The 288,358-nt window shown below is 35.2% G+C and overlaps 1 protein-coding gene across 2 annotated transcripts; it reads right to left on the reverse strand.

Moving 5' to 3' along the window:
• Nucleotides 1–16,770: 16,770 nt before the first annotated feature.
• Nucleotides 16,771–157,352, reverse strand: RNF144B (ring finger protein 144B). Of its 2 annotated transcripts, none has more exons than XM_051970627.1 (8): nt 157,271–157,352; nt 116,377–116,577; nt 84,962–85,066; nt 59,201–59,261; nt 32,719–32,926; nt 30,787–30,931; nt 26,432–26,521; nt 16,771–25,035 (listed from the first exon to the last, which is right to left on the reverse strand). In XM_051970627.1, the coding sequence occupies exons 2-8, from the start codon at nt 116,539–116,541 to the stop codon at nt 24,895–24,897; spliced, it is 915 nt and encodes a 304-aa protein (XP_051826587.1). In that variant the 5' UTR covers nt 116,542–116,577; nt 157,271–157,352; the 3' UTR covers nt 16,771–24,894. The 2 variants fall into 2 exon arrangements, with proteins under 2 accessions (XP_051826587.1, XP_051826586.1); XM_051970626.1 differs by lacking the exon at nt 157,271–157,352 and adding an exon at nt 132,713–133,605.
• Nucleotides 157,353–288,358: the final 131,006 nt, after the last annotated feature.

Raw genomic sequence — 288,358 nt, forward strand, 5'->3', positions numbered from 1 at the left:
GAGGCCATTAATTAATTTCCATCCTACCTAGAGGCCCAGGGGAAATGTTAGTCTCCCTCTCTGACCACCCATGCTGCCAGCTGCCCTGTGTGTTCTCGTTGTTCCCTTCATGTTTGGGTTTGGAAGTAGAGTATCTAAGCTGGAAGTCTTTGATTTCCTAACCACATTTAAAAAAATGCTAAATCAAGAATCTTTCTAGGGTATTTCTCTAAAAATGTTAAAGGGAAAGTGAGCCTTTGCCTGGTTCTAAACAACCCAACAGACTGGCCGACCTGCCAGAAAACTCTTCTCCTCTAACAAGTTGCCCTTGGCTTTGATGTGTAGTGCTGATGACACTGTATTCTTTGGCTACTCCAAAGCAGACTGCCAATTAGATCCAAATGTGTCAGACCTACCCTGTAACAGTTGTGATGTGGCCAAGCTTTCGTTCGTAGCTCTCCCTAATTGATGCCTATAAGGACTGTTTATTTAGAAATGGAACAGTCGTCTTTCAAGATGGAGAAAGCTGGAGAGGCAGAAAGGTCCAGGGCTCCTCTGAATACTTTTTATTCTGCATTTAGGGGGAAAAGAAGAAAAGGCCGTCTTTTTATTTAAGGTCAGACAGTATCAGAACATTGAAGAATAATCATTGATTCATGGAAACAGGAGGATACTTTCTAGTCGGGGACAAAGGCAGGAGATAGGGCTGGGTGAATAATTAGAGCATGAATGCTGGTGGCCAAAGAAAAACACTTTGAATATTCCTTCTGTTTCACAGTGGGCAGTATGATGGGCTCTTTAGACAAATGACTCTTCTGTAGATCGTCTAAAGCTAAAATGGGAAAGGAAGAACTATGGGTTTACATTTTCAAATTTTAGCCTTTTCATTAGCTCATCAACATAGCTTAAGAACTCCTCCCCACTCCACCCTACCCCCAAATCTACTGTACTTTGCCAGGCTCTTAGAATCTAACCATTCTTCTGAAATTTAAGTATTGTGAGGATAAAATAGAGCAGAAAAAAAACTTCTTTTTTGTGGGAATGAGTCACATTGGTTACTGTTAAATATATTCTTATTAGAGGGACAAAAAAAAGTAAGCATTCATTAAGCAGCTACTATGTGCCAGGCACTGTGCTAAACACTTTACAAATATTGCATCATTTGATCTTCACAATATCCTTGAAAATGTGAATGATGTCATTGTCACCACTTTACAATTGAGACTACTGAGGCAGACAGAAGTTGAGTGACTTAATGAAGTTGGTCATACAGCTAGTAAATGACTGAGGTCAAATTGTACTTCGAGTACAATCTACAGGACATTATCCATGCCAGTGGTTCTCAAAGTCAAGTCCAGAGATTCTCTGGTGGTCTCTGAAACTCTTTCAGAAGGTCTGCAAATTCAAATTAGGTTTTTTTTCTAATATGGTAAATATCTATCAATATAACCCACATAAACAAAAATCCTCCAGATAGATCCTCAATAGTTTTTTTTTAATAGTATAAAAATAGTGAGAACAAAAGTTTAAGAACCACTATCTTGCTACTAGCTGCAGCCTTTGCAGATCAACCTAAGAAGCCTGGACTGAACTGACCATGGCAGCACTTGAATCTTGTTTGGGCCATCAACTAACTGAAAATTTGTTATTTAGTTATTTTTCAGTAGTATCTGACTCTACATATCCTGTTTGGGGGTTTTCTTGGCAAAGATACGGTTTGCCTTTTCTTTCTCCAGCTCATTTTACAGATGAGGAAACTGAGGCAAATAGGGTTAAATGGCTTGTCCAGAATTACACAGGCCATCCTGACTCTACACCTGGCATTCTATCACTGTATCACCTAGTAGAATATGCATTTATTAAACTACCTTCTTGTCCTTTTGAATTTTCTCCCTCTTCTGGCCCTTTCAGTGTTGCTTTGTTTTTTTGTTTATTTTTTCCTGAGGCAATTGGGGTTAAGTGACTTGCCCAGGGTCACAGAGTGTTAAGCGTCTGAAGTCAAATTTGAACTCAGGTCCTCCTGACTTCAGGGGTGGTACACTGCCCCTGCCCCTTCAGTGTTTTATGCTACTTTCTTCAAGATATCCCATGAAAAAGGATATGTGATTCCTTCCCTTTAAAAACAAGTTAGCAATTATAGTTTTAGAAAGCTCAAGGGCAGGCAGACCTGGAGTCTGGGATGGTCCCAGACTAGCTGATCTCTGAAGGGTCTTTGCAGCACAGAAACTCCACGAAGTACCTTGCAAGGGGTGCCTTGTGACAATGGCCCCATTCTCCTAGTCAGGCATTCTCAGCCCCAGGACTTGAGTAGAATTTCTGTTATTGAGTCTAAGATTCCATCTTATGAACATACTGAAAAACAATCAGTCCTGGGTACCATAGTCAGATGTGAGGAGTTGATTTTGTTCTTTGAAGTCTAGGTAAGTCAAGCTAGGGCATGACTGGAGGGAGAGAAGGAGCAGGAGACCGTCTGGCTTCCTCGTGGGACAAATGCCTTCTGTGAAGGATATTCATTTGATTCTCTAGAAACTTATGGGGACTCGGCAGATTTCCCAACCATCTCTTTCACTGCACAAGGTTTGAACCACTTAGAGGTCCTTGTTGGCAGGATTGGTGGCTGCTGGGAAGACTCAATGAAGTCTAAATCTAGGTAATATTGGGACAGTGGTTAAATCCCACTTGAAGTCCAAAGCTGAATCTTATCTACTTCCTCTGCTTGTGTACCTGTGTCCAAAATTCCTTCTGAGAATTCCCAGTCATCATCATTACTCTTCTTCTCTTGCTCCCTTCCTCCTCATAGCTAATCTGTGGTCCTTTCTCCTTCTTAACCTCTCTCAAGTAAGCTCCTATTCCTCCTCTGACAGTGTCACTAACTTGGGGCAGGCTCTCATCACTTCACAAATGGACTAGTTTGCCTCAAGTTTCTCCCCACTCCAATCTATTCTCCACTCAGCTATCCAATCTTCCTAAAATACAGGTCTGTACACATCACCTCCCTTATTCAATAAATCAAATATAAAAGTCTCTTTTTGGCTTTCAAAGTCCTTTATAACCTGACCCCCTCCTCCCATTCTAGTTTTCTTTTATTTTACTCTCCTGTCCACTTTATTCCGGTGAAACAGGCTTCCTTGCTATTTCTCACACAACACACTTTATCTCCCAACTTGTGACGTGTCCTTCAAGCCTAGAATTTTCTTCCTTTTCACATCTTTTCCCTATTCTCCCTGTCTTCCATTAAGTCCGAGCTAAAATTCAATCTCCTACAGATCCTTTTCCTGATTCTCCCTTAATTCTGTTTTCCTTTTGTTTATTATCCCTGATTTATTATATATAGAGGACATTCCAAAAATCCTAGTGCAATTTTATGCACTGGTTTAAGATATTAAATTAACATTTTTAAGCTGAAAACTGCACTAAGATTTTTGGGACACCCCAAACCTTGTTTGTACACATTTGTTTATGTGTTGTCTTCTCCCAATTAGGTTATGACTCCTTAAGGGCAGGAACTGGGGAGGGAGGGATGGTTTGTAGGGTTTTTTGCCTTTCTTTGAATCCCCAAAGCTTAATACAATACCTGGTGCCTAATAGGTGATTAATAAATGCTTGTTAACTAACTGACAGACTGATTCAAAGATACTGAAGAGTGAGTAATGGAGTAGCCTTATTTTGTAAATAAAGAGACAGAAATTTCACTAAGACCTGATAACAAATAATCAGTAAATTGCAGACTAGAATCCAGCTCCTTTGGACTGTCTCCCCATTCCACCGCCTTCTAGGCTGAATCCTCAAGAATTCAAGAAAAACTTCTCCTTTTCAGCAACAGCTATGCTACTGGTACAGTCAGAAAATATAATTTCTCTTTTCACATCCCAACCACTAAGTCCTAGTTAGAATGTTAGCATGTTAGAATGTCTTCCAATTACTTTAATCTTGACAATGAACATTGGTGCTTCAAGTAAATGCACTACCATGATTTAAACCAAGAATTTAGGAGCAAGAAAAATTCTTCTGCTGAAAGTCCTAGAATGTTAAAAGCTGAAATGGTTGTAGCATTCACCAGGCGGGTGAGGAAAAAATGGTATCCTTTGCATTAATACATCATGAAGGGTGAGTAGAAAAAAAACAAAACAACAACAACAAAAACTGAAACCTTGTTCTTGAACTTGAAAGAAATCAAGCATAGGTCTTTTTTTTATTAATTGTTTTATTTTTTTTCTGGTTATACTTGCACATTAACTTTTCTAATACACATTTCTTTATGAGTCATGTTGGGAGAAAAAATACAAAACAAAAGGGAAAACCAAAAGAGAGAAAAAAGAAACAGAAAAAAAGTGAACATAGCATGTGTTAATTTAGATTCAATTTCCATAGTTCTCTTTTTGGAAGCAGATGGCAATTTCTACCCAAAGTTTATTAGGATTGCCTTGGAAAGCATAGGTCTTAAGGACAACATCAATGGATCTAATTTTGTTGTTGTTGTTGTTCACCCATGTGCCATTCTTTGTGACCCTTGGCCAAGATATTGGAATAGTGGGCCATTTCCTTCTCCAGCTCATTTTACAGATGAGGAAACCGAGGCAAACAGGGGTAAGTGACTTGCCCAGAGTTATATAGTTAGTAAGCATCTGATTCTAAATTTGAACTCAGGAAAAATGAGTCTTCCCTAACTCAAGGTCTGCACAATAACTGCTCAGTATTTCTAAAGCAAATTTAAAATAATTTATTTTTTCTTCCTTTGATTGACTTTGATATTTAAGTAAACTTCTCTTTATAAGGAAAGCTCAAATGTATTTGCGGCAAGCTATTTGGGATGGCTAAATTATAATGCTATCTAGTTATTGTACATGATGATCGCAAAAGCATTTTATATTATTTTGATCCTCATGATATCCCTGTGGTATAAGTACTGTTATGGGCCCCATTTTTTTTTAATTTTTTATTTAATAATTACTTTATATTGACACTCGTTTCTGTTCCGATTTTTTTCCCCTCCCTCCCTCCACCCCCTCCCCTAGATGGCAAGCAGTCCTTTATATGTTGGATATGTTGCAGTATATCCTAGATACAATATATGTTTGCAGAACCGAACAGTTCTCTTGTTGCTTAGGGAGAATTGGATTCAGAAGGTATAAATAACCCGGAAGAAAAACAAAAATGCAGATAGTTTACATTCGTTTCCCAGTGTTCTTTCTTTGGGTGTAGCTGCTTTTGTCTGTCATTTATCAATTGAAACTCAGGTCTCTTTGTCAAAGAAATCCACTTCCATCAAAATATGTCCTCATACAACATCGTTGTCGAAGTGTATAATGATCTCCTGGTTCTGCTCATTTCACTTAGCATCAGTTCATGTAAGTCTCGCCAGTCCTCTCTGTATTCATCCTGCTGGTCATTTCTTACAGAACAATAATATTCCATAACATTCATATACCACAATTTACCCAGCCATTCTCCAATTGATGGGCATCCATTCATTTTCCAGTTTCTAGCCACCACAAACAGGGCTGCTACAAACATTTTGGCACATACAGGTCCCTTTCCCTTCTTTAGTATTTCTTTGGGATATAAGCCCAATAGAAACACTGCTGGATCAAAGGGTATGCACAATTTGATAATTTTTTGGGCATAATTCCAGATTGCTCTCCAGAATGGTTGGATTCGTTCACAACTCCACCAACAATGTATTAGTGTCCCAGTTTTCCCACATCCCCTCCAACATTCATCATTATTTTTTCCTGTCATCTTAGCCAATCTGACAGGTGTGTAGTGGTATCTCAGAGTTGTCTTAATTTGCATTTCTCTGATCAATAATGATTTGGAACACTTTCATATGAGTGGTAATAGTTTCAATTTCATCCTCTGAAAATTGTCTGTTCATATCCTTTGACCATTTATCAATTGGAGAATGGCTTGATTTCTTATAAATTTGAGTCAGTTCTCTATATATTTTGGAAATGAGGCCTTTATCAGAACCTTTAACTGTGAAAATGTTTTCCCAGTTTGTTGCTTCCCTTCTAATCTTGTTTGCATTAGTTTTATTTGTACAAAGGCTTTTTAATTTGATGTAATCGAAATTTTCTATTCTGTGATCAGTAATGGTCTCTAGTTCATCTTTGGTCACAAATTTCTTTCTCCTCCACAAGTCTGAGAGATAAACTATTCTATGTTCCTCTAATTTATTTATAATCTCGCTCTTTATGCCTAGGTCATAGACCCATTTTGATCTTATCTTGGTATATGGTGTTAAGTGTGGGTCCATGATGGGCCCTATTTTTATAGCACACTGTGGCAGACTTGATTGACCAAGGTCACAAAGTTAATAAGTGCCTGAGAGAGAAGTTGAATTCACGTCTTCTTGACATCACATCCAGCACTCTATTTACCATGTCATCTAAATGTCTGACAAAGGGATAGGAATGGGGATGATAAGGAAGATGGTTAATGATTATATTGATTATAATGTTTGTGGACTCTATCACTTGAGGAAAGCTAGAGAAAGGTGATTTCATTTATGCTACTCTTTGAAACTTTAAAAGTATAACAGCAAAAGCTGACACAAAAGGATATTTCTGGGCAGCCAGAAGACAGGATGAGGGCACTATGTTACCTGAGGAATATAAGAAGAACTGTAGCAAAAAGAGGAGAGAATAACAAAACATGAAGGTACACTTGTCTATTTCATAATTTTTCCTTCAAGTGGACCTAACATTCAAGCAAGGGTTTCAGTGAATCAAAATAAATTGCTCTTCCCCAGAATGACAGACTCACTGAGATAAAAATATAGTTAATGCCCTCAGGAAGACAAAACACACTTAATCCTTAATTCCCACTTTTTTATTTAAATTTGTTAAAGACAGGGCTTTCAAAGATCTTTTTGGGAAATGTAGATGTTTCAAAGGTGACATTTCATGAAAAAAATAAGAACATGTAACCAACTTCTCACTGCCACCAGCAACAGACTCACTAGACAGAGAAGAGAGTAGAAGTCTTTGCCTCAGATCTAGAATGCCATGGGCACTGAGCCAAGTTGTGATACATGAGCCCTTAAGAGGAAACTCCCTAAAAATACTTGCTAACCACTTCAAGAACCACCTATCTAACCACAAGTGCTGCTCATCCTCCCAAGGTTTATCTGGATCAGGATACTTAGAATCCAAGGGAAGATTGAGTTCTTCACAGACAATTCAGAAAAGTTAAAGTAACCCCTGAGGAATACATTTTCTACTCTTTTTTTTATTAAGAAGAAGGGGTCTTCATTAATAGATGTGGAATTTGGCCAAAATATAACATGCTTCCTTTGTCATCATCCATAGATTACCCTTCAACTGCAGTTGAAGGGTAAAGCTTAAACAGCTTTTAATAACACAGTAAGACCAACTGATCCCTCTATTTTCTAGTTGGAATGAAGTCTACAATCAAGAGATAACAGAATGTCACTTACAAAGGAATTACAATGCAAAAAATTACTTTTTAAGTTTCAAAAGAAGCAAGATAAAAGTAGGATTTGAAGATAACTATTTATGCTACTAGGCTGCCAAACACAGGAATAGACCCACTTCATTGCATTTTCATAGGGACATTCTTTCCAAAGAATATAAAAGTAGCATGTTCTATGCACTAGGTGATACAATAGAGAGAGCAATAGGTCTGGAAGCAGGGATATGTGAGTTCAAATCTGATCTCAAACACTTAGTAATTGTATGATCCTGGACAAGTCATTTAACCTATTTTGCCTCTTCATCTGTAAAATGGGAGTATACTGGAGAAGAAACTGGTAAAACACTCCAGTATCTTTGCCAAGAAAGTCCCATGGACACAAGTCCGCCATAACTGAATAACAACAACATGGACCATTTAACATCTCCAGTACCTTGAGTCCCTTACTCTATTTACCATTATTTTCTAGTTTAGCTAAGGAAGACTTCTGGGCACCTTGCATTCAGAGTAAGAGTGTGAAGTTATCCTGAGAGGGTTCAGAAAATATTATAGAATGAAAATAAAAGATTCCCATGGCTGTGTTTGGGACAACTAGGTGACACAACGGATAAAATGCTGGGTTTGGAATCAGGAAGATTCCTCTTCCTGAGTTCAAATCTGACTTCAGATGTTTACTACACCCTGAGAAATTTAATTCTGATTACCTCAGAGGGAAAAAAAGAACAGAAGAACTCATCACCTAAAAATCAGTTCATCAAATAACGCCCAATGTGTATCTTCTGGCAATGGTCACCATGTGTATAATGTCTTTACAAATATCAATCATAGTTTTTGTTTTCTTTGTTCAATCATTTTCTTCTTTTTAATACAGGAAGGGTAGAATAATATATTATAAATTGTCATAACAATAAGGGACATTAATAAATTTATGGAAAAATCATTATGAATAAAAAGGTAATTGTGCTAAAAATTCTCATGAAGAAGAATTTGACAGTACAGGTATCAATGAAAATTTATAGAATGGAATCATTGGCTGGAGTATAGCTGTAGAGTGTACTATCTTATTTAAAGACAATAGAACATGTAAAAGGGAAAGAGAAATAGCATTGTATGTTAAGAAGTTTTTTTTCATGCTATGAAATTCTGGAATCATAACAAAAAAGCCAGTGAAGGTCAAGAATAGGCAGAAAAAGAAACAATGACATCATTGATATACCAAAAACCACCTGAACAGAAAGAAGAAATAGAGGATGAATTAGGGAAAGAGATTTTAAGCCTGCCACAAAGTCATGGTATAAGAATGACAGGGGACTTTTATTACCAGGACATCTACTAGAATCAAAGATAAAATGATCAACTGTTCAGAAAGACCTGAATTCAAATCCAGCTTCAGATAACAACTAGCTGTGTGACCCTGGAGAAATCACTAAATCTCATCTGTAAAATGGAGAAAATAATAGTACCTAATTTCCAAAGTGATTGTGAGAATAAATGGAATAATATTTGTAAAGATCTTTGCAAACCTGAAAACACTGTATAAATGGTAACTATTAATTACTGTCTCTGACATGAATGTTGAGATTATTGTGGTTGAGTTGTTTTTCAGTCATGTCCACTCCCATGAACCCATTTAGGGGTTTTCTTCACAAAGATATTAGAGTGGTTTGCTATCCCCTTCTCTAGCTCATTTTACAAATGAGGAAACTGAGGCAAATAGGAACAAGTAATTTGCCCAGAGTAACATCTCTAGTAAGTGTCTGAGACCAGATTTGAACTCAGTAAGATGAGTCTTTCTGACTCAAGGACTGGCATTCTACCCATTGCACCACCAGGCTACTCTAAATCTTGAGTATTATGTTCAATTCTGAATATCATAGTTTAGGAAAGACATATAATAAGCCAGAAGCACTTCGAAAAAGGCAGCCAGAAAGATGAGATAATTGGAAACCATATCATGTATAAATATCTATTGAAGAAGTTGGGGATGTTTAACTTGGAAAAGAGAAGACTTATCTGTCTTCAAGCATTTATGATTCAAGATATAATATGAGTAATATGTATTAGACTTGTTCTGCTTGGCTCCCAAACTTGTTTTAATTGGTTCCAATAGTAAAGGAGAGATGTTTCAGAGAAGCAGATTTAGGCTCAATATAGAAAAACAATCACCAATATTCAAAGGTTTAATGGACCTACTTTGAGAATTGGTGGGTAGCTCCTCTTATGAGCTCTTCAAGCAGAGTATATATGACCACTTGCTGATCATGAAGTCCCCCTCCACAGGAGTTTTGGCCTGGATTAAATGACTTCTAAAATTCTTTTTTGTGGCTCTGTGAATAAAAGAAAAAAACTAAAAAAAAAAAAATTCCCTTAAGGAACATCTTTATGCATTTGATAAACTGGACATTCTCAAATCTCTATTTGTACTTGCAAAATCAAGGTAAAAACTGCTTTTTAAATTATACTTTTTTATGCTATAGAATTTTTTTTAATTTATGAAATAAAATAAGCACTTCCATAACAAAATTAAAAAAAAGTTGTTTGCACATGAGAGTGTAAACCTACTATGTACAGCTTGTTATAATAAATTAATCACATCATATTTTAAATTGAAAACCCGATTAACAAAAAAGATACCATAAAATCCAGTTGTGCTACTGATTCTACTTTTTATTAGACTTCTTGAATTCCTTTTCCTAATTTCCATTTCAACTCTAGACAAAGTCTTTATAGCTTCCTGTATGTAATATTTGAACAGTTCTTTAATTGGTCTCCCTGCCTTATGTCTCTCCCTAAGCTAATTTATCATACACATCTTTGCCAGATTTAATTTCCTAAAAGAGTTTGGTTTTTTGGCTTGGTTTTTTTGGGGGGGGATGAGGGGCAATTGAGATTTAGTGATTTGCCTAAAATCACACAGCTAGTAAATGTTAAGTGGCTAAGGTCAGATTTGAACTCAGATCCTACTGACTTCAGGGTTGGTGCCCTGTGCCATCTACCTGCCCGCTCCTTCCCCCCAAAAAAAGTTTTCCATTTTTCACTTTTGTACTCAAAAATCTCTAGCAACTCTACATTCTCAAAAAAACAAAGCTAAAACTCTTTAGACTGCTATCTAAGATCCTCCAAAATCTGCCCATCTATTCCTCCAACTTCATCTCCTATTGTCCTCCTACCAAAACCCTGTTGTTCAGTCAAATTGTTCTACTCCTCATTCCCAAAGCTCACTATGTACAACTCTGTCTCTTCTCTTTCATTACTCCTCTCTGAAGGGCTCTCCACAGTCTGAAATATTATCATCTTTCTTTTTTTTTTTTAACATTCACCCTTGCAAAACCTTGCATCCCTAATTTTTTTCCCTCACTTCTCCCATTCCCTCCTCTAGACAGCAAGTAATCCAATATATGTTAAACATGTGCATTTCTTACACACTTATCATACTGCACAAGAAAATTCAGATCAAAAAGGAAAAAGTGAGAAAGAAAAATGTTAGCAAACAACAATAAAAAAAGATGAAAATACTGTGTTGAGATCAACTTTCAGTCCCCATAGTTTTCTTTCTGGATGTAGATCCATCATAGATCTATTGGAATTGGCCTAAATCACATCATTGCTGAAAAGCCATGTCCATCAGAGTTGATCATCACATAATCTTCTTATTGCTGGGTGCAGTGTTCTCTGGGTTCTACTCACTTCACTTAGCATCAGTTCATGTAAGTCTCTTCAGGTTTCTCTGAAATTATCCTGTTAAGCATTTTTTCCAGAACAAGAATATTCCATAACATTCATATATCATAGCTTATTTAGCCATTCCCCAACTGATGGGCATCCACTCAGTTTCCAATACCATCATCTTTCAAGGTCCTACTCATGTTACCACTACTTTTATAAAGCCTTTGGAGACGATATCATTAATCTTCCTCTTCCTATGAAGTCTTCATCAGGTGTTCTCAAATTTAAGTTGACAGAACAACACACATTTATATACCATTTAAATCTTTGTTTAGCTGATTATCATCAGGCTAATAAGCCTTTATAAATAGAAACAAAGTGCTGCAGAATATTATTTTGAGTGGCTGCAAAAAACCCAATGCTGGTAGATTCTCTGACCCATACAGCTCATCTGACATTTAGTTGATGCTACTTTGTGTTTTGTCTGTCCTACTGCCTACTTATTTATAGAACTTGGACAGCTTAGAGCTAGGTAGTTAGGTTTCACCTTTGTGACAGCCTACATTAACATCTCTCAGTCTTGGGCTCATGTTTGAGAGGATCATTTTCTGACATATTCCACAATCTCAGTGTGAAGCTGGGGATCTCTAAAGTCAGCCTGATACTAGATACTCAGTTATGATTGGGGTAATCTTAGATTCACTATTTTAATTTGGAAAATAAAAGGAAACAACGACCAAAAAAAAACATTTTAGGTGTATTTTTACACTCCACTTTTTCACAAAGCCCAGAGAAAAACTTCCAAACTGAAAATTGGAAAAGATCCAAGTTTCATTCCTGCCTACTACTGTTCTGGTCATCTGAACAGGAGCTTTCAGAATACCTTGTTTTCCCTCCCCTGTCTTTTCTTCCTCAGCATAATCTGGTGGAGCAACTTTCAGGAATTCAAAGTTCTGGCCTTACATCATCAGACATGACTTTTAAGTCCTGGTACTTTAAGGCTAATTTTCCTTACTGGAAAGTCTAGACATCTCAGGGAGGGAGAGAGAGAGGGAGAGATGGAGGGGGAGAGAGAGAGAGAGAGAAAGGAGATAAAGGGGAAAAGAGAGAGAGACAGAGACAGAAGACAGACATATATATATATGCATAAATATATACATGTTTATGTATATATTTATACAAATGTATTACATATGTACATGTGTGTGTCTATATGAATTATGTACAAATATGCATATATGTACTGTGTATCTATACCCCTACAGTAGCTATACTCTCCTTTCCACATTTTGACCCTTCAGGGTACTAGTTCATTTCCACACTGTCCTCTTGAGTACATGACTCCCATATCATATTGCCAAATGTATCCTGCCAAACTTCAACCTTAGATGTTTCCCACCATCTGCCACCTTCACTCCTGCATATATGCTGATTAATATAGATAGATAAAATCAGGCAACTATTCTTACTAGATCCACTGCAAAATTTATATTATATAACCTCAATTGAGCCTTCACAGACAATAGACAATCTTTCTACACTTCTTAGGAACTCATTATCTCATTCCCTACAATGACACTTCCAAACCTTTTCATCTCTCCTTGAACCTCCCTTAGCTCTCTTTGTCTCACTCTCTCAGCTGAGAACCTCATCTTATAATTTAGAGAAAGAATTGGAACAATTTGCTGAGAGCTTTCTTCTTGCTTTCTGCTACCATCTTCTCCTTCATCTCTGTTTCATATAATGAGATGGTCTTTCTTCTTGCTAAGTCTACTCCAGTATATCTGATACAAATGATCCCATTTCATCCTTTCTTCTCCAAAAGATTGTCTTTCCTCTATCATTCTCACTCTCGTTTATCTTCAGTCTGTTATGTTACAAGTATGTCCATATTTCCCTCCACCTTCAAAACACCCTCCGTTGATCCTGCTATTCCTCCCAAAGGTCTCCTCTCTTTGTGGCTAAATTCCTTGGGAAGCTATCTTTATTAAATGCCTCCAATACCTTTCCCTGCAGACTCCCTCTGCAGTCTGGTTTCTGACCTCGTCATTCAATCATAACTATTCTCTCCAAAGTTACGATCTCTTAATTCACAAATTGAATGGTCTTTTCATAATCTTCAGCATCTTGATATCTCTGCAGCCTTTGACACTGTCCTTCTCCCTCTTCTCCTCGGTCCTTTCTAAGTTTCTAGGACTCTATCCTGATTCTGCTCATATCTTTTGAACTCTTCCTTCTTAATATCATTTGTTGCATTTTCAGTCAGATCAGGTCTGTAGGTGTCACAAATAATGGGGGATGATTCTTAAATTCTGGTACCTCAAGGTAAATGTAGTACCATTATCTTACTCAATGTTTCCTACTTAATAAGCTCCAACAACTCCCTATCACTTCCAAGATCATATATAAAATTCTTTAATTGGTATTAAATGCCCTTTGTAACCTGCCCTCCCATATCTTTCCAGGGTTTTTACACTTTATGCTCTATCATCTATACCTCAAAAAAGTATTGTTCTCTGACAACCCATCTCCTGACTCAGTCAGTGAATTTTCACCAGCTATCCCTGCTTATGGAATCTTCTTCCTCCTCATCTTCACCTCCTGGCTTTCTAGGCTTCCTTTAAGTCCCCAATAAATCCCATTTTCTACAGAAAGTCTTTCCCAATAACCCTTAATTCTACAACCTTCTTTACATCAATTATTTCCAGTTTATTCTGTCTATAACTTCTTCATACATAGTTATATATTTGTCATCTCCCTCATTAAGACTATGAGCTCTTTGAAAGCAGGGACTGTCTTTTGTCTTTTGTATACTTGGCAAAGGGGATATGGCTAGCATATAGAAGAAGCCTAATAAATATATGTTAACTGACTAAATACATATATGTGTGGATCTATTGTGTAAACATATACATTATATATATCCTGTCTTTGGAATATAAGGCTCGAGTATTCCTCATACTTCATATACCCTAATACAGTTCTTTCAACATTCTCTTTGTTCAGACCTATGATTTCATTGGTATCGGGAGTTCACATGAGTAAAATCTTTCTCTATCAGTATGGATCAGCAACTATTCTGCAATTTCTGATAGTTGCCACAAACATTGTCAAGTGCCCAGCAGGTAATGTTAGAGGTAACATTTGAACCCCAGTCTTGTTTATTCTGAAATTGTCTCTCTATACATTCCACCCTACTGCCTCTTGCTTTGCACATAATAGGTTCTTGAGAGTAAACATAACACTTTTCCTCCCTAAACCCAGTTACAAACTATGAATGCATGTTGAATAAACAGCATAAAATGCTACAGGATTTTAAGGGGATGTTATGAAATTAGGTCATAACAGATAGCCTCAGCTAGGAAAAAAAATTCATTGTGCTCTTTGCTTTAATCAAAGTATAATTTAAAAACTTACCTTAAGCTCTTGTTATTTTATTTTGTTTATTATATGTTTATGTCTCTGTGAGAGGCAAGGTATGGTTATAGTGACTCACATATTACCATCTATAGGTGAAAAGCCATTTTCTTCACAAATAGGACTAATTAGGTGTAGAAAAGCTTGATGTAAGTTTTATTATGAAGAAGTCAGTGTTCAGTCAAAAGGTACTTTTATATTTTATTTTTTAAATGAAATTTGTCTCTTGCCAATAGTTCATCCTACAATCTTCCATTTATTGCCTTTAAAAAAAAGTACAAGGTTTCCATAACAATCAGGCCATGGGGTCTAAAATACAAATTGGATAAAAACTTGACAAAAGACTAGTAGGAGGGTATTTGGCATCTGTGTTTACTGCTTTCTCACTATACCATGAGCAGAAAACAAGCTCACAAAGTTAAGTTTAATTGTAAGGACAGAAGAGCTAAGAAACCACTTTGCTTTTTTTGGAGCAGGACATTAAGGGAAGGCTTCAGGAAAGTTAAGTAGATTTACAATGGCAGCTTTTTGCTTTTGCTTCACAAATGTTACTTGTTACTTTCTTTTAGTAATTTTAGAATTACTATATAGTTATGTGCAGTGTGCAGCACCAAACATTACTACTAGATTTTATAATTTGAGGTGGTGCGATATATTTATTTGTAAGGTATTTGGCAGGGGGTGGAGGTGTTTTTTTGGGGGGAAGTGGGTATGTGAGGGGGTGGGATAATGGAAACTAGAAATCCTCAAACTTGCTTGTGAAAATTAGGTCTTTTACCTCAGTTACTATCTAGCCATTAATAACTGATTATATGTTGCCTCAGAGAAACTGAAATCTGGGAAAGACCTTAGCTTAAAAAAGTCAAGTCACTGCATCCAGGATCATCAGCAGCCATCCTGACCTATGATTTGCCATTGTACTCAGATTACTCTGAAGGTGGGAGAGAAGCTGATGACTTTGCACAGTCCTGTTTCACTTAAATACAATCCATTCACAAGTCAAATCACACCTTCCACACCTCCCCTTCTTTCATCATGTCACTGCTCTTTTTCCATAAAAAATAATGAACAACAACATTTCTGTAAGGGAAGCTATGTTTAATATATGAGTGCATACAATGATGGGTAAGTTGCTTCAAGGGCTGTATCACATTAGTTGGTATTCATCCAGGAGAGAAGATTTCAGGATATCCCTGAATTTTCTTTGTCGATGTTTTGCTCGTAGCAGGTTGAGTTATTAAGGGAGTGAAGTCAGAAATTGGGGTTCATACACAGGACAGTGTAGCAGAGAAAGTTTAAAGAGAAAAGAGTTATTCCACACCTGCCAGCCTTCCCTAGACCATCATTATTCCCAAATTCTTCTTGGACCCAAGTCTAAGCCATGCTGGAATTTGGGATATGAATGCTCTTTAGAATTTGTTAGACTGGCTGGGCTTCAAGATCTACATTAAGGCTGCCCCACAATCCTTCTTCATATTTTCCCAATACCCAAGTAATAATACCACGAGAGAATTTTTTGAATATAATTTTATTTTAAAATGGAAAATAATCAAAAATCATTAATCAATGTAACAATTACAACAAAAAATAATCCATCTAGTTCATTAAGGAATAAAACAAAGTGAAACAACTAAGAATAGACTTCACTTTTTAAAGTTCCTTAACCTATTGCAGGGCCTTTCCCCAAAAGTCCCAAATGCTAGATACTTTAACCAGAGGCAGGGGAGACTAGGAAACTTAGGGCATGAAAATAAATATACCTTAGCACAAAAGGCAGAAAACTATACTGATAAAACCAAATATGCAAAAGAATTCACTGTAGCACTGGACTTCTTTATACATATCTTTTGGAACACACACACACATATACATACACACACTTCATTGAATCTTACATAGATTAAAGCCTCTATCACTTTGAAGTAGATGAAGGGTCATCAGTTCTTCATCTAAAATATAAGAAAACTGGCATAGAACAATCATCTATTTTTGATATTGTGAAAGAAGAAAAATTACTCCCCCACATCACATGTCAATAGTTCATCCTTCAATGCTCCATTTCTTGCCTTATTTTTTAAAATTAATTATGAGGTTTCCATAACAATCAGACCATAGGATCTAAAACACAAATTGGATAAGAACTTGACAGCAGCACTAGTAGGAGGGTATTTGGCATCTGTGTTAACTGCTTTCTCACTCTATCAAGAGCAGGGGGGAAAAATCTCAAGAAATTAAGTTTAATTATAAGGACAGAACAACTATGTTGGGGGAAGCAGGACATTAAAGAGAGACTTGGGGAGAACAACTAGACCTAGAGTGGTAGAGATTCCACCATAAAATAATCAAATACACAAGAACCTCTGACATTATTCTAAAATGAATTATCCTTAACCTGTTCCTCCCTTTCATTTCCTAGAAAATCCTTTGTGGGAGGTGAGAATGAGACAATATACCTGATTGGCTTTATATGTATTTATACATAGGCAAAAAGAAAAATGACTTTTAAGATATTAGCCCTCTTCAGGTGATCCAATGTCTATTAACACAGGTGATGGAATCTTTTATATAATTTTGTGAATTATGTGATAGAAAAAAAGTAGTATGGACTCTGTAAGTTTGATTGTACTTAGAAGGGAAGACACATTCAGTAGAATTGTAAAAAGCTTTATGCTGATATGACAGTTGGGGACCAAGTTTAAATTCTGACCTAGTCTTGAATTATAATATACCAGGGACTTATGAGGACTCCTTCACCTTTATTCTTTATTCATTATAACTTAAGTTGTAGAGTATTGTCCAAGATTAAATTACTTGCCTATAGTCACTCTGAGGTAGGAACTGAATCTGGGTTCTTTTGACTTCAAGTTGAACACTTTTTCCCTGATAACATACTACTTCTCTAGAAATAAACTGACATTTATATAGCATTTAGAAAGTCTCACAAAAAGCCTATAAGTTAATGCAAATATTATTATCTATATTATATTGATGGGAAACCTAAGGTTGAGATGAATTCAAAACCTCACAGCTACTAAGAGGCAGAGTTGGAACTTACTAACAGGATTTTTGACCTTAAATTCATTATTCTCTCCACAATATATTACACTTTCCATTAACTAACCTTCAGAAAGACCCAATCTTTCTCTAATTCAATTTCTTTATCTTTAAAATGCACATGACACATGTTCTCTCTCATATTGCTGATATGAAGACAAGAATGGAAAAGGACCCATATGAAGAAAAATGTTGATAAGGGCTCTCCTTGTGATAGCAACGAATTGGAAACAAAGGGGATGTCCATCAATTGGGAAATGGCAACAAATTGTAGTATATGAATGTAACAAAATGTTACTATTCTTTAAAAAATTAAGAGCAGGCAGATTTCAGAAAACCTGGACTTAGATGAACTGATGCTGAGTAAAGGAAGCAGAACCAGGAAAACACTGTACACAATAATAGCAACATTGTGTGGATTAACTACTTAGATAGACTTTGTTCTTTTCAGCAATACAATGATCTAAGACAACTCTAAAAGACTCACACTGGAAAATGCTATCCATATCCAGAGAAAGAACTATGAAAACTAAATGAAAATTGAAGCATACTATTTTCATTTTAAAAATAATTTTCAAAAGTTAGAATTGCCATGTATATGCAAGTTATTTTATACCTAGTCTAATAACAATCAAGGTTAAAAAAAATAAAATGTACTCTAGTAGTATGGTACAGGTAGATCATTGTTTTGAAAGCTTCAGAAAATATTTGTTTTCCAGCATACCCCAAAATTTACAATATGGTATAATTCTGATCATCAAATCTTCTGAAATATATTAGTTATATAGTTTCATTTATATGAAACTAAGTGCTACATACAGCATTGGTTAATCATCAATGGAGTATGAAGCCACCTATTTAAGAATTATTTGAAAATTCATTAAATTTGCTGAACACTGAAATTCTATTTTTTTTTAAACTACACAATATTGCTATGTTACAAGATCTCATGAACAACATTTGGCTAAATAGAAGTGTCCTCAAAGTGATCTTACGGATTTTACCAAAAGAGAAGTTAGAATTATGGTAGCTGTTAATTAGAAGCTCAGATAGCTCATATGCTCGAATAGCCATAACACAGGGAAATAGAGGGATGGAGAACTCCCAAATTTAAAAAAAAAAAAAACTTCTTGTATAACTCTTCAGTTAGCACTTCCTCTGCTATCTGCAATTATAGTTTTAGAGAGACTTGTTCAGAACTACAGTTTGAATAAAAAGAGAAACTTGAACCCCAGTGTTCAGACTTGCTTCAAGATTGGCTCTCTATACATTGTCCCAATGCTTCTAACAATAACAGATTATTACCAATGTGTCTAAATTACTCATTACCACCAAGGTATGGAAGAATCCGTGGGGGATTTCTTAACTGTAACAGTAACGATTCTTAATCTATTTCTAAAATTCATCGTAAGTTTGGATTAACAATTGATTTTTTGAAAGTCAATTGAATAAATGGAACCTTAATTTCCAACTTTACCAAATGCATTTTTTAAACACTTTTTTTAACCAATAAAAGGAAACACCTATTGCATTAATTAACAGTGCTATCTAACAACTTTGCAACACATGTATAATCAGAGATGATCAAAAATTTCAATAATAGTGGCCTTTGTAGTAGTTCCTCCTTGGATTAGAGCTAGAAAGGATCGTAGATGTTATCCAGTCAATCCTTATTTTAGAGGAGAAAACTCAAGTCAAAGATTTGTCTAGAGGTCAGAATTTTAACCCAGACTCTCTGACCATAGGCAATATAGTGCTCTTTCCAAAGCATCCTCTGCCTTTGGTAGTAACATAAGATAATCGATTGATTCATTGATGAGAGCAGCCATTCAGCCTGAAATTCTGAATGGAATCAATATAGCATGAATAAGAAATCACCTGTTCTTAGCTCTTTCCTTTTTCTTCAATGCCTACATCTACTTAGCAGGCACTTAATATTTGCTAAACCTGAAGTCATTCAATTGCAGAAGACTTGAGAATTTATCAAGATTTACCAAGGAGATACCAATGCAAAGAAGGGCAATTTTATTAAAGGACTGAAAGGGTTTTATTTATTCATTCCAAAGTTCCAATTTAATACTTCCTTGGCCATTTTCTTAAAGATTTAATTGAAAAGGAAACATAAAAGTTAAAAGAGAATAAAATCGGACACTATTAAGCAAATGGAAAATGGCAAGAAGCATAGAAGCCAATATCATTACTAAGATAAAATACTGACCCTTAAGAACAACGTGATCTTCTGTTCAGTGAAAAATTTGTTCATAATTATATTCCTATTGCCCTTAAAGTTAGGTATTTATTAAATATATTAATCTATATACATGGAAACAATCATATATTTATAATTTACAAACAGAAAAAAAAACAATCATTTAGAGGCAGAAATGGGAGTGAAACAAACAGTAATAAATATTCAGATTTTTCAGTTTTAGAGAAGAGAATAAAAATCAGAGACTCAGAAAATTATGATTTGCCTCCAAATAATAATAAGACATAGCTTTTGAACTGTGTAGAGCCAGGACTGCATGATACCAACTGCAGCAGAAATCCTTTATTTGCTTTCTCAAAATGCATTTGAAGATCAGAGCAAATAATCACAGCCTGAACAAGAATTTTTATCATTCTAAGCATCACTTAATTAGACAGCTATGCTCCTAGTTTGACTCTCCCAGAAACCAAAATAAGATTATTATTCTAAACAGAAACAAAAGATCAAGGAAGTATTAAAAAAAAAAAAAAACTTTTCTAAATGTAACTGACCCATTCAGCAAATATTTATTAAGAATCTACTAAATATGAGACCTTGAGTTGGGTAATGATTTTTTTAAGTCACTTTCTCCACTCAAGAAGCCCAGATTCTGCTGGAGGTGAGGCAATACAATATGCTCTCAGTTAAGTATTATACAAGGTATTATTGTGATGAAAGTGAAGGTGAGATCCCAACAGTGCTGTAGGAAAAGCTAAGAGTGGAAAGATCACTTACTTTCATCTGGGAGTGAAGAAGTTGGAAATCAGAAAAAGTAATTCATGGGGCAGGGAGGTGGTATAGTAGATTGAACATTGTCCTTGGAGTCAGCAAGACCTGAATTCATATTTGGCCTCAGGCACTTACTATCTATATGAACCCGGACAAGTTACTTAACCCCTTTTGCCTCACAGAAAAAAAAACTAATTTATGAATCAAAATAATTCAAGAAATTCAAGAAAACCCAGCACCTGTGCTGAGAAAAGACAAAGACTGCTAGTAAGTACATTCTAGACACGCATGATGACTTCCACAAATGGTAGTGGAAGTATCATGTTCAAAAAACAATTTGTTATCTATTTCAACAGGAATATAAAAATATGTAAAAAGGAGTCATGTAAATAAGTTGGAAAAATATATTGGGCCAAACGTGAACAGCCTTAAATGCCAGATAATGTACTTTCTATCATCTTATTCTATAGACAACAATGGGAAGTCACTGCAGATTTCTGTATAAAAATTTCAATTGTTCATTCTGGACTTTATAAGATGTTCACTCCTGGTAGAAGTTAATCTTTGCTCCTCAATTATCTACCCTACACTATACCACTTTGAAAATAAAAAATCTCATATTGCTACAACATCCTCAAACATTAAAGTTATGGTTATAGTACCCCAGAATTAAGCTATAGTATGATTTTCAATCCTCCCATGAGGAAACTGAAATCACCAGGATAGAATAGGCTCAAAGGGTCTATTAGGGAGACAGAGTCCAAGTTCACCTTTTCATCTGGCTAGCTAATATTGCCACATTGCAGGCTTTACAGGAATATTTACAAAACCTTTCTGTTTATAATTAATCCAAGTTACCAGTACCTTTAGCTATATTTAGAATCTTCAGGCTGCTTTCATGCCTCAAATTGAAGAGTATTGTCTACACAGTTAAGTTCCAACATTCAAGTATCTGCCTCAGTCCTTTACCTGCCAAATTGTTTGGCTGTTTGTGGGATCTTATCTTAATTCCCTCAAACATCTTTCAAAAAAACTGGGTTAATTTCTTAAAATCTTTGCTGTATTTGGGATTATTTGTTTATTTTGTGAGGGTTGATTTTGGGGAATGGTGAGGCAATTGAGATTAAATGACTTTCTTATAGTCACATATGCTAGTAAGTCCTGAGTATCTGAAGTTAGATTTGAACTCGGATATTCTCAATGTTAGGATCAGTGCTCTATCCATGGCTGGGCTTCTCTTGTGTCTACATATTAACCCTTAGGAAGCTTTCTAGGTTAATAATTAAAGTCACAGATATAAAGCGTAAGAAAGCAGGTTCCTGAAACCTGACTCATAGATGCTCCTTTCTCTATCCCTTCATCCTTAAAAGTCTTTCTCTTACTGCAAAAAAACTATTGCAGTGGATAGAGTGGTAGGCCTGCAGTCATGAAGACCTGAGTTCAAAAGTCTCAATCATATACTTAGCTGTGTGACCCTGAACAAATCATTTAACTTCAACGTCCCCATCTATAAAATGGGGATAATGATAGCAGCTACCTCTCAGGATTGTCATGAGGATCAAATTTGATAACTGTAAAACACTGAGCACAGTACCTGGCACATAGTAAGCGCTATATAAATGTTAGCTATTATTTTGATTCTTTCTAAATAAAATCATTTCTAGACTTTATCTGCTTTTTAGTTATGAGCATTTCAAAGTACAAAATATAATACTAGAAATTCATGTCTTTCCCGTTAGAGAAATAAAGTTTCTTTGAGTGCTTATGATTGTTTTCATCACATAAAGAAACCCCCTCGCCTACAGTGAGACAACAGGTTCCAGGTAGAAAAAGATCAGTAAGCTTTTTCATGAGAGTCACCACAGAAAAGGCACCACTGGCAATAGGTGAGTGTTTTTCATTAGTAGGGAAAAATAAAATCAAGGCAAGCAGAAGAAGAGTGAAAAATGACATTTATATAACTATTCAAAGTTATTTTTGGTTGGAGGCCACTCCATAAGCTTTCCCAGAATTCTTTTCTATAACTTTTACAAATCATAAAAAATGTGCATGTTTAATTTCACACCATCAATCAAAAAGCCTTTATTAAGTGCTTACTGTGTGACAAGCACTATGCTAAGTGCTGGGGATAACCGAAAAAAAAAAAAAAGACAAATCAATACATAACATGTTTGAGTTAAAGTGCTTTAAAAATGTACATCCCCATTACCTTCTTGCTTGAGCAAACCTTTGTTCTTTAGAAATGCATATGTGACCAACTGGGATCTGTGCTACGGCAATCTTATAAATCAAATAGCCAAGTATATCAGTAAATACTGTATATCCAAATAGCTTCTGAATAGCCATTAGCTTTAGAGGAAGATGACCACAAACCCCCAGGATCAGAATTTATTTAATTTTTTATGCACTGAGCATAGACTACCAACCATATATAATAGATGTCCTTAAAAAGTTCAAGTTATGGAGTTATAGGAAAAGCAGGTCCACAAGCATCCAAAAAGTGACACAAGTCTCAGAAAAAAAATGGAGTTTGTGCATTTTCATCTGAAGCAACCTATGATAAATTAGTTTTTAAAATTAGCACCTCATGTAGTGCCTTTTCACTAACATCTTCTACCTAGAAACTCTATCTAGATGCCTCAGTGGGGTATGGAAGGTTCTTAATGCTGAGCAGCTTGATATCCCTAATGGGTCCCAACAAGGTTTAAAAGCTATTATTATGGGCTGAGGGAAAGGTCCCATTGACCTCTGAGGATCAACTCAAGTACAGAGAGGCCTATCTTCAGAAACTGGCCTCTAGGTTACTGGCTTTCTATCTGGCTACAGAAACTCAAGAAATTGCCCACTAAGTGGGTGAGATGGAACTGTAGTGTGCATGAATAATACAATTCTAAATATGGATACTGAGAAATTGACATGTTGTATTGGGTCCAAGGGAGAACTGGTTCTGAAAGGAAGACAGTAAGAGAACTAAAAATGTTGCTTTCCATCCTAGCATGGCACAAGAATTATATTCTCCACTGCTATGACAAGATTTAGGACATACTCAGTTAGGAACAGCTCTGAAGGCCAGTTCAAAATTGAGTATATTCAGTGTAAAAGGGATGATCTCATTTTCATTCCTTTTTTAAGGAGCTGTTTATCTTCATAACATCTGGGTATTTCTAGACTGGCTTCACATGGATGTGCAATGGAGATTTCTTTCAAAGTAGAGACCAGATGGATATATAGTAGATATGGGATTTATGACCTATATTTGTGGATGGGATTTGTTTTTAGGCCCCGTTCTACAACTTAAAGCTCTAAGATTATAGGGTCAAACTTTGTTGCCTATCATCTTTTATAATGGAGTTTTACCCCTTTTTCTTTCACATAAAACACATTTCTAAAAGAGGTCCTCTAAGTACAAAACAAGGGTCTCCTTGGAAAATTGGACTTGCTAGGTGGCGATATTGGAATGGGCATACTACCATTCCTCTCATTCCATGAATCCTCTTACTGAAAACTGAGACTAACCTCCTTCTCTTCCCCAGGGTAAAGTTACCAAAATATAGCCCAAAACCTTCCATAGATATTGCGAATGTGGTACCCTGACACACCAAACACTCAGCCTATTCTACCTTCACAGAAGAAGCAGTGATACCATTTCTACAGATACATCCCCAAGATATGGTGGGCTATTTATCTTAGATCCTTTCTTTGCTAAGAAAGTGGATCCTTCCCCACCTCAACATCCCCTCCTCCCCCCCAACACACACACAGCAAAGATTTTGCATCAGCCCTCTCTACTCTATCATGGTAGGAAAATAAATATATCTAATCTAGCCAAGTCAGCATTTCCATCTCGTTCCCCAACCAGCGCTTTCATACATATAATAATCATGGCAATAGTTTGTTTTGAAAGGAGATGTTTCCCCAGGCTCCTTCTTCTGTCAAGTTCAGGAATCACAGAGCTTCAGATAAGTCTCCTCTAGCACTCCGATCATACATGCAATCATCACAGCAACACAGTTTGTTGTAACAGGAGAGATCTCCTCGGGCTCCTTCTCCTCGGCCACAAGATGACCAGTCCAGAAGTCACGGAGCTTCGGATGACAAGTGACACTGGTCCTTCCCATTCAGCCCCAAGGTTTCCAGACATATCCCACATTCGTAGTCTGGGCTTCACAACCAGGCTTCTTCAAACACAACATAAAGCTTGGCCCTTCCCCACACTGAGACTCACAAGCAAGTTCAAAGCCCGTAGACAATAGGCACTTCCAAAGGTTGGCAAGGAGAAGGAGACGAATCTGCTAAAGAGGGCACCACACCAGATCCTCACGCAGGATACCGCCCATATCCTGGACACGCTGCCCACGGGGGCAGGCTTAGGTAGTGGGCGGGTCGTGCTTTTTCTTCTTGCCCCGACAGGATTTGCAAACACAGCAGATGATACAGGGGGAGGCCAGCAGCAGCAGGGGTGAAGTCACCAAGGCTATGATGCCCAGTCCCACGAGAATCCCTACAACCTGAAAGACAAGAGAGCGACGTGAGCCAATCGCTGGCGTTCTTACAGCCCAGTACGTGCAAGCCCACTTTGGTGTCCTGGTGGGCTTTAACTGTGGTCCACCCAAAGCCTGAACCAGAGCTGCAGAAGCGGGAGAGCCCCCAACCTGGCTCCGTCATCCACACTAGCATGAGCAATGGCTTCCTCTGGAGAAAGTAGCTAATACCGATTTATAGAGGGCTGGGTGATGGCTACAGCACGGGGCTCGGGAGCCACAGGGTCAAAAAATCTCAAGTTTAAACTCTGTCTCTGAGAATCAGTCATTGACCACTGGCAAGGCTCTTAATCTCACATGATCTCATTGATAAAACAGAGATAATTAGTGTCTGTGGTACAGAACTGTAGTGAGACCCAAATAAGATAATGAATATCTTAATTATTAATCAATTAATAATATAATAACTTATAAATAAACAAGTTGTTTAGTCATTTCTACTTTTTTGTTCCCATTTGGGGCTTTCTTGGCAAAGATACTGGAATGGTTTGCCATTTCCTTCTCCAGCTTATTTACTGATGAGGAACTGAGGCTAAGTGACTTACTAGAAAGTCACAGGGCTAAGTGTCTTAAGGATGGATTTGAACTCAGGAACAGTAGTCTCTTTGACACTAGGCCTGGTACTCTATCAACAACATCACTGAGATTCCCAGGCAAACATAAGGCATTAGGTTATTGTTAATGATGGAACTGGTTGACAAACAAGGGACCCTTAATGAATCCAAAACAGTTCTGGGTAGGGAAAATAACTAAGCTACTATCTTTGGGTCTGTTTTTTAATTTATACATACACTGAGTTGTTTATTCAGAATGCCTAAAGTGACAGCAGTAAACTCAAGGGCCTCTGAGGTCTACTTTAACTATTCTTAAACATATGCTCATAGCAGAAAACCAGAATAATTCTTCCTTGTGTCAGGGCAGAGAATATATGCCTCTAATTCTACACAAAACCATAGGATCATAGATTTATTTATTTATATATTAGAGCAAATAATCTTTACTCATACTAGGCCTCTCCTAAATATATGGAAAGGGACATCAGAGACTATGAAATCCAATTTTTTTTATTTTACATGAGGATAAAAATTAAGTGACTTTCCCAGAATCACACAGCTAAGAAAAATCAATGGTAGTATTTGAACTCTTCTTCATTCAAAACCATTAAACACTAACTGTATCTAGACCACTTTTCTGGTTTTCTGAAGGATCATTGTTTTTACTCAGCCTCATTACCCAGCCTTCTGCACTAGATGGTCATGCTCACCCATCACTTACAACTAACTATACGCTATAAAACAGGACGCTTCCCAGACATAAGTCACACACCTAACTTATTCTAGCGTTCCTTTTCAAGTCACAGTACCTGTGTTCGGTTCCACATCACAGAGGCTCGGGAGTGACCCAGTTTATTTCGGCAGGGCCCTTTATCATAATGTCTGAGGAAAATGTCATTCTGAAAGAAAGGAAGGAGTCCCAGTCAGCAGCCATTTAAAACTTAGAGAATACATTCTTAATAAAACTTTCTTACCAAGTGTCAGAATTATATCTAGGGATAGATAACTGGGATTTTTCCCAAGAGCACCAAATTTGGAGGATATTGACAGTCCCTAAAGTCCTTTTAGCATAATAAGGTTAGCTCCTCCCTCTCTGAAGCTATACCTCAACCCACAGCAGCCTGCCAAGCAGAAGTTGTACACTGGTGTCCTAGGGCTTCTGTCTCCCTACCATGGGTTAGTGTTCACTCTGCTTAAATTAGAGCAGCTTTCAAGTTACCTGCCTTGGGTATGGTATATAGATCCAAAAAAACAAAATAATCCTAATTACACCTCCAAGAGGAGTTTCAGAAATCAAAGGTAAATGTTATTATCAAATATACCTCGTAGCAAGCCCATGACCTTCAGACATGTAGCTGGGTAACTTCAGAAGTCATTTCATGTAAATAGATAGGAATTGGAGACAGTTCCCACACATTTCTAAAAGGGGGTTTAATAATCTTTGCTCAAACTAGTCTTCTCCTAAATATATGGTACCTTATATGAGCAGATTAGCCATTCATAAAATAAAAATCAATGCATGAGCACTTGGTGAATACCAGACTTATGGCTATCATTGAGTTAGGTATCATGGGAGGAATAAAAGACAGCTCAAAGGTGATTGTTGGGGAAATAAGATATACTAAGTAGAACAGTATGATAATCTCTATGTGCTAAAGCATATGATAGAATTAGAAATTAAAGAAGTATTTTACAAATCTTAAGCAAGTGGCATAGGTAGTAAATACAAAAAGAATTGGAAAAACCAATGTGATCTAGCCTCTAAGCTTTATACATACATCTTTATGCCTGGAATTTTCTCTTCACTCACTTCTGGGCCACCTCTCCAACTCTCTTGCTTCAATTTCCCTGGTTGTTAGATCTTCTTCCCTCCAACAAATCACTGGGCATTTATTTTGTATAAGGGAAGGGACTGGGTATATAATGGCAAGATATGTTTTAAGAATGATCCCCTTATGGAAAAGACATGGACGAGAATGTCACAAGACATGTGAGATTCCTTACTGGGGAAGTTACCCACATCAGTGAGATCACATATCTCTTGGAGTAGTTGGATCATTCTAGGATTCATAGAATTATCAAAATTGATTTACAAACAGATCAAAATCAGCAAGAGAACTAAATCTGTATTGCTTGCCCAATTGAAATCATTCTTCATTTAAATGCCTAACATTTGGGACATTGACCCTTCATTCCACCCATCCTTAAAATATTCCTAGAAGCCAGCACACCACCCCCCATGTGAAATCTGCACAGAACACAGCTCAATATGCATCCAATGCCAACACCATTGGTTTAAACAGAGCAAAAATGATGAATAGGAAAATGATGAATAGAACAAGATGCTTCCTTCCACATCTGATATCAGCGTTATGAGCCATTTAACATCTGCCTCGTCTCATCTCAAGTGCCAGAACTGTGTGTTCTTTGCAGCAGCATTCACCAAAACACAAATCAATCTGCCAGAGAAGACTGAGATCTGGGGTGCACATTTATCTCTTTGTTTTCTACAGAAGGCATAAGTATGTCATGAGCCAGAATCTGAATATGACCCTTCTAAGATGCTAATGGAATGAAGAGGAAATTGTCAATTCCATCATTCATTTACCTCAGATGAATTCATTTCAATTATTCACAAAGCTCTATATGACAAGGGATATACAATCCTGTTTAATTCCTCTTCCATAATATCCCATATTATAATTGTAGCAGGCCTCCTATGATGGTCTTTCTTAAAAGGGTTAATAGCAAACACATAAAAAAGCAAGAGCCTGGGAAGGAGTTCTATCACCACATTAATTTCTATCCAGATCAAAAGCTTGCCTTTTAACAACTTAAATATATATATACACACACACACACACACACACACCTCTTCATGGAAAGAGTGGATAAGGGGCAAAAACAAAACCATTTGGCCAAACAGATTATGATGTCTTTACCTGGAAGCTATTTTGGGAAATAGGTTTCAGTTTGATGGGTTGAAATTTAGAGAAAGGATGAACAAGGCACTAATTCATGTTTACTGAACAATCAGCTAGTATTTTAAGACTATACTATGCATAAGCTGCTCATTTCAATTCAACAAACATTCATTAAAATATGAATGTTACAAGGCATTAAATATACAAAAGAAAAAATGAAGAATACTTGTAGCCCTTAACAAATTAACAACTTTAAATCCATGAATTCTAGTCAATCAATTTGGAGGAAATGAATCGATACACCAAATATAAGGAGCAAAATAAAATATGTGACAAATGATTAAGAATAATCATAGAAGGAATTATTAAGCTAGGGTCCACAAATGTTTTGTTAGTATTTTGAAATCCATATTTTAAGAATCAATTTCCTTTTTAATTCTATGTCTTTTATACATTTAAAAATATTAGTCTGAGAAGTAGTTTATCAGATGCCCAAAGGGATGCATAACACAAGGTCTACATTAATGACTCCAAGTGTGTAAAAGGAAGGACTGAGAAATACTGTGTGCTCTGCTAACACTCTAAACCACTGGATTTAAAGAATGTAGCCTTTGAAGTCTGGTTAATATGTCCATGAATATCAGTTGTGGCCCTGGAATGACTGTAATATCATGATTGAACAGAGAGAGATGAATTTTTGCAGATCAAATTTACAGTCACTTCTAATCAAGCTCAAATCATCTGACACTCCAAGGTATTGAATCCTAAATGGAACTGAAACCAAGGTCTTCTCAGTACTTCTTTTTTTTCTCAATAGTATTTTATTTTTCCAAATACATATAAAGATAGTTTTCAACATTCATTATTGTAAAACTTTTGTGTTCCAATTTTTTCCCCTCTTTCCCTTACTGCCCCCTCCCCAAGACAGCAAACAATCTGATATACATTAAATATGTGAATTCTTTTAAATATTTCCATATTTGTCATGTTGTACAAGAAAAATCAGAAAAGGAGAAAAATGAGAAAGAAAAAAAAAGCAAACAACAACAACAAAAAGTCACCACTCCTATCTCTCTTCCTTTGTTAATCTGAAGACACTGAGAGCTTCTTCCAGGTTTTCTGTTTAAGGAGGGCATCCAGATTTTCAGTTCTCAACTAGGTGCATTCCTTTGAACTTATCGTGTCTTTGAGTAAAGTACTCTTCCCTTCCCCTTCCCCAACTTTTTATATGTTATCTTTTCCCATTTGATTGTAAATAATTGAGAGCTTCAAAAAGTTATCAAACTGTGCATACCCTTTGATCGAGCAGTGTTTCTACTGGGCTTATACCCCAAAGAGATACTAAAGAAGGGAAAGGGACTTGTATGTGCCAAAATGTTTGTGGCAGCCCTGTTTGTAGTGGCCAGAAACTGGAAAATGAATGGATCCCCATCAATTGGAGAATGGTTGGGTAAATTGTGGTATATGAACGTTATGGAATATTATTGTTCTGTAAGAAATGACCAACAGGATGAATACAGAGAGGACTGGCGAGACTTACACGAACTGATGCTAAGTGAAATGAGCAGAACCAGGAGATCATTATATACCTCAACAATGATACTGTTTGAGGATGTATTCTGATGGAAGTGGATCTCTCCGATAAAGAGAGCTAATTCAGTTTCAATTGATCAAGGATGGACAGAAGCAGCTACACCCAAAGAAAGAACACTGGGAAATGAATGTAAACTGCTTGCATTTTTGTTTTTCTTCCTGGGTTATTTATACCTTCGGAATCCAATTCTCCCTGTGCAACAAGAGAACTGTTTGGTTCTGCACACATATATTGTATCTAGGATATACTGTAACCTATTTAACATGTAAAGGACTGCTTGCCATCTGGGGGAGGGTGGAGGGAGGGAGGGGAAAAATCAGAACAAAGTGAGTGCAAGGGATAATGCTGTAAAAAATTATCCTGGCATGGGTTCTGTCAATAAAAAGTTATTTAAAAAAATAATAATTGAGAGCTTCTCTGCCTTTTGCTTTTCTTTGTATTTCTAATGCTTAGCACAGTGCCTGGCATATAGCAGGCATTTAATAAATGCTGATGAACAGTTAAGGCAATTCTCCAAATTCTACCAGCTAAGGAAGTCTTCAGAAAGAGCAGTTAAAGTTGGGAAAGACATATTAAAAAATGAAAACAAGCAGGATAGTATTCAGGTATGTTAAGACATGAGATGGAGCCCCACATGCAAACTTACATCCAGGTTCTGGAGACAGTACCAGCAGAATGTGTGTTTACAATTCTTACACATCATCTGAGCACAACCTTCATTCCGTTCGATGTAGACCCGGCAAACAGGGCATTGCTTAATGGGGGCTTCTGCATCCATCCCAATGAGGGCTCTGGAAAAAGAAAGGACCAGGAGTTAGGAAATAAATTTGGACTATTCAGTCAGCAAGAACCACAGCTGTATCAACTAAGTAGGATGATAGATGAGGAAGGTGGTCTAAGTAAGACCTAAGAACTAAGTAAAATATACTTTTTTCTTCTGGGAAAGGATCTGTATTGAATTTCCAGGTCTGAGGGACAGCAATTAAAGTCATTTTTTGTGTTATTCATGCTGGTATATGTGTGTTTATGTTTGTACATATATGCAATGGAGACATTGCATACAACTTGTGTCATAGGGAATTCAAAATCATTTACATTTAGTATTAAAATGCAGTCTTATTATTTTCTTCAGTGTCAATTTATCTTCATTATTATGATTTGCTAACCTAGCATGAAAAATAAATAGGTATTCCCTGTGTACACTGGCTATCAGAAGTCTCTAGGTGTAAGCTAAAAGATGGGAAAATGGAGCTCAGGATTAAAAAATCATCTACATGTGAAAAATTAAAATGTAAAACAAGACTTGAATAATAATAAACATCTGATACAGAATGATAACTATTTTTACTGCTTATAAGACAATCAGCTTAATAAATTATGACTTTCCCTCTATACTGGGATGATAATAGCTAAGATTTTTGAAATCACTAGTGGGGAAAAATTAGTAGGAAGGAAGAGTGAATTATTGCCCTAGTATCCGTCTTCTGCTGTTGAGGGTCATCAATATCATAACAATAGTGTGAGAAAGATGGGAATGTTTGGATGGTCGATCTTATTAAACCTGCCTGTAATCTGTACTAAACCTTTAATCATGCTTATTCTTTGTGGAATATGCAAGGACATTAATATGAGTTAGTGCCTCTGAGAATCCTAAAAAAACCACATAATCAGCTTAGAAACAGTGCTGGGATCCTTCCATTGAATGGACTGTAATATTAGTAGCTATGTTCCCATTGATACAGAACACTCATGGCCTCAAGCAAAACCAAGGGATCAACCACAAAAGTCATACTCACAAAGCTCCTGTTTTGATTTTAAAAACAACAACAACAACAACAACAACAACAAAAACCTCCAAGGACCAGATGGTGCAAGCTGAATTGATTCACATCTCACCACCTCCCAGCAGGGGTACCATCTTCAAAGAGCCGAATTTCTTACATAACACAAAAACTATGTGACAATAAGTATTCATTGCACTATTGCATTTTAAGAAGATTCCTTTCCCTGTGGATGTTTTCAATGCAATATAATATTTTTACTCAGCAAACAGACCTCAAAATATCTTTGGGAGAAAAGTAAGAGAAGAACAATTCTTGTCCCATTCAATAAATACAAGCAGGAAAACTGAGGCACAGTGATATTAAATAAGGAAGCAAATAAATGGCTAAACCAAGATTTTCCATTGAGTTCCTACTGACCATAATGATTCCCCCCAACCGGATGAGGCAAAGAAAATTGAATAAAACCTCTGCACCTTCAATAATACCTGGAAGATCCTTTAACCCTAAATAATCCTTTTAGAAATAATAACTTAACTGCAGAAGCCTTTTAATGACATTTATGTAATGCTCCTAAGGAAAATATTACATTAAAATTTAAGAAAAGTGGTTATTCCATGCTGCACCAAAGGCACTTAAAACCCTGGGAAGAGCATTCAGGGATTCTAGAAAAGTCAAGAGATCACAGAATTTGAGATTTGGAAGGGACTTTGGTGGCAATCCTTCACCCTAAAGAATCCCTCTTATAATTCCCTTATTGAGGTGACAAATATCTAACAAATTCAATTCAGTCTTACCCATGTTCTGTTGGCAAGACAACAACAGGCTGGCTGTCCCGACAAGAGCGATCAGCATGCCAGGTATCTTTGCAGCATGAGCAGAATGTCAAGTGACAAGAAGGACATTCGACCATTGTGGGCTGTCCTGAATTATTCTGTTCAATATGGCACACAGTCTGGCAGTCAGCAACAGGACACCATGTCCGACTAGGGTCCAAATGGACTTCTGAAATAAAAATAAAGAAAACGATGGTTGAATTCCAAAACTAGGGTCTTGACTTAAGTCTTCTTATTCATGATTCATGATTTTTGAGAAATGTATAAAAACCATTATCTGGAAATTGGATTTGTAAACTAACACATAGGAGAGTGCTACCAAGAACAACTATGTCCACTAACTTACCCTGCTTTTAATTCATACTTCATTTACTTAGTCCCTGACCATTCTCCCCCAACTTGATATTGTAAAATGCTGTACTTGCTACTGAACTCATGCTCAGATAGCAAAGTTCAATGAAAAATGAATTAAAAAGGAGTGTAATCCCCAGTCAGATACACACATATTCTTTCTCTCTCTCTTTCTCTCTTTCTCTCATTACAATTCTCTGAAATGGACACTCTTGCCTCTATTTTAGAGACATGATTTTAGATGTGATGAGCCAAAAAAAAAAAAAAAAGCACAACAACAACAACAACAACAACAAAGACTTGCACTTTCCATTTGGTATTTTATCCTCACAACAATCCTAAGAAATAGGTTACAGTGCAAATTACTATTGATCAGAGAAATGCAAATTAAGACAACTCTGAGATGAAATTACACACCTGTCAGATTGGCTAAGATGACAGGAAAAGACAAGGACAAATGTTGGAGGGGATGTGGGAAAACTGGGACACTAATACATTGTTGGTGGAGTTGTGAATAGATCTAGCCATTCTGGAGAGCAATTTGGAACTATGCTCAAAAAGTTATCAAACTGTGCATATCCTTTGATCCATCAGTGTTTCTACTAGGATTATACCCCAAAGAGATACTAAAGAAGGGAAAGGGACCTGTATGTGCCAAAATGTTTGTGGCAGCCCTGTTTGTAGTGGTTAGAAACTGGAAACTGAGTAGATGCCCATTAATTGGAGAATGGCTGAATAAATTGTGGCATATGAATGTAATGGAATATTATTGCTCTGTAAGAAACGACCAGCAAAGGATATGAACAGACAATTTTCAGATGATGAAATTGAAACTATTACCACTCACATGAAAGAGTGTTCCAAATCACTATTGATCAGAGAAATGCAAATTAAGACAACTCTGAGATACCACTACACACCTGTCAGATTGGCTAAGATGACAGGAAAAAATAATGATGAATGTTGGAGGGGATGCGGGAAAACGGGGACACTGATGCATTGTTGGTGGAGTTGTGAACGAATCCAACCATTCTGGAGAGCAATCTGGAATTATGCCCAAAAAGTTATCAAACTGTGCATACCCTTTGATCCAGCAGTGTTTCTATTGGGCTTATATCCCAAAGAGATACTAAAAAAGGGAAAGGGACCTGTATGTGCCAAAATGTTTGTAGCAGCCCTGTTTGTAGTGGCTAGAAACTGGAAAATGAATGGATGCCCATCAATTGGAGAATGGCTGGGTAAATTGTGGTATATGAATGTTATGGAATATTATTGCTCTGTAAGGAATGACCAGCAGGATGAATACAGAGAGGCTTGGAGAGACCTACATGGACTGATGCTAAGTGAAATGAGCAGAACCAGGAGATCATTATACACTTCGACAACGATATTGTATGAGGATGTATTCTGATGGAAGTGGATTTCTATGACAAAGAGACCTAACTGAGTTTCAAGGGATAAATGATGGACAGAAACAGCTACACCCAAAGAAGGAACACTGGGAAATGAATGTGAACTATTTGCATTTTTGATTTTCTTCCCGAGTTATTTTTACCTTCTGAATCCAATTCTCCCTGTGCAACAGGAGAACTGTTCGGTTCTGCAAATATGTATTGTATCTAGGCTATACTGCAACATATTTAACATATATAGGACTGCTTGCCATCTTGGGGGGGGGGGGTGTGGAGGGAGGGAGGGGAAAAAACGAAACATAAGCGAGTGCAAGGGATAATGTTGTAAAAAATTACCCTGGCATGGATTCTGTCAATACAAAGTTATTATTAAATAAAATAAAATTTAAAAAAAAAAAAAAAGAAAGAAACGACCAGAAGGATGATTTTAGAGAGGCCTGGAGAGACTTACATGAACTGATGCCAAGGGAAATAAGCAGAACCAGGAGACCATTATACACAGTAACAACAAGACTATATGATGATCATTTCTAATGGACTTGATTCTCTTCAACAATGAGATGATTCAAACCAGTTCCACTTCTGCAGTGATGAAGAGAGCCATCTGCACCCAGAGAGAGAATTGAATGTGGACTACAACATAGCATTCTCACTCTCCTTATTGTTATTTGCTTACATTTTCTTTTCTTTCTCAGTTTTTATTTTTCTTCCTTCCTGATCTGATTTTTCTTGCACAACAAGATAACTATATAAATATGTATACATATATTGGATCTAACATGTATTTCAACATAGTTAACATGTATTGGACTACCTGCCAGCTAGGGGAGGGAGGGTGGGAAGAAGAAGGGGAAAATTTGCAAAAAAAAGGTTATGCAAGGGTCAATGTTGGAAAAATTACCCATGCATATGCTTTTAAATAAAAGGTTTCAATAAAAAAAAAAGAAAGGAAGAAAAGAAGAAAGAAAGGAAGGAAGAAAGGAAGGAAGGAAGGAAAGAAGGAAGGAAGGAAGGAAGGAAGGAAGGAAGGAAGGAAGAAAGAAAGAAAGAAAGAAAGAAAGAAAGAAAGAAAGAAAGAAAGAAAGAAAGAAAGAAAGAAAGAAAGAAAGAAAGAAAGAAAGAAAGAAAGAAATAGGTTACGTGATTTCCTCTAATTGAGAGGAAAAGGAAGCAAATGGTGAAACTGGTTATGGACAAGAGTATATCTTGGAGCCACAGCTAAATCACATAACTAATAAGTTCAGAAGTCATCTAGTCTAACCTCTGCATGTTATAGATTAGGAAAACTAAAACCTAGGGAAGTTAAGGGACTTGTCTATGTTGTTGATGAAGATAAGTAAGCACTGGAGGAAGATTCAAACCCAGACCCTCTGACTCCAAGAGCCAAAGCTCTTTCCAATGTTACAATCAGAATTTAAATCAGAATTGTAAGTGATTGTAGTGAAACATTAAAAATGAACTAAAAGAGGATGATTTGTCCAAAAAGGGGGAAGGGAGGAAAAGAAAAAAAGAGAAAGGTCCAGGTGTATTACAAACACGAGAAGAGGATTTCATGGAGCAGGCAAGATCCAAACATGACACTACATTTATGTGATGTCATATTCATAATGTCTTGTCCCCACAGAAGACAACAGTTTTTCTCTTCAAGTGTACAAACACATACCCACATACCCTGCTAGACTTCTTTATTCCTTTTCAGTAAAAGATCTGCAATTCTTTCCATCAGAGGTGACCTTTAGAAGAACAAAATCATGTGGAAAATTCTGGTACTCCTTGAGGGTGGAGTGGCCCTTTTCTCTCTGAAATGAAGGATTTGAAAACCTTTGTGCTGATGAGATTCTAATTTTAAAACCTCCTGCCCTTGGGAATTTGGAGACAGGAGAAAACAAATTTGAAGGAGAAAATGGAATAAAAGGCTGAGAGTTGGTCTAATTTCCCAAACTAATACTTTCACATCAAGTACTTAAAAAAAAATTCAAGTCTAAGGAGTGGCTATGAACACTATATTTATAATTTACCCAAGAATTACAATTATTGGATATATTCTAATAGAAATTTTTCTTTGAGTATTTCCAGGGGAAGAAATTATGTATGTAATTAAGTCTTAAAATGATGCAATTTACTATTAGTTTACTTGGGTATATTTGCTTGTATATGTAAATTCTATGTATTATTAGAAAATATGACCAAAAGTATGAAGATAAGGTAACTGTATTTTGATTTGTATGTTAGAAAAGAATGATTATTATTTAGTTCCTTAGAGTTATTATAATTTCAGTATCAAATATAGATAGGGCACTTAAGGCACTTTTCTAAAACATATGATATCTATCCAGGGTGAACATTTGTGATGATGGAGAATAAGAAAGGGATATAGAAAGATACAAGAAAGGGTAGACAAAACATAGAGCATGGCCTTGGGAAAATATCATGGGAAAGAGAAGACTGCTTTCTACCACCCCTTTAGATATTCTTTGGTCCTAAGCAGTAGGACTTCTAATTAAGTCTTAGAGGTGACTCTATCCCTCATGGACCACTAAGAGAATGAATGGTCCCTTGGATCAACAACCTACTTGAATGTAAAAATCTTGTAAACATCAAACAAGGGTAGTAACATTTTTCTCTGAGTAGTTCCGGGGGAAGAAATTATGTATGTAACTAGGTCTTAAAATAATGCAATTTACTATTAGTTTACTTGATGCTTGTATATGTATATTCTATGTATTATTAGAAAATATGACCAAAAGTATGCAGATAAAGTAATTATATTTTGATTTATATTTTGGAAAATAATGATTATTATTTAGTTCATCAAAATTGTTCATTATAACTTCAGCATCAAATGTAGAGAGGGCAAGCAGACTAAAAGATATTATTCAAAAGAGTAATTTCCAAACACTAATGTTATTGCAATAACAAACCTCAAAAAATGCATAAATGGAAACTTCCACATGAAATGCTATGTAAATAAAAACAAAAAACACCAGTTCTTACACTTGGAAGACCTGAATTCAAATCCCAGCTGAGCTAATTATTGAACAAATCATTTAATATATTTCAGCTTCAATTTCCTCTTCAACAAAATCAGAGGATTGAATTGTATGAGATTTCTAAGGTCCCTCCGGTTCTACATATATGACCCAATGCTAGAAAATATCCAATGTGCATTGGTGGCACAATGAATATAGCACTGAGCCCGGACTCATTTTCCTAAGTTCAAATCTGGCCTCAGATATCTACTATATGACCCTCAGTAAGTTACTTAATCTTAACTTCCTCAGTTTCCTTATTTGTAAAAATGAACTGAAAAAAGAAATGGCAAACTATTCCAGTATCTTTGCCAAGAAAACCCCAAATGGAGTCATAGTCAAATACGACTTTAAAAATGACTAAACAATATACACACTTCTTTTTTGAGTAGTTATTATAGCATATTCAAAGAGGTGTCTTACTTATATGACAATTTTCAAAATATCATATTCTTTTTAATATTGAGCAACAGAGATTGCACCTATGATTTCATATTATAAGAACTTCTAGATAAGAAAATATCCTCTCTCAATACAGGATGACATCTTCTCTGTAAGTTACAATTTAGAATCTTAAGAAAGGTAGTTGCCTAGAGCGCCAAAGATTATAGAGTCAATATGTATTAATAGCATGAACTGAACCCAGGTCTTTTAGCTTTGAGTTTGCTTTCTATTCATTATGCCACATTGTTTATCTCTATCTATTAAACTCCATTGAGTAAAATGAACTTTTTAAACAAGAAAAATTACATTTTTATGAAATAAAACTCTTAGACCCAACTTACTATCTGTGTCAATTTGGGAAAATAAAGATTTCTGAGTTTGTTTCATCATCTGTAAAATAAAAAAGTTAGATTTGATGATAACTATCTTTTCCAGCCACAAGTCTACCATGCTATGTGATTTCAGCTATTTGAGACCATCAGGAATATACTGAATGCAAAAATGTTATTAACAATAGTTATTGCTGCCATAACAAGGTAATAATGGCAAAGGTACAGGAAAACAATGAAAAAAACATTAGCAAATGAGACTTTAAAAACATCTTACATAACATTATATTCTGCTTTCCTTTTTCTCTTAAAAAAATGCCTACCCTCATGTAACTAATAAGTATACAGTGTTTTGTTTGTACACTATTATATGTTTTGGTTTTTATTATGGCTTTACTTCCCTGATTTTCTTCCATTTTCCTTCATCATTAATCTTCTTTTCTTCTGATTCTAGCTCTAATTGGGCATTATTTTTCCTTTCTTGTATACCAATGAGAAGGAAATGAGTTTTTTATTTTAAACCTTCAGAAGTTGGGGTCATGAATAGATTCTCAATTCTATCCTGAAAAAGTATACCCAGATAAGGCCATTATATTAGTTTGCCACCTTTAGCTAGGAAAAAAAAAAAAGAATTAAGCTCAATGATTTAAAAATTATTTGAAAGTTTATTCATTGTCTGTGAGATTGAAAATTATCTCTTTGATGTCTATGTCATTTTAGGTGTCCAAATAATAAATAGAGAACTCAATGATATTCTGATAAATCTATTATCCATAAAAGTTCCTCCTCTAATGATGCAGACTGTAACTGTTCCATGTTTTTCATCCTGAGTAATTCTTGTCTAAGTTTTCCATTAAATACTCCCTGTACAGGTCACCTATTAAATCTCTTGATACTGAAGTGGCTACCAATGGAGTTATACCTTCTTTCTTCTTAAGACTGAACCAGCATTTTTTTTCTAGTCATATCAAGTAACATCCTTTATAATGCTTTTCCATCTTTTCCCATTTCTAAAAATTTTGATAAAAATTATATATTATACATATTTGCTGTTTGTCATACCTGTGTTTAAGTAGTTTTCATCAAAACAAAAACACCTCGAATCCAGGGAGTTTTATTTTTATCATTGTGGTAGGTCCTTAATATAAGCTTTGTTATATAAATGAACAGAGAGCATTCTTGATAAAATAATTTTGAGAAGGAAATAGGCAGGTTTTCACAAACAATATCTACAGCACTAAATTCTTAAATAGATGATATTTATGTTCTATACAGACAATTTTTTTTTCTGAGGCAATTGGGATTAAGTGACTTGCCCACTGCTAGGAAGTATTAAGAGGCCAGATTTGAACTCAGATCCTCCTGACTTTAGGGTAGGTGCTCTATCCACTGAACTACCTAGGTGCCCCTACAAAGACAACTTTAAAAAGAGCATTTTGCTCACACATAGTGTCAGCCTGGAACAAAATAGGTACTTCTAATGTTTAATGTATTTCATTAAATTGAAATCATCAACAGTCTTCCATGTAACAATATCCTCCTAGGACAAAAAATGAAAGAGTGAGGCCTGAAAAAAAAGTAAGAGTTACAAACTCTAAAAGGAACCCTGATCTAATACTTTATGGTAGATCTTCAATGAAAGTAGTTAAGAATCGTTTTTCAGTATGCAGTAGTTGTTTATTCTTCATTTTTTGATAAGGACTAAAGACATCACAGAGGGAAGTTTTAACTAGTAAGTAAACTAGACTTAAGTGAGGCAGAGCTGCACAAAGTCATCAGTCTCTCTCCTCCACTCCTCAATGTTCAGTGGAAAAACAGACGTCAAATGACTGATGATGGTTCAGGATGCAGCAAATGATCTTGGCTTTGATGACCGACCAAGCTCCAAGTGCTCTAAGTTGCCTGCTTCATTGGAAACACCACTATCTCTTTGTTCATTGGAACAAAAGTCTTCATGTACCTGGGATAGACATTTCCTTAACTCATCAAGAGATTTTAGGGCTATTGTTTATTTTCAACATACTTTAGTCCATCTGCTATTAAAGTGGTCAGGGTGTGGCTATGGCACATGCTACAGTTTATTAGAGCCATGGGTAAGAACTGGGTGAGAGGTAGATAGACCAGGTACTCTAGCCACTGTGCCACCTAGCTACTTCATTCATAAAGTTATTTTACTCTATATTACTGTATCATATGCATCTGCTACAGAATCTTCTAGTGGCTATTCCATTTCCAACTTCCATTGCCTATGACTGAGACTTTGTCATTCTGATAACTTCTCCAATCTCTACTACCCATGATCTCATCATTTCAAGGAAATGGGAAATAACTCTTTCCCTCGCCTTATATCTTTCCTCTGATGCATCCCTCCCAAAAAAAAAGGTTAGAAATGAAACAATAAAACAATCTCCAAAATTATTCTACCTTTAAAACTCCCTTGGCTCTTATAGTGGTTAAAGATGTGTCCATACTTCTTAGGCACATATTTATTTAAACTTGGAACCAAATCAAGGAAACTGGTCTGTGGTGGGTATAGGAGGAGGTGAGGAGTTATAGCATAAGGTAAGCTTTATGAACATAATGTTCCAACACACTAAACAAACCAACCTCTGACATGTATTCAACTCAATCAACATTTAATGAGTGCCTACAGCATATGAAGCCCTGTACTAGGTATTACAGTGTTATAAAAGATGAATATGAGCTCTGTGTTCAAACTTTTATTTAATCGAAATAGGTTTTGCATGACTTCATATATATAATCTGTATCAGATTGCTTTTCCTTCTCAAGAAGGAAAGGGGGGAAAAGAAGGAAGGGAGGGAATTTGGGACTCACTTTTTTTTAAAATGAATGTTAAAAATTGCTTTTAACTTAATTGAGAAAAAAAATGATAGTTTAAAAGACCAAACTTATATTTGGTAAAGAAAAGAGACGTCCATTCAACAAACAAGAGATTATTATTAACTACACACTGTGGTAGGCACTGGAGATCTGAAAATTTAAAACCCCACAAAAACCCTAAAACTCTGCCCTCAAGAAGGATATGGGGGAGAGAAGAGTGAGAGAAGAAAAACATTGGCATATATCTTACACACACACACACACACACACACACTCACACACAATATACATACACACACATATATGACTTTGGGGGGTTGGGAGAGTGCAAATTGAGGTAAAGTCTCATATAGAAAGTGGCAATTAAACTGTGCTATGGATTATATAGCAGTTAGATGGTACAATGGATAGAACACTGTTTCTGAAGTCAAGATGATCAGAATGTTCAAATCTAATTCAGACACTTACTAATTGTGATCCTGGACAAATCACTTCACCCAGTTTATTTCAGTTTCCTCACCTATAAATAGAACTGGAAAAGGAAATGGCAAACTACCTCAGTTTCTTTACCAAGAAAATCCCAAATGAGATAGCAGAGTTTTACACAACTAAATATATACCACAATGTTTAGAAATTTTGATCAGAAATATAATTTTCTTTTTTAAAGTCTTGATTCAGAATTTATTAATTCCTCTACCACCTCTGGCAATGAGTAAGAAAGAGTTAAGTAATAGTACTCAAAGCATTATCTCCTGGTGACTAATATTCATTCAGAAATGAGAGGGGACAAAATGAGAAGAAAAGCAAGGTGGAACTCCACTCTGGCACCAAATGCAGCTGTTATGTGTAGCCTTCTACACTAGAAACAGGAAGCTTGAACCCCTTTGTCTACACCTATAGTTTATAGAAAGACCACATCAACTGTCTGATTTAATGAGTGTGATGTCATTCTAGGCATCAAATCCATTCAAAAGATCTTCCAAATTCATACTTTCTTACATACAGAAATATCTTCAAGGTTAAGGGACCTTGAGGATCAAATTTATCTCTTCTCCTCCCTGTTGGAATCCTTACAAACTGCTAACTAATTAGAGTTGATCTAATCTTACAAGAAGATGTTTTGGGCAGAACCTGAAACAAGGTACTAAGTAGAACTAATTAGTACAATGCTTGTATTTGCACCTTTACTCATTGGAGTTCACAAGTATGCCAGCTTCACAAAGTAAATTTTGTCACTTTGGGAATTCACACCTCCTTTAAAGCTCTTAGGGCCAGAGAGCACTATGGGAGAAAACCCATAATCCCTCTCTCTCGTATCCCACAATTCCTCCCTCTTGTATAAAAGAAACAGACAGAGGCTCTCGATCAGATTTCACCGAATGACATGAAGAGTGGAGCTGGCTGGAGGCTGAAGAAAGCAGAGGCAGAGGCTGAAGGACAAAACCTTTGGATTTGGCGACATTCGGAGGGAGCTCTTGGAACCAAGCAGAGAGATAGGCCTCTAAGCTAACCGGGCTATATTGGAGATAATAAAAGATCTTAACTTTTATCACCTGGCTGAGTTTTGAGAAGAAAAAGCTCACCACACCTCCCCATTTTATAGTTGAAAGAATTAAAGTTGGAGCATTTCTGATTTGCTCAAGTACACATATGTAGCAAAAACAAAACAAAACAAACAAACAAAAACAAAGAGGTTTGAACTAAAGTCCTCTGACTGAAAAGTCAGTATTCTTTGTACTGTGTGACCCCCTCCCTGTAAGGAAAAATGGATGAGGTATTAATTTTTTCCTATTTGACTTTGTTATAAGAGAACTCTTATAAGTAGGAGTAATCTATAAATATATATGCAATGTGAAATCAAAACATTAATAAAATTCAAAGTGACAAAAAATTGTAATTAAATTGTTTTTAAAAAGTATAGAAAGAATGGCACGCTGAATCAAAAATCCTGCTTTCCAGTGCCATTTCTGCTACTGACTTAGTTGTCTATCCTTGGAAAAATATCTTCACTACTCTGTGCCTCAGATTCCACAAACACAAAATTAGGAGACTAAACCATCTCTAATTAATATAAATTTTTTTTAAAAATATATTTTATTTTACATATAAAGAAGCTAAAGGATAACTTGCACCAGTCAGAAAGTTAACTGGATCTAGAATTTATGTCTCTTGCTTCAGCTTCTACCCTTTAGTAGCAATTCCTTTAAAGCCATAGAGGCGCTGAAAGCATGAGGGAAGAAGGATGATTAAATGTAGATGAAAGGCAGAAAAGATTTTCCTATGCAAATAAATCAGGCCCAGACTTAAAAACTACACTGGCAAATAGTAATGGATTAAAAAAAAAATCCTGAAATTAAGCCAACAATTCTTATAACAATCAGAAACCTCAAGGCAATGGCATTAAGTAGTAAAAAGGTTGATGAAAAATCACTGGCATTATCCTCAGGCTATCTGCAATGCTGAGAGACAGACTCATTCATACAATGATAGAAAAAAAAATTGGGGGTAAATAGGAAAATTTTGAAATGAAAATCTTTGCTTACACAAATTCCAGAACAGATATTCTTAACTTTTTGTGTGTGTTATTACTCCCTTGGCAGTCTAGTGAAATCTACAGACCCCTTTTTAGAATGTTTTAAATGCATAAACTAAAATACATCTAATTACAAAGAAAACCAATTGTTTTGAAACAAAGCAATGAAAATATTTTAAACCAATTTTATAGACCCTACCTTAATAAAACTTGTTCCAAAGTATACATTTGGAACACATAAATTTCTATTTACCCATGCCATGCTTAATCTTCCCTTTTATTTAAAATATCCTTAAATCTTTCTCTATGACTATCCAATCTATCTTTCCCAGATCCTAATAAAATTCTATCTTCTCCATAAAGTCTTCCCTTGCAGATTCCAATTTATGTTGTCTGAATGTTTTTAATATAATCTACTCCTAATAAGCCATACCTTTATTTATAACTTCATTTAGCAATTTATTCAAATCAATATTTATCAAGGTGATAAATTCAGGTTTATCAAATAGCCTCTATGTGTCAGACCTTTTCTTCATATAGGTATGTTTCATCTTTCCAGTATGATGCTAGGCACAGTCAACAGAAGAACCTTCAATTCCCAATAGTCAAAGATCCTGCGTCTCTTCTGACCTAACACTATTGACTTCTTATTTTTTATAACTTTTTTCTTCCTTCAAACAGTTTACTCAAAGGTAATCAGGCTCTGGCAAAATTTTATCATCCTAGATAAACTCATAAGAGATAGCCATAACTGTATATTGAGTACTGACTTTGGAGTCAGGAAAACCAGGGACTGATGCTTCCATCTGATTGTGTGAACCTGAGCAAATCACTCAAGCTCTCACTCTTAGGGCCCCCACCATGTACCTAAGAATAGCATAGGAGATGTAAATCTGCATCAGTGGAGGTAACTTCCTCACTAGGAGAGTTCCCTTCATGTATCATTTCATAGATCTGGCCTAAAAATAATTTGTAAAATCTCACAAAAAAAAAATTATAAATCAAAATACTACATACTACCTATGTGATCCTGAGGAAATAATTTACATTTGTAGTGTCCTGAGATGATTCTTGGGAACTATAAATTGAAAAGAAGGTGTTATAGGTGTTTTCTCACTAGAAGATCCATAACCAATAAAACACAATCCAATTGGTCCACCCAAATGAAAGAACTGCCAATTAGGCTACATCATTTCCAACAGCTTTTACTTTCCAGAAGGAGAAAGTCTACTTGGGAAACAATTACTGCTCAAAAGTTGTTTGTAAGCAGGTACAGAGAAAAGGGAGATGGATGACATTCAGAACATAATTTTTCCAAAGTTGCTATATTTCACTATACAACCCATGTCCACAATAGATCAGTGTCATACTGCTATGCTGATATGTTTATGGGCTGACTCTTTTTTTTTCTTTAAACTCCATATATGCCCCCCCCCAAAAAAAAAAAAAAAAAACTTGTGTTTTCATTTATCGTTATATTATCAAAAGACCCCACGGAACTTAGCAGAATCAGGGAGCTGCCTCTGCCCACTGTTTCCCCAGTTGCAAGCTAATCCCAGTGTAGAGTTGCAACTAGTGCTGTTTTAGAGTGAAAAAAAAAGAATCTTTTATTTGATTCTTGTGAGAATCAAATGTCCACCCAAGAAGGATATTTCGAATACAGAATCAGGAGCAAGGTTGCAAGCTAGTTCTGGAGCAGAGTTGCAACCAATACTCTTAGAGTAAATGAAGAATCTTTTACTCAATTCTTGCAAGAATACAGTGAGGAGCAAGCTTTGCACTGTAAATTCACTTCCTTACTCCCCTTCCCCACCCCCCAAAGTTTGTATTGGTCAGATTTACAGTTAGATACAGTTATCAAATTACAATCAGAGCTACAATTGGTCAATTTACAATCCTTTTTATTCACCCATTCTATAGATCAAAAGGCTTGTGCTTTGACCCTAGCCAATCTGGGCTGGCTTAAGCCCAACCCCTTTGTCAGGAACTTTGTTTAGCTAGTTCCTTGACTTACATGGTGACTGGATACATAGTAATAAAATACTTCATCCCTCCCTTCATCCTGTTTTGATATCTGTGGAAACCTAACTTCTCATATTCCTCACTGTTAACATGTTCCAATTTCCAAGATTACAATGTATATACTGTTATAGTATTCTCTCTGATGCTACTTATTCATCACTCACTTAGTAAGACTGCTCAGAAGTACCCCAGTGACATGAGTAACACATAAACAGATCATCTACTGAACCATTTAATCCTAAAGTGTAAAATGGATTATTCACTTATGTTTCAGAGCGTCATCTTCTGACTTTACTGCCCAAATTCTAGGGGTACTTTAGAGTACCCCATTTTTGGAGACTTTAGTTCCCTAGACACTGGAATAGGAAATAAATAGTATTTATAAAGTACTGATTCCATGTCAAGTATTGGACTAAATAAGATCTAAGAACAAAAACAGAAAAACAAGACAATCCCTGATTTCAAAGTGCCTACATTCAAAATGAATCCATAAAAGAGGGCTCTCTTGTAAGGAGAAGTCCTGGCAGTATTTCCAAACATAATTCTCCTGACCCCTGACCTCTCTCAAGTTCAATGCCTCCAAAACAAATTTTATAGTGTTAAATATGACACTCAACCTAGATTTCCTTTCCAAATGAGTAGAAGTATCATTATCTTAGACTAATAACTTCATATCCATCTTTCATTCCCTCATTCTCCTGAATACTAGGAAAAACTATGACAGAATTACTAAAGGAGATAAGCCATGTAAAAATAATCACAGTATATTTAGAATGTCTCAAGAATGCAATGGAATATATCCAAGGGATAGATCATTTCTGGCTAAGGATAATCTGAAAAAATTTCCTGTAAGGAGTGGCATTTGTGCTGGGATTTGAAAGGTAGTTAAGAATAATGGGGCGAGGCAGGGGAAATGGAATGAATGATATTATGAGGAAAAATAATGACATAAGAAAAGGCACAAAAGAAATAGGAATTAATAGTGTTCAGTAAACAGTGAATAGTTTGGTTTGATTTGGTTGGGGCTTGTGTTGATTGAAAGGGAGGTGTGGAAAGTGCAATCACTTTGGAGTCAAAGATTATGACAGTGATTCTGGCTACAGACACAACTCCCTATCTACCTCTAAGATAAACTCCTTTTGTCCTTTTTGAATTTTATCTTGTTAGATAGTTTGGATTCTACCACATTCTTTGCTATCTATCCTTCCCATTTCAATTTTGCCAATGAGCATGCTATCAACCTTTATCTGAATTCTTAAAAGAAAAAAAAAAAAGGTGGCCAGGTGACTTAGTAGATATAGCACTGAGCCTGAAGTCAGGAAGACTTGAATTCAAATGTGACCTCAGTCATTTACTAGGAGATGACCATGGGCATGTCACTTAATACTGTACACATCAGTTTCCTCATCTGTAAAATGAGCTGGAGAAAGAAATGACAAACCACTCCATTACTTTTGCCAAGAAAACTCTAAAATGCAACTGAAAAATGATTCAATAGCAATAAATAAAAAAGGAATATCTACCTGAAATGCTGATATTTTGGCAATGAAACATTAACAACTATTCTGAATTTATCTATTCAACTAATTTTCTTTAGTTTGAGACTAGATCACTTAGAGTTCACTCAATGAGCCATGAGTTTTTAGGAAAGAAAGTGATACTGAAAGAGATATGGTAGAAAGATTAATCTGGTAGTTATATATCAGAGGGACAGAAAGTATAAAGAAATGGAAGCTGAAAAGAACAATCAAGAAGGTATTACAACAAATCCAGCCTAAATGTAACCAAAGATGGTAAAAATTAAAATGATATTGATAAAAATTAATATTACTAATATTAATGACAATCACAATAGCATTTATATAGTGCTTTAAGATTTGCAACTTCATAAATATATCAAATCATTTTATCCTCACAATGATCCTCGGTTAAGAGAGATGTGTAAAAAGCATTTCTTGAACCTGGCATACAATTGGATATGAGGAATAGGGAAGAAGCAAGGTTAAGGGATGTGGGGAATAGATAAGGTGAAGAACTTACAGGAATGTATGAATTCTTTTTCTGTATTTTATTATTTCTGTGTCTCCCCTATGACCTGTATATGTGCAGGCTCGTATCTATTTGAGCTTTGGCCAGCTAGAAACATATTTACTTAACCTGAACTGATGACATTTATTGGTATTTGACATTTATCAATATTTAGTCTATTAGCTGGACCACTGTCTGCTTGATTAAGCCTGAAGGCCTGACTTTCTGTTTCCTAGAAATCAGGAGATTTCAGGGAAACAGAAACCTTCCATTCCAATCTCCCCAAATAGCAACAACCAATTAGATGCCTGCCCCTCCCCTTCTCATTGCTCCCTTACTTGTGATGTAATTTCTTGTACAAAAGCTATGTATCTTTACTACTTCTTTAGCCCTCCTACTGCGAGCTTATCTTGCGATGCAACGGCTCATCCTCCAGAGGTTTTTCAATAAACAACTTTTCTGCCTTCTACTGAGGGATCTCTGAGTAGTCATTTTGGGTAAGGGTCTTCTACATCCCTCACAGGGAGAAGTTAATTCTAAAGGTTCCAAATTTATCTGGGAAATTAATGATATTCTTAAGAAAAATAAAGAATTGGAGATGATCTTGGAAAATATCAGTATTAGGATGAAGTTATAAAAAGTTCAATTATAGAAAGAGTAAGATGGTATTCCAATGAGACCTCCAGATGAATTTGTTTTATAATATAAGCAGTTAAGATTGGACCTCAGGCAAAAACTAGAGATAAATACTTATGAGCCCCCTATATTAAGCAAACAATACTCTCTTTCCCTCTCTCTGTTAGTGAGACTACTTTTTTTTTTTCCTGAGGCAATTGGGGTTAAGTGACTTGCCAAGGATCACATAGCTAGGAAGTGTTAAGTATCTAAAGCCAAATTTGAACTCAGGTCTTCCTGACTTCAGGGCTGGTGCTCTATATACTTCTCCACCTAGCTGCCCCTACTTTATATATTTATTAAGACTCTACCACATACAAAGAAGGCCTTGTGTTGGCACTGGGAATGCAGAATCAAAGAAGAACTAGTCTCTGACCTCAAGGACTTATAATCCAATTGACTATATATCTTCTATTACTGCTATCCCTTTCCCATTATGGCTTTCTTCATCCCAGGTTTTTATGGGTTTGGCTTAAAAAATTGACTGAGAATTTTTTTGGAGTTTGCAGAAATCTCAGACAACATGCAAAGGTCAACAGACTACACAGAAAAAAATTAGGAATACAGAAATGCATAAAGTATTTGCATAGTTATTACATAAGATTAACATATTTTATCTTTTAATAATTAATAATTTATACTTCTGAAGGGAAGGCCAAAAAAATTAGAAAGATTTTCCAGATTGCAGGGGCACACCCACAATGTGGAAGAGTTAACTGTATTTTCTAATGTTTTCTTGCAAACATACCTGATTTTGTCTACGCTACTCCTGTGTCTAGCACAGTACTGGGTGTATAGTAAGAACTGATAAATACTTGTTGAGTCATTGCTCTTTATTCTTGTAATTTTGATAGTTGGGGGAGGAGTAGATGAAGACACAGGGAGGGCTCAACAATCTCAGTTTAAGCTGGACTTCCAGCCAATGGTACACAAGCTTTGGCAGGCCCTACCAAAGAGGAAGGCCCAGTAACAGTTTAAGCTGGACTTCTGTGTTCTGGGCACTAGCTTAGAACTTATTTCAGAGAAAATCTCATGAACAAGTTGGCTATAGGGTGACATGTTTCAGCAACTGTCTACTCGCAAACACTATTTACTTAGCAGTCAACATCCACAAAAATCAAATGGCTTTGAAGCTTCCAATGAAGAAGTTAAGAATACCACAGCAAATTTGTTCAACTTGGTCTCCCATATAACAACAGAAAAACATAGGAGTTCTCTAATGAGTGCAGATTTGAAAAGGACATACTCATATGATGGAAAAGTACCACTTCTTATAAAGAATATGACTAAGGAAGGTCAAAGCCCAGCCCACATTGAGTCAAGGCTTACAAAGGGACCATGGACAATAACAAGGATCATTTTATGGATGTTCAGAGCAAGAAGGATAAAGAAAGAATCATTTAGTTGCTTGGAACAGATGTTTTAATAATAACAGAAAACAGAAAGAAAGCAAAGCTATTATTTTTATTCTTTTTTAGACTGAAAGCTCTCAAAAGGTCTATTGCCTCTTTTTTGCATCTTCCAAATTAGAACAGTTCCAAGGCACACAGTAGACAATAAAGGTTTGTTGGTTGATTGATTGATTTTTGCCCATCACAAAAATAATTTTTAATCTGGAAAGAATAGCACAAATATAATTAACAGAAAATTTAAGATAATATATAATTACTAAAATTCACATATAGCAGTTTAAAGGTTTGCAAAACACTTTACAAATATGATCTCATTTTATTCTCATGATGTCAAGAAAGGTGATGTTATTAATCTCATATTACATATATGAAAATTGAGGCACAATGCTCAAATGATTTGCCCAAAGTCATATAATTAGTACCCATCTAAGGATGACTTATTTTAACGAAGTCTTCTTGACTCAAATATGATGATATGAAGTCACCTAGTTACTTTAATTAAATCCAGTTCCAGACTTAAGACAAATTTCATCCCAAGGATTTTGAAAAAGCTTGATGGCATGAACCCAGAAATTCACAGCTGGCAAATTTTGTAAAACTATGTAGAATGGGAAAAGTATTATTAAATTAGATGGCCAAAAATATTAAAACTAACAAGATTCTATTAATTCTTATCACATGATCCAAATTCTATATAAACTTTAATCAAATCAACTGCATAAGTGCTGGTGGGCAGAGATTGGTTCCGTAACAGGTTATAAGAGATGGAAAGAAAGATCTTTGTTCATCAAGTTCAATAAAAATCAAAGTGATTTCTGTTGCTCCCAAAAGAAGTAACTGAGTATGGTATCTAGAACAAGGGAGATGACTGTGACACAGTTTTAATTAGTTTAACTAGACAAATTGGAGGGCAGCTAGATGAACCAAAGAGGTCTGGAGTTGAGAACTCATCTTCCTGAGTTCAAATCCAGCCTCAGATACTTGGTAGCTGTGTGACCCTAGGCAAGTCACTTAGCCTTATTTGCCTCTGTTTCCTCATCTGTAAAATGAGCTAGAGAAATAACAAAATATCCCAGGATCTTTGCCAAGAAAACCCCAAGTGGGTCATGAAGAGTTGGATATGATTGAATAACAAAAAATAAAAGGAAATAACATGCATGGTTACTACAGTGTAAATAAAAAGATTATTAAAAGAAATTTGAAATCTGAGTAATAAAAAAACAAAAAACTGAAGGCCTCAGAGAAGACTACTAAGACAGAATACTGTAAACATAATTAGAAACATACTCAGTATCAGATATTTTTGCTTAATTCTTAAAACTTAAATTTGCTTAATTAATAATTAAATGTAATTTTTTTTCTTTGTCACAAGAAAGGATTCAATTTAGGGAGTGGGAAATGACCATATTATGGTCATTAATGACAACAGGCCTTAAATAAAACATATTTTAAAAGATTTCCCCTTATGGCCAAAAGCAGCTTTCACAGTCAGACATGGGCCACCTTTACGATTCTTAGACCTATTCCCTGCAAATGAAAAGAGAACCTGTTTCCTCTGTGGTTGCCTAGGTCACACTCTGAGCAAAGATCAAAATAAAATATTCCTTGCCTCACTCTAATTTGAATGATTTGTAGCTATCTTCTGTAAATCATGCTAAAGAAAAAGATTGGCAAACATAAGGAGCTCAAAGCTTACAGGCCTTCCTCTTATAGCATCCTATGAAACTACTTTATGTGAGCATTGTTTCCACAGTACCTAGCCCATACAGTCTTAGAAATATACATTGAAAGAACTTAGTAAATGTTTTAGTATCTTTAGGATAGTTCCAAATTGTTTTCCAGAATGTAGGACCAATTCATAGCTCCATCAAGAATATATTAGTATGCCTGTCTTTCTACATTCTCAGCAACAACTATTTTACATTTTCTCTTTCTTTTTAATATGAAGAGTATGAGAAATCAGAGTTGTTTTAATTTACAATTACATTATTACAACTGATTTGACTATTTTTTTCATATCATTGATAATAAGTTACTTTTCTTCTTTTGAAAACACTTGTTCATATCTTTGGATCACTTATGTATTGGGAAATAGATTTGGGGCTTATTCATTTGTGTCATTTCCCTAAGTCTATCTATTTCCCGTCCCTCTGTCTCTCCCTCCTACCCTCCTTACCTCCCCCCCTTTTTTCCACCCCCCAAATACTATCTATACACACACTTATTCTTGTTACAAGTTGTGTTCATTAAAAATCTTTTTAATTACATATCATCATAACTTTATATTTTGTTCTTTACAATCTTTTCTGTATCTCATTTGGTTATGAAATTATGGTTATTTAACTTTTTGTGATATGACCTTTTTATATTTAATTTACTTTTCATGGAACTCATTGTAGTAGCAATGGTATAAGTTTAAACCTTACTGAGAGGGTACTTTGCAATATTCCTCCCAGTTCTCATAGAATTGGGAGTCCTTCCACCAATAGCTTGTGATCTTGGAATTATCAAACACTGGGCTAACTTATTGAACTGCTTCTGGTTCATACTTATCTAGTCTCTTCCATACTGACCTATATTCTATTTTTTAGAACATGGAATATGCTGCTTAAACTTCTTCCTTTCTATACTGAGATGTAATAGAAGCTTAAATGAACAGGAGAATTTGGGTACCACTTTAAGAAGACCTTTACAAATGATACTGGATTCATTTTTGCTTATTTTTTAAACAAAGGCTGTGATTTCACTAATATAAAGAATTTCTCAAGAGAAAGTTTTCACTACAAATGCAGCTTAAGTTTCAGTTTACTCACCTCTAAAGGAAGGGGAATTGGACACCAGGTAGCCTATGAGGTTTTTTCCAGGCCCCCAAACTTAGGACATTCTAGTCTTACAGAGTTACCTTTGGCACTGAGAAGTTAGGTAACAGTATCCAAGGTCATACAGTCATTGCATACAATAGGTAAGACATTGGGTTCATTACTATGATGTTACACAAAGGAAGAAAATAACAAAAGTATGCTATATTATGCCTTTATTGTGTTAAGAGTGCAGGTTAGCATGGATTACCAAAATATACAACTAATAGGACAACCTGACAGTAGCTTGTCCTCTCACCAACTAAAAAACAAGAAGGTTAGGGTGATCTATACTTAATCTTTTATTTCCTTTTCCTATTTTCTGAGAAGAGATGACAAAAGAATATTGCTGTTATTAATCAGAAGTTTCAGTCAGGTCTGACTCTTCAAGAATCCATTTAGAGTTTTCTTGATTAAGACATTGGGATACTTTTCTGTTTCCTTCTCCAACTCATGTTACAGATGGGGAAGTAAAACAAAAAAGGTTAAGTGATTTGCCCAGGGTCACACAGCAAGTATCTGAGGCCAGATTTGAACTCATGAAGGTGACTTTATCTAACTCTTCAGCCTGTACTTTACTGCACCATCTAGAGCTGGCTGCCAATACATTGCCAGAAGTCAAACAATCAGAAGAGGTGAGAGAAAAACCAAGAGACAGCACATATAATCAAACTGTGTATCTTCAAGTTAACTAAATCCCTAATATGAACCCAGTAGGGAAGTGATTAACTATGACATTTGCTTACAAGATGGATGGAAGAATCAAAGCAGGCTTTTTACTGAATTTACTTAGGGAAAACACAGCACAATTGATTACTAAAGTAACAAATCACCATAAAAGAATATAAAGTGATGCTGATGATTCTCCCTACATGTCCATGAGATTAAGATACATGAAGTAGAAAACATGTAGTATCATGTGGTTTTTTTTCTGACTACTTCTATTTTCTGCTAATTCCTGGAAAATAAATATATTCTAAGAACCAAAATGACCATTTCCTTGATTCCAATGTTGTTTTTTCCTCTTCAGTTTTCAGAAACTGACATTGCAGCACCATTTCCCCATTTCCCCATTCCTACATCAGCAGGAGATGTAAGCCACTTATTTGTTACCGTGCTTTACATATGCTCAGTAAACATTAAAGCCATCTTATTACTTTTCTCCCTCATCATGGGGCTATGCCAGAAAAGGCACTAAATGAAATTTTATTATTATCATGAGGAACCCTGTATACACATGCTGCTCCAATTGCCAGAGGAAATAAAACATGCTGTTTTAACTTTTATGAGCTGCTGAATTTTTAGTCATTCCAAAGATTTGGTTATTCCTGGTATCTTAGAGGGAAAAAAAAGGTCTCTGCAATTCAATTTATAGATAAGGCACCCTATCAAGTATTAGTGATACAAAGATGAAACTGAATGGTTCCTAACTCCAAAGAGTTTACTGGTTCACAGGAGAGATAAGACAGGACACAAATGACAAAAAGACAAGTTGACATGTGATATAGGCCTTAGAGATAGTAGACATAAAACAAAATGGCAAGATATAGTAGGAAGACTAAGAACTCTAGATTAATTTCAGTTTGGCCACTAAACTAACTATATGATTTTGGAGAAACCTCAAGTCTCTAAATTTCAATTCCCACATCTGCAGAATGAGGTGGTTAGACAAGAACTTTATGGCCCCTTAGAAGTTCGATAATTCTAAGAATCACATAATCATTGTACAGGTTAAAAATCAGAACAGAAAGACTCCACAGGAAGCCAGTGAGGAGGCTCATCTTCCGTGAGGAAAATTACACTTTTAAAACTGTAATGTAATTCTTTGAAATAAATTAGTGTTTGGACAGTCTGATAAAGCTTATGGATCCTTTCTCAAACTATGTTTTCAAATTGTGAGATAAAGTATATTAGATTACAAAGAAAATGAATTATACTAAAATATAATTATTGAAATATTTTTAAAGTTTACTAGTTATAAGGTTAAAAATCCCTGCACTTCAGTAAAACCCTTTGATGTTTTTTCAAATAAAAAAAATCTAAGACTCAGAAAATTTAAGTGATTTGAAGAAAAAAAATCAATACAGAACTTTTCATGGTAGAATAAGAAATGAAATCTAGCTAATTTTTTTTTCTATCTAATGTTTTTTAATGCTTTTTTTTTAAAAAATGTTATATATGTCCTCTTCAATAGCTCTCTGTAGAAATAATTCTTTCCCTCATCTCTCACAAATAAACTGATCCATATTCTCCCCTCTCCATGGAAATCTATCTTTCTAAACATTTATTTCAATAACCTGATCACAAAAAGTCATGCTCTATTTCCACAGGGGCAAAGTGGTCACTTCTGCAGAGGTACTTAGGGAATTAGAACTAAATCTTCCATAGGTCTGCTTTAGATTGTATTCAAAGGGATTTATTCCCAAAAGACACCAGAAAGGTCTAGTTCCAATAGGTTTCATCCATAGATGTAGTTCTACCTTTCATATGATATGAATCCCAAGATTACCTGAGCTGAATCTGATATCTCATATGAAGAACACATTTAGTTATCAATTTAGCTCCAGCTGGTAAACTGTGAGGAGAGTACCAGTTAACACAACATTCAGTAACTAGTCTTCTATGACATACTGAAAACTGACTAAGTATCAGGTACTGATTTAGAGGCAACTAGGTAGCACAGTGGATAGAACAGTAGGCCTGGAGTCAGGAAGATCTAAGTTCAAATTCAGCCTCAAACAGTAACTAGCTATGTAATTCTGGGCAAGTCATTTAATTTCTTTCAGTTTCCTCAACTGCAAAGCAAGGATAATAATAACATAACAGAATTGTTATGAAGATCAAATGAGATGATTATTTTTTTAAGTGTAAATTGTAAAGATAAAAGTTAGCACTGTGCCTGGTACATAGCAGGTATTTAATAAGTGCTTGTTTCCTTCTTTGTGTAAAGAAAATTAGATAGGAAGTCAGAAGACCAGGATTCTAAAGATAAAAGTTAGCACTGTGCCTCATACATAGTAGGTATTTAATAAATACGTGTTCCCTTCCTTGTGTAAAAAAAAAAAAAAAAATTAGATATGGAGTCAGAAGACCAGGATTCATTTCCTGGTTCTATTCCTTATTCTTTGAGAAACCTCAGACAAATCATTTACCTCACTGGCCTTTACAATGAAGAGTTTAAATCTCTAGGATCTCTTTCTAAGTTTAAATGCTAATTATGATCCTTAACCATTGAAAGATAAATCATTAAATGCAAAAACAAATTATATAATATTCCTGAGTCTCAATTTCCTGATCCAAGAAAAATCAATCAATAAATCACTAAACATTTATTCAATGTACTATATGCTAGACTAGATGTTAAGGATACAAGACACAATGCTAGAATTGTCCTAGATTATTGCTAAGATTTCTACCAATCCTATCATTCTATGAATAAATATTCAGCATCATTTTAACATAATTTACTTTTATTAGATTTTTAAAAAATTTTCAGCTAATAAATAATTTACAGATTTAATCTGGTCATTTTACTAGCCTACCACGTCAAAAACATTTGAAAAAAACAAAACTGAAAACAAAATGAATCCCTCAATATACAGCTACCATCTTCTATGTCCTTATTTTTTTTCTTTTTTTAAAAAAAGGTAATAGTTTATTTTCCCTTCCAATTATATGTATAAACAATTTTTAACATTTGGGCTTTTTTATTTAAAGTTATGAGTTCCAAATTCTTCCCTAGTTTTGCTTCTTTTCTTTTCCCTTTCACTGAGAGGGTAAGCAATCTGATATAACTTATATATGTGCCATCGTGTAAAATATATTTTCACATTAATTATTTGTGGAAGAAAGAAAGAAAAAAATAAAGAAAAGAGATAGAGAGCGAGGAAGGAAGGGAGGGAGGAAGGAAGAAAAGAAGGGAGGAAGAGAGAAAAAAGAAAGAAAGAAAAGGAAAAACTATTCTTTGATCTGCATTCAGATTACACCATTTCTTTCAGATCAATAGCATTTTTCATCCTGAGTTCTTTAGAATTGTCTTGGATCACTGTGCTATGAGAATAGCTAAGTCATTCATAGCCTGTCCAAGAATTTGAGCTGACTATTCCTCATCCTGCAGACTCCATTATCTCCTTAGATCCTTCAATACTTGGAGAAGACCAGAGTTCAAATCCAGGCTTGGGTACTTACTAGTGTAGGACTCTGGGCAAGTTATTGAGCCTATCTATATCAGTTTCATCAACTGTAAAGTAGGAATAGAATATCTATTTCATAAGGTTGTTGTGAGAATCAAATGAGATATTTGTAAAACATTTACACTGGGCTAAGTTGGCACTTAATAAATGTTTTGTTCCCCTCTCTTCCCTATAGATACTAACTTATCATGACATTGACTTATCATGAGCTGAAAAGGAACTTTTAACAAATCTAGTACAAAGCTTTCATAATAAATAGGAGTGTTGAGGCCCAGAAAGGTCAAGACTTGTTCAAAGTTAGGTATGCACCAGAGTCATTATTTAAATCCAGGTTCCTTGGTTCTGACTCCCAAATGAGTATTTATTCCACTAACCATTAAACCAAGAATGATTCTAAGCCAATCCCCTTTAGGACAACATATTCCCTAATCATGCCAATTGATCAAGAGTTCACTGGATTGACTCAGGGGTACTGCACATACAAAGGCCTATTAGGCAACAGAACAAGAATTTTTCTCAGTTTGGATCATGTAAGTAAGAGACTTCAGTCCACAATTACATTTTGTTACAGTAGTTGGATACAAGCAATCAGATGCCAAGGGGAATAAGAATATATCTCCACATTGGTGCATGGACACTATAATCAGAATATCTATGCAAATCATCATTGGCCCAGAGTCTGAAAGAAATCAAGTAGAACAAAAGCTAATTTTTAAAAAAGAAAAAGGAAAAGCTCCACTAAAGATTAGATATGTAGCCCTGAGACTGTTTTCTTTCCTGAGACATTGCCACAAGGCCAGCATTATGCCTGATCCAGTCATGACTTCTTTATGTCCATAAATTTGTGCAGGGTATTCCCCATATTGTAGAGTATGCAGTCTCTACAACTCCTTGAATCCTTCAAGACCGAAATTAAAGCCAATGAAATCTTCCCTAAACCATCCCCCCTCCTAACCCCTAACACCTCACACCCAGCTGAAATCCATCTACCTCATCAAATTTTAACCATATTTTAGCTAGAGCTCTATTTTTTAATCACATTTTACCTTTTGGGATTGTATATGTCTAACATATCAAATTGCTTGCTGTCTTGGGGAGGGGAAAGGAGGAGAAGGAAAAAAATATTTGGAACATAAAATCTTAAAGAAATGAATGTTGAAAACTATCTTTGCATGTATTTGGAAAAATAAAATACTACTGAGAAAAAATATATTTTACCTTTTGCCTTATCCTCTGTTAAATTATAAATTTCTTGGAAAAAAACATAATTTATATGAAATAAATACTTAAATGTTCATTGAAATGAATTAGTCCTTATGACACCAATAAATATGAATGAGTGGATATTTTGAATCCATCTGAAAACACCAGGATAGCAAGTAGTAAAATCAGTTGAGAAAAGAAGTGTCATCTTCCTTTATGTTAGTGGGTTTTTTTTGTTTGTTTGTTTTTTTTATAATAACTTTATATTGACAGAATCCATGCCAGGGTGATTTTTTTACAACATTATCCCTTGCACTCGCTTCTGTTCCGATTTTTCCCCTCCCTCCCTCCACTCCCTCCCCTAGATGGCAAGAAGACCTATATATGACCTATATATGTTAGATATGTTGCAGTATTATCCTAGATACAATATATATGTGCAGAACCGAACAGTTCTCTTGTTGCACAGGAAGAATTGGATTCAGAAGGTAAAAAATAACCCGGGAAGAAAAACAAAAATGCAAATAGTTCGCATTCATTTCCCAGTGTTCTTTCTTTGGGTGTAGCTGCTTCTGTCCATCATTTATCAATTGAAACTGAGTTAGGTCTCTTTGTCAAAGAAATCCACTTCCATCAGAATACATCCTCATACAGTATCGTTGTTGAAGTGTATAATGATCTCCTGGTTCTGCTCATTTCACTTAGCATCAGTTCCTGTATGTTAGTGTTTATATTGTAAACCACTGCAGAAATTCTTCCATGGATAATATAAAGTCAGTAAGTCAATAAACATTTATTAAGTTCTCATTGTATACCACGAACTATTACAGAAAGGGAAAAGACAGTCCCCTGCTCTCTCCCATAGTTCACAATCTAATAATGAGAACAAGTAAAAGAAATAAAATCACTGCCAAAGCAAGAAAAGATTTATTTGCTCTAGGTCTGGCTATTCTTTTTGAATGAAGATGAGAGTTTAAAACATTTATACTGGAGTAAGAGCTTTTGCCTTTCAGGCAACTTTTGTTGAAAGTACACAGCTAATCCCAGCATCTATGTAAGTTAATGTGGTTTAGAATTTATGTTAGTTTTAAAGAGAGTAACTGGGTCCTACCTCTTTCGAACTTCAACCGTTGGTAAAGCTGAAATTGATCCACTGATACCAAGCAGGCAATCTGAAACCAAAAAAAGAAAGGTGAGATTCCCAGAATTATTTGGGGCTGTGTTTGTTACTACCTCTAGAGTTCTTTCCTGGTTGAGTTTTCTGTACTATCCAAAAGCAAAACCATAACACTTCTTATTGCTTTTCTAGTACTCCCATATAAGTCATCTCTGTGTCTAGGCAGCACAATGGGTAGAGGGCTAGGCTTGGAGTCTGGAAGACTTGAATTCAAATGTTTCCTCAGATACAATGTTACCTCAGATACTTACTCGCTGTGTGATTCTAAAGAAATCATTTAATCCTATTTGCCTCAGTTTCCTCATCTGTAAAATGAGCTAGAGAAGGAAATGGCAAACTACTACCAAACTGCCAAGAAAAAAACCATCTATTTTATAGAACTAGAAAAAATAAATAACAAAATGTATCTGGAAGAACAAAAGGTCAAGAATATCAAGGTAAGTAACGAAAAAAAAAAAAAAATACAAAGGATGGTGGCTTAGCAGTACCAAAATTAAAACTATATCATAAAGCAGCAGTCTTCAAAACTATCTGGCTAAGAAATAGAGTGATGGATCACTGGAATAGCTTCATAATAATTCGTAAAAGGGGTAATTTACTTATCAGATCTTTGGAGAAGGGAAGAATGTATGACCAAAGAACTAGAGAAAATTATGAAAGGCAAAATGGACAATTTTGATTACATTTAATTAAAAAGGGTTTGCAAACAAAACCAACAGAAACAAGATTAAAAGGGAAATACAAATACACAAGACAAAAATCAAGGCCTATAGTAATCTAGTATTTGATAAACCCTCCAAACTCCAGTTTCTGAAAGAACTCACTATTTGACAAAAATTTCTGAGAAAACTGGAAAATAATATGCCAGAAATTCAGCGTAGACCTACATCTCACATTCCATGCCAAAATAAGGTAAACATGGGCACATGATTTGGGCATAAAAGATGATATCATAAACAAATTAGGAAAAAAAGGGGTAATTTACTTATCAGATCTTTGGAGAAGGGAAGAATTTATGACCAGAGAACTAGAGAAAAATATGAAAGGCAAAATGGACAATTTTGATTACATTTAATTAAAAAGGGTTTGCAAACAAAACCAACAGAAACAAGATTAAAAGGGAAGTACAAAACTGGGGAAAAAATCTTTATAGTCAAGTGTTTCTGATAAAGGTCTCATTTCAAAATATATAAAGAACTGTGTCAAATTTATAAGAATACAAGTCATTCTGCAATTGATAAATGGTCAAAGGATATGAACAGGCAATTTCTAGATGATGAAATTAAAGCCATTTATATGAAAAAATACCTAACTCACTACTAAATAGAAAAATGCAAAGTAAAACAATTCTGAAGTACCATCTAATATCTCTCAGGTTGGCAAAGATGACAGGAAAAGATAATGATAAATGTTGGAAGGGATGTGGGAAAACTGGGACACTAATGCATTGCTGGTGGAGTTGTGAAAAGATCCAGTAATTCTGGAGAGTAATTTGGAACTGAAAGGGCTATATTATACATACAGTTCAATCTAGTAATGCCATTACTGGATCTCTATCCCAAAGAAATCATAAAGAAGGGAAAAGGATCCACAGGTGCAAAAATGTTTCCAGCACCTCTTTAACTGGAAAATGAGTAGATGCCCATAAATTAGGGAATGGTATATGAATATAAGCGAGTATTACTCCTCTATAAAAAATATTTTAGAAAGCCCTGAAAAGATTTACATGAACTGATGCTGAGTGAAACAAGCAGAATCAGGAATATATCGTACACAACAAGAGCAAGAATGTGCAATAATCAACTGTGAAAGACTTGGTTCTTCTCAGTAGTTTAGTGAAACAAAGCAATTCCAATAGATTTTGGACAGAAAATGCCATCTGCACTCAGAAAAAGAATTAAGGAGACTGAATGTAAATCAACCCATGCTATGATCACTTCTTCTTTCTGTTTTTTAATTTCTTCCATGGTTTTCCCCCTTTTTTCTGACTTTTCTCTCCCAACGTGATTTGTAAAGCAATGTGTACTGAAAAATAAATAAATTTACAAAAAATTAAAATTTTTTAAAAAATATTTTAAAAGATAATAAGAAAGAAATGTACTACTCAATTCAAATGAAACTAGCTCTCTAGATCCCTTCCTTCACAGAGAGCTGAAGTTTTGACTATCACATAAAATCATATGTTCTATTAGTAAAAAACGAAATTCCAATTTGCCTTCTTTGCCTTCTTATGGTAAAGTTGTCTTTTCTCACCCAAATAAGGATGTGAGTCAGAGTTTTGCCTATAACAATTATTCTTATGTAGCCAAATATTTTTTGAGATTGCTGAAATCAATTGTGCAATTGTCTTTCAAAAAATACTCATTAGAATAACTTAATAGTTTTAAATATGTCTTGAAAAATAAGATTACATTCATGTCAAGATTTAAGTGTATCAATGATGCTTAAAAGATGTATAGTTTGAGAGAGGATTTTATAACCAAACTCCAAGATATGAGAAAGTCCATACAGTTACATTTTTATTAGTTAATAAGTTTTAAAGTTTCCATTTTAAAAAAAATTTATATCTATAGATTGTTCCACTTTACTATAGCTAAAGGATGACATAAAGATGTATAGTAAAGGAGGTTGGGGAAAGGAAAAGAAGTAGTTAGATAGGGACACATGATGGAATCTATAAAAGGAGACAAAAATCAATTTGGCCATCTGAATAAAAAAATTAAACTGTCAATTAAACTGTTCTTTATATAGAACCAAAAAACTTAAGCAATTTGGAATATTTTCCATTCCCAATAAAAAGAAACTAAAGCAGGAACCGAGTTTGGGAATTAAGGCTTTTTCTTCTAAGCAACTTTATTCAGTTGTGAAATAATCTGTAGATGATAGATAGGTAGATATTCATGTATATATGTATATGTAATTGTGTTTAGTGTATATATGTTATACACATACACATGCACATTTGTATATACTGTAGTTGTTGAATTCTACAAATAACAGTGGTTTTTCATAAGATTCACTGTTAACACAGACATTCCAAAGAAGATTCAGATTAAGGTTCATATTTTTCATATTTTTCCCCAAACTAAAATGCAAAATTTAGTGGAAGAACTTTTTTAAAAATCCACCTCTTTAAAATTCCCTCTAACTCTAAAATATTGTCTCCACATGGCAGATCCTCCCAAATGTTTGAAGATAATTTGGATATGTTGCATATGTTTAATAATATGCAAGAGAAAGAACTGATAAATAGAAGTATGTATAAAATGATTTTATATATCTATACATTTTTGTGTCTAATGGTAGTCATCTCTAGGGCAGAGGGGAGACGAGGGAGAAAGCAAGAAAAAAGAAACTTACATGATAATTTTATATATTGTAAAGGAATAGCAAGTTGTACATTATAAATTTGCATTTTTCTGTGCAATCTTTTATTATATTATAAAAATTCCTGTTTTATTCCATAAATTAAAAATAAAGGAAAACATTTTAAAAGATATATATCTAAAAGAAGGTAGAGGACAACAGAGTCCGGCTGAGTGAAGTCTCATATGCAGTATACATGGCATAATATATAAAGCATGGGACTTAGATTCAGAAAGACTTGATTTCAAACCCTTACTAGCTATGTGGCCCTGTGCAAGTCACTTAAAAATCTCTGAAGGCCGTATATTTTTTTTAAAATCATTGTAAAAAAAAAAAACTTTCTCTATATGATTCACAAAGAAATGTGTATTTTTAAAAATCAGTATTAAAAAAAATTCTCTATAGGTCTCCATATCTTTGTCTATAAAACAATGGTTTCTAAGATTATATTCATCTCTAAATCTATAATTCCACAGCCTGTGATCTGGTAACAAATGAAACAGCTTAGGGAGTAGCTGATCCAAATGATTATTATAACTAGGTAGGAACAGTTCCCAGAAACAGAATACTGCAGAGGTTATCCATGCATGGCATATAGTAAGTGCCTAAGGAATGCTTTATGAGGCAGTTAGATGGCATAGTGAAAAGAATTCTTGGCTTAGAATCAGGAACTCATCTCCCTGAGTTCAAACTTGGCTTCAGATCTTCAGTAGCTGTGTTTCCCTGAACAAATCATTTAATCCTGTATGCCTCAGTTTCCTCACCTATGATATGATCTGGAGAAAGAAATGGCAAACCAGTATTTCTGGCAAGAAAACATCAAATGAGGTCACAGAGTCAGACATGACTGAAAATGACTGAATGAACAATGAATGGTTGTTGAATTCAACAGAACATTTCCCAAGATCTGTTTTGTTAACTTTCCTTTATTACTTATTCATCTTTGCCAGGAAGCCATGTAGCCTAATGGATTTACCAAGAGCTTCAGGAAAAAAAGGAAAAAATAGAACAGAGGAGAAAAGGATGACCTGAATCACTGTGAAGAATAAGGTAGTGATTTGACACTTGAAACTTTCCATCATATAGAAGAGGAATCATATTACCTGGGTCTCACTGATCCCAAGGAATAAATGAGGTAAAGCCTGAAAAGCATTCTGTTAAATAATATCAGTGGAGCTTTGTCCTAATAATTTCTATTTATTCAGTTCCAACACAGCATCTCAAAAAATACAAGAAGACCCCTAAGGATAATTTCAATGTCACTTATTATTTTTTATGTCACAAGAAGAGTATATACCATTCATGAAAGACAAAGAGAATAATGTTGCCAGGGAAGATCAGAAAGAAGGAAATGCTAAGGAGAGAATGGCACTGCCAAACTACAGAGAACTCAATGTGTCTTCATGTCACAAAAGTAGGAACAAATAATTATTAGCAGAAATAGAATGAAAATAGATAAAGTCATTATGGAAAAATACATTAGTAGGGACTGAATCTGTAATGTCATGTAGCTACTGGCTATACTGCTTATTTGGATTCCTTCTTATCATCTTCAGGTCAGAGAGCTATAAGCAATGGTATTGGCAATGAAAGGGAAAAGAAAAGTTACTCTTTTTAATGACATTGTGATATCAGTCTAAGAGTCAGGATATAAAGAGAATTAAGATTAATATGTAAAATCAAGAGTCATTTAAAAATAGATAACAAATATTTTAAATACTCTATACTGGGGGGAGTGAGAGAGGGTAGCAAGAGGACTATATTTTTGAATATGTTCTTTAAAGAGGTCTGAAATTATGCTTAACAAACAATGATAAATCGATATACCCTTCAACCCAGCATTGCTATCCATATAAACTATTGAGGTCAAGGGCAGCTAGATGACATAATGTATAGAGTACCAAGCCTGGAGTGAAGGAGACTCATCTTTCTTAGTTCAAATTTGGCTTCAAAATACTTACTAGGTACTCCTGAGGAAGTCACTTAACACTCTTTTCCTCAGTTTCCTCATGTGTGTGCTGGAGAAGGAAAAGGCAAACCACTTCAACATCTTTGCCAGAAAAAACCAAATTAGGGTCATGAAGAGAAGGACAAAACTGAAATGATTAAACTACAACAAGGAAGTCAAAAACAAAGGCAGAAGTTCTCATCTATGATACAATATCCATAATAACTCTTGTTGTGGTAGCAAAGAGATGGAACTAAAATACTGTAGATGTCCATCAACTAGGAAATGGCTATGTAAATCATAGTACATAAGAGATGCAACAGAATATTACCACTTTATGGGAACCAGTAAATATGAATTCTGAGAAACACATAAACACATAGGAACTGATACAAAATGAAACAAGGGACATCAGGCAAAAGAGACATGATGAACAAAAAGAATATATGAAAATTGAACAATACATGTAATTATAATGACCAAATTTGGCCCCAGAATTGAAAAAAAATACCATCCTGACTTCATTGCAGAAGTGGAGAACTATGAGTATGAAATTTTGCCAGAGTGTTTGATATATGGGTTGGTTTTACTAAAGTGTCTTTTTGCATTTTTAATCTCTATTTCATTGGGGAAGAATGTATTTTATAAATGAATATGATGTGAAAACAAAAAGATATCAAGAAAACTAGAAGATATAATGTTCTGACATTATCTTTCTAGCAGAGCTTCTTGAATATCTCCCACTAACAACCCCTTTTCTGAGAAATGTTTACATGACCCCATCTCAAATCTGGACTGAGGTATTTCTGGAAGTGTTTGTGCATGTGCAGTGTAAAGTGAGCAGGTTGTGTATTCAGAACCAAGGCTGCAGTGAAACAGTGTGATTCAACACTGACAAGCACAGCCAGAAATACCTCAGATTCATTACACTTTTGATTTTGAATTAATTTTTGGTCATTGCATTCAGAAACCTTTTACTCCTGCCATATGTTTCACAATCTCCACATTCAATTACATGGTTCCATATGGGATCATGACACATAGTTTAAAAACCTTTGTTTTATAGTGTAGTTTATTAAGTTGTATTCTAGTAAGAGAACTTCCTAACTCCAATCACTCTCTTCCAAATGAAGAAAGGCATTGAGGTAAGAGTAACCCCAAACCACTTCTACCTATCATTTTCACCTCCACCTTCTCTTCCTATGAAACTTTACTTTTCTTTGTCCTTTGTTTTCAAAGAGGACTAAAGACAAGACTTGAACTCTTGACTTGCCAGGGAATTGGATTTAAGTGAGGCAGAATTGCACAAAGTCATCAGTCTGATTCTTTCTTCCAGAGTTACCAAGGTTCAGTGTCCAGACAAACACCAAAGCAATTGGCAATGAAGAGCTTGATGGTTAAAAGATGTGAATGGGACTAACTGGGTGAAATTTTCTTGGTTTATGAGACTAAGCCTAAGTCACATGACTCCTATTCTCAGAGCCAAAAGACAAGGTCTTGGGGCTCAGGTTGCAGGAAGTCACATGATCTCTGGGCCTAGGTCTCTAAAACTCAGACCCCAAGTCATTGACAGGAAGTTACAAAAAGTGACATGACCCACAGGAAATAGACAATAATGATGACCATTGGTGAATGAAGGTTACTTCCTTTTAGTCTACCCAATGAAAAGGCTTGGGTCTTTTTATTATTTAAATCCTGACAAGCCTGAAGCTTGTCAAGTTCCACAAGCACATGGTGAGAGCTGGTATGCCTCCTAGGAGTGCTTGGGCCTCTCCCTGAAGGGACTAAATAAATGCTTTCTCTTTGTACCTGAAGATGTCTATGATTAGTTAATTTGGGAAAGGTCTAGCACCTGGGCCACACAGTTTATGGGGGCTTGTCCGGGATCTGTGGCTTCCCAGAGAGATGATTGGGATCCTGATTCAAAGCAGGCACTAGGTTGAGTTTTCTCTGACCATCCTTGAGGGCCCAGGAGAGACACTCAGCTACAAATAGAAGCATACAAGCCTCTGACTATGAAGAAGCCTGGCAAGAGTGAGCCAGGTAACTTAAGCATACAAAATACATGGGGACACTGTCTATGAATGTGTCCTTGGGCTATTTTTTTAGGCCCCATGAGTCCAGGAAGGGGTGAGCCAGGAAGGAAGTCATGTTAACAACATAGGACAGTGGCACTCTGCAGTTGGCTTTGGAAGCTAGGTAACTATTTTCAAGCTTGATGATATGAATTACCAAGGGGGCGACTCTGTATATCATAGGAGGTCAAGCTGTGAAATTGGATGCTCTGATGATCAAGTGGAAGAGGTTGCCCTCCAAGGAGGGGACCCTGGGATCACCAAAGAGAGGGAGCAGTCCAACTCAAATCTTCAGAGAGAAGAAGAAGAAGAAGAAGAAGAAGAAGAAGAAGAAGAAGAAGAAGAAGAAGAAGAAGAAAAGGAAAAGGAAAGAAAAGAAAAAAGTACACTTGATGGGATATATCTATTGTGTATAGGGAAGGGATGGTTCTCTTCCATGTAATTTCTGTCTGTGTTTGTGTCTTTGTGCAGAATGTCTTTGTCATGTCTGTTCTGTGAGCTAGAATTTGTTAAAATGATAAAGTCTGTTGAGAATAATGATTGGGGAATTTGGCAACTGATCATTTCAAGATTCCAAAGTAAATGCTATATTAGTGTTAAGATAAATGAATTATGTGTATGTGCAAAGTAATTTGGAAATTGGAGCCTCCTGGAGGAGAATAATGCATAGCGTAAAAAGAATATCTTCCCCTTCCCCACTCCCTGACTGCAGCAGGAAGTGGGGCCAGTGGGAAAGAAAGAAACTATGCTCAATCAGTTCAGTGAAATTTGTTACACAATAGTAACAATACAATAGTATTGAGATACAATAGTAAAAGCAGTTTTTTAATCACTGGAAATTTAAAACTCTATTTGATTTGATTTAAGTTAAAATATAGGTTATTAAAATAAAGTTCTGGTAGCTTACCTTAGGGGAGGTCACGTTTATATCTCCCTAATTAGATAGTATGTTGCTTTCTAAAGCATCTATATTGGGTAATTTGTAAAATTATGAGTTATGCCTTAAAATTTTGTAAGCTTTGCTGGATATACATACAAGTTTTATGAAATTTGGTCCAAAGTTATTTAATTGTGAATCTTAAAGTTTAAAATAAGTGATTTAAAGACAAGGGACAAGAAAAATTGATTTGCAAAAGCAATTAACAGTCTGAATGGAGCATCTAGTTAGAAGGGTTATTGATTTGTAAGCATGTTAGAGAAAAGGAGAGAATATGTTGGAGAAGGAGAGAGAGAGATGGGATGAGTTACAGGGGGAGAAGATGGCATGAGAGAGAGAAGAATGAGAAAGGAAGAGAGAAAGGGAAATGGCATGTTGGAAATAGGAGGGGGAGAGAGAGAGAGAGAGAGCGAGAACAGCATGTTGGAAAAGAAGAGGAGTTAAGTTGGACAGAAAGGCGCAAGCTCCTGCTGGAACTTGCCATTTGCCAGGAGAAAGGAGACACCCATGAGATTAGGGCATGTCTTTGGCTGGCAAGCTGGGTCCTGGGGGCCTTGGCAGAGTTAACTATGAGAAGTGTGGTCAGGAATCATGGTGCAATTGGGAGAAATACCACATGGAGTGGGGAACCTGAATAAGTTATTTTACAGGTTAGATTGTCAGGTGACAATGTATATCCCCCTCTCCCACTAGGTGCGGTTGCTTTTTAACAAACTGCAACTCTTTGGAGCTCCCCTTGCCCTTGCTGGTTGAAACATTAATTGCTTATATTGTTTAAAGGAACAACCTACATTTACATGGGGTTAATAACTGAATGTTTCCTTTTTATTTTTCAAGTCTACAGTTGGCTCTAAGAGATTTGTTGAAACTGCAAGTTTTCTGAAAGTGATTTATTTCTATTGAGGTATCCATCTGTCTTCAGCAAATTGTTTAATGTTTATCTAAGTGTATAATGGTCTCCCTGTTTAAGGAATATGATAACAAATGTGATATATAGTTTTTTTTTTTGAAGTACCTAAAGTCAAATTTTAACTTGATTTGATAAGATGCTATTTCCAAAAAAGTTTGGCTATTTCCAAAAAGTTTATAGGGACTCCTCAATTGGAGGAAGTTGATTTAATATTTTTAAAAATGAAGAAGTTATTAATGTTAATTCTGATATGGTTGTTTTATGTGAAATTAGGATAGCCTATATTCTATATGGCTATATTCTATATGAGTTTTAATTTTTGATTGTATTGAGTACCTTAAAATTGCTCCCATTATTTAAAGGGACTCTTAGAATAATAGTTTTTGCCTTTGCCCCTTTGAACATATTTTTGTTATGGACAATATGCAATTTAGAATTTGTCTATGTATTGGTCATTTTAAAAGCAAAATTAACTTAATCATCTACTTAGATATGAAAGATAAGCTGTGAACTTTCTAGGATGAATCTCTTACTGTGATCCTTGAGAGTTGGATTCATCGGAAGCTTTGATTAATGAGAATTACTATTGGAGATAAAATCTCTTGGGACTGTAACTAATATTTATTTGGAGTTTTAAATTCAGGTATAACTGTCTGATCATCAAGCCAGTGATCCACCATCTAAAAGTAATATGCCACAAGCTACTCAGAAGAAATTGTTACAGATGGAAGTTAGTATCTAGGAACGAATTAGGAGGACGATCTTGGATTCTGCTTAAGGTAGGATCCTTCTACTCAATTTCCCAGTGGTGTTCTTTTGAATGAGAACCCACCTGATTATTTTGGAGTCTGGCTTAAGGTGGAATTGCTAAAAACTAGGACAGTTACCTGTATGTGCTCTCAAGTCAAGACTTGAAGGACCAGTTTTGATATTATTTAAATCATGTCCCTGATTTTTCCTCTTATAGAAAATTTCTGTTATCAGAACAAGTGGTCAGGGGAAGATATGAAGCACAATACAAGTACATAGATGATATGTTGATTTGCAGCTTAAGCCTGGAGGATTCTCTGGTTGCTGTTATAAAATCTTTAACTCCTTTGCTTCCTGGGACTAGAGTTTCTTTGTCTAAAGGTCCATTTTGCCTAAATATTTGGGGACACTCCCACTTTCCCTTTTGTTCACTGGAAAAGGAAGCAGACAATCTTATCAAGCCCTGATCAGGCCAAGGTTTTAGGACCCTGAAATTAAACTAATCTGCCTAGAGCTTTTATACTGTATATTGATGGAAGGTGGGGCTAAGTCCTAGGTGTCTCTGGAACCCTAAGTTAGATCCCTTGCTTACTTCTCAAAGGTCTATACTGCTTTCAAATGTGTTTTTCATGTTTTGCATGATCATGTCGGTGAGCTATGTGGAAAGAAAGGAGATTTTTTTCCCTTTTTTTTATTATATTTTTTTCTTTTTTTTTTTATTATAGCTTTTTATTTACAAGACATATGCATGGGTACTTTTTCAGCATTGACCCTTGCAAAACCTTCTGTTCCAACTTTTCCCTCCTTCCCCCCCCTTCCTCCCCTAGATAGACCAATACATGTTAAATATGTTAAAGTATATGTTAACTGCAATATATGTATACATATTTATACAGTTGTCTTGCAGCACAAGAAAAATTGGATTTAGAGATAAGGTAAAAATAACCTGAGAAAGAAAACAAAAATGCAAGTGGACAATAACAGAAGGAGTAGAAATACTATGTTGTGGTCCATACTCAGTTTTCATAGTTCTTTCGCTGGGTGTAGTTGATTCTCTTCATTACTGAACAATTGGAACTGATTTGGTTCATCTCAATGTTGAAGAGAGCCACGTCCATCAGAATTGATCATCATATAGTATTGTTGCTGAAGTATATAATGATCTCCTGGGTCTGCTCATTTCACTCAGCATCAGTTTGTATAGGTATCTGGGCCTCTCTGAAATCATCCTGCGGATCATTTCTTACAAAACAATAATATTCCATAACATTCATATACCACAATTTATTCAGCCATTCTCCAATTGATGGTAATCCATTCAATTCCCAGTTTCTGGCCACTACAAAAAGGGTTGCCACAAACATTTTGGCACATATAGGTCCCTTTCCCTCCTTTAGTATCTCTTTGGGGTATAAGCCCAGTAGAAACACTGCTGGATCAAAGGGAATGCACAGTTTGACAACTTTTTGAGCATAGTTCCAAATTGCTCTCCAGAATGGTTGGATCCATTCACAACTCCACCAACAATGCATCAGTGTCCCAGTTTTCCTGCATCCCCTAAAACATTTGTCATTATCTTTTTCTGTCATCTTAGCCACTCTGACAGGTGTGTAGTGGTATCTCAGAGTTGTCTTAATTTGCATTTCTCTGATCAATAATGATTTGGAGCATCTAAGAAAGGGGATTTTTGACAGCCAAAAATTCCCCATTAAGTATACAGGGAAAACAATTACTGCCAGCTGTCCATAGACTTAAGAGAGGCCTCTGCTGTTTCCTAAAGGAAAGGGAATTCACTTCAGGTGAAGGGAAACAGACTTACAGATCAGCTCCCATTTGCCCCAGACCATGGCAACTTTAATTGTCCAACTTGTGACTCCTGCATTCTCTCATATAGCTCCCAGGCAAGTAAATTCTAAAAGGACTAGTTAAAAGGACCTGCACATGTGTCCTCTTACAGGGACTTCAAACTGCTTTCAGTTTTAACACCTGTACTAATTGGATATGCTCTAGGGTTTGTGCTGGGAGAGATCAAACTCACTGAAGAACACAATGTTCTACACACTGCACCTACTCCTTTGAGGAACAAAAGCAGGAATTTGGGGAAAACATTCTTTGATATTTATCCTAATAAAAGCTATTTGGATGAGAGGCATTTATGATAGTCTCATCTTCCTTTCCCGCCATCCCCACCCCCAGCCTTCTTCTGGATGGGGTTCCTGGTTACTGTCCCTAATAACCTCCACATTAACTGCACTTTTGTTTATTCTTTCTCTTGCTCATATTTAGTCCTTGTATTTTTAATAAATATGAGTTGCTTCTTCCAGACTCCAAGTCATGAAATTCCAACCACTTGGCCAACCTAAAATCACCTGAGACCTGATTCTGACACTCAGCACCTGGACGCTGTGGCTGCTACCTACAAGTCACTTGTTTCCCCTCTTCAGTCTGGACTCCCCCCCTGGGTAGGCCCTACCCCACTGGGTATAGCTGGCCCTTGTCAGCCTGAAGCAGCTCCAGAAGATGATGAGATCTTTGTCCCTTTGTCCCAAATGAATCTGGGTCTGGACTAGTTGAGATGGGAATGATGTGACAAAGGCCCTGAGGCCGTTGGGCCTTCACAACGCTGGAGTTCTATGGCTGCCAGATGCCAATCTGTTTTGTGATGACTGGTTCCAAGACAGATTGTGGGAGTTGGTGGAGGCGGGGTCTGATTCCTGCTCATTGTTTTAAGAAACAATATCCTGTCACCAGGCTGTTTATACACTTAATCATTAGAGTAGTTCAAGATTTAGCTAAATTCAGGAGTAGCTAAAGTGATTCCTGAAAGCTCCCACTGATGTGCGGGTGTTGGTTCTCCATGGTAGAGAGCAGATTACAGTTAGTACTGAAAAGCAACCAGCCTGAAGGTCCAGGTCAGAGATGCTCTAGTGGAAGATTTATATATTGGGGTGAGAAATCTTCAAACGGATGAAAAAGAGAAGGGACTGAATAGACTGATTGGGTGAAGTTTTCTCAATTTAAGAGACCTAAGTCACATGATTCCTATTCCCAGAGCCAGAAGATCAGGTCTTGGAGCTCAGGTTGCAGGAGGTCACATGATCTCTGGGTCTAAAAGTCAGATCCCAAGTCAGTGAGAGGAAGTTACAGGAAGTGACATAACCCATAGGAAGCAGACAACATTGGTGAATAAAGGTTACTTCCTTTTAATCTACCCAATGAAAAGCCTGGGGTCTTTTATTATTTAAATCCTGACAAGCCTGAAGTTTGTCAGGTTCCACAAGCACATGGTGGCAGCTGGGATGCTTCCCAGGTGTGCTTGGGCCTCTCCCTGCAGGGACTAAATAAATGGCTTTCTCTTTGTACCTGAAGATGTCTCTGATTAGTTAATTTGGGAAGGTGAGTCTAGCACCATCCCACACAGATGATAGCCAGCCTTTATATATATCACATGAACAAAGCACTTTATAAAGATTGTCATTTTATTTTATCTTTAGCTTGACAGAATATTAAGTTCTTTGAAGGTGGGAATTATCTCATTTTTTTCTATCTCCCCAGGCTATAGCTACAGCATAGCAGACATTTAATAAATATTTGTTGGGGCAGCTAGGTGGCACAGTGCATAAAACACCAACCCTGAAGTCAAGAGGATCTAAATTCAAACCTGGCCTCAGACACTTAACACTTCCTAGCTGTGTGACCCTGGACAAGTCACTTAACCCTGATTGCCCCAGCAAATAAATAAATAAATAAATAAATATTTGCTGGTCAACTGAGTTATAAGTGTGAAAATTGGATGAGAATTTAGTTTCCAAGAGTTGTGAAAATTAGGAAAATACAGAGAAATAAAACTGTGGGACAGTAGAGACCACTAAAATAATCAGATGTCCAAGTATGAGTACAGTAAAGTTTTTTTTTTTCTTTCTCATGAAAAAGAGTGTGGAAAAGTTTGTTTCTTTCTCATGAGAAAACATCTAAGCAAAAGTCATTCCTTTTTTTTTTTTTTTTTTTTTTTAATATTTTGAAGTGATCTCCTTTCCCCCAATCTTTGGCTCTTTTCCCCATAGGCTGGGGTTTCTGAGGCTATCAAGTGCTTAAGAGGTCAGAGTGTTTCCCACTCAACCCAGTCTCTGCCCCCAAGGAGCTTCCATTCCAGAAGGGGAGGATAAGAGTGGACAACAGAAGGGCAAAGAACAAAAGAACAAAAAGATTTCAAATCTCAGACCACCACCCCTGATTACAAAATCCAGTCCCAGACTCTAAGGAGTGTTATGCCACAGTTGCCTTTTAATATCCTGACCCAGTTTCACCAATTGTCCTATTTAGTTATTCTGTCTCAGGTTATAACCTTTCCCTCTTAATGTTTGATGAGATAAAGGTTTTATATCTTTAGGCTGTAATCATTCTTTTTTAATGTTTGACAGGATAAAGGTCTATCCATTTTAGACATCATTAGAATATCAGTAACCTCTCCAGTACCTCCCTCCATTGTGTCATCCTAGGTGCCTCCCCCAATTAGGTTATCCCAATCCAGGTACCTCCCCCATTATGTCATTGTTCTTGTTATCCTATAAAAATCGTGTTGTCCCTATACTTAGTGGTAGATTCTTTGAGACAATAGTCTTGTCCAGCCCTAGGATCAACCATGGATCCATTTGATCCCAGTAAATCTTTCCACTTAATAAACTATTAAATTGTTCTCTAATCTTTGTCTTGCTCAGTTTCTCTGGCCATTACAGGAGCTTACATTCTAATTTTTTTTTTGAGGGGGAGAGATAACGGGCACCCCCAACCACCCTGTGGCTTCAATTTTCTAATTTAAGCTTCACTTTTCCAATGTAATTTGTATAACTGTGGAAACAAAATAAATGCCCATCCAATTCTCATAAAACTTAAATTATAAAATTTAAAGAAATGGAAGGCTGGGATCTGGAAAAAGGTATGTAATCGGGGAGGGGGGTTTATATTTAAGAAGGAACTCTCTCAGCTCTGCTTTCCCCTTCCAGGGTTCTTTGGGGTATTATTTTCCTCCTTAAGAATGTAAGCTCCTTGAAGGCTGGAACTGGCTAATGAAATCAAGGGTAGAGAATTAGAATAGGAGTTACTTTAGAGATGAGGGGGTGGAGATTCAATCTCCCTAATTTCCATAACACCCAATTAATGGGAATTCAGGGTAAAGACTTGCTCTTCCAGATAGGAAATAAAAAACTGCCTTTTGCAGTATCAACTAAGCTAGATACCAATTCTTGCAAGAATGTAAAATAAAATCCTTCCAGAATTCAACAGTGAGTCTGTGAAGTTCTTGATAAGATATTTTGTTTCTTATATAAGGAATTCAAAAGAATCTACATCCCCTCCAAAAAAATAAATAAATCCTGCCCTTGAGATGTTTCCAGTTTAGTTCCTGCCTCGGAGCCAAACAGAACAGAAAAATATAATGGCTAGTCCTAATCTTCAGTTGAAATTCTATTAATTATAGCTAATGATTTATTTCATTTATGTGATTTTTAACAACTGCAATCAAGAAGCTACACTAGAAAAGTGGGAATGACTTTAGGATTGCCTAGAAGAAAGAAAAACCTAAATTGTATTCTTGATTTTACTTTTATATAAGGTTCTCTGTCTTAGATAGTGGGTGACAAATTTGGAAGAGCTAACCCAATGATATTGAGAGAATTCATAGGAAATATAAAGGAACTTCTTCCACAGTGCCAATTATTTTCAAGAGACATGCATTAGGAGTCCAAGTTCTAATAACAAAACACAGAAAAGAAGGAGAAGCCATGGTAAACGTGGAAATACATGACTTGAATGTAGTAAAAAACAGTTCTTTCTGCAGCTTTAAGAAAATTCCAAATAGCTCTAATCTTATCCCACTGTAATCTATTAAAGATACAAAAATATACACAATGGAAAATTGTTGCTCCCCTCTCCAACTACTTCTCCATTGACTCCAATAGACTTAACTGAATGTTCAGTTACTTGACTAAAATCTTTTTTGCTTTTCATTCAGCCTCTGATGCTGATGCTAACCTTCCTATTTTGGAGGATTTTCACTCTCCCACTAGCTCAAAACTACCTGGACACCTTCTCTAACTATTCCCTTTCAAAAACTAAGACAATAACTATAATAAAGTTCCTTGAGAAACAGGTGGTATCAGACCCGAGACAGGAGAATATCAGGACTGAATTATTTGGCATCTTCTATGTGTAAGATTGCCCACAATTATCTTTCACTACTAAAGTCCTATAAAAAGTATATATGCATTCACTTTCCTTCCATTCCAAAAGCCTTTGCATTCTGGCTTCTTTTCCCATCAGTATAATGAAGGAGGTCACTAATAACCTACTGATTATTAAATTTAAAAGTCTTTTGTCTTATCCTTAACCTCTTTGTAGCAGTTGACACTATGGACTATCTCTCTCCCCCCCCCCCCCCAGCCTTTCCTACTTCTCTGATCAATTCTCTTTTGTGAGCTTTTCATCTTCTTTCTTCCCCTTAAACATGGGTCTCCCTCAAGGATATCTTTCAGGATCTTTTTGAATTATACCCTCTTCACCAATCACTCCTTGGTTTCAATAATATGGTTCTCAATTCTCTATCTCCATTCCTATCCTCTCTTCAGACTTCAATCCTACATTTCCACCTGTCTCCTGGATATCTCCTGGAAAGTCTGCCAACAGCTCCAACTCAGCACAGCCCCTATCCCAAACCTCCAATTTCTTTATTTTTCTGCTATCAGTCACATGAATTTAGAATCTTTGACCTCTTTTTCTACTTTATCCAGAACACCCAATTAATTTACTTCTGCAATATCTTTCTATCTCCTTCCTGTCCATAATGACTGCTTCAGCCTTTCAATTCTTCTCACCTAAACTTTTATGTATGCTCCAAACTGGTCTTGCTGGCTTCAGTCTATCACTCCTCCAACCTAAGCTACCATTCTGACCACAAACTTTACTCCTCTACTCAAAAAAAAAAAAAAAAAAAAAAAAATCACTGTTTCTTATTACCTAGGAAACAAGCAGCAATTCCTAAACTTAGAATGCAAAGCATTGCAAAAGTTGGCCCCAGTTTTCTTCTCCAACCTTCTCTTACCCTACTCTTCAAATATTCCAAATCAGTCAGTCTGGAATACTGTTTTCTGTTCTCATCCTACCTTTCCAGTCTTATTTCATATTACTTTCTTTTATATATTCTTCACTCTAGCCAAACTTTTCTTCTACCTGCTTCCCATATATTATATCCTATTTCCTGTTTCCCTGCCTTTGAACAAGTGGCCCCAAATGTCTGCATATACACCCTCCTCTAGACTTATGATTTTTCTCAAGCTTCATTTAAGCATCTCCAAGGGCCACCTCCTATATGACAATTTGTTTAAATCCCACTAATTTATTAGCACTTATTCTCTTTTGAAATAATTTTTCATTTATGCATGTGAATGCTTTACTGTCTCAACAAAATATGTTGTCAACAAGCATTTTATTAAGCACCTACTGTTTCCCAAGCACTGGGAATAAAAAGATCAAAAACCATTTCTTCTCTTCAAGGAGCTTAAAGACTAGTAGAGGAAAAAAACATAAACGGGGTCAACCAAAGATGGTCTCAGAAAGAAGACACTATGGTTAAAGAGTCTTTGACCATACTTCTTCTTACAGGAAGTGGGACTTTGACTGGGACTTGAAGGAAGTCAAGAATAGGAAAAGAGAAGGCAGAGAATTCTAAGGAAGGGACAACCATGAAAATTTCCAGAGTCAGAAGATCAGCATAATTTATGTTCAGTCTGCTCAACACACAAGCTGGGTGGTTTTTGTTTTTTGTTTTTTGTCTTTTCTCAAATAATGAAAGATATAGTTCAGTTTTCTCTTTTGAACTTATTGTGGGTGAATGCCTGATCTTAGGGTGTTCAAACAGTCCAGAAATGAGATGATGAGGACCCATGCCAGGGGATGGGAATGTCAGAAGGAAAAGATGGGTTTACAAAGGCAGAAATGACAGCATTTGACAACTGACTGGATATGGAGAAGAAAAACTGAGGAATAAAGATGACATAGTTTTCAAGCCTGAGTGATTGGGAGGATAGTGGTAACTCAAAAAAAAAAAAAATACAGAAAGTAGGAAGAGGGAGAGTTTTAGAAATTTTCAGTTTAATATATCTACAAGGCAAACCATTTAATCAGCATTGAAGGTTGGGGGAAGGATTAGGACTAGAAAAATAGATTTGAGAGTTATCTTCATAGAGTTAATGCATAAGACCTAATGAGACTATCAAGGAAAGTAATAAAAAGAAGAGGACCACTGACAGGGCCTTGGGGGATACTTAAGATTAGCTAGTTAAAAGTAGGTTTCTTTTTTTGTCTTTATATTCCCAGAATTTTTTTTTTTAATGCCCTGCATATTTTAAATACCAAAAGTGTGGAAATTGCAGCTCTGAGCCACTCCCAGAGAAAGGAATAAAGGTTAACAGTAAATGTGTTAGTGATTTCACTAGGTTTTTCCACTCTTTCCTTCTCCTTTTATATACTTAGGCCTTGGCAGGGCAAGGTAAAGAATGTAGTTATCACCTTGAACACGGAAAAAGTGGTAATAAACTGCTGGTTCCTCCCTTTCCTCTACCCTAGATCTCAAATTGGTAATAAAAAAGGTTAAGTTGCTCAGGGTGCACCCTGTCAGAGAGCTATTCAAAACATCTTGATGCTCAGCACCCAGATCTGCTGCTGCCGAACCAAAATGTTCAGTCTCACCCTAGAAAGTAAATAGTATTCAACTTCCTCAATTACAGTATCTAAACAGCTTAAAATTAGTTATAACCTTTTCACCCTAAGATCAGGCATTCACCCACAATAAGTTCAAAAGAGAAAACTGAGCTATATCTTTCATTATTTAAAAAAAGACAAAAAACAAAAAACAAAAACCACCTAGCTTGTGTGTTGAGCAGACTGAACATAAATTATGCTCAGATTCACATGTTAGAAAAGGATTAAAGATAACCATGAAAGGGTCAAAGCTAGAGATGACAATGGTAAGAACAGTCCAAAAATTCCTTCCTCACTTTGTTCTGTTCCTAAACAAGTTATATCAGAATAAATTTCAATCAATCAATCAACATCTGTTAAGTGCCTACAATGCACTGGATACTGTACTAAGTCATAGGGATACAACAAAACAGGCAAAGGGCAGTCTCTGATATCAAGGAGTTCACAATCTAATAAAGGAGACTACATGCAAAAAAGAAATATACAAAGCAAATTTAATATGATAGGAAATACTTAACAGAGGGGAGGAACTGGAATTAAGAGAGAGTAGGATGAACTGATAGTAAGTGAAGTGAGTAGAACTAGGAGAATATTGTATGTAGCAACAGCAACAGCAAGCTCAATTCTGACATATGTGGCTCTTTTCAACTATGAAGTGATTCAGGCCAGCTCCAATGGTCTTGTGATGGAGATAGCCATTTGCACCAAGAAAGAATTATGGGGACTGAGTGTAGATCACAACACATTTCACTTTTCACTTTTTTAGTTGCTTGCTTGCATTTTGTTTTCTTTCTCATTTTTTCCTTTTTGATCTGATTTTTCTTGTGCAGCATGATAAATGTGGAGATGTGTATAGAAGAATTGCACATTTTGACATGTATTGGATTATTTAACAGAATCTCTGGGGGGGGAGGGAGGAGGAGAAGGAAAAAAATTTGGAACACAAAGTTTTGCTACGTGAAATGTTGAAAATTACGTATGCATGTTTTGAAAATAAAAAGCTTTAATTTTTTTTTTTTTAATGCCCTGCATATTTTAAATACCAAAAGTGTGGAAATTGCAGCTCTGAGCCACTCCCAGAGAAAGGAATAAAGGTTAACAGTAAATGTGTTAGTGATTTCACTAGGTTTTTCCACTCTTTCCTTCTCCTTTTATATACTTAGGCCTTGGCAGGGCAAGGTAAAGAATGTAGTTATCACCTTGAACACGGAAAAAGTGGTAATAAACTGCTGGTTCCTCCCTTTCCTCTACCCTAGATCTCAAATTGGTAATAAAAAAGGTTAAGTTGCTCAGGGTGCACCCTGTCAGAGAGCTATTCAAAACATCTTGATGCTCAGCACCCAGATCTGCTGCTGCCGAACCAAAATGTTCAGTCTCACCCTAGAAAGTAAATAGTATTCAACTTCCTCAATTACAGTATCTAAACAGCTTAAAATTAGTTATAACCTTTTCACCCTAAGATCAGGCATTCACCCACAATAAGTTCAAAAGAGAAAACTGAGCTATATCTTTCATTATTTAAAAAAAGACAAAAAACAAAAAACAAAAACCACCTAGCTTGTGTGTTGAGCAGACTGAACATAAATTATGCTCAGATTCACATGTTAGAAAAGGATTAAAGATAACCATGAAAGGGTCAAAGCTAGAGATGACAATGGTAAGAACAGTCCAAAAATTCCTTCCTCACTTTGTTCTGTTCCTAAACAAGTTATATCAGAATAAATTTCAATCAATCAATCAACATCTGTTAAGTGCCTACAATGCACTGGATACTGTACTAAGTCATAGGGATACAACAAAACAGGCAAAGGGCAGTCTCTGATATCAAGGAGTTCACAATCTAATAAAGGAGACTACATGCAAAAAAGAAATATACAAAGCAAATTTAATATGATAGGAAATACTTAACAGAGGGGAGGAACTGGAATTAAGAGAGAGTAGGATGAACTGATAGTAAGTGAAGTGAGTAGAACTAGGAGAATATTGTATGTAGCAACAGCAACAGCAAGCTCAATTCTGACATATGTGGCTCTTTTCAACTATGAAGTGATTCAGGCCAGCTCCAATGGTCTTGTGATGGAGATAGCCATTTGCACCAAGAAAGAATTATGGGGACTGAGTGTAGATCACAACACATTTCACTTTTCACTTTTTTAGTTGCTTGCTTGCATTTTGTTTTCTTTCTCATTTTTTCCTTTTTGATCTGATTTTTCTTGTGCAGCATGATAAATGTGGAGATGTGTATAGAAGAATTGCACATTTTGACATGTATTGGATTATTTAACAGAATCTCTGGGGGGGGGAGGGAGGAGGAGAAGGAAAAAAATTTGGAACACAAAGTTTTGCTACGTGAAATGTTGAAAATTACGTATGCATGTTTTGAAAATAAAAAGCTTTAATTTTTTTTTTTTAAAGTAGGTAAGGCTTTCTGTAGAAGTCCTTCTCCCATGATTTGCTTTTATTTTTTTTTTTTTTTTGGTAGAAATGTTTTGGTTTTTTTTTTTCTATTGTTTCCCATTAAAATGGATAGCATAGCAAGAACAGTGTTGGTCCTAGAGTCTGGAAGACCTGGATTCAAATTCAGCCTTAGACACTTAACTAGCTGTGGGACTAAGGGCAAATTGCTTAATTCTGTTTGTCTCAATTTTCTCATGTGTAAAAATGAGCTGGAAAAAGAAATGGCAAACCACTCCAGTATCTTTGCCAGGAAAACCCCAAATGAGATCACGGAGTTAAATGTGAATGGGATAAACTGAGTGAAGACTTCTCATAAGAATTTGGCCTCAACCTATGTCCTAATTGTGACTTAAGACTTTGCAATAACAAGTTAAGCTATAGTTAAAAGCTGCAGCTGTTCTATTATCTTAGATAAACAAACATTTCCCTCTAGTCCCCGACCATTACCATCACCTTTTCATTTGCATTTAAGTACCTAATAGGTAAAGTGTGTTCATCAATATTTAGTTTCTGGGTAAATTAGAACTTTCCAGACAATGGGAGAAAAGGTCAGAAGGAAGAGTAAGGGCTTCTGACTAGGGTCTATATAATCTTGTGTTTTGCAGTTTGCACTTTGCACTCTTTTACTGATACCTTGTCTGTTGAGAGTTGCCCTTTCTTGAGAGATCATAATAAATCTCTTTTTGCTTTTTATCTTCAGAATCTCTGATTTTAATTTGGGTAAGGGTCACTGTCCCACACAGACACAACTGAAATAACTGAACAACAACAACTACCTTGTGACATGAACATTAAACTCTTAACCAACTAGATTCTTCAAATAATGAAAAACAAGTCTCCAAATCATAGCTGGACCATCTCAGAGGGAGCAACAGGGCATGCGCGTGCACACACACACACACACACAGTCTGAGGCAGGAGGGATGTAGGAGTATGGAGCCAAGCCAATATGTAGGCTAGAATTTCTTGGTAAAACCATTAAAAGGAAAGAGGATTAGTTCTCCTGTTTTCTTGTATCCCATGGCAACTATTATAGAGACCTACTATATTTAAACATATTAAAAAAAAAAAAAAGCCATTGCATTTTCATACCGAAGAGCTATAATATATTGTAATAGAAATACCAGCAGGACATTTCAGAACTTCTATTTATGATATGCTAATGTCCTTCATCAGTTAGGATCATAACAAAACCAATGAGCATGGTAATGATCCATTAATGCACACCACAGGGCGTTTTCCTGCTCACCTAATGGGAAATGGACCTTACTGAATTTCTCCAGCTTAGAGAAAGATTATAGTTTTTCCCCAAAATCTTATTTTTGCAAATTCTTCTTTAAAATCCATTAAGTATATCTTATGCAACCTTAAAGTAAACTTCCTTTATATAGGGACTGGATCAAACAGATTTTCTCTAGAACCTACAGTCTTATAACAGTGACACCAGAAGAAATCTAAAAAAATCAGAAACATATTTTTACCTTCCTAGTTTGATTATGTGAATTTATGTAGCATGCAAAAGAGAGAGACTATGACAATGAAAAGAGAAAACTTTTACAGAACAAGGGAGGAAAACATTCTCTTGTTATAGCTCTGCTCAGATCATACAGTTTTATATGGTTTATATGTACATATTAATATGAATACCTGGCTATTCAACATATGGTAATAGGTCCCCTTCAATTTGAAGAGTGGAGAAATTCCTAAATGAGAATTGTTCAAGCTTGATTTAAAATTTAAGATTAAATGAAATTGATATTACATGGGACATATTTTTCACATCAGTTATCCTAAAATCCTAAAATTATCTGGGAGAAATACAAAATTGGAAAGTACTATATCAGAGTTGAAAATTTCAACTAGGGTTCAGATTAGTGTGAATAATGAATCCCCTAAAGTGGGGATTAAAGTCACATTAATCGAATTGCTATGTTTTCATTGGGTTGGAACCAATTGCCATACTTTACATAATTATAACTTCAAATTATACAAATTTGATGTAACCACTTCAGGGGATTGGATTATTCTTTCTAAAAATTTTTTAACATACTAAAGTGGTGCCTTCCCAGAACAAATACATGCAAAGGTTATTTATCTTCCCTTCTTAATCTAATTTTAAACTTCCTTATGATATCTCACAGATCAAAGATGTTGTTCTCAGTAGTTTACTTAAATGTTTTCTCATTGAGTTCCATGTTTTACTTATAATTATTCAGTATCAGAGATTCAGGGCTACAAGGGATCTTAGAAACCATCAAAGCACTTGCATTTGAAAGATGAGGGAACTGAAGCCAAGATAGATGAAGCCAAGATAGATGTCCATGGTTAAGAGGACTCAGAGGTAAGATTTGAACCTAGAACCTTTAATTCAACAGTCAGTATTCCTTGTACTATACCATACTCCCACTAAAATCAGTCTTTTACATAAAACTAAATAATTCTTTTTTTGGATATTTTATTTTACTATATCCACACAAAGATATGAGTGTGTATGTATAGAAAATTTTCAATTTTTCAAAAACACAATTTTAAGATATAATTTTTTTATTCTTCAAAATAAGTTACCGCCAAGTCTTTTTTACCCCTTGTAGTCTCCTCTAAACTTCTTTCATGTAAACTCCACTATACAATTGTAGTAATAAAATTTCCTGTGATAAGTAAAATATATTCAAATACAGGTTCACGAAAATTATTTTCTCTATGACCTCCTTGCTCATTTCTTTGATGTTTGTGGCACATGTACCAGCTGGTATATGTATATTTGAAGTTTAAATATAATCTTAATCTTTCTGCTTGCCAATCATTCATTTATCATTTGTTCTGGTCTCCCTGTTTCTCACCAGAGCCCAGAAAAGGAATTTTAACCACTGACAATTTGTATTACTGTTTCTATGTAGAATGACTTCTTGTGTATTCTGATAGTTTTTAGATTCATTCTAGTTTAAGATTCATTATCCTGCAAATCACAATTAATGAATTTCAGATTTAAGTGTGAATTTATAGATTTGGATCTTTTCAGATTGTGGCAATTCAAAGGAATTCCAATAGAGTTGGGATGGAAATGCCATCCAGCTCCAGAGAGAAACTGAATGTGGATTGAAGCTTAGTAACTTGATCTTTTGTTTGTTTCTTTCTTTCTCATGGTTTTTCCCTTTTGGTCTGATTTTTCTTGAACAACATAACAAATATGAAATTATGTTTAAAAGAACTGTATATATTTAACCTCTATCAGATTTCTTACTCTCTTGGGGAGGGAGAATAAAAGGAGGGAAGGAGAAAAATCTGGACCACAAAGTTTAACAAAAATGAATGTTGAAAACTATCTTTACATGTATTTGGAAAATAAAATACTATTGAAATTTTTTTTTAAAGTGAGAATAATTGTAAAGTGTTTTTACAAATTTTAAAAAGCTATATAAATGTTAGCTATAATAATAATAATTGTTATTATTATTAAGCTGGACTTTAACCCAGGTCCTTCCTGATTCTAAGATCTGTTTTCCATCCATCTAATTATCTGTCCTTAATATGTATTATCAAAGTCTGAATCTGGATTTTAATTATTTATATGTACATCTTATATTCCCTCGTAGAAATTCAAAGGAATCAAAAGCCATGTCTCATCAGTTCCCTGGCATCTCATACTAGGGATGGTACACAAGTGATATCCATTTGTTTATTTATTTGGGTGAGGAAATGGGATTAAATGACTCCCCCAAGGTCACACAGCTAGTAAGTGTCAGGTGTCTGAAATTGAATTTGAACTAAGGCCCTCCTGACTCCAGGGCCAATGCTCTAACCCACTGTGACATCTACCACTAATTCAGTGTTAATTGAATGCTGAATGACTGGCTTCCCTTCCACCCTCTCTGTAACTGATCAATCATTTCCATCTGGATGCCTACCTTTACTTCATTTTTGTTTGCAGTTGTATTTAAGATACAATGTTATCCCCAAATCAATTATTACTTAGATTTCTAGAATTTAAACATTAAAAAAGATCCTTACTTTTGCTCATTTGGAAAAGTTGATTAGCACCTAGACATTAGTCTAGGCCAAATGTCAAACATCCCTGAGTATCAGATTAAAATATAACTGGGAAATGTTTAGTAAAATAAAATTTAAAATATAACAAAGAGGACATATTTTGTGGCTTTTAAGTCTAAATGGAGCAGCAGAGATCTATTTTAATTTGAGTTTGACATCAGTGGTCTAGGACATTTTTGGCAATGAAAATATCTTCACCAAAAGAAATGTATGGAAGAAATACCAGTACTTGTAAATAAAAAGCTATTAAAAAAAAAAAAGAAAGAAATACCAGTGATTTATTGGTAAAAATCTATATAAATCACTGATAAGCAGTGTTTTGATAAATATTTCTGAATAAATACTTCTTTCTAGATTTCCTGGAAGGCAGATTCACTGTTATATGTTAAGAGATCAGGAAATCACAGAGAAGAATGACAGCAGAGAAAGAGGTGATATTGTCTATCCATACCTCTGATTCCTGTAGGGTACCACGATTTAAGCACACCATGTCAGGGCAAGTGATGGGAGATCCACATCCTTCTCGAATTGCCAGCTGCATGTACTGTTTCAGGCACTAGAAATGGACGGGAAAAAAATCAAGTCAGTGAAATAACATACTCTAAGAGCATAGAGGTTGCTGAAGAGAACTATTTCTGTTTCCTTGCTTGACAGTTCCAGGGATCAAATCCTCAGAAAACAATCGTTACAGTTGTGAATACAAGGACAACTTTGGAGAGAAGAGAAATTAATTATATGTAACTTCATCCTGAAGCTATAAGTTTGTTCAAGGCCTAGTAAAAGCTTTGTATACTAACACATCTTTCCCACATGTAGCTTAGCTGGATGAAAGGAAAACCTCTCCTTTGCTCTAATAGGGAGGTAAACCTCTCTATTTTACACTGTAGCAATGTGGCACAGTGAATAGAAAGCTAAACCTGGAGTTAGGAAGACAGCCGTTCAAATACAACCTCACATACTCCCTAGCTGTGTTACCCTTAACTTTGGTTTGCCTCAGTTTCCTCAATTGTAAAAAGCGGGGATAATAATAATACCTGTTGTAAAGATCAAATATGTTAATACTTATAAAGTGCTTAATACAGTGTCTGGCACATAGTGAGTGCTATATTAATACTTATTCCACTTAAACATATTTCTAATTCAGCTCCTTATCCATAGCCTTCTTTATGTTTGGGCTGCCTAGAAATAGAACAAAGAACATTGTACTGCTCAATGAGGTTAGCCTTAAACATGGGTATAATTGGCAGTCATGTAAGTAATATAATTTGGATAATAATAATAATTGGATAATAATAAAAAGGATACTTGGCCAAAAATGTCTCTTCTGTGCACTTGACACAGGTGTCTAAATTTTTCTCTTGTGGAGTTGAACCCTTAGCCTAGAATACTGTCATCTTTTCAGACCATTCTTTTATTCATATATCATTATTAATATTAATTATATATATGCAAATACTGCAGAGATGATAATCTACTAATCAATAATCAATTATTAGGTTTACAGGATTGTTTTCTTTTTTGACAATTAACAAAGATGAGAGTATTTTTTGAGGAGAAAACTGTGTGTACTGAGATAAACTTAGGAGAAGCAAGAGGAAAAGGTGGAGTACTGTTTGAGGCATGGGAAACCAGCTCAGTCATGCTCATGTGAGTTACCACACTAGGAAGCACAAAGGGTTTAATTTGTTTGGGTAGAAGGGCACTAGAACAGGGGAGGGAAAAGGAGTGTGTGAAGATGTTAATCATGTTGCCATTTTATTCAAGCTTAGCTTGGACCTCAATAGTGTCCCCAAATATGTCTATAGTTTAATGGTAGAAGGGGAAACCTGACATTGCAGAGACTAAGAACTCCCTCTGCTTTCTAACAAGTATCAAAAAGAAATTCAAAGAAGCAATTTAAACATAAAAAAGTCAGTATTCCAAAAGTAGGTGCTCACTACTTTTAACCCACAAATGTCTTTTAAAAAAGTAATAAAGAACCTAAGTCTTCACTATTTCAGTGGAGGCAGATAGGTGGTACAGTGGATAGAATGTTAAGCCTTCCTTATGGCCTCAAACACTCAGACAAGAAAAACCCAAATGGAGTCACAAGAAATTGACTGTGATAGAAAAAGTTTGAACAACCATACGTTTGATGAGCAAGGCTATATTCTCTACCAGAACATCTCACAACTTAATCATGCCATCACAACCTCTATAATTCTTGTCCATCTTCTTCCATAAAGGATTTATCCAATATGGATGCCAATAGACATCTAGAACTGCCCATCCATTTTCTCTCTTCTGTCTCCAAAGCAGTCTGCCTTCTTATCTATTTAGATAAGTAAAATGAGGAGCAGCTAGGTGAAGCAGTGGTTAGAGCACCAGCCCTGAAGTCAGGAGGACCTGAGTTCAAATCTAATCTCTGACATGTAACATTTCCTAGCTGTGTGACTCTGGGCAAATCACTTAACCCCAATTGCCTCAGCAAAAAAAGAAAGAAAAAAAAGAATAAGTTATGAGAATGGATAAGTAGAAATTACAGAAAGGAAGATTTTATCTCAATATGTTTTTTTTCTTTAATAAGATGCTGAGAAGATATCATGATTTAGTGCTTCAGCATCAAGAACATCAAGGTTCATTAAATCATTACTTTGCTTAATACTGGCTTTGCGATTCTGGATAAATCACCTAACTTCTGCAGGCCCTAGGGAGAAGGAATTTCCTCATAGGCCTATATGACTCCCTATATGAACAAAATGATTTTATGGGCACAGCAATAACAAGAGATATTCAAGAGTAAAATGGCTTTCCTAGTAGGCACAGAGCTTCCTATCACTGGCAGACTTTAAACTGGGGCCAAATGACTCTCTTGTTGGGATATTTGTGAAATGGGAAAATCCGAATTAACTCTCCATTCAAATTTGATTCTATTTCCTCTGAGTAATAATTTGAAAATTAACAGGTTTCAGGCCTGCTTTTAAGCTGCTAAGAAAAGGCAGAGTGCTGGTTAAGCTGATTAAGTGAGAGCAGAGACTGGTTTATTTTCATATTTGGATCCCTAATACCTAGCACAATCTCTGGAACACATTGGGCACTTCATAAATGCTTGCCACATTCTTAAATGATACCTATTTTCCCCCGAGTCATAGTGTAAATCTTAGGTAATAATCCATATACAGGATACCCTAGCTCTAATCCACTAAGAAATAAAGAAATGTGTCTTCCTTGAGATTAGTCTCAAAATATTTCTAAGCCCAAGAAAGCATATTGTGAAAAGTTTTTTTTTTTTTTTTTAATGAATAAACAGGTTACATATAATGGAAATTATATCCTGCCCTTCACTATATGTCAAGGCTATCTCCATTATAAGCCATTTACTGAAATCTATCCCTTTAACATTTGCCAGATCCATTTGTAAAGGGTCAGGTAGATCCCATTCACTTTCAGAGAAACACTAATACCATTAGCTCTGATTTTGGTTAAGCAAGATAAGCAAACCCCTATCCAATTATGAACTAGTTCAGCTGACTCAAATCAAATTTTCAAAACCTGTAAGCCTAATAGGATCCATTACTTTATTTTTATGAGTCAAGGCAGGAATTTGAGGAAAGAACCAAAGACCCAGTCCTAGATGTTTTAATCATGTTATCTCCCAAATTTTGGCTCAGGAGTCCTCCTATCAGGACTGGCCTAGGTCATGCTTCCCTTCATTTCCTATACTCCTCCCTTATTCTAGTCTGCGAATTATGCCACTTTCTCCAAAGGTCCAACTCCTTGTCATTCCACTAGTTTTCCCCAAAAAGGGGGAGGGTAGACCTTCAAAGACATACTCAAGGCCTATCTTTGCTTTTGTACTCAAATCTACAGCAGTTAGTAGATTTGGCTGGTCTAACAAGAATAGGGAAGGAGGCTGACCAAATGATATGCACAGCTCTTCCTTCATCCCTAGCTCCAGTAAAGGAGCTTAATAAATGTTTTGTTTTTTTTTTCAATCATTCATTATAAGCCTTCTTTAGAAATACATGAACAATTCTTGCTTGTGGGGTTTTAAATTTTCCTCAAGGCTTATCCTATAATTATTCATAGATTGGAGCAAAAAGGGTAGAAGCTCTGACTGACACCAGTGTTTCCTTACATTGTCAGATTAAACACGCTCTTTGAACAGGCTTACTGCTACACTTCAAAATGCTCAAGAATTAACTTTCCCCAAATTCCTACAAATTTAAACATGAACAGGCTGGTTCATTTTACAATTTATACTTTAATTTTTATATTTATTATCTCTTGGCAGTAGTAAAGGGAATGCTACCTATCAGCTTCTTTAGTAAAGTCTTTTTTTTTTCCTTCTAATTTTATTATCCCAGAATTCTGGTCACAAATCCCTTCAGCAACCTTGAATAGTGGTAACAGGGAAGGCAAAAATAACTTGTGTTTCTGAGAAAGATGATAGGCTCTTGGGAACTGCTTTTAAAAATTAAATAAAAGATTACAATGATGAAAAAAGTGGACAGTATCTGAAGAAACCTCTATGGCTACAAAGTGAACTTTGGATTAAAAATGGAATGAAGAAATTAAGCAAAACTAGGAAACTGAGAAGAAATAATCAAAAATCCAAGAAGACAGCTGACTATAAGAACAGGCAACAAATATGATACATGATCCCACTTTCTTTTCACTGACCTTCACAGAATGAGGGCAGCTAGGTAGCACAATGGACAGAGTATCAGGCCTGGAGTCAGGAAGACCTGAGTTCAAATCCAGCCTCATTTACTTTCTATCTGTGTGACCCTAGACAAGCCATTTCACTTTTTTACCTCAGTTTCCTCATCTGTAAAATGCGCTGAAGAAGGAAATTATAAGCCACTCCAGTATCTTTGCCAAGAAAACCTCCAAAGAGTCACAGAGTCAGACTCGACTAAAAATAACTAAACAACCACAGAACATTGTGAAGGAGTAATTAGATTTATCCTGGCTGGTAAAGACTAGATCCAAGAGGTAAAAGACAGAAGGAGGTAGATCTTAGCTTGAAATAAGAAATACTTCCTAACCTCCCAAGCCTCCAAAAGGGAAATCAAGGTAGATATTTCCGTTGGAATTGGACTAGATGACATTCCTTCCAACTCAACAATTTCTAGGAATAGAAGATGTAATGCAAACATTTTAAAAGCGCCAACTATATACAGTGAATACTATTTCCTCTCTATATATTCATCCAAATAGAGATAAATCAACAGGGTAAATTCCTAACAAAACCCTGAAGTAGGCAGTGCTACATGAGCATCCCCTTCTTCCTTCTAGAATTCTCACCACCCCTAAGACTTCCATCTCACCACCACCTAAATGGTGGCTAGAGCACTGCACCTATAGTCAGGATGACACGAATTCAAATCCAGAACCAGATACTTACTAGCTCTGGGACCAAATGCACTTAATCTCTCAGTTTTGGTTTCCTCATCTGTAAAATGGGGAAAGAAGTAGCACTTTACCTTCCAGAATGGTGGTGAGGATCAAATGAGATAGTATTTGTGAAGCATTCAGAACTAAAAATGCTATTAAATGTTCTATTACCATAAAGCCTAGCTCTAAATAAGATGTATATCAGTTGTTAACAGAAATAATTCCTTTCACAAACAAGAGGTTATTCAAGCAGGAGAAGTTCTAACCATAATCCAGTGAGTCAGGTATTTAAGGTTAAGTAGGCTGACATCTTCACAGTGACCTATCTGCATTTACTTCTGAGTCTCAGGCACTGAATGGCTCTGGGATTCGACTAATAGCACTATTACCAGGAAGGGGAGCAAAAAAAAAAAAAAAAAAAAAAAGGAAGACAACAGGAAGAAGGTAGCAGTGACCCAGGGAGTAAGGAACAGAGGCCAAGTAGGAAATAAGCAGAAGTAGCAAAGAGAAATAAGAGGAACAAAAGTTTAAAAACAAAAAACAAAAACCAACCCACTGAACCAGAATTCCATTGGTGACACCCCCAAGTATGACAAGCACCTTAGCATTGTCCTGATCCCTGTCATGTCTCCAGTCTTTCCTCCTGACACTGATCCAGCAGCATCTGGTTTCTACAAAGGCTACAGTGACTGAAATGACCTTGAAAATTTAGGGAGTTCTCGTTCTGGATCCTCTGAATCTGAATCCTCTGAAAAGAGGATTTGTAGGATTAAAAAAGAGAGAATACTCAAGAAATATTTCAAGGGTATACTATAGTATTCGGGGAATTTCTCAATTCTAATTTTTACCTTTTAGCTTCAGGGTAAGATTTAATTACCTCCATCTCAGATTATAAAACCTTAAAATCATCTAATCCAGCCCATTCAGATGAGGAAATTTGAGGTCCAGAGAAGTTGGTTAACAAGCCCACAATCAGGCCAAAATCTGAAGCCAGTTGGTTCTCTGACTCCAAATTCTGATACCTCCTGAGCATACACTAAATATATACAGAATATAAATTATAACTAACTGTTCTTTGATAAAGCTCAAGATTAGCTTTTAAAAAACCATTAGTATTTAAAATACCTATTTAAAGATTATGCAGCTTATTAGTAACACTTTTTTGGGTTTTTTTTTCCCTTTTGATTTGTTTCTTCTTTGACAACAGGACTAATAAAGAAATGTTTTACATGACTGCACATATATAACCTATATCAAATTGTTAGGAGGGGAGAAACAAAGGGGAAAATGTATGATATGATCCTAAAGGTTTATTTTTTTAAACGCAACAATAAACTCCTTGTCTCCTCTTTTTTGTTCCTTAATAGATCTTTGTCCTTTATAACACAGAAGAGATTTAGATATCTGTACTAAATGGCATTTAATTTTAGAGCACCATTCTTTCAGTCTTTCCCTCCACATATGCTTCCTTTTTTGAACTCTGCAATGTACCTCAGAGTACTAACTTGATAAGAGGTTGTCAACAATAAGTTTTCTGAATATCAATCTTTCTGTTCCGATTTGCAGCCTTCAGTAACATTTCACTAAAACATGGGGGTTACTAAAGAAAAGGAAAAATGACAAATGTAGTCTAACAAACACAATAATTATAATATGTAACCATAGTCATCCAGCCTTCCCACAAAGAGTACCTAATTCTGGAAGAAACTGGTTTCTATGATGTAAAAAAAATAAATAAATAAAGTTTTTTTTTTTTTTTTAATTCTTTCATTAAAATAGCTATTGTATCTGTGTACTAGGTACCCAGTAGAAACAGTAATCAATTTAAGGGCAGAGAATCCAGATTTGAATCCTGCCTGTCATTTACTACTCATGTGGCCTTGCACAAGTCACTTAACCTCAGTTTTCTCAAGTATTAATTCTCATAAAATAAAAGGCTGATACTATTTTAAAAAATAGTATATACAAAAAAGCAGCAGTTGTTTCTAAAATACATTACATTTTTTAAATTTTCAAGATAATCATCTACTTTAAATGACAAACTCTGCTTCTACAGCAGCATATAAAACCCCACCTAATACTTAATTACCCTTTTTCCAGAGTGGGTAGATAATCCTCCCAAAAATTTTAAGCACAAAAGTATAAAAGAATATAGATGGGTAGTCCCCTTCCCAGGAATCAAAACCGAAAAAAAGGAAGGGCAAGTACTTAAAGTGAGCAAGTCAGTACCATCAGTACCACCATTGGGCATTATTTTTGATGGGTTTTGTTCCTGTTCAAAATAGTCTTCATTTATACAGCTGTCGCCATTATGTATGTGGTTGTTTTCAGTTCCACTTTCCTATGTTGGAAGAGGTTAATCTAAACACACCATTTTCAAAACAATGATTGAAAACACTGAGAAGGAAATAAGTGAACAACTCTATTTGTATTTGATTGAAGTCATTATAATCTAGAACAAAGACCAGAATATATAAATGGCTTCTCCTAGACAAAAAATAAAATAAAACCAGTGCGCGCCCATATACACACACATACACATACACAGAGATAGAGAGACAGAGACACAGGAACACAAGATTATTAACACAACAATAAAGACCATTTGCAATTACTGAGACTTAACAGCTAAAAAGATTAGTAATTTTCTGGGTTGCTTTTAAAGACAGCTAGCTACACTATAGACTAGCTGAAGAATTTGGGTGGGAATCATACATAAGACATCCAGGACAAAATTTCCTGACAACTTTTTTTTAACCCCCTCAGACAAAAACATATTGTACTAGTATTTTCTAAAGGAAAGCAAATCTTACAAGTATGTTTCGAAATCCTGAATGACTTCTTTTAAGATTAAGGTTGACAATCTTCAAATGTTCACAGGAAGGACTTCAAGTATAAACTGAGAGGAAGGGAGGGAGGAGGAAGGAAGAGAGACCCAGCCTAGTTTCAAGGCAACAAAAAGAAAAAGAAACATTTTTTGATTCCAGGTTTATGCCTTTCTCTAGTACAGACATGAACTTCTTAATATATAAAGAACAAAATGTTTTTTGTATGATAGGTTTTTTTTTTTCCCCAAGAAATGCTCAGATTTTATTGAATGTGAAAACAATTTTTTGAATATGTGGACTATTTCATGTTCTTTGTATGTCTCTCTCTTTTTTTCTCTCTCTTTTTCTCTCCCCGCTCCTAACTTTTAAAATTGTGTTACCCTTAATAAATGCTTGATTAGGCACTTTTCCTGCTTTTAAACTCAGATCTCTCACCTGGAATTGCTTCTTTCTGAGGACATAAAAAGCAATTTCATCTTATTTAATGGGGTGCTACCTACACCTGATCTCAAGAGGTTACTAGAGACTTTTTTTTTCCCATCACGAACTGTGTGCCCAAAGTCCTTCAAAGAGCATCAAGCATCTATAACAGGCTACATGACTGTGTGCTGCAGGATTTATATACCTTTTAAGTTCTAGCTAAAGACTAATGAAATTTGCCATCATCTCATTTAAGGGGATTTAGTGTCCACCGTATCAAAAGGACTTAATTGTAAAGTTAGTTCCCTTTACGATCATCACACCAATAAGGTTCTAAACTGTGTCATGAATATCATGAAATAAGTTATACTCTATTACAACTTACAATTCTCCTTCCTATCTATGGTCTATATAGTGTTTTCTACATACACCAGGGATAGTAAAGGGAGCTATTTCTAATATTTATTAATATCCTAGCACAAGTGCCCTGTTTGTAAATATAACCAGAAAGATTTCTCCTCTCTACCCCTATGCCCCAGCCAGTCAATGTACAAAAGCATTCTGTTCATGTAAGATTAATGACAATCACAAATGATATTTACAAAGTACTTTAGGGTTTACAAAGTGTTTTCTTCACAAGATACAAGAGGTATCAGGTTAACAATTTGTTAAGTGTAATTATATGCCCAGTATTTTGTCATCTATGAGGGATACAAAGTAAAGAAAATTCCTATATTCAAGAGGCTTCCATTCCAATGAGGAAGACAACACATAAACTACCAGGTAGATCCAAATTATATAGTGGATAGAGCAGCACCAGACCCAGAGTCAGGAGGACCTAAATTCCAAATCTAGCCTCAGACATTTATTAGTTGGGTGACATAGGCAGTCACTTAATCCTATTTTTCTCAGTTTCCTCATCTGTAAAATGTCCTGAAGAAGGCAATGGCAAACCACAACAGTATTTTTGCCAAGAAAACCCCAAATGGAGTCATGAAGAATCATTCGCAGCTGAAATGAAAAATAATAAAGTCTCAGAGGGAAATCCTTAGGAAGTTAGGGGTTAGGCATGGAGAGACTGAAACCAGGTAGTCTCTTGCTAAAGCCTCCTATAAAAGGTGGTGAATAAATTTTTGAAGGAAGGCAGGGAAATTAGAAAGCAGAAGTGAGAGGATAGAGCAAGTATATCATGGGATGCGGCCAATGCAAAGGAATAGGAAGTGTTGGGATGAGGGGCAAGTAGACCAGTTCTGGGATCACAGAATCCGTGAAAGGGAGAGCAAGGTAAGAAAGGGCTGTAATATAAAGCACTTTGGATGCTGAAGAACTTTGGTAAGCAATTGAGGCCAGGGAAAATTATTTATCTTTGGCATGAGTAGCACAATAAATTATTACCTCTAGTATCCTGTCTCCTGCATTGCTATCTGCCCTCCTATTTATACCAGAATTGTCACAATTCCTTATTACTTCCAAAACAGCTACAGACACCAGAGAGTAGAGACCATTTTGGGGTCAATATAGACAAAGCCATGGATGGCATCAACCCATGGTGGGTTGATAAGGCTGGATTTAAAAACAAATAAGCAAACAAAAAACCTTTCAAACAGAAAGAGAAAAAGGTATGTCCCAGAGCCTAATCTAATAACTTTGAATGTGGAAGCTTAGAGCAGATTAACATGTATTCCTTATAGTCAAAAATAGCTATCTACTGTTTTCTGGAAAGAGATATTCAGATCAGATCCTTTGAGGGTTTGATACAAATAATTCTCCAAGAAGCTTTTGTTCCAGATCACAAAGTACCTCAAGTTTCTAACAAGTAAATGGGATAAAATAGCTTCTTGTCTTGATCTCTGTTGATCAAAAAGTATCTAAAATTAGGAATCCCAGTGATAGAAATAACATTGAAGAGAAATAGGATGGGCACATGTTAGGCCTGAGTGCTCTGTGAAAAGCAGACAGTTAAAGATGGCTATGTTGAAAGACAGGGACAGCTAGATGTCACAGAGCACAGAATGCCAGATTTGGAATCAACACTCATAGTCCTGAGTTTGAATCTAGTCTTAGAAATTTACTAGCTGAATGACTCTGGGGAAGTCACTTAACCTTGTATGTCTGAGTTTCCTCATATGTAAAATGAACTGGAAAAGGAAATGGCAAATGATTCCAATATTTTTGCCAAGAAAAAACCAAGTAGACTCATGAAGAATCAGACATGACTAAGAAACTTTTGAACTGAATATATTGAAAAAAGGATAGAATCACAATGTAGCCAATCTGTCTATTTAAATCTTTAGGTTACTGAGCACTTCAATATTAGTAATTCAATAAATGTCCACTGACATTTAAAAAATAATCCCTTCCTTCATATTGTCTCTCTCTAGAGCCCTAAAATCTGTCCCATGATAGGGCCCCAGACTTCACACTATTCCCAAAGCAATCCAGCTGTGCCAGGTGTTCTCTCTAAACAGCGTAGCAGAAAGGAAATTGATGATTCCCAGGCAAAGAAACCAAGAGTTGGGCCAGTTTTACATCCTTCCATTTCCTCCAAAGAAACCTTAGACTCCAGATACTGCTAGTAGTTAGATTTGCACAGAAGACCTAACAATTAGCCTCAGAAAGAAAGTTAACTAAACAGAGTTACTTAATAAGAAAAGGAATTCAATCCTGAAATAACTGAAGATTAAATCCACTAAATGACACTTTTTCCTCTTTTGCTTAAAAAAATAAAAAGTCATAGAGATGAATATTAACTTATCTGGCTTCTGTTTGAAGACTTATAAGGAGGGAGAACTCACCTCCTCTTGAGCCAGTGCATCTCTCAATGGGAAAACTCTTATTAGAAAGTTTCTTTTTTTTTTCCTGATATCTAGCCTAAATAGGCCTTCTTTGAACTTCTATCCATTACTTCCCATGCTACATTCTAAGAAAGCCAAGATCCTTCAAAGAGCTAAATTAATGCAAAGCCTTCTATAAATTACAAGAAGAAGGTAAAATATCTTGCTGTTTCTCTTTTGTGTGTCCCTAGTGGCTTCTGTAAGTAGTCCTGGCCCCAGAGCACGTTATTTCATATGTGCCTTTGTGTAAGTATCCACCGAGGAAAGAATTTGTCATATTAAGGTTTGGCAGTCTATTTATGTCCTTCTGTGGTAAAGGTATATCTCATTGTTCCTCAAGACTCTCACACTTTCCCTAATTGCACTTTGAACTCCAGGTCACTATTTCTGCCATAACTAAAATTCAATCAGTCATTTTCATTTTTGGGGTGCTTCTAGGATTCTTCAACCAGATGTTCCCTGTACACTCAAGTCAACTGTATTTATTAAGCATTTAGCATGTGCCAGGTGCACAATACTGGAGATATAAAGAAGGGCAAAAATAGTCCCAGCTGTCAAAAAAACTCACAACTTAATGGGAGAAAACAACATGAAAACAACTATATATAAACAAGATATATAGAGGATAGTTTTCTTTCACAACATGACTAAATTGGAAACATGTTTTGCATGTATAAGCTATGTCAAATTGCCTGTCTTCTCAATGTGTAAAGAAGAGAGGGAAAGAATTTAGAATTCCTTTTAAAAAAATGATGTTAGACATAATTTTACAATTGAAAAAATATTTTCACATGTGTGTGTGTTGTGTGTGTATATATATGTATATATACACACACATGATAAATTGAAGATAATCAAAAGAGGGAAGACAGCAACATTATTAAGGGAGAACATGAAAACGCTTGCTAAAGATAGGATTTTAGCCAAGACTAGTCAGGGGAAGTCAGAAGATAGAGACAAGGAGGGACGCCATTCCAGAAATGGGAGAATGGCCAGTGAAAATGCCCTCATGGCATAAATCCCTACTTTAATATCCACATGCTGACCAATATCTATACCAGTGCTGACACAATAATCAAATTTGCATTTCCAAACAGGTTTTGGAAAATAACAAGCAGCAATGAAATTAAAACTCAAAAATCCTGTCTTCTTTAGATCACCCATAGTATTCTCTAGCCCAGAGGATCAAGTCATATATTCAACTTCCTTTGAGGGGGGTTCAGCACCAAGTAATAAAAAAACCAAAGTTACCCAGATATCTCTTATATAGTAGAAACCGTATTAGCTCCAAAGTCAAAAATTGTTTAGTCATTTTTCAGTTGCTTCTAATTCATTATTCCTTGGGAGTAAGGGGGAGAGGACAGGAAGGCTCTTGGTAAAGATTTGCCATTTCCTTCCCCAGTTCATTTTATAGAAGAGAAAACTGAGGCAAGCAGGGCTGAGTGACTAGGGTCACATAGCTATTAAGTGTCTGAAGCTGCATGTGAACTCAGGTCTTCTTGACTTCAGGGCTGATACTCCATCTGCTTCACCATCTAGTTGCCCTTAGAGTAAAAGGAGCTGGATTCAAATCCCACCTTTATGATCTTGTACATATCACTTAACATTCCTCAGCCTCAATTTTTCTATGTGCAAAATGAAAGAACTTGACCTCTCAAAATCAGAGACTAACCTCTATTCTTTTACATCTTTTTCCTTAGGAAGGACAGAAAAAATCTGCACAGAATTGTGCAGGCAATCATTGCTCTAAAGAAATGTGTAAATAATAACAATTAAAAGAAAAAACACAGGGTGCTATTTGTTAAATATACTCCCAATGAGGAAGTGAAAGCCAAGAACCCAAACTGCTAGGATTTTTAGTGTCTCCAAGGGTTAACAATTCATTCTAGGAATTTGTCTAATGAATGAAATGTCAGAGTCGACTGACCTGCACCATTCCAGCTAGTCTCTATTCCCTTTCCTCTTTTTTTTTTCCATTGGGAAAGTTTGGGTTTCAATGTTCTAACTGGGGTTTTCATATTCCTGTGGGACATAGGTAGAGCCTTGATTACAGCAAAGATAGAAATTGGAAGTCCCCTTCAAATGGATATTTTAAGTGTATCTTTATCATTTAAAGAAATAAACTCTTTTCTCTCTCTGACTCTCTTTCCTTTCCTTTTGTCTCTCTTCCTCCCTCCTTCTCTTCCCTCCCCTCTCTTCCTCCTTTTTTTTGTTTATTTGTTTGTCTGTCTGTCTGTCTCTCTCTCTCTCTCACACACACACTATTAGAAAAACAGGCAAACTTTCTGACAGAGAAGTGATATAAGGTAGCTTCTAAATGAGCTATACATTGTTAGAAGTAGTTAATGTAGCCATTTGTTTTATTTGACTAAGGTTTTTTTCCCTTTTCCCTTTTTTTCCAATTGGGAATGGGGGAAAGATGAAATAAGTGTTAGTAATTGAAAATATGAAATAAAAAATTTAAAAAAAACAGGTAAGGGATAAAGTAATGGAATATGTCCAATCTATTGTGTCACATTCTGGGCACCATGTCTGAAGAGGTACTAACTGAAATAAATCTAGAGATGGGGAACTAGAAATATTAACAGGTCTGAAAATCATATTATTAAAGAAATCAAAGAATTTGAGAAATGAAAAGGACAATATACAATATACAACAAGTAGTCATACAGTCTTCTCCTTGGAGGAAAAATGTACCAACTCTCAAGGCTGCTGTTTGTTTTTTATTGAACTCTATCCTAAACTGATCTGCTTGTTCTTAAGTTTAGCCTTTAGGGGCAAATTGACCAATAATTCCTCCTCCTTCAAATAATTGAAGACAATTATCATGTCTTTCTCAGAATCTTCTGCAGGCTAAACATGATCTATTCTTCAATCAAATAGGAACCATTAAGGTAATGATAATAGTAATAGTAATAATAAGCCTAAAGATAAAACCAATGGAATATATGTAGCTAAATTAAAATAATTTAAATATTATTAGATAGGAAAAGGAGAAGATTTATTCTAAATTGTTCCTGAGAACAGAACTAACAGCTCTAGGTAAAAGTCTAAGAGTGGTGTGAACTTAATATAAAAAAGCTTTCTAAAAATTAAAGCTACCCAACCATGGTGGCTGATTCATTTATAAAGTAAGTTACTTTCCAACATTAATATTCAAGCAGAAGTAAGAAGTCTCCTGTAACAGGAGACAGAATTCTTGCACTTGGGAAGGAGGTTAAAGTAGATAGGTGAATCCTAATGTCCTATCTCATACTAGCCTATATTGAAAGCTAATACCAAATCAACATACCTTAGCTGTAGGGTTTCCTTGTAGCTACTCTTTTACTTGCCCTCCACAAATAATGAAATGAACAAGGGAGTAAGAAGAACTGGACACTGATAAGATTTGCAAGTACGGGAAGCTATTTGAGTCATTTTTAATCACCAATCCCTACCATACCACTAAGTACCATTTTCCCACACTCCTCAGATGCTCTCTGACTCCCTCCACTAATTTCCTCCACTGTGTTTTCCACAGTTTAAATGACAATTATGCTACCATAATTTAAAACATTTTTTTTTAAATCAAAAGATCTGTTGATCACAATGCCTGATTTTTTTGTATTTTCTTTTCTTTTTATTCTGGACTTTAAAACACCACACAAAAAAAGAGCATTTTGGAATACAGTATGGACCAGGAGAGTATGATAAATAAAACTGCAAATCTTGCTTTTTGTTACTTATAGAATAAATTCAACACATAATTTCAAAGCTGCCTCACAATACTCAATAATAAGAGTTCTTAATCTGGGGTTCAAGCATTTTAAATGGGATCTATGGATAGATTTCAAGAGATCCATAAATCTGGATGGGGAAAGAATTTAGATCTCTTTTCACTAATCTTTAAATTGAATTTTGTATTTTCTTTAATTATGAATTTAAAAAACAACAACTATGTTGATAAGCAGTCTATAGACAAGTTCTAGACTGCCAAAGGAGTCCATGACACACAAAAAAAGTTTAGAATTCTTGATCTAAATAAAGTTAAGTAATTAAATTACCTAGATTAGTCAATACAAAGTTAGAATAAGAGAATAAATTTCAATTTAGGATGTTTGATGAATCCAGAATAGAAAGTACTTTGGAAAGAATTATCTTTCTACTTGAAAAGAGTTACTAAGAAAAATAGAAAAGAAGCTTGGCCAAAATTAGGTGTCTTATATCATATAGCACAATAACATCAAAATGGAGATGTGACCTGAATATTGTTACACTATTAAAAAATATTAAAAGGGAACCATTCTGATACTTTCCCTAGCTATGATTAGGAAGAGAATTGTTAAGCAAGCAACTGATAATCACAAAAGATTGTTACTTGTTTATGTAAATAATCACAAAAGATTGTCACTTGTTCCTATACAGTACAGCTATAAATAGACTATTTTACAAGAAATTAAAAAGTTTTTACATTAACAAAGTCAACAAGTTGGATAAGAAATAAAGCAGTCATTTGAGGGCAATAACAAAATCTCAGCATCACCTCAAAGGGTCAAATATATAAGATATACAAAGAACCAAGGGCCATAGCTTAGAAATAAATGGTCAAAGATTATGCATACCCCCCCCCAAAAAAAAAAAAACAACAACTGTTATCAAAAGAAATGTAAAGGAGGGATGGGGGAATCAAGATGGTAAAGAAAAGCAAGAAGCTGCCTGAGCTCTCCCAGTTCCCTTGAAAACAAGATTAAATCAAGCTTCTAAAATAATTCTGGAACAATATAATCTTGTACAAAAAATATAGAATAAAACAACTTTCCAGCCTAAGATAATTTAGAAGGACTTCAAAAACGGTCTGTCTCACTTGGGTAAAAGGGGAAAAGAGCCTTGCAAGGTGGTGTCTGAGAAAGCCAACAGGAGGTTCTTAGCCACAGAACAGATCAGTAACCAAGGGCCTGCTTCAGCAGGCAAGTGGCACAGCAGGCCAGCTGTGAGGCCTTCAGTCCCAGCAGAACTGGCAAACTGGAGCCCCAGAATCCAGTGCACAATAGGTGCCACTATGCTGGGCTATGCTAACACAGTAGGCAAGCTGCCAATCCCAAAGTCCCTGGTACAGAAAGCCAGTGAGCAGAGCTTTTGGCCCCCATGCGCAAGAAGCTTGGTTACAAGTGATCCTTGTGTCCCATGAGCAGAGCTCAAGTTTGAAAAATGAACCACCACCAAAAAAAGGGCCCATATATCATAGAAAACTACTATGGTGACAGGGAAAATCAAAACACAAATTTGCAACAGGACAATGATATCAAAAAATGGCTACATGTAAAGCCTCAAAGGGGAATATGAATTATTCTCAATCCCAAAAAGTCTTCTTGAAAGTGCTCAAAAAGGATTTTAAAAATCAAATAAGGGAGGTAGAAGAAAAACTGGAAAAAGAAATGAGAGTCATGCAGGAGAATTAGGAAAGAAAAAGCCAAAAACTTGGAGAAGGAAACACAAAAATTGAGCAAAGAAAATTCCTTAAAAAACAAAATTGGACTAATTGGGGGGTGTGGGGGGAGAGGGGAATCCATTGAAGAAAATAACTTCTTTGCTGGTTCAATGTTAGGAAAACTATGAACATAATTGACATATCAATAACCAAACTAAAAGAAATCATATGATTATCTCAATAGATACAAAAAAAAAAAGTTGGCAAAATCCAACACCGAATATTCCTATTAAAAATACTAGAGAGCAATGCTGTAAAATTACCTATGCATAAAACTTGTAAATAAAAAGCTATTAAAATTTTTTTAAAAATACTAGAGAGCGGGGCAGCTAGGTGGCGCAGTGGATAGAGGACCAGCCCTGAAATCAGGAGGACCTGAGTTCAAATCTGGTCTCAGACACTGTCTAGCTGTGTGACCCTGGGCAAGTCACTTAACCCCAATTGCCTCAGCAAAAAAAAAAATTAAAAAAAAAAAATGCTAGAGAGCATAGGAATAAATGGAATTTTCTTTAAAATGATCCTAAAATCATCAGTAACATTACAAGTAATGGGGATAATCTAGAAGCATTACCAATAAGATTAGGGGTAAAACAAAACTGCCCACTATCACTATTCAATATTGTATTAGGAATGTTCGATTTAGCAAAATGAGAAGAAAATGAAATTAAATCTCTAAAACAAATTAGAGTAGCTAATGAGTAAACAAAATTATCACTCTCTGCAGATGATATGATGCTATGCATAGAGAATCAACCAAAGAACTACTAAAAATAATTAACAACTTTAGCAAAGTTGTAGTATAAAAAATAAATTCACATAATTCATCAGCATTTCTATATGTTACCAACAAAATCCAGCAGCAAGAAATACAAACTGAAATTCCTGTATGTAACTGTGAATAATATAATGTAGATTAACTGTAGATAATATAAAATATTTGGGAGTCTACCTGCCAAAGTCAGGAACTATGTGAACACAATTAGAAAATGACACATTTAAAGTAGGATTGGCCTAATGGAAAAGGAGGGCTAAAAACTACCTTAAGAAAATAATTGCTTAAAAATTCAATTTGGGAAGTAGAAACTAATAACTCTATGAAACCAATGTTTTAGGGCATGAAAACCTCACAAACAAATACAGAAAGGCAAAATATCAAATGCACCTTTTTCAGATTGTGATGCATAAAAATTACATGTAATAAAAATATATGGAAAGATATATTAAAAATTAACTGGAAACTAAATAATCTAATTTTAAAGAATAAGTGGGTCAAAACAACAAATCACAGAAACAATCATTTGATAAAAGAGAATAACAATGAGACAATGTACCAAAATTTATGGAATGCAGTCAAACCAATACTTAGGGGAAATTTTTTATTTCTAAATGTTTATATGAATAAAATAAGAAAGAGCAGATGAATGAATTGGGTATGCAAATTAAAAAGCTACAAAAATAACATTAAAAATCCCTAATTAAACACCAAATTAACAATTATGAAAATCAAAGGAGAGATTAATAAAACTGAAACTAAGAAAACCATTGAATTAATAAATAAAACTGAGTTGATTTTATGAAAAAAAAAATCAACAAACTAGAAAAACCTTTGATTAATTTGATTAGAAAAAGAAAAGGAAAAAAAAAAAAAACACATTACCAGCATCAGAAATGAGAAAGGTGAACTTACCATTAACGAAAAAATTAAAGCAATAATTAGAAGTTATTTTATACAAATGTATGACAACAAATCAGATGATGAATATTTACAGGAATGTAAATTGCCTAGGTTATTAGAAAAGGAAATAAAATATTTAAATAACCTCCTTTTAGAAAAAGAAATTGAACAAGCTATTAAGGATTTCCCTGAGGAAAAAATTTCCATGCTAGATGAATTTACAAGTGAATTCTACCAAATATTTCTAAAAATATAAGTCATTCCCCAAATGATAAATAGCCAAAGGATATGAAAAGGCAATTTTCAGGTGAAGAAATTAAAGCCATTTCTAGCCATATGAAAAAATGCTCTAAATCACTACTGATTACAAGCACAGATTAAAACAACCCTGAGGTAACTCTTCATACTTATCAAATTGGCTAAGAAGAGAGAAAAGGAAAATGATAAATGTTAGACAAGATGTAGGAAAACTGACATCTAATGTATAGTTGGATGAGTTGTAAACTGATTCAACCATTCTGGAAAGCGATTTCAAACTAGGTTCCAAAGGTAATCAGACTATGCTTTGATCCAGAAATACTGCTACAGGGTCTGTATCCCAAAGAGATCATAACAAAAGGAGATGATGTGTACAAAAATACTTAAAACAGCTCTTTTATGGTGACAAAGAATTGGAAATTGAGGGGATGCTCAAATTAGGGAATGACTAAGTAAGTTGTGGCATATGAATATAATGGAATACTATTATTCTATAAGAAATGATGAGTAGGTAGACTTCAGAAAAACCTGCAAAGACTGACATTAACTGATGCTGAGTGAAGTGAGCAGAATCAGGAGAACAATGTATACAGTAATCCAACATTGTGCGTATGACCAGTTATGACTGACTCAGCAATACAGAGATCTAAGATAATTCCAAAAGACTCATTACCAAAAATATTATCCACATACAGAAAAAACTATGGAATCTGAATACAGATTGAAGCATACTATTTTCACTTTTTGGTGCAGTTTTCCTCTTTTGTTCAGTTTTCTTTTTCACAACATGCTTATTGTGGAAATATTCTTACATGATTACACATGTACAACCCATATCAGATTGCTAGCCATCTTGAGGAGAGGAGGTGAAAGGAAAAGTAGTTAAACAAACTATGGTATGTGAATCTAATGGAATTTTACCAAATCATTTTGTTTTTGTTTTTGTTTTTACCAAATCATAAAACATAGTTTTTAGAATAAGAGTAATCAGAAGAACAGTATATGAACCAATGCAAAGTCAACAGAACCTAGATAATATACAGTAACTCTAATCATTACAAAAAATTTGTTCTTTCTACCTTTACAACATCTATTGTATGTTGTATATGTTGTTTTCTCTATTCAAATCAGCCTAGTTACAACTTTATTACCTCTTCCCCTAATTACTGAAATAGCCTTCTTCTTTATTTGTTTCACTGCTTCACATCACTTCACACATCCATTCTTCACACAGCTGTCCAGGTGATTTCAAATTAAAATGTATTCCTGATCTACTTCATCCCCTTACTTAAAAAACTCCAATGACTACTTATTATCTCCAAAATCAAGTATAAAGACCTTTGTTTGGTATTAACACTTCCCAATCTGAATCCTTTTACTATAGAATCCCCTTTTACTCATCTGTGATTCATTTATACCAGCCAACTTGTCCCTCAGACACATTCTACCTTCTATCCAGTGCCTGTGCACTCACTGTCCCCCATACCTAGAACAATCTCCCTTCTCATCTCAATCTTTTGGCTTCTCTGGCATCTTAAGGCTCAGTTTAAATCTTACAATTGCCTGAAGGTTTTTCTTGGTTCCCCCAGCTGCTGGAGGCTATCCTTCTAAGATTATCTTTCAACAATTCTATATGTATTTTCTGTGGATACATTGATTTATATCGACTCCTCCATAAGAATATAAGCTCACTGAAGTTTAGGACTTTTTTATGCATACCTGTATCTAGCACTTTTTAAACACTTAATATTTGTTGTCTAACAATTAAAATTGAAAGAATAATGATGAAATGGAAATTAAAAACTATATAATTAAAAAACTGAAGCATGGCCCTAATGAAACTATATGAGGATATGGCTCCCTCCAGTCGTTGCAGAGGTGCAGAACTACAGATACAGTAGAAAGCACATAGAGATGTATTGCAGGCTCTCTGGTTGGAGAGGATAAATTGAGAAATTGCCAATAGAAAATCAAAAACATATCAGTTAACATTTATATACACACACACATATGTGTACATATGCATATATATTTTAAATTTATGGAACAAAACAAGCATTTCCATAACATAATAAAACAAAAAAGAAGATTTGAAACTGCAAATCCACTATGTACAATTGGCTATTCATTTTAAACACACAAAGTTATATAAATTTCCTCCTCTCTGCACCTTTTTTCTTCCCTCTCCTCTCAACCCTTTTAAAGGTGGCTACCATTAGACACTAAAAAACCTGACTATCAAGCTAGTATTAAGGCAACAGAATCAATTCATACAATGCTTTGAAGTCTATAGTTCATTTTCACTTCTAAGTTTCACATTTTCATAAGAAATTTAGCAACATGGAGTGGGTCCAGAGGAAAGGAATAATCAGGATAGAAGTCAGATGACAAGCATTTATTAAGTGTCTACAATATGCCAGGCACTGGGAATACAGCAGAAACCAAAAGGCAGTTCCTGCCCTTAAGGAGCTCACAATCTAATGAAGGAGACAACATGAAAGGTAGGGGATCTAGAAGTTTTGATAGTCCATCAAAGAACTGGAGGACCTTAAATTCAGAGAAGAGAAGACATGATTGAGGGAATGTGGCTGCTATCTTAAGATATTTGAGGAGTGGGGCAGCTAGGTGGCGCACAGTGGATAAAGCACTACCCCTGAATCAGGAGATCCTGGGTTCAGATATGACCTCAGACACTTATCACTTTTCAGTTGTGTCACATAACCCTAGGCAAGTCACTTAACCCCAATTGCCTCAGGAAAAAAAAAAAAAGATATTTGAGAAGTCTACATGGAAAAGGCATTCTAATCATCTTGGCCCTTAAGGATAGAAATAGAATGAATAGGTAGAAGGTATAGAGAGGCAGAACTGCCTCTCTAACAATTATAATTATACAAAAATGGCGTAGACTATCTCTAAAATTAAAGGTTTTCAGATAGTAGCTATCTAAATGACATTTGTTGGAGATAAAGAACATTTATGTCATCATATAGGGTGTCTTTTAAGGTTCTTTCCAAATCTATTTCATTATTTAAGATTAAGGAAAGAACTACATGGAATAGGACTTAAAAGATGAATGGAGGGAAAGGCATAGAAAGAGGAATTGGGGAAATTAGATTGACAAGTATTTAATGACATTTGTTTATGGGAGGAGAAAGTAGCTCAAAAATCATTTTTGAAAGTATGAAATATTGAAATCTCATTTTCAAATCCCAACAAGAAGCATGAAGATCATCATATTACTTTCTTATGCCTACGCAGCAGATATTTTATCTATATATTTATTATAAAAAATGGTAGTTTATTACACTTACTCATCTGTGCTTTATAAGCCTCATTAGAAACACCTGACATATCATTTGTCTTCAAAATAGTATTGGTTTTGTGTTTTCAGTGTCATACCTTCCATTAGATTCCAGATTTGGTAATTCAACTGGCATGATGCCCACCATACTTTGGAATGAATAGTCTCATTCACTGAAATGGACAATCTCTATTTAATTTATCGGCATGAAAACATCAACAAAGAAATTCCTATCTCTTCTTAATTGTTAGACTTAGAATTCCCCAGAACAGCAGCTAGGCTGGGCAAGTGATCTTTATTGTACAATGTTAGAACACAATTATCATGAAGTAGTTAAATGTTTTTTAAGTGATCACTTTTTTCTAAATGTGTTCTTAGAACACAGAAAAGTTGTATATGAAAATACAACCCTGGTATACTTAGGACAGTGAGGCATGCAAGTGATAAATGATTTATTCAATTAAAATGGAAAAGAAAATGGATAAACAGTGCTTTTTTCCTGACATATAACTCATTTAGAAACCTGGAAAAACCTGTTTCAAGTTCCTAAGATCTTAGCTTTACTTAAATTGAAAGTTACAAAATAATAATTATTATAAAACAAAGCCAAAAACAAATTAAAAAACTCAAACCAACATTCAAATCTGGCAATGTCTTAAAAGCAAAATGTGGACTTTCCTTAAAGGTCTCTCAAAAAGAGAAGAAGGATTCAGTCTGAAATATTTTATACTTCCTCTCAGTCTTAAAACATTGGAAAACCCATTTGGCTTGGAGGCCTGAATAGAAAGGGAGTTTAACTATTTAGTGCAAGAAGATGTAATGGAAAAAAAAAGCTTAGGAGATGGCTGGATCCTATTTTCTTTTTGCTCAACACATCCTGTCTTTAATCTGAAGGATAAATAGGCTAAACCCAAACATACCAACTCTTTTCAGGTGAAATTATCTAGGTTATGAAAACAAGTAATACAGTTTTTATTTTTCCCTTGACTCATGGCTGATAGAAATCACTTCCAAAACAAACCAGCAGCAAGGCAAATCATTGCTCACAAGAGAGTGGACTAACAAGTTCTCCCTGCTTTGATAACTAATTCCCAGAAGGAATCTTGGGTCTCTTCTTTCACTTATGTTCCAATTTTCAATCCTGTCTTACAGACAATCCTACAGACCTGGAAAATCAAGAGTTAGGCTATACACATTCCATCTGGTACTTAGTGGAAACTAATCTTTTGAAACATGTTTCCAGATTAATTTGAGTGGACAAGGTTTTTTAAAATGGATTATGTCATTTCAGGATATGGATATCTTTGATGAAAAGGAAATGGTCCTAGGATCCTTTCCTTAGTGATCAAAGGATAATATATTTCACAAGCAAGTCTAGAGTTACTATTTAATACAAAAATATCCTGATTTCAATTAAACAGGCAAAATCCCATGCTTTTGAAATGACTTTTATTCCACCTTTCCTTAATATTGAGTACATATTGGTGGCAAGCTAACATGGCAATAACAATAACAAGTTTCACTGGTAAATATCTTTACAAATTTCCCAATTTCCCAATTCTTTTCATGAGAAACTAGATCTCTACACAAGTACAAAATATCCTCCTTATAGACATTCTCTAGAGGTTTTTAAAAATTAGCACAGAATTTCATTTGTAGGAAATAACTTAATATAGTCCTACTTTATAAACTTTGAGTATAAACATTATTAACCATTAAACATTCATTTCTAAGAAATATTAAGCACCCACTGAAGGCAAAGCAGTGTGCTGGAAGCTAGGGAGAAATACAAAGGGAAGGAAGAGAAGGGAAGGAGAATGAGAGGTAGGAAGGGTAGAAAAGAAAAGCAGAAAGAGAAGGAGGAGGGGAAAGAGGAAAGGAGGAATTTATTAAGTACTTACGATGTTCCAAGAACTGGGCTAAGTGGTTTACATGTTATTTTACTTCATTCTCACAATAACCCTGGGTGACAGATGCTATTATTATCTCCATTTTACAGTTGAGGAAACTGAGGCAAACAGAATTTAAGTGACTTGTCCAGAGTCACAGAGCTAATAAGTGTCCAAGGCCAAATTTGGACACAAGTCTTCCTCATTCCAGATCCACTATTCTTATCTACTTCCTCATCCAGTCACCTATAAGGACAACAAAGAAAAGATTCCCATCTTCAAGATAACATTTATATGAGTCAGACTTACAGGGGTATGAGACATAAAGAAGTTGCTATTATTAAAATCCAAACACGTATGCAAGGCAAAAAATGATTATGTTGTTAGAAGAGAAACCCAAGTATAGGAGTGTGTGTGTGTGTGTGTGTACATGTATGTATGTATGGAAAGGGAACTGTTTCAAGAATCAGGATTTGGGTTCCTATCACACAGGTAATAAATCAAACAGTTCCCTCATTTATAAAATGAAGAAGTGGACTAGATGCATCTTGAGATCCTTCCAGTGCAGTGTCTTTGACATTTTATGCAGTCCATTTGCATCAGTTTCCTCCTCTATATAATAACGGAAATGAATTGAATAAAAAAAATCTCTAAGGTCTTCAGTGAAGACATCTTTCTGAGTTCAAATCTGGCCTCAGATACTAAGTAGCCGTATGATCCTGGGCAAGTCACTTCAGGGAGACTTATCTGGCCTCAACACGTAATAGCTATGTGAACCTGGGCAAGTCACTTAATCCTGTTTGTCTCAGTTTCCTCATTTGTAAAATGACCCAGAGAAGGAAGGAAATGGCAAACTACTTCACTCTCTTTTTTAACAAGAAAACCCCAAATGGATCATCAAGAGGACATGACTGAAATAACTGAACAACCACCACAATCACAGTATGGTTATCAAGCTAGGATATCTGTAAAGCATCATGAAAAACTATGGGTACATTGGTACAGTTCTAGGACTATAAGTGTAATAAATAAGACATATTGTATACTAGGATTACTATATACTACAATTATAACTGTGATATATAATAGGATAAAGTTCCATCTTTTTAAATGCTACTTTATAAATAGCGAACACCAGCATGGAGTTTTAAGGTTTGCAATGAACTTTATATATATCTCATTTAATCCTGACAACAAACATGTGAAGTAGGTTTTATTTTTAATCCCCATTATGCATAAAAGGAAACTGAGACTAAGAGAACTGAAATTACTTTCTCGGGGATATGCAGATAGGAAGTATGAGGCAGGGCAGGATTTGAACTAAGGTCTTCTTGAATGACATATCCACTATGACATCTAGATGTCACTAAATGCACACAAGTTCAATAAAGTCTGTCACTACTTCCTCCTCTCAACTACCAGGTTGCTATGTGAGCATGGTCACATAAATTTTCTATGAGTCACAATACCTGAGGTCTTCATACTGTCTGCAAATCTGATTCTGTAGTAAAGTTTTATGTGCATAATTATGGAGCTTCTTTCTTTAAGCAGCCAAAGGAAGGGAAGATAGAACTGAAGAGGAATGTTGCTGATGTACTTCACAGAACACTTTTCTGCACCCTAGTCTAAACATTCACACAGTCCCACCCCAACCGTTGACCATTTACGTTGTCAGGGAACAGGTTATAGAAGGAACAGGGAAAGGTTAATTTTTTTTATAAGCCCAGCAATTTCCCATCTAGAAGATCACCAAAAAAAGAAGTTTTGGGTTTTTTAAGGATAAATCAATTCTGAGTTTTCAGCAATGAAAAGGAACTGCTCTGATGCCTGAAACTGGGCTGCTGAAGCAAAAGTAGGAAATAATTCTGTTGCTTTAAAAAAAAAAAAAAAAAAAAAAAAGGAACTAGGCAGTTATGAAAACAGAGTTAAGTTTCACTGTTGTTTTCTGGTGATCCTACAATACAGAATAGCTTCTATTTTCTATAACCAGAAACAACTTAATCAGATTTAACATTACCTTCAACTCTACATGGTTAAAGTTTTATCATGAAACATGAATTCTACTTTCTGCTTTAGATATTTCTAACACCCCTGGAAAATTTTCCATTCTGATTTTAAAGTCTTCAGTAAAGACATCTTTCTGAGTTCAAATCTGGCCTCAGATACTAAATAGCTATATGTGAGTTAGATCTCTTTTGTTTCAAGGAATAAAAAAGCATCACAACAATGCAAACACTGGAAGAACACAGAAAATCTAAAATTTTGTCCCAAGTCTGATACTTCCAAGTTACTTAGTCTTTAAAGACTGTGATTCCCAAAACTATATATCCAGTCCTCATTTCTCTTCAGAGTTTCAGTTTCACATCACAGACTGCCTCCTAGACATCTCAAACTGTGCTTGTTTAAAATAGTACTCACTGATGCCCATCAATTTAGGAATAACTGAATAATTATATGAAAATAATTAAATATTGTTCTATAAGAAATAATGAGTCAGCTGATGTCAGAAAAGCCTGGGAAGACTTACATGAACTGATGCTGAATGAAGTAAGTAAAAACCTGGAAGAACACTCTATGTAGTAACTGCAAGATCATATGATGATCAATGATGATAGATTTAGATGTTCTCTGCAATACAGTGATCCAAGACAATTCTAATGGATAGAAAAATGCCAACTGCTTCCATTGAGAGAAGTATGGAGACTAAAAGTGGATTGAAGCAAACTATTTTCAACATTTTGGGGGGCTGGCTTTTTTCCCCCTCAGGGTTTTTCTCTTTTGTTCTGATTTTTCTTTCAAAACATGACTACTAATACAAAAATATGTTTTAAAAGAGTGCATATATTTTAAAAAGTACGTATATATAAAAAATACATACATAATCTATTTTCATACTGCTTGCTTTCTTGGGAAGGAGGGAGGTAAAGTAGGGAGAGAGAAAAATTTGGAACTCTAAATCTTATAAAAATGAATATTAAAAACTATTTTACAAGTCTTGGAAAAGTAAAATACTACTGAATTTCAAAAAATAAAATAGCATCATTCCCCCAAGCCCTTCTCACTTCCAAACTCTCCTATTATGACAATCTCAGTGTCATCCCTGACTCTTTTCTTGTCAAAACACATTGTATCTACTATTACAGAATGTGTCCTCTACGTCTCCTCTTCCCTCATGCAATTACCTCTATGGTACAGGACCTTATCACATCAGGTTCGGATTATCAAATAACCTTGGAGTTGGTTTCCCCTGCCTCAGGTCTCTCCCCACCCCAAGCTATCCTCATACAACTGCCAAAGTGATCTTCCTAAAGTACACCTCTCTCCATGTTACCCCCAATTCAGACTCCAGTGGTTCCTATTACCTCCAGGATCAAATACAAAATCCTTTGTCTGTCTTTTAAAAACCCTTTATAACTTGGACTCTTTACTCCTCACTCTCCCCTGAGGGACACTGTCCCTGCTTGCTGTTCCCTGCACTCAACTCTACCTCCCAACTGTCCCTTTTCACTAGATGTCTCCCCCTGCCTACAATACCCTCCCTTCTCATTTCTCCCTTATGGATCCTAAAAGATTTCAGTCCACATCTCAGTTTCTTCAAGAAGCTTTCTTAAGATCCCCATCTCCCACTCAAACCACCTTCCCCAGCTAGCAACTTCCCCCAGAGGGAAATGATATATACAATTACACTGTATATATTATTTATATATTATTTGTTATGTTGCATTCCCTATTAGAATGTGGACTCCTTGAGGGCTGAGACCTAGCTTTTGCCTTTCTTTGTATCTTTAGCACTTAGCATAATGCCTGGCACATAGTAAACTCTTAATGCTTATTGACTGATTAAGCATCTTTTTCTTCAAAGTAAAATTCAAACAATATTTCTCCACATTAATAAACATTTCTGGTGAGACTGTCATCCTTCTGGTTAAACAATATATCCTTCTGAAATATTCAGAACCCCAATCCTGAGAACTTCCACTTCTCCTGGACTGACATAAAAGTTGAAGCCATGGGTCCTATTCTTCCTATGAACTCTTAAATCTGCTCACCAAAAACCTAATTATACCTGTCTTCTGCTTTTTCAATAAGGAAGTAGTCACTTTTTTGCTCTACCCCATAATAGTAAAAAGTTCCTCCTTATTGTAGAAAATTAGACCCAAACTAAATGGCTCTACTTTTTTTGTTCCTCTGCCTTTTGAAGGAAGAAACTGTAATCAAAATAAGCCAATAAATAATTAGTTGTTCCTTTTTAGGTTAAAGGGGTTTAAACAAATTTCAAGATAATTAAAATCCTTTATTGCTACTCTGTCATGCACCCTCATAGAAGACTTATGATCTACTTTCTGTTTCCCATAATTCTCATTCACTTAATTGTTCAGATTGTCCATAGAAATGACCTCTAAACATTTTTAGCATTATCAGCAAAAAAAAGGAAAAAAAATACTTTTGAGCACGTAGCGCCAATGTATAGATTTATTTAATCATTAATTATATCTATGTATGTTATAAAATTCAGACTAAAATAGAAATGCTAAAAGGATGAGATAAAAAAATAATGTTTGCTTCTAAAGTCAATAAGGGGCCACCACTGCAATTCATTGAGGGGGAAGAGAGTGACTTGGTCAGACCTGTGCTTATATAAAGGTGCTTTAAATTAGGGGAAAGCTGTAGAAAAAGAGACCAGTCAGTAGGTTATTGCCACAATTCAAGTGAGGTAATGAGTGTCTAAAGTAGGAATGGTGACTCTGTAAATAGATAGAAAGGAACATATAGAGACATATAGAAATAGAAACAGCAAAATTTGCAACTACGGGGATATGTGGAATAAAGAAGAGTCAAAGGTGACTGGAGGTTGTTAAGCCCTGGGTTACTGGAAGGAAGAATGACAGTGACCTAAACAGTAATAAGGAAGTTTGAAAAAGAGGTGAGTTGAGGGTAGGAATGGGGTGGGAAGATAATATAAAGATAATATAATATAATGATCCATATCAGAACCCATTCAAATCACCCAACCTGGCCATTCTATGGATGTCATTTATCCCACCAAAAATGAAAAGATGGGGAGGGGAGTCCAGAATCTTCCTCAATGATCACTGATAAAAGTAAAACCTGTCCTCTGAGGCACACCTGCCATTACTATCAGGGGAGCGGTTTTTTGAGCGAATGTACAACTTAGAATGAAGGTGTTGAGCCACAATTCCCTTTTAAAGTCTTGAACCACTTTCTCTAATTGTCCTATTCAATCACTCTGCCTCAGGTTATATAACCATTCCCTCTTAATGTTTGATAGAATAAAGGTCTTATATCTTAGACCTTATGTTATACTCACTCCCTCTTAATGTTTGATGGGATAAAGGTCTTTATCCATTTTAGACATCATTAGAATATCAGGAGCCTCTCTGGTACCTCCTTCCATTATGTCATCCTAGGTGTCTGCCTCCATTATGTCATCCTCATCCCAGGTTCCTCCCCCCCACTAGGTCATCCCCATCCAGGTACCTCCCCCATTATGTCATTGTTCTTATTACCCAATAAAAGAATCTTGTATCCCATAGTCCGTGCTGGATTCTTTGAGAAGATAGTCTCATTCAGCCCTGGGACCAAACCATGGATCCATTTGGTCCCAGTAAACCTCTCCCATTTAATAAATTATTAAATACTCTCTAATCTCTATCTTGCTTAGTTTCTCTGGCATAACAAAGGAAGATGAAAACCTTCACATGAAGGAGCGGGTAGAGTGAGACAGTTTTGGGGATTAAGAGTAGATCATGATTGTTGGAGACAGGCTTCACTACTACCACTTGTCTTTCCAAACTCTATCTGGTAGATCAATTGATAAATCAACTCTTGGAGTTAAGCCATGGACTCTCTAGGTTCCATGCCTTTCCTCCATTCCAATTCCCCCATTTGGAGACCATTGGTCCACTGATATTCCAGTGACAATATCCCTTCATTCCTGTCTCTGTTGATATTAAATCAGATGTTCTCTCAATGTTAGTGTTAAGATTTCCTGGTTTTAGATAAATGCATAGCCTTCCAAGCCATATTCTCAATTAAAAGTCTCATCCCAAAAGTCGCAGAAATTCTTAAAGGGTCAAATATGCCTCTCTGAGTTATGTCACTTTGATTGTCATATTTACTATATAGACATTTATGAATATAGATTTAATTGCTGGATCCTTTCTTGGATTTTGTCTCTTGGTAAAATTTGGGATATCTCTAATGATGTTCTTCCTGCAATGAAGCAGCTCTCTGGTAAATAGTTTGGTGAATATATGTAGACATGTTTGCTTATTTCTTTTTATTTTTAAGTCTTTTAGATGATCTTTCTAAGATTCCAAACAATACCTTCTTACTATTCCCATTTATTATATTCCATCCCTGGACAGGCTCCTATGATTAATGTATTTCAACCATGGTCCAGAAATCTAAATCTCATTCTTATGCCTCATCTTCTTAAATAGTTTTTCAGTTTTTAATTCTAATATCCCCCCTTTTTTTAAGCCGTAACTTTAATTCTCACCACAGTGATGAATATTATCATTTGTGCCTTTATGGTCATCAATTTCATACCTACAATGTCATAATCTATAACAATGATTTTTATTAATATTGATTTTGCCTACAAGAATAATCAGAAGTGATCTTTTTGACAAGTCTTGGAAGATTCTCCTACATACAGCCTTGAAACATGTTTCAGTAAAACATTAGACCTCCCTATTAATTGCTTTCAGGTAAATAGCTATTTCAGTAATTCTCAGATGGGATCCACTAACCATCCACTATTTGCTTCTTCTTCATTTAACTCTTATTGGATTATCCCTCATCTTACAACACCTGTGGATCCACAACTTCATTCTTGGAGGAGGAGAAGCCACTTCCTTCTCAAAAGGTATAACGCCCTCATACCAAGGATACAGAACATTAAAACTTTCATATACTTTTCAGACAAGCTCATTAATAGCCATGTCTTCCCCATCTTATAATTCATTAACTATGTGGTATACTTACTTCTTAGGCTAAAGACATGAAATGAAATATTTTGGTTTTTTTACATCTGAGAGATGACTTTTTTCCCAAATAGAGGGGACTTTTTTTGGGGGGTGGGTGGGGGGGTTGTTTAATATATCTTAATCAATATAAAGAAACAGTAGAAAGAAAAAAAAATAAAGACAAAAAGAGAAGACAGAACTAGACCTCTGATTTCATTGCAGGGAATTTTAGGATAATGATATTTCTTTTACCAGTCACTCAACACTCTGCAATTTGGAAATTGCAATTTAGAAAAGTGCTTAGAGCACTCAAAGATTGTGATATACCCAGAGTTACACAGTCAATATGTGTCAGATGCAGGTCTTTAATAGATAAATAGATAATTGATAAATTTTCTATTTATCTATTTCTATTTATGGCATTTCTATGCCATCCAAAAAAAGTTCTCTATATAGGGCAATTTTAGTAAGCTTAGATTAATGATTTTTAGCACTCTAGCAAAAAACGAACCCAGAAGAAAAGATTTAACATGAAAATGATAGATGTGATCCCACTGCTAAGTGGGACCTAAAAATTTTGTCTAAAAAGTTCCTGTACTTAAAATTCTCATTCTTCTAAGAATTTCTTATTCTTAATAGTCAAAGCTATCCAACAAGTGGAACAGGCTGGGATGTTAGGCAAGGAATTTTCCATTACTGAAAGATTTCAGATGGACACTGGATCTTAGGAGATTCTGGCTAAGGTAGCAACAAGATGACCTCTCAAGTTTCTACTCAAAATTGCACTCAAAGTTGCTTTGATCAAATGGTCAAGGAAACTTACCGATGTACAAAAGATACACTGACATTCCTGAAGAGTGGTCATCTTGTCCAGAGAATATTCACAAAGACAGAGCTTGCAAGTGACCAAAGGATCCAAGGCTAGTTCTCCAGTAGCTGGTTTTTCCATTGTCATATTGTGATAGCAGAGTTCACCAGCAGAGTCCATCAGTATGTTTGGTCACTTCTTGGATCTTCTTAATCCCTGTAATCAGATTTCAGAACTTAATACTTATCCGTATTACTCAAAAGTCTCCAATAGCATTCACATATAGAACTGCCAATCTAAATACAGACCGCATCAAGTTAGGGCATGTCTGGAAACATTATGTACTTCATAAAGTTTTGGTTGGGGACAGTGAGAGAGGAGAAGTTAAAAATTAAGCTTATACATTCATAGCAATTTACAAGGCAAAGTGGGTCAGTGGAAGGAGTATTGAATTCCCAGGCTGTCACTTTCTACCTATGTGTTTTTAAGCACATTTCTGTATTTTTGTATCCCCAGTACTGAACATAGCACCTGGCACATCTGTAGGCACTAATTATATATCTACTTGATCGAATGACTAATTTGATCTCCCTGGGCCTCAAGTTTCTCATTGAGCAAATGAGAAGGTTGGAGTACATGATCTCTGTGGTCCCCCTCAGTTGTAGTTGTAGAATTATGTATCCTATGAATTCAAGGAACAGATAGAGAATAAGAGCAACTCCATTTTACCTATTCCATCCCAACTAATGATATCCAAGAGAAGATTCTGTAGACCCACACTTTTAACTAAAGTCACAGGCATCTGATAGCCCAATTATACTTTGGGAGCTTTCTATATGTGTAGTGTGACTGAAATAAAGTATGCTTGAGCTAGAGGGAGGAGGTGGGGAGCCATATGCAAAAGGGGGGTTTAGAAGCTTCTGATTTAGTTCTGTGGGTTTTTACAAGATTTATATTTTAAAAGATCTAAGAAAATATATCAAAGAATCTTGAAAAAAAATTCTCTTAATGCTGTTTCTAAAACCTTTACAGTTTATAACTGTATACTGTCCAATGCATTTTTTAAATCCCCCAAATTCTTACTGTTTTTCAAAAAAGTATGGTCATCTAACTAAACCCCAAATCTTTTTTTTCTTTTTTGAAATAACTATAACTTTTCATTTTGGAATGACTAAGACACTGCACACACTTCTTGAGAAATTAGTTGGGGGAGAGGGAGGTTAAAATTCTATTTTAAGAACTACTTTTTGGCAGAAATGCACTATATTTGATGCATTGTCCCAGTATGGCAGTAGTCAGAAATATTTAATATATGTTAATGAAAATAAGTCATAGAATAACAATAATAGTCTAATAGATTTGGAACTGGAAGGGCCCTTAAAGACTGCCTCATTTTACAGATGAGGAAACTAAAACACATTGAAATGACTTCCTAGGATAACACAGTGAATGTCTGTGGCAGATTTTGAACCTAGACCTTTTGACTTCAAGTCCCGTCCTACCCACTTTTCTTCCAAAGGCATCAAAGAGAAAACATTTTGCATGCCTGAGTGCAGCCAGAACCAGATTTAAATATAATTGGGAAATATTTAACAAAATAAATAAAAATACAATAAATATAGCTCCTGTCAACATATGATTTTCTAAACCAATATGCAGCCCATAGGGGTCCTTATGAAAAATTTCACGGTCCTTATTTCTCTTTGAGTTTGACACTGCTGCCCTAGACCTCATTAATTCACAAGGTATCATCAAATGTTACAAATGAAAGATTGGAAATCTGAGGTTCAAAAATTGCATGTCTTGCCCAATATCAAGCACCTATTGAGGACTACCTGAAAGTAATAATTTAGTTTGGATGGAATAATCAGAGAAGATGGTAAAGGAATTGGGAAATGGAGGCTTTTATCATTCATTTCCTAAACCTGTGATTACCACAATGTACATATAATCCTCAAGGACATCATGGTTGCCACTCAGTTCCATTCCTCCAGGAAATGAAGCCTAGGTATACATGCAGAAAACATCAAAGAGGCTTGAGCCGAATAAAAAGGTACTCCCTCATATACAACACCACAGAAAATGGGAACAAAATGTTCACAAGAAAATGCTTAGCTCAGATCCCTAGTTTTCATGCATGCAGATCATCAGTTCCTTTTGGAGACAAATCATAAGGGTTTTTCTGGCCTAATGTGGAAAGGGAACTTTACCATAAAGATAGCAAAGTTAGTTTAATGAACTGTGGTCAAAAAGTAGCTTGATCATTTCTGTTACAGGCAAATTTCCTGTAGTATTAGTCACATGAGAAGTGATATCTTATTTAACTAAACTTCTGCTTACCATTCCAATTTAAATATGCAATCTCTATATCAAACCCAGTATCTAGAAGTTTATAATTTTCTTTAGAGTTCTCTAGTCAGTTGGGTGTGGGGAGAATGAATACATATAATTAGGTTCATGACTGACTGAAGCAAGCCAGGAAACTATCACCTGTTATACTTATTCCAAGAAAGCCTCAATTTCAGGGAAGATACCTAGTTCCTGGGAAATTTTCACTATATGTCACTGATCTTTAATCTCATTCATAAGCTTCTTTATCGCCACTTTCAAAAGAGATGCCTACATAACTCATCAGAATAAGCAATGTTGGTATGTACACATAATGGGAAAAGATTTCTTCACCAAGTGTTTCTTATATTGGGGATGGGGGGAGGGGGCCCCGAGAGAGGGAGAAGCAGCTAGGCTTTTTGAAGTAGTAAAGAATTAGAAACAAAGTAGTTGCCATCAACTGGGGAATAGCTCAACAATCTGTGATATAAGGAAGCAATGCTCTCATTGCATCTCCATAGAGAATTATGAATACTTAGAATTCTAAAGAATGGGAAGACTAATATGACTTATATAGGGTGAAGTAAGCAGAATCAGGAAAATATACATAATGATTTCAACAATATACAGTTAATCCTTTCCACACTGCAACTTTCCATATCCCAACTTTCCCCATCATGATTTCAATATATTGTGGGTCTGCATAAGAAATTAAAATGGACATTTTTTTGAGTGTTTTACAGAAAGAAGCCACAGACAACATGCAGATGACATATAAAAAAGTTTAGAAACAAAGAAATGCATAAATTTACATATAGTATCTCATGAACATATTTTGTCTTTTAATAATTCTCTGGTATGAAAATTATAGAAAGTGATAAAAATCAAACCTGAACACTCATTAATTACAATAGCCAAGCTTGGACCCTGAGAATTAACACAAAAATATATCTTGTTCCCTTCTTTTCAGAGATGAAGAATTATGGATGTAGACCATTGCATACAGTTAGACTTGAGCAATGTATGTGTTAGTTTTGATGAAGTGCTCTCTCCCCTCTTTTTAAATTTTTTATTACATGGGATGATTTGCTGGATAGAGAAAAGGGAGGAAAATATTCAGAAATTAAAATGAAGTTTTATTTATATATCAATTAATTTTTTTAAAGAAAGAAGACTGTAAGAAACTTCTATATTCAGAGTGTTTGCTACATATAAGAGAGAGTTATTAGGGAAGCATCGTTTTAAAAAGCACAGTTCTGCTACTCCTACTTGGAAACATGTTTGGGAACTTTTCAAAGAAACTAAGATATTAGTCACAGTTCTGCCCATCCAGTAAATACCAGAAGTACCTAAACTTTTTTAAAAGCACACCATACAAATAGATGTACACTAAGAAAAAATTTAAGAAAGAAAATAGTTTTTTCTAATCTTAATCTTTTTTTTTAATTTTTAAATTTTTAATATTTGAAAATCTTATATCATGCCACGTAAAGCCTGTAGTTTTCCGGAAACTATAGGAGACATTCCATTTAGATTAAATATAGGCCATGGATATGATGAAAAGTATAATCTATGCTGCTCTTTGTTTTTAGGAGTTCATTTAAAATGGCACAGAAAAATCTGGGGAACCAAGAACTATCTAGAAGTAGAATGGGCTACCTGAAGATATATTTCCTTCATTAGAGGTCTGGGAAACGCTACATGTCCATTTTAGGGGGATGTTGTAAAGAGAATTCTTATGAAAGTCAAAGTTGAGCTAGTTAGCCTCTTGAGATAGATCCTTGCAAATTTGGAATTTGGAGAAAATGAAATTATTCTTAGCATTCATCAGATGAATAAAATCGAATGTGAAGATTTATATTTGATCTTCTGGGACACACATCATCAGAAATGACCCAGTAAGTGGAAGGAATAAACATTCTTATTCTATTAATTTTTCTATAAAGAAACATACTTTGGAAAATAATTTGTTGATACACTATTAAAAGTACCTTCAGTCTGGCACAGTAAGACTACCCATAGATTTAAGGGCCCACAAGTACAAGGTCCATATTAAGAGTAGGGGATATAAAGCAAGACAAATGACTATTGGCCACCATTTAACTCTCGAATATACATAAGTCAGAAAGAGGCAGTGGCAATTGAAAGAGTACTTACTTACCCCTGAACTGAGGTGACCTGAATTCAAATCCCAACCGAGACATTAACTTTTCAGAGCCTCGGTTTCCTTGTCAAAAAAAATGAGGATAATAATAACACATTCCAAGCAGCATTACTATTGATGATAATATTAGACTGTAATGGGCTGAGGCTTGAGTTGATGCACTGAGGTCCCAAGCACATGAGGCTAAATAGTAATTGGACCACACTCTATTAATAGATAAGCTTGGAGAAAGAATGGCCCCCACCCACTCTTTGTGCAAGTCCTGATGTGTTGTATAGGAAATGACGATTTTGGTGGGTGGAGGCAGGGGAGTGGAAAAGGAAGGAGAGGAGAGGCTTTTTTGGGATTGCCATTGCCACGGTTGGCTCGGCTCGCATCGCTCTCTCTTAGCTGATTTGTTTCTCTTCTTCTTTTTGCTTTTGCTGCTTTCGACAACTTTTTCTGTTTGTTAAGTGTCTGAGGCTGGATTTGAACTCAGGTCCTCCTGACTTCAGGGCTGGTGCTCTACCCACTGAGCCATCTCCTCCCCTTCCTTTTCCACTCCCCTGCCTCCACCCACCAAAATCGTCATTTCCTATACAACACATCAGGACTTGCACAAAGAGTGGGTGGGGGCCATTCTTTCTCCAAGCTTATCTATTAATAGAATATGGTCCAATTACTATTTAGCCTCATGTGCTTGGGACCTCAGTGCATCAACTCAAGCCTCAGCCCATTACATTAGACAATATTTGCAAAGTAGCACTATATAAATACTATTATTTTTCTCATCATATTAGGACAATTCTTTACCTACTTTTATAAGAAAGTTATAAAGAAAGTGCTATAAGCTGATTTCAGAAAAGCCTGGAAAGACTTACATGAAGTGATACTGAGTGAAGCCAGCAAAACCAAAAGAACACCGTACACAGTAACAACTTGGATTATGTGATAATCAACTCTGATGGACTTTGTTCTTCTCATCAATGACGTGATTCAAGGCAATTCCAATAGACTTGGAATGGAAAATGCCATTTGCAGCTAGAGAGAGACCTATGGAGACTGAATATAGATCAAAACATGGTACTTCAGCCTTCTTGTGTGTTGGTTTTTCTTTCTCGTGGCTTTTTCTCTTTTGGTCTGATTTTTCTTGCACAATGTGACAAATATGGAAATTTGTTTAAAAGAATTGCACATATTCAACCTGTATCAGATTGTTTCTATCTTGGGGGGAAGAGGAGAGAAAGAAAAATTTGAAATACAAAGTCTTACAAAAATGAATGTTGAAGACTATCTTTGCAAGTGTTTGGAAGAATTGCACATATTTAACCTATTGCTTACTGACTTGAAAGGGAGAGATAAGTGAGGGAGGGACAAAGATTTGGAACACAAAGTCCTTACAAAAATGAATGTTGAAAACTACACTTATATATATTTTGAAAAATAAAACACTATTGAAAAAAATTTTTAATGCTTTATAAGTCTTAAATGTTCTACATAAATATTTTTAAATTTTATTTTATCAACAAAATTATTTTATTGTTTCATTTATTTTATTAATAAAAAGTATTATTACTATCATTGTAGGATCATAGATTCAGGTCTAGAAATATTTTAAGGGTCTTTGGGCCAATCCTTCTCATTTTTAAAGTTGAGGAAACTAAGGTCCAGAAATGTGACTTGCCCAAGTTCATAGTGTCATAAATATCAGAGCCAGGAATCTGACTTTCACGTTCTTTGACTCAAATCCAGCATTGTTTCCGTTACATGAATGGCTCTTCAATGCTTTTGTTCCAAAATCTTTCACCTGCAAAAATTTCCCCTGCAAAAATGCACTGTAAAACTCTGCAGTAATTACTCCTAATGTTCTTTTAGATTTATTCATGAATTGTTCACAATAACAAAGTGTACATGATCACACTAGCTTCGAATCACTACAGAAACAAACTTACAAACCCTCAAGTATGCACAGGTTTTCATAGAGAAAAAATATATACATATGTGAACAAATATTTACTGCTTAAGGTGCCATTATAGAATGTTCAGCATAAAATTCCTTAGACATTCACTAATAAACCACTAAATGAAAAACACCACAATTGACTATACTGTTCTATAGGCTACGCTACACCCATTAAGTACCATTTCTATATTAGGTACTAATGAAAAAGGGAACCTAAGCAGCAAAGAATAAGATTTGGAAGAAAAATGAAACACTTAAATTTGAATTTGATAAGGACATCCACAGAAAAAGTTGTATTTCACATCATAAAAGTGCCACATGTTTTAAATGCCTCTATCTCGAGAAAAGAGTCTTAGTTTGGCTTAAGGAGATGAGGAAGGGAAGAAGAAAATTACAAACTCAAAATTTAAAAAAATTTAATATTAAAAAATAAAATATTATTCAAATAAAGAGAAGAAAATAGTATGGCAAATTGAGGTATTTAAGGGAAATAGGAGAGGAATGGGAGGAAATGTCAGCTTTTTCCCAGTTTGTATTATGTTTTTAAAAGGAACCTCAGCAGTTCTACCTATGTCTATAAAAGTATTCTGTACTATGAAGAGTTCATTATATGAGAGAAACCAACCACTGATAGGAGAGAACAGGAAAACCATTTTCTCTCCTGTGTATGCATTAAGACTGCTGAAGAAAGGAACACTTCAGAAGCAGGGCAGGAAGCACAGGGTGTATAAGGAATTTTCATATTCTGCTGGCAACCCAAAAAAGCAATATGCTCCCAAAAATATGCAGTGGGTGGGAGAGCTCTGACATTGGAAATATTTTTAACCAAGGTAGCTGCAGCCTGTTAGACTAGCCAAAATCAGAAGTAGCTAATTTCTTATAAAACTATAATAACAAAGGAGAGGTGGGGAAGAATAATGCTATAATGGGATAATTGCATTTAAATTTTTACAAACTTTTCCTTTAAAAAAGCTTTAGCAATGGGACAGTTAATGAGAGTTATAGGATCATTTACCTTTTCACACCCACAAAACTACCTAAATTTCCATATTCCAAGTATCTTGCAGTGAATGAGCACTTATACTTCTATGGAATTCCCTGTAAATAGGTTACTAAGGCAAGTATAATATGATTTATCTGTGGAGCTATCACATCTCTGGATAGACCCAGGAAATTATGAGAAGGCTGACTCAGGAATAAAGGACAAAGAAAAGGAAACCCATGACTATTTGTCTTTACTGAGACAAAGCATTCAGTGCCAGGGCTCTGATGTAATTGGAATCACAGACTTGATTAGATAACACATCACTGTGAAAGTGCAATAGAAGAAGTTTTCCAAGAAAGGAAGGTGTGAGGAAAGGGATAAACCACAACAGAAAAAGTACCGCCATGTATAATCAAGCTATAACACAAATCCTAGAACGTTCCCATAACATTCTTTATATATTGCTATCTCCTCCCACCCTATAGCAAATAAAAACTCAGAAGGTCCAGTCCTTGCTTAATTACAGATACTCAAACCATATCTCCTAGGATATAATGACATTCTGGCTAAAGTTTACCGACAATCTGAAAATGAGCAGATAGTGCTGATATTGTCTATTCTATTCCCAAACGAATGGTTTATTTATCTGATGGTTGGTATCCTTAGTGTAAACTATTAGGCAACAAAATATATTCTATCTGGCAGTACACAGATCACTATTCAATATTATGGTTAAGTTTTGGCACCCAGGTAAACACATATAATAAAGCAAGCTAGATAGGTTTGCTGATAGCAACATGAACATAAATTTCATTTCAAGGAATGAAGCAAAAATAACAATATGTGAATTTCTTAAATTAGGTTGTATTAAGGCAGATTCCCTTCAATTAAAATATTTGTCAATTATAAGTCTTACAAAACTGTATAAGACAGAAAAATTCTAATAGATCACAGCTCTCACTACACTGAATAGAGAAGCTATTATACCTTGTTCAGGATAGAACATACATATTTTATTTTATTTCTTCCAATGGAATAGGAATTTTTAGCTTAAAGAAGAAAAATTCTAAGGAGTGATGTAAGCAAAAACAAATAAAGAAATTTTGACATGATGGACACAGGCCAATTGTTCTCTACTCCTAGGTAAAACAATGGCAAATAGTTTTATGTCACAACAAAAGAGATTTTAGTTAAATATAAAGAAGCCTTTAAAGGTGACTTAAGTGATATCATCTCCATTACCAGAAATTACTAAGCTCAGAGTATGGGGGTAATGATGGCAAGATTCCACATTTAATGTGGTTATACTGAACATTTGATTTTCTTTGGTTCAATGACCATAGACTCTACCTCAAACCCTAACACCAAACAATTTGGGGCAACTTTAGCTAAAGGTATTGTACAGATCCATTTCTGCCATTTCTGAATCTAGAAAAACTGAGAGTTGGTACATTTTGAAATAATTCAACAAGAGACTTTCTAACCTGTCAAGTATTCCAGAGTAACATTTACTTGTATAGCACTGACAAAAATGCCTACTTTGTTCTGCATTTGTGGCTCATTAGTATTAGGACAAAAATACTTTCTCGACAAATCTTTGAGGCTGAATCAGGAAAACCTGGGTTGAAATCAGTCATTGAATATTGACTAGTTGTGTGATCTCCAGCATGTCACTTAGTCTCCCTTTGCCTCAGTTTCCTCATCTGTAGAATGGGAGTAATAACAGCAACAGGATTATTGTGAGGATCAAATGATATGTAAAATACTTAGCACAGTGTCAGGCATACAGTCAGTACTTTATAGATGTTTTTTCCCTTCCTCTTCCCTTGTCTTGGAGAAACAAACCAGAAGAAAATATTTTTTATCTTAATTGAAAGTCAAAAAGTCTCATTTTTATAAAACCCTTGGTTATTCAAGGGGGAAAAAAAAAAACAAGGCAAATTAAACTAACAATGGATCTGGACTCAAAAGACTTGGATTCAAATTCTTTTCTACTATTCATATACTGGGTAGTAACTTTAAGCAAATCAACAACTCTAGGTCTCAGCTTTCTCATCTATGAAATAAGAACAATAGGAACAGTGAGGTCCTATCAATTTAAATTAATGAATTGTGAGGATCAAATGCATTGTCAGATATGTAAGAGCCTTTTATAGAAGTTAAGATAACATTTATTAAGGGGAAAGATCATTTTAGGTTTGTTTGTTTGTTTTTGTGGGAGGGCAAATCTGGGATTTCATCTATTTACCGAATTTCCAGTGTGGGTGTAGAAAAAGGTGAGGGGGTGGGGGGAAAAGGAAAGGAGAGAGACTGGCATTAATGTAAATCAACAACTCTTCTGAAATTCATAGTCCTAGACAATGGTAGGAGAGGGGCCACAGTCGTTTTTTTTTAATTCCATTAAGCTCAACACTTTCCATCTCTTCCAAACTCTGCTCCATAGGAAAAGGCCTTTTAGTATTGAGAATTATCTTTCAGGCCAAAATGTTTTCTAAAAGACTCACTGCTACTGAAATAAAGCAGGCGCTTTAGACCACACTAATATTAAAACCCCTTATAATTAGCCCTAACGCCTAAATAATGCATTCACTGGAGATTCCATAAAATTGCAATTTAGTACTAAGGTGAAATGGAAAAAAATCATATTCTGAAATAACTTAAGTTTAACAGTTGCTCAGAAACCATTATTTTGTGCAAATGACTCAGTTTGGCTGTCTTCAGCATAGTCTCATTACTATCACAAAAGAAGCAAGACCTGGATCAGGTAAGTATAAATTCACTCCAAGCTCTTCTATTATTATGAGGTAATCAAAAGTTAAGTAGGAATGACTATGTGGTTGGCATTTCAATGATTTCTTTGGAAAGATAATTTATTTGGCTCTTCTCCACTGGCCTTCGTTACCTACCTCTTCCAGTACAATATTACTTTCTCTTAAAGCTATTTGTACAGCCCTACAGAAAAGCTATGTCCTCTTTCTTGCTTCAAGACTCTCTTCAAAGGCAGAAATATTGCCACTTAGATATTCAGTATGTCAATAAACAGCTTATTATTAAGCACCTACTATATGTCAGTCACTGTGCTGTCCCTACTCTAAAGGTGATCACAGTCTAATGGGAGACAAACTATTTACAAACAGGATGTGTGTGAGAGATAAATTGGAGATAATTAATGGGAGGAAGGCACTAGCATTAAGATAAAGGAAGAAAAGCTGCTTCTAGAAGATGGGATTTTAGTTGAGTCTTGAAAGAAGCCAGGCAATAATGATACCATTAATAAATTTCTAAAATTCAAGGAGGTGACACCGTAGACACAGAGTACCTAGTCTGAGGTCAGGGAGATTTCATCTTCCTGAGTTCAAATCTTGCTTCAGATATTGACTAGTTGTGTGGCCCCGGGCAATTCATTTAACCTTGTTTGCCTCAATTTCCTCATTTGTAAAAAGAACTGGAGAAGGAAATGGCAATCCACTGCAATTGTTTCTACATGAGGTCATTTAGAGTAGGACACAATAGAACCAAGTGAACAACAAAATTCATGGAAAACATATTTAGAAAACACCACACAATAAATTTCCTGCCTTAGTCTTCTCTCCCCTAGATCCCCCAGCAAAATAAAGAAATTGGATCAAATGACCCATAAGCTCCCTTCCAATTTAGTGTCTAATCCTTATTACCAAGTTAAATTTTCAAATCATAAATTGTAATTGCTAAAGCATAGAGTCCTAAATTGCTAAGAAATACATAGAAATATAAATATAGAAATTAAATCCCCTCATTTCACAGAAGAGTAAACTGAGGCATAGTTTGTAGCTACTGTGAGAGCTGAAACTAGAACCTAGATTTTCTTACATGCTTGATCCCTAAACTCAACTGACCTTGTAGAATGAATAAAAGAATATATAGCCAAATTTTTAAGGATGTCAAAGAAATGCACAAGACTAGAAAACTTAGTTCCTTTTTGCTTTTAAACTTAATGCTTTTCCAAACATTTTCCAGCTGGTAAAGAGATCTTCAATACCTTGACAGTAAAATATGCCCCTTTTGCCAAATCACAAGTTTTTGTATGAAGGATTCTACAATGCAAGAAAACAAGTTGGATGTTTTGTGGCTGCAAAAAGAACCAATAATATAACATTAAAACTGATAAGAAAGCATCACTATGCTAAAAGGAGTCTGCCAGATTTTGCAGCATCAATCTACTAAGGTTAAGTGGGAATTTTCTAAGATCTGGGGTTACCAAGCTTTCCAATCAAACATAATGAACTTTGAAACTATTGTCCCTCCAAAAAGGATAAAGGACTAGCTAACCCTGATTTGGGATTCAAACCTACAATTCCTGAGAACTTGTTAACAATTAACCAGAAATAACTTTCACTATAATCCTTCAGTATTATAATAGTAGTGAATGGGGGGCATACAACATTTCCCAGGACACCTGAATTCAATGTGATTGTCATTGAAAATGCAAAAATTCTATTGTGCACCTACAGTAAAAATTAATTATCAAGAAAACTCTGGGCACAGAAACCAAAATGAAGAAATGGTGGTTGCTGTAGTATGCATGAACATAAAAAAGAGAAGTTTCTAAAAATAAGAAAAATAGTAAGGGCTTGTTGAGGGAAAGCATTGTTTGTTGTTGGATTAGCCGTGGATCAAAGAAACGAGATATTCTGAAAAATATTAAACTGCAGTTTTGCTCAGTTGTGATGAGTAAGACCTGATCTATTCAGTCCTAAGAGTATAAGTAACATTAATGATGTGGGCAACTGTTCTACCAATCTATAGTAAGAACAGTTTTCAAGTTATGATGCTGGAGAGTGTGTGTGTGTGTGTGTGTGTGTGTGTGTGTGTGTATGTGTGTGTGTGTTGGAGGGTCGCACTTAAAGCTTTCAAAATATAAAATATATCCCTTTTTTTTTTTTTTAAGCTAAGATGGTGGATAGAATGCTGGGTTTACCCCAGGCATCTTTGAGCTATGTGAGTCTGGGCAAATACTTTAGCCTGTTTGTATCAATTCACCCATTTGTAAAATGGGAACAATATCAGGATCTTCCTTGCAAGATTGTATTAGGGATCAAATAAGATGTTTGTAAAGCACCTTGCATTTAATAGGTCCCAAATAAAATACTTACTTTCTCCTTCCCTCCTTGCAAATTTGTGAGTCTTAGAAGAGTTTGTTTTCTAAAATGCTCTTGAAGGAAAAAGAGAAGAGTTTGTATTCATTTGGAAATAAGCACTAATGGTATTGCCTTTCTTACACTGTTACTACTTTATTTCCTCAATTAAATGTTTCATTGTTACAATGCAATTTCTATCCTGGATCTGAGTACACCACATCTATGACCCACACATTGAGACCAGTTAAGTTTGACTTAATTAATAAATTAATTGATTTAATTAATGAATTAATAATCGTTTATTAAGCATCTACAATGAATCCAGCACTATTCTAAATACTTTTAGAACTTTTGATATTCTGAGTTGTTATTGTTGTGGAGTTGTTTGTTTCTTTTTTTCCCAAACTGGATAGAGTCAAGCTAGAGATACACAATAGCATTTAATTTTTTGAATACAATAATATTTTGAATACAAGTCAGAGAGATTCCAGCAATAGCTCCTAACAGGTCACAATGGGTATCACAGATCAAATGAAAAGATGCATTTCCCACCATATTTAATGAAGTAGGTTATGAATTCAAATAAAGATGACCATAAACATTCCCCTGTCTAAAGTGTAGGGGCAAAAAGAACTACTTACTTAAAAAAAAAAAAAAAAAGGTTTTTTTCCCTCCAGTACAACAGCATTCACAAATTTTTAAAACAAAAGAATCTGAAATTTATCACAGCCACACAAAAAGAGCAGATCTGAGAGGAAAAAATTAGATCAAGCTCTCCTGCCCACCAATTGGTATAATACACTGACTTCAGATTTTTAACTTATTTTTATTTCCATCTGGGGTTTCTTTCAGAGAATAGAAAACATAATTTTGAAGTTAAGAGACAATATTTACACCTATTTCAACAAGTGCTTGGTTCTTCAAATAATGAACTTAATTAAAATTGCATTATAGTTTCTATTAACTGAATACTAACTGAATAAAATTAAAATTGGGAATAGTCATGGAAGGTCCCAAAAAACTGCTGCTCTTTATTCTCTCCTTTAACTTCAATTCCTGTGGTTATTAATAGTTCAATCACTAGAAATAGATACAATTTAACACTAGGAAAATTAGAACAATGTATCCAATGTTTAGCATAGTGCTTGGGATACAATAAACACTTAATAAATGCTGTTGACCAACTGAAAATAGCAAACCAACAAGATTTGATGACCAGAGGTAGTTTTACAGGGAAACCTAGCTCTTCAACCATGGTACCTGCACATAGCTGTAACTTCCTTTCCGTTAGCCCCATAGGGCAGGGTCCAGAGACAGAGCATTTGGAAGTATGATGATTCCTGTGGCCACTTGGCCTCTTACCAATACCCAAAATAATCGATTATGCAAAATAGGTGCAATTATTTGGACTTTGCTCACCCACTAACCAACATCTGGGCTCAGCATGATTCCTGACCTCCATCTCAATCTACAATTCTCAAACCCTAAAGAACCTGGCTGAACAGGAAAATGAGCCCACAAGTCATAGTCAGAAAAATATAGAAATGTGATCTGTTTGCAGAATAATTAAAGAGGAGTATCTTTTTAAAATGTTCATATGTATACTAACATCTAAAACACAGGGATCAAATCTCTGGATGAATGAAATGTAAGCTCAACACTGTCTAAATGCAACTAATTGGCTTTTATGTTTGATACTTAAATTTCCAGAAATGTAAATGGTCATTTATAGAAAGGGTAGTTTTTCTAATCCAAGAGACGATATATTTTTCTATACTGTAGAAATAAGACTTTTCTTTGGTTCATGGCTAGTGACTAAGTGACCATAAAGCTGTTTTACAATATAGATAGATAGATAAGATAGACAGACAGACAGACAGATAGATAGATAGACAGATTCATTTCTTAGGAGACCTATTTTGAAAGCCTAAATTCCCATTAATTAAATTGTGAATAAGCTGAAGCCATACATTAGAATGGGGCTATTGAATTCCAAGGAAATATTCCTGGGATTCAGCCCCAAGATATCTGGCACAGATTACTGTAAATATTTACAAAGCACTGGGTAAATGGACAGTGTTTGCTGGCCCCTCAAACCTATACTTCCAACAGTATGGCAGAGGTTGGGGCTAGGGTTAGAACATAGCTAGGTCATAAATTTTTTTTTAATTAAAAAAAAAAAACTGTGACCTGATTCTGCCTGCTTCAGTGACTGCTCAAAATTTCTCCTGTGTTGACTAAGCATGTTTACCTTAAGTGAGTTTCTGCACTGATTAAATCTGTTTCGGTTAACCAGACTCTCCTTTTGCAGGACAAGCTCTTTCTATCACTATCCGGTTCTCAAGGGGCTATCTGTCACAAAGAATAAAATACTAATGGGGGCCAAAGGCATGGGGGAGGGAGCAGAGATTGGTTTCATAAAGCTATTCTCTAATTGGCTTGGTGGGTGTAATTGAGTGTTTGTTTACATATCACTAGACTTTAGAAGACTTTAGAGACTTTAGAAAAACTCCAGTGATATATGCCCCCTGAAAAGTTAAAAGGTGAGAAAGAAGAGAAAAGAACAAGGAAAGAGGATAAGATCAGCAAAGGGAAAAGAAGTGGGGCAGCTACAGCCTGGTAAATGAATGCTGTTCACAAAGAAAGTTAGATTTTGTGATTGGCTCTCTCCGGTGTGAAGACTGGCCAGTTTCCTTTAGCCTCTTTCACCCACACCCTAAAAAACTGAGTCATTTTAAACTTAGTTTACTTTGCTGGTAGACCTACAGACGGCCAATCTGCTCTTTCAGGAATTTTTGGGTCACGTTACCTGCTAAAGGGATGTTGTTTGAGGGTGGATGTTTTAATTCTTGACTTTTGATGCTACAAAACTGGTTTCTTCCAGAAGTGCCCAATTGGAAGTCCAGGAATATTTCTACTGTGAACCACTTCTAACATTCTAGCAAAATGCGTGGGCCAGAGAGAACACCAGACTGGACTCTAGGCATGAAGTCGGTGCATTTTCTTCACAATTGTGAATTTCATACAGAGAAAGACTAAAATATAAGAAGTTCAATCCACAAAGGTAGTAATCCAACTGAATACCCAAAACTGATAGAGAAAGTGAAAGACACAACATGTTTGTATAGAGGGGTAAACATAACCTCTCCCCACTTCCAAATTTTTAAAAAGGATATTAGGAATCACTTTAATTTTAATCAATAACCAGTAAACATTTAGTAAGCGCCTACTATGTGCCAGGTACATAGTACTTTAAATAATCTGACATCTGAAATAAGCAATACAGGGAATATACAATTTCAACCTTCTACTTCCTTTCAAATATAAGCAACCAAACAATAATCATGCATAAGGCACAATGGTTGACACAAGAGTTTATTTTACTGATGTCGGTGTTTGGAGGAACAAGGTCAGTTATTCCCAAGCAACAGCAGGTAAACATCTGAGAATACTCGACTACTTACATCACAAGCCAAGATTTGGGCTAATGCTTTTTGCATTTTTCAAATGCATCCCAGAAAAACATGGATTACCTAGTGTAACAGAACTAATTTTCTTTTGCCTCTAAGAAAACCTTTTCAAAATACAAACACAATAACACATTTTCAAGATCTTCGTAGCCAAGCATCCATAAAATAATTCAATCACCTCTCCTAGCAAGTGCTGTCTGAAAAAAAAAAAAAATAGGGAAATATCATACAAGTCATGGTTCTTGGTCAGATTTCTGTTCTCATCCCAACACTATATTCCCCTTTCAGGCACTCCCACATTAAATAAAAGTAAGCAGAATAAAAAGCAAGCTCTCAGAAACATACCTTGCACCAAGAGGTTGATCGCCTCCCAGCTTCTGTCTGACTTTCAGACAACCCCACACTCACTCCTCAGAGCAACCGAAGAGGTTCATATCTCACCAACCACTCTGGGCTGCTCCCGGACTGGAAAGGAGAAACTGTTTCATTGCTCACCGGGAGCTTTTCCCGTGTGCAGCTGCTGACAGCTATACACTTTTCAGGATTGCAACAGGACTCGTCTTCCCAGACCTTTATAAAAAGACGGGGTAGGACAATCTCCTCTCTGCTCTCAAGAGCATGTTGCTATCACAGCTTACACAGGCAACATTGGGTAGCGCAGCGGCTAGCCAACAGCAGGGTTTTTTTTTTTTTCTTTTTTTCGGGGGGGTTGGGGAGGGGGGGGAGCTGCATTTATTTATACAGGAAGCTCCAGCGCAGCACTTCCTACTTCCCATCTGAGTCTCACTTCAGCTGCAGGTGACTGTTTTAACCCTGTCAGAACCTTGCACCCGCGGTGCACCCCAGAACTTCTTCTTGCAAGATTTCTATCATGCTTTCAATAGGTTTTCCTGGGGATAGAGATTGCAAGAAAGGCTGAAAAGGGACACCTGTTAAGCCACAGCCCTCCAGCCCCTACTTGTCTCGCCCAGAGTGGAAATCCTCTCTTTTACTTAAGGCCCTCCGCTGTCTTCAACACCTAGTTTGAACTCACCTCCCTCTCGCTGATTTTCTTCCCTTCCTTTCTTTCTTGACGCCCAACCTTTTTTCTCCTTCTCCCACAAGCCTCTATTGTTTCCTTGTGTTACACTTTCACTAGAGCGACGAGGTAAGGCTATTTAAATATCGATTATTATTATCATACTTGATGCCTTCCGGTTGTAACTGAAACTGTTTTTCATAAAGACTTCTTCTCTAAGGACTGTCTACTAAAGGTGCCTATCTGTGCAGGAATGACTCTTCTAACATATTGTTTTGTCTTCCAAACTGCTATTACCAAATGAAGCAAGTATCCATTTGTATTAGGGCAGCCAGGTGGCGGTGTGGTTAAAACACCGGGAATGGAGTTAGGGAGACTTGAGTACAAATCCAACTTTAGATCCGGAAAAGCTGTGTGACCCTGGTCGAGTCACTTAACCCTGTTTGCCTCAATTGCCTCATCTGTAAAATGAGAAGAAAATGGCAAACCACTCCAGTATTCTTTGCCAAGAAAACCCCAAATGGGGTCAAAAAGAATCGAACTGAACTAAATGACTGACTAAACAAAACCCATTTGCTTTGAAGTACATGGTACACCCACATCTCTGAATAAGAAGTTATATTTATATAGCACTTAACAGGTTCCTGACTCTTTACAAACATGCCTGCCTGGGAAGCTAGTGTTATAATTAACCTCATTTTACCCAGGAATAAATTGAGGTACAGAAGTTAAAGTAATTTATCCAAAGTCACACAGCTAGAGTCAGTAGGTCTTGGTGGCTCCAGCTCCAGAGCTCTAGCCATCGCGCCACCTAGCAGCCGCATATAGCCATTACTTATCCAGTATATACTGTAATCTCCTTTAGGTGAGCTGGCCCCTGGACAATTGTTAGTGTGTTTCATTACTTTAAGATCTTGAAGAGGTAAATTTTTGTGTATTCTGGGCTGACAATGCCATACAGTTTGATCTGTTAGGTCCATTTACTACTAAATTGAAACTATTAGGTCTAATTACTGCAGTGTGGAATAAGCTCAAAAATGTCACAACTCCAAAAAAAAGTTTTCTCTGATAGTTGCAGTTAAATGCAACTGAAACAATGAATATATTTGCTAAGAGGGAGGAGACTCATATGGTCCTTTGTGGAAAAGTTCTATCTGTTCTTGCCAAAAAAATAACAACAGTAGAAACTGCTCCAAGGGACACAAAGCAAACTGCTCACAGTACCTGAATGGAGGGAAAGTTCCAGGTGACAGGAGAGCATTTCTCTATATGTGCACCTGGTGACAAGAGAAGGATGAGGACTGGCTTGAGAGGAAGGTGGGGTACCAGAAGGGACAGAGGGCAGGCACAAAGTTAAAGCTGGAAGAGACAACTAGTGGACATTCCAACTTCATTTTCAAGATGCAGAAATCTAGGTCCGGTCCTTTGCATAAATTCACACAGAGCTTATTTAGTAAGTGAGCCAGACTAAAACCCAGCTTTCTAGATTCAGTTTTGTGTTCTTTGTTCCAAAACTGAATGAGAAACAGACATGCCCCTTACTCTAATCCCAATTTTGTAAATAGTGTGGACACTAAGAGAAACTGTCATCTTGTTTGTCAGTTCTTGAAGAGGAGCATAATATCAAGGAGGTAATATGAAAGTGATTTGGATTTAAGGGAGGGAGAGTTATGTCATCTGCCTCACTTTTCACTCTAGAGCCAAGATATACAAGAGGACTGGAGCTAGCCCTAGATACAGTGGAAGACCTTAGCCTTTTTAAATGTCTTCAACAGGTCTCAATTTGATTGAGCTCATACTCATTCAGTAACTAAGGCTAAGTAGCAATTGAGGCAAAGAATGGCTTCTTTTCACTTTAGTAAAAAAAAAAAAAAAATCTAAATAAATAAATGAAACTTGGCAAGTAAAACCCTCAGACTTTCTGGCCAAAATGTAAATAGATGATTGCTACTTACATTGACTCTAAGTCAATCAAGACCCAAACTGGCCATTTGTGGCTTAGTCTGGGACCTACTGTTGGCCAATTAAAGAAAGCGTGAATGGTTAAGAAAGAAGTCAGATCAGCAACCCCCAAGATGTTGTTGTTATTGTTTGTCCTTTTTGTTAGAGAGCCATGACATCTGGGAGGTGATGCTATGACTGCAAGTAAATGCAATTTAAGTGAGGGAAGGCTTGCAAGATTACCTGCCTTGCTTTCCCCTCCACAGCTATCTGGATCCAGTGGCCAAATATTAATCTCAACATTTGGCGCTCTCCTAAGCCATATTATTTGGTACCTCACCACTTAAGCTTCAGTATCTTTGCCAAGAATGCCCCAACTGGGGACACACAGACACGACTAAAAACAACTGAGTAAAAATAGCAAACAAAGGCACTGTCAGTGTTTTTTTTTTTTTTTTTTTTTTCCCTTTGTATCCCCAGGTACCTTGAACATATTGCTGTAGATCTTCAAAAATATTTACCAATTGGAACACAAGATTTTGCAAGGGTGAATGTAAAACAACTATCCATGCATGTGATTTGAAAATAAAAAGCTTTTAATATTTACTAAATGAATTAATGTATGCACACATCAATAGTAAACATGTATTTGAAAATCCCAGTATAGACAAATATGCATGTTAAACTGGTATTGTGCAAACTAATTGCTGTGCAAGTTATTACAAACCTATTTAAGTAAACCCACAGCAACCTCTTCATACTGTTAAAAGAAACGTCATCTTTGTTTCTTCAAGCAGACAAGTTATACATAGTTAAAACCTGATTCAAAACGAAATTCTTGTAAACAGTTATATACATCATATTACAGGAAGTCCCCTGACCAAGGTGACTTGTCTTGCAATATAATAACAAAAAATACCTCCTTTTAGGAACTACATATGGTTCTGTGTAAAATTCATTTTTTAACCTTAACCGGAAACAATTATAAGACTAGTAATTTACTCCCTTTACTCTTGTCTTTACTGATTTAAAACAAGGAGAAGGGAACTCCAGGTCATAATCAGAATGTTCATGTCTCAAATTTATCCAGAAAAAAAATTAAGGCAATATGACCTATTCACTTCTACATGTATAATGCAATATTTGTACCCTATGAACTTTATGTTTGCATTAGGAATTTTTCCATTTAAAAAATTAATCTCCAGGATTAGAGGGAATTTGGCATAGTGGAGAGAAGACTGGTCTTGGGACTAGGAAGACACAATTTTACATGAAGGGATGTGACCCCTGGACAAATCACACATCCTGTTAATGTTGATAAAGTTTCTGAGAAGGTGCTGAGCTACATTGGTCAATAATTTTTTTTTTCACTACTTCAATAGAATCACAGGTCAGATTCTAGTTTTTATCCCTTTTTCCTGGATTACTTATGAGAAAACCAAATCTATTCCTATGCCAAACAATCTACTTCATTCTTCTCTAGTTCTGACTAGGTAAATAAATGACTTGCATTTTAAGCTTGCTATCTCAACTATTTCCTGTTGAAAACATTGTAAAAACTACTTATAGTCAAGTATAAAGAATCAAATGGTAGAATGTAAAATGTGTTGGATAGTAAGTTCTGCAATAATGTACAGTTCCCAATACACAAGGCGGGAAATGTAAAGATAAAGAGTCTTGTAGGCTACCATTGGCAACTAAAACACGATGACATCTTAATTGGAACTCTTCTGATACATTTTATGTGATTCATCTCAATGCTGTGTAAATTAATTGTGATCTCAATAACATGAATTACCTCCAAACTTCCAAATCTAAAAGAGTCTCAGACTACTCAGACCAAATAAATTCATATGTTGGAAATCCTGTCCCTCCCTCTTACTAGATGTTGTAGTTTCCTTCAAATTTGTTGTGTTGATGACCAATTGTTCAGTTGTGTCCAATTCTTCATTTGCCCATGACAAAGATATTGGAGTGGTTTACCATTTCCTTCTATAGTGAATTTAGGCAAACAGAGGTTAAGTGACTTGCCTAGGATCACACTGTTGGTAAATGTTTGAGGCAGCATTTGAACTCTAGTCTTCCTGACTTGAGGTCTAGCTCTCAAACCACTGACTTACCTAGCTGCCTCTTCAAGAGGCTGCCTTCCTTTAAGACTCAGCTCAAATCCTGTTTTCTTCAAGAAGTCTTTCCAGGTCCTAACGCCCAATACTATTTCAAATACTGCTAATGTTTTCCCTCTCAGATTATCTCTTTTTAACTCTATCATCATCTGGGATCACAAAAAGTGGAAAGAAAGGGAAAGAGAAATATACTGAAGGGAAAAGGAGTGGTAGGGAAAATAATCTCACATAATTGGAATGTATAAGTAAAATCTATGCAAACAAGGAGAAGAAAAGTAAGGGAGCAGCTGGCTCCTACATCTTGCTGTCATGAGAACTAGTCAAAGAAGGGGAAAATGCATATATCCATATCTACACATACAGAAGTACATTTTATTCTCTGGGGAAATAAGAGGGAAAAAAGGAAAAGCAGGACTTTGAGGGAGGATAGATTAAAAGAAGAATTGTTGTTCAGTCATTTAGTTAGGTCCTGCTTTTGTGACACCATGGAACATGTTATCCATGGGTTTTCTTGGTAAAGACACTGGACAAAGAACTATTGAGGAAATATGCCACTCAACTTCTGATATAGGAGTGAAGGATTCAGAATACAAAATTAGACAGTTTTTTGGACATTGCCAATGCAAAAATGTATTTTGTTCAACTATATATATTTGTAAAAGGGCTTTTATTTCTTTCACATTTTGGAGTGGGGGTTTGTGTAGAAGGAAGAGAAAACAGATTTTTGCTGATCTAAAAAAATATGTATTATATATGTGTCTGTGTGTTTTTAAAAAGAAAAATAGCAATCAGAACTATCAATATTATCCTATTTGAGAATCAGAAAGTTATTGTAATGAACATACAAAATATCTTTCTTCATATTTAAACATACTAAACAAATTTTTATTCCCATTATACCTCTGTAAAATGATTCAAAGTTACTGTTTTTTACTCATGAAGAAATTACTCAGTGCCATGTAAGTGTCTTGTTCTAAACACAATAATAAAGCACAGTATCCTCCATATTTAGGTACATAGAATGCAATGCTTTCCTGTCTCTGGCCTATTGGAATCCCTAACTACTTTCAAGGTTCAGTTAAAAAGGTAATTCATATACCTGATTTTTCCTTATCTCTTCCCATTCCCAGTTGTTAGACCCCTTCTATTCCTCCCCTCCAAAAAAATACTTTGCATGTATTTTGTTTTTGTCTATTTGTACAGCTGTTGTTTTTCTAAATGGAATGACAGCTCCTTGGGGGTCACTATTTCATTTTTATCTTTAAATACCTAGAAGCTGAAATCTGACATAAAAAACAAATGTTGGAGTAAATATAGAAAAATAGGTACACTAATACATTGTTTGTGGAGTTGTGAACTGTTCCAAACATTCTAGAGAAGAATTTGGAACTAGATCCAAAGGACATACGCTAATCCATTAATAACCACTGTTAAGTCTGTATCTCTCAGAGATCAAAAGAAAAAGAAAAAGACCTATAAGTACAAAAATAGCTATTATTTTTTTGCAGTGGCAAAGATCTGGAAATTGAGGAAATGCCCATAAATTGGGGAATAACTGGACAAATTTGTGATAGAATACTATTGTGCTATTAAAAAAAAAAAAGGAAAGGAATGATTTCAGAAAAACTGAAAGACTCACAAGAACTAGTGTAAACTGAATTGAACCGGACCAGAAGAATATTATACACAGGAAAAGCAATAATGTAATGACAATCTACTATGAAAGACATAGCTACCCTGATCAATACAATAATCTATCACAATTTCAAAATACTTATAAGGAAAAATGCTATCTACTTCTAGAGAAAAAAATTAATGAGCTCTGTATATACTGAAGCATCTTTTTTCCTCTTAAATAGTATTTTATTTTTTCAAATACATGTGAAAATCATTTTCAATATTTATTTCTTTGTTGTTATATCTTGCAATAATTCTTTTTTATTAAATCTTTTTTTATTTTCAAAACATATGCATAGATAATTTTCAACATTCACCCTTGCAAAACCTTGTGTTCCAAATTTCTCTCTCCCTTCTCTCTACTTCCTCACCTAGACAGCAAATAATTCAATATGTTAAACATGTACAGTTCTTCTATACATATTTCTACAATTATTATTCTGCACAAGAAAAATCAGATCAGGAAGGAAAAAAATGAAAAAAGAAAACAAAATGTAAGCAAACAACAATAACAAAAGTGAAAATATTATTTTGTGATTCACACTTAGTCCCCACAGTACTCTCACTGGATACAAATGGCTCTCTTCATTACAATATCATTGGAACTGGCCTGAATCACCTTATTCAACATTAATTTTCTTAAGATTTTATGTTCCAAATTTTTTCGCCTTCCCTTCCTTCCTTCCTCCCTCTCCAAGACAGCAAGCAATCTGATATAGGTTATACATGTATAATACTTTTTAACACATTTCCATATTTTTCATGTTGTATAAGAAAAATCAGACCAAAAGGGGAAAAATAAATTAAAATCAAACAAACAAGCACTTTTTTTCATTTTATTTTTCTCACTTTAAAAAAAAACATAATTCTATGGAAATGCTTTGTGTGACTTCATATGTATAATAATTATCACATTTCTTGCCTTCTCAATGGACAGGGGAAGGGCTGGAGAGAGGGAGAGAATTTAGAATTCAAAAAGTTTAAATAAATGCTTAAAAATATTTTTTAAACCAAATACTTGTTGATTGATTAAAAAAATACCCAGAAGTCCCGATTCACTTACCTACTTGTATATAGGAGACATGGCACATCTAGGTGGGTCACCAAGGTAAGTAACTGAGTTAACAGTCAACTGGATTATGCCACTTTGGACCAAGTTAAAATATATATCTATATCTATATATAAAAGTATGTTCTGAATTGAACCCACAAAGACCATATTTGAGCTTTTATTACTCAAGATGGGTGCTCTTCATCACATACTAGCCATTCTGTAGCCTATTGGACATTCCCTGGCAAAGCAAATCCACCACACAAATCAAGAAGAAAAACATTTGCTTTATAAGTCAAGAACACTCTGCAGGATTCCCTGAAACCATGAGGTTTTAAATACACACAGCAGTGTGAACCCACTGTTTGTACAGAAGCCCCGAAGCCCAAAACTAGCTCTGGTCATGGCAGCCATTTCAGGAAGGAAATCTTGGATCAAAACCACTAAGGAAAATCCTTCCTGAAACATATAAATATGCAAAGCCTATTTTAGAAAGTCCACATTCAGGATCTGAGATTTTTTTTTTTTAAGCCCCATAAAAGAGAAAGCTCCCTGTGATGTCCTCGATCCTCCCTAGAGATTCCTCAGCAATAGCAGCAAGATGGGAGTGGGATAGAAAAAGTCAAGTACTAGGTCATTCCACCACATATAGCTCTGTATCCTCAGGTATGTCACAATCTTTCTGAGCCACCATTTCTTCATCAATAAAAATAGAAATACAAATAACACTTGCACTTCTTGACTCACAGGATTGTAGTGAGGAAAGTTCTTTGGAAACTAATATGCCATATGGAAATTTGAGCTGTCATTACAGAAATATAATTGAGTATAAGGGAGTTCACTGGTGTTCAAGGAGATTTAGTTGCTAAAATTTCAATAAGGATCTCTTAGAAAAATTTTTCAGGTAAAATAGTCCCAAATATTGAACAGTGTTACAGTGAGTTTCCTTCATGTTTACCTTTAAGACAAGGAAAAACCACAGTGACTAAAATGTCCATCTGTCTCTGGTCCTTGAATGTAGAAAATTGATTCAGCCTGAGGAACGGTGAGGTTCTAGCATTTACCTTTCAGACAAAAAAAACCCCACTGTGAGTCAAGTGTCAGCCTGCCCTTGGCTCTTGACAGTAGATATCTGATTCAGCCTGGGAGATCCTTCACAAAGATTTCCATAGTTCACTTTGCTTCCCAACCTAGGTTTCCCCACATAACTACAGAATTTGGTTTATATTCTCTATCAGCCTTAGTTCCCTTGCATGAATTCAGGCTAATAAGACATCAAATATAGACCAGGCTTTATTTAACCTAATCAAAAAAAAAAAAAAATGCAGTGAGCTTGTACCCAAATGTCTTGGCAATGAGGGAAATTATTTTTTTTTTTCTGGAAGATACCAAGCAACATTTCCTTTTGAAGAAAGAGGGATGAGGTCCCATCTATCTTCTGAACCAATACAATCCACAAAAATCACAGAACCAAGCTAAGGAATAGGGCCAAGTTACTCCTAAATGCATCAGGTTCTCTGTTTATTGATCCTTTTGATACCCAACTGTGTGCTTTGGGATCACTCAGACAAATAAGTTTATATACCTTTCTATAGATCTCAATAAAGCTAAGTGTCTCCATCTCCTTTCTCTAGTTGAAGTTAACAAATTCTTTGTTCTTTTTATAATTGGATTTCTATCACTCTGGACTTGGGTTCTTTGTAAAGGCCATACAAGGAGACACACAGAGTTTCTACAAGTTTATGTATAGCCCAAGAAATTTTGCCTGTGTCCTCTACTGAATCTGGGTATTTGCATGTAAGATTGGTTATTCCCCACCCTTTGTAAAGCCCCAGAGAGTAACTTAAGCAAGTGCACTGACATATTCTTAAAGTAACAATTTAACTATTCTCATTGCTCTTCAACTTTGTAGCCATGACCTTAAACAAGCACCTGAAAAAAGTCATAGGGGGAGAGGAGATCAGAAACTTGGAGAATGAATACTCCATGGATTTCGTTTTTTGTGGAAGAGACAATAAAGACACATTTTTATTCTCCTCTCACTGTGTTCCTGGATATGACTAATTCAAATCATTTGATTTCATATTGTTATTTAAAGAAACTTTGTTTTGAAACGCAGACTAGTGGCATATTCATACATTTGATGATGTCATGAAACTATTTTACAAAATTCATGAAGGAAAATATTCATTCTACCCTAATAAAATGGCCTTTTGCAGTTTAATCCCAGCTGAATTTTACTAGGTACACACAATTGATAGGTACCTTCCAATTAGGTTAGAAAACTATTTTTAATGAACAGGCAAATTAACAGGAAGAAAAGGAAAAAAAAAATGAGGCAAGACATCTAAAATCAAAATCAACAGTCAGCTTGATTTCCCTCCATTATAAGAGGGAACACAAAAATCTTTTTTGAAATTTGTGGAGGGGAGTTCTTTGCAGATTTAGGTGGGGTGAACTGAAAATCACATTTTCCTATCTCCTCAAACGCCAACATTCAGGTTGCATTTCCCCAAAAAATATGGATGGTAAAGGTGGGTAAGTAGTCAAGACAGTACAGAACTGGTTCCTTTTCTAGTGGCCTAGTGCCAGTATTTTTTCAAACAACAAAAAGAACTGTATTGCCAGCATTCACAGAGTCTTCCAGATCAAGAAAGAAGGATCTTAGAATTTCTGGAAATGAAGCAGGAAAATATTATTCTTACACATGGGCAGACCCCATCCAGCTCCTTAGTTTCAAAGTGAGAAAAGCATTCTAAACATTAATAAAGAGTTGACAGTTTCAGGTATTTCTTCCCTTTAAGTATCTTCTTTTATTATCACTTTAAAATACTCACAAAAGAGGAATCACCCTTTTACCTAGTGTTTCTCCCTTCAGCTCATTCTCAAACAAAAGCTAAAGAGGAACCTGTGATCACCACTAACAACAGTTCTGAGAACTAACAAGTTCTTAAGAGAAATCTCTCAAGTTTAATTCAAGGTTGGAAAGTTCAACTTGGAAAAAAATTGAAATGATTTGCTTCCTGTCAAGTATAAGAAATGGAATCATTTGAAAGGATGCATCTATACTACTATCACACCAAAGAAAGACAAGAATGTCCACAAGAAGTTAATGGATCGGAATGGGAAAGTTGGAGAGGGGAGAAAAATAAATATAGCTATCCATCCATCTGTCTATCTATGTGTATATGTGAAGGCATATGTTATGCATATATATGTTCTCTATAATGGAGAGATAGATGGAGATAGGGAGGGAAAAAGATAGAAAGAAAGAAGAGATAAAGAAAGAAAAAGAGAAAAAGAAGGAAGCAGAAAAGAAAGAAAAAAAAAGAAATAAGCACAGCATTAATTTCAGAGTATAAATGTAAAATAGAAGAGTCAAAGTTTAAAATATTTAAGTTAGAAAATGGAGCTAAATTGAATGGAATGCTCACACGCATGGCTTTCTATGTTCCTACTCCCAATGTATCCATTGTGGATCTGACCTGTCACCTGGAGACACCTACCAAATATGATGATATCAAGAAAGTAGTGAAACAATCAGCATGTGGACCCTTGAAGGGCATCTTGGGCTACACAGATCCTGTGACTTTAACAGCAACTCTTCTATTTTTGATGCAGGTGCTGGTATTGCCCTCAGTGACCATTTTGTCAAGCTCATTTCCTGGTATGACAAGAAGTATGGGTATAGCAACTATGTAGAGGATCTCATGGTTTACATGGCCTCCAAGGAGTAAAGTGGGAAACCATGGATCTTCATCCCCAGACCAAAAAAAGGAATGGCACTACTGAGGAGTCCATATCCCTAACCTATGTTCCTATATTGGGAATCCCATGCCCCATTCACATCCTTATCCCCAAGCCATCTCTGTACTGGAGGGAAAAGCCTAGAGCCCTATAATATGTACCATCAATAAAGTCATCATATTCATTGCAAAAAAGAAATAATACATGCTAATAATGAGAAACAAAATTAAAAACAGAATAGGGACAGAAAAATTTAACCAACTATGCAATTTATATGATTTCAGAAACATCATAGTCTAAAAATTTGTCTGGTTATGGTAAACAGGTTGCCCATAACTACAAATAGAAGAATACAAGAGATAAAAAGATGAAGCAGGAAAATATTTTGCATAAAAAGTATAATTTCACCTTATGTCTACTAATTATCTTTTTTCATTTTGTTGGGCAAGGGTCTCACAGATCAACTGCATTCTTTTGGTCTAACTCAATGCCTGACTAGATCAATTTCTAAGCAATTATTGTGGCTAAGCCTTCCTATGCCATTAGCAACTTGCCTTGTCAGGGATACTAGCAATTGATGGAGCAAATTGGATTTTGGAAAAAAGCATGAGATCTGAAATCTGGTTCTGCCAAAATCTGTTACATGATCTTGGGCAAATAAGTTAATCTCCTGGGGCTTCAGTTTCCTTGTGAATAAAATGAAGGAGTTGAAAACAATTTCTAAAGATTATTCTAAAGCCAAGGGAACTTCTCGATTTGATCAGGGAATTGATAAACATTAGAATATAAAATACATTTAAATTTCATAGAAATTTAGCGTGAAGAAGTATAGAGTAGAGGAATTTCTGGTAAAATTATAGAATTCTCCAAATCTCACCCCTACCTTCTGTTTTATTCTATGATTCCTATGAAATTGAAATATATTCAATCACACATTTCACTAATACTTATTGAATTCCTGCTCTATGCCTGAAACTATGCTTTGATATGGCATGGCCAAAGAATTTAAACTATTTATCTTCTTATTCATGATAGAACACAAAATAAGCTAAATAAGATCAACCCCTAGAAATCTTGAGATGTCTCACCAAGTAGATTATGGATCAGACACTTTTGTCACATTTCTAGGAAAGAAAGATGTTAACAAGTTGTCACCATGTTATTTTCCTTCCCAGTATACAGAATCTTCCCCATTAGCAGTAGCTCCCCACCAACCTTAACACCATAACACAGCCTATAAAACCAAGACTTCAGTGAAATAAAGATTAATTCCTATGTAAAAGGAAGAAGCAGTCTCCAATCTTAGTAAATATTGTAAAAATCTATCCAGAAATTTGTCTAAAATTGTTTATTGTCTTTGTAGAAGTAATACATGACATATTTCATTTATTTTAAAAGTATTGTTTTGATACAATATACACTTCCCAACATTCCAGCAAAACACAGGCCTGGAGTCAAATCCTGACTCTGCCACTTAGTAGCTTGATTTTAGACAAAGAATTTCACTTTTCTGGACTTCAGTTTCTTTCTCTGAAGTTCAATTAGATTGTTTCTAAGATTCCTTGAAGCTCTAAATCTGTGAATTCCAAAGTACATTTCTCTGAAAACTAGTTAAATAGGATTACCTAATAATGTTGACCCAATTAATTATTTAAATTTTGAAAGTAACAACAAAAAGTTTGCAAGCAATCATTAATCTGACACTCCAACAAGATCTTGGTTTTCAGAGGAATGTGCTTGAAAACAGATATACAAAGTGCATAATACATCCGGGTGCTAAAATTGGAGATCTGAAAAGGGGAAGAGATCAGTCTCTCAAACTCAAAAAAAAAAAAAAAAAAAAAAAAAAAAAATTAAGCAGCTGAATTGGCTTCCAATTCAGGGCTTGCTTTATGGAGTTAATGCTGATTGCTTCAACTTAGCAATTCACAAATTGCTCAAGATGTTTCTTTGATAGAATATCAACATATATCTCTTGCAAGGCAGCATTATGGAAATGAATACTCCAAATTCACAGGACAGAGAACATTCAAAGCATGCACTGAATTTTAACATTTGCGATGTTTTATGCTGAATTGGATGACTATGTGAGGATAACAAAAAGAACAAATGAGTAATATTAATGGTAATAATTCAGTATGGTATAACTCAATAAAATAAATTCTCAGTATTTACTCTGTGGTGTAGTTTGTTAGATAGTACAGAATTTTAAAAGAAGATATAGTCCTTTAATTAGGAATTATTTAGCATAGGAATATGATAACAATATAAATATCTATAGGCAATGCCAACCAAAGTGCTCTTGGGGTTCAGGGGAGGCAGAGATCAAACCTTAGAGGAATTTGGAATTTCACTGATGATAAGATAACATTTGAACTTTTGAGTGAATGGGATTTCAAACCAAAGGAGATATAGGATATCAAGAAGAAGGTGTGGAGACTGGAAAGTTCTGGAAGTTTTGAAGGAACAGTGAATAATGTAGTTTGGAAAGGGAATAGTGGGGCTGATGGGAGATGTGGTTAGAAAAATGGTCTGAACCATATGGATACCAAGTTCTAATATTTAGCATTTATTTAGTAATAGAAAGTCATATAAGAATTTTGAGGAGAGAAAGTACATAATTATAGCTATGTTTTCAGAATTATTCTGGGCTGTTCTCAGGCACTCTTCTGGTAGTTTATGTTTAATACTAGGATAAAAGGAGACACACAAGTTTGTATACTATATACAGGATATATAAAAGATGATCTATAACGGGAAGGTAACAGCATTAAGGCAGCAATCAGAAAAGGCTTCCTGTAGAAGGTGGAATTTTAACTAGACCTTGTAGGAAACCAAGGAAACCAGGAGGAAGAGAATTTCAGGCATGGGCAATGGACAGTGGACATGGCCAGAGTCTGGAGGAATGTTTTTGTGAAAGAAACAATGAATAGGCTAATGTTATTAGATTGCCTGTTATGTGGGTGAGGGAGTAAAAAGACTGGTAAGATAGAAGGGAACTAGGTTATTAGCGGCTTTGAATACCATATAGACGATTTTACATTTGATCCTAGGGATCAAATAGGGACTGAATAAAGGAGGGGAGAAATCAAAGGTGATTCCAAGACAATCTGGAGGCCTAAGAATTTCAAAGCCAGGGGATAGTCGTCACAGGAGAAAGATAAATTGGGCAATTGCCTATGAAAAAGGCAGCTTCCTCTTTCAGCAACAAGAAGCTAAATCTAGCCAAGCAGGATGTATTGCAAATCTTTAATGTGGGTTGGTGAAGACTAATGCCAAAATAGGGGAGGAGCCCAGGTCATAAGCTGTTGTCACTAAGCCAGCCCTCGTATACTTGGAAAGGAGGAAAAAACATCAGACCTAAAGGATATAAGGGTGCTACATACAGTCATACAAAGACAAGATCCAATTAGGATAGCCATGGGGAAAATTTGAATAGAAAATCGCCAACATCACAGAGAAGACAAATGAGATAGAACTTCAAGGGTGGGCATCAATGAAATTAAGTGTCTAGAAGGAAAGCAAAGAATTTCATGAGTTGCTTTGACAAGGCATAACCAAAGCTCCAAGAAGGAACCCAGTAGGATCTTTTAAAGCAACATGACTTTATAGTCTGGGCTTTCTAACAAGGAAGAGGGAGACACCATTGAAGGAATAAGGAAGTTAAAAACATTAGAATAGAGGAAATTGCTGAAGAAAATAATATTAAGTAAGAAAGAAGAGGCCAGGGACAAAGGCTTGGTAAAGATCCGTCTTTTGAAAATAGTAAGAGAAATATAAAGAACAAAATAAAGCATCAATGAAGCAGATGGAGGTAGGATGGCATAGTAGTGAGAAAGCTGCCCAGTAAGACCTTAAATAGAGCCCTCTATAGATGATACATGCTCGCATACTCACCCTGGACAAGTTATTAAACCCCCCAGTTTTCTAAGCCACTCTCTTAAAATTTTAAATTGCAGGGGTTTTAATTTGCATTGGTAGAGGGATTTTTTTTATCTGGGAATAATTTATACCAACAAAATTCTATGTCCTATCTCTATGCAGAGAAGGAGAAAGAATTTTAGAGGGAAAAGAAAGAATTTTAAGAAGGAAGAATTTATAGGACTTAGAGGTGGAAAGGACAATCCAGCCTCAGATACTTCCTATGTGATCATTGAAACTGTTCTTACCTCAGTTTCCTCATCTGTAAAATGGGGATTATAATAATATCTACCTTCTAGGGTTGTTGAAGATCAAATGAGGAAATAATTATAAAGCACTTAACATATAGTTTAGTCTGGAATATACTAAGCTCTATATAAATGTTAGCTATTATTATTATTAATTAGGTATATAACCCTCTCATTTCACAAATGAGGAAATTGAAGAACAAAAAGGTTAAGCAATTGCTCAGTGGCTATAGAGTTAGATATTAGAGCTGAGATTAGAATCCAAGCCCTCTAAGTTTGGTTTGGTTTTTCCCCTACTAGACAGTCTAGGGAAAGATCAGCAGCAACAAATTCAGAAGAATGATTAAGGAACATAGAAAGGGACCAAAAATTGGTGCCCTGGATTTAGTGATTAGGAAATCACCTAGGAGAGAGCATTTCAAGTAAAAAATAGATGTGGAAATAAGACTGCAAGAACTAGAAGAGAGAATTCATGGCAAAGGGATGGGAAATAGCATTGCATAAACTATTCTTTAAAAAGATGTCAGGAATTTTGTTTGTTTTGGTGTTCTTGGAAAGGGGAGACTGAGCACATCTATAGGCCAGTAGAGTGATGACCTGAAGATACAATGGAGAGAAAAGTTGATTAAAAACCCAAATTCTATTACTGGACCAAATCCAAGAAAATAACAACAAATATTACTTGAGTTAAAAACTGAAAGGAGTGAAAAACAACAACAATACAAGTTTAAACAAAAAAGAACTGGAATTATTTATTTGAATCAGATTTAACACAATAGATATTTATTTAACTGTAATCTGTTCCCTCATGTCTGACTCTTTGTGACGCCATTGGGGTTTTCTTGACAAAGATATTGGAGTAATTTGACATTTCCTTCACCAGCTCATTACAGAGGAAGAAACTGAAGCAAAGAGTGTTAAGTGAGTTGTCCAGAGTCACACCGTTAGTATCTGAGGCTGTATTTAACTCAGATTCTCCTGACTCTAGAGCCAACATTCTATCTAACCACTTTATAACCTGGTTATCCCTCTGTAAACTAAGGTGGGTATCACTACTCATGTTTGGGAGACGAGGAAACTAAAGCAGAAAGAGGCTAACTGATTTGCCTAAGATCAGAAGAAGACCCAGTTTTAAAACCTGTCTCTTTTTGCAGGGCTGTTTCCACTAGACAACAGTAACTTACCAAAATATATTTTCAGGCACAAATCTAGCTCTCCATATTTAGATTATGATTTGTCCAGTGGAAAACATTTAGTCTCCTCCTGGGGCCTATCTTTTGGAGGAGAAGGAAGAAAAGAAAAAAAGGAGAAGGACAACATTCTATTTTTAAACCTCGGCTGAGAACTGGATGTTGGGTGCCATACAGAAACAAATTGGACAAAGCCCCAGTATTAGTGGGTTCCCAACCTGATCATGCAGGCAGGCAAGGCACAAGCATCAGGAAAGACTGACACAAGAATGAGCACGTCCAGGAGCCCTGAATATCTTGTATTTTCAGTGTAAATATTCTGGAAGAAGTGATGTAGTAAGTTTCCTGTAAAAATTTGTGAACCATTTAGTATACACATGAGGAGCAAAGGGTATGACTCAAGGACTGTTTCAGCCCAAGATCTTATTTCAATCTAGTTGTGCATCTGTTTGGGATGAACTTAGATGTATCTGGACCCAAGTCAGAACAGGAGATGAAATCATCTCCTAAAGTAACCTATGCAGGAGGTCCCTATAGTCATCGTGTAGTCATCCTCAATGAAGATGTGGAATTTTTTTTTAAGAGTAATAATAACTACTTCTTTTTCTATGGTATTTCGGTCTCTAACGTGCTTTATGTTCTTCATTTTACTCCTGACAATAACTACAAACTTATAGACTCGTGAAGGCAGTTCAGAGGCCATCTTCTCCCAGAATGAAAGGCCAGTTCAATTTTAATTATTTTCTTGGAAAATCACATATCAACTTCCTGGCTGGATTTCTGAGCTGTCATGCTGCCTCATCACAGGAAACAGAGTTCAGGGCCTCAGCTACCCCAGCTGGGAGTGCTGTAGAAAATATTCTTAATAAGCAAAGACAAAAAGTTTCATGGAGACAAATGAGGTGGAGAGGAGAAAAACAACTGAAAGAAATATAGGGAAGACTGACAAATAGTGAGCTTTAAAATTGCAGGCATTTCCTGATTTCTGAAAGGCTTATTAAAGGCTGCCTGGTTACCAACTCTAAATGCATTCAATTGACATCTTAAAATACTCTCGTTATTTTCATTTGTTTCCTTTTTAAAACAATATTTTATTTTTCCCAGTTATATGTAAAAACAATTTTAACAGCATTTTAAAAAAACTTTGAGTTACAAATTCTTTCTCTCTTCCTTCCCTTCTCCCTCTCTAAGACAGAAAGCAATTTGATATAGATTATACAGGTGTCATCATTTTTGCATGTATTTTATTTAATTCATCAAGAAAGGCTGTGTACTTCTTTCTCTATCCTAAATCTTTTTCTAGTGATTGAATTTATGCTAGTAGAATGTGAATTCCATGGTTTTAGGAGAATCTAGGAAATGGTTAGCACATAGGAAGGAGAAGCTGGAATTTTTTTCTCTAAAAACAAAAACAAACAAATCCCAAATATTAAAAGGAAATCTGGTTAGGGACCACATATGGTTTTAGAGAAAACCAATTCTGTCCAGGATAGCCCTACTGAGTCTGAAAGAAGTTAATTCCTAGACACTTTTAAGGAATCAAGTTAAAGGATGCTCTGCACCAGGTACAAGTTTCTATAGGTCTTCTCCAGGACAACTTCCGCGAGTCATTCCTTACATACCTAACCTCCACCACCACCCCTCTAAAAATATACTCACAATGATGGTTTCATACATCAGAAATTCTGAACAACATTAATGAGTTTCATTTCTGTCTTTGTTTCCATGGTGCCTTGTATACAGTAGGCATTTAATAAATGTTAGGTTAAATGGACTCATGACCATGTGCTGAGCTACAGTATGACTAGATATTCTTCATGCCTATTTGGAAATGTGGAAGATGAAAAGGAATTAGAAGGGCACAGTTCTGGTCCTCAAGAAGTTTTCGATGAAATAAATGAACACACAGAGTGACAACAGAGAAATGTAAAAAATGTAAAAGAAATCCGAAGAACACATCTGCAAGGCCAACAATAGTTAGTTATTTTGCTTGTATTTTTGTTTTATTTTGCAATTAGGGTTAAGTGACTTGCTCAGGGTCACACAGCTAGGAAGTCTTTAGTGGCTGAAGCCAAATTTGAACTCAAGTCCTCCTGACTCTAGAATAGGTACTTTATCTACTATATACCATCTAGCTGTTCCTAGATACCTCTTTTACTATTATTTTGCCAATGAGAGGCTAGTGGGCGCCTTATTAGGCTAGTATTTACACATGTATCATCCCCTCCTGGATACCATATTATGACCCAATATAGTCCAAAAGCTAACAATAGCAGTAGGACATACACTTAATTCCACTGAATAAACCTGACAGGAGAGCAATTGCAATCTATCATATTGACTTAGAACCCTTTTTGCTCACCCATACTAAGTGAAGTACGCTGAAAGCAAGCCTCCTTTTGGAGTCATCCAGTAATTTTGGAATAACTCATAATTCAACCATTCAATTCAACAAGTGCCAAACATGTGTCAGGAACTCTGCTCAGCATTGGGGATCCAAAGACCAAAGACCAATGCGAAATAGTTCCTGTCTTCAAGAAACATAATGCTTAGAATATCTTTGTCCTAGGATAGCCATAACCAAGGGTTGAAATACGAACACATAGTCTCTTCAATCTGATAATCTTTTTCTGACTGTGACCAAAGGATTAGTGGAAAGATAACATCTTCACCTTAAATATTGGGAGTGAATTTCCTTCAAATTTATTCCATTATCTGAATAACCCATAATGCAAGTAAATAGAGGCAGTTAGAGGTACAGTTGATAAAATAGCCCTGGAATCAGGAAGATTTGAGTTTAAATTTAATTTCAGACAAGTCACCTCTATCTACCTCAATTCAAATGAGATAATCTTTCTAAAAAAATTTAGCACAGTTCCTAGAAGCCCATAGTAGACACTTAATAAATGCATTTTTAAAAACTGTTAATTCATATAAACTAGGAATTAACATGAATATATCTAAACATTTTTTGGCAAATATTTTTATAACTATTTCAGTTAAAATTGCTTTTCTTTGTAATTCTATATATTTTTTATTTATTTAAACACATAATTCTTAGAATAGGTCCATAGGTTTTCATCAGAAAACAAAGATTCTTCATGACCCCATTTCGGGGGTTTTTTTGGCAGAGATATGAAATGATTTGCCATTTTCTTCTCCAGCTCATTTTACAGTTAAAGAGTTGAGGCAAACACTTTTAACTGATTTGCCTAGGTCACACAGCTAGTGTTTGAGGCCACATCTGAGGCCAAATCTTGTTGATTTAAGACCTACCATTCTATCTGCTGTATCACCTAGCTGTCCAAAGGAGTCTATAGCACAAAAAATGTTAAGAATTCCTAATTTAAATCCTTTAGGAAGGTGTTTATTTATATAATTTGCAATTTATATCACCACTTGGGGTATTGAGTTCCTTTAGTTTTCTACCCAATGTGAAAAATGGCATTTCCTTCTATTCCTTACACCAACCCTATGACAGGTGGTTCAAAAGTTACATTGCAAAAGAAACAATGCATTTGTCCTATTTTTAATCACATTCTTTAGAAATCTGGAATTCCATGAGTTAACAAGTACAGCTTATGAATCTGTCATATTCATTTTTGTCCACTTAGAATATTGACATTCCTATCCTTGAGTCAAAGAAAGAAACATTGACACCAAAAATGAAAGAAAAAAGTTCTTTTGAACAATAAGTACTCATGTGGCTTTGTTTCCTGGATTGATTTTGGAAGAATAAATTAGAGGAGATGCAAAAATGTTCTAATCTAAGAATTCATCATCTTTATTACGTAGTGTGTCCTAGGTTTATAGCCAAGGTTCCAGCTATTAATGAATCCAGTGATGAATGGAGGAAAAAAAGAATAGAAATAATAGAAGAATTGGAGAAGAGCTGGCTGAGAAAGCATTAAAGCAACAAAAATTGGTTTTGAAAAAACAAAGTTACTGTTTCAGGTAGTTAGCAAAGACAAAAGTCAATCATATCCAAAGTTTTAAGTCTCATTGGGTGTGGATAAGGGAGGGATATTATAGCAAAACTATAAAATTAGCTGTAACGTTTTAGATATTATTTTTAAATCCTTTTAGAAAGTTCATGTTTTCGGTGTTTTCATAGGCAGAGGGCACACCTCAAGTTTGAAAGGAGATGAATGGTCTTTAAAGAGAATTATGTTGATATGCAATGACTAGAAAAGATTCAGACCTGAGCATATTGAGTTCTCCTAGCACAACTCTGGGAGTGAGAGCTAATTCTGCCCATTTCTCTTTGTGTGATCTTGTACATCTTACTATCTCTTCAAAATTGCTTCTCAAGTGCTAAGAGCCTAGATGAGAAGTGCTAAGAGTGATGAACATTATCTTGCAGTTAACTCTTCCTCATTCAGGCACAGATTATCTGCACTCAAGATATATTCTGTTTATTTTCTGTTAACTCACTCTGTATAAACTGAGGTAACTCAGAAAGAGTCAGATTTGAGAGCTGATTTCTGGGACATTATTTCAATAACTAAAGCTTTCTCTCTTTCCATTGAATCAAGCTAAGTTACAGAGAAAAATATTTTTGTTGGAAGCAACCTTAGAAGTCATCTAGTTCAACCCCTTCATTTTACAGATGAGAAAATTGAGGCCCAGATGGTTGAAGTGATTTGTCCAAGTAATAACAATGCATGGCAAAGCTCATCTGCAAATCTAGATCCTCTGATCCCAGAAGCAATGTTCTACTGCAGGGTCATTTAGTTGATTCCATCTCTATCAGAACACTCTTTTGACAAGGCCATCTTCCCAATATTGTAATAATATCCTAACTGGCCTCTTTTACTCTAGAATCTCCCCCATTCAGTATTCATCCATACAACTATAAAATTTATATTCCTAAAGTCAGACATGCTGGAGCCATCTCTTTTATAGACAGGTAGATAGATAAATAGATAGATAGACAGACAAATAGATATATATGTGTATATATACATATATATAGAAACAAGGCCTTTATCAGAACTCTAGGTGGTAAACATTTTTCCCAGTTTATTGCTTCCCTTTTAATCTTGTCTGCATTGGTTTTGTTTGTACCAAAACTTTTAAATTAATATTAAATAAATTAATATAATCAAAATTATCCATTTTGCATTCCATTATGTACTCTAGTTCAACTTTGCCATAAATTTCTTCCTTCTCCACAATCTAATAGGTAGCCAAATATCACTCTTTATCTTCAAATCATGAACCCATTTCAACCTTACCTTGGTATAGGGTATTAGGTGTGGGTCAATGCCTAGTTTCTACCATATTAATTTCCACTCTTCCCCAGCAATTTTTGTCAAATAATGAGTTCTTATTCCAGAATCTGGAGTCTTTGGGTTCAATAAACACTAGATTACTACAGTCATTGACTATTGTGTCTTGTGAAACTAACTTATACCATTGATTGACTACTCTATTTCTTAGCTAGCACCAAATGGTTTTGATGACTGCTGCTTTATAATATGGTTTTAGGTCTGGTACAGTTAAGCCACCTTCATCTGTATTTTTTTTTCAATAATTTCCTTGAAATTCTTGATCTTTTGTTCTTCCAGAGGAACTTTGTAATTATTTTTTCTAGTAGAGGCATTTCTTAATAGCCTCAGGAAAATTTATTATTAAATCTTCAGGCTTTCCTCCTCAGAAATCATCAAATGCTACAAAATTCAGTGCTTGATTTACTGTTTTCTTAATTACCAAAAACTTTAAAAATGTGATAGAGAAAATGTTAATAATGCAGGTTAAAGTTAAAAGTGTATGGATTATATTTTTTTCCTGAAAGCTAACTGTTACATATTTATTAGCACATCCTACCAAAAGCACAAATCTGACCACATCATGTTCCTGTTCAAAAAGCATCTGTGGCTCCCTATTGTCTGTAGGATAAAATACAAACTATTCTACTCAAAGCTTAAAACTCTTCAAAATATACATCCAACTTAGCTCTTTAAATTCATTTCATATTTTTTCCTCTCATGCCCTTTACATTCCAGCTAAATAGGCCTACTTAACATAGGTGACATTCTGTCTCTCATCTTCATTCTTTTGGAAAAGCTGGAATCCTCTTCTTCCTTACTTCAATTTCTTGGAATCTCTATTTCCTTTCAAAGCTCAGCTCAAATGTCACCTCCTACACAAGTTATATGCTGACCCTCTCCCCCTTCTCCAGCTGCTAATGCTCTTCTCACCCCAAAATTACTTGGTATGTGTTTTGTGCTTTTCCACTTTTGTACTGGTTATTTCCTTTCAATAAAATATAAATTTTTAAAGGATAACTTTGGATTCTAAGCTCCTAACATAGCATTAAATACAAAGGAAGAGCTTAACTTTTTTTAAAAATTATTTTATTTTTAATTTATGAAATAAAATAACCATTTATATAACAAATAGTATATTAAAAACATGATTGTACATGAAATTGCACTTCTATGATATAATACTTGCTTTTCCTTTTAAATATATAATAAAGTTATCATATCGATTTCTTTTTTTCTTTTCTCTCTCCCCAAATCGTCTTTAGAGATAGGTACTACACACATACACACACACACACACACACACACACACACACACACACACATACACATACACATTACACACACACATATATAAATATATATGTATGTAAAATTATTCCATACATATTTCTATTTATCAATTCTTTCTCTGGATTTAAAATGTATCTTTCTTCATATGTCCTTTATGGCTAATTTAAATATTTATTGTCAGCTATGGGCACAATAGAAAGAGTAGGGCCTGGAGTCAGAAAGATCCAAATTCAAAATCAAATACAAATAGTCTTCAGATGGCTTTTTTTATATTATCCACAGGACTATTTGATTTCATTAGCATGATTAATCAACAGCCTATTCCATTTGCTAATCACATCTATTTTCAAAGTCCCCAAAGACTAATTCCAAAGTCATTTAAAAAGATTAATTTTAATAATATCAGTAGTAATTAGTAATTTATATAGCTTCAATAATTCTTGGTTCATCTTTGTGATGAACATCATATAATAAACTGCAAGTTTCATGTACAGTAAAATTATACTGTTACAGAAATGCTTGAAAACACATTAAAATAGTATTCCATACATTAAAAATAAAACAAATTTCTAGAAAATGTATATGTTCTATGTTTCAAAAGGGAGATTTCAGGAAAAAATATATAACTTATAAAGGAAAACATATTTTATGATTATATTATATTTATTTATATTATATATATGTAATATACTTATATTAGATATTATATTAATGTTACATTAATATATTACTTCTATTATATTTATTAATATAATATTTATATTATTTTATATAATAAATATTAATATTTATTAATATATTTATTATATTTTATTTATATTAATATATTACTTATATTTTATGATTATCTTAAAAGTCAAAGTTGAAAAATTATATGTACATATTATTAAATGTATGTATAATATAATTTGAATACTCTATAATGAAAAAGTATTTAGTACTTTAATTTGTTACATTTACTGGGTCTTATGAAATGTGATAGTAAAAAATATTGTTGTAATTACAAGTTCCATATGTTCAGCAGTTTATAATGTCCAAAAGTCTCTAAATGAATAAATCTAGGACTCTTCTAAAAAAGTTTACCTAAAAGTAACCATGGTTACATTTTAGCTTCCTTTGAAATTAGTTGAGTTTATGCTGTACATTTCAGGAAAACCTCATGAAATGGCCCCTTGCCTATAGGGCACTTAAAACCTAGTTATCCATACAAAATTAACCCATATGCTATGTAAGTGGTCATAGATGCTATCTATAGTTGGCCCTTATGGGTTATTGAATTAATTTTTTTAAATGATTGGGACAGTAATAACAAAGACAGACAGACAGACAGACACACACACACACCATATATATATATATATACATATATATATATGTATATATATATATCACTCTCATGTATAATTTATACCATAAATACTCACTACCAATCCTGATTCTTGTTCCATAGTCCAACATCTTCCCCCAATATCCTTACAACATATATTAGAATTCTGCCTGTTCTCTGGTTCTCCTAAATAACGCACAAAGAAAGGATCACAAATAAGAAAACATTGATAGCATTGATACATTTTTGATGTAACCATATATACATACATACATATACATATATACATACATACACACATACACACACACACACACATACACACATATATATATTTACATAAAACATGATGGCTCTTTAAACCTCAGGAAAGGTAGTGACCAAATGGGAAAAAAAGCAGATCCACCACCATCAGAATCATTCCCATGTTAGCCCAGGAAGTAATTTAGTTGAACCCCTTCATTTTACAGAGAAAAAACAAAGGTCCAAAGCACCCAATCTCTAAATAATCTGAATAGAAGTTTTCTGACCAGGAGGAGTTCAGAGCTATTTGGATCACTATATGCTTCACCTCTTTCATCTATATGAGGAGCAAAATGGTTGATTTTGCTTTAGAAAATGTCAGTTTTAAAATGCTGTATCTAGTCAAACTCTCTATAGAAATGCAGCTTGTTACTTCATCTCTAACAATTTACGATTCTATAATGATTTTGTAGATGCACAGCTCTTTGTTGATATTACTCAGGTATAATTCTAAATTATGACAGAATCTGACTCAAGACTGAAACTTTAGAGGCTGCCTCTTTTTTCTGACAGAATAAACTAAGAGCAGAGGACCAGAAAGCTGTGAACGTTACCTTTGCTTGGAATATTCACAGCCTGGATACCCAGATTAAGCTATCAGGAATTATTCAGATATCCTTGAACCCAGTTATCTCCAAGAACAAGTCTGGATTTTGGCAAAATCATGAAATGTTCAGAGTCCTTGGGGACCCACACTTGTTTCTTTCTCTAATAAGTGATCTGCCTGAACACTCCCACGTTATTAGAAAGCCTGCTGCTCCTCCCTTGTATTTCCTCCATCCCTGAGTCCTAACCAAGCAGACTGCTTAGAAAACAGAAACCCAGGAGTAAGGGCAGCCATAACCAAAACTTCAGTAAACTTCTCACATACAAGATGACCTTATCATCAATTGCTCTGTACTAGTAAAGTACATACAAAAAAAAAATGATTTGGGGTTCAGAGTGAGGAGACTAGCAAGTAAGCTATACACCCCATATCTAAGAGCAGTGATCTAAAACTGGAAGAAGTCTCAGAAATTATTTAGTCTAATGCCCTCATTTTATAGTAGGACCCAGTGAGATTATGTGATTCTCCTGAGGTCACACAGATAGTGTCCATCTGGATTTGAACTCAAGTCCTTGACTACAAGTTTGGAGGAAACATTTAGTACTCTTTCCTCTAAACCATACTACCCACTTACTCAAAAAAATAGTGAAAGTTGTAAAAGTGCCAGAGGGCAGGATTTTAGTCTCCACACCCTCTCACTCTCATGTTAAGCACATACCATAAATACTCACTCACTACCAATCCTGACCCTTGTTCCACATTCCAACACCTTCCCTAAACACCTTAACATATATAGTAGTCTACTTTCTGGATCACTTAAATAACACAAAGAAAGGATCACAAATAAGAAAATATTAATAGCAGCATTTTTGATGTAACAAAGAACTGAGAATTAAAGGGGTACAGAAACTCACTGATTCATGTATAATCCTCTTTTTTTGCTCTACGATGTATAGAGAAATACCCATTTTTTTTTTTGATGTTTATTAAATCAGAAAGGAGTGGTTAGGTGGTACAGTGGATAGAGCACCAGATCAGCAGTCAGGATGATTCTTTTTCCTGAATTCAAATGTGGCCCTGAACATGTACTAAGAGCATGACTGTGAGGCAAATCATTTTACCCAGTTTGTCTCAGTTTCCTCATCTGTAAAATGAGCTGGAGAAGGAAATGGCAAACCATTCTATTCTCTTTGACAAGAGAACCTCAAATGGGGTCACAAAGATCTGAAGCAACTAAACTACTACAACAACAATGATTTAGAATTTTTTAAAAATAATAATTCAAACAGAACTGCAGTCCAGCTTCCTGCAATGGCAATAGGGAGGGAGGGATCCAATTGAAAAACATTTATTATCTACTTTGTCCCAAAGATAAAAATGAAACAGTCTCTGCCCTCTAGGAGTTTACATGCTACCAAAAAGAGACAATATGTATATAAATATCTATATATAAAATATATACAATATAAACATCAGATATACTCTTCTCAGGGGGAAGGCACCAGCATCTGAGGAGATCAAGAAAGATTTTATGAACTTTTTTATGTCAGGGACATCCTTGGGCAGTCTGGTGAAGTCCATTGACTTTTCATAATAATGTCTTTAAATTCATAAAATATAATATAGTATTAGAAAAGAAACTAATTATATTGAGATGCAGTCATAAAAATTAAGCTAGAAATTAAGAAAACTCTGAGATACCACTTTAGTCCTTTCAGATTGGCTAAGATGATATGAAAAGATAATGATACATGTTGGAGGAGATGTGGGAAAACTGAGATACTAATACATTGTTGGTGAAGTTGTGAATTGATCTAACCATTCTGGAGAACAATTTGAGACTATAATCCTAGGGCTATCAAACTGTGCATACCTTTTGATCCAGCAGTGTCTCTACTGAGTCTGTATCCCAGAGAGATCATAAAAAAGGAAAAGGACCCACATAGCAGCCCTTTTTATAGTGTCAAAGAACTGGAAACTGAGTAGATGTTTATCAATTGGGGAATGGCTAAATAAGTTATGATATATGAATGTAATGGAATATCATTATTCTATAAGAAGTGATAACCAGGCCGATTTCAGAAAAACCTGCAAAGACTTGTATGAACTGATACTAAGTGAAGTGAGTAGAACCAAGAGAACATTGTATACAACAACAGGATTGTGTAATGATCAACTGTGTTAGATTTAGTTTTTTTCAACAATGAAGTGATTCAAGGCAGTTCCAATAGACTTGGTATGGATAAGTGCCAATCACATCCAGAAAGAGAACTATGGAGATTGAATGTGAATAAAATCATAGTATTTTCACCTTTTTTGTTGTTATTTGTTTATTCACTTGTTTTTTCCTCATTTTTCCCCTTTTGATCTGATTTTTCTTGCACAGCATGATGAATATGGAAATATTCAGAAGAATTACACGTTTCACTTATATTGGATTGCTTCCTGTCTAGGTAAGGGTGGAAGAGAGAGACAGAAATTTGGAACACAAGATTTTGCAAAGGTGAATGTTGAAAACTATCTTTGCATATATTTGGAAAAATAAAGGCTTATTTTTAAAAAAGAATAAATAGAAATTCAGAATGTATAATAAAATAAATCATTTAAAATAAGGTTAGGGAGTTTGTTTACTAATAGTTTTTATAATCATATTGGTATTGACTAATAATTTTTATCAACTAAATTCAAAACTAGAGGAAATAAAAATATGAAATGTGAAATTTTAAAAATAAATAAAATAGTTCAACTAGGTGATTTAATGGATATTCATTGGTGATTCCTGGAGTCAGGAGGACCTCAGTTCAAATTTAGTCTCAGAAATTTACCAGCTATGTGACCCTGGGTAAGTAATTTAACTCAGTTTTCTCATCTGTAAAATGAGCTGGAGAAAAAAATAACAAAGTATCTTTGCCAAATAAATTCCAAAAAAGATCACTAATCTGGGGTTGAGCAGTGATTATCACCAACAACTAGTCATCTTGTTAAATTATGAATGTAGCTAGGACCATTGATAAACTATTTCTTTAGGCTCTACATATATAAAACAAATCCATCTAAGAAAACAGGAAGGTACTGATAAAACAATTATTAAGCTATGCACTGCCCTACCCCTAGCAGCAGCATTACTAGGGCAGGGGCATCAGACTTTTGCTCCAGGATACCAGACACCTGGGTCCTCCCTAAACAGTTATGTGTCCTCCCTAGACAGTTATGTTTCCTCCCTGTGGCTATGCCATATATTCTTCTTCCTTTGTCTAGATTCAAGCCATCACCCCAGAGTCTCATTTAGTGGCACTTTTTTCTCCAGTTTTCTAACCTGGGTTGTTCCTATCTCTCCTCAATGGTAAGAATCACATTTTCTGATGTGAAGATCATCTGTCTCCTGGATCAACAGTACCTGTGGTTAAAGTGTTCACTGCACCACTGCCAGGGCTCCATGTCCCTGCCAGAGGAAACAAATTTGGAAGTAAGCTTGATTGTGCCAGTTACTCAGATTAACTGTACTAGACAGAACTGAGAGTTCAGATAAACTGTATAATACCGAAATATATTGTTATGATTGTCCTTATCACTGTATCTGTACTGGTATATGCTGGGGTTTGGGAGGTTACTTACTAGTAATCAAACCACAAACCTTACACATACCTTGTACATACTCACCACTTGCCAGGAAATGGATGAATAAAAATAAGTAAGTGAATGAATGAATGAGTTTTTACTATGGGCCGAACATATAAGACAGAAAACAGAAAAGCAAGATTGTCCCTACTCTCAAGGATCTTACATAATAACTGGAGGAGCCAACACAAGACAAGAATGTCCACAGTTTCACACTGTCCCATTCTTTCTATAGTCACAAATTCTGTCTATTCCCTTTCCTTCCATATTCTAAAATTCATAGTATTTATGCTGCCTTTCAAGCATCCCTCAAACACACATACCATTGTGCCTATTTCTTGAGTCTTAAATATTGTGCCCCTAATCCTCACCCACAACTAGCAGAAGAAGAAAGAAGTCTTCCCTTATAAGTGCCAGAATCTACTGAATACTAACTGCCAGGACTCTCCCTTGTGAGACAGCAGTATATCTTGACTTCCTCCCTGTTATGGCCCAGAACTCTGAACTTGAAACAAGGATGCTTACAAGGTACTCATTGGAATTGAGAAGACAATGGTTTAGCATGGTTCAGTATGATTGATTTAATCCTACAACAAATAATGGTTTCCTAATGATATAATAATTAGTTCATACTCAGTGTAGAGCATATAAGCTACAAGCCTCAGACAGGTAAATTCGGGGAGATTCAAAAGCCAGAGAAGACAGGTGAGAGTTCAATCTCTCGGAACCAAGGACAACCATTCATTTGATCTTCAGTCAAGCCACTGGTGGCAGGCTCTCCTCCTGCATTTCTCCACTGAGACCAAGGCAGTCTGAAAGGCTCTCCAGAAAGCTGTCCAGCCCCAGGAAGGAGATAATAAAGGATTTGGACTTCCTAGTTACTCATGTGGTGATTACTGAACTGAAACGAAGACTGCTCCTAGAGACGCCAAGAAAACCGAAACAGAGAACATTACACTCCCACCTCTCACTGCCCCTTAGTCAAAACGTAACTGTCCTGAATTTCATTTCCTTGTGAATGTCCTGGGTGGTACTGTTAATCATGTCCTGGTGTTAGCCAGCTAACTTACTTCCCTTCCCAAGTAATGTAATAACTTTAACCCACTGAGGAAAAAAGCCAAACAAATAGATTTTCCAGAAAGCCCTTAAGAAGTGAATGTAATTTTGGATATTTTGAGAATTGTGGTCCTTTCTCTTCCCTGGTTGAGATCAAAGCAAGATTTGTTATATCCCAGGATGAGGAAAATCATCATAGGATTTAATCTTTACACCCACGCTATGAATATAAATATTTCTGTTCTTTGATTCTTTTTTTACTTTTAAATAAAAGAGTATTAGACTATGCTGAGATCTTGTAAACTTCAAAAGGCCCAGGAGTTGGAATCGATTACAGATTTTGTTAACAGTTAAACCTGGTGAGGATTGAAGTCTCAAGAAAACTATTTGAAACCAGGACAGATGGGATCAAATGTAGTCAAGAGGAAACAATATTGATCCACCCAATAGCTATGCTATTACCTATCCATTCACAAGCAAACTGAAGAGAAGGGAATGCTATCTAGAAACTGCTTTAAGTTTGACCCCACTGATTCCAAGAACTGAGAAGACACAGGGAAAAATATATTCCTAGGTATATGGAAAATGTTTTCTGTTTCTGTTCTTACTATGCCTTTTCAGTAAATAAATACTTTTATAAGGTAAGATTGGTAATGCAGAAAAGATTAGAAGAGAAATAATAAATTGGGGGGGGGGGAATTTGACCTCCAAGAGTTCTGATAAAGACCTCATTGACTCAAATTTATAAGAATTCATTGATAAATTCTTCAATTGATAAATGGTCAAAGAATATGAACAATTTTCAAATAAAAAAATTAAAAACCATTTATAGTCACATAAAAAAATGTTCTAAATCATTATTGATGAGAAAAATGTAAGTTAAGACAACTCTGAGATACCACGACACACTTCTCAGATTGGCTAAAATGACAGGAAAAGATAGTGATGAATGTTGGAGGGGATGTGGAAAGACTAGGGCACTAATACATTGTTGGTCAAGTTGTGAACTGATCCAATTACTGTGAAGAACAATTCAGAATTATTCTCAAAGAGCTATCAAACTGTGCATACCCTTGATCCAGCAGTATCTCTATTGAGCCTATATCCAAAAGAGATCATAAAAACGGAAAAGGACCTATGTGTACAAAAATGTGTACAAAAAAAGAGCAGTCCTCTTTGTAGTGTTAAGGAATTGGGAACTGAATGGTTGCCCATCTTCTGGGGAATGGATGAATAAGTTATAATATATGAATGTTATGGAATATTATTGTTCTGTAAGAAATGATCAGCAGTATAATTTCAGAGAGATCTAGAGAGACTTACTGATACTAAATGAAGAGAGTAGAACCAAGAAAACATTGTATATAGTACCAGCAAGATTATACAATGATCAATTCTGATGGATGTGGTTCTTTTCAACAGTGAGTTGATTCAGGTCAGTTCCAGTGATCTTGTGATAGAGCCATCCGTGGGGACTGAGTGTGCATCACAACATAGTATTTCCATCTTTTTGCTGTTTTTTACTTGAATTTGATTTTCTTTCTCATCTTTTTTCCTTTTTTATCTGATTTTTTTGTGTGTACAATGATAATTGTGGAAATAAGTATAAAGGAATTGCACATGTTTAACATATTGGATTACTTGCTATCTGGGGAAGGGGGTGGGAGGAAGGGAGGGAAAAAATCCAAGACACAGGGTTTTGCAGGGGTGAATACTGAAAATTATGGATATGTTTTGAAAATAAAAAGCTTTAATCAAAAAAAAAAGAAAAAAGAAAGATATTTGAAGGGCTGTTGATATGAAAAAAAAAAAGAAAGGTAAGGTTAGGGAAAACAGATAAGTGGGAGAAATACTTTAGAATCTTGAATCATTGGATTTTTGGAGACCATTTTAGCCTTATCACTTGCATGTCACTATCTATTTTGTCTACAGCTAAGTCTGTCCCTATTCAAGGAAAATACAGGTAACAAAACATCATCTAAATATTGAAGTCCCTATGGATGTTTCAGCAAACTGGCTCATAAGATCAGAGATTAGATAGTAGGCACCTTGAATATCATTTATTTAGTCCTACCCCAAAATGAGAAACCTATAAGCCACCCATAAATGACTTGCCTAAAGTCACACAGAAAGTAAATTGTCATAAGCAAGATGCCAACCTATTTGTAGTATGCTTCCAAATCCATCATCTTTTCTAGATACCAGGCTGCTATTTCCTTTATCACCAGCAAAAATGATCAGAGACAACTGATATCAAGCTATTTAAGGAGTATTCTTGAGATGTCAGAAAAGGAATCTTGTTGTGCTGACACAAACCAGAAATGAGATTTTTATGATCTTGGGCAACTTGACATGGGAAGCTCAGAGGAGAGACAACCAGCTAATGAAAATTTAAATAGCATCAAACAATAAATAACCAAGTTTTTGTGCTGTCCTTTCTGTCTGAAGAAGGACTAAGTACTTGCCTGAATAAATCATAGTACCTTATAATTAACTAATGTCTCCTTTTAATTAGTTTCAACATGCTGTAGGCTCCTCTCTGCCTCTTGGTTTTAATGGAACCCTAAAACCACTACCAGCCATCAGTTAAAAAACAAATAATGCCTCCTTGACCCAGACAACAAGAAGGCTTCCAACAGCTCACTAAATTGCAAACGCCCAAATAGTTTATGGGTGTGGCCACTGGGAATGCTACAGTTTCTTGGAGCCACAGGTGAGAGAGTTGAGTGCCAGGTAGACACCAAAGGTGGATGAACATCCCTGAAAAGGGCTTGGTAAGCCCTCATACCTACTGGCCTCTTTGAATACCCCATAATTCCCAGTGATGTCATTCGTGCGCTTCAAAAGCAAAGCATAAACTAGAATAAATGGAAATCTGATTAGGCCACCAAAATGTTTCCATAAACTGTTTCTGCTTGATCTTATCATCCTAACCAGATAAGTTAATATGGTTTTTCAAAGAATATAACACATAGTCTATTGAGAAATTGCCACAGATTCAGATCATTTAAATATATGACAACATATTAGAAATGTTCTGTCAAACAATTACTTCAGACTTGTTGAGTAGGAAATACATTGAATTCAGGAAAGGTATATGAGTACCTTTTTTCATCTGAAATGAAGCAATATTTTCTTCATACATTTTCATCAGCTTATCACGATTGCCCAGTAGGGTAAGTGACAGTTTAGGAGAAATCTTCTATCCTTCAACAGAGCACCTTTTTACTTACCCAGAAAGTAACATATTTTAGGTATAATTTTACCCAGAAATTTATAGTCTGGTATAAGTGAGAAATACTGGCTATGTTAGTTTTTCAAAGGTTTAAACTATGTGTGAATCAAAGAATGGAGTATGTCCCACCTTAACTACAATTGCTGTAAGACCACAGTTTTTTTTTTAATTTGTTTATTAGTTTTTGACACTTACTTTATAAGATTTTGATTTCTATTTTTTCTCCCTTCCTATTCTTACCTTCCCCAAGATGGCAATTAATCTGATATAAATTATACATGTACAATCATATTAAAATATTTCTAATAATACTCATGTTGTAAAAGAATCAAAAAAAGGAAAAAATTATAAGAAAAAACAAAAGTGAAAATACTATGCATCAATATGCATTCATATTCCATAGTTTTTTCTCTGAATGCAGATAACATTCTACATCATGAGTCTTTTAGAATTACCTTAGATCATATGGCTGAGAAGAGCGAAGTCTATCAAAGTTGTGTTATTACTATGTATAATGTTCTCTTGGTTCTATTCACTTCACTTAGCATCAGTTCATAAAAGTCTTTCCAGGTTTTTCTGAAATCTGATTGCTCATCATTTCTTATAAAACACTAGTGTTCCATTATATTCACAATTTGTTCAGCTATTCCCCAATTGATAGATATCCTCTCAGTTTCCAATTCTTTCTCACCACAAAGAGAGCCTCTATAAATATTTTTGCACATGTGGATCCTTTTCCATTTTTTATAATGTCTTTGGGATACAGATCTAGTAGAGGTATTGCAGGGGGTGGAGGGTGAGGATGGATTATGCACAGTTTTATAGCTCTTTGGATATAGTTTCAAATTGCTCTCCAGAATGGTTGGATCAATTCACAATTCCATCAACAATGCATTAGTATTAGGACCACAGTTATTGAACAAACAAAAGATTAGGTTCCCACCAACACGGCCTTTCTCATCCTTAGTGAATAAAAGTCACTAAGTTCAAGGGCAAAAAAAGAATTGGTATCTGTGATTCTAAACTATTGTCAATGATCTTTTAAAAGTCATAGAAAACAGGATAGTTGCCAAGGAACTAGGGAAGAGGAAATATCCTGATTTAAAAAATAATGTAGTCTACAAACTATAGTCCAACAAGTCTGATTTCAAATCATGGAAATTAGTTAATAAATATCTAGAAGAGGAAGCAGTGACCAAGAAATACCAATATGGTTTCATGAAGAACAAATTATGAAGAAATAGCATCATTTTTTTTTAAAGATTACTGAACTGGTAGGTTGGGGAAAGCTATAATTGTATTTACCTAGATTTTAGTAAAAGTGAGAAACACTTGAGTGGTATTTTTTCAGACAAATAGGAGAGGTGTGAATAAAACAACAGTTCAATGAGATGGATTCAGTACTGATTCAATGGCCTGACCCTTAAGAGGAGCAAATAATGGTTTGAAGTTAACTTGGAAAAAGTTCTTCAATGGAGTAACCCATGGACCTGTACCCTGTGCTGTTTAACAATGACTTAGAATACATAAAGCTAAGAGCTTGCTAACTCTTGGATGATAAAGTTAAGGTCCAAGATAATCTTGTCAAGCTAGAAACATGAGTCAAGTAAGATGAAATTCAATAGGATTAATCACAAGGTCTTAACATGGTTTGAAAAAAATCAGCTTCATAAAAATAAAAAGCAGGGTTTTGGCTAAACAGTCCATCCAGTCAGTCAATAAACATTTATTAAGTGCTTACTCTGTGCCAAGTGCTAAGTGCTTGGGTTAGAAATATAAAATAGTCCTAATCTTCAAAGACCTCATAATCTAAAAGGGCAAGAAAACACACAAAAGGAAGCTAAAGAGGAAAAGAGAGGAATAGCAATTTGCCTACAAAGTGTTTGGGGTTTTAAAGTGATCTATAAGCTCAGTATGAGTAAACAACATGATTTGGCATCCAAAAAACTACTGTAGACTTCATTGAAAGTGTCCAAATAAGAAATGTAATTGTTGCTCTCTACCCAGTGTGACTGAACAACATCTAGATTATTGTTTTCAGTTTTAAGTGTCACATTTTAGAAAGGATATTGATATCCTAGAGAGCATCCAGAAGAAAACATGGATACTTAGAGAACTAAAGGTCTTGATATACAGTCAGTTAAAGAAAACTGAAATAACCTGCCTTAGGAAGGCTTTTAAAAAAACTTAAGATGATCATTTTCTAGGTATCTGTCGAGTTCATTCCTGTTCATTTATATATTGGACTATATCATTTCTGACATTTTTTTTTCTAACTTTGTGATTCTGGAGATCAAATTGGGATTTTGCCCTTACAGACCTGGATAGCTTACATGTAGTAAGCAACCTCAGAAAAAATCAGATAACCACCAGTTCTTCAAAGTGCAGTTCAAATGCTACATGTTCTTTTAAGTTATCATTGATTCTTACTTCTGAACTCCACAGTCAGGTAGAAGTTATATCTTCATCATCTGACTCATAACACTTTGAACTTTCATTAGTATTTTTCTTAATTAGGTATCTGTGCTCTCTCTTTTCCTCTCTCTCTCTCACTCTCTCTCTCTCTCTCTCTCTCTCTCTCTCTTTCTCTCTCTCTCTCTTTCTCTCTCTCTCTCTCTCTCTCTCTCTCTTTCTCTCTCTCTCTCTCTTCTCTCTCTCTCTCTCTCTCTTTCTCTCTCTCTCTCTCTCTCTCTCTCTCTCTCTCTCTCTCTCTCTCTCTCTCTCTGTCTCTTCTTCTCTCCTTCCCACACTAAGTAGATTTTAAGCTCACTGGAGGGAAGGACTTCTCTAATTCCCCTAAATCACCTGAAACATTACACTGTACATTATAGGTACTTAGAACAGAAAAATGAATGACAAATATCAGCAAAATCTACCAAATAAAGCACTGATATCAATGTATGGGGATTTGGTTTGGTGGAGCTAGTTGTGGAAAATCATGCTCAGGCAGGATGATAATGGGTGGAAACTGTCACTTTGCTTTCAGCACTTTGGGAAAGGCTGAAGCAAGAAGGTGGGGTTTCAGATCTTTGAACAGTGGAAAGGGAGGTGACTTATTGAGGTCATCAGGGATGGGCAGTCCATGCAGACATAGGGTGTGGAACATATACTAGGCTTTGACAAGTCAGGACAAATGTCTTAGGAATATCCAGTTTGGGGAACCACGTGGAGTTATCCTTAACTAAAATTTGTAGTCTTCATCTCATGAAGCATATTGTAGACTGAGAAGAGAACAACACATTGCCAACTCAATCAGAGAATATTTGAGCATTTGCCTACCAGCCCAAAAGAACAAAATTTTCTCCTGGAAAAGTGTGTAATAACTAGTTAATGAGTATTTCTCCAACTTAAGCAACATCATACATAATACAATCATTCCCTAGGAGCCTTATATCAAAGATTCATTATCTTCTTCCTATACCAACCTCTTTTCCAAATTTTTTATTCTTATTGAAGGCACTATAATCCTTTCACTCATATTTATAACCACAAGATGATCTCTGGCTCCACTGATAGGTTTATCTGACTTGTAGATAAGAAGAATACCCTAGGTATAGTTTGCTCATATTCTAGCAAAGCACTTAAACAAGGTCTTTTATGATAGTAATGTGAACAAGAAAAGGAATCGTGAACCAGATTCTTCAATAATTAGGTTGATTCAGAAGTAACTGAATACTTGGACCCAAAGATCAGGCTTTAATTATTGTTAGTTTGGAAAGAAGTCTGGTGGAATGTCCCAAGAATCTGACTTGGTCTTCACTATTTAAGATTTTATCCAAAGGTTAAGATCTTGCACTGTAACTAGGGCCATTGCTAGTCATCTTGCCCCTGGACGTGGATGATTCTCAGGGAGTTAATAACTTTGCATAGTTCTGCCTCACTGAAATCCAATTCACTTACAAGTCAAGACATCAAACTCCTGATGTCATAGGTCCTCTCTCAGAATGAAGGACAAACAACAACAATGGCTTGAAAGAAGGTAAACATTACAGGATTACCAAGGAAGGAATAGCTCCATACTCCCAGAGTCAAGACCCTAAGTGTCTAGCATGCATTCCAGTCTCTCCACAACACTCTACTTCAGGCCCTTCTTACTTCTTATCTGAACTATTGTAATGGCCTCCTTAATCAGTCCCCTGTCTCAAATCTCCCACCCCATCCAATTAATCCATCATATGTTCCCAAATTAACATTGCTAAAGCACAGGTCTAAACATGTTATTTCCCTATTCAAGAAGCTTCAGTGGAATTTTAAAAAGCATTTAATAAATATCTACAATATGTAATGTAATGTGATAAGCAATACAAAAAAAATTAGAAAGCTATTAAGGATAAAAAACAAACTCTTATATTATATTGTGGTTTTAATTTTTATTTGTTTTATTTTAATTTATAAAGTAAAACAAGCAATTCCATAACACAGCATAATAAAAAAAATGACTGCTCAAGAAATTGCAAATCTGTACAGCTTGCTACTCCTTTCAAATATATAATAAAGTTATCATGTAAATTTCTTTTTTTCATTCCTCTCCCCCTTTTGTGTACCATTAGACACAAATATAGATGAAAAATTATTCTATATATACTTCTTTTTTTATCAGTTCTTTCTCTGTAAAGACAGTCTGACTCTATTTTACCCTCCTTCACATACTCCATATTCCAATAAACTGTCTTACCTAATGGTGTTACTTATTTTCTCTTCCATCTCCAGGTGTTTGCATAGTCTGGTTCCAACCCTAGAATGCGCTCCCTCCTTATTTTCTTCTCAAAGAATTTCTAATTTCCTTTAAAGCCCAGCTCAAATTTTACTTCCTATATTCTGATTCTAGTTAGTAGTGCACTCCCCCAAGAAATTTCTTTGCATGTATTTTTGTGTATTTGTTATTTCCCCCAGTAGCATAGGGATTGCCTCATTTTATTCTTTTTTATTTCTAGTGCCTAGCACAAGCAGGCTTGATAAATGCTTACTGAATGAATAAATGACAAGTTAGAATATCAAGCTGAAGTTAATAAGATGAAATTTGTAGGAAAAATAAATCCTTACACTTAAATTAAGAAAAATCAACATCATATATATAAGATGGGGATGCAATTTGGAACTCAAAATCTTACAAAAATGAATATTGAAAGCTGTCTTTATGTGTTATTTGGAAAAATAAAATACTATTGAGAAAAAGAGAAAGATCATTCTATAATATCATTGGTCCTCTTCAGAATGAAGGATGAACAATACAACAACAACATTAGAATAAGCTCCATTATTTAATTTGTATTTGCAGTAATGGGTGCCTCTTTTTAGGAAGGACATTGGTAAGCTATAAAGCATCTAAAGGAATGCAACGATAGTAAAAGGCATTAATATGTTTTTATCTGAGCATCCTTTGAAGAAATTAGTTATTTGGTCTGGGAAGGGAGGTGGCAAAATACTCACAAAGAGGCAAATTAAAGTAACAAAAAACTTAGAACTTATCCAAATGTGTAATAAATAGGATGCCTAAATAGACAAGAGGGGACAGGTAGGTGGCACAATAAATATAGTGCCAGGCATCAAGTCAGGAAGACCTGAGTTCAAATCCAGGCTCAGATACTTACTGGCTGTGTGCATCTGGGAAAAGTCATGTGCTCCTGTGTAAGTCACTTGACCCTGTTTTTCCTCAGTTTCCTCATCTGTAAAATGAGGTAGAGAAGGAAATGACAAACCACTGCAATATCTTTGACAAGAAAACCCCAAATGGGATCACAAAGAGTCAGACATGACTGAAATGACTAAACAACAACACAGCTAGTGAGCTCCTCATCTCACAAAAGCTAGGTGACCATTTGTCATTACACTGAGAAGGATAATATAGTTTAGATATAGATTAGAAAAGATGGTCTCTGATGTTCCTTCCTATTCTAAGATCCTGTGATTCTATCATTTTCTGACCTTTGCCTTGTGACCTATGTCCAATCAGTCTTATTAATTTTATGACTACATCTGTTCCCTTCTCTCCACCTAGCTCACCTTTCTCAATACTTGTCACCTCTTCTGTGATAAAAGTGCAATAATCTCCTATTTGGTTTTATTTCTTTACCTTTCTCTGCTTTATTTCTTCTTTCACACAGCTGCCAAAAGAGCCTTCTTAAGATCTAATTGTTGCTATCTCATTCTCCTACTCAAAAGTTTCCTGGTTGCCTTTACGATTTAAATAAAGATTTCCTCAGTCTAAAATACAAAAACCTCTATAGTCTGGCTCCAATCTATCTCAACAGATTCATGTCATCTATTCTGCATCCAATCTCAGCATTCCATCTCTTATGTCTGTGTCCATTGTCAGATTGTTATCTTCCATGACTAGAATGCCCTCCACTCCAACCTCTGAAAATCTTAAATTTCCTTTAAGTTCCTGATTGATATGTCTTCTTGCTTGTCTTATCTCCCCACATCTCCGATTCTTTAGTTATTAGTGCTTTCTTCCTCCTCAAATAGTTGGTATTTACTTAACATTTTCATGTTGTTCCCTATTCTCCCCTTCTCTTCAATATCCCTCCCCACCACAACACAATGTAAGCTTCTTGAGAGAACAGACTTTAATTTTTGTCTCTGTATCTCTGATGCCCAGAATGATACCTAGCATATAATGGGATGTATTTTAAAGCTGAATTGAACTGCCTTTGCAAAGAAGTCCAATATTGTCTGCAGTGCCCCCATGATGTCATGGAAGAGTCTGGAGTCTGTACATATTTTGTCCATACTTGATATATTTCCCCTAGTTAGACTGAAAGCTCTTTGAGGGCAGGGACTATTTTCTCATTTGTCTTTATATTACCAGTGCCTAGGACAGAGCCTGAATCAAAGTGGGTGCTTAATAAATGATTATTGGTTAATTGATTGAATGGCACAAACCTTGGTAAGAGTTACTAGGACCAAAAATTCAGTTAAGTAGGAAGCTTCTAGCAGATGGTCAGGGTTAACATTGAAATAGTTCTTGTTCACAACCTACAAGCTGGTTAGGTCTTGGGATATCCTGGGTAATCAGCAAATGTTACAGAGTGATGCTGTCCTAAGGGCTGTTTATGATGCATTCCTGACATTGTTGTGAAAGGACATTTGTTGGGGCAATGTTACATGGGCTGAGCAAACAAGGTTTTTAAATCAATGGAGGTTAGTCAAGATAGACAAAAATAAGCAGGTTCTCTGTAAATCCAGGCAAGCAAAGGTCTGGGTCCAAAGCAGTCATTTTAGGTGAAATCCAAGAAAGTATACAGGCAGGATCCAAAGTCCAGTAGGCCACAGAGACAGTGGCAGAAAAGTCAGATGTCATCATCCCAGTCTCTGAGGAGAAGATAATCACAGGGGTAGCCATGGTACCCAACAAAATCAGTCTATATATCAAGCCCTATGGCTATTTCTCCTTGTACCTAGAGGAAGCAGCACAGTGTTCTGATGCTGATAGGGAAAAAGAAGACATCACCTACTAAGTGGAAGAGAGACCATCTAGACAGGATGGAGTTCTTTTGCTAGATAAGATGATCACCCTGAGGTAAGACTCTCAAGGGAAGCTTTGAAGCTGTTGTAGATAGAAGGCTCTCTAAATTCTCCAAGATTAAAAAAAAACTTCTAAAGGACAGTCTAGTTTTTATTTAAGATCTTTGGCTTCAACTCCAGTCTCCCTTGATCTCAACTTATTGCCATGCACCTATCTGGCCCATCTTTTTTGCTGTTCCTGTCCTGACCACCCCAATTCAACCTGCTAATTGTTGCAGTCAAGCCCCTGTTAGTGTCCTAGTACTGAGTTCAGACCCTGACTGATGCTGATACCTGCATACTTTAATTCTGATCTTTCTCCAATCCTCCTTGTCCATCGTGGTGCTCATATTTACCCCTAGTGTCATCACTACAACTATTTCTATCTTTGTTTATACATTATATTATGAAAACTTAACCCCTAGGGCAGGTTCTAGATTGAAAATAAATAAGGATTGTAGCAGAGTGAGATTGATGGCACTATTCAAATTCCATTGGCTCTCTAGGATCAAATACAAATTCCTTTGGTATTTAAAGCTCTTTACAACCTAGCTCCAACTATCTTTCCAATATTATTATCCATATTATCCAGCCAAACTGACATTCTTTTTGTTCTTCACATAATTCTATATCTTCCATTTCTGAATTTTGCACACTCACTCATATCTCTTAAAATTCCTAGTTTTAGGAATGGATGCCCATTAGTTGGAGAACGGCTGAATAAGTTATGGTCTATGAATGTTATGGAATATTATTGTTCTATAAGAAATGATCAGCAGGATGATTTCAGAGAGGCCTGAAGAGAGTTAACATGAACTAATACTGAGTGAAGCAAGCAGAACCAGGAGATCATTGTACAGAGCTATAAGAAGATTATACAATGATCAATTCTAATGGACATAGCTCTCTTCATGAGATGATTCAGACCAGTTCCAATGATCTTGTGATAAAGAGAGCCATCTATATCCAGATAAAAGACTGTGGGAACTGAGTATCGTCCACAGTATAATATTTTCACTCATTTTGCTTTTGTTTGTTTGCATTTATTTTCTTTCTCATTTTTTCCTGTTTGATTTGATTTTTCTTGTGCAGCAAGATAATTGTAAAAATATGCATGCATATATTGGATTTAACATATTTCTATCATGTTTAACATATATTGGATTACTTGTCATCTAGAGGAGAGGGTGGGGAAAAGGGGAGAAATTGGAGCACAAGGTTTTGCAAGGATTAATACTGAAAAACTATCTATGCATATGTTTTGAAAATAAAAAAAAAAAACTTTAATTAAAAAAAAAGAAGCTAAAAAAAAATTCCTAGTTTCCTTCAAAGATCACCTCCAAAGATTACTTTCTTCTCAATCTTCTGTGATCCACACCCTCTCCAAGCTACTGATGTCTACTCCACAATTACCTTGCACTTATTTTGTTTACATTTGGCATAGATATGCCCATATTGTCTCTTTCAAAAGAATTTAAGTTATTTGAGGGTAGGAACTATTTCATTTTGTCTTTGTATCTTTTGTGAGTAACACAATGTCTGACATATTTTAAAAAATGCTCAATTTGGCTAATAATCATTAATAAATGATTATTTGACTGAACCTTCCTCTATTTAAGTATCATTGGAAGGGCAAATTCCAAAGAAGGTCTAGTAAAGGTCAAAGCCAAGAATGTGATGCTAACAAATCTAAATCTAGAAATAGATTAAATTAAGGGATTTGGACTTTGTAGATGAGAACATGGATTCAGAAGTAGAAGGGATTTTATAGCCAAAAAGATCACAAATTTAGAGGCCATCTTATCCAAGTTCTTCTCATTTTAGAAATGAAGAAACTCAAGACTATAAAAGTAGTAGAGCCAGTATTGGAATTCACAAACTCTAGTTTAAAATCTAGCACACTCAGGCAGTGATTGTATCAACCATTTGCAGTCTAAAAAGACATCTCAAAACTAAATCACAAATATGTATAATCTGTATCAAACTGCTTACTGTTTCAGAGAGGGGGAGGAGAAGAAAGGAGAGAGAAAATTTGGAATGTAAAAATTTTTTTACATGAATGTTAAAAATTATCTTTAGATAAAACTGGGGAAAGAAAAATTAAAAAAAAAGAATGGAAGTTTTAAAAAGTAACAATAACAAGATCTAAAAAGCTGGTAAGGTTTAATTTTTTTGAGGGGGGGTGGTGAGAAAGGGGAAAAAATCAAGGGTACAAGACAAAAAAAATCTTAACTTGTCATAATTGCCATTCCCAAAGGTACCTGAGAATTTTTAGACGTACAAGACTAAAATCTCTCATCACTGTTGTTGCCCTATAGCTCATCATTAAAATCTACATCATGTATCTTTCCTTCAACTATCCCCTTATTTAATGCCCTTTATGCAGATGCCACCAATGCCCAGCCTCTGCACCGGGAAGCTGATTTAAATCCTTTTGTCTCTGAAATGATCATATGTAGTATTTATGAATAGAGCTGGTGAATGCTAGTCCTGGGGAAGAAATTAGTCTATTATAGGGTCTGCTGCTTGTGGACAGCCTAATACCTATAGGTAATTATTATAGTCACAAGGTGAGTAATGATTATAGCCAAGTTAAGAAAAAAATCTTCCAACAGAGGCTGTCTGTGACTGAATCAAAGACAGATATGACACTTTACAAAGGGGCCATCAGAGTCTCTTAGAAGATCTTCCTTCAGAGCGAAAGAAGTAGAACAACTAGATGAAGTAACAAGAAAGAATATATAGGAGAATGAGTAATAAATATAGATAAATAAGGAATAATTTTAATTGAAAGGCATAAAAAATCAAGATAATGGGGTGAATCAAAATTTCAAATAATTTCTGTGCTTTAATCATTTAATCATTCAACAAGGAATTAACTATTATTTACCATCAGGTCTTCAAATCAAGAAATATCATTTTAATTGACTTCAGGAGATGAATCCCCATCAAAATATTTATTTTTTTTTAAACTTTCGTGATCTCTATCTCTTTCTTCTCAGGAAAAAATAAGGTTGAATAGATAATATTCAGACAAATCAGACAATGCTTTATTGTTTTGTTTTTTTTTAATCCTCCTTTCCACAGAGGGAATAATAGTGGTTAGCATTTATAATTTAACATTGTTTCAAGGCAAACTGTTCTCTCATTTTCCACCTACAGTACATGCCATTTAAAATTTAGTTCTATTGTTTTCTCTTCATGTACCATTAAATCATATTTCCCTTTATGTGTTTTACTGATAATGACTTCTCTGTCTGCAAACAATATAATACCTTTTTAGATACTTGATACCTGCTAACTATAAGATTTTTCAAAGCAAGAGGTAAAATTAAATGTTCAGTATGTCAGAAAAAATTTGAGCATCCATTATAAAATCTTAATCTTTCAGAAACTAATTTCTAACTATCCAGAAGAGACAATTTCAGTTTATCATTTTAATATTTATTGTTATTATTAATGATTACACAAATGATAAATAATAAGAAGAAATAATAAGCAAAATAATAAACAGAGCAATTACCTGGTTGTTTAAGAACTTTTTTTTACTAAAAGAAACTATAATATTTTATCATTAAATTACCACAAAATAACTCTTCAAAAAAATCAGTCATTTATTAAAATAAGTTAAAGATTTTAAATGGCTATTTTTCAGATTTTATTTAAATCAAAAAGAATAAGTCCATATACAACTTTCACTATCTGCAGGAATTTGTAATAATAAATTTTGCAATTCAATATAATTGAGGGGGAGGGGAAATGGAAAGGAGAGGAAGGAGGACAAGGACATAGGGAAGGGGGGAAAGGAGAAGAGGGGGAAGGTCAGAATGAGGGAGAAGGGTGGGGGAGAAGAGGTATTTGGCAAGAAGTTTTAGACTTTGTTTATTTGACAAAAATCTTATGGAAGAGAGAGAGAGATCATAGCACACAAAGAAAATAACATTTTTCTAAAATCAAAATACTGGGGTACAAACTTTGCCTCTGACATTTAGTACTTCTGTGACTTTTGGAAATTTGTTTAACCTCCCTGGGTCTTAGTTTCTTTATCTATAAAATCTAAGAAGAGAGGGAAGGAGGAGCTCCTTCTAGCTCCAGATTTATGAACCAGATCAACATTGCCAAGGACATAGACAAGTTCAAAGGTTATGCAAATACTCATTATGAGCAAAGAGACTCCATTTCCAACCCTACAATCAAACAAAACCTATCTGCAGGAGTCCTTGGCACCTGCAGAGGCTGTTACTGTAAGTAGTACTGAGGGAAGGATTTGATTCCATTTGCTTGTCTTCTTCATTATATGGTCTGATCTACTTAAAATGCACATCTCTTGTCTCTTGTGGACATTTTCCAAAGCACTAGGAATTGGACAGCTTGGGAATGTTCGGCGCTAGAAATAAAAATATCAGACTTCTGTGGTGTCAGTCTTAGGTACAGGCAGAGTCTATGCTTGTTTCTGTTGAGTAATGAGGGCTGGAGAAAGGCTCCCTAGCCTGAAAATATCTACACCCATATGTTGCAGGGGCTGAAGTTCCAGTATTGAAGATTCATTTCTCTGGGTTCCTTTTCCTATGATCTTTTCTTAACATGAAACTATTCCTGAATGGAGAGAAGCACCAAGATGTTTGTGACTCATCAGCTCTATTATCCACCTGATAGGGAAGGCGTGCACTAGAGCACTGAATATTTGGGCAAGGGAAGAAAGCTAAAAGGTGAAAAGGGGTACACAAAAAGAGGGCAGAGCCTTTTAGACAAACTATGTCAGCTTCACAGTTTGCTTGGGGTCAGATTGCAAGGGAAGCTACACTTGAGATATTACTGTCAGCTATAGCCAGAGGTATCTGGCACAAGATTGCTGGGCACATGAGATCATGATCTAGTTCAAAGCTGGATTATGACCAGAAGTGTAATTAGGGCAGACAACATACTCTCTAAACATGCTTTCTCCTTGGAAAGCTAGATGGGGAGGGGGGGACAGTATTTCCTCCCTCAGATGGTCCCTCCCCCTCTTCCTTCAGCCTGCATGACTTTTTTTCCTCACCCAGCCCCATCACTAAACTGCCTTCCCTATGACCCTTTCCCCTTGAAGAGTACCATTCTTTGGGAAAGGGCCAAGTCTGGACCCATTGCACACACCATTAGATTGTCCTTTGTACTACATTAGATTGTCTTTGTCTCAAACACCTACTAACATATCTGGCAGCTACCAAGGAGATCAAATGCCAAAGCATGGGAGATGTTAGCCAGTATTGCCAGAAAGGAAATTCAAAGATCAAAAACTAAGGAATAAGTCAGGAGACCAAAGCGCAGAAGAATAATTTCAAAAAAGCATTTGGGGGTCATTGTGACAAATTGTTCACTCAGTTTTCTACTGCCTGGAATTTGGCATCCTATCTAATCTGTCCCATGCTCCTTAAAACACCCCACAAGTCTAGAAGCAATAGACCTTGTTCAGCTACTTCCAGAAAGACTCTTTGTGCTAACTATGCTTCATTTCTCTATGCTTCCCTTATGATTGAGCCTGGAATTCTGTTTTTCAATTAATGATAAGATCATGATTCATTTTGGAATTAATCATAATCATGTTAGTGAAATACTATAATTCTTAATCTCCTTGAGGTGATGGGCAATTTCTGTTTGTCTTTTTATTACCAGATTCTAACACTGCCTTATACAAAAGTAGATAGATGAAATAAAGCAATTAAAGGGGTACTCCACTTTTAAAAACCTAATTTGGGCACTTTTCCCTTGTCTCTGTCTAGCATATTACTGATATTCTTTCCTCCCCACCTTTCCCCTCCCCTAAACAGTAAGTAATCCAATACAAGTTAAACATGTACAATTCTTCCCATTAATCCAGTCTTGAACAGTTTCCATCAATGTGTAAACATAGGAAGGTAATGATGAATAATTAGGATACCATCTTATGTATACATTTTTTGCCTATGCTTATATCAGTACACATCATTTTCCTCAATAAAAAATAAAACTCTTTTTAGAAGGAAGCTGTTCATTTCCGTCTGTACATCCCCAGCTCCCAGTACAATTCCTGGCATAGAGGGAGATAGGCACAGAAGTCCTGGAAATGGCAGCTCCCACTAGACCTCTGGCCTTTACTTCTAGACCAGCCATCATCTAGGGCAAAACTTCTTAAACTATGAGTCAAAACCCCCTGTAGGGTCGCAAAATCATGACTTTTTCTCAGGCAAGAAGAGGTCTTGGGTGAGAAAAGTTTAAGAAGTCCTGATCTAGGAAGCAGCAACTCCTGTGGAGAAGGGATCAACCATCCTACATACAAAGTAGGCAAGTCAGTCTAGCCGAAGCAGCAAGGTCCTCAGGGGGAGAGACAGGAGGCAGCAAGTCAAACCATTATCTTCATACTGACCACCATTTCTGCACAGGCCTTGATGGAGATAGATCAGAACTCTGAACTCAAGAACCTGGAAAATGATGTTTCCAGCCCAGTGCCCTCTGACATCATCCTGGGAAACAACCCCAGTGGAGATGTAGCCTGGCAGGTGCTCCTGCAGATACTCCAAACATAGTTAGTGAAAATCCAGAAAAGAAAGTTCTTGTCACTATCAAATGGTTCACCATTAGAGGCTGAATTTTACCAGTAGAAATGATATTTTCAAAGAGGCATTATCATATACTTTGCTGCCGTTGGACCCTAAGAATCATTGTATCTTTCCATCTGACTTGTAGCTGAAATCTCCCATACATGTGGTCTTCCTTTTTAGAACATGAGCTTCTTCAGAGCAGGGACTGTCAGACTGACTTTTCTATTTGTATCCTCAGAACTTAATATAGTATTTTGCATATAGTAAATACTTAATAAATGCTTCATTCATTCATATAACGGGCTTAATAAATGTTCATCGATAATAGTAAACATTTATTAAGCACCAGGCACCAGGAATACAAAATACCAAAAAAAAAATTAAAAACCCAGTCCCTCTCCTCAAGACAATCTAAATCTGGGGGACAAAATACAAAAGAAAACTGAAAAGGGGGAAAGGGAAGAGGAAGGATGGAAACGTCAGAGAAATCCCAAAGCAGAGAAGCTAGGTGTGAGAAATAATCAACTACTAGGACATTTAGTGATTCTATTAAAAACATTCTTAAATGTGGTGCCAATGATAATAATTTAGTTTGTTTGCTTTTGAAGAAAGTGAGTACTGCTTTAAACTGTTAACAAAATTTCAAGAGAAATGACAGTATTGTTACATGTAACCTGTTTCCTCATAGTCTCTTCATTTGATCTGAAACTCTTGCTTTGAAAAAAATAACTTAAGTTGCTGTCCAGACACAAAGAAAGCCAAGAAACAAAGGAGCATATAGACCAATATGCTAAATAATGATAAAGAGAAAATACTGTTTTGAGTAGACATATTGCATTAGATAAAGCATTATTTCACCAGGGTTGATCCCTTCAAGAACTTTTCCTGATCTATTTCATGTGCCATCATCCAATACAATTCTATCTCATAGTGGTGTAGAAGGCACTTTGGGTTCTCAATGGTTTTATCAGTACAATCCAACCTTTCCTAGGTCTTACTAACCTGGAGAGAGTTTAAGGATGGAGAAATGAATATCTGTTGCCCAAAAGATCAGCCTAGATAAATTTTGAATCTCACTGTGTCAGGTTGAGTTCAAATTATGAAGGGTTTTTAGCCACCACAGCTCTCAGAGACCATCCACTTAAGTAACAAAGTTTTGAGATGGGCACCAGTGGAAAGTGTATCTACTTTTCCCACCCCCTCCACAAAAACAACCAAAAAATTACAGATTCAATAGAATGTAAATTCCTTGACAATGGAACATATTTTGATTTTTATCTGTATATCTCTAGCAGGGGTCAACTAGGTGGTATAGTAGATACAGTACTGGTTTTGGAATCAGGAAGATTCAATTTCATGAATTCAAATCTTACTTCATATAATTTACTGTGTGACTCACTTTGCCTCACTTCCTCATCTGTAAAATGGACTAGAAATGGCCAACCACTCCAGTAAAGATTCTTTGCCAAGAAAACTACAAATGGGATGATGAAGAGTACAGACAAATATCTTTAGCACTTAGCAGAGTATCTAACTCAGAGTAGGTCCTTAATAAAAACTTGTTGGTTGGTTGATTGATTTGAAATAGTGAAGTGTTTCTAACATGTCCTATCTGATCTCCCTGACAGAACAGGCCTGAGGGAAGTGCAATCTCACCTTCTTGCTCTCTCCTAAATGGGACATAGCTCTGAAGCAAAGATAAAGTCAGTGAAGGAATTTTTCAAGCCTCCACTTGTTAGAGGAAAATTTATGGGAAGATAAATAAGACATCAGCTCAAAGTTTCTTAAATAGCTTTTTAAAGAGACATGGGTCATCAAAATGCCCTTCTAAGTTTTAGGAAAGCTGATATAAGTATTATTTAATGCTTCATTAATGGTTACAGCTAGCATAATAGTTTTAGGTCAAATCTAAAACACTGATGTACTTTTTAAAAGTGCTGTAAAAGCAACATATATTACACTGGAAATCTTTATGTAATCAACAAGTATATTCATTTTATGAGACAGAATATTTTATTATTTTTAATTATACTGTATATTTGTTTTTATCAAATACTGGAGGTCATATCTATAATTTATTTGGAAACCAAGTTCTTATTTAGGAACGTTATAACATTATTCCTATTCCTGTTCCTAGGGAAACACTACCCACTTGACAACCATCTGTTTTATGACACAGTTTCCAAAAATTGATTTCATAAAGCAAAAAAAAAAAAAAAAAAAAACTGGGTCATGGCTGTTTACACATAGATAAGATACAGAAAAATCAAAAGGTCAATAGTAACTTTACCAAACTATTCACAAGATTACAGAGTCTTAGAATTGGAAAGGAGCCCAGAGCTAAAACCTCTTTACTTTAAGAGGAATCCCTTCCTATCCCTTACAAGCATCCATTCAGTTTTTTGGGGACACTTCTAATTCTTGGAAAGTTTCTCATCATATTAAGCCCAGAAAAGATAAGTGATTTACTTAGACCCTTGGTCCTTATGTCCCAAACTGACATTCTGAAGCTCACATTAGCTTTTTTGTTGTTGTTCCCATGTCATGTTATTGATTCACTTTAAGCTTGCATTCCACTAACATCCCCAAATATTCTATTGATCATGCCTCCCCCACCCTGTGTTATCACAATTTATTTTGTAGATGATGTATATATGATCCTTATGATGTATGATCACTTGCTAGGGATGTTAGAGAGGTGAGTCCTAATTGAAATTTTTTTAAAAACCTAGTTTTTTCAGTCTTTGATTCTGTAACTTTCCATTTAGCATTGTTAAGATCCATCTTATAAAATTCAATTGTCCTTATGGTATTATGAAATCTTTTCTATCCATAGTCTGTTACCTAACTTATTAATCTATCCTTTCCCAACTTCCTGAATTCAGAAAATGACAATATGGTTTCTATGGCTTCATCCAAGTTAATGATTAAAATTATGAATAGCACAGAGCAAAGATTGGACTCTTGGGGCCATCTGAGATTTCCTTCCATCTATAGTAATTGAACCTGTCCCAAATCTACCTAACTTGTACAGTCATCTGACCATCAAGTTCTCCCTCTCATAACACACCTAGTTCACTTCTTCTGGCATAAAAATAGAACATTTACTGGGAATTAATCATAAAGAAATTTATTTTAAAACAATTCTTTTAGTATAGATTTAATGATTTATTAAAGAAGAAAGGAAATTTGCAAACTAATAAGATAGATGTGCTTGTTTGTTTTTACATAAAGAATTAAATCTTAGCTGAACACTCTCAAGAACTGTCCAGTCAGATTGAGGTAATTGGGAAACATGTAACAAAACAGATAGACAACAGAAAATTTAAAAAAAAAAATTAAAACATGAAGCAGCCTATTTAGAAACTTCTCCTTCCCCCTTTTCTTTACTCTTTGGTTCACCAAAATACTGACTTGGATAATGAAGTATTTCCTGATTCATAGCCAAATATCCTGAGCTGCCACTGGAAGAATATTGGATTTCCAGGATTTAATTAATATTAACTATTATAATGAATTAAGCAGTTCCTATTACCAAAGGTAAAGAGTTCCCAAGCACTTAAATAGGCTCAAAGGATTTTTCTAAGGGAAAGGCTCAAATAACATTCCTATTTTGTAACTAGAAAAAACTTACTTCAAGCATATTAGTAGATCTTAGGTTAACATAGTGTTTCCCACAAGATTGATTTAAAAGAATATATTTTGAATTCAATGGAATTATTATTGGTGAAAACAGCACTTATCCCTCAAAAAAAAAAAACCCACATAAGATTCATGTTTAAGAAAGGGATTTCCATAAAATCATAATATTTCAGCACTTATGGGTACTGCATTTCCCTGCATAACATCCTACACCAGTTATCATCCTTTTGAAGATGTCCAGTGTGGAGCAACTAGGTGGTACGGTAGATAGAGAGCTGAAGCTGGCAAGTTCAAATATGGCCTCAGATATTTACTAGCTATGTGATTCTGGACAAGTCGCTTAACAAAATGCTTATCCTCATCTGTAAAGTGACCTGGAGAAGAAATGTCAAATCACTCCAGTATCTTTATCAAGAAAACCCCAAATGGGGTCATGAGGAGTTGGACACAGCTGAACAACAACAGTGATGGGAAAGAGTTAAACAATAGAACTCTAAATTACAAAAATTAATGAGAGGTGGAACTTTAAGCTCAGCCTTGAACAAAAGATAAGAATGGTTAAGCTAGAGAACAGAGAAATAACATTACAAACAAGAGCCTAAGCAAAAGAACAGACCTAAGAATAGTATATTTGTGGGATCAGGCTAGCAAAATTGGAGGAAGCAGTGGTTAATAAGTTTAGATTGGGCCTTAAAAAGATATGTTATACATATACTTTAATGTAAAGGGCTGAAACTCTTGAGTTGATGCATTGGGGTCAGACAAGCGAGCACTAATGCTAATTAGCAATTGGACAATACTCTATTAGCCTATGCTTAAAAAATGGCTCTTCCCACTATTCTGTGCTGGTTCAATCTTTTGGTGTATACAAAGAATTGTGGGAGGGATTAGGGGGTGGAGTAAGACAAGCCAGTGTCATTTGGTGGTAGACAAGGAGAAGAAAGGTCGTGGAGATCCTGTGTCCATTCCCTTCACTTTTACCCCCTAAAGACCATGAATAAAGACCAAGGACTTTTGCTGATCCTGATTCTGGCTGATTCTAAGGTATCCAGGGTACTAACTTGGTCTTCACACTTTAACATATATAATATGTATTGATCAATCTGCCATCTTGGGGAGGGGGTGAGGTGAGGGAGGGAAAAAATTGTAATAAAAGGTTTTGTAATTGTCAGTTGCTGAAAAATTACCCAGGCATATATCTTGTAAATAAAAAGCTATTTAAAAAAAAAAGATATGTTATAAAAGTATAAGCCTTAAAAACAGGCTAAGAAGTTTCCAGGAAAAACAATGAGCATTCAGTAAAGATATTAATAGTATAATGTTTTAAGGAGATATCTGGTATTGAATAAGACAGGTAAAGGGCAGGTTAAGTGGTACAATGGCTAGAATACAGAGCCTGAAGTCAGGAAGACTCATTTTCCTGAGTTCAAATCTAGTCTCAAACACATACTAGTTGTAGGACCCTGGACAAGGCATTTAACTTCAGTTCCTTATCTAATAAAATGAGCTGGAGAAGTAAGTGGAAAACTACTATAGTATCTTTGCCAAGAAAATCCCAAATAGAATCATGAAGAGTGGGACATGACTAAAAAACAAATGAACTACATCAGAGAAAGGAGAGACTAAAGAAAGACAGAAAAACTATTGTAGCTATACTTGTATCACCTGTGTGGAATAATAAAAGCTTGGTCTAAGACAGTGGCACTGAGATAAACAAGGATAGATTGAAATATTTCCAATAACTCCACAGAGTTTAATTATTGATTGGACACATAAGATAGTTTCTAATTAGAGAAGAATATAGTCAAAATTCAATCAATACTTGAGGATTGAATGGTTTTTGTTTTATTTCCCAAATTTTTGTTGGATTTCCCCCAAGTCTTTTGACCATCATAAAGGGAGGATATTCTACAAGCATTTACTAGTCCTCCTACAACTTTTTCTACCTGGCCATCATTAGCATTTAATTATTTTGTGGTTAGCATAGTTCAATATGGAAGAGAAGCCAATAAACCACAAAGAGGTATGATTTTAGACCAATAAAATCATCATCAACAAGCCAAAAAAAAACCAATATTCCATATACATAATAGTCCACTTCCCAAAGTGCTTAGTGGTCATTTTGATATCAAATATCAAATAACTCTATACCAGAGATTCAGCAAAGTATGGTCCCAGGGACAATCCTGCCTGCTACCTGTTTTTGTACAGTCCTAGAGCTAAGAATGTTTTTTTTTAATATTTTAAAATAGAGTTTTATTGTATTTTAAAAATGCAAAAACTATTCTAAGCTCATAGGTATACAACTATTCTTAGCTCACAAGTTCATAAAAACCAGTGATTTAGGCCATAGTTTGCTGACCTCCATTGTATGAAGAGCTGTCTGGCCCCTAAGAGTACCCTCAAAGACAACCACAGAGCAGGGAAGTCAATCATAAACATAGTTTATGCCCTTAGAATCTCAGTGGAGAAAACCCTAGAGAAATCAAAGTATAAAGAAAAAGAAGGGGAATAGAGGCTTAAACATTAAAGGCTTGCAGAAAGATCGAGAAAGTTGAGGATTAAGTAGGCCATAAGATATGGCAATTAGGATATCCCTGGCAACTTTAAATAAGAGCTTTTTTAGTTGAATAATGAGGTTAGAAGCCAGACTTCAGAGGGTTAAAAAGGCAATGATGATAATAAAGGAATCAGAGGCATAAATTGGAATTTAGGCCACACAAGGTTTAACGAGATGTTAACTCGAGAGGTATGGATCCAGTGAATATTTTTTTTTATGATGGTGGAGAAATGAGTTTGTTTGTAGATAGTAGGGAAAGTGGGTCAAATGGCTTGTCTAAGTTAAATTAATGGTTAATAAGTGTCTAAGTCTGGATTTGAACTCAGATCTTCCTGACTCAAAGGTCAGCACTCTTTCCATTGCACTAAGTGCCCCAATAATGAGGTCCATTTTGGATATTGTCTTTTTTCTTTCTTTTATTTTTTTTTCTGGACATTGTCTTTTAAAATAGTTTTCAAAATTTCTAATGCCACTATTCTAGCATTTTTTATTCAAGGCAACTCTTCCTAATAGTTGATAAATTAGTAGGTTTTACCTAAGTACTTAAGTGTTACTTTAATTGAGTGGATGCCCATCAGTGGGGAATAGCTGAATAAGTTATGGTACATGAATGTAATGTAATATTATTGTTCTATGATGAAAAGGCTGATTTCAGAAAAACTTGGAAAGACTTACATGAACATCCTTGCTGAGGGAAGTAAGCAGAACCAAGACAACATTGTACACAGTAACAACAAGATTGTGTGATGATCGACTGCGATGGACTTGGCTTTTTTCAATAATGTGGTGATTAAAGGCAATTCTAATAGACTTATGATAAAAAGTGCCATCCACATCCAAAGAGAGAAGTAGGAAGACTTAATATAGCTCAAAGCACAGTATTTTCATCTTTTGTTTGTTTGTTTGTTTTTTCCTTTCTCATGGTTTTCTCTTTTTTTGGTCTGATTTTTCTTGTACAACATGACAAATATGGACACATGTTTTAAAGAATTACACATAGGATGTAAATGAGAGATGGAGAAAAATTTGAACACACAGTTCCACGAAAATGAATGTTGAAAATGATATTTACTTGCATTTGGAAAAACAGTACTGAAAATTTAAAATAAAAGTAAAAAAGTTATTTTCAAATAAACTTTCAATTCTGATCTTTAAAAAAAGTAAAATAATAATAGCTAACATTTATATAGCACTTACTCTGTGCTAGTCACTGTACTAAACAATTTACAATTATTATCTTGATTATTAAACAGCTCTGAGGTGCTATTATCTCCATTTTACTGATAAGAAAACTGGGGCTAACAGAGGTTAAGGGACTACTTGCTCAGAGTCACAGAGCTGGTAAGTACCTAATTTTGAACTCAGGTATTCTTGACTCTCAGCTTCATGAACTACACAAATTTGTAGCCAGAGATCAAGAATGTACTCAGTGCCTTCAGTATAAGGCACAAAGTCCAAAAGAAATAGAAAGCAGAAACAACTTTATAGTCTTATCTGAAAGACAAAATAGAGAGACTGAAAAGAAAGCAACAACCATTACAACAAAATTACTGATTACAAACTAAAATATATAGGCATATGTCACTTTATGAAAACTAAATTTATGAAAATTTGAATTTCTAAAATTAACAAAACTAGAGGGTGACGAGAGGATACATCACAAGAAATATCCTTCAGTGAAGAACTAATTTACAGACTCCTTTCTAAGTATACATATACTACCTCTCTATTTAGAAATATACTATCTGAATACAGCTTTTCAAGAACACACAGATAAAGGATCAATTATTCCAATAAACTGAATAATTACCAAATTGTACCTTTTAAGCAGATCTAGAACAAGGAAAATTAACAGTTGACAAGAGTTGCTCTAGAATGGCTTCTTGTTTTTTATTTTTGTTTTTTTTTGGGGGGAGAGTGACATTGTGTGGCAATTGGGGTTAAGTGACATGCCCAAAGTCACACAGATAGAAAATGTTAAACATTTGAAGTTATTTTTGAACTCAGGTCCTCCTAACTTCAGGGCTGGTAATCTTGCCATTGCACCATCTAACTGCCCCTAGAAGAGCTTCTTGAAAGAGATGGTACGTCTCTATTTTTTCTTGTTTAAGGCAATGAAGTTTAGATTGAAAGAAAGAAAAAGGTAAGGAATTCCAGGTGAAAGACTAGGAATGGATATGCAATTAAACTGACCTTCTCACTCAAGAATTTCCAAGTAGCTCATGGGTTAAATTATTATTATATTATACAGTATTATACATACTATATAATTCATCTGACAAGTATATTTTTAAATCTATATACATATCAAAATAGAAGTTTTCACATAAAAAGATGGCTTTTTATATTTAAAGATGCTACTGACATTGTGATTTCCTGTCCTATCCTTGGTACCATCAGCAAGACTTTCAGCCCCATCTCCCTAAGAAGGAACTAAAGAAATATAAATAGAATGATTTATTCAAAGTCAAATACAAAGTCAGAAGTTTTATTTACACCCTTCAACAGGTTCAATAAGTAAAAGAGGCAAATCTGTTAAGAATTACATCTATTCATCAAAAAATCTTACCTTGCAAACATGTGACCAGACACATCTGGACACAATATATAGAGCTGATATCAGAAACCTTATCCTGAAAGTTATGTTTACGAACTTCCCATGACTCCAACAGAGTGAACTATATAAACATCACAGGAGTCTCAGGGAACAGAAAATACAGCTGTAAAACTGTGAGAAACCTGACACCTGCCAACAGCTGTATAACAACCGAGTCTCTCAGCCATGACAATAGCACCTCTGAGTGAGATCAAATATTAGTTGAAATTGGTTCTTGCCCACCATGCTATTAGAGCTCCTGAAACAAAAACAAAAGCATGAAATGTGTAGTACATTAAGAAGACTCCGAACCTACAGCAACTTTTCTCCAAAGAATTTCCCTTACCAGTAGGTTAAACACATGAGGACATACATTAACTTGCTGCTGTTAGCTTTAATTTCATGTGCTAATTAGTTTATACAGGTGTATATATTTAATATTGAAAAAAAGGGAATATCTGTTTTTCCTTATGAATAGATGCCCATGAAGAAATCTATAGATCAAACAGTAATCTGGTCAAAGTTACAGCCAAGTAAAGAAGTTCATTTTAGGCAGTTCTCTGTGAGTTCATCACCTATATTCTTCCAGTTCTCCCTCATCCTTCTCAGAAAACCCTATATATAGTGGTTCAATCAACTTTTCCTATATCCAAATCCATCATTTCTTTGTGAAATAGTCAACATAATTTCAAGTCAATTACATGCATAAGGCTTTGATCTGCTTCTGATGCAAGTATCTATAGATTTTTATAGGTCAGTTACACAGTTCTTCATTTCAATATGGTTTGGTTTTGTGAAATGTGGGAAACACCCAGTGCAGAAAACTCCCTCTGTTGTATATTCACACACTCTGTAAAATAGTGTTGGAGAACTGCCTGGGGGACTTCCAGAGCTGAAAACCCCCTCCACTATGTATTCACAATTCCTTGTAAAAATTCACAATCTCACTGAGGCTCAGAGATTAAGTTTGGGATATATTAGAAACAGAACAGGTAGTACACTTAGTGAATAGACCTCCAGGCCTAGAGACTAGTAATGTGACGCTAGGCAAGTCATTTAACCCTGTTTGCCTCAGTTTCCTCATCTGTAAATGGGCTGGAGAAGATAATGACAAACCCCTCCAGAATATTTGTCAAGAAAACTCTAAACGGGTCACAAAGCATTAGACATGATTAACAGTCTAAACTATAACAATAACAAGGTATTAGAGGCAAAAGTAACCTCCAATTTTCCTGATACCAGGCTAGCCCTCTGTCCATTTTTAAAATCTGGTACTCAGATCTGTTTCAAAAAGTCATAACAAAAAGCAATATGTCCTCAGAGTCCAAAGGAGCTAGGGACATCAAGAATTATTACCCACACAAAGAAATGTGTGAAAAATGAAAGTTCAGAGTAAAGAACATGGAACCAGAGAACCCCACTTGACCTCTGAAGAGAGAATGGGGAATCCCAAGTTCCTCCTGGAGGGAAAGTTGCTTAGGTATATGTCCTCCATTCCTTAGCCTCACTTCCCATAAAACACATTACCTTTAATTACTTTCCCACCCTCAGAAAAAAAATTTACTGATCAACTAAGCTAAAAATCTATTGGTTTTTAGAAGGTATAAACAATTTAAATTATTGGTGTGAAAACACAAAAAGAATGTGGTGTAAGTTTTTTTCTTCTTATGTGTTTTTCAGCCTAAATAAATCAAAGCTAATGCAATGATGGACAGTGAATTAACTACCTCCTGGAACTAGAGAACTTTAGGCCTGGCAAAAGGTTCAGAGGCCACTGAGTCCAATCCCCTTATTTTACTGATGAAGAAACTGAGACCTGAAGTAGTTATTTAGGCTAAAGTCATACAACTAGCTACTTAACAGAGCTGGCAGGTATACAGTGATAGAGGACTAGCCCTGGATTCAGGAGGTGTCTCATCTTCTTGAGGTCAAATTGGCTTCAGACACTTAATAGAATGTAACCCTGAACAAGTCACTTAATCCTGTTTGCCTCAGTTGCTCATCTGTAAAATGAGCTGGAAAAGGAAGAGGAAAAGTCCCCTAGTATCTCTGTTAAGAAAATTCCAAATGGGATCACAAGAAATTAGACATGACTAACAGACTCAACAACAACAACAACTACATATGGAGTCAGGAAGAATTGATTTCTGCCTCAGACATTTTCTATGAGATCTTGTCTCTTAATCTCATCAACCTCAGTTTACTCATTTGTAAAATGGAAAGGACAATAATAGCACCTACCTCACAAGATTGTTGGGAAGATGAAAGGAGATAACATATGGAATATACTTTGCAAACCTTGTATAATGTATATATACCTTGTATAAATCTTAGTGATTTTTGTTACTTGTAGTAATAATAATAATAATGACAGAGATATGACAGAATTCATATCCTCATTCCTAGGTCAGTGTTCTTTCACTACCCCCTTGTTGCCTCACTCAGCATTAAGATTATTGTATTAATAAATAGTATGTGGAGGGGAAGAGGGAGGGTGGTGCATATCACCTAGATTAAAAATGCATTAAATAAATCTCTTCCTACACAAAGGGGCCTACCTTGATGCCCTATCATTGAAAAAACCTTGAATTCTCCAAAAGCTAAGCCAACGGAATATAATAAACTCCAGCAGGCCCCTACCATGTTGAAAAGCCTTGATATGGGACCGGTAATGGACAGTAAATCTGTCATCAGAGAACTTGCCTTGCTAATCTCAGGGTGACGAATTTCCACAAATAGCAATTCCCAAGATCATGTGCTAAAGCAAAGAAGAGCCAGGATATGAGCCAAAGAAATCATAGCTCCTTAATATATTGCAGAAATTAATAAATATTTTATACATACATATAAATAAATTCACACCTACAGGATATAGCCACATAGTTGACTTCACATCATCATAGGAAGTCCACAGCTGTGGAATTTCCTGACTTCTGACTGTTCTGTTATTCCTACCTATTAAATATAAAAACCCTATTGAAATCAATCACTCTTCTCATATAATTATTGATAGAAATAAAAGCAAACTCCAAGTTTAGAGGAAATACACAAAAAAGTATATTCTGCTTCAAACTAAAAAGTTGTCTTTTTTGTGATACCTCAGCAGAAGCCAGAGAGCAGATGATAAACTTTTTCACTATGTATTCTACCAATTAAGATTCACAGTCCATCAATCAGCATTAATTTATTTATTGAAAGCATATGTTATATATGTAGTGGCTATTTAGAATATACAGTACATGTTATATATGTTATAATGTACATATACCTTACACACATTAAATATGTCTTTAATTTAACATTTTAATTAAATAATTAAGCATTCGTTCATAAATATAGGCTGGGCTCTGGAAATACAAAGAAAAAAATGAAACAATCCCAGCCCCATGGGCTTTAGCACTATGTAGGGAGAGATGACATATACATATTAACTAGATATAATAAAGCCAGAATAAATGCATGATAATTTGAAACCAGAGACTGATGGCTCTGATTTCAGAGCTGCTATCTGCTGGTTTTCCGGCAGCTGAGCTTGGAGGAGATGCGACATGAACTAGATTTTGGTGGAAAATAGGGATTCTTAGAGGCAGAGATGAGGAAGGAATCCATTCCCAGCATCCCTGGAGGTAGGCTGTGGTAGGATTAATCTGTATTAAAAAAAAAATAAAGAATGAAGCTTCCCCTCCCCATTTGCCTTTCCTCTGGCCTACTGGGCTTGACCTTCTGCCTTCTTGCTACTCTCTCCAGACTCCAGAGCGTTGCCACCTAACTTGGCACAAAAGAATGAGGACCACCAGGTTTTTCCTTTTTTCGTCCATTCCCCCCTAAAAGAATTGGTGGCTCAATAGATAGAGTACTAAGACTAGAATCAGAAAGACTTGAGTTCAAATAAATGTTTAACCTTAGTTACTAACTCTATGAGTCTGGGGAAAATCACTTCATTCTGTTTACTTCAGTTTCCTAAAAAAGCAAAATGGGGGGGATAATAGCCTCCACCTCACAATGTTTTTCTGAAGGTCAAATGAGAAATTAGCACAGTTTCTGATATTTAACAGATACTATATAAATGTTTATTTCTTTCTCTTCTGAAAACTTCCCTTAGCCCATCTACACCCAAGCTACCAAAAGAGAACTTTGATCATATCATTCTCTTCCTCAAGAAAATTCAGTGGCTACAATCCAGTCAAACTGGCCTTCTTCTCTATTCTTCATATATGACATTCCATCTTTTGTCTTTTTGCATTGTATTTAACTGTTTTGTGTTATAATACACAGGACCTGTTGGAATATACGGCAGCCACCTGACAGTGGCTGCTGGAAATCCAACCCAGAACCTGCAGAATGGATCTCTTCTTGTGAGAGGATACAAGGAGACTGAGAGGCAATTACTGTTCTCTGACCTCTCTGACTGACTGAAAAGCCGTTGCATTGTCTCACCTCCCTCCTCTTCCCTCTGCCTCCAATTTATCTCATTCCCAATCCTCAACACTGTATTAGTAAAGGCTGGCCTGCAACTCCTTCAGATGCTATGATACACAGCTGTGGAGGCTCTCAGAGAATTGACCTGTCCCTTATTTGTTTTAATAATTTTTATATTCAGCATATTCTCAGGTATGTATGTATATATATGTATATCTATATATACAAATTCATATACATACATAAATATGAGCACATATTATATATGTGTCTCCTTTGTTAAAACATAAACTGCTTTTGAGTAAGGTTTACCTCATTCATTGTATTTGTGTCCCCAATGTCTAAAACAGTGCTTAAGCACATACTGGATGCTTCATATAAGTCTGTTGATTAATTGATTGATTGACTGGTAAAATCTGGCTCTTCCTATTTGCTTCATTTCCCCAGAAAGAGGTTCTACTTTTATTCACTTATCTTTAGATTTTTCTGAGTCTTTATTGCCTTACTGATGAGCGTATAATTCTGGAATTGAATAAATCCCTAATTAACCTTAACCTCCTCATCTCTTCCTAGATTATAGTGGTGTCAGCTTCCAGGCCACTGGCCATAGTCATCATTTTGGGAAGTAACCACTGTGGAGATGCATGCAGTCTAATTCTTTCCTAGCCCTTGGAGAGCCTCAGACAAACTGAGACTTGGGAAATGACCTTGATTTAGAAAGGCCAATGTCATCCACATCATCCACTGTATCCAGGGCCATTACCAATCATCTTGATTTTTTCCTTACCACTAGACTTCAATGACTCTGGAAGAGATAGTAAAGCTGATGACTTTATATAACTGTGCCTTACTTAAATCCAAATTACATGCAAGTCAAGACATTGTCCTTGTGATGTCATTGACCTTCTTGGAGAACAAAAGACCACAACCACTGCCAGCACCAATAACAGTTTGGTAATTGATCTTGTAAGAACTACAGATACAACTACTGGAGACCCAGAAAAGAAAGTTCTTGCCAACAAAGTTCCTGGCACCTTCAAAGAGTTCGCCATCAGAATGAATGACTTATTGATGGAAATAATGCAAAATAATGGGCATTATCATTTGTTTTGCCACTTCACCCAAAAGGAGACCTTTCTATCTGACTTGCAACTAAGCCTTTTATATAGATTGTTCCCTCCATTAGAATATGCGTTTCTTGAAAGCAGGGACTGTCTTGTTTTTCTGTTTCTATCCCCAATTTAGCCCAGTGACTGATACTAAATATTTATGTATATATAGAGGTGTGTGTGTGTATAAAGTTGTAAATATTGTTAATGGGAGGATGAGAAGGAGGTGTCTATTGAGAATACAAGTATTAGAAACAGTCCTTTGTACCCCAGTAAAATAGAGCAGCTAGATGATGCTAGGATAGTAACTGACCTGAAGTCAAAATGTCTCATTTTTCTGAGTTCAAATCTGACCTCATAAACTTACTAGTTATGTAACACTGGGCAAGTTACTTGACCATGTTTGCCTCAGTTGAGTTGATGAAAGAAATGGTAAGCCACTCCAGTATCTTTATTGAGAAAATCCCAAATAAGGTCATGAAGAATCAGACACAGTAGAAAAGAAATGACTGAACAAAAAGAAAAGATAAGAAATGTATACACACAAATAGAGTAGAATGAAGGTTACGCACATACATAAGAGAGGCACACACCTCTGCAACAACTCAGAGGTAGACAAGCTCACTTTCAGTTTGGGAGATAGCAGAAAGTTTCTCAGGCTTGTTGGCTACGGAGTTTAAGAATGGGAAGGTGAATTGAGTTGAGTCTAAAGAGAACGTGATGTGTTAAGAGATGGGAAATCCAGAGATAAGCCAGCTAACATAATAAAGATAAGCAAATGCTGGCCTGTATCTGACTATAGGTTTCATCATCGGGCATTTCCTCAATTCTGGTTAACACTCCGTAATTTCCAGAGGAAGTAGGCCATGACCTCAGACTCTGGGCTACTAATGAATAATTCCCAAAACTCACCATGACCACACAAGAACACAGGCCCCAGAAACAAAAACCATGGGTATTACAGCACGCAGACTCAGCTGGTCTTTCTCTTATATACTACCAGTATAGAACAGCCCCTGACCTTCATTATCTGGCTCCCTTAAATGTTCCATGAAGAAGTGCCGGTAAATCTGCTACCTTAAGATTCAGGGCCAGTTCTAAGGCCCTGGCACAATGGTGAGCATTCAAAGGTACCAACTATTTTCTCTTCTGCCTCTGTATTCCATGGAGCCCTAGCCTCCCCATTGTACTAATGATGTAGCTAATACATAATTATAATAATGATGATAATATTGTACTAATGATGTAGATACCAGATGACAGTAGGCACCAAAAGCTAGAGTTCAGTCATGTGAAGAATTCACGATGGCCATTCTCTTTGGCAAAATATAGATTTATTTAGGAGGATAAATTTTAGATAAATTGAAGGCATACAGTAGACACTGAAATAGAAAATATGAAATAGAGTGGGAGAGCATATGAAAAACAAGTTCCTCAGTGGAACTCACAATTAGCTAGTAGAAAGGAAACATTCCATGATGTTGGGGCATGTCCTTAACTGGCAGGCTAAATCCTGAAAGGGACTTAGCACCCTAAAAGAATTAGCTAACTATATGGAGGAAAAATGGAATTGAGAAGCATAGTGCATGGGGAAGGGAGAAGACATCTAGAATGGTGCACTAACCCAAAGAAAGGCAGCAGTCATGGGATGGCCCATAAGTAAATTTTACACTAAACCTCAGGGTCATGACTGGAATTTTTGACAGGATATAGCAAAACCCTTGCAAAGGGAAGGTCTGAGGGGTTTGATATAACTTAGATTTCATATTAGAGGACCTCCGCAGAGGGTGGAACTTCGAAGTTAAAACTGATCTCTAATAGTGTCCTCTCCCTGCTTGCCTCGGGGATTAATTATTTAGTTTCTCTGTCCAACACACATTCAAGACCTTATGACTAACACTCTCCCTAGGTAAAAATCTAAGGTCTTTATAGGCAACCCAGACAGAGCAGCTTTTCTGATTCTGCCCTTCTCTCTTCTCTCCCTTCCAAAGTTATTTACCAGAAATATCCTCCCCAATTGACCTCTTATGCCTGACATATAGTGAATGATTAATGAATGTTTGTCGACTGACAATCTGACATTCCGAACTTCCTTAGTTCTTTCCCTTTGATCCTTTGATCATTGAGCAAAAGAATGACTTTGAGGAAGCTCAGCTATAGTTCAGGGAACAGACCTCTGAGCCTGGAGTCAGGAAGACTTGATCTTCCTTTAGATAATTTTAGCCCTGTGATCCCAGGTAAGTAACTTGTTTCCTTCAGTTTTCTTATCTGTAAAATGGGGATAATAATGACTACCTCCCAGGGTGATAGGGTATTTTTAAAGGGCATCATAAACCTTAAAGTGATGTATTAATGCTAGCTATTATTATTACTACTGCTGCCACTACTACTAGCACTGCTGCTGCTGCTGCTGCTGATATGAATCCCATCCTACACCTTTGTCAACTCTGGTTAGGTCATTTTCCTAAGATTGTCCAGTTAACATAATTTTCATGGGAACTTAGCTTTCCATACTTTCTTATTACCATAGTTAAGGCACTTATAACTGTCCAGACAGCCTTGTTAGGGTCTTTAAAATCACTATGATGGAAACCCTGGCTTTCCCAGACTATCTTGTTGGTATCTTCAAGACAGTCCCAACATTTCAATATACATCCTTATTTCCAACTTTATTTCCCCTTCCTCCCTGAAACTTTCCAAGTTATAATGTTATAAGGTTATAGTTCCCCTATAAAAGATCCACTCATGGTGCAGATCTTTGCTAACTCTTTTTCAGCACTAAGTCCACTATGAGGTACTCTCTCTCACCTCATAGCATCTTTGCTTTAATGGCTTTTCCCACTTGGTTAATTGTGAGTTCCATTAGGGAACTTGTCATTCCCCTTGTTAACTGTTAAAAGTCCTTTCCTTGCTAACTGTCATTGTGGGCTACTCACATAATAAATAGCAAAACTTTGTAACCTCTTGTTATGGTTGCTCCATACTATGAACTTTTATATAAAATTCTTTTTACAATCTATTGCTCTCCTAAATCTATTTCTACTTACCACTCTTAGTACCTATTTTACCTCTTCACTACTACTACCACTACCACCACCACCACCACCACTGCCACTACTACTACTACAACATTTAATATAAAGTATTTACTACATGTCAGACTCTGTGCTAAGTGCTTTATAATTATTATCTCATTTGATTCTCACAACAATCCTGGGAGGGAAGTGTATTATTTTTCCCATTTTATAGGTGAGGAAACCAAGGCAAAAAGAGTTTAAGGGATTTGCCTCAGGTCATACAACTACTAAGTGCCTAAGGCTAGATTTCAATTCAGGTCTTCCTGACTTCAGGCCCAGTGCTCTATATATTGACATTGGACTTAGATCTCTCCTTATGAGTATGATTTATTCTAGGAAATCCACATTTATCCTCAGCCATTGGACCAATGATTAAAGGCAATGCAGACTAATAGAAAATGCATTACAATTAGAATCACAACATCCAGTTACAAACCTTAGCTCCATCATACTCTAGCTATAAAGCACTGGGCAAGTCTCTTCATTTCTTTGAGCCTTGAATTCCTCTTCTATAAAATAATAAAGTTGGATTACAAGATTCCAAAGGTCTCAGCCAGCTCTAAAGCCTAGAATCTTACTCCTTTAGGACTCTCACTTGATTTCCTTAGCTCCTATGAGTTTAATTATCCTCTGTGGATTTAATTATCCTCTGTGAAATGATTCACAGAACTACAGGATCTGACTTAAAATCTCTAGAAAACCTAACAAGATCCAAAATTATTGTCATCCATTCTTGAAATACACACAAAAGATAAATAAGAGACCATGTTCCACTACTTGAAGATTCATTAGAATTTATTGTTCCCAAGAGATATGTGAAGAAGAGATTAATTATGTAATCATTGGATCTGAGGAAATTCAGTAGACAGTAGTTTTCATTAGCAATGTGGAGCTTCAAGGTAAGACATTTTCCAACCTAGATACTATGTGGTCCAATTATGTTATGCTTCCTAATAATAACAATAGTAATAGTAATAACAACAGTTCACATTTGTACAGAGCTCACTTTTGTGCTAAGCACTTTGTAATTATTGAATTTTTATGAATATGAAATATGAAGCAATTTATTGTTCACAACAACCCTGGTAGGCAAGTAATATTATCCCCATTTTATTGATGAGAGGAAATTGAGACAATCAGAGGTCAAGTGACTTGCCCAGGGTCACATCGCTACTAATTGTCTGATTTTGGATTTGAACTCAGAACTTTCTGTCTTCAAACCTAGTGTTCTAGCATGTACTTCTAGTACATGGTTTTTTTTTTGACATACTTATTTGCATGGAAACAGCAACAAGATTTTCAGAAGACTGGTAAAACACATAATTAGGCAAAAGAAATAAATTTACTAGAACAAACAGGAAGTTTCCTTATACTCAATCAACTAGTCAACGAGATTTTATTAAGTACTAATCATTCATTAGACACTGAAAATAAAAATACCACCATCTCTAAATCATATTACAAACAGGATTTATGTTGGACACACCTCAATTTCAAATGGATTGACAACAATGGCAGAACTTGGGTCCATTATTTGTTTTGATATCTCAGATTCCTTATTGTCTTTTACTTTACGTGCAGATGACATCATAGCAAGTCAAGTTCATTAAAATTCATATTCTACATAATTTTTGCTTCAGGCAGTTTTACAGAGGATAATCCTGATTGGCTTTGTGTTCTATAACATTCAGCTACTGCCTATTACTAAGCAAAATGGGCTATTACTTAGCAGAAGAGTGAACAAGAGGAAGAATGGGGAAAGTGGACAGCTAACCAGTTCCTCCTGGGTCAGGTCTTCATGGTATGACTGACTTTATTGTTTTGTTTGAGATAAATACATCTATTCATTCCTCAAATGTTCATTAAGCCTTTATGATGTTTATTGTGTCTCTGTGCACTAAGACATAATTAAACATTTACACTAGTAAATATAATAAAATTTGTTGAATCTATAATCTCTTCATTGGGGGTAATACAAACCATAAGATATTTATGCCTGACCATCTTGGGCAGATCTTGATTTTGCCCTGCCATAAGTCCTCCAGCACTCATACAATATGTTGGAGGCTATCTAAATTATGTATCCTATTTCCTTGGAAATTATCTAGACCCCTGCCCTCATTTAATTAAAAAAAAGACCTAAAGAGATAAGTAATTTCCTCAATGTCACACTAATAAATAAGTGATGGGGCCAAGATTTGAATGTGACACATGATAAGTATCTAATTTTCCATAAACATCCTCCACTGTCTCTTCACTGCCCAGAATTGAGGCATATGAAGAACTTTAATTCAATGGTGCTGATTTAAACCTCTCTAGTTTGAGGAGAAGAGGGAGGCATTAAGATTTGTACTTGAGAAGTTTCAATGAACAGAGTTAAAATCATGGTGCAAACAAGCTGACATCAAGAAATGGGAAAGTGAAAGAGCTAGAGATGGAGTTTTGTGCCTAAGTACCAGCAGGATTGAGACTAAAAATCATAAAGCTTCAAAAAAAGCAACATCTGAGAGAAGAGGACCAGGATTCAGGCCATGCTATGTCAATAATATATAAGTAACAGAGTGCCAAGCAAGAAAATGAAGAATTTTCATTTGCCATAATCAGTTACTCCAGGACATTAACATGCAGACAATACATGCCCAGCTCTATGGCGCACCTTTGGGGAATATTTACTTTGGCCTTTCCCATTCTCTTAAATGAAAGGGCCAAAAGGAATGTTCCTGCAGGCTGGGTTCCCACAACTGGATCACTATTCTGAGCCGTGCCTTCCTATTTCTTCCAACTTTCTTTTCAGTTGGAAAGCTTCTGCTGGAGCACTGTCCTTATCTCCCACTGCCAGAGCCCAGTCTATAAAGCACCAGTTGAGAGATATGGAGACTGACTCTGAATTTTCAAAAGCTATGTCAGTAAAGTACAAGCTCTGATAGATCTTACCAAAAGAAAGATTTCGAGCTCTGACCTAGACACTGATGATATACCTGTAGTCTGGTGTCCAGTCTTTACATATTTAAAGATATTTGTCACTAAAGGGATGGCTACCAGATGAGAATTTTTTTTTAATCACAATTCACAATGTAGTAATGTATAGAGGGGCTGCAATGTGTTTCAGTGAAGAAAATGCCCACAATGATGAAATGATGGATTTTTAAAATATGGTAAGAGAGAAAAAACATTGAGTCCTGAATCAAGGCACCAAGATTTAAATCCTACCTCCCATAATTATATTTATATGACCTGGGGAAAGCATTCGTAGGCCCCAAATTCCATATCTGCAAAATGGGCCTTGAATTAGACAGTTTCAGCTCTAGGACCACAAAGCATAGTTCCACAAAGTTATGAAATGAAAAATATTGAAATATTGTGAATTCCTAGATCACACATAGTCATAATCAAAAGTAAGCTTAAAATTTCAAAACTAGCTGCAAAGGAAATCGCTGAACATTAGAATTGGAAAGAACCTTAGAAATGATCTAGTCCAACTTCCTCAGTTTGCTGATGAGGAAAATGAAGCCAGAGAATGATATGTGATTTTTCTTTTTTAAGAAAATTTTACTAATAGCTTTTTATTTTCAAAATTCATTAAAAGATAGTTTTCAACATTGAGCCTTGCAAAATGTTGTGTTCCAAATTTCTCTCCCTTTCCCCCTTCTCCCATCCCTTAGACAGAAAGTAATTCAATATACGTTAAATATGTGCAATTCTTCTAAACATTTCCCCATTTATCATGCTGCACAAGAAAAAAATCAAATCAAAAAAAGAAAAAAAAAATAAGAAAAAAGCAAGCAAACAACAAAAAGAAGAAAATACTGTATTGTGATCCATATTCAGTCCCTATGATCCTCTTTCTGGATGCAGATGGCTCTCTCCATCACAAATCTATTGGAATTAACCTAAATCACTTCATTGTTAAAAAGAGCCAAGTCTATGTGATGTTTCTAAAGTCACACAATCATTTAGAAATGGAGTCAAGACTAAATAGGCCCCAGTTCTCCTGACCTAATTCTCCTCTCACTATACACCATTATTTCTGCCAGAAGATAGAAACATCTGACTCTTGAGCCAATTCTCAGTCTTCCACACTAATACAAAATGGTAAAGTTGTATATAATCTAAAATAGAACCTTCTGCCACACAGAAACATAACATGACCATCAGAGTCATCTCTCAACAAGAGGGATAATGATGAAAAGGTTTTATTGCCCCGAGAACATCCCCAAATCTCAGTGATGAAAGATTGCAACTAAGCCTTCACAGCCTCCAAAGTTTAATCAATGGAAGAAAGGCTGTTTTCATTTTTAAGTAGGAAGATGTTTCTCTGAGGAACAATAAACACAGAGGATTGAAGCTTTCAAAACTAAAGTGAGTCATTTAGCCAGTGAGGAACTGAGAATGCCGCCTATAGGCAGGCTCATGTCCTGGAGCTCTTTCACTGATGGTCCTTATGGTCATAAGCTCTCTAGGATACCTCTCAGATGTTTTCTGTAATATAAATCATATTTTAAGATTTCCTTTTTTTGTCATCCATTGCTGTAGAAGTACTAATGTTTGAGAGGTTTATAGAGGCCCAGCTTGACCCACTTATTACTGTTTCTTCTAAAATGGAATAAGAAGGTGTTTGGGCCTGGAAATGCTACCAAATATTGATCAAAATCACTAGTAACTAACTTTGAGACACTCAAACATCTTGGACTAGAGGAGCTTAAGTCTTCCAGATCACAGCAGTCCTTAAAGAAGAAGATGAGATTTCTTAGTTCTAGAGGGCAATGCTTACAAGTTAGAGGGAAACAGATTTTTAATTCACTGTAAGAAAGAATATTCTAATTGTAAGGTTTGTTCAATAAAAGGAATAGGTTGGAAGCTAAGGACTTTCCTCTGATTGGAAGTGTCCAGGAAGAGGGTTGATGATTATTTGTCAAGCTGTAAAAGGGATTTCTGAGCAGGGAAACAGGCCAAACAAGATGACCTTTGGCACTTGTCAGAAAATTTGTGATTAGATTATGTCTAAACATTTCCTAATTCATACGTAAATAATGCTAATTTAGTCATATTAACTATTGAACTTTATTTTGTAAATTGTTTAATCACTAGTTGTAATATAAAAAATGGAAAACGTCTTTGTTGTGGATGTTGTGTTTCTGCATTATTAGTCTAAGGAGCCCTCTAGTGTCCAGACAGAAAAAGCCTTAACCAAGATCAAGCTGAGGATTAAGATGATTTCCATACCACAATCAGTATGAATGCACTTTGATAGACTTCCAGAAATACAGACTTCTATTAATTCAGTCACACTCCTTATTTGATTTCTACCGTGACAAAGAGTATGCATTTGCTGAACTACTGGCAAAAATTAAACAAAAAAAATTATAATAATATATGGCATTTATATAGAACTTTAAAGTTAACAAAGCACATTCCTCCTGAAAACTCTCTGAGGCAGATGGTATAAGCAACAGCAGTATGATAAAGAAGTTCTGGTGTCAGCACACGTGGGTTCAAGTCCCACCTTTGATAATTACTGTCATGTAATCTTAGGCAAGTCATTTTAACCTTTCTGGGTCTCAGTTTCCCTATCTGTAAAAAGAAATAATGAGACTAGATGGCCTCTGAGACACCTCCCATCTCTAAATCTCTTCCAATGATCCATAAAACCAGCAAAATGATAGTCATATGTTGGAATCCTTACAAACTGTTAACTCATTAGAGTTGATAGAGACAATAATTATCTAATTTAGCATGGTCCATCCAGTATGATTGATCTGATCTTAGAAGGAGATATTATGGGCCAGAACTTGGCCAAAACTTGAAACAAGGTACTAAGGGGAACTGATAGAAACAATGCTTGTGTTCACACTTTTAGAGAGCTCATATAAGCAAGAAGCTCTCAGGGCCAGACACAGAGAACTCTGGGAGGAAGCCTACAAGCCCCCTCTTGGAGGTGGAGTCAGATTCATTCCATCTTCCACCTTTGTGCTGGCTGGAGGCTGAAGAAAGCAGAGGCAAAGGACAAACTACAAGAGCTCTTGGAATCAAGGAAAGAATAAGAAATAAATGTTTGGAATTTATCAGCTGGCTGTATTTGGAGTGTTTTAATTGAAACTAAGGCTGCCTCCAAGAAACCTCCCCGAGAAACCTGTTCCCACAGAGAACCATCATATATTATATAAAAGAAGAGAATACCACAGACATATTTAAGAATTCCAGCAATTGAGCAAGGGTGAGGGCAAAGGCATCACTACTCTAATGAATGGTTGAAGTAGACTTGAGGTAGAGATATGGAAATTGAGCAGGTTGTACAACTGGACATTCAGGGTGTTTATAGGGAGTCAGGGACTGGAATGAAAAAGTCTGTGAACTAGATAATAAATACTGGGAAAGAAGAAGGTACATGGTTGACAGCATCAAGGATCTAGAAATGATGGAGTAAACTTCAGAGAAGTAATTACTGTGACTATGAAAGTGAGAGGGTTGTAAGAAGCAATGAAGATCATGGGGTATACATCCTCTTTTCCTTAATCTGTTTATATAGGGATGTGAGAGGAGTGGCCAACCAAAATAGAGGGATCCAAGAGATAGTGATTTTCAAAAGAAAACTGGGTTTCAGTGAGTGCCAGATGGAAAGAGTTCAAAAGGGAGAGATCTAGCATACAGAGTAAGGGAGGAATTTGGTAACAGTATTGGAGAGTTTTAGAGAGCAAAAGAAAAGGGAAGGCAGAGGAAGATAGGGTTTGGAGAAAGACAGGACTGGATAGGAAAAAGAGTATGAAGAGATGTGGCAGCATAAGGGGCTTTCACCTAAGTACAAGACAGCTATGAACCACAGGTGTTAGAAGAGCAAGAAATAAGAATTTGCTCACCATAGGGTTTGGGGACACCAAGTATAGAGACTTCAAATCTTTGAGGTTCTAATTAGAATAAGGAGAAGAGCCTATAATACTATCTGTAATAATTATGCTCTTTCCTAGGGACAATAAGAGAGATAAAATAGTATGTAGTATATATGCTATATACTATATATAGTGTAATAATCCCAGTAATAGGATTATGATGAGGATGGGAGTTGACATGACACCATTACCATAAATCATGTAATGAATCCAGGCAAAATTTGTGCCACAAGTGGCAGAATAGGGAAAATCTGTCCCAATAATAAAGACATCTCAGGAGAGGGGCATAGTTGTGAAGTAGCTGCTGAAGTCTAGGTAAATGAGCAGTTGGGAGGGTAAATGACACTGTAACAAAGGAGGAAGCATGCCCCTATTAGACATTAACACTTGACACAAAGCCTTGGCCACTCCATGCTAGTTCCAACTATTCTAGATAAGGAAGATTCAGAAGCAAATACAACAGTCCAGTTTTCAATAAAAACCAAGATACAAACTACTTGAGAAAAAAATCAAGAACTATTGGGAAAACTAGGAAATAGTTTGGCAAAAAATTGGGTCTACTCCAGCATCATTGCTGAGGAACTAGAAACTGAGTAGATGCCCATCACTTGGGGAATGGCTGAATATGTTATAGTATATGAATATTATGGAATATTATTGTTCTATAAGAAATGATCAGCAAGATGATTTCAGAGAAGCCTGGAGAGACTTACATGAACTGATGCTGAGTGAATGGAGTAGAATCAAGAGAACATTGTACACAGCAACAAGATTATGTGATTGATCAACTCTGATGGACGTGGCTTTTTTCAACAAGGAGGTGATTCAGGCCAATTCCAATAGATTTGTGATAGAGTCATTTGCATCCAGAAAGAGTACTATGGGAAATGAATGTGGATTATAAGATAATATTTTCATCTTTTTGTTGTTGTTTGCTTGCTTTTATTCTATTTTTTTCCCCTTTTCGGTCTGATTTTTCTTGTGCAACATGATAAATGTGGAAATATGTTTAGAATAATTGCACATGTTTGACCTATATTGGACTACTTGCTGTCTAGGGGACAGGTGGGGGGAAGAAAAGGAGAAAATTTTGGAACACAAGGTTTTGCAATAGTGAATATTGAAAACTATCTTTGCATATATTTTGAAAATAAAAGTTATTTAAAAAGTAATAATAATTCCATTGCTTGTAGAACTATATCATACCTCTCTTGTTGTCCCTAGGTTAGAGCATGATACCCTATACAGAGAAAGTATTCAAGATTACTTGTTGGGTTTGGCATCAATTTATATATTTACTTCAATAAATAATCAGCTTCTTATCCCCACTGTAATCAACTAATGGTGCTGCATCTTAGAGTTAGGCTCTATACACCTAGTATTATAAGATCTGCCCATCATCCTGATTAGAACCTTAAAGATTTATAGACTCCATACTTGATACCTCTCAAACATGTTACCCATTTTCCCAATAATTTTATAAATGGAAATAAATATTTCATTCCTAAGTATTTTAAAACATGAATTATGAAACACTAATCTTTGCTTTGAGAAGTAGTAGTGAATAGAGAGCCAGTCTCAAGATCAAGAAGACCTGCGTTCAAGTCCTATCCTTGACAAATCATGTTTATGTGATTGTAATCTTTTAATGCTCCAGGCAACTTTTGAGACAATAATTGAAGAAGAGGTGCTATGTCTTCATTGGTAGGGACAGATACTTTGTCAGGAACTTTTTATAACAATGAAATTACAAATCCAAATCAAAGGATGAATCTTTTCTACATATTGCATTCTCCATTTTGGTTCTTCATCTTGTTCCACTGGTCTATTTCTCTATTCTTTTCCTAAGATTAGAAATCTTTTATAAGTATTGCTTTATAGTGATTTTTAATATTGAAGGATACTAATCTACTTTTTTAATAGTTTTGTTTTATGGATCTTTATCTATTTTTCTAAATGAATTTTGCTATAACTTTTACAAATTTGACAACTGTCATAATTATTGTAAAGTCTATTAATCTTTCCATTCCATAGTGGTATGTAGAAAAACATTTGTGAGTTTATTTTATATCCCATTACTAATGTCATTTGTTACCTCTATGCATTTTTTATTAACTATCTTAGATTTTCTAGGTATACAATCATGACTACAAATAAATTACATTCCTTTGATGTAATTCCTTTGACATGCCATAATTCTTGCTAAGATTCTAAACTATATATTAATATGAGTAGTAAAAATAATATCCTTTGGATGAGGTAATTTGTTTAGAAGATTGCACATGTTTAACTTCTATTGGATTACTTGCTGTCTAGAGGAGGGGGCTGAACAGAAGGGAGGGAAAAAATGGAACACAAGGTTTTGCAGGGGTAAAGGTTAAAAACTATCTTTATGCATATTTTGAAAATAAAAAGCTATTTTAAAAATAAGTATATAGCCTTGTTTAATAGCCTGTTTTAATAGGAATATTTCTAGTTTTCTCCTTTGCATATAATATTAGCTTATGTTTCTAAGATGGTTTTTTTCTTCTATAATATAGGAAAATCTATTTTTAAAATGAGTATAAAGAGTGCTGTATTCTATTAAGGGCTTTCTCTGCATCTAATGATGGGTCATGTGGTCTTCATTTTTTTCTCTTGGTAAGATTTATTATGCTGATTGTCTTCCTCAACTTTTGCTTCTCATTTATAAATATGATCTACTTAAGGTCTTGAGAAGATTGGAAAAATCCATTTAGGTCCAGTATCTTTTTGAAGAGCAATCGTTTATTAACCTGTCTTATTTCTCCTAATAAGATTGTTTTGTTTAGGTTGTACATTGTTTCTCTTTGGGTACTTAGTATTTTATGGATAATCTTATACTTAATGTTGATAAAGTTTCACCAATTCTAGACAAAGTCAGATCCTCACATAGCTGTTAATTCCTATCCAGACTTCTTTCCGCCTTTAGCATGAGAAATAATTATAAAAACCATGCTATCCTTTCTCAAAAAGATTTATCAATCAATTACTCCATGACTCAATTATTGCTATGATTTCTTCGCCCAAAATACAATTTCCCTGTGTCTTCCTCTATTAGAATTATAAGGGATGGGTCTCTTCAAAAGGAATCTTGGGAGAAAATTTGGTGATATAAAAAAGAAAAGATAACAATAAATCCCTTTAAAATAAAAAAGAGTGTAAGCATCTTGAGGGCAGAGACTCATTTACTTTTTCAATGTGTGTATAACCAATGCTTAAATAGATTGTAATGTGTAGTAAGACCTTGACCCTTTTTTCATTCATTCTTTCTTTTTAAACTCTGGTTTATTAGTATAGAGCTATGTATTGTAATGCCAGAATTTTTAATCCTTTTTTTGTGCACTTGTTCTCAATTTTGATGAATTGGGATTGTTCTCAATTTTGTTAGTCTTCTTTTAAAGGATAGATGCATTTGCCATTTCATTTGTTTTCTTATTTTTACTTACCTATGCTTCCTTTGCTTTTCCTTACTTTTACTTTATTTATTTATAAATGGGAAGCAAAAGATGAGGAAAAAATAAGTATAAATCTTACCATGAGAAAAAATGAAGACCACATGACTAATCATTAGATGCAGAAAAAGCCCTTAATAAAATACAGCACTCTTTATACTCATTTTTAAAATAGATTTTCCCATATTATGTAAGTAAAAGGCATCTTAGAAACATGACCTAATATTATGAGCAATGGAGAAACATTAGAAACACTACCTTGATTGTGCTTATTTTTACTCTACATTTATTCTATATTCTATTTTACTCTAGCTTGTTAATTTATTCTTTTTCTAAGTGTTTTTTAGGTACAAACCTAATTCAATAATTTTCTCCCTCTCTTTCTTACTGATTGAGATGCTATTTGCAAAAGCAGATGGAATTTTAGCACTCAAAGACAGGAAAACCTGGGCTTACGTGTTATTTCAAATCTTCTAGGCTTCATGACCTTGGGCAAAGCTTTTAACTTCTTAGTGTTCTAGGAAACTCTCTAAGATTATAAGATATCGATTATAAAATGATAGCGAGTGTTACCCCTTCCAAAAGCTCCTAATATCAATGAAACATAGGTCCAGTCCTCATCTCTATACCTTCCCCTTTTTTTATTGATATCAATATATCAGTAAAAAAAATGTGTAGCATATTCAGTATTACAAATTTGCATATTCAGTGCTACAAAACTGCTTTTCATGATTGTTTTGGCACATCCATAGTTTTTGATATATAGTGTCTATATTTTCCTTACTTTTAAAGTGATTTATTGTTTTTACAATTTCTTCTTTAATGTCATTTTTTATTTTCCATAGAGTCTTTATAACTTTTAGTTATTGTAGCATTGATATTTTGGTTATTTTTTTTTAATTATTTGCCTTTAGGAGTTCAAAAAACTTTTTTCATGGCCAAAGGCTTTTCTTGGAAACAAAAGATTATCTTTTTAATAGCAGTATTCTACCAATGTTGCAGAAAAAGAAGCATTTATGTAGTGCTTTAGAGTTTTCAAAGCACATTAAAAATATTTCATTTTATCTCCACAACAATCCTTGGGGGTAGATGCTATTATTATCATTCCAACTTTATAAAACAGATAAGGAAATTGTGGCAAAGAGAGGTTGAGTAATCTGTCCAGGATCACACATATAGTGTCTTTCTCGCTCAAAAGTCCAGCACTCTATGTTCTGTGCTTCCTACTTGCAAAATAAGGAGCCTCTGAAAAATTAAAATGAATGGTCACTCACAAGGCAATGAAGAAGAGCTTGATGCATATGAAAAGAGTGCAATATGTATAACCAATGAGAAGTTCCTAAAAAGTCTGAATAAAAGATGTTTTCAGAATGAGCCAACAGTAAGGGATGACAAGGGGGGGAGCCTGAGTGATCCATAGGACCCTCTGATGTCAAGACAATACAAGCAAGATCTCCATGATTTTGGATGTTAGTATATTACTTTGTGTTTAATAATTATGCCTTTATTTGAAATTATTATCTTTGTATTTTCCATATAAATTTATGTATATATGTATATATGTTTCTGTCTTTCTTGTTAGAATGTAAGTTCTTTGTGAATAAAAATTATTTGTCTTTGTATTTGTACCCCCAGTAATTAGCATATAACTAGTACTTAATAAAATGCTTGTGATTTGATTGATAATGATAATTATTTGGATCGATATAGAACTTTAAAGTTTTCAAAATCCTTTGCAAAATACTATGAAGTAAAGTGCTTCACAAATCTTAAAGCACTATAAATATATACACATATGTATACTTATGAAGAAAATATATATATATATACATATACTAATTATTATTATTACTAGTACTATAGCTATACTTATTATCTCATCTGAACTTTATACCAATCCTGTCAAGTAGATATTAATATCCCCTTTTTACAAATGAGGAAACCAAGACTTGCAAAAATTAAGTGACTTGATCATGGTAACACAGCTAATAAACTGTCAGTGTCACTATTTCAACCTAGGTTTTTCTGACTCCAGCTTCAGTACTCTTTTCATTATAACACACTGCCACTTTCATACAAAACAAAATGTGATAGGTGCAAAGAAGGGTCCAAGTGCTCTGAGAAATCTGAAGAAGGAAAGATCATTTTCATTTGAGTGACAGTGAGTTCACAAAATGAAAATCAATAATAAAAACAACCAGCATTCATATATTTCTTTAAGATTTGCAAAGTATTTTACCTATATCATCTCATTTGATCCTCACAACAACCTCCTGGGAGGTGGGTTGAAACCCAGATTTCTCCTGAAGATATCATTATCTCTTGATCCCTTCTTAAAGCTAGCCATTTCTCTTACCTCAGTATATACAGAGAACTAGGGGAAACAGTTGGCATATCCAGTATTTTTTACTGCCACAGAAAGGGAGCTAAGAAGGATTAACTGATTTATTCAGGGCTCCAAAGCTAGTAAATATCTGAGGGAAGATCCAAGCCCAGCACTCTATCCACTATACTATCCTGATGCCCTCTGGGTATCTTTCGTATTTGAGCCAAATCTTAAGTGTCTGCAAGTATTTCTTTAAAAAAACAAACAAACCAACCAAAAAAACCTGTATCAGGTTGCTTGCTATCTTGGGGAGAGGGGAGGTAATCGAGGGAGGGAGGAAAGTTTGGAACACAAAGTTTCACAAAAATGAATGTTGAAAACTATCTTTACATGTTTTGGAAAAATAAAATACTATTTTTTTTAAAAAGATAGTAAAAAGCTATGTATATGTTCTATAAAATAGTGAGATGAGATTAAATGTCAGCCAGTAGTTCCTTTATTTATTTATCTGAGATTTTTGAGATATAAGATTTCTCCAAAGGTAGAGACAGAAGGACTATTTCAGCACTATAATTTCCTTTCTGTCAATATATAATACAAATATCAACCACTTAGAAAGGTAAGACTCAGATCTAGCAATAAAGTCTTTCCAAGAGTAACAATAGCCAAGAAGAATGGTCATGTATGTTTATACATCAACTTCAAAACAAAAATCATAGCATAGGTTAATTGCATGCATGTTAGTTTATAAAAGTTAGTTTAAATGTTTCATTCAAATAGCTAACAATTCAAGTATCTATCCAAAGCCATTGACTGAATTAAGTGGGGAAATACTGTGAAACAGGCACTCTTGAACAAGAAATAGCAATTTTCTGGCCTGATTAGATCTCAAAACACTGCTTTCTGCATATTTTGCATTTTCTATTTTTTATTTGTCTTTATCTTCATTTTTGCAAGCATTTAGGTAGTATGGTGAATAGAGCAATAGATTTAAATCAGGAAGACTCGAGTTCAAATCCAGCAAACCAATCACCTTGGGGGCAGCCCCAGTCATTGGAAATTAATCAAAAATTATCTTTGTCATCTTAACAAAGAGGCAATGTGTATATCTATATTCTTTAAGGAAAGGATTATGTTCACCAAATTTATTGAGAACTCTCTTCCTTTACAATTAGTAAAACAAAAAGCAATTCTTTGGTTATTTGTTGACTTTACACAATGTAGTAATAAAAAGTCAAGCTTCTATTTTACAGAAATAGGTCAGAGAATAAGTGTTGGAGGCATATGTGAATGATCTGTTCCACCCAAGGTCACACAGCTTGTTACTATTCTGTACACTCAGTCAAATTCACTCTAGTAATACACAAAGGAATGTACCCTCATCTAGATTTGAAATTGGGGTAGGGGAGGCCTGAGGTGGGGCTGCGCCGTAAAGTCTACTCAAGAATTTGTCACCAAATTCTGCGATTGATGTTATATCCTCCACCTTGTAAAAATTACAAATATTTCTATGTCCTAGGTGGGTCTTAGTAGTAGAAATAGCAAGCACAGCTGTTCATCTCCTTTTCATACAATTCAGAGCATTCTAATACCCATGTCATGTCATGCTTATAATTAAATACAATAACCAGAGTACTGTATTACATTGAAATATTCTTTTATGACATTAACAGTGATACACTTGGAATTAATATGTAGAGTTGGCCTATGTCATACCTTTGTCAAAGGTGAGAAAACTTTGCTATTTAGGGCCTCACTTTTAGACTCAGAAAAGCAATTGAGAATCATGTAGTAGTAAAAAGCAACTTAATTTATTCAGGATTGTATTTTTGTGTTTTCAGGACTATGTGCTCAATGGTCAACATTCTAAAGTAAGTCATAAGTTTTTATCCTCTGTGTTTTCTGGTCTTTTTTTCTCTTTTTTAAAAAGAGTATCTTATTTTTCCAAATACATGCAAAGATAATTTTCAATATTCACTTTTTCAAAACCTTGTGTTACAAATTTTTGTCCCTCTCCCCTCTTTCCTCTTTCCCTTACCACTCTGACATAGGTTAAACATGTGCAAGTCTTCTAAACATGCTTCTATATTCATCATACTGCACAAGAAAAATAAGATAAAAGGGAAGAGACAAAAAAAAGAAATGAAAAACAAGCAAACAAACAACAAATCAAAAGGGTGAAAATACTATGATCCACATTAAGTCTCATAGTTCTCTCTCTGGATGTGGGTGGTATTTTCCATCCCAAGTCTGTTGAAATTGTCATTGTTGAAAAGAGTCAAGTTCATCTCAGTTGATCATCATATAATCTTGTTATTATTGTATACTCTTGGTTCTGTTCACTTTACTTATCAGTTCCAGGTTTTTCTGAAATTATTTGCTGGTCTTTTAATGAAGTGCCAATATATGCCATCCCTTATCATTGTATTTGGGAAGATCAAAGAGTGTCAATCTTAAAAGGAAGCTTAGATGAACCTTTCTTAATCCCTTAGTTTTACAGATTAACAAACTGAGACACAAAACAGTTAAATGAGGGTAAATGATTTAACTAAGGTCACAACATGAGTCAGTGACAGAACTAGGATTCTATCTGATTCTATCCAGATTTCTTTTCACTCTAATTGTAAGATCCCTAAATAGAATACTTGAGAGACAGTTTCATGTATTGGTGAGAGCACTGGACCAAAAAGCAGGATGAAGTGGGTTCAAATCCTGATTCTAACACATAATACTTGTGTGATCATGGCTAAATCAATTGTTCTCTGCTTCCTTTGCAATTCTTTAAATTAATCTGTAAAGTTATAGAATGTTTGTAATCCAGTGACTTAATAGAATTAGAGCCGACTATAGTCATTTATTTTTAGATAAATGAAGTTCTCCACTATTAACCATTATCGGTCATTTACATTTTGTAATGAGTTTCAGAATCTTATTTTTTAGAGTACATTTTAATGGGTGGGGGGAAGAAATAGGAAAGACCATAATGGGAATGGGAATTTATGGTGAGGATTAGGGGTGAGATGGAGAACCCAAAAGGAGGGAACTGGGAGATTTTTGATTTTTTAATTTGCCTTGAATCAGATTTAGTTTAAATTCTATTACAAAAATTATCATTAAAAAATCTCTGTATAATAAAAAGATTTCCAAAGTTCAACTACTAGTTTACTTGTTTCAAGTAAAAGTCAACACAACAGAATTCTCAAAGAGCAAAGAATTTGGAAAGCCAGTGGAGTCCTTAATCAGAGTATGTGAACTATATTCAGAAGGGATTACTTGAACTATATTTCTCAGTGTGCTAGGGGTTTAGAATTTCAAATCCAATATCCAAAATATTCCTGATGACAAGAATATTTCCTTCTAGGATGCTTTGTGGGGTGTGGAAGAGATTATTGCCCTTGAGTAAAAATCCTTTGGAATTCAGTGCATTCACATGCTTCATTTAGCTCTCTTCTATTCTACAAATAGAGGGAAAGCACTATTATTGTCTCTGTTTTAGAAAAGGATATACGATACCCTGAAAAACCAGTCATTCAAAATTGCAGCAGCTTCAAGATAAGGAAACCTAAGAAAATGCCTCATTCTTGCCTCCCCATCCTCTATCCCAACTCCAAAATCCAGAACAATGCGTAAAGGGAAAAAACAGCACACAGGTGATAATTGTTATTTCCTGGTGCTACATAGTACTTTTAGCAGTGTGAAATCTCAGACCTATTATTGTCAACATCTTCTCGAGGATGCTAGACCCAGTTATCTACTTCACTGGGAGAAGGGGAGGGACCAGAGGTGGAGGAAACAAAACAATTCTGTGGTGTATGTGTGATACAAGTCAGAGCTTACTTCAGACTTCTCTATGGTTCAAAGATGTAGAGCAATCAATTTATTCATCAAACTATAGATAATATATTATACTTCAAAAATCACTTCATCAATCTTGTCTCTCAACACATTTTATATAATGAAAAAGTAAGGCCCAGAGAGAAGTCCCTTCCCTGAGGTCCTATGACCTCAGAGATATAGCAGAGGGTAGAGCCCAGGTCCATAAGCAGCAGAAAGTAGAATTCCTGGGTTCATTTTACTTTCCTGGGTTCATATGTTATTTTTTAACTATATGGATTTATATCCAATTCATGCACAAGTCAAGACATCACTTTCATAATAACATTGGTCCTCTTTGAGAATGAATCGGGTTCATTAAAAAAGAGTCAATGTAAATTCCAGTTCTAGTGGATTTTGTTTTGTAAAGGAAAGTTAAAAAAAAACATTTCTTGGGGAGGGGGGGAAGAGGTAACAAGTAGGTGTTGTGAAGAATACAGGAATTATAAAATATGGTCTCTATCCTAAAGAAAATTATAGTCTGAAAGAGCTATAACTAGAAGAAACTGAAGTCAAGGTGATTTCAGTTGGTTTAGCAAGTAGCACAGTAATGTATACTGTGCCCACCTCATGGTCATAGTCATGTAAGAAGAAGCAGCCTGATCTCTGAAAAGATCTCCATGGGACCTCAGGACCTATGCTATCAGAAGACAAGGAGGAATGCCCCACTTATGACAACATCCAGAGACAAAGTTCCATTAGTCCAATATTAGTTAAGTCTCTCCAGTTTACTTGGAGTATGAAGCATGAAGTATATGAAAAGTTAAATGATGTTATAGTTCAGTCATTTTTCAGTCATGTCCAACTCTTTTAGACCCCATTTGTGGTGTTGCTGGCAAAGATATTTGAGTGGTTTACCATTTTCTTCTCCAACTCATTTTACAGATGTGGGAACTAAAGCCAATAGGGTCATACAATCAGTTGATATCTGAAGCCAGCTTAGAACTCAGGAAGATGAATCTTCCTGACTCTACACCCAGCACTCTATCCACTAAACTACTTAGTGCATTGTGAGCAGTGTCAAAATATACAGTCAAATAAATGTAGTAGGAGTTCTGAGAAGATGTGATTACTATGAGTTAAAAAAAGCCAGGGATATTTCAAAAAGCAAATATTTAAGATATGCTTTAAGGGATGGTTAAAGATTAGAAAATATAGAAACAAGGGGAAGAGAAGTCCAGGAATGGAGAATGTGCTGAACAAAGAAGTGGGAATAAAAAATTTGTCTGAAATAAGGGGTTTTATGCTTGGATACACTGGAAAAGCCAGTTAGAACTACCACAGTATTATGTAAATAGGAAATAGCAAACTAAGGAGATAGATTTGTGATTAAAAGTGTTTGAGAAATAGAATGATAACTAAAACTATACTTTAGAAAGATAAATCAAGTCACATTGTGCAAAAGAAGTTAGAGGGAGATCAGTGGGAAAGTTCTTAAAATAATCTAGGTATAAAGTTGTTGAGGATATAAACTAGAGTACAGTAGAAACAGTGATAATAAAAAAGAAGAAATAGATATATGAGTAGGGGAAAGGAAAACAAACATCTAAATACTTATAAGGCACTTACTTGTGCAATGCACTGGGCTAAGTATGTTATAATAATCTCATTTGATCCTCATAACAATCTTGGAAAATAGGTGCTGTTATGATCCTCATTTTGCAGCTGAGGAAACTGAGGTAGATAGAAGCTAAGTGGACTTGCTTAGAATCTCAGTTATGTGTCTTGAGGCCAGATTCAAACTTAGTTCTTCCCGACTGCAGATCTAGCACTCTATCTACTGTACTACCTAGCTGCCTATGACAGCAAAGAATCAATAGAGTTTTGATAACAGACTGGATAATGGGAAAGGAAATGGATAATGGATAATGAAGGATGAGAGTTAAAAGTAACTGAGTTTTTAAAATCAAATGATTGAGAAAATTATGGAAAAGACAGAAATAAAGTAACAAGATCATACTTTATATTTAGGAACATAATGAGTCAAGACAAATAATGAATGGGGAAAACATCATTATAAAGAACGTTTTATATATTCATGTGCACATGATAGAGGCAGCTAGGTGGCCCATTGGATGATAAGAGTAAGGAAGACTCATCTTCCTGTATTCAAATTTGGCTTCTGACACTTGATAACTGATCTTGAACAAGGCACTTAACCTGGTTTGCCTCAGTTTTCTTATCTGTAAAATGATCTGAAGAAGGAAATGGCAAACCACTCCAGTATCTTTGTCAAGAAAATCCCAAAAGGGATCATGAAGAGGAAGATACAATTGCACAACAAAACAACAAAAATATATATGATGCCTATGATGCAACAAATTAAAAGTGATCACTCTTAATAGTACTTTTTAAAACAATATTTCCTGTTTTGGAAGGTTTGGTGTAACCCAATTATTTCTTTAGCCCAATACAAATGAATATAGTAAACCTCATTTTAACATGTACAAAAATCACAATTTTTGTGCATATCTGCCCAGGAAAACCTAAATCATAGGACTTAACTGCTTTTGAGAAAAAGGTGATAGTTTCATGCTTGGTATTTTAGAAACTTGGGAGAATTTATTTCAAACAACCAGTGTTCTTCCTAATATAAACCACGACAGGAATAGATGGTCTTCATCTTTAAAAAAAATCTAGACATTCTTAAGGACTACTCTTCTAGAGTCTCACCCATCCCATTAAGCCACCACCATAATGACATCCACATTCTCCATTAACTGAGTCTATTATATTCAACTTGGTAGCCCAAAGAAGGATCAGTGGAAATATTTGACCATGCATACCATTCATACCTGCCAGCTGACCAGAGAACTGTGGTTTGCCAGCACAAAGAAAGACTACAGGACTTCAGCTCTATCTATGATATTTTTTGTGGTTCAAACAATTAAGTGCTCCTGTCTCCAGGTCCAGTACACTATCTACTGAGTCACCTAACTTCCCTGTATGTACGTATATGTATACAAATAATGATTGTATATGTGTGTGTGTGTGTATATCTCCAAATATATATATTCACAAATATACACTTATATATGTATATTAATATATGTATCCATATAAAATAAATGTACATGCATATATCATAATAAACACATATATTCATATGTATATGTTACATATATATTTAAATCGACTACAATTATAATTGCTGAAGGAAAACAAGTATGTTGCACCGTAGAATAGTTGTTTAGGTAGGTAATAATAATAATACAGTGCCTCCTATGTGTCAGGCACTATGCTAAGCACCATACAAATATTATTTCATGTGCTCTTCAGAACAACAAAGAAACCAAGCTGTCTTTGGTCACAAGGCTGGTAAGTGTTGGAGGCTAGAATTGAATTTCTAGTCTTTTTTTGACTCCAGGTTACTGCCCCATTTAGTTGCCTATATCTTTACCTGTGATATAAACAAAGCCTGAGTGAAATTGGGATTCAGTCATCATCCAGGTAATTTAAATCTCTTCTGCCTCTTTGAAAAATAAAATAAAATAAAAACCAAATGCCCTCCATTTTCTAATTCCAACTATTTTTTTTACCCTGAGTTATACCCAGAATTATAAAATTTAATGCTGGAAGGAGTCTTGGAGGTTGCAATTTTATGACTTGCTCAAGATCATGATGTTAATAAATAACAGGGCCAAAGGATTCAAACCTAGGACTTCTGACTCCAAATTCTGTGCTCATTTTTTCCATTACTATGTTTTTTCATTATTCCACAACTCAGCCATTTGGCATGATTAGTTAGGAAAAAGATTGATTGGTTTATGTGTCACTTCCTTTCTCTTCCTCAGCCCTATATTCTGAAGGAGATGCTGAAAAACATCAAAATGTCAAGACAACATAATCACCCTCTGGATAAGTAACAATTGATAGATATTATATTGTCATAAATCAGTGATTCTAGACACTTTTATCTTTACATCCTTAAGTTTATTTCCCTGCAGATTATTACTCATACATACTATTTTTGTTGTTTTTCACAATCTTCTCTGCCATTTTTTGAGAGTAATTCAATGTTTACTATTCAAGAATATGTGTATGTGCATATTTGAGAATTTAACCCAAAAAAATGTTTTAATCATTTTGGAAGAGACAAGGATAAAAAAATGCTGCCCACAAATGTAATTTTTCAAAACAACCTTATTTTAATATCATGTTATGAAAAATTATCCTAGAAATTGCATTAGTCTCCTAAATGTTCCCCTAGTTTATTTTCCTTCTCCAATCCACCCACCAATATCTACCAAATTGGTTTTCCTAAAGTACATGATACTCCCAACCTCAAGAAACTAAAAACTACAATGGTCTCATTGTAGTTTCTTATTTCTAAGATCAAAAACAAATTCTTCTATTTGTCTTTTACAATATGGTTTCAGCTTTATAGCACATTACACTCATTTCCAATACTCCATAATTTCAGCTAGATGAGTTTGTTGTGTTTTTTTTTTTCATTCTCCTCTCCATATTTTTGCACAGGCCATTTCTCAATCTTTAAATGTATTCCATTTTCACTCCACTTTTCCTTCAAAACTCAGTTGAAAGGCAGTCTCCTAAAGAGAGCCTATCCTGATCTTCTCCAGTTATAAGTGCCCTCCTCAGCACTCAAAATTATTCTCAATTTAATTTTCTAAGTATATGTCATCTCTTCTTATAGAATCTAGGAAGATCTTTGGGGGACTGAACAATTTCATGTTTGACTTTGTATCCATTTGACTCTGTATCCCAAACACCTAGAATAATGTGTGGTATACAGCAGTCACATAATAATTCTAGTTGAACAAATGAATGAATGAATAGAAAGATTGCCTGCCCCCATCATTCTCAGATCGTCTATAAAGTTTTGAAACTCTGTATTGTTAATAATTTTGTCATTCCATTCCTTCTATTCCTTTCGCTAAAAATGCAGGTTGCATATGAGTGTGTGTATATGTACATATGTATATGTTTATATATATTAAAAGAAAAAAGGATAAATTGTGGTGAGACTGCAAAATATATATTGTACATTATTATTTTTTAAGTTAATATTTATTTATTTAAAGAATATATTTAATTTAAAAAAGAAAAATATGAGTTATACTGTCAGAATTTTGTAAAAAAAAATTGGGATGATGCACAAAATATTTTGGGGTATCATGAAACTCCTGCTGGGATTAACTGCTCTGCCAATGGGCCACAGAGCATTCAATAGCACTGGTTCTTTTCTGTTGCTTTTGTAGGAAATTAAAGTTTCAGATCTACTTTCCCAAAAAGCCTTGGCAGAGAGAAGATTCTTCCCATTTCCTATCAATGGAGGTCACTTGAAATATGAAAGAGTCAAGCATATTAAGTTCCTTGGCTTGCTTAGAATTCTTTGATTGCTCACTTCCTATAGTGGTCTACCATATTCTTAGGCTGGTTTCAATGTACATAGCCAGCCCATTAAGTTTAATATTTAATTTATATTTCTTTTTCTTTTAATAGTGTTTTAACAAATTTAGAAGTCCCTCAGTCAGTTCCTTTGCCCAGCTTCTCCCAAACTTCTTTGTCCTGACCGTGATCTGCTTCCCTTTGCCTTCTTTTTGCCTATCCCTACACTCCCAGCTCTAGTCTTACTTCCTTCCATTCCAAAGCTTGACTCATTCATTCAACCTCAAACTCTTGTATCCTCATCCTCTTTCCAGTTAGATCTTGCAGTTCTAGATACATATTCCATCTACTTTGTCTGTAGTATTCATGTCTTCCTGAACACTCTGACGGCAACCTGATGATGTATGCTAAAAATGTATGTTATCCAGTCTCAGTTGAGGCCCTTTCTGCTTCACAGTACTAATTCACTGGCTAGTATAAGCTTCATATGCTTCTATGGAGACTAGTATATACCTCATTGTGCATTCTGAATTTTTTGCCTGTCTATCAGGAGGTATATAGCATGTTTCATCATTAGGTCTCTGGAATCATGATTGGTCATTACACTGCTATATTCAGCACAATAGTATTTCATCACATTTATATACTACAACTTGTTCATTTTCCAGTTTCCTCAAATCCATTGTTTTGCCCCCTTAGAAAGAGCTATAAATATTTTTGTACATTCTTAGAATTTGTTTTGTGTAAGACTAAAATTTTCTTTAATGTACCCTCACTTAAAATTCCTTCCTTCTTTTCTCCCTTTTCCCTCCTATTTACATATTGAGTAAAATATATTTCTGTTCCTTAACTCTTAGTGTTTGTGTATGTTGTTCCTTTATTTAATCAGTCCAGAGGAGAATAAGGTTCAAGTATTCGCAATTACCTCTCACCCCACTTCTTGCTTGTACTGAACACCCTGATTATGTGAGATAATTTTCCCTAAATTTCCTTTTCCCTTCCTATCCCCTCTCCAAAGCATTCTTCTTCCCCTCTCTTTCTATTCTTTTCTTAAAATCATCAAAATATAATAGAATGGCTGCCAGGCCTTGTGTAATTGAATTCCCTCTACTATTTTGATGATGATAGGGTCTAAAAAGACACATTGATCATGTTCTCATATTTGAATGTAGATAATTTATCCTTCTTTAGTCCTTTATCATTGTTCATTCGTATCTATCTTTTTATGTTTCCAGACTCACAAATCTATGCATTCATATCTCATATTTCTTCTGAATTCAAATCATATACCACAATTTTCCTTATGGACATCTTTACCCCAAAGTCCTACAGATACCTCAACTTCATCATGTCCAAAACTGATTACATAATTATCTTCTCAAATTCTTCTTCCAATTTCCATTCTCTTTGAGGGCATCATTATTCATCCAGTCCCCTAAGTTTACAACACTGAAGTGATTTGGACTCTTAACACTCTTACCTCCAAAATCCAATGAGCTGCCAAATCTTATAGATTCTACCTCTATATTGCCTACAATATTTTTCTATCTGTCCTCTTATTTCCCCTTATATATCCTCTATTTCAGTTTAAGCTCTTACCATGTCTTGCCTAGAATATCTGATTACCTTTTAATTGATCTCTCTGCTTGTTTTCTCCCCTTTCCCTGACTCCAATTTGACATATTTGTAAAACAGGCTTAATGATATTATTCTCCAACTCAAAAAGTTTCAGTGATTCCCTATGGCCTCCAGGATAAAAACAAACACCTCCTAGCTTTAAATGTCCTCCACCATCAAATTCCTATTTACCTTCCCACTTCTATTTCATATTACTGCCTTTCATGCATTCTCCATTCTAGTCAGTTTGGCTTATTTGATATATGCAGCTCTACAGCTTCTGAGATTTTTCAAGACATGGATCATCTGGACTTACTTTCCAAGACTTTAATTCATTCTTCCTATGGTTAACAATCTCTCTGTCCTGTAGTTCTCTCCCTCTCTCTCTTCCTCTCCTCTCCTTCTCCCTTTTCCTCTTTCTCTTTCCCCCTTCTCTGTCTCCCTCCTCCTCCTCCTTCTCTTCTTCCTCCTCCCCTTCTTGTTCTTCTCCTCCTCCTCCTCCTCTCTCTCAATTTCTCTCTCTCTCTCTCTCTCTCTCTCTCTCTCTCTCTCTCTCTCTCTTTCTTTCTCTCTCCCTCTCCCCCCCCACAACACATAGGCCAGTCAACAAGATGTCAGCACTTAGCTGAGCTGAAATCACTCAGACAACAGACAAAGTTCATGATCAAGCCTCTACTTGAATTCTTTATAGCCTATTAGGATATGTCTGGATTGGAATTTGGCAGACAAAACTATCAAGAACCTAAGGTTACCTGTATGGATGCAGGAATTAACCAGGATATCCCCTGAATAATGTATTTCTTCCTAGTCTACTTGATGGTATCAAAAAATATAAGAGACAGGTAATAAAAACTGAGGTCTAAAAGAGGTTTTGACACTTTTCTACCTTTCTTGTATGTATGACCACTTTTTGTGTAAATATTTGTAGGATAATGTACTCCAGATTTATAAAAGTAATGTTTCTATGGCTACTGTTTTTATTATGTCAGTGGAGTAAATGCCTTTGTTTTGAGCAAATTGATTTACTATTAAAGGTAAACATGTCACTGGGAGTTTAAGACCTATAGTTTGAGGATTGCAGAAACAGAATATCTTAAATCTGGAAGTCATCTCCTACAGGAATTCAACCTACAAAAGAGAGCTGGAGGATAGACCAAAATATCTACATGACACTATGATGAACTGATGTAGATCTCTAGGGAATTCTCACAAAACTCTATCAAGATCCCATGCTAATTGCACTTCTAATGTTCCTATGATTTCCATTTCACCAATTTAGTTTCTCTGTATTGATCAGAATCGGAACCAAAATCATAGTTTCCTTCAGTGTATCCTCTGTCTTTTAAAGTGGGATATTATTAACAAGCAATTCAAGATACTGTAAACTGCTCTGGCTTTGGCAGAGAGAAACCACTAGAAGATATATCTAGGTTACTCAAGTTTCCCATCATAACTATAACCAGTTTCTATGTCAGCTTGGCATTTGCAATAAGAACTAAACATCCAATGTGGCTCTCTTCAACAATTAGACAAACCAAATCAGTTCCAATAGAGCAGTAATGAACTGAACCTGCTACATCCAGCGAAAGAACTCTGGGAGATGACTATGAACCACTACATAGAATTCCCAATCCCTCTATTTTTGTCTGCCTGCATTTTTTATTTCCTTCACAGGCTAATTGTACACAATTTCAAAGTCCAACTCTTTTTATACAGCAAATTAACTGTTTGGACATGTATACATATATTGTACTTCACTTATACTTTAACATATTTAACATGTTGGTCAACCTGCCATCTGGGGGAAGGGGTGAAGGGAAGGAGGGAAAAAGTTGGAAGAAAAAGATTTGTAACTGTCAATGCTGAAAAATTACCTATGCATATATCTTGTAAATAAAAAGCTATAATAATAATTTTTTAAAATAAAAATAAATTAATTAATTAAAAAAAAGAACTAAGCATCCAATTCACCTTTCTGACTAGGTCATCCATAGTATAATCCCATTATGCTCTCTTTCTCTTGTCTTCTACTCCTTTTGTATTACAGTCTCCATCTTTTTTTTTTTTTTGCCTTAGATTCATAAATTTCCTCAAAGCAATTATTAAGGAAACAAAGAAAAATGAAGTTTTTTAAACAATGACACATACTACCATTTTTATTTAATCTTTCTGAACTGAGTGTATACATTCTGTTGTTGTATTTTAGTTATGAATCATAGTCAATTATATCTCAATGATACCCAGGAAGACAGATTTTCCCTTCTGGCATTGAGCTCTCTAGTTCATGTTGTTTATTTTCCATATTCTCTGCGCTGGTAAAGGTAGCTGAGGCCAAGAGGATTATTCCTTTTTTTTTTTAATAGCTTTTTATTTACAAGTTATATGCATGGGTAATTTTATAGCATTGACAACTGACAAACCTTTTGTTCCAATTTTTCCCCTCCTTCCCCCCCACCCTCTCCCCTAGATGGCAGGATAACCAATCATGTTAAATATGTTAAAATATAAATTAAATACAAAATAAGTATACATGTCCAAACTGTTATTTTGCTGTACAAAAAGAATTGGACTCTGAAATATTGTGCAATTAGCCTGTGAAGGAAATCAAAAATGCAGGCAGACAAAAATATAGAGATTGGGAATTCTATGTAATGGTTCTTAGTCATTTCCCAGAGTTCTTTCGCTGGGTGTGGCTGGTTCAGTTCATTACTGCTCCAGTGGAAATGATTTGGTTCATCTCATTGCTGAAGATGGCCAGTTCCATCAGAATTGATCATCATATAATATTGTTGTTGAAGTATATAATGACCTCCTGATCCTGCTCATTTCACTCAGCATCAGTTCATTTAAGTCTCTCCAGGCCTTTCTAAAATCAGAGGATTATTCTTTTTTGCTAAATTTCTCCTGTCTTTTAAAAAATTCTTCTACCATAATTCTTCATATGCCATATATAATCATTCTTAAGTATCTGGTTTGCTATTTGTTTGTGGGTAATGAGTTCCTTCCCCTTTCACTTTCTATTTAAAACCCTCTGGATCAAATTAACACATCTCTAGGCAAATAGATTCTCCCTGGTCCAGATTACATGGACTCCATTCCCAACCAAGAGTTCATTATCACTGTATTTTAATCTCTGATCTAGAAAACAAAATTCTATACTCTTACACCACCTTTTTACCAGTATACTTCTTACACCAGCTGTTCACTGCCCATATACCTCATCTGGTGTAACCATCAATCAGTAACAATGATGAAAGTACCACATGTTGAAATTCTTCAGTTCTCTGCCCTGGACTTTGTAATACTTTGAAAAAGATTGCTTCTGTTCACTCATTCTCACATTCCCACCTAAAGTGAGTATTGATTATCAGATCTGACATTTCCCAAGAAGTTCTATATTTTATTTAAGATATATGAAGATGACTCAGCTCTAAATTGACTGTGGCTTTCAGTCAATACATAGCTGCATTGGGAAGCCTCCAACTACTCTGACACATCTTTTGTTCCAAGCTAAGAAATGGCTAATAACAAATATTTCTGTTATTGGTAATCTCCTTGAAAGAGTGTGCTGGTAAATGTTCAATAGCCAGCTCCCTTTTTCCTCCTTTCCCAAAATTTACATAGCATACTTTAGGTTTAATCTGTATCATTAATATTTTCTCTATCATATTCTTAAGCAATGAAAAAAAAAACCAATGAGCCAAATTCTAAATTACAGCATTTTCTAGTTTCAAAGGGCTAAATGCTCACACTGAAAATTTAACAATGGATGAGCAGGCATGATCTGGCTCCAGCAAACCACTGCCTCACTGGCTCCTTTTTCTTTGGAGGCTACTTCTTCCTCAGAAATTTCAAATGTCTCCCACTACCACCTCAAAGAATCACATTCCTATTATAAAACTCTATGGATTCAAAGTCTTTCTTTCTGCCTTCTTCTTCTATATTAGATCACTGAACAATTAAATAAACTAGTAATGTTAATGGAAACATGGTTTCTATGATGCTAAATAATGCCAGATTGTCCAACAGATTTCTCTAAGGTGATGAAGCATAGGGATAAAAGAAAAAAAAATTGTGTAGACTTTCAAAACATCTCTGACAAAGTTCCAAATGAAAAAACTGAGAAGCCGTGGGACTTAGGGTAGTGGTCTTGTCTTGCATTGGAAATAAGTTTGGAAACTGGAAACAAAAGATAGAAATATTTCATTTGACAAATTTTAAATCGCTCCTTACCTCAATCCTTCAGGGACATGAGAATTCATCAGTGTCTCCGCTACTGGCATCTATTATCATCTCGCCATAATCCAGAAGATGTTCTTCAGGTGCTGCTGAGGTCAAAAACATTACTCATATATTTGTACAGACTGTAGCCTGCTCTCCTTCCACCCCCTACATCAATGGACTGTATGCTTTTTTCATCATCTTTATATTCTCAGTACCTTGTCCATGGCAGATATTTAATTAGTTGACAAACATTTATTAAAGGCCTACTGTGTGCCAAGTTCAGTAATGTGTATTAGTAATACAGACAAAACTGAAATGGTCAATGAATACAACTTCAGCCTTAAAAATTCAGTAGCCATATGACTCTGGACAAATTCCCTAACCTCTCTAGACCTTGGTTTCCTCATTTGTAAAATGAGGATAATAATAGCTTCTGCTTCACAGAGTAGTTGTGAGAATCAAGAGAAAATACATGTAAATTGCTATATAAATACTAGTTATTATTATGGTTTGTGTTTGTTGTTTAATCATGTCTGACTTGTCATGACCCCATTTGGAGTTTTGTTGGCAAAGATTCCGAAGTGATTTGCTATTTCCTTCTCCAGCTCATTTTATAGATGAGTAAATTGAGGCAAACAGGGTTAAATGACCTGCCCAGGGTCACACGGCTAGGACAAGTCTGTGGACAGATTTGAGTTCAGGTCCTCCTAACTCCAGGTCTGGCATTCTGCCCATTGTGCCACCTAGCTTCCTTATGTTTGAAAAAGAATAGTAATAATAGTTTTGTTTTACAAAATACCTTTGTCTGAACTGACTGACCCTCCTGTGATGAATCTTTCTGAATTTAGCTACTAAGCTGATCCTCAGACAGTAGACATTCAATTTGTCCCCAGACCTGCAGCTACAACCTGTCTAGCTTCAGGAGTGGTCCCAGCTTGCTTTCACTGTCATAACCCGTGAGAAGCTGAATTCCAAGGTCATGTCCATTGCACCAGGAGAAGGCACTATTAGCCAGAAAATCCAATTTATTCAACATTTTTATAAGTCATCAGGCAGAAGTCATGCATAATGAAATTTCTGGCTCTATAGATGACACCAAGCTTTTCTGTTTAAGAAATAGTGGACTGGGGGCGTAGCTAGGTGGCGCAGTGGATAGAGCACCAGCCCTGAAGTCAGGAAGTCCTGAGTTCAAATATGGCCTCAGACACTTAAAAACTTCCTAACTGTGTGACCTTGGGCAAATCACTTGATCCCAATTGCCGCAACAAAAAAAAAAAAAAAAAAAAAGAAAGAAAGAAAAGAAAAGAAATAGTGAGCTGATAGGAATATGCTGTAGGAAGATATCATAAGGTTATAAAAGTGAGCAGAAAATAACTGATGAACTCAAATGTGGCATTTATTTAGGAGAAACTAAATCAAGGGCCCTAAGCCATCAGTTATAACCCAAGGAAGGAATCTAGGAGGTCGCCTTAGCAGACATTTTGCTGCTATGATTGATGTGGCCAAAAAAGACTAACAGAATGGTGATCATCATTTGGAATTTCAATGGAAACAAAAGATAAAATAGCATTTTTACAAATGCTATTTTGGATGCAAAAATCAAGGCTCATTTACCCATAAAACATTTCACATAGCTCTCAGCCCCGCACTTCAAGAAATAAATAATAGAGCTGGATAAAGTCAAGCAATTATGTAAAGAGGATGGAAAGGAAAAAGGGGAAAGAATTCGATATGAAAACAAAGTGAATTTATAATCTGAAATCATCAGCTCTGAAGGAGAATATTACAAAAATCTATGAAATCTTGTAAGATTTTCACTCCTTCATTCCTTTCTGGTCTCCATTCCTGATGACATACTGCTTCACCATTCCAGCACCATTTTATCCTAGAAGATGAATAAATCCCCTGTACCCCTTATATTGATGGTCAGTTCCATCTGGAGCTTCTATTTTATTTATTTATTTAGTTAAGACAATTGGGGTTGGATTTGCCCAAGGTCACACAGCTAGTAAGTGTCTGAATTGGATTTGAATTAAACTCCTGATTCCAGGGCTAGTAGTCTATCCACTGCACCATTTTGCTACCCTTATAACTTCCATTTTAAAGAAAGTACACTCTCTCATTCTTTTCTGGACTCCTTTATTGGCTCTTCAGGTGTCTTTCTCCACCATGACCCCATGTAGGTACCTTAATCTTCCCTTTTTTCTTTTTATGCTGTTTTCCCCCATTATAATCTAAGTTCTTGAGGACAGGGGGCCCCATGTATTAATATTTCCCTTAAAAGCTAATGGTAGCTAATACATAGTAAGTATTTAGTAAATTCATGTTAACTTTAATAGATTTGGATTCAGAAGACCTGCATTTAAATCCCAGTTGTGCCATTTACTAACTGTGTGATCATGGAAAAACCAATTCTGGGATTCTTATTTCCTCATCTATAGAATGAGGCCCTTCTAGCTCTAAATTCTGCGATCCAGAATACTAGAACTACAGGAAAATACTAGATGCTTCAAAGAAGTAAATTTAACATAAATAAAAGAAAATTCTTCTTCTCATAACCTAAAAGACGGTAAAGACTGAAACTGTAATACATTCAGAAAAATTTAGATAAATTTGTGGATGATAGAACCATAACAAATTTTTTATACTTTAATATTTTTATTTTCCCTAATTACACATAAAACAATTTTTAAAAATTTTAAATTCCAGATTCTTCTCCTTCCTCCCTATATCCCTTGCCTATTGAGAAGGTCCATGTGAAATTGTATAAAACATTTCCTTAAAAGTCATGTTGCAAAAAATAGATTCCTCCCCCCCCAAAAAAAGGGGTGCTTCAGTTTGTATTCAGATACAAGCAGTTCTTTCTCTAGTTATGGGTAGTATTTTTCATCATAAATCCTTCAGAATAGTCTGGATTATTGTATTGCTGAGAATAGCAAAGGCATTCACAGCTAATAATCCTTCAACTTTGCAATACATTTCACTTTGCTTGAGATCATAAAGAATTTTCCAGATTTTTTTATAGCATCCTGATCATCATTTCTTTTAGAACATTAATATTCCTTCATAATCACATGCCACAATTTATTCAGCCATTCCCCAAATGATGGGCATCTCTTCAATTTCCAGTTGTTTATCCTGAGAAAAGAGTTGCCATGAATATTTTTATACATATAGGTTCTTTTCCTTTTTTAAAATCTTCTTTATGATTCATGCCTACTAGTGGTATTGTTAGATCAAAGGATATTCATGATTTTGTATCCCTTTGAGCACAGTCCATAACTTTTGATCATTTATCAATTGAACAATAACAAGTTTTAAGATAAATGAGCACATATTTGGAATAAATCTTCAATTCTTTGAGAAGGAGGTCAAAAAGGACAACTAAGTTCCTGGGAAGGGGTTGAGGAGGACAGACTATAGTGACAAATCTCCAGAAAATCTCATAAGATTGTATAAGTGGACAGCAACAAATGAGGAAAGAGGAATCATCAGAGATAAAAAAAAAAAAATTCATAGATTATAGGACTGACCTAATATGGAAGTTCTTTTGTACTTCACATCTTAATTCAGTAAACACTGATGATAGTGGGAAAAGATAGATAGATGTAGCTATAGATCTATATGTGTGTATATGTATGTATGTATGTATGTATAGCAATATACATACATATGTATAGCAATATACATACGAAGACAGTTTGAATCTCAGCTCTTACATCTAGTCAGATATGTGATCATAGACAACTCATTTAACCTTGCTGACGCTCAAAACTTATCTGTAAACACCATTATCTGAGGACTCTGATTCAGTTAGCCTGGGGCACTCCTTCCCTTAAACCAGAAGGTAAATTGCTTTTTACTTAGTAGATAAACTATAGGGTAAACAAAGCAGATAAGGCCTGAGATACACAGAGGTTAGGTGACATAGCTAGTAAGTCTAAGAGGCAGGATTTAAATCTAGGCCTTCCTGACCCCAGGACTGACATGCTATCCAATACATTACATTGTTTCTCACGTCCGCAAAATGGGGATAAAATACACTACCTATATCTCCACATTTTTATGAAAAAAAACTTTAAAATAGAAAAATGATATACAAATGTAAATTTAAAAATTTCATTTCCCCATCTCTTCAAGGCTACAAATGTAAAGGCCCAATTCCACCACTGGGAGCTTTGATTTATTTGTTTCAGACTTGGATTGGTTGAATCTTCTTAGGTAAACTGGTAATCAATTGCTCTTGAAGGCTTGCCATATTAATGCTACACTAAATGTGGATAACTGATCAGCATAGCCCCCTGCAGCTCAGAATTTACAAACTCAAGAGATCTATCAGCCTCAGCCTCCATGGTAGCTAGGACTCCTGGTGTGGGCCATCACCTATGACTCTCATCATTTGTTAGATGATCTAGGGTTCCCTGCTCACTGCCATTCCTTGAAATATGAAAGATAGGGGTTGTTTCATCCAAAGCTTCTTTCTGTTGCTCTAGCAAGGTCCTCTCCACTATGTCCTCTACTGATGTCAGCATATATTTCAGGTACCCAATTATTTTACTCCCAAGTGAAGCAATGTGAAACTAAAATAAAGCAGCATTGGGATAGCTTAAAGGCATATCTCAAGTTACTTTGTTGACTGTGCACAGGATGAAAACATTAGCTAACACCCATCATTGCAGGTGATAGCCTAGATTTAAAGTACTAACCGGTTTCTTCCACATAGAGCCTGTCATAACTCCACTTTTATCCACAGGGCTTTTCACTCTGCCCTGACCTTTTAAGTTATGCTTTCTGACAGAAGATTCAGAGAGAGAAAACAGATACAAATCTTACTTTTTTTCAGGAGAAGATAGGTTCTTCCCTTTTCACAATTGTAAGGGTTACTAGAAAGAGGAGCAATTGATTATACATTTACAAGGGGTGATAGTTAACATCAGATTTGGAATTCTTTCTCTGCCATGGTTGTCCTGGCATGTGGAATCAAAGTGGAAGTGCATAAGCGTTAGCCTTGTGACCTGCTTGTTAGTTCCTCACTTTGCAAACCTTGAAGTGCCATATAAATGTCAACTCTAATTATTTGGTAATATAGGGTAAACCTCTTATACCTCCTCTCTGTCTCTGTTTCTCTCTTGGCTTTTTGTTTTAAAAGATACAGCAAAAGTCCAAAATTTTACACCTTTTACCAAGATAAAGTCAAAATGGATACATGGCCTATATAGAGAGAGATTATAATCAGAAGAATATGAAATATATTAATCAGACTTATGAATAAGTAAATGATTTATAAAAATGAGAGATGAAAAGCAACATTATGTATAAAATGGATAATTTCAGTTACATAAATTTAGAAAGCTTTGTACAAATAAAACAAATGAAGTCAAGATCAGAAGGAAAGCAGAAAATCAAGGGGAAATTATTTATAGTTTATCTGATAAAGATTTCATTTAAAAAACATATAAAGGACATTGCCAAATCTATAAGAATATGTCATTCCCCAATTGATAGTCAAAAGAAAATTGTCTTTAGTATTAAACAGGAGTGAAAAGGAGTCATCACTGGGGCTAGATGTGAGTGGGTGACACTCAGGATATATATTGTTCAGAGAACATGAAGAGGAATAGAGAAAGGGAAAGACAGAGTGTTACCAGCAAGGAAATTGAATTCATATTTCTCTTACTCTGAGGCTGCTTGTGAAGACCAAATTAAAAAAAAAAAAAAAAAAAAAAGGAGATTTGGAATCTCAGGCTTACACTTTCTAAATTTGCCCTTACTCTGTGATCATAAAGTCTTGACAATGTCACATGGCACTTTGCTTTGTAATATTCAAATGCTCTTATTGTGTAAATATAATACTTAACATTGTTTGCATCTGACCACCCTATTAGGATATAAGCTTACTGAGGACAGGCACCATGTCTCATCTAAACTTTATATTTTTTCTAGAGTTTAATATGATGAATTCTGTGCACAGCAGGCACTAGGTGGTACAGTGAAGATCATAGTAACTCCTTTATAAGGTTATGGGGGGGGGGCTAATGAAATAATATTTGTAATATTCTGTAAACCTTGAAGAACTATGTAAATATTAGTTATAACCATTATTAGCTAGATAAATGACCAGTTGTAGTGCTATGCAAGCAAGATGAGAGACATTTATGTGTGCTGAATAATGAGTTTACAGAACCAGAAAGAAGCAGTCCTTTCCTTTTAGTCCCTCTCCAGCTATAATATCTGAAGATCCTAATACATAGATTTAAAGACAAAGCAAAAAGCTAATAATAAAAGTGTATTTGTTTTCCCTACTAGTTAAAACTCCAGAAAACCCAAAGTGGAAGAAGTCTGACTTAAGAATGTATAAGTATGGATAATTAAATCTGTGTAGTCTGCCACCCTGTGGAAAATATTGATATATAATACCAGAATAGACTGTGGATAAGACTTCGGAGGCTTGAATAGGATGCATGCAGCCCCCACTTCGCATCCCTCTGGAAGACTGAATCAGATCCCATCTTCTACCCTAAATTACCCTTGGAATGCAGTTGTCTATATTCTTAAATAAAACTCAATGAGTTGTAAATAGAGTGATTCCTACCCCCCACTTTCCTGGTAGGGTCACAGAAATCTGAATAACATGAGATTAGACTTAGAGAGTAATAACTACTTGTACCCTGACTCACCACAGCTGGTCTTTGCAGAAAAATTGGGAGATGGAAAATGCACAGCTGAATTGTTGGCTATACTGGTATCTAGGAGGTTTGAAAAAAAACTAGAGGAAGGTCTCCAGCACTTTGAGCCCTTATAAAAAGAGCTTATGGAAGGAATACATCAATAGATAGAGTATTTACATAGAAGAAATTATGGATTCCCATTAAAGTATATGCTCCTTAAGAGAACTCATTTTTATTTTATTCCTAGTGTCTGGCACAGTGACACAGTGAGTGCTTAATAAAAGCTTGTTAACTGAATGTTAAATCCATCCAAGCATCTTTTACATTTTAATAAAGACACTTCAGCCTACCGGTAGAGTTAGGACTTGCAAGTCACAATCCCTCTTTTGAAAGGGGAGAATATTATATCATCTTTATTATGAATTTCATAAACTCTGAGAGGTGCATCTTTGTTATCATCATATTGTGTATTATACTTAACATTGTGTCCAATCATCTTACTAGACTATAAGCTCACTGAGGACAGGAACCAAATCTTATTTAAACTTTGTATCATTTTTGGAGTCTAATACAATAAATGATCTGAACTCAGTAGACACTAGGTAGTACAGTGAGGATAATAGTACCTCCTTTATAAGGCTGTTGTGGGAGCCAAATGAAATAATATCACCATTATCATAACTAACATTTAAATAGTACTATGTTCCAGGCACTGAGCTAAATGCCTTACAATTATTATCTATTTGATCCTCACAATGACTCTGAGAGGTATTATTATAGCCCCATTTTACAGATGAGGAAACTGAGACAAAAGAGGTTAAGTGATTCCCCTTATTAATTGGCTCCTTCTTGTTGCCTAAAAACATACCCATATTTCCCTCAATCTTGAAAAATGTTCACTTGACCCTGCTATATAAATTGACCTTCAAGTTATCATAAAACATGTTTTCTTCCTTTCACAATAAAATACTGATAAAAAGCCATCCAAACTTATTATGTCCATTTCTTCATACCCCACTCACATCTCTTGCAACTTGTCTTCCAAATCCACCACTGATGATGAAAAATTGCCTCTTGCCTTTCTTTCTCAGTACTTACTTAGCACAGTACCTGGCACACAGTGAGCACTTAATAAATTCTCATCAGCCAGTCAACAAACCAATAAACTTTTCTGAGTCCATATTCTACCTAATGTTTCTGTAGGTTTTAACACTGATCATCCCATTCTTCTGGATATCCTCCTCTCTAAGCTTCTGAGATATTCTCTCTTGGTTTTCTTCTTGTATTTCTGACCACTGCTTCTCAATCTAATGAGTTATCACTTCTGCCCTGACTAATATGTATAGACATGTCAAGTTAAAGATGTCATTAGCAGAGGTTTGAAATTCATGGCCAGCTGTAGCAAGCTGACCACAAAAACTCTACAATATGGCCAGAACCAGATTAAAATTTAATTGGAAAATATTATTTAAAATAAATGAAAATACAACAAACTAGATAACATTAACCTGTAGTGAACTCATGAGTGTAGAGGAGTTTTCCTTGACAGGAAGAGTAGGAGGCATCTGAGTCATATAAGATAAAGAAGAAAGAAGAAAAAGCTCAAAGGCAGAATGTTTTTTGAAAATTTGAGGCAAAGTACTCAACTGAAAAAGTAAGGAGAAGGGGAACCATGAAAGGTCTGAGATTAAAAAGTTTGGAAGAGTTACTGTGAAGTAACTCTGTGAAGAGCAGGATAGCAAGTTAACTGTTGTTCAGTCATTTCAATCATGTCTCATTTTTCATTACCCCATTTGGGAATTTCTGGGCAAAGATACTGTAGTAGTTTTCCATTTTCTTCTCCAACTCATTTTACAAATGAGGAAACTCAAGCAAAAAGGACTAAGTGACTTGCCCAAAGTCATACATCTAGTAAGTGTATTACTTGGCTATGCTGGTATCCAGGAGATATGAAAAAAAACTAGATTTGTATTCAGGAAGATGAGTCTTCCTGATTCCTTTCCTAACGCCCTTTCCAACTTGTCCACATAGCTGTCCTGGTAAGCTAATTAGGGAAGTATTTAAAAGACTGCCTTGAAGCATAAGGACCCACAGGAAATTTATGTAAAATAAATTTGTAGTACACCCAGTTGGAATGAATTTGTGATTTTCTCTACTTTTGTGTAGGAGTAAAATAGCAGATGGTGGGAGTAATTCAAGGCTGAGGCTTTGCCATATGATAAAAGGACAAAGGGAAGAAAACAGTGAAAAGATGAATTCACCAAGGGGTCAAGACAGAGAAAGAAGAAGAGTGTGGCTGCAGTGGGGATAGCCTGGGAACGAATTAAAGGATTCAGGAACAAAAATTAGAGTGTTTGAAGAGCAAAGTTTGGTATCATGAAGCAGAAGGAAATGTGGAAAGCCTATAGATCATGACCTATATTGGAATTTCAGAGTTCATGAAGATGATCTATCTGTGGGAAGGAAGGAAGGAATGAAATGAAAAGGAAAGAAATGAAAAAAATGAATGAAAGAAGGAAAGAAAGAAGAGAAAAACAAAAAGGGGAAATCAACACAGTCCATTAATGCATTGAAAAAATATATAAATTGTGCAACACGTAATACTTGTGGAACTTCCATTTCTGGAAGAGTAAGTTAGGGGTGTCCTCCCACTTGAGGGTAGACTTAATTATCATACTTTAATTAATTATTATTACAATTAAATATACGTATTAATTAATATACATTGTTCTTGTTTTTTCCATGTGTGATTATTCTTTCTTTTTATATTACTATAGATATTGTGTATACTCTTTCTTGGCTTTGCTTATTCTCCACTATATATCAGTTCAGGTAGATCTTTCTATTCTTCTCTGTATTAATCACATATACCATTTCTTGTAGTAAAGTAAGAGTCCATTACATTCTTGTGCCACAGTTTTTCTAGTCTTTCTGCAATTGATAGGCATCTATTTTGTTTCCAATTCTTTGCATTCACAAAAAGTTTTCCTATAAATATTTTACTGTCAAGAGGGTTTTTCTTCTTATTAATGGTTTTCTTAGGGTATAAGGACAGTAATGGTATCTCTGATTCAAAAAGTATAGACATTTTAGTCACTTTATTTGCATAATTACACAAATTGCATAATAAATGCTTTAAAATGGTTGTACTATTTTATAGAAGGCTTCTAAACCATCAAATAAGAAATAGAAAATTCTAGTTTATGTACTCTGTGAAGAATAAAATCCCTTCAGAGACATCCCTGATCTTAGTTAGAGACAACATATCTGCAAAAACAATAGAGAACAAACTCTTTTATCTAAAGAAATAAGCCATAAGGAAATACAGCATCATAATAGAAAAAGATCAGGCTACCAGTAGCACAAAATTCAGGAATTAAATCACCGTCTGAAAGGACAAAAGGAATTGAGAGGGAGAAAAAAGCCTTCTCAAAGAGACACCATTGAGCATTATTTCACCTAAATGCCGCCTGTGACTATTATTGTCTCTGTTTCTGTGCCTCCCCTCTTTTGTGTCTGTCTTTCTCTCCCTTCCATTTAAATCAACCACCAGTGCTTGTCTACTTTCACTTTGCTGTATTTTTTTCCAAATAGTATAAGACTTGACTAGGAAAATAAGAGTAAGTCAAAACTATTCATCCTAATGTGCATAGCTATTACTTAAAATAGTTACTTGATATCTTTAGCATTGGCTCCCTCAGTTCAAGGAGGAGTGTTACACAGATACACAGGTATACACAAAATTAAAACAAGATCATTTAGGGAGGGAGGTATTACATCTGGGGTAGGGTGGGGAAAGGGAAAGAGATGGTGATTAACATTTAATTAGTCAACAAACATTTATTAAGCACTTACTATGTGCCAGAAACTGTAATAAACATTAGGATTACAGGGGCAGCCAAGTGGTGCAGTGGATAGAGCCCCAGCCTGAAGCTAGGAAGACTTGAGTTGAAATCTGGCTTTAGACATTTGACTAGTTGTATGACTCCAGACAAGTCATTTAATCCTGTTTGCTTCAGTTTCCTCATCTGTAAAAGATGGAGAAGAAAATGGCAAACCACTCCATTATCTTTACTAGGAAAACCCCAAATGGAGGTAACAAAGAGTCAGACACATCAACAACAACTGTAGTTCCAAGGAACATTTAAAACTACATATATTACCCTCAAAAAGCTAATATTCTAATGTCAGAGAAAACAAGTATAAATAAAAATTGGTATATATAAAACAGAGTAGAGGGAAATTCATGTATTTAAAAGTGAATAATTGAAAAAGAAAGTCTAATTTACTGATGTTTAATAGTAATTTTATAATTTTTTAAAGAATTATGGGACTGAAACTTTGGATGAGGTTTGGGATGGTACTAAGTCTATAAGAGTCTTCAGCATAAAGATGAACCAGGAAAGTTGATGAGATCACTGAAGGGAAGAGAGAATGGGATTCGGAACAAAACCAGAGTTCTGAAGCAAACCTGGGGAATACCCTCATTGCAGGCATATGAAAAGAATGAGAACCCAAGGTCAGGAACAGGGTCAGTTGGAGTCTTCAAACTAGCAGCAAATAACACAGTAGATATTTATTTACTGAAGGATCTTTTGGACCCATCTGCTTTTTCAGCTCCTACTGCTTCGTAAGCCTTCTTCAGTCATCCTGATCTATATCTTGTTACTGGACCCAGATAACTCTGGAGCACAAAGTGAGCCTGATGAATTTGCACAGCCCTCCTTCACTTAAATCCAACTCATTTGCATGATATGGCATGGTCCTCTTCCAGAACAAAGGACAAAGGACAAATGACAACCACATTCAAACAACACTGATGGAAAAGAGCATTACACAGGGGTTTGTAATGTTTTAAGAATCTTTTCATCCCCTCCTTTTCCAGACCACATCTAGCACAGTGCTTTGTACATATTAAGTTTTCTAAATATCTGTTTAATTTGCCCAAATTTCATCCAGAAGCAAGCGGTAGTATTAATTTCTTTATTATATTAATATCTTCGGTTTTATTCCTCAAGGGTACAACAATGAATTCCATGAGGGATAACAGATAGTTAAAAACTCTCTTTACAAGAAAAGTGGCCAGCTAAAGCAGACCTAAAACTATGTCATAAAGCAGTGGTCATCAAAACCATTTGCTATTGGCTAAGAAATAGATCTAAGAATACCTCAATGAAACAGGTTAAGTTCACACTTCACATAGTCAGTGACTACATTCATCTATTATTTGATAAACCCACAGACTCCAGTTTCTGGGATAAGAATTCACTATTTGATGAAAATTACTGGGAAAACAGGAAAAATAGTTTGGCAGAAACTAAACAGTGACCAACATCTAACACCCTATACTAAAATAAGGTCTAAATGGATTCATGATTTAAACATAATGTATGATACTATACACAAATTAGGAGAACAAGATTGTTTCTCTCTCATATCTGTGGAGAAGGGAGGAATTTGTGGCCAAAGAAAAACTAGAGAACATTATGAAATGCAAAATGGATAATTTTGATTCCATTAAATTGAAAAGGTTTTGTACAAAAATTGCTGGGAAAATTGGAAATTAGTATGGCAGGAACTAGGCATTGACCCACACTTAACACCATACACCAAGATAAGGTCAAAATGGGTTCATGACTTAGGCATAAAGAATGAGATTATAAATAAATTGGAAGAGCATAGGATAGTTTACCTCTCAGACCTGTGGAAGAGGAAGGAATTTATGACCAAAGAAGAACTAGAGATCACTATTGACCACAAAATAGAAAATTTTGATTATATCAAATTGAAAAGTTTTTGTACAAACAAAACTAATACAGACAAGATTAGAAGGGAAACAATAAACTGGGAAAACATTTTTACAGTCAAAGGTTCTGATAAAGGCCTCATTTCCAAAATATATAGAGAATTGACTCTAATTTATAAGAAATCAATCCAGTCTCCCATTGATAAATGGTCAAAGGATATAAACAGATAATTCTCAGACGAAGAAATTGAAACTATTTTTAGACATATGAAAATATGCTCCAAATCATTCAGAGAAATGCAAATTAAGACAACTCTGAGATACCACTACACACCTGTCAAATTGGCTAGAATGACAGGGAAAGATAATGCGGAATGTTGGAGGGGATGTGGGAAAACAGGGACACTAATACATTGTTTGTGGAATTGTGAATACATCCAGCCATTCTGGAGAGCAATTTGGATCTATGCTCAAAAAGTTATCAAACTGTGCATACCCTTTGATCCAGCAGTGTTTCTACTGGGCTTATACCCCAAAGAGATACTAAAGAAAGGAAAGGGACCTGTATGTGCCAAAATGTTTGTGGCAGCCCTGTTTGTAGTGGCTAGAAGCTGGAAAATGAAAGGATGTCCATCAATTGGAGAATGGTTGGGTAAATTGTGGTATATGAATGTTATGGAATATTATTATTCTGTAAGAAATGACCAGCAGGATGAATACAGAGAAGACTGGCGAGACTTACATGAACTGATGCTAAGTGAAATGATCAGAACCAGGAGATCATTATATACCTCAACAATGATACTGTTTGAGGATGTATTCTGATGGAAGTGGATCTCTTCGATAAAGAGAGCTAATTCAATTTCAATTGATCAAGGACGGACAGAAGCAGCTACACCCAAAGAAAGAACTTTGGGAAAATGAATATAAACTGCTTGCATTTTTGTTTTTCTTCCCGGGTTATTTATATCTTCTGAATCCAATTCCCCCTGTGCAATAAGAGAACTGTTCAGTTCTGCACACATATATTGTATCTAGGATATACTCTAATCTATTTAACATATAAAGAACTGCTTGCCATCTGGGGGAGGGGGAAGGGAGGAAGGGGAAAAATCGGAACAGAAGTGAGTGCAAGGAATAATATTGTAAAAAATTACCCTGGCATGGGTTCTGTCAATAAAAAGTTATTTTAAAAAAAAAGGTTTTGTACAAGCAAAACTAATACAGCCAAAATCATAAGAGAAGCAGAGAACTGAGACGGGGGAGAGGGGAAATTTTACAGCCAGTGTTTCTGATAAAGGCCTCATTTCTAAAATATATAGAGAATTGACTATAAGAATACAAGCCATTCCCCAACTGATAAATGATCAAAGAATATGAACAATTTTCAGATGAAGAAATTAAAGCCATTTCTAGCCATATGAAAAAAATGCTCTAAATCACTATTGATTATAGAAATGCAAATTAAGAAAATCTCAGTACAACTTCATAATTTTCAGATTGGTTAAAATGAAAGGAAAAGATAATGGTGACTGTTGGATGGGATGTGGGAAAACTGGGACACTGATGCATTCTTGGTGGAGTTGAGAAATGATCCAACCTTTCTGGAGACCAGTTTGGAATTATGCCCAAAAGGCAGTCAAACTTTGCATACACTTTGATCCAGCAGTGTCTTTACTGGATCTATATCCCCACCAAAATCATAAAAGTGGGAAAAAGAACCCACATGTGCAAAAATGTTTATAGCAGCCCTTTTCGTAGTAGCAAGGAACAGGAAACTGAGTGGATGTCCCTCAACTGAGGAATGCCTGAATAAAATATAGTATATAAATGTAATGGAATATTATTGCTCTGTAAGAAGTGATGAGCAGGCTGATTTCAGAAAAGCCTAGGGCATAGCTAGATAATACAGTGGATAGAGTGACAGGCCTGAAGCCAGGAGGACCTGAGTTCAAATCTGGCCTCAGACACTTAACATTTAACTAGCTGTATGACCCTAGACAAGTCACTTAGCCCTAATAGTCTCACCAAAACAAAATAATAAAATAAAGCAAATTTAAAAAAAAAAAAAAGCCTAGAAAGACTTACATGAACTGATGCTATGTGAAGTGGGAAGAACTAAAAGAACATTGTATATGCTAACAAGAAGATTATGATCAACTGTGATGGATTTGACTCTTTTCAATAGTGAGATGATTCAAGACAATTCCAATAGACTTGTATTGGGAAATGCTATCTAAATCCAGACAGAAAAATTATGGAGACTGAATATGGATCAAAGCAGAGTATTTTTACTTTGTAGTTGTTGTTTATTTGTTTGTTTGCTTTTATTCTTTCTTGTGTTTTTTCCCCTTTTAATCTGATTTTTTTTTTTTTGGTGCAGTATGACAAACATAGAAATAGGATTAGAAGAACTGCCCATGTTTAACTTCTATCAGATTGCTTGTTCTCTTGAGGAGGGAAGAAAGGGAAAGAAAGAGAGAAAAATTTGGAACACAAGATTTTGCAAAGGTGAATGTTGGAATCTATCTTTGCTTATTTTTTGAAAAATAAAATACTATTAAAGTTTTTAAAAACCTACCTTCTCTTTACAGCCCTCTTGAAAAAAGGAACTCTCATCTTCTTTTAAACCCATACATTTTCCTCTTTGGGTATAATTCAGCACAATTTCTGCCAAAAATTATCATGTTACAGAATATTAATTCATTCCCTACTAATTTGCGTATATAGATGTGGTCTGAGCTTTTCTGAGCCAATTCTGCAAAATATCTTTCTTCAATACCTCATAACAATGTTCTAATTGTGAATGCTCTCTACAAATTGTAAAGCATTATATTAATGTAAAATGCTGATATAGTCCTTGTTATTATTATCATTATCTTTAGTTCCATTGTCAACTTTTAGGGACATATTTAAAGAATTAATATTTAGAGTAGTCCCACAACACTGTTTTACCAACAGAATGTTGTAAGTTAAATTGAAAATTCTGAGAAGGTAATAGAGCAGAAAGCATTTAAAAATGCTTTTCAGATTCTCATAGGCAAAGAAAAGTTATCCATTAGTCCCCTAGCTGATAATACAGTTTAATGATTTATGGGCATAATCGTCAGTGCCTTGTGGTAATGCACAATAAATAGCTTTCAGGATTGATTAATGGTAGAACACAAGCACAGGCAGTGAATCTTAGTGGCTGTGTTATTGCTTTTATGTGCTACTAAAACTAAAAGCAGGATCCTTAAGAATAAACTAAAAGGGTAATTATTGCACAGGGGCGGGAGAGAGTGTCTAGGTGTTCCCAGCTGTGAACCAGATTGTAAACCTTGTTTAAAATGAGCAAAAACACGTATCTGTAATTAACTAATTAACATGCTCTTGGGTTAGGGATCAGCTGAGGTAATTACAAGAAATGTAAATGATGCTATTATGACATTTTTTATGAATAAATTGAATTTTCTCTACTGTCTCCGGTTGTTTTTCCTCCCATCTTTTTTGGATCTTTTTCTGTTGTTGTTGTTGAGGCAATTGGGGTTAAGTGACTTGCCCAGGATCACACAGCTAGGAAGTGTTAAATGTCTGAAACCAGATTTGAACTCAGATCCTCCTGACTTTAGGGTTGGTGCTCTCTCCATTGCATCACCTAGCTGCCTCCCCTCCCACTTTTTGATCATCAATCAATTAACAACTATTTATTGAATGTGACAAAGTCATGATGATAAGGTTTCCTTCAAAAAGTAATAATGGAGCTAAGTTAGTGCCTGTGTTGACATCTTTCACAGAATCAAATAAGATTAACTTAAGAGATCATGGCAATGTACATTTTGAATAAATGAATAAACAGTTGGGGAGAGTGATTTGTCCAAAGTTATATAGTTGATGAAAAGTGTGGGACCCAAACTCAGAAGTATTCAATGAATTGCTATAAATAAAACTATAATTGAGTAGATTGTATGCTTTATAAATAACAGATGTAGATAATAAATATGCAAGAAAAATAAATAAAAATAACAACCAAAGAGGAAGGAGGTAGTGAAATAAATTGTTATAGAAAAAGGAAGAAAACAAAATAAAATGAGAAAGACACTTTTAGGTTAAAAAAAAAACAAAATAATGCAAAAACCAATACAAAATTTCAAATTTCTTTCTCAAAGCACAGAAAGATACAAACATAGAAGCCAAATAGAAAGGATAGTGGAACACTAGGATTGAAACATGATGGACGTCATGCTTATAGGAAAAACAACATTTTGGTTTGTTGGAGTTTGGGGGATTTTGTTTTACACTAAATTGCCGAACAGGATAATGCATAAAGGAGCACAGGAGAATATGTGATTCAATCCTACAATTATTCTACAAAAGTCAACAATGAAAGGAAAATAATTCCTGTTTTCTCTCAAGAAAAGGGCTTCTACACTTAACACATCCTAGTTGTGTGACCCTGGGCAAGTCACTTAACCCTAATTGCCTCAGTAAAAAAAAAAGAAAGAAAGAAAGAAGAAAGAAAGAAAGAAAAAGAAAGAAAGAAAGAAAGAAAGAAAGAAAGAAAGAAAGAAAGAAAGAAAGAAAGAAAGAAAGAAAGAAAGAAAGAAAGAAAGAAAGAAAGAAAGAAAGAAAAGGACCTCTGATTTCAGAAAAGTCTGGAAAGACTTATATGAACTGATGCTCAGTAAAATGAGCAAAACCAGAACATCGTACATAGTAACAGCAAGATGGTGGAATGATAAACTATGATAGACTAAGCTTTTCTCAGCAATACAGTGGTCCAAGACAATTTCAATAAACTTGGGATGGAAAATACCATCCACATTCAGAGAGGCAACTATGGGAACTGAATGCTGACCAAAGTACACTATTTTCACCTTTTTTGCTTGTTTGCTTTTTCTTTCTCTCTTTTTTTTTCCTTTAGTTCTGATTTTTCTTTCACAACATGACTAACATGGAAATACAATTAAAATGATTGTACATGTATAATCTATATCAGATTACTTGTTGTCTTGAAAGTGATAAGGGAGGCAGAAAAAAATTGAACTCAAAATTTTACAAAAATGAATGTTTAAAACTCTTTACATATAATTAGAAAAATAAAATATTATTGATGAAAACAAAAAATAAAATAACTGCAGACAATTTTTAAAAATAAATCATGATTTTGGCCTTAAAAAAGAAGAAGAAGACCTCAAGGATAATGGATAAGAAGGCAAAGAAAGTGACTGAATACAGGGAACAAAATGGGAAAATCTTTTTTTCACAAAAGGGAGTCCTATTGAACAGCATTACCATGAGGAAGAGAGACCTTCTGCAATGTCAGATGGGATGTTACCATGCATTATTAATTAATTAAGATTGTGTTGAGTGTTAGTTATGATTGTATTAATTATTAATTAAGTTTCATGTACCCTTTGACCCAGCAGTGTTACTATTGAGTTTATATCCCAAAGAGATCTTAAAGGAGGGAAAGGGACCCACATGTGCAAAAATGTTTATGGCAGCCCTTTTCATAGCAGCTAAAAACTGGAAACTGAATGGATGCCTATCAATTGGAGAATGACTGAATAAATTATGACATATGAATATTATGGAATATTATTGTTTTGTAAGAAATAACCAACAGGATGATTTCCGAGAGATCTGGAGAGACTTACATGAACTGATGCTGAGAGAAATGAACAGAACCAGGAGATCACAACATAGCATTTTCACTCTTTCTGTTATTGTTTGTTTGCATTTTTTGTTTTCTTTCTCAGGTTTTTTTCTTTCTAAATATGATTTTTCTTGTGCAGCAATATAACTATATGTGTGTATATATAGCAAATTTAACATATATTTTAACATGCATTAGAATACCTGTCATCTAGGGGAGGGGTGCGGAGAAGGAGGGGAAAATTTGCAACAGAAGTTTTTGCAAGGGTCAGTGTTGCGAAATTACCCATGCATATGTTTTGTAAATAAAAAGCTATAATAAAAAAAATTTAAAAGAAAGAAAATATCATTTAAAAAACTAAGCTGCATGGAGTTTGTGCTTAAAGAAATCACTCATCCTATCACAAGAGAAAAAGAATAAGAGTTCCTGGGGATAATTAGTACCCAAAAGAATGAAAGGGTATGGACCTAATGAGGAGATTCATGGGAAATAGGGGGGAAATGATAATGCAGAAGGTAAGGAATAGTAAAGCACAACCAGATAAATGGGAAAGTTTTGTTCTCTTTATCACTTGAAGGAATTGGACATCTAAAAGTGAAGCATAACAAAAAAAGAAAGCCAAGATTAGATCTACAAATACCATCTGCAATAACATTGAAATTATTTAAAAAATAAGGAACTCTAAACAGATATCTTAGAAGTTTTCATTCCATAAGGAATACATAAAGTACTAAGTAAGCATAAAGATCATAAATCAAGGACGAAAAGTTTAGAATAGATAGAAAGAGAAAAAAGGAAAAGAATGAAGGAAAATAATCCTTTTTAGAAAAAAAAAAGCACAGAAAATGAAATTTTAAAACTTAACAATCAAAACAAATTGAAGAGAAAGAGAAGAAGGGAGATTTTACTTAACTATACTGGAGGAGAAGAAGTGTATTAACTAGACAAGATAAAAAAGGAAAAAGGAACTTGTAAGTTAAGCAAAACTCCAAAACTAGGAAAGGGAATAACAGATAGGAGGGGAGGGGGGCTTTTCAAGTAAAGGAAAGAGAGTTAGTGGGAATAGGATTCCCAAATAACTAATGTCTTTAAATAAAAGAGGAAAAAAATCCTAATTGGGAGGAAAATATTGCAGACAAATAGAAAAAATATATAAATCTAATTCTTATAAATTTAACTGTGAATAAATGAAAAATCCAATAGAACAAAAAAAGTGATGGGGCAACTAGAATGTGCAGTGGACAGAGTGCTGGCCTTGAAGTTTAAGAAAAGAAAAACTATTAACCACATCTTTTAAGTATCATAATGAATTAAAAATAATTCCCTGGAATATTAGGAATATATTTGTTTCATAAGTTGTAATGGGCTGAGTCTTGAGTTGATGCACTGAGGTCCCAAGCACATGAGGCTAAATAGTAATTGGACCATACTCTATTAATATATAAGCTTGGAGAAAGAATGGCCCCCGCCCACTCTTTGTGCAAGTCCTGATGTGTTGTATAGGAAATGACGATTTTGGTGGGTGGAGGCAGGGGAGTGGAAAAGGAAGGGGAGGAGAGACTTTTGGAATTGCCATTGCCACGATTGGCTCGGCTCGGCTCTCTCTTAGCTGGCTTCCTGTCGCAACTGCCTATATTTGCTATCGCAATCTTTATTCACCTCTTCACTTCAATAAATATTGAAGATTTTTCCCTTAACCTGAATTCCTGACTCCGGCTGATTTTAAATACGCGGTCATTACAATAAGTGGGGTGCTTTCTTTCTTAATTATTGAGTAGCTGTATAGTATTAGTACTAAATTTAGACTCTAAAAGTCTAAAAGATAATAAATAAAAGTAAAAGCCTGGTTTTTGAAAATACCAATAAAATTCATAAACCTTAGACTAATATGATGAAAAAGAAGGCAGAAAATCAAATCAACAAAATACCAAATAAATAAGGTGACATCACATATACAGAAAAAGAATAACAAGAGTTATCAGAACCTACTATGAACAATTAATTATATGTTTTTAAAACTGAGAACATAAAATGAAGAAAAGAATACCTCCAAATATATAAAATACCTAAACTAATAGAACAGATAGATATTAAATTATTTAGTCTCAGAAAAAGAAATAGAAATAATTATTAAGGAACCTTTAAAGAAAAAAGTAATAATCCTCATAAATTCATGGAGACAAACTAGAAACTTTCTCCACGAATATAGGAATAAAGCAAGAGGGTCCACTTTTTCCATTATTGATCAATATAGTTCTGGAAGTGCTAGAAATGGTAATAAGATGAAAAAAATTAAACTTGTAAAGATATACATAAAATTAGCACTCTCTGTTGATGACATGAAGCTATATTTAGAAAAATCCTAAGGAATCAAAGAGATACCAATTGAGATAATTAGAATTTTCAAAAAAGGTGCAGGCTACAAATTAAACATTAAAAATTAACTGCATTGATGATATGATGGTATACTTAGAGAACCCTAGAGAAACAATTCACAACTTTAGCAAAGTTGCAGGATACAAAATAGATGCACATAAATCATCAGCATTTTTATATATGAGATACAAAGAGAAATTCCATTTAAAATAATTGTCGAAAATATGAAATATTCAGGAGTCTATCTGCCAAGGGAAAGTCAAGAACTATATGAACACAACTACAAAATACTTTCCACACAAATAAAGTCAATTCTAATCAATTGGAGAAATATCAGGTGCTCATGAAGCAAATATAATAAAAATGATGATACTGCCTTAATCTACTTATTCAGTGCCATACCAATCAAACGCCCAATAAATTATTTTACAGATCTAAAAAAAATAATAACAAAGTTCATCTGGAAGAACAAAAGGTCAACAATTTCAAAGGAATTAATGAAAAAAATGCAAATGAAGGTGGCCTAGCTGTACGAGATCTAAAACTATATTATAAAACAGCAGTCATCAAAACCATTTGGTTCTAGTTAAGAAACAGAGTAGTTAATCAGTGGAATAGGTTAGGTTCACAGGACAAAATAGTCAATGACTATAGTAATCTAGTGTTTGCTAAATCCAAAGACCCCATTTTTGGGGATAAGAACTCATTATTTGACAAAAACTGCTGGAAAAATTGGAAACTAGTATGGAAGAAACTAGACATTGACCATACCTAACACCATATACCAAGATAAGGTCAAAATGGGTTCATGATTTAGACATAAAGAGTGATTAAGCAAATTAGAAGAATTAAAGATAGTTTACTTCTCAGATCTGTGGAGAGGGAAGGAATTTGTGGTCAAAGAAGAACTGGAGTTCAATATTGAACACAAAAGAGATATTTTGATTATATTAAGTTAAAAAGGTTTTGCGCAAGCAAAACTAATGCAGATAAGATTAGAAGGGAAGCAATAAATTGGGAAAACATTTTTATATTCAAAGGTTCTGATAAAGGCCTCATTTCTAAAACATATAGAGAATTGGCTCAAATTTATAAGAATTTAAGCCATTCTCCAATTGATAAATGGTCAAAGGATATGAATAAACAATTTTCAGATAAAGAAATTGAAACCATTTCTAGTCATATGAAAAGGTACTCTAAATCACTATTAATCAGAGAAATGCATATTTCAGACAACTCTGAGATACCCCTACATACCTCTCAGATTGGCTAAGATGAGAGGAAAAGATAATGATGAACGTTGGAGGGGATGTGGGAAAACTGGGACATTAATACATTGCTGGTGGAATTGTGAATGGATCCAACCATTCTAGAGAGCAGTTTGGAACTATGCTCAAAAGGTTATAAAATTGTGCATACCTTTTGATCCAGCAGTGTTTCTACTGGACTTATATCCCAAAGAGATACTAAAGAAGGGAAAGGAACCCACATGTGCAAAAATGTTTATGGCAGCCCTTTTTGTAGTGGCAAGAAACAGGAAACTGAGTGGATGCCCATCAGTTGGGAGAATGGATGAATAAGTTGTGGTATATGAATGTTATGGAATATTATTGTTCATTAAGAAACGATCAGCAGGATGATTTCAGAGAGGCCTGGAGATATTTACATGAACTGATACTAAGTGAAATGAGCAGAACCAGGAAATCATTGTACACAGCAACAACAAGATTATATAATGATCAGTTCTGATGGACATAGCTCTTTTCAACAATGAGATGATTCAGGCCAGTTCCAACGATTTTGTGATGAAGAGTTATCTGCATCCAGAGAGAGAACTATGGGAACTGAGTGTAGACTACAATATAGCATTTTCACTCTTTCTGTTGTTGTTTGCTTGCATTTTATTTTATTTTATTTCTCATTTTTTCTTCCTTTTTGATCTGATTTTTCTTGTGCAGCAAGATAATTGTATAAATGTGTATGGATATATTGAATTTAACATATATTTTTACCATGTTTAATATACATTGGATTACTTGCCATCAGGGGGAAGGGGGGAGGGGAAGGGAAGGAAAATTGGAACACAAGGTTTTGCAAGGGTCAGTGTTGAAAAATTATCCATGCATATGTTTTGAAAATAAAAAAGATTTAACAAAAAAATGGAAAAAACTGCATTTGTATATAATAATAAAAAGAACATATTATAAAAGAGTGATAGGAGCAGTTAGATGGCACAGTGAATAGAGTACTGACCCTGGAGTCAAGAGAATCTGAGTTCAAATCTAGCCTCAAACACTTACTTAACACTTACTAACTGTGTGATTCTGGACAAATCACTTAACTTCAATTGCCTTCCAAAATTACAAAATCCAATAGATAATGTAGAAAGGGAACTCCCATTATAAAAAAAACTGCAAAATACATAAATTATTTGGCAATAAATCTATCAAAACATACAAAATACTTGTAACAATTCAATTACAAAGTGCTCCTCAAAAAATCAAGAAAAAATTTAAATAGCTGTAACACTGTTTAGTGCTCACTTCTGGACCATGGAAATATAATGAAAATTACAATATATAAAAGTTAATTTGTAGTTTCAGTGCTATATCCACCAGGTCATCAAAGAGATAACTTTACAGGATTTAATAAAAGCATAGCAAAATAAAAGAACTAGATATAATTAGAGAGAATAAACAAAATGGTAGAATAGAAGGAGTATTTCTTCTCTACAGTGACTCCGCAAAGATCTAGAAAGCATATCAGATGGAAACTTCATCGGGATATCCAAGGGGAAAAAATTCATAGTGAGTCATTTTTTTCCAGCTTAGTTCAAGATAGGGAGAAAGGGTGAGAGGTCTGTAAATACTGAGAGCATGGTCTAGCCAGAAGAGTCACAAATATAGCCTTCCAGGCCTCATTTCCAAAATATATAGAGAACTGACTCAAATTTATAAGAAATCAAGCCATTCTCCAATTGATAAATGGTCAAAGGATATGAACAGACAATTTTCAGAGGATGAAATTGAAACTATTACCACTCATATGAAAGGGTGTTCCAAATCATTATTGATCAGAGAAATGCAAATTAAGACAACTCTGAGATACCACTACACACCTGTCAGATTGGCTAAGATGACAGGAAAAAATAATGATGAATGTTGGAGGGGATGCGGGAAAACTGGGACACTAATGCATTGCTGGTGGAGTTGTGAACGAATCCAACCATTCTGGAGAGCAATCTGGAATTATGCCCAAAAAATTATCAAATTGTGCATACCCTTTGATCCAGCAGTGTTTCTATTGGGCTTTTATACCCCAAAGAAATACTAAAGAAGGGAAAGGGACCTGTATGTGCCAAAATGTTTGTAGCAGTCCTATTTGTAGTGGCTAGAAACTGGAAAATGAATGGATGCCCATCAATTGGAGAATGGCTGGGTAAATTATGGTATATGAATGTAATGGAATATTATTGTTCTGTAAGAAATGACCAGCAGGATGAATACAGAGAGGACTGGCGAGACTTACATGAACTGATGCTGAGTGAAATGAGCAGAACCAGGAGATCATTATACACTTCGACAACGATATTGTATGAGGATGTATTCTGATGGAAGTGGATTTCTTTGACAAAGAGACCTAACTGAGTTTCAATTGATAAATGACGGACAAAAGCAGCTACACCCAAAGAAAGAACACTGGGAAACGAATGTGAACTATCTGCATTTTTGTTTTTCTTCCGGGTTATTTATACCTTCTGAATCCAATTCTCCCTGTGCAACAAGAGAACTGTTCGGTTCTGCAAACATATATTGTATCTAGGATATACTGCAACATATCCAACATATAAAGGACTGCTTGCCATCTAGGGGAGGGGGTGGAGGGAGGGAGGGGAAAAAAATCGGAACAGAAACGAGTGCAAGGGATAATGTTGTAAAAAAAAAAATTACCCTGGCATGGATTCTGTCAATATAAAGTAATTATTAAATAAAAATTAAAAAAATATATAGCCTTCCAGAATGGTGACTGAATGAGGGCCTGACCATGACTCCCCCAGGGCAAGGGAGTCAAAATCTCAGACCTAAACTTGACTAAAATATAACTGGGAAGTGTTTAATAAAATCAATAGATGCGAGAAAACTGGGACACTGATGCATTGTTGGTGGAGTTGTGAACGAATCCAACCATTCTGGAGAGCAATCTGGAATTATGCCCAAAAAGTTATCAAACTGTGCATACCCTTTGATCCAGCAGTGTATCTATTGGGCTTATATCCCAAAGAAATACTAAAGAAGGGAAAGGGACCTGTATGTGCCAAAATGTTTGTGGCAGCCCTGTTTGTAGTGGCTAGAAACTGGAAATTGAATGGATGCCCATCAATTGGAGAATGGTTGAGTAAATTATGGTATATGAATGTTATGGAATATTATTGTTCTGTAAGGAATGACCAGCGGGATGAATACAGAGAGGACTGGCGAGACTTACATGAACTGATGCTAAGTGAAATGAGCAGAACCAGGAGATCATTATATACCTCAACAATGATACTGTTTGAGGATGTATTCTGATGGAAGTGAATTTCTTTGACAAAGAGACCTAACTCAGTTTCAATTGATAAATGATGGACGGAAGCAGCTACACCCAAAGAAAGAACACTGGGAAACGAATGTGAACTATTTGCATTTTTGTTTTTCTTCCCGGGTTATTTTTACCTTCTGAATCCAATTCTTCCTGTGCAACAAGAGAACTGTTCGGTTCTGCAAACATATATTGTATCTAGGATATACTGCAACATATCTAACATATATAGAACTGCTTGCCATCTAGGGGAGGGGGTGGAGAGAGGGAGGGGAAAAATCAGAACAGAAGAGAGTGCAAGGGATAATGTTGTAAAAAAAAAATTACCCTGGCACGGATTCTGTCAATATAAAGTTATTATAAAATAAAATAAAATAAAATAAATAATACAGTGGAATATAGCTAGATAATGTAAATTTGTGGTTTTGTAAGTCAACAGATAGCCCACAACTGGCCCAAACTATTTGAGTTTGACACATCTCAGAACTAGAAGAGGCTCCAGATATGGCACAGAATCTAGGGAAAATATATAGGTGCCTACTGCTAGCTCACTATCCACTGACTAGCCACAGATATAGAGTAAAAGGAGGAGATGATCTGTCCTTAGGTCTAGTAATCAAGGGCAAGGAGTACTATAGACCTTACACTATGTAATAAGTGCTAAGCAAATACAGAAACAAGGAGTAGTTGTGTGGTTCTGGGCCTAGGAGTGAGCTGATATCTCAGATCCAGCCTTCAGCCCACACTCAAATTTTCCTTTCTTTTAAACATATGTTGTCTTCTACCTTTCTGAACATTTTTTTAAAAAGAAAATTCTGAATTCATTGGAGCATCTGAGTACTGATTTTTCTCATGCTTCTTTTTGGATATGAAGACATTTTACTTCTCAGTCTCTTAAGAACACTGGTACATTTTTTATTTTTCTTTACTACTTCATAGAGTTGTCTATGTCCAATTGCCTTACTTTCCTTTGATCTCTCTCTCTCTCTCTCTTTCTCTCTCTCTCTCTCTCTCTCTCTCTCTCTCTCTTTTTCTCTTTTTTCTCAACCTCTCTCTCTCTTTCTCTCTCCTACTCTCTTTCTCCCTCTCTCTCTCTTTATTATTCTCTGTTACTTTCTGTCTCTCTGTCTCTTATTTTCAATTCACAGAACAAAATAAGCATTTTCATTACAACAAAAAGGTTGTGTGCACATGAAACTGCAAATCTACCATGTACAACTTGCTACTCTCTCCAAATATACAGTGAAGTTATCATGTAAATTTTTTCCTTCCTCCTTCCCCTGCCTTCCACCATAGAATAGAGATGGCTACTATTAGACACAACTAGGTTTATATATGTAAAATTATTCTATACATGTTTCTATTTAAAAGTACTTTCTCTGGATACAGATAGCATCTTTCATCATATACTTTTTATTTTTAATTTGTGCATTTATAATAGTCAAAGTGACTTAGTCACTCAAAATTGTTCTTAAAATAATGCTGCTGCTACTATATACAATGTTCTCTTGCCTAATTTACCAAATAAAGTTGATATATTCCTGAATGGAAAAAAAAAAGGAAAATTGATGAACTGAAAAGACTTTCAAGTATTTGTACCAAAAAGACCAGAACACAATGGAAAAATTCTATATAAAAAAAATCCAGGAGAAATATAAGGAAAACATCAAAGATTAAATAATTGTAAAGCACTCATTAAGGTCAAATTTTTTATTTATTATGCATATGAAAATATTACCAGTATTCTTAAAACTGTCATCATTACTAATGTAGTACTAATGAAGGAAAGGATGGGAAGGACTGAATTGTGTTTGATGTTGCTCCCTTTTACCTTTTCTGATCCAATTTTAAATAAAATTGGATCAGAAAAGGTAAAAGGGAGCAACACAGGAAACAGGTAGGGATGAAGGGCTGCTAACATTGAAACTATTCATCTAGGTTGAAGAGGAAATTACGCCTGGAAGAGTATAGAAGTTTTCTGAATATGTAGAAAGGTGAGAAAACAGGGGATACAATAGGGGAGGGATATATGTATTGGGTTATAAGAGAGGGCAGATTTTTGGAGGGGTATCTACATTGTATTCTCTCTAAGAGTGAGAACATCTGTAAGAGTGAGAACCAAATGACAAGCAGTTTTGGAAGGAAGAAATCCAAGTCATTGGCAGCCAAAAACTCCTCCAAAATACAAATAGAGAAATGCACATTAAAGCAACAGACTCATCAGCCTGGCAAAGCTGATAATAAAAGAAAAACTAAAAAGTATTGCAGCGGCTATAGGAAAAGTACAAATACTCTATTGATAGAATTGAAGATTAGCTCAGCCATTCTGGAAAGCAATTTGGAACTATGCTTCCAAAGTTACTAAAGTTCACATATCTTTTGTCTCAAAAATTAACTAATAGGTTTATACCCCAAAGAAATCAAAGAAAAAGGAAAAGAACCCTTATGTACACAAAACTACTTTTAATGGCTCTGTATGGCAAATAACTAGAAATTAAGTGATTATCTAACAATTGGGTAATGATTGAACAAATTATTTTATATAAATGTGATGGAATATCATTGTACCATAAGAAATGATGAAAAGTATAATTTCAGAGAAACTTGGGGAAACTTAGATAATTTGATACAGAATAAAATTATCAGAAATAGAAGTACAATTTGTACGCCACAACACTCTATAAACAACTTTGAAAGATATAATATTAATCAAGACAATGATCAACCATGATCCCAGAAGACTGATAATGAAGACATGATGTGTTCAAGATGCAACATGAGAGTTAGTCATCAGGAGATGGATATTTTGAACCACAGAAACTTCACTAAGTCATGGTCCTACTATCTGAGGCCCTCTACAGTTGTGATTCATTACAAGCAATCCCCACATAAATGAGGTCTGTGAGGTATCCCAATATTGTTATTACTGAAAGTTTTCAAGGACAGCAATATGATCAGAGGCATATATTGCTCCTTGATGATATTTCACATTGCCCTAAAATTGAGTGATTTTGTGATTAACTAAAAGTCTAAATCATCAAAGAAAATGTGTGGTATCTCTAAGAAGTGATTATTTTTATATAATATAAATATATGTCTTTGTCATGTAAAGTACAAAAGAACCTATTGTAAAAATGTGATAAAGGTAGCTATGGATAGATCACTGGCCCTAAAGTCAGGAGTACCTAAGTTCAAATTTGACCTCAGACACTTATTAGCTATTGACCGTGGGCAAATCACTTAACCCTGATTGCCTCCAAAAATATTTTTTAATGTTTTTTAAAAAAAGAAAAAGAGTGGTAGAATGTTCTGGGGTCAGGGTATCTGGAATCAAATACTGTCCCTGCTCCTTACTATTTGGGTAACCTTCATTTCTCTGGGCCTCAGATTCCTCAGCTTTGAAATAGAAAGATATAGGTTATATGAGATGGTGTCTGAGATCTATAATCTTGTGATCCTTCTTTATATTCTCCTGGCCCCTGTCCTTTTCTCTACCCTCCTTAGCTAATTAAAATGGACAATAAAGGACTTCTTACCCCTGAAATTATTCCAACAAAATAATAAGAAGAACTGGGCTTGTAAATCAGAAGAAAGGGACTGAAATCCTAACTCTCATTTCTATCAGTCTTATGAAGTAAAAGGAAGATATAAATACTTGCTCTATCTAACATAGTGTTGTTATGAAGAAAAAAGTACTTTGTAAATTTTAAAAGGCTAGAGAAATGTGAATTATCTTATTTTTCCCATTTTAATAGGTCCAAAATAATGTATATTTATCTAAAGCTAGGTTTGTCACAAAATCTTTAACAATTAAGAAAGCAAATAAAATGGCTCACTCACTGAAGCAAAAATGGCAATGAAAGTTGCTGTTTTCTGCTAAACAGGGGAGACCCAGAGGCCCTATGACATTGAGACATAGCAGTCAATCTGATTCTAATCTGGATCCAAAATTCTGCTTTGTCATTTATCTGAGTGATCTGAAGCAAGTCATTCATCCATTTGAAGCCTCACTTTCTCATCTGTGAAATGAGGATAATAATGCCCCCTGCTTTATAGTTACATTGTGAAGATTAAATATATATATATATATAAAATTGCCTCTCCAACTGCCTTTCAAACATCTCAAAAATGGATGTCTGGTAAACATCTTAACCTTAATATGTCCAAAATGGTACTCATTATCTTTCCTTTAAATTCTTCCCCCTCCAATAACTTACCTTCCTCTCCTACTATTCTAGAACAGGACTTCTTAACTTTTTTCCAGTCTCACAATTTCTTTTCACCTGAGAAATTTTTATGTGATCCCACAAATACAGGTATATAAAATAACTATCTAAATATAGTAAAACATATTTACTATAATAAATCATAAAGAAATTTATTTTAAAACAATTTTAGCACATATATAATTTTACTATTTATTAAAGATCAAAGCAAATTTGCATGCTAATCAGATAGATGTGCTTGTTTATTTTTATATAAAAAAATTAGATCTCGGCAGATAATTTGATACTAAAGTACACAAGAGTAATCTTCAATGTTTTTCTCAGTTGATTAATATTTTGAGATTTTGCACTCCTCACATTGTTACATAACTTCAGACCTACAGTTTAAGAAGTTTTGCTGAGGAGGACAACACTATCCTCTCAGTACCACAGTTTCAGAATCTAGGAATCATCCTAAACTTCTCATTTCTCAATTTTTTATATGCAAGCTATTATTGCCAAAGTCAGCTAATTTCACCTTTGCAACATCTCTCAATTATGCCCCCTTCTTCTCTCTGACACTGCCACTACTCTGGTAAGATCCCTTATACCTCCCAGTTGGGTTATTGGAATACCCTGCTGGTAGTTGTGTCTGCCTCAAGTCTCTTCCCCAATCCAATTTATCCTCCTTTCAGCCTAAAGCACAGGTTTGTCCATTCATTCAATAAACACCAGTGGTTCTCTACCACCTCCAGGATGAAATACAAAATGCTCTGTTTGTCAATCAAAGCTTTTTATAACCTGGATCTCTTCTATATTTCTTCTATATAATTTATACCTCACTTCCACATCTACACACACACACACACACACACATACATATATACATAATGTGATTCATGGACACTGGGTATGCTGGTTGTTCCTCAAACAAGACATTCCATCTCTTCTCTTTGGACAATTTTTCTGACTATCTATCATGCCTAGTACACTCAGTCTTCTCCTCCTTATCCAGTAACCTAGCTTTCTTTAAGTCCCTTCTTTTACTGGAAGCTTTCCCCAATCTCTCTTCATTTTAGTGTCTTTCCTATAGTTAATTAATTTCTATTTATCCAGTATATTGCTTGCTCTGTATATATATTTTTCTCATGTTGTCTTTCCCATAAAATTGTGAGTTCTTGAGAGCAGAGACTTTACCTCTTTCTGTATCCTAGAGTTTAACACATAGTAGTAACTTAATTAATACTGATTGATTGAAAAAATATACAGAAAACACTTTGCAAGACTTAGAGTGTTAAATAAATGTCAGATATTATCTTTATCTTTATTCTCATATTTTTTTCCATTGGGAATGTATATCAGTTCTCTTGAGAGAAAAAAAGAAGGGAAATGACACCTTTGATCTCAGCAAAAAAAGCCAGTTTTGTCTTTCTGCTGTGACTTTGTATGGTCCTGCATTGTTCAGCCTTTAGACTTCTCTAGCAGATTGCTTACTCTATCACCCCCACTCACTCATTAATCTTTAACCTCTCCTTGTCAGTGGCTGTTTCCCTACTGCCTCTATAAATCTATACATCCAGAAATCCAATCCATAAATCTCTCATCCGTCAAAAAAAAAAAAACCTTCACTTGATCCATCCATCCTTTATTCTTTTTATGGATATATTCCTTGGGAAGATTATCTACAGTCAATGTCTCCATTCCCTTTCCTCTCACTCTCTTCTTGACTCTCTACATTCATCTCATTATCTGAATATAAACAGTTCCCTAGAGATCTTTTAATTGCCAAAAGAAATGGCTTTTTCTCAATTCTCAACTTTCTTGATCTCTCTGAAGTCTCTGACATTGATCACTTTGTTCTCCTTAATACACCTTCCTCTCTAAGTTTTCATAGATTGTTCTCTTTTCCTTTTCCTTATACCTGTCTGACCACTCTTTATCTCCTTCGCTGGATCTTCATCCAATTCATGCTTGCTAACCATGAATGTCCTTCCCAAGGTTCCTTCCCAGGCCTTCTTTTCTTCTTCATCTATACTATTCATTTAGTGCTCTTATCAGTTTTCATGAGTACATTCATCATCTTTATGTATGACTCTTAGTTCTACTTACCCAATCCTAATCTTCCCTCCAACTCAGCCTCACATTTCCAATTGCCTACTGAACTTGCCATTTCCGTATTTCAAATGCCATCTTGAATTTGATGTTCTATAAATATCTTCAACTCAACATGTCCAATATGAACTCATTATTTTTCTCCCCAAATCCTCACCTCTTTCTAAGTTCCCTGTTATTGTAAAGAATAACATCATCATTCACATTCAAAACTTAAGTGGCATCTTTACCCTCACTCTCTCAGTTTTCATAACCAATGTATTGGCAAAGTCTTGTAATTTCTATTTTCTCAATATTTTTTGTATGTACCCATTTCTTTCCTTTGACAATCCCCACTTGGTACAGATTCTCGTCTTGCACTCCTCTTCCCCTTGCCTGGACTGTTGCAAGAGCATTTAAATCTCCTGCCCTCATTCAATCCATTCTCCATGTAACTGTTAAATTGATTTCCCTATGCAAAGGTCTGCCCACCACGTATCACATCCTGCTCCTCCCATTCCACAAATTCCAGTGGCTCTCCAGAATCAATTAGAAAATACTATTTTGGCTTTTAAAGACCTTTGTAACTCAATTTCTTCCTACTTTTCCAGTCTTCTTACTTACTACTATCCTGCTTCCTTCTGAATATTCTGCAATACAGTACCACTGGCATCCTTGCTGTTCCTTGTACATATATAATACTACATCTCCAGATTCTGAGCCTTTTTACTACCTACTTCCTAAACTTGAAATTCTCCTTGTTTACTTTTTCTGACTTCCTGGCTTCCTTCAAATCTTAGTTAAAGTCTCACCTTCTGCAAGAAGCCCTTCCCAGTTCTCCTTAATCTTACTGCTTTCCTCTGAAGAAATCTACAATTTATCTAGTGGGGCTGGGACCCAGAAGACCTGTGTTCACATCTGACTCCAAACAATTATTAGCTTGTGTGACCTTGGGCAAGTCACTTAGGTATTACCTGCCTCAGTTTTTCCTTCTGTAAAATGGAGATGGGGGGGGGCAGCTAGGTGGTGCAGTGGATAGAGCACCAGCCTTGACTGAAGTCAGGAAAACCTGAGTTCAAATCTGACCTCAGATACTTTGTGTGACCCTGGGCAAGTCACTTAATCCCAATTGCCTCTGCAAAAAAAAAAAAAAAAAAAAAAGGAACATTGTAAATTGGAGATAATAGTACTTATCTCCCAGGGTTGTTGTGTAGATCAGAGATAACAACAACAATAATAATAATCATAACATTTATGTAGCTCCTACTATGTGCCAGGTACTGCATTAAGCACTTTACAAATATTATCTTAATTGGTCCTCATAACAACCTGATTCTATTCTCTTATTCTCAGGTTTCACAAATATACCAGAAGAGGATATTACATTCTCCTTCCAATGGTTGAACCCATAACTGAAACCACTTGGGTACTGAGGCAAAGGCAGGGGTCAGTGACAGCAGCCATTCCCTCTATACTGTACACAGTCATGGTTCGGATGTCTCTCCTTCCTTCTAGCAGCACCATGGCACTGTCAGAGACACCTCAGCACTCTTCATACTTCTCAAATCTCAAGATTAGTTCTTTCTTTCCTTCAGAAACAGATGGTCTTTTCCTGGAACAATCATGGCCCCAAGTGGTCCCCAGCCCATAAAACAATAATAATTTTTTCGTATCTTGCAATCATCTATTTTAGCTGAATGTTACTCAGTCATTATAACAGGCTACACTGGCCTTCCTTATTCTAAATGAATTTAGCTCTTTAAAGATGTCAGACTAAATCATCTGATTCAGAATAAAAGAAAAATAAGAATTTATTGAGGAATAAAAATCCTTTGTGAATTTAAATTGTTATAAAAAAATATCCATGGAAATTGTCATGAAGACTGTCATTAAAGCTATATTAAAATGATACTCATTAAAATAATAATAGTTATAAAATATATACTCCAATATGCCTATTGGTCTTTTCAGTAATCCTGTTTATATAGTCAAACAGATGTATAAACAATTCCATGCATGATTTGTAGGTAGTTTTCATCATATTTAATTAAAATGATTTAGAAAATATTTAGGAACAGAAATTAAGGTATACTGGGTAGAGTTTATAATTTTTATCAACTAAAATCTTCAATAAAAGAAGGTAACCATTTATATACTGCTACTGCACATGGTTCCAAAAATGCCTACAAGTATCTCTTAAGTGCTTACTATGTGGCAAACCCTGGAGATAAAAAGAAATGCAAAGAGAACCCTTGACTTTAAAATGTTCACATTTTAACAGGAAACATTAATAACTTTGAACATGCATTATATATAAAGTTTAGACTGGAGGGAATAAAAAAAGAAAGGACATAAACATAGACAAAATTACCCTTACTTAGAAACTCCAGAGAAATCCGTCAATCAAGAATTTATTAAATGCCTAATATAGGTACTGGTGGGGACAGAAAACCAAAGTAAATTTATTTTTTGCCCTCAAAGAATTTATATTATAAGAAAAAAGACAGCATCCATATACATGCTATTTGTTGTTCAGTTGTTTCAGTCAGTCATGTTAAATTCTTTGTGACTCCATCTGATGTTTGTTTGTTTTGTTTTGTTTTTTTCAAAGATACTGGAGTAGTTTGCTATTTTTTTTTCCAGCTCATATTTGCAGATGAGAAACTGAGGCAAGCAGGGTTAAGCAAGGTCATGCAACTAGTAAGTGGTCTTTGCCTTTGTTTTTATATCCCCAGCCTTTGGCACAGTGCTTGATGCTGCCAGTTAGCCTAGCAACCCTCCTTTTCTTAGACAAAGGCATTAAGAAACCTGAGTAATATTTATAGCTGGCATTTTGGGAAACATTTGTCTAAATTGTCTCCATTGATACAACAACATTGTGAAGTAGGAGGTATTATTATTCTCATTTTATAGATGAGTAAACTAGGAGAGAGTGACTTTCTCAGATTCACACACCAAATAAATAGTTAAGGCCAGATTTAAACTCGGGTTTTCCTGATTTTAAGTTCAATATTTGATCCCCTGGGTCAACTAGTTGCTTAGTAAAAATGGTCAACATCAAAACTTCAGGAAATCCTAATTTTAATTTTTACTCAACCTCACAGCTCAGGACCAATTTGAACAGTTCTTGCATAGAGCAAAGAAATAAATATGCCTTATATGTGATTTAAGCAACCATCTTTTCAAGAGGCTTCAAAATTTTTTAAATTTTTGTTTTGTTTTTATACCAGCTACCCTTCCCAATATAGTTCTCCTCTCTCTCCCAGAAAGCCAGTATATATATATATATATATTTACAAAAATACAAAGAAAAAAGTTCAGCAAATAACCAACACATCAACCAAGTCTAGCATTATATGTAGTATTCCACAGCCATAGTCCCACACCTCTGCCAAGAAGGGAAGGAGGTGAATTCTTTCATTTCTTCTCTGGAATCAAGCTTAGTTCATTATAATGTCATAGCACTAATTTTCAACTTTTTTATATTTAGTGTTGTTCTTACCACTTATATTGCTGTAGTCATTTTATATATATTGTTTTTCTGATTCTTCTTACTTTTCTTTTGCATCATTTACATAAGTCTATATTTCTTTACAGTCAACATAATCAACATTTATTTACAGTACAGTAATAATCCCTTGCATTCATTTACAACATGGCAGGCTGTCTGAACATTCTTCAGTCAATGGATATCCACTCTGAACAAATATTTTTAAATGTAGGATATTAACAAGGGATGCAAGTTAGGGGAAAGTATTTTCAGTTTTATCTTTGTATTCCCAGCACTTTACACAAGTTGCCTTACACAGAATAGGTACTTAATCAACAATTTTTGTTTTTAGTTTATTATCTGAACTAAATTGAAAGGATTAGATTTCTTCTGCTTGTTCCCTGCCCCAACCCAAAGGCAGAACTAAGACCAATCGTAGGAAATTAAGTTTAATGTCAAGAAAAACTTTCTGACAATTAACATCATCCAAAAGTGGAACTGAGGTGCCCTTCAGAAGTTAATGGATACTCCTGCTATGGAGGTTTCCAGCAAAGCCTGGATGACCATTTGTCAAAGATATTTGGAAGGGAATTTTTTTTTTCAGGTATAGATTGGACTATATATATTGTGATCTTTTCCAACTCTGATATTCTGTAATTCATATGTTTAAGCATAGACTATATTTTAAAGCAGCAATTAAAAAGACATTCCTATAATTAAGTTATATACCCTCTGCTCAATTAAAATGGGAGAGAGAGTTGTTCTGACTAAATACAGGACATAATCAAACTGAAATAATTGAAGTTTTTGGAAACTTATTAATTTGAGAAGATGCTAATGCCAGAAGTAAAATCTCCAGGCAATTACAATTTTATCAGTCTTCTCAAACTCAAAGGTCCATGTCCTTCATTATCTGTATTCTTATCACCTTCACTTCTCTAGACTGACTTCCCTACACTTACTGCATCCTAAGGAAAATTCTCTCATGACTGATGAAATGTCTCTGGCATGGAGGAAAAGCTAGATCTTAGAAGATTCAAAAAGACAAAAAGCATCAAGGGTTTTCAAAGGGTAGGTCTTGCACCTTAAGGTGCAAAATGCTAACCTGCAAGTCAAAGATCCTTACATGAATGATTGTGACCTTGAGAGAGAATCATGCTCATGCTCTTTGATTCACTACTTCATCTCACCCAGTCATATCTTCCCTTCCTCTTTAAAGCAATCAAAGCAGCCTTGGAGATGAATAGAGCATTAGACCTGAGGTCACAAAAGTTGGGTTCAAATATAAATACTAAATAGCTAGGTGACCCTAAGCAAATCACTTAACCTTTCCAACCTTCAATTTTCTCATCTGTGAAATGGGGATGATATTTACAGGGCTATTATAATGAAAGTGCTTTTGTAAGCTTAGGCTTTGCAAAAAACTATATAAATGTAAGCTGTAATTTTGATGACTTGGAATATATTGGAGCCAGGAGATATGAAGTGAATCCTAGTTCTTAGTATAGTGAGGTCAGAGAGTATGTCTTTTATCAAATGAGATAACTTATTTTAAAGTACTTTGCAAATCTTAAAGCACTATATAAATACTAGCTATTATTAGTTATCATCTAGAGGATCAGCTTTAGGGACTTGACCCTGTAATCTTAGGGATAATGATATTTTACAGGCAGTATTACAGGAGTGTGAAAATCAAGGAAGTGATTTCTATGTTGCAGCTTTGTCTTGTTTTTTTTCAGCCTATAATTTCAATAGTGTAGGGAACCCAAACTGAGGAAACACCCTCTACCAATATAGCTCAGAACCTGTGCTGCAGTTTAATCTTATAAAGTTTTCTGGGGAACTGAGAGATTAAATGACTGTCCAGCATTACACAATCACTTTGTGTCCAAGGCAAGGCTCAGATCTTCCTGACTTTAAACATAACTCTCAATTCACTATAACATATTGACTATTGAAAAATAATTTATAAATTGTAAATTCTTTAATACTTCAAAGATCAATGATTTCAATTGGTGTGTCTAATCCCTCCAGAAAATGCAAATTGAATTTTTGTGTATCTTTCTCATCAGGGGTTAAATCATTGAGGTTAAATATTCTCATATGTGTCCATGTCTCCATAAAATCCAACTTCATAGTATCAAGGTGACTGTGGGTTCTAAAAGCTATGCCAGTAGAGCTCAAGCTCTCATACCAGGGCCTAAATTGCCAGGAAGATTTGAAATGTGATCCCAGCAACAAGCTATGTCTCATGTCAACGACAAGCCTCGCTAAGTATAGAAAGCCTCATCACTGTAAACTGGCAATGATGATGAAATTTTTGGTCACAGAAACAAAATGATTTTCAGTTCTAGATGACCCACTTCCATTTCTACACTAACAGAAAAGGAAACAGAATACTGAGTTTTATACAATGTTTAAACTGTCTATGATTATTAATATAATTATTTTCACTACTTTAAATGTAAGGTCCTTACCTAATGGGCAATAAGTGGATATCCTACTACTAATTAGTTCATTAGAACTGAATAATATCAATCTTGATGTTATTATGAATGGAACCAGAAGACAAAATGTAAAATGACTCATTGGTTCTCCTGGGATGAAAACAAAGGAGTTGGTGGAGTGGTTTTATCATGCATGAAGCTTTAGGTCTTCTTCATCCTACATCCAAGAAACCTACATCGGATTCAAAGCATACTTATGAGCATCTTCTCAAAAAACCAAGGCTCTTGGAACACTGGTCCTGGAGCCAGAAGGACCTGAATTCCAATTCAGCCTCAGACACTTGACACTTTTACTTGCTGTGTGACCACCATTAGACAAAAACAAACAAATGAAGAACAAGGCTTTAAAGTTCCCTTCCACTGCTTTTCCTTTTACCAAATCAACCCAAAGTTACATTATTTCAAACAAAAGTTAATTAAATAACTTATTTAATTAAACAGTAAAGCAAAATAAGTGACAAGGAAATTTCCCAAGTCTTACATTATCATACAGATCATCCAACTGTGGTGGAAGAAGGAACACAAGTGGCCAAGATGATATGTATGAGACATATACAAGTACATATATAGCCAGAGCAATTTCTGTTCTTCAGGTAGTTTCTTCACTGAAATGTTCCTTTGCTCCAGTGCCGTAATTAGCTGCTCTCCTAGTAATGCTATTAATGTTATACTGATGGCTGGTGATGTTAGAGAGCTGAGTGTTTCTGTATTACACTGCTGGGTTATTTCTCTCTGCTGCTTGGCCATCTGGTAATCCTTCATGGAAAGGCAGCAATTTGTTATCATCTTCTTGTTCTCCATAGCAAATCTGAATCTAATAGTCCTCTGTTGTTGTTCCTTATTGGTCTTCTACTGTTGACTCAAGTAAAGTGGAACAGTAAGGAGAATGATAGACTTGGAGTTGGGAAAACCTGGATTCAAAACCTGCCTCTGTGATCCTAGGTAAGTCATGTAAATTCTCTCTGCCTCAGTTTCCTTGTCTGTAAAATGGGGATAATAATAATATTATAATAGCACCTACCTCACAGAGTTATTTTGAGGATCAAATGAAATAATGAATGTAAAGTACTCTGAATACCTCAAAGTGCTCTATAAATGCTAGCTAATTATTAGTTATTTACTATTGAATTGTCACTGCTATATCACTTTCCCAGTTCATTTAAGGGAAGGGTTTTCCATTCTTTTTACACATAGCATTGAATTGCTCTTTTGCAATTTAACCCCAAAGTCAAAGCCAGCTGGCCAACCAGAAGAAGCCTCAAGCTTAAGTTAAATCTGTCATAACTCCTTTGATCCTAGATGAATTGCTATTTTGAGATGTTGGTCCCTTGTTTGACTTAGAGTTAGAAAATTCCTGTCAACTCCTTTCTATTCCAGTGATGTCAGTTGTGGTCCATGTAAATTACCAGCCTGAGAGCTCAGTAAAACCAGAGGGTAAGAACAGGGATAGTGCTATTTGTCCTGCATTCCTGTTCATAGAAAATTCACTGGTTTCCCAACAAGTATCCAAAAGCAACAAGAAATATAATTTCATGTGATATTTAGTCAACTTGTTTTGCAGGGATCACGGTAAAGTTTTGTACAAAGACTACCATAAAAATAACTATAACATCTGCATCCAGCTCCAATACATTTAATAGCCTCCTAAATGAGATACACAATCATTACCAATCATCATTTGGGAGTTTAGCCTAACTTTGTTGTTCAGTCCTGTCTGACTCTTAATGACCCCATTTGAGGTTTTATTGCTAAGGATACTGGAGTGGTTTGCAATTTCCTTCTCCAGCTCATTTTATATATAAGGAAACTGAGGCAACAGAGTTAAGTGACTTGCCTAGGATCACACAGCTAGTGCATTATCTGAGGTGAGATTTGAACTTAGGAAAATGAGTCTTCCTGACGGCAGGCCTGACACACTACCACTGTTCTGCCTCCAAAAACTCAAGTGGATGCATATTGCTTAGATTATAATAAGTAAGTATATAGAAAGTTCATGGAGTTGATGTATCAGTATATATATTGCATAGAAACTGAGGATGAACAATGAACTAGCCCCAAAACAGAATAGGAAGAAAGTAAGCTAGATTGCATCTGGAAAATTACACAGTACTTTTAATGACCTCTCAAGTTTCTCATTCAAACAAAGCCCAATTTTTAAAAAATAAATAATATTCAGATTATGCTATAGATAAAATATTGCATTCTTTGAAGAATTAAAATTGTGGATCTCTCAAAAAATAAAAGTCTATATGAATAAACTGCAACATATTATCAAAGAAGAAATGTTCAAGAAACACAGTATGGATAGTGAGATAACATGACTGGAAAATGAGAAGAGTTAACTGGGTCTGTATCCCAAAGAGATCCTAAAAGAGGGAAAAAAGACCCATATGTGCAAAAATGAGAGCAGCTCTTTTTGTAATAGCAAGGAATTGGAAATTGAGTGAATGTCCTTCAATTGGGGAATTGCTAAGTTATGCTATATGTATATAATAGAATATTATTGTTCTATAAGAAATAATAAGCAGGCTGATTTCAGAAAAGCCTGGAAAGACTTATATGAGCTGATATTAAGTGAAGTGAGCAGAATTAGGGCAACATTGTACACAATAACAGCAAGATCATGTGATGATCAACTGTGATAGCTTTAGATCTTCTCAGCAATTCAGGAATTCAAGACAATTTCAATAGACTTGGGATGGAAAATGCCATCCCCACCCAGAAAGAGAACGATGGAAACTGAATGTGGATCAAAGCATATTATTTTCACCTTTTTTTTTTTTGTCTGTTTGCTTGCTTGCTTTTTCTTTTTCATGTTTTCTTTTTTCCTTTTTGTCTGTTTTTTTTGGTACAATATGACGAACAAGAAAATATGTATAAAAGCATTGCATACGTTTAACCTGTATTAGATTGTTTACTTTCTTGGGGAGAGAGAAGATAAAGGAGGAGATGAGAGGGAGGGAAAAAAATGTAGGACATATCTTACAAAAATGAACGTTGAAAACTATCTTTACACATATTTGGAAAAATAAAATACTATTGAGGAAAAAATGAGGCGAATTAACCACATAACAAGAGTTAAAGATAGCCAGTGGAGAGTTGGTGTAGTCCACTGGTAATCAGGCAAATGTCATGGCATCTACTAATGGCTCCCAGTTACATCAAAACTCCTATGGAAAAATATGTGGAAGTACCCAAACACCACCCAGAATGAGAAGGTACAGATAGGGGTACAGTCTGTCCCATTGGTAAAAGAATAATAATAAGATCACAAATATAGGAACAAAATATAAGAACATAAATAATGCTGTTTCCTTATTTACAGATGTGAAAATGGATACTCAGAAAGATTAAGAGATTTGCCCAAATTACAAGGTAATAAGTATCAGAGTTAGAATTTAAAGCCATATTTATTCTAGCCTTTTAGCAAATGTGCATATTTTCATAGCTCTGTTTAATACTAACTCCTTTCTATTGTTCTTGTTGCTAGCCGAAGTTCACCAACAAATATTTTCATGAAAACCCAATAGAGAAGTAAGAAATATTTCAATGATCAATGATTGTCAGTGAATATACTGGCATCCTCAAGTGAAATAAATCAAGGACTCCTTGATCCTACTATGATTTTTTGACCTTGGATCTTGTGACGAAGGATGGCTTTTGTTCTCTTGAGGAAATGATCATAAATCATGAGATTAGACTAGATTACATCTAAGATCCCTTCTAGCACTAGACCTTTGACCTTTTATCCTATGACACAAAAAAGTCATGTCTCTGATAGCCAATGATCTTCAGAAGTTATAGTAAACAGTAAATGTAACAACCACCTGTGGCCAATCTAACGGTCAGCGTCTTCAAATGTTGCTAATCTGGTTCACAGGTGATAGATGTACAAGAGTTTGTCATTGGACTTATTCCTTAAAATCTTTCCAGCTTGATAAAACCTACCAGGAATACTGTTTTGCTAGTACCACCTTAGAGAATCCAGGGTTACTTCCACAAGAAATGAGGCAGTGGAGGAAAATTATAATGGAAAAGAAATTATAAAGCACTATGAAAAGTCCCCTCTTAGATATTTATTATTAATAATCATTATATTTACTGCCATTAAAATCTGGAAATAGTAAAGCTGTCAATAGCTATATGCAAAATTTGGGGTACAACCAAAAAATTGTCATGATTTTATTATGTCTATTTAGTCTCATAGAATCACGTGAGACAAAGAAAAAGAAAGAAGACAATTTATGTACTGGAAAATAGCAAGGAAGAACTAGCTGTGGCTAGAAGTATTTCTTGGCAATTTAGCTGAATATGTCTACCTATTCGAAGATGTTTTCTAATTAAGAAAAAAATGAAAATAATTTCAACCAGGAACTTAACTCTATTTTTGTGTTCTGGATTCCTTTGGCAGTCTGGGAAAGCCTATGGATTCTTTCTCAGATTCCAGGTTTTTAAATGCATAAAACAAAATACAGAGAATTACAAAGAAATCAATTTTATTGAAAAACATTTACCAAAATAAAATTTAAATAAGTTCATAGACCATAGATTAAGTACTCCTGATCTAAATCAAAAAGGTCAATATTTCCTTTGGAAGCTTGGCAGAGAGAGTATGGTGTCAATGAAACATTTCATTGAAGCCCAAATTAAAGGTTTGCAGAGTTGCGGGAATGTCTAATCATTGCCTATATGTGGCTACAAGACTGGCATCTATTATTTTCCTTTCTTAGAGAAGACTGGGTTTCTTGAATTATACATATGAGCTAAGTTTTTTAGTTTTCACATCGCTTGTTAAAAGTTCTTCTAGTTCAAAATACATCTCTGTGATCCTATTTCCCTTAGGTTTTTTAGTTTTGTTTTATTAAAATTTCCACTGAAAACATAATCAAAACCTAATGCTTATTGTTTTCAAGTCACACATAATAATATTATGGGATTTTATTCCTATTAAAAACATGTGTTACAAGTATACAGATAATTACATAAGTCTCAGACTCAATTTGCACACACATACCAATGGCCACACACAAACCTTAGGAAAATAAGGATAATAGTCTTTTCTGAACCAACAAAATCTATAAAATAATACTATAATCCAGTCCTTGAATCAAATAACTAAACCAAAATTTTCCAAGGGTCAGCAAAACATTTTGTAGAATATAATTGTAGTGTAATTTCCACCTAGTGGAGTAAGTTAAGATTACTTTTTTTTTTTGGTTTGAACATATTTTCTGGATTTGATCATCTTAAGCATGTATGTCTTTACCATATTTCTTTGAGGAAATGTTAGTTTTACAAAGAAAAGCTCAACCATAATCAAAATCAAATTAGTACCAAAAAAAAATGTATGGAAAACTTTTTTCCAGGAAACTCAAATTTCTTCACAAACATTTTCAATTGACTCTTAAAATCCCAAATAGTAAGATATATACATGTTTGGAGATTTTAACTTTATGCATATGTAAATTAGAGACATTACCGTGTGATGAAACACGAACAAGACTGGTACCAGCTCCAGCTTTGTCTTATTATCTGTAAGACCTTGGACATTTGAAAGAGAACATAAAATAATGGATAACATACTGGACTTAGAATCAGGAAGGAAGAAAACAAGCATTTATTTTAGTACCTATATTCCACTCACTAGTCTTACAAATATTATTTCATTCAATCTTCACAATAACTCTGGGAAGGAGATGCCATTATTCTATTACTAACCCCATTTGAAAGCTGAAATTGTTGCTGAGAGATTAACTGCCTTGCCCAAGGTCACAATAGTTAGTAAGTACAAAAGTTGGAATTCAGGTCTTTCTGACTTTAGGTTCAGAATTCTATCCACTATGCCACCTAACTGACTCCATTTTGGAAGATCTGAATTAAATTACCTTTCTCAGACTCTTGTTAGATATGTGATCTTGGGCAAGTCATTTGACATTTATGTACTTCAGTTTCCTCATCTGTAAAATGAGAGTGTTGTACTTTATTGCCACAAAAGTCTCCCCAGGTCTAAAATCTGTGATTTTATTTAAACTATCCCTGTCTTAGTTTTCATTTTCAAATTCAGTCACTTAGTTGAGTTCTAAGAATCTCTTAAACTCTAAATGTCTATGTTTTCATAATAATGTACTTGTGCAGCATTTTATAGTTTACAAGGTACCTTTCCATTTCATTTCAGCATCACCCCAGCCTTATAAACTAGGCATGAGTATTATTCCCAACATTCTATGTCAACAGGAGCTAGCAACAGAGAACAGTGAGAAAACGAATACTTTGGTTATTAGTATTAGCCTGTGTTTAACATTTATTTATAGTGTTGTGTTGATTCTCAAAGATCATACTCAACAAGTATTTGTGTGTAAAAATATTAACATACTAACTACAAACTTTAAGACAAAAAAAATGCAAAAATACAGTACTACTGGAAATTCGGTTGCTGTGGTAGGTCCTGGGGATATAAAATCTTCAGCATGTGACAAACTTCTCTCTCCTTGTGCAGAGAGCCAGGACATTTGTGATCAGATACTCTTCCCAGGTCCTGTGACCCAGACCTTGGCACAGAAAGTAGTGGACACCAACTCGAACAATCTTTATTTTTCCTCCCTGAGAGTTGAGGAGAGGATGGAATGAAAAACTGTAGTTTGTGGGAAATGTAGCTATTGTTTTTATATTAAATGCATGTCTATTTTTATCACATTAATTAAATGATTAGAGAAGCATTTAAGTAATGACATTGATAGAGGTGATTGTAGCAAGCACATTTAAGGGATATAAAGAGAAAGGCGTGGCTAAGGAGGAGCGAAGAAACAAACCCAGTAATTTGATTGGTGGAGTTACAGACCCTCGCTAGAGGACACTACTCGGCATCGCTCATGCAGAAGGTGGGTCTAAGGCATGATTGACAACTTACTGTCCTGAGAGCCTGACAAGAGAAGGACAGCAGCTGGACTTAACTGATACAGTGCCTTCTTGTATTCAGTGGTGGTCTTTACACAATAATAGCAGTATAAACAGAATCCTAATTAATGAATATGATCATTCTTCCCAGCTCTAGGCATAATAAGTTCTTGTTAGTTTGTTAGCTCCAATACCCTGATTCCCACTCCCACCCGAAGATTGTTAGTGTTTTCTCCCTCTCAGATAACCCTTTGCAGTAGTTGAATTCACCGTGAATTCCTCTTCTTCCGCCCCCAATTTAATACAATGTAAGAATAGGACCTTTCATTTGTGTCTTTGTAACTCCAATATTTAGCAAAGCACCTTGCACACTCACTTACTCTCTAAAAGACCTGAACATTTTAAAGTGCGTGTGCTTGCTGCAGGTCACCGTCAAGTCCCTAATAGAGCTGTGTGAACCCAAGACTCAATATTAGTATTTCGTGCAATGCAATGTATGCCCCTCTAAAATAATTCTCTCCTTCATCCAATTGACCTTTAATAGGTCTTAGTTAGCAGCATTTGTTTTTATTTACTAACATTCAAAATTCCTTTTAGACACACAGTAGCAGAGGAGTTTCCCTTCCCACTCCCCCTCCTTTTCTTTTAACCTTCACAGTCTTTCCTAATCTGAAATGCGACCTTGCCCCTCCAGACTCCCCTTCACTAGAGATTCCGACCAGTTATCTGGGCATCTATAACTCCGCAGGCATATGTTTATTCCTTGCTTTATTCTTTTACTTCCTCCTTTGGATTCTCCTCAGCTTTCCAGCACCTGTGCGATCGTTCACAGTCAACAGGTATACGCAATAGGCTATCACAATATTTCAAGATAAAAACCAAAAGCCACAAAACCTTTTCCTCGCGTAGCGCTTTACAAGTGTGTTGGGCTTACGCTACTTGGATCGTCCGCATTTATTTTTACAGAGGAATTAAGTGAAAAGGTGGTGGGAGGGGACAAGAGGAAGAAGGATTGGGAGAGAATTCCACGACGCCACAGAGGAAAAGTGAAGCACCCCCAATTCTGCAGTCTCGGACCCAAGAGATACGCGTGCGGTGTGTTGACTCAAATACGATAGAATGCAAACACAAGTTTTGACCGGGGGAGGAAGGAGGGAGCAAGAATACAGACATTACTGTTGGAAATTTATTGCAGATATAATTAGTAATTGCCACACTCGAGAGCTGGGGGGGGGGGGGGGAAGGAGGAGGGGAACGGGGGGGGGGAGGAAGGGGGTGAGGGAAGAGAAGGGGAGCAGGGGTTGCTTAAGTAGTCGTTCTTCTGTTTCCGTCCCTTGGGACTTTATCGGCCGGGACCTCCTCTCCAGTCGGAGGGGGCATCGGAGGCCAGGGAGAAGGCGCGGCAGATGGAGCTCCAGAGGTTGGCAAAGCAGAGACGCAGATGCTGGCAGAAGTGGAGCTTCTGCTAGTCCCAGTGCAGGCGGTGACGGCGAGGGAGCCTCCGCACACGAATGCACAAGCCCGGCTACCCCGCAAGTGGGCTACACGACGCGGTGCTGGGCTCCGCCGTGGGGCTCGGGCGTGCGTGCATGCGTGCGGCTCCGCGCTTCCCCTGTGGTGGGGTTGGAGAGAGCCAAAAAGAGGGCGCTTTAGAAGGGGCGAAGAAACTCCACTCCGTGACCGTGGGGTCCCGTAGGCAATAAGAGAGGGTAGGTAACTCACTCCTTACCTTCTTTCCTGGAGACGGAGGGATCCCGGGCAAAGAGCGCCTGCAACAGCTCGGATCTGCACGACTGAGTTCAAGCCACTACCGCTCCAGGGATTAAAAAAGAAAAGCCCCTCTTGCTGTATCCTCCCCCCACCCCACCCCCACGCCTCGGCCACTCCTTCTGTTCCTTGCCCCTTTCTTCTTCCTCTCCCTTTACTGTCTCCTCTCTTCTCATTCCTCCTGCTTTGCTTGCTCTCCCCCCAGTTCCCTCCCAGTCTCTTCTCTCCTCCCAGTGGGAATGGCAAACGCGGTAGCAGCTCTCCCTCTATCGTTTCTCTCTAAAGGCGGTAGTCCCTCTCTTTTTCCTTCTGTCCCCACCCTTCCCCACTCCCACCCCCACCCCCCAGCTTCCAGTACATACATAGACAGCCTCATACATGATTTAGGAAGGTATGCACAGTATGCATACCTTTGTTAACTCTTCTGGGCACGGGCAAGTTGGATATTGAATGTTTATTCCAATTACTCTGTCAATTAGTCTAGGTTGTAATGAGGGGAGGGAAAGGGAGCTTTAAAACCCAACTACCATAAAACCCTCTTTCTATTTTCTGGCACGTATGAGGCTCTTAATAATGGTTATTGATTGATTAAGGGGGGCAATTTAATTTGGTGTTTAGTATTTATGATGGGAATGGTAGTGGGGTGGAGGGAAAGAGTAACCAATGCATTTTTCAGAAAAAATCTTCAGAAATTCCATTTAAACAGAGTTTAATCAAAAATTTTAACAGACCCACGTATTCATTCAAAATACTTTTTTGAATCATAGTACAAGACACTGAGGCTACAGAGATGAGTAAAATATTGCTCCTGCCCTTATCTCAAAGTTTTCTGACCTTGGATTAGCTTCAGAAGGCTCCTTGCTGCCATCTGTCAGTGTGCAGAAATAATTGTTTTCGAGTAAAAATACACCTATAAGCTGGTTTTAGTTACCAACCCTTAAAAATGTCTTTCACTCTTTCTAGTGTTTTCCAGTTTGGAGAGAAAGAGAAAAGGAAATGGAGGAGAGAGGAGAGAGAGAGAGAGAGAGAGAGAGAGAGAGAGAGAGAGAGAGAGAGAGAGAGAGAGAGAGAGATGAAATTTTGGTGATGAATTGGTAATGAAGGGAACAGACCAAAAATAGTGGGAAAGATGAGAAAATTAACAAGAGGATAGAGAAAGAATTACTAATATGCAGGGCCAGCCCTACTTGTTGAGAGCCTAGTTCTTGTGTTAATTCCCCTATCCAAAAATACCTCCCCATCAAGCTTATTACCATGGGGCTTGAAATTCCTTAAACATTCATTTCTTGAGTTCAGGCTTGTCCCAGGGTTTAAAAAGGCAAATTCCATACATAGGATCACAAATTTAGAACTGGAAAGGATATATAGAGACAGTCAAACCCAACCCTTTCTTTAACAAATGAAAAAAACGAGGCACAGAAAGGTCAAATAAGCTGGTCAGTTACTCAACCAGGCAGGATTTGAGTCAAATGTACAATTCAATAGGGTATCTCTTCAGAAATAGTATTAAAGTAAGAGTCAAAATATTTAGATTAGAGTCTTGGCTTTATCACAAACTAGCCTTTCATCCTTGGATTTGCTTAACTTTTCCAATCCTATTTCCTTACCCTATAAAATATATATAATAATGCCAGCACTACCTATACTTCAGTAACACATTTACATGGCTTTTAAAAATATACAAAGTGCTTTTGTCATAACAATCCTCAAGACAACAACCATTTATTAAACACCATTATGAGCCAAAAACATGTGCTAACATCATACAGCTAAAGCATTAGCAGTAGTAGGAACATTGGACTTAGAATCAAGAAGACTCACCTTCCTGAAATCAAATCTGGTCTCAGACACTTGACTCCCGACAAGTCACTTCACCCTGTTTATCTCAGTTTCCTCATTTGTAAAGTGGACTGGAGAAGAAAATGGCATACCATTCCACTATCTTCCCCAAGGAAACACCAAGTGGGGTCACAAAGTATTGGTCACAACTGAAACAACTGAACAACAATTATTATTAAATGCTTATAGTCAGCAAATAATTAGGCTTTGTGCTAGGCACTAGGACTACAAAGGAAAAAAAAAAAGAGTCCCGGCCCTCAAGGAATTTACAGTCTAAAGGAGAAAATACAATCTGTATACAAACAGGAAAAATTAAAGTAATGTTAGGGAGGGAGAACAGTATCTGAAGAGATTAAAGCAGATCTCATGTAGGAAATAGTACTAAGTAATGAATTATACGTAGAAGGAAACCAGGGATTCTGAGAGGTAAAGGTGAATGAAGACAGTATTTCAATCAGAGGGGAAAGCCTGACCTGGAGGCAGGAACTGTGCATGGGAGAAAGTAAGTAAGCCACTTTGGCTAGGAAAAAATATGTGAGGTGAAATCATGTAAAAATCCATCTGGAAAGATAGATGGGAATCTATGTGAGGACCTCTAAATACCCACCAAAGGAGTTGATATTTTATCCTAGGTTAAGGGGACCATTGAGCTATCAGAGCAGAAGAGCAGCTTGGTTTTTAACCTGTGTTTTTTAGGAATGTCAATTTGATATCTCTGTGGAAGATGAACTGGAAAGAGGGGAGACTGCAGGAAAAGAGGCCACTAATAGACTGCTGAATATTTTTAGGCAGGAAATCTTAGGGGCCTGAATTAGGCATGTAAATGGGAAGAAGCAGAGATCAAAGTAGAGAAAAGGGTTGAAAACGAAGGTTGGTCACAGAGTCATCTGCATATAGATGATAATTGAACACATGGAAACTGAAGAAAAAAAAAAAGAAAAAGAAAACTATTACAGAATTCTTGACTATCCCAGTGCACAAAGAGTGGGATATGGACAAAGATCCAGCAAAGTAGAGTAAGAAGGAAATCAAGCTAGAGAAAAACAGCAGGAGAGGATAGTCAGTTTAAGGGTTTTGTTTGCTTGCTTGTTTTTTAAGGATGAGGCCAACATGTAGATGACAAAGAAGGAATCAGTGGATAAAGAGATTGAATATTAAAGAGGTACCACATGAGAAGCTAATGGCTCAGTGGATAGGGTACCAGGCCTAAAGTCAAGAAGACTTCTTCTTGATTTCAAGTATGGCCTCAGACACCCTGATTACCTCACTTTCCTCATTGGTAAAATGAGCTAGCAAACCACTCCAGTATCTTTGTCAAGAAAACCCAAAAGGGGTCATAAAGAATAAGACATGACTAAACAACTGAACATGAGAAGAAGCAAATACCAGGAGGAGACAAGAGAAAAGATCAAAGGAACAAATAGATGGGTTAGTGTTGGCAAGAAGTATTCTTTCTCTGAGAATAGAAAATAAGGAAGAGATTAGAAGGTAATATTAAAGGAGCTTAAGTACAAAAAAAGAGAAAAGATGTATGACATCAATCAATTCATTCATTAACATTTTTATGAATTGGCTTTAGAGATGGTTCTCTTACCTGAGAGCTGGCTCACATCAGGACTTCGTTAAATCAGGTTATCGCCCAGATACATTTTGATTAGGGGAGAGTAGAAAGATATATATCCAGGATAGGGAAATGCCCTGAAAATAGAAGCCTGAGTAATCAAGAAAGCTTTGATAAATTAGATAAGTCCCCCAATCAATTTTCTGGTTCTTCTGATCACACATGCTAAGGTCATAGTGGGGAAAATGCCATAAAGAATCTCTTGGCAGACATTTCAAGGCATAGGGAAAGTACAAACTGGGGAAACATGTTAAGAAAAAAGGTGGGACTACTGATTAGAGAAATTTAACCAATATCTAGCTACCACCCTTCACTTATCAGATTGGCTAATATGACAGAAAAAGGAAAATCAGAAATGTTAGAGGGGCTGTGTTGATGAAGTGGTATACTGATTAAACCACTCCATGAAGCAGTTTGGAACTATGTCCAAAGGACTATAAAACCATGTATATCCTTTCACCAAGCAAAACTACTTATAGGTCTGTACCCCAAAGAGATAAGAAAAAGGAAAAGAACTGTTATATACAAAAATATTTATAGTATTTCTTTTAGTGAATGGCAAAGAATTGGAAATTGAGGGAATGTCTATCAACGGGGGAAGGGCCAAACAAGTTGTTGCATATGATTATAATGTAATACTATTGTGCAATAAGAAGTGACAAGTCAAAGGTTCTCAGAAAAACTTGGAAAGCAATACATGAATTGTTGCAAAATGAAGTGAGCAGAACTAGAGAGAATTGTATACAGTAGCAACAATATTGTTTGATGATCAGTTGTGAATAACTTGGCTACTCTTAGCAATACAATGATCTAAGACAATGCTCAAGGATTTATGTTGAAAAATGCTATCTGTTTCCAGAGAAATATCTGGTGGAATCTGAATGCAGATTGAAGCATACTTTTTCTTTACTTTCTTTTTTTTTGTCAGTGTTTTCTTCTACAACATGACTAACATGGAAATACTTCATGTTTTTCATGACTATACATGTATAACCTATAGCAAATTGTCTTCCCAGTGAGGGCTTAAAAGGAAGGGAAAGAGTATTTGGAACTCAGTTTTTAAAAAAGAATGTTAAAAGTTATTTTTACATATAGCTGGGGGAAAGGGTAAAATGTGAAATTTAAATAAATTGTCTAATTTTTTAAAAAGAATAGAAAAAATATGAGAAGCATTAGAAACAAACCCCTTCCATTTCATAGATTTGCTTTGGAACAGACTTGCTGCTGTGGACCAAACTTTACACATTCATCATGTTCCTAGTGGATTTATTTTCATAAGAAAATATTAGTATTGAAATGGTCACAAAAATTAAAGGGAAGACATGAAATAACCATTTAAAAAATTAGAGCATACCAGGAGATCATTATATACCTCAACAACAATACTGTATGACGATGTATTCTGATGGAAGTGGATTTCTTCAACAAAGAGATCTAACTCAGTTTCAATTGATCAAGGATGGACAGAAGCAGCTACACCCAAAGAAAGAACACTGGGAAATGAATATAAACTGCTTGCATTTTTGTTTTTCTTCCCGGGTTATTTATATCTTCGGAATCCAATTCTTCCTGTACTACAAGAGAACTGTTCGGTTCTGCACCCATAAATTGTATCTAGGATATACTGTAACCTATTTAACATGTATAGGACTGCTTGCCATCTGGGGGAGGGGATGAAGAGAGGGAGGGGAAAAATCAGAACAGAGGTGAATGCAAGGGATAATGTTGTAAATAATTACCCTAGCATGGGTTCTGTCAATAAAAAGTTATTTTAAAAAATTAGATCATTTGTGTTTGACATTGAAATCAACTTGGTTCTACCTGATTCTAGATCCCATTGCTCTACCTAATTTCCAGGAGAGAATAAAGTCATGAAAACAAAGGAAGAACAGAATGTGAAGAAAAAGTGTAACTGAGAGTGTCAGAGGCTGCAGAGAAGTCAAAAAAGAATGAGGAATGAGAAAAAAGCCATTTAGATCTAAAGCAATGAAAAGCAATTAAAGACTATTAGTAACCTTGGAAAGAGCAATTTTAGTTGAATGATTATGTCAGAAGCTAAACTATAGAAGAGAGTGAGAAGAGAAATGGAAGCACTCCTTCAGGAGTTTAGCCTCAAATGAGTTTAGAAATGAGGCAGTAATTAGCAGGGATAGATGGATGGATGGATGGATGGATGGATGGATGGATCAATGAATTTTTTGTTTTTTTTTTATAGTAAAGGATATATGGGCTTCTTTTAGATCATCAGGAAAACAGTAGGCAAGGAGAAATTGAATACAGTTGAAGGAGTGGAGATATCAAAAGAGACAGTCTTCTGGAGAAGATGAGATAGAATCATTTGTGCATCCCCTTAGCAAGCAAAAAGGCCATCTTTTTATGTGAATGGGGGGAAGTGTGTGTGTGTGAAGGAGATAAGAATATTAGAAGACATCAGGATAATGTAAGGAGAAGAAAGAAAGAGCTCTTAGAGAATGGTTTCCAATTTTTTAAGTTAAATCTGAGACAAGATTCTCAGTTGAGAGGGTGGGAGTTAACAGGAACCATGATAGATTTGAGGAGTGACGAAAAGATTTGGAAGAGCTGTTGTAGTGAGTGAGTGGAAGTGAGTTAGGAAAGTGTGGAAGGATTTCCTAGCTGAAGTGAGGACCCATTTGAGGTTATGTAATATAAATTTATATTGGATTCATTCAACAGAGTTTTATTATTTTCTCTACCTTGATCTGTAGAACCTGTTTAAGAGCAAAGGCAGAGGGGTGGTTAGAGTGATCCAAAGCTGAGGCTTGGCTCAGGGTAAAAGTGATATGATAAAGAAGCCAGGACTCAAGAGAAGAGGACAGAATAGAGATAAACTACTCAAGAAGGATCAAGATGGGGAAAAGAGGGGAAGACAGCAAGTGAGAAAGCATGATAGCCTGGCAGAGAATCAAGAGATTGAGGAATTGAAGGATGGACAGCCTCATAGAGGTTTTTATGAAATATTAAAGAAGCATAGAAAGCTCTTCATTCCTTTGAGTATGTTCCCTCTGGAGGATTTTCCATATGGCACTGACAAGAATCACATAGGATAAAGATTAGTTGCTGGAAAGTATTATACCAAAAAAAAAAGTTAGTTGGAAATGTTTTGAGATCAAACAGCTCAATTAGGACACTTTCCCAACTGGTATAACATACCACTTTAGTATATCTTTAAAAAATATATTTATTTCATTAAATATTTCCCAATCACATATTTAAAAAATAACAATCATTTTTAAAAATTTAGTTCCAAGTTCTCTCCCTCCCTTCCACCCATTTTTCCTCTTTGAGGAGGTAAGCAATTTAATTGTGATTATATATGTGAGGTTATCAAAAACATATTTCCAGATGAGCCTTGTAAAGAAAACACAAGCAAAATAAAACAATATAAATTTGACTTGGTTCCCCTCTGAGATATCATTTAAATGTCTATGAGTTTTAACAAATAAACAAGTTCAGATTCTAGCTCACCTCTGCCCTGGTAAATAATTCTCATCTTCCAGTCCTGTTTTTTCTGCTAAGTAAGCAAGGAACTTAATTTCTCTGGGACTCAGTTGCCCCAGCATCTTAAGTACCTTCCTGTTTTAAGGTATGGGAAGGAAGGGACCACAACTTCCCACAGGAACAAAAGACCCTAAGAAAGGAGCCACATGTGGCTAAACTAAAGCTTGGGTTTTATACAGTAGCCCCTTGGAGGGGTAACTATTGTCAATAGTCAGTCAGAAGCTAGAGCCATGATAGATAACTTCCTAGTCATGACAATCTGATCTACTCTTACTCTAAAGAAAGTTACAAAAAAAAAAAAAAAAGCAGGGGGAAATGGAAAGGGATGTGTAACTTTTCCTCAAAGCTTTTCTTATGCAAAAACCTTATTTTTTGTCCCATCTTGATTCTTCTTTTTCCCTTGTTTCTCACTTCTGTGTTCTGTTCTTACCCTTCCCTCTCCCTCTGCTCTTCCCCATCTGCTTGTTCTCCTTCCCCTTTTTTTCTTTCCTCTTTTTTCTAAGTCACTGTACTTTTTGTTCTGTTCTTTTTCACTTTCTGTATTCCTACTGTCTTGATCTTATTTGTTTCTTTTCTCTATTTACTTCTCTACCTTTTTATTGCTGATTCTCTTCATTCTTGTCTCTTCTTTATCTCCTAACTTAATTTTCTGAACTTACCAAAGTTAAATAAATACTTTTTTAATGCTTAATGATTTCCCTGTCTCTCTCCTGTCCACAAGTGCATTGAAATACTTAGCATATCAGAACAAAGTGTTTTAGAAAGGAATATTGACCAATCTAGAGGGAAGGTGATCAAGATAGTGTGGGCTTAGAGACTATGTTCTAGGTAGAATCTGATTGTTTCAAAGTTTAGCACTAATGCAAGGGTGACTAAAACTCTCTTTATAAGTATGGTAGGGGTGCCCATTTATTATTCTGAGCCCTTGTTGCTCTGAATAATCAGTGATATCTCCCTCTGAAAGGCATAAAATTATTTTCGTTCCTGAAAACTTTGTTCTGACATCTCTGATTTCTACATATACATGGTATAAATTCTTCATTGTTCTCCTGAAAGGAAAAAATATTAGTTGATTCCTTTTTTCCTTGACCTATACTTAATTCACACAACCAGTGAAGAACTAAATCTGGTGTGTTCCTCTAGATTCTGGCTTTTTCCTTGTTGTCTCCTTATTCTGACTCCACGAACTCTTTCTTAGGACCAAAAGGCTTACTCCAGCAACTGTTCTGTTCATTTAAACATCCATGTAACAGGAATTTACTAAGAGTTATTATATGCAAAGGACCATACTAAGTGCTAGAGGGATACTAAGACAAAAATCAAACAGGCCTGTTTTCAAAGAGCTTATTTTCTACTAGGGGAAACAGCATGAACAGAGGCATCTCTTTTGATCCTCATAACACTTTGTGGGGAACATTGATGTTACTTGTCCTGAATTTTAGAAGAGGACCAATGAGCATAATTGCTCGTGAATTAGATTTAAAAGAGAAAGAGTTGCACAAAGTTTTCAACCTCACTAACTCTTTAAGAATCTTCAATAACAAGAAAAAAGTTGGGATAAGTTTTTGCTATTTGACCACACTCTAAATATTATCATAGAACCTTTACATTAACCATTTTCATGTCAAGTTTGAACAAATTGTTCTTATTCTCCTTTTCTGCCAGGAGAAGGCTTTACATACTTGGGGTAGACGTCCTCTAACTTACAATGGTTTTGAGGCATGTTGGTTACTCACTTAAGAAATCTTTGATAAACAAGATATTGTTTTAAATGGAATATACCTTTAACTGATTTGAAAGAGATGAAATATTGTTTTTATTCACTCATTCCATCCTAAGGGAAGTCTTCACATGCTTCTAATTCACAGATTTGAGTACAATTACTCTTGTTGTACTGAGGTCTATAATTTTCATATTAATTAATGATATGTGCAATGATTATAACAATTACATTTGTTGAAGCTTCCCTGTCTTCCAGAGAACTCTGACTTGGAAGCTGAGTTTGCAGCCAAAGTGATCAGTCAGATTCCCCTGATATGCTAATCCCCATGTTTGTGCCAAGTGAACTGAACCAGGTGCCTTGATTCTGTTCCTGGCCATCTCTTCTGTACCCTGCTGAATAATCACAAGACTTAAATACCCTAAAGACCTAGAGAGTATTCACACAAGATCCCAGAATGCCTGTGTTATGGTCAATTCATTTGTGATTTTCACACTTAAAAATCCTACTGAGTGAACCCCCCATTCTTCTTAGGAAGGAGGATTTTACTTGCTAGCTTTATCCCTCACTTTGACATTAAACTTCTGTTTGATTCCTTACTCTCCTGTTTTTAGCCTGCTCTGTTTGGCTCTGGCCAATCAAACATTACAGGCCAGTTCAGTCCACTTGATACCATCAAGCTAGTTTAGTCTATCTGCCAAGACAATTTTACCAGACTATGGCCACTGTATATGCTCTATCTTTTTGGAGCCACAGATGAGAGTTGGGTGAAAGTTGAGACACCAAAGATAGATAAACAGCCCAAAAAAGAACTGGCCATCTCTCATAGCAGAGGTACTAGTCCTTTCTGAATATAGGCATTATTATTCTCATTTTAAAACTGAGATTGTTGCTTTACCATTATTTCTAGTTTATTCCTATAGCTCCCAACTTGGATTAGGAATTCTTCACTGATGCAACACTTCCTCCATTTGTGGGAGTATATGATTCCCTGGTGTAATTCTTTCAAACATATGGGTTTTTGGAGCACATTTCCCTGAAGGTTCCACATTTGTGTAATGCCTAGGCACATTCACAAACAAGCACTTGGTACAAAAAGCTTCAAAACAGAGAACCTTTTTGTTTATCTAGTAAAGAATATCATATCCCAAGAGAGCCTACAAACTCCTTTTGTGAATGACTCTTCCCCATCACCCCTCCAACAATGACCTACTATATGATCTTTATGATTCATACATAGTGCTGTTCTAGAAGTAGGGTCTCAGCAAAAGTAAAAGCCTAAGTATTCATCCCTCCACACCAGTGTTCTACTACTGCTTTGCTTTTTCAATGCTTCTCTTCTATGCCTGTACCAATCTGCACTCAACTTTAGCCAGCTTCTTTCTCGTTAATGATATAGGCTCCTTGTCATATCCAGGAAACAGACCTTGTAGGCATTAGAGTGGATTCTCAACTGATAACATTATAGTTCTTTTTCCATATCTTTGGGAAAGAATGCCCTTGGACTATTAAACTTTATGTTATTTCACACTTAAGTCTTATAATTCTGTTCTTAATGATTATATCTCTGTATCCCATTCTGAAATGACCATAGCCATTTATCTCCTTTTTATTCCAAATATACCTTTCACTGAGTCTGTTGATTGTTTAGTGCTACATTTTTATTCTCTTTCCACCAAACATAAAAATGAAAAAAAAAGTTCTAACTATATAAAAATATTCAGAGATATATATAAGAATGGTTCATTTTAATGTTTACTTATAATAGTAAGAAATCTAGAGAATCTATATGTGTAGTTATTAAAGAATGACAATATATTATAGAATATGGATGTAACAAAATATTATATAAAATGAGAAATATTAATATGAGGAAATACGGGGAAAAAACCCTTATGTAATGTAATGTGAGATCTGCAAAACAAGATCATGTATAAATATATACATATATTTGTCTATGTATATATACACGTGTGCATACACACACACACATAGACACATATATACCTAATTCTTGCTTTATTGTGACACAAAAATGATCCTGGAGTCTGAAAGACTATGCTAATAAGCATTGGAAAGATCTACTATAATGGGAAAGGCTTCAACTATGTTCCTGAAAACTGGCTGTGAGAATGTTCCCAGCAATAGACTCCTTTCTAAAGTTCTGACTAGCTAAGTATAGAGAGGCTCATCAACAATAAGCTGGTCACTTGGAGGTGAATTCTTTGACCATGGCAACCCAAGAAACAAAGAAAAACATGAAATGGTCCTCAGATTCTGAGGCTCCCTTTTGCTTTTTCAGTAGTGGTGGCAGAATATTAGAAAAAGAAACCAAAGTTCCTGTTCGTTAAGAATCAGTTGTTGGACAGTTTATAAACTTTAAATAAAGTGTTGGTACTCCAAATGCAAGATTGCTCAGTGACCAATGAAGTTCTGTGTTACCAGAAGAAATAAATTGTATCATATACATTGATGATACCACCTATATATAAGTAAAAAGAAAGCAAAAGAAAGAAGGGAAACTTCAGAGAGACATGGAAGTGCAGATGGAACAAATTCTTTATTGGTTTTGTTAATTTTTTATCTGTTGAATTCTAAGGGCTTTTGTAATATTTTATTTTTATTATGTATATTAATTTGATTGTCTTTATGGTAATTTTAAAGTGCATAATAATTTTTAATGAAAATATTCAGGGGGTCTAAGAATAGTTTATTTTGGAAATAGGTTCCATGGACTATTTCAATGAATTTAAAATGAAAATTTTAAGAGATAGTTTGGAGCTGGAAACACATTTTGTCACATAATATTCCATTTCAATGATAGAAATATGTAGTTAATTACCTACTATTAATAAAAGGATTTTATTTTTCTGAATCTACTGTACTTTTGTGTCTTTATGCCTGATTGGCACAGAGGCATAAGATAACAACCTCTTTCGACTGCAAATCATTTTATTTTTCAATTAACAAACAGAAAGAATTTTCTTTAAACAAAGGGTAAGTTTTTAATTAACAAAGGGTAAGTTTTCCTTTTTTTCTTCAGGTAACTTGATGGAAAGGTGTAGAAAATATAAGATCCCACAGTTTATTCATTGTTTATTGATTTTTTTAAAAAAAGCATTTAATGGAATAGAACAAAATGTAGTCTTGAAAGTTTTCTTCAGACAAGATATCTCACAGATAAATAAATATTATAGAAGATTCTATGACAAATGCAATTTCAAAAATAATTATTAACATTCTGAGTACTAACATTTAGCAAGTTCTAAAACAGGGAGACCATTAATCTGAGGTGTACACTATTGTTGTTGAAGTTATATGGGCTAAACTTAAACAAAAGATTTCCCTCTTGACCCCATGATTCTTTAAAGCCATATATTCATAGTAGCCCAGGAATAATACACAGCTTCCCCAATAAAATCCAATGCAATGAAAGGAAGCAAAATGCTTTGGGACTTCAAATGTTAAAGAAACTTCCTGGTTGGAGTTTAGAAAATGTTTTGAAGAAAACACAAATAAGCAAGACAGTTTTTAAAATAACATGTCAAATTTATTATATACTTTTTGAAAATCAATATGAAATGGAGATTTAGAGCATATAAAATCCTCTTTTTGTGTATATAAATGGTTTTTTGGGATGTTTTAAAGTCAGAATAAAAACCTTTAAAAAAAATCTTTCTGCTTTTTGTTATTTTTATTTACATATTGTCCTTACTGTTTATACATATTGTTCTCATTCTACTTAAAAGATCTTCTCATGTTTCTCTGAATTCCTCATATTGGTTATTTCCTAATATGTAATAGTATTGGATTGCATTTATATAATGACATTTGTTTAGCTATTCCTTATCAGTAGAGGGGGTAATTAGGTGGCTCAATGGATGAGGCCCCAGAGATGGAGTCTGGAAGACCTGATTTCAATTCCAGTCTCAAACATTTAATTTTTAGTTGTATGACTTTGAGTAAGTCACTTAATTCATTTATTTTAGTTTCCTCATCTATAAAATGAGCTAGAGAAGGAAATGGCAAATTACTACAGTATATTTGCCAAAAAAAATTCCAAAAAGGGCCAGTTTGTTGAACATGACTGAAAAATGATTGAACAGCAACATCAGTAGGTACTCTTCTTGTTTGTGGTTTTGTGATAATAGCTTAAATGATAGTTGTATATACAACTATGATGATAGTTGTAAATGTGTAGCTATCAGCAAAAAAACTAGAAAGATGGGTGCCTATTATACATACATATTATATGTAACATATATACACACACATTTAATGTATATATGAGTGTATGTATTACATGTATATGTATATATCTGTGTATGTGCATATATGTATATTTATCTATGGCTTTCCATAGGAAAGATTCCTTTCCATCTTTTATCTCCTAAATAGTATTTGCCTGATAATAAAAATAATGAGCCAAATTGTTATGAACATTTTAGTAATTTTATTAGTATAGTTCCAAATAATTTTTCTGAACAGTGATAGCAGTTCATGGCTTTACAAAGTGTTAGTGTTCCTCTCTTTCCTTAGCACCTCCAAAACTGACTCTTCATCATTCCTGTTCTGGAATTTAGTGTCTTAGAATACTGGCTGAGCACTGAAAGAGTGCGTTTGCTAAAGTCACACAGCCAGGATGAGTGAAAAGTCTAACTTGATTCCAGTTCTTCCTGATTCCAAGGTTGGTCTTAATCCATTACAACAGGATGCTTCTCAGCATTTTTTCATATAGTTATTAGTAGTTGGCATTTGTTCCCCTTTGAAAATGGGTTATGCAATTTATATCATTATAAATATGCTTATATTTATATTTAATATCAAAATTTTAATATTACAAATGTGGCTAATTATATTTATTTCATTATATCAACAGATCCTTTTCTCTAATTCATAACTTCTTTTTTAGCTCCAAATTTGTTTATGTAAAGGTTTTTAAATTTTTTAAATATTTAGGTTGAATATCTATTTGAAACTTGCTGTGATATATAGTATAAAACAATGTTTTAAATTGATTTTATGCCTAATCGCTTTCCAAGTTTTCTTAACAGTTAGGTGGCATGGTGAAAAGAGTGCTGAAGCTGGGTCACGAAGTCCCCCTCAGACAATTAATAGCTGTGTAACCCTGGGTTAGTCATTTTACCTCTTTTTGCCTCAGTTTCTTTAGCTGCAAAAGGGAGATAACAATAACACATTCTGAAAGGTGAAATGAGATTTGTAAAGTGCCTGGTATATATAAGTGCTTAATAAATACTTTTTCTCTTCCTCTTTCCCTTCCCTTTCTTTAAAAATACCAAATAGTATTTTAATTTTTTTTCAATTATATTTTATTTTTCCACATATCTGTGAAGATAGTTTTCAACATTCGGTTTTGTAAGATTTCTGTTTCAAAATTTTCTTCCTCCTTCCCTTACACCTACTTCCTCAAGATAGCAAGCAATCTGATAGATTAAATCTGTGCATTTAAACATATTTCCAAATTTGTGAAAAATCAGACTAAAAGGGGAAAAAACCACAAGAAACAAACAAACAAAAACGTGAAAATACTATACTTCCATCCATATTTGGTCTCCATAGTCCTCTCTCTGGGAGCAGATGGCGTTTTCTATCCCAAGTCTACTGGAATTGCCTTGAATTATCTCATTGCTGAGAAGAGATAAATACATCACAGTTAATAATCACATAATCTTGTTGTTACTGAGTACAATGTTCTCTTGATTCTGTTCACTTCACTTAGCATCAGTTCATGTAAGTCTTTCCAGGCTTCTCTGAAATCAATCTGTTCATCATTTCTTACAGAACAATAATATTCCATTATACCCATATATCATAATTTATTCAGCCATTTCCCAATTGATGGGCATATTTATGATATAAATCATATAACCCATTTTCTTTTATTATCATTATTATAGCTTTTTATTTACAAAACATATGCATGGGTAATTTTTCAGCATTGCAAATTCTTCTGGTCCAAATTTTCCCTCCTTCTATCCATTTCCACCCCTAGATGGCAGGTAGTCCAATATATGTTAAATATATTAAGGTATATGTTAAATCTAATATATGTGTATATATTTATACAGTTATCTTGCTGCACAAGAAAAATCAGATCTAGAAGGAAAGAAAAAACCTGAGAAGGAAAACAAAATGCAAGCAAACAATAACAGTAAGAGTGAAAAGCTATGCTGTGGTCCACACTCATTTCCCATAGTTCTCTTTCTGGGTGTAGATGATTCTTCATTACTGAACAACTGGAACTGGTTTGAATCATTTCATTGTTGAAGAGAGCCACGTCTATCAGAATTGATCTTCATATAGTCTTCTTGTTGCCGTGTATAATGATCTCCTGGTTCTGCTCATTTAACTCAGCATCAATTAATGCAAGTCTCTCCAGGCCTCTCTGAAATCATCCTGTTGGCCATTTCTTACAGAATAATAATATTCCATAACAGTAATATACCACAATTTATTCAACCATTCTCCAATTGATGGGCATCCATTCAATTTCCAGTTTCTAGCTACTACAAAAAGGGCTGCCACAAACATTTTTGCATGTGGGTCTCTTTCCCTTCTTTAAGATCTCTTTGGAATATAAGCCTAGTGGTAAAACTGCTAGATCAAAGGGTATGCACAGTTTGATAACCCATTCTCAAAGGTAGACAAATACAAACGACTAATAACCATATGAAAAAAATGCTCAGAAGCATCTTGATGTAATGGATTAGAGCCAACCTTGCAATCAGGAAGAACTGGGATTGACCAAAACACAGGCTGCAACAAATATTTTTGCACATGAGGGTCCTTTTCCCTCTTTTATGATCTCTTTACATATTCAAAAGAGATACTACTATGGCTAGAAGCTGGAAAATGAATGGATGCCCATCAATTGGAGAATGGTTGAGTAAATTGTGGTATATGAACATTATGGAATATTATTGTTCTGTAAAAAATGACCAGCAGGATGAATACAGAGAGGACTGGTAAGACTTACATGAACTGATGCTAAGTGAAATGAGCAGAACCAGGAGATCATTATATACCTATATATCTATTTGAGGATGTATTCTGATGGAAGTGGATCTCTTCAATAAAGAGAGCTAATTCAGTTTCAATTGATGAAGGATGGACAGAAGCAGCTACACCCAAAGAAAGAACACTGGGAAATGAATATAAACTGCTTGCATTTTTGTTTTTCTTCCCGGGTTATTTATACCTTCTGAATCCAATTCTCCCTATGTAACAAAAACTGTTCAGTTCTGCACATATATATTGTATCTAGGTTATACTGTAACCTATTTAACATGTAAAGGACTGCTTGCCATCTGGGGGAGGGTGTGGAAGGAGGGAGGGGAAAAATCAGAACGGAAGTGAGTGCAAGGGATAATGCTGTAAAAAATTACCCTGGCATGGGTTCTGTCAACAAAAAGTTATTTTAAAAAAATATATACTACTAAATCAAAGGGTATGTACAGTTTTGGGCACTGTTGCAAAATATTCTCCAGAATAGTTGGACTATTTTACAACTCTACCAACAATGCATTGGTATCCCAGTTTTCCCACATTTATTTCCAACATTTTCCATTTCCAATTTCCTACATTTATCATGATCTTTTCATGTTATCTTAGCCAATCTGAGAGATATGAAGTAATAACTGAGAGTTGTTTTAATTTGCATTTTTCTAATCAACTTGGAGCATTTTTCATATGACTAGAAATGGCTTTAATTTCTTTGTCTGAAAATTGTTCAAATTACTTGACCATTTATCAATTGGGTAATGGTTTATATTCTTATAAATTTGCATCAGTTCTCTATATATAGTTTTAGAAATGAGGCTTTTATCATAAACTCTGGCTGTAAAATTTTTTCCTCAGTTTTCTTTTTCTCTTCTAATCTTGGCTTGATTGCTTTTGTTTGTGCAAAAAACTTTTTAATTTAATGTAATCAAAATTATCCATTTTGAATTTCATAATGCAAATGTCTAGTTTTTCTTTGGCCATAAATTCTCCCTTTTCCACAGATCTGACAGGTGGAGTATCCCTTGTTCTGCCAATTTGCTAATAGTATCACCCTTAATGTCTAAATCATGAACTCATTTCAACTTTATCTTGGCATAGGGTATGAGATGTTGGTTTATGCCTAGTTTCTGCCATACCATTTTCCAATTTTCCCAGTAATTTTTGTCAAATAGCGAGTTCTTATCCCAGAAGCTGGAGTCTTTGGGTTTATCAAACAACAGATAGGGTTAATGATTATTGTTTTGTGTACCTAACCTATTCCACTTATCTGTTACTCTATTTTTTTAGCCAATACCAAATGGTTTTGATGACCACTGGTCTATAATATAGTTTTAGGTCTGATATGGCTGGGACATTTGCATTTTTTTCATTAATTTCTTTGATACTCTTAATATTTTGTTCTTCCAGATGAATGTTTTTTCTAGCTCTTTAAAGCAATTTTTGGCAGTTTGATTGTCATGATACCGAATAAGTAAATTAATTTAGGTAGAATTGACATTTTGACTCAATCTACCCATGGGCAATTGATA

Source organism: Antechinus flavipes, chromosome 1 (assembly GCF_016432865.1).
Source record: "Antechinus flavipes isolate AdamAnt ecotype Samford, QLD, Australia chromosome 1, AdamAnt_v2, whole genome shotgun sequence".
NCBI classification, from domain to species: Eukaryota; Metazoa; Chordata; class Mammalia; order Dasyuromorphia; family Dasyuridae; genus Antechinus; species Antechinus flavipes.

Coding starts and splice junctions, on each gene's coding strand:
- RNF144B (XM_051970627.1), bottom strand. CDS start 116,541: ATGGACTCTGCTGGTGAACTCTGCTATCACAATATGACAATGGAAAAA. Junction 85,067..116,376: donor AGTGTATCTTTTGTACATCG/GTAAGTTTCCTT, acceptor GTCCATTTCTAG/TGCCTGAAACAGTACATGCA. Junction 25,036..26,431: donor TGATGTGGAACCGAACACAG/GTACTGTGACTT, acceptor CTTGTCTTTCAG/GTTGTAGGGATTCTCGTGGG.